Source organism: Microtus pennsylvanicus, chromosome 21, assembly GCF_037038515.1.
Source record: "Microtus pennsylvanicus isolate mMicPen1 chromosome 21, mMicPen1.hap1, whole genome shotgun sequence".
Lineage (NCBI taxonomy): Eukaryota > Metazoa > Chordata > Mammalia > Rodentia > Cricetidae > Microtus > Microtus pennsylvanicus.
This window is the reverse complement of record NC_134599.1, coordinates 7116534-7380539: the sequence shown is the minus strand read 5'-3', so window position 1 is coordinate 7380539 and position 264006 is coordinate 7116534. Positions and strand designations below refer to the sequence as shown.

Genomic DNA, 264006 nt, shown 5'->3' with positions numbered 1-264006 from the left:
ATGCTGCCTTTATTACCATGTCTATAAGGTATAACTTGAAATCAGGTCTAGCATAGGGGTACTTCTAGCAGCATTCCTTTTGCTCAGAATTCCTTTGTAAATCTAGTTTTTTATTCCCATATGAATTTTTTATTTTTTATTTTTATTGTGCTCTACCTTTTTCTCTGCCCCCTCCGTACCTCTCCCCTCCCATTCAATCCTCTCCCAAGGTCCCCATGCTCCCCCAATTTACTCAGGAGATCTTGTCTTTTTCTACTTCCCATGTAGATTAGATCCATGTATGTCTCTCTTAGGGTCCTCATTGTTGTCTAGGTTCTCTGGGATTGTGATTTGTAGGCTGGTTTTCTTTGCTTTATGTTTAAAAAACCACTTATGAGTGAGTACATGTGATAATTGACTCTCTGGGTCTGGGTTACCCCACTCAAAATGATGTTTTCTAGCTCTCCCATATGAATTTTAATATTGCTTTTTTCTATTTCTGTCAAGACCACCACTGGAATTTTGATTGGTATCATATTAAATCTGTACATTACTTTCTGTAGATGGCCATTTTTTACAATACTAATCCTACTAATTCATGAGCATAAGAGGTCTTTCTAGTGTCTTCCTCAATTTCCTTAATACAATTTCTGTGTATTAAGGCTTGCATTCTAGATAAGGTTATTCCAAGGTAGGTGATATGGTTTAGTTTGAAACTATTGTGAAGGGGTTGCTTCCCTGACTTCTTTTTCAGGATATTCGTCTTTGGTATATAAAAAGGATAATGATTCTTACTGCACTAATTTTGTATCCCATGACTCTGCAGGAAGTATTTATCAGTCCTGTTTCCTGGCAAAGTCTTTAAGGATCCTTGTGTATGGGATCATGACGTGCACATGGAGATGCTTTGACTTCTTTCTTCCCGATTTATACCACTTTTATTTGCATCTCATGTCTTACTACGCTAGCCAAGCCTCTAGCCCTGTATTGAGAAAGAGTGGAGATAGTGTACCTCTTTGTCTAGTTCCTGTTGTTAGCAGTAATGCTTTGAGGCTTTCTTCCATCATAATGTTGGCTAAGAATTTGTCATATATAGCTTATCGTTCTGAGTAATTTCTTTCTATTCTGAATTTCTTCAGGACTTTTTAACATGAAAGGATGTTAGATTTTGTCAAAATCCTTTTCTACATCGATAGAGGTGACCATGTGATTTCTGTCCTTGAATCTATTGTGCAATTTATAACATTTATTGGTTTTTATCTATTGAACATCACAAACTTGCTCGGTCAGGCTATCAACATCAAGGCAAAACTTCCACCAGCAAAAATATCACCACCTTCTGAAGGCAGAATGACAGTTAATAAGTTCTTGGTAATAGATTATTTTAATTGAGACATGTGCACTATTATTTGAGACACAATGCTGTTGTTCACGTAACACAAAGCATAACTTGTTTATGTGCGAGAAACCAAAACAAGTTGTGACTTGCTTTGCTTTGGTATACACATTCTCACAGAATGGTCTGGAACTGAGCCTGCAGTATCTCTGTGATAGGCCTGTTCATGGTATCTGGGAGAGACCATAGGTGCACAGTAAGAAAAAGAATCCACTAAATTTCAATATTTTATTTTGAAAGTACTTTCTAGGCTGAGGAGAATGCTTGGTTGGTAATGCTTGGTTGGTAAAGAGCTTGCCACACAATCATGAGAACCTGAATTTGATGCCCAGAATCCCATGTTAAATACTAGAGTGAGGGAGAACATACTTGCAATCCCCTTGCGGAGGAGGCAAAGACAGGTGGCCAGCCAACCTAGCCAATCAAAGACAGGTGGCCAGCCAACCTAGCCTATTTGGAAAACCCCAGGTCTGATGAGGGAGGTGCTTCTATCTATGTGCTGCTTTTATTGGTTAATGAATAAAGAAACTGGCTTGGCCTGATAGGACAGAGTAAAGCTAGGTGGGGAAAACTAAATGGATTGCTGGAAGAAAGAAGGCAGAGTCAGAGAGAAGCCATGTAGCCCCACCAGAGATAGATGCCAGAACTTTACCAGGTAAGTCACAGCCTTGTGGCAATACAAGGAATAATAGAAATGGGTTAAATTAAGATGTAAGGGTTAGCCAATAAAAGGCTAGAGCTAATGGGCCAAGCAGTGATTTAATTGACACAGTCTCTGTGTGATTATTATGGAAGTCTGAGTGGCCAGGAAACCAACAAGTGGCCTTCCTTACAACACAGGTCCCACTGAGACCCTATCTTGGAAAAAAAGATGGATAGTATCTAAGGAATGGCACACAAACACATACACCCACAATACACACAAACTCATATATGTATTATGTGGATATATGCATATATAAAATAAAAGTGGTTTCTATATGGACAAAGTGAATCCCCACCCCTTGCTGTAGAGGCAGATTCACGTTCCATTAACTTCTTCTCTTTTTATTAACTACTTTTTACTAAATTATCATAACTCCACATTTTATTAGCAAGCTTAGAAGCCTGTCAGGCACACAGGCGTTTTTAAAGAGACCATTTAAGACCAAAAATCATTCACCTATCAGATAGATGGGCGATTCTAGAATCAAGTTCACATGTAGGGGAAGGATCTCCATGTAGGTCCCTCAGTCATACCTGATGGTATTTGCTGGTGCCAGACTTACACTTTGTGAGCACCCAGTTCTGCTTTAGGCAGCAGCTAAATTAACAAAGACAAATAGCAGAAAACGCCAGGCTCTGTGAGCTTGTAGAACCCCGGCAGGGGAGGGTCTGGGTAGGCAAAAGTGTTTAATGAATCCAGAGGGAGATGATTAAACAGGCTCACACAATCATGCGCTCTCCAGGGAGATGCCGGAGCAGTGACTTTTCTACAAAAAGACAGCCACCAAAAAGGCAGCATGACGAACTGGAGTATGAGACCAACCAGAAAATGTAATACTGACTCTGTCATTTTATATAAAATTAACACTTTGCTAATCAGAACACTGCACTTGGTGTGGCCAGTCAGACAAGATCCAACTACAGTTTCCTCCTAAAACATAGCTAATTTGATCCAGTAGGTTGGGTGGACAGAGAGCTATGAAAATTGCCTATGCAAGTAACTGTTAGATGTTTTGTGCACTTTGAAACATTATGAAGTGAGAACCATCTGCAATTTTCAAGGACAAATACATTAGGAATGCTCTCTCTGAAAAGAACGGAAACATCAAACTAGCAGAGCCTTAAGCATAAATTTTGACAAAAGTGTTTTTCTTATTACTCTGCAGAAGTAGTAGCAACTGCTGGCATTGGTTCAGGCATTTCTCCATGATTGCAAGAACAGTCAGTGGCTCCAGAAATTATTCTCACACTAGAGGACAAGAAAAGAAACTGCCATTTCGCCAAGTTAGGGGAAAGGGGTTTGCTATGGAGTTTGGGAACCCTGGGAAAAGAGCGTAGACTTAAAAGATGTATTGATTAGCTACTAGCGGGATGAACAGTCTCTACGCCAGATTTGAGACTGCCCTGAGAAGGGGGTTGAGGGAAGGACTTTTAAAGGGGAAAACCACAAGAAGACCTTTAGTAGCTACCCAAGCAAGCAAAAAGTAGCCTGTTCTGCCAAGCTAAATGATTATAGCTGCTCAAAACAATCTTTGGGTATCTGGATAAGAAAAATCATAGTTAACCATATTGTAACAAAGATAGTTACAGCCGTACATTTTTGGGTGGGGGTCACTGACCCGGGATTACTGGGAATTTACCGTCCAGGAACTGGAGTCAGAGACAATGGCTGGCGAGTACCAAGATGGATGCCTAGCGTAAAACAGAGCTTCTTTGGCCATAGCAGTTACCACTGAGTCACTCACTCTAACCGTGTCCCGTTTCCTCCTCTAAACACAAAGAAGGCTGAGCAAACAAGCTTAGGTTTCCAGGAGATGCTCACAAATGCATGTTAGTTTAAAGACAATAGGTCCGATCCACAGGGCCTGTCACGGTTCACCGTTGAACTGTGTATACTCGAGCACACGACGTCTCCCCATGCAGCTGTCTCACACGGAATGCATTCACAGACCACCGAGGCAGCAGCTCTAAGCCTCGGCCGGGTACTGCATCCTGCTCAGTCTAGGGTCTGCCATCTTCTCTACAACTCATTCCCTTTGCTCCTTCTGCTTCTCCTTTTTCTTCTTTTCAGTGCTGGGGATCAACCTGGGGACTCACACCTGGGGACTGCCTTGGCAGCCGCCTCTCATTGAGTCACAGCCCTGCGCAGAATCTCTTAAACCACAATGCTGTTGATGGCAGAACCTGTCCTTGAAACTGCTTGCTGCAAAGGCACTCTAGGACACGGATTAGAACTGTGTGGGTAGGAATGAGCCCTGGAAGTACTGCCGTGTCCTCTGCCGTGACTAGACCCCATCACTGCTTGCCTGAGCCTTTAAGTGAGAAAATACAGAACGTGCGCCACACGATAAATGACCTAGGAGCTGAAAGGAAAGTTTTCGCTCTCGCTCGGGCCATCTCGGATTTCAGCGTCTTCGTGCATCCCGGCAAGATTTACCACATTCAGCTAGGTGTGGTGCTGCACACCTTTAATTCCAGCACAGGGAAGGATCTCTGTGAGTTCAAGACCAGCCTGGTCAACATAGTTCCAGGTGAGTTCCGCCAGGGTTATAGAATGAGCCTGTTTAATATAGATAAAGATAGATATATAAATTCCACCCTGAATATTCTCTCCCTCTGAACTCTGGGCAAGCATCCGGCCCTCCCAAATCCTTTTCCTCACTGCCACACTGAACAGCTCCAGGCGCTTCTGGAGCCCTTAGCCTGTGATGTGTACTGTCGCTCTCATTCCTGTAGGTGGCGAACTTCTTAAAAGAATTCTTCGGGAGCTTCTGTCTCCCTACTTTACACTGAGAACAGTGAGGGGAACCAACTGATAGGACCACAACAAAGCACTTGCCTGCCTCCTGAGCTCTCAAAGAAGAACCGCTCCTGGATAAGTTTGCTTCCACAATCCTGGGCGGTGACCAGAGTTGACACACAACTTGTATCTATAAAAATGTGATAAATGAGTATAAGTTGAATTTTTTAAAAAGCCCCATTGGGAATATACTTTAAATGCCTGAAATTAGGCCTTGAATATAGTGTTATCCCTGATTTGTCAATATTACCTAATGACATTTTGCAATCTGAATTGTCACAGGTATCCATGTTGTCTTTGTTTTAAAGGGAATGCTATGTTCAAGACTACATAAAATTTACATAGAAAGAGTGAATATATTGCAAGAAGAAAAAGTTCTTGCTTTTAATTTATTTCTTTCATACATGTAAACATCTTACATTATAAATTAAAACCAAAAGTTAAAAAATAGCTATCTTCCCTTTTCTTTCTCTGGTTCTTTTTTGTTGTTGTTGTTGTTTTGTTTTTGTTTGTTTGTTTGTTTGTTTGTTTGTTTTTTGAGACAGGGTTTCTCTGTGGCTTTGGAGCCTGTCCTGGAACTAGCTCTGTAGACCAGGCTGGTCTCGAACTCACAGGGATCCGCCTGCCTCTGCCTCCCGAGTGCTGGGATTAAAGGCGTGCGCCACCATCGCCCGGCTGGAACTAGCTCTTGTAGACCAGGCTGGCCTCGAACTCACAGAGATCCGCCTGCATTAAAGGCATGTGCCACCACCGCCCAGCTAAATAAATGTTTCTTTATGAAGTGCCAGCCTCAAGTATTTCACTACAGCAACAGAAAGTGGATTGCTATAGCAGAGATACTTACTACAATGAGGGAAGCAGGCGCAGGGGGGAAGGGGGACTGTGATCAAGTGTCACAGTCAGGTAAGTGCCGCCAATGAGGCAGTAGCTTGAGTAGACCCCTGGAAGAAGGAAGAGAAGGAGCCGCCCTGAGGCAGAAAGATCTTTGGCCTATTCCAAACAACGAGGTCATTGTCTTTGGAATGGGTGTGAACAAAGAAGAGACCTCTAGAAAATGACGTCAATGGGAAAGCAGAGCAGATCACAGGGCCTGGCCGAGCCAGCAGAAACATAGCATAAGTTGCAGGTATCATTTTAAAATTTCAAGCAGTCATACTTGAAGACTAGAAAGAAACAAGTGCAACTTTTATGACATATTATTTTGTTCCAGCCAAGATATTATCATATTAACAACTGTATCACACTACAAAGCAAGGTACTAGCGTGATGGCTTGCATTTTTGGCTTTCTTGCTAAGTCTTTAAGTTTAGCATGGATTTTAAACTCCCAGCATAGCTAAATTCAGTCTCGCAACATTTCTGTGAGGGCCAGCCATGATAATCTAAGTCTGGGCAGAAAGGAAGTTTTTTACTTCCTCCAACTATTATCACCTGGGACTCTGGCCATGGATAAATTTAAATGGAGTCTGGAATCTCAATAGTTTACCCTGAGACAATGCCTGGCAGGCCGAGATTACCTGACCCCCACCCAAGAGCAGACCATTCAAAGGAAATTCCTGCCAGCACTTCACCAGGGCACCCCTAGACAAATGTCAGCCAGTCTGGGGTCCTGGACCTCAGAGACCCCTCACCCCCACCTTTACTACTATAAAAACCCAATTCTAATTGAGCTCGGGGCTCTCCGGTTATTCCAATACATTGGACATGCGGAGAGACCAAGTTTGCAAACTTGATTAAAACAAAGGCTCTTTGATTTTACATATGGGACTCAGTCTCCTTTGTTGGCTTTTGTGGGGACCCACGGATTTGAGTGTAACAATTGTCAGGTACCCATTACTCACAAATGGCTAATAGCTACCCTAACTAATCAGGCAGTTAAACAAAAATTGTGACGCTTTTAAAGGGTTTTGGTTTTGGTTTATTTTTATATACCTATAACATTATTAATTATTCATTTTATCATTTAATATTTGATATTATTTATTTTTATTTATTACTAATTTATATTATATATAATTTAAGTGATAACGCCTAGCAATATGAGAAAAAAATGAACTATTATGAATTCATGTTTCCAACACACACTTTAAACAGCAATGTCTAGTCAAGCTTGTGTGTGTGTGTGTGTGTGTGTGTATGTGTGTGTGTGTATACCTGTGTGTGCGTGTGCACGCGCGCTCACACTGCGACTGTGTTTGTGTAAGTATGCACACCACCATACCACAGTACAGAGCATGCGTGGCTGGTCGCTTGATTGGTTCCCCCCTCCCCTTGGGAATGAGGAGGCTATACAGTACATATGTGCAGATCAGATCAGAGACGACTTTGAGAAGCTTGCTCTTTCCTTCCAGCAAGGGTTTCAGGAATTCCTCTGATCATCAGGGTCATACTACAAGGACTTTCTCTCTAGTCAGTGTTGATTCATCTATATTAGCCAAAATCCAAGCTATTCTAAAGAAATATACTGGCAAGTTTGGAACAGAGGAGTACCTTATCAAAGCCCATTCCACTGCCTAGTGGGAAGAAATTGTGAAGGACAAACATGGAGGGAATTATGATCTGCTGGCCTGGTCTGTCACCTAGTTACACTGGCCTTTAAGAGACAAGCCCCACCCTCTCCCAACACCTCCCCTTCTGCCTAGGGAAGCCTACAGCCCACCTCCTCCAGCCTGCACCCTCTCTTTCCCTCTCTCTCCCAAAGAGGTAACTTCTGCTCCCTCTCTCTCTCTCTCCCCCTTCCCTTCCATGACCCACTAAATAAACTACACCCACTTTCTCTGCATGGTGCGTATGTCAGCTTCTCACCCACTGAGGGCCACCAAGGCTTTGCCCAAGTCTCAGGTCACCTGCAGTGGCTCCTCGAGGGACCATCTGGTCAGTGGCCAAGGACTCTCACCTGCCGCCTCCCACCCACCTGGGACCCACAGAGGCCTCGGTGGCGGCACCGGCTTGCCCCTTGTGGCCTGCCACTGGCCCCTGGGGAACTACGCCATGTTATCTAAAGCATTGTGCCTAACCTCCCGTCTTTTTATTATAAAAAAGAGATAGGAATGTAATGGTCTATCTGGTCCCTTTAAGAGATAAGCCCTGCCCATTTCCTCCCCTTCCAGCCTGAGCTGAGCTTCTTTTCTTTCTCTCTCAAAGAGGTAGTTTCTCCCCACCCACACCCCATTTTCTCATTCTCTCTCTCTCTCTCTCTCTCTCAATCTCTCTCTCTGCTCTTCCCCCTCCTCCCCTCCCCCCTTTCCCTTTCCCTCCATAACCACTAAATAAATAAATAAATACCCACTTTCTCTGCCTGCCTATCGTCTCTTTCACCCACCAGCTGACCCGCCAAGGTCTCTCTGCTGCTTAGCTCCCTCCCTGCTTGGGACCTGCTGCCCCTCGTGGCCCACTGCATTACAGGAATATCCAGACAAACTGGCAGCTGTGTATCTTGGGGTGGTGGCTGTTTGTCAGGGTGGTGACTATCAGGGTGGTGGCTGTCGGCTGAGAATAGACTGGGCTGACCCTGACAACAGAAGCGAACCGTAGATACTGATGGATTGGTTATGGACTAAGAGAAGGAAGAGCCATTTATTAAATATGGGAGAGAACCAGCAACTGCTGAACAACAGAGAGTTTGTTTAAATTTAATGCATTAAATTCAAGACACCCATCCACTACCAAAGTGGGGACAGTAAATTTAAAAGTTGGATTTGTAGAGCTGCAGCTGGGAAAAGGAGTAGCAGCAGGAGAATCAAATTTGAGAATATAGGCAGCAGCGGAAACCCTGGGCCACCTATAATCTATTGCTCAAGAGAGAGGAGGATTTTAAGTTCTAGACCAGTTTAAGGATACATTCTTATGTCAAATGACAGGGGAGGGCAGGGGAAAGCAGGCAGATGTGTTTAGGAGGAAAATTATGGAATTGAGAGGAACAGAGAGAGGGTTGGTGCCCCAACCCCATGTTCATGGCAGGAAGAGGAAACACAGAAGCCCCAAGTGAGTAAGAAAAATTTAAAAATAAAACACAAAGGAAAGTAATGTCACTAAAGATAAGAAAAAGATGTATTTCAGGAAGGGGAAAAAATTAATTCACAAAATTAGAAAATAAACTTAAACAAATCAGCAATCAGCATCTGTTTGGTGACAAAATCCAGACAAAGGGTTATTCTACCAGACCTGGAAGCAAAATTTTGTCACTCCACATCTCTGCACAGTACTTTCTTGGATGGGGGGGGACGACAAGCAGGGGAACAGGCTTCAGAATTCTTCCTTCAGCAATCTCATTGTTAACAATATCACAGGTATTTTGAAGCAGCGTGTTTTATTATATTGCTACAAATAAACTCAAAGACAGAACATTCAGCATAAAAAGATTTGTAAACATTTGAGATCCCATCCTGCCATCTGGGTGAGGGATTTCACACCTATAATCCCAGCGAAGGAGACTGAAGCAGGAAGACAGTGACTATATAGCAGCAATCTGTATCCTAAAAAAGAGAAAGAAGGAGAGAATAAAAATATAAAATTCTCCTGTTGTAGATATATATTGTAGATAGAATCCTAATGTAAAAAAAAATTTTAATTTTAAAAGTTACGTATTTTATCTGTCTATGACAACAATGCTTCCACAGGGAATGCTCCTAAAATTCATGGGACTTTCTGGGAGAAATACAGCAATCACCTACCCTCCAAAGTCACACAGCACAAGGATGTCTGTGGGACCAGGGAAAGCAGCACCGTGGCAGGAGCCTGCGAAGATGATGACATGCTGAGGCTTGAGTGGATGGAGCTCAGACATAGACTGAGAGAACCTCTGCAGGACATAAGAGAAAAGGCCAGTGGTCCAGTTCTCAGCTAGGCGATGGTGGCACATGGCTTTAATTCCAGCAATTGGGAAGCAGAGGCAAGTGAGTCTCTGTTAGTTAGAGACTAACCTGGTCTACAAGAGCTAGTTCCAGGACAGCCAGAGCTGTTACTCAGAGAAACCCTGTCTCCAAAAAAAAAGAGAGAAGAATGTAAATTTGCACAGCTACTATAAGAATCAATATATAGTTTCCAAAAACATTAATAATAGAAATTACCATGCAATTCTACTCCTGGGTTTATATCCCAAGGAAGTAAAATCAACATATCACATATCTGTGTTCTCATGTTCATTGTCACAACAGCCCAAGACAAAGAATTAATCTTAAGTGTCTATCAGTGGATAAACTGATAAAGAAACTATGGTATAAATATAAGATGGAATAATCTTCAGTCCCTGAAAAAAAGAAAAACCCTGTAATATGCAATAACATAGGCAAACCTGAAGAGGAAAACATTTCATTGGGGCTGGCTTATAGGTTCACAGGTCTATCATGGCATGAGGTAGGGCACCATGCAGACAGACATGGTGCTGAAGAAGGAACAGAGAGGTAGATCTACATCTGAATTGGCTGGCAGCAAGAAGAGAGAGAGACACTGGGCCTGGCTTGAGTATCTGAAACCTCAAAGCCCTCCCCTAGTGACACACTTCCTACTTCAACAAGGCCACACCTACTCCAACAAGCATGTCTCCTAATAGTGCCATTCTCTGAGCCTCTGCAGGCCATTTCCATTCAAACCACCACAAAAGGTAAGGAAACCAAACAGGCAAAATAAAGTTTCAACATAAATTCACTAACTAGTACAGCCTAAAAAAAGAAAAATCAAGCCACAGAAGAAAAGAACATGGTAAGATGGGGGTGTGGAGTGGGTCGGGACTAGCTACAGAGATGTTGCTGAAAGGGTACCACCCCCATCCATGAGAACTTCCTTCCTCCTTTCCATTCAACTGCTTTGGTCAAGGTGGCCAGAGGCTTCATGCTGCCAAATCCAGCAGCCAATTCTCTGCCACTGGCAACCTTGACCAAAGCAGTTGACTGGGCTCAGGGATGGAAAGAAGGGAGGGAGGGAGTGTTCATGGACAGAGGGAGGCTGCGCAGCTGCAGCAGGCCCACAGGCCGTCTGTAAGTCTTCCCCTCCACCTTGCTCCGACTTCCTGTGTGTGAACACAGGCAATTATTCTCTTACAGGCCAACAGCGTGGTGACATTTAGATGTCACTTTCAGGTTCAGACCGTAAAAGACTGACTTCTGCCCAAGCAGTGGTGGAACACACCTTTAATTCCAGTATAGGCAGACACATCTCTGCATCTCTGTGAGTCTGAGCTCAACCTGTTCTACAGAGCGAATTCCAGGGCAGCTAGGGCTACACAGAAAGACCTTGTCGTCCCCCCCCCAAAAAAAATAAGATTTACTTCTGCCTGTCCGCCTTTTAGCAGATTTCTCAATTTGATGAATCTAGCTGCCGTGTCAGGAGTCCGGCTATTAAGCAGCCTAGGAACCAAAGTCCTCCGAGTCCCAGAGGCCAGCGTGTACAGCCTGCACTGGAGCAGAGGTGCCGGCCCTGGCAAGCTCCTTGATGCCACTTTGTGTGGAAGGTAAAATGTCGGGGACCAGCCTCGACGAAAATACCTTTCTGGGGTAGAGGCGTGGGAATTTAAAAATATAGTAAAGAATACGAAGACATTAATGAAAATAATAAAATGCAGAAACATATAGGATAGTATCAGGAGGGAATTTCCGTGAGTACTGAAAATTCTCCCATGTTTAATTTCCAATTGCTTAAAATACCACTGACCCCAAAAGGTAGGAGTAAGATAAAGACTGTTTTAACACGGTACAAGGAAATGAACAACAGAGGAATTGAAGGTCATGGACTACGTCCACAGTTTAACGTTCTGTTGCTAGAACGAAGCAAGTCACGCTCACACCCTAGACCAAAACATTCTGTAGGCAAACCACTCCCTGGGTGGAATCCAGAGTTCTCTCCAGAAAGGAAGATAAATAGATCCTTACACTCTTGTTTGAGGTGGGAACATCTACTTCTTTATTCCTGGAGTACAAGGTCTGGCTATTAGCCACACCTGTTGGCAATAACTCTCTGATCTACAACTAGGTGGGACCTTTCAATAACCTTGAAAGAACCAGAGGTAAGTTCCAACTCTCTGCCCTTTGGTCAACGTGGAAATAGGCTTGTATTATATATGAGATATTATATTTCATATATTTCCACATTAAAAGGAGGCCCAGTTAGCTGGTGCCTGTACATCCGATCAAACAGAGACTGGGGGAACAAGTAACTTTAAAGTGGTCAATTCTTTGGTGAAAGCGGTTACAAACAACAGGTAACTAATATGGGGGCTACAGTCAAAGTGTGGGGGGAGGGTGTGAGGGGAGGCTGTTTGTTTGTTGTTGTTTGGTTTTTCTCAAGACAGGGTTTCTCAGGTTTCAAGACAGAGCCATGGCTGTCCTGGAACTCACTTTGTAGACCTCCAGCTCATCTGCCTGCCTCTGCCTCCCAAGTGCTGGGATTAAAGGCAAGTGCCACCACCGCCCAGCTCTATTCTATTCTGGCTTTTTTGAATGAGATAGCCCAGGCTGGTGTTGATTCCCCATTGTCCTGACTCAGTTTAAAATGTGAGCAGACTGAGATGGTTACACCAGTCAGAAAGCAAGAACTGCTTATAAGGTCACATAAGACCAGAGACTGAAGCTGATGAGACCCTCTCAAGAACAGGGCAGGGGATGCCTCTAAGAGCAGATGACAAAAAAAAAAAAGCTAGTTTGCCTCAAACCAAAACTCTGGGGAAGAGAAAGGATATCTTTATTTTTGTTTATTTTTGTACTTAAGATTTGCGTGTGTGTTGTGCCTGTGTGTCTCTGTGTGTGTATGTGTGTGTACCTGTGTCTCTGTGTGTGTACCTGTGTGTGTTTGTGTGTGTCTGTGTGTGTTTGTGTGCGCAGAACAGAAAAGGTATCAGATCCCCTGGAACTAGAGTCTCAGTCACCTTTCTGTTGCCATGATAAACACCATGGCCAAGGCAAGTCTAAAAGAAAAGCATTTAATTAGATTTATGGTTCCTGGGGGTTAGTCCATGAAGGCAGAGTAAAGGCCTGGTAGCAAGACCGGCTGAGAGCTCACTTCTCACAGCAAACAGAAAGCAGAGAGCACAGGGCGTGGTGGAAGGACTGTAAAATCTCAAGCCCACTCGGGGACACACCTCCTCCATCAGTGCCGCATGTCCTAGTCCTTCCCAAACAGCCATCGACTGGGGGACCAAGTATTCATATATATGAACCTGGGGTGGGGGAGGGACATTCTCATCCAAACCACTACAGTTGGAAGTACATACGTGAGCGGGTAGTTATGAGCAGCTGTTGTAAATGCTGGGAGCCAAGCTCAGCATTCACAAAAGCAGCAATGCTTTTAACCACTGGGCTTCTTTCCAGATCCTGCCCTGACTACTGTAAGCACAACTCTGCCCTCACAGGGGCTACATGGAAATTGCTTGGTTCTTTTAGTCTCAAGGCAAAAAGACAGGTCTGTCTCGGGTTATCTGCAGTGTTCCAGAGATTCCCAACAGAAAGCAAAAACAAAATCAATGTCAGGGTATTATCTCAGTTCAGGCCAGACGGGATTTCCACCACAAAAACCACACTGATCATGAGACAACAATTCAACATTACATAACAAAAACAATCTGTCATGAATGACAATCAGTATTGACTAGAAACTATCAATTAGACCTGCAAAGAACTCGCTTTCACATAATAGGATTTGATTAGCCATGCCTGGAGCCACAAGCCTCTAACTTCAGCTACTCCACAGGTTAGCACAGGATAATTGTATGCTCCAGACTTGCTTGGGCAATGTAGTGAAACCCTCTTTCAAAATTTAAGAAAAGCATTGAGAAGGTTGGAATATTGGTTACTTTCCTGTTGTTGTGATAAGCACCACGGTCAAGACAACTTACAAAAAAGGTTTACTTTGGACTTACAGCTCCGGAGGCCTAAGAGTCCATCACCATCAGATCAAGGAAGGGTGGCAGCAAGCACCAGGCTTGGTGACAGGGACTGCGGTTTAGAGCTCACATCTCTAACAACAAACAGGAAGCAGAAATCATGATGGTGGGAGTCTTAGACTCTCCGAGCAGCGAACTTTCTCCAGCAAGGCCACACCTCCTAGGCCTCTCCAGACACTACCAACCGCGGACCAAGTGTTCAGATGCTAGAGAATGGGCACATTTTGTCATCCAAACCACTGCAAGAGCCAGAGTTACATTTTAAGTCTTAACTCCTGTGCCTAAGAGATGCATGAAACAAAAATGCCTCTAACCTCTGAGCCCCTTGCCAAGGACAGATAGTTCCTGAAGTGCTGGAGGTTGTTTGTGCGAGATAACAAACCACAAGTTTTCCAACCCCAGAACAGGTTTGTCTGAGCCTTGGCACCAGAGGGGCTTGACAACCTGTAGGTGGGAGAGGCGCGCAGGCAGGAAGTGTGTCAGGATTGGACCTCATGGGAAATAGAGCGGCCTTCTGGCTGTGCCTTTTTAAATCTCAGCAAACGTGAGTCGTCACCATTTCTTGGGAACCACGAATGGACCTCGCCAGAGTCCACCCAACCTGGCCAGTATTTCAATAAAATTTGCTTCAAATTTGGCTTTAAATTATGGTGGTAGTCTAATTCTCAACTGGTTGGATTAGCACCAACACAACTGGAAAAAGACCTCAGAGGTAAAAGCAGAAAGAAGGGAGGTAGGGAGGAAAGAGGAAGAACGGGGTTTTCTCAGAGACCATTTGTTTTTACTGTTTAAAAAGAGAGGGTTTGTTTGGTGGTGGGGATGAAACCCAGGGCCTTGTGCACACACAGTCCTACTGACATACATCACCCAAATTCTCACATTAAAATAATAATGATAATTTAACCAGGTGGTGGGGGTGGTGTACGCCTTTAATCCCAGCACTCGAGACGTGGAGGTAGGTGGATTTCTGTGAGTCTGGGGCCAGCCTGGTCTACAGGCTGAGTTCCTGGACAGCTAAGGCTACACAGAAATCCTGTCTCAAGCAAAACAAAACAACAACAACAAAAAAGTGTGTATTTGAAAAGAAGATGCCCATTCTCAGCCAAGATGACAAAATAGAAACTGCATTTGCCTCCTGTGGTTGGAAATCAACAAGCCCCAAATCACTGGAATCTGTAGGGTTACTACACAGGGCAAAAGAGACGGTGCAGACTAGGGGTCTTGAGATGGGGAGACTGTCCCTGATACCCGAGGGCCCTGATGTCACTAATAGTGTTTGTGCAGGAAGGAGGGAGAGGGTGCCTGGAGCACTGCACTACTAGCTCGGGAATGGAAAGGAGGGCTGCACGCCAGAAAACACAAGGAAGGAAGCCCTAGGAGCCGGACAAGGCAGGGAATGCATGTTTCTGCCAGGAGCCTCTGGAGGGAGCAGGTCCTGCCAACACCTTGATCTCAGCCAGGATAACTGAGTTCAGATTTCTGACCTCCAGAACCATAATGGAATAACTGTTTTCACCCACCAAATTTGTGATTATTTTTATGACATCATAGAAAACTAACATAATACTCCCCCTTAAAACCAAGGACCAAATATATAGAACAGGTTTTCAGGCATGGCACAACAGGAAGTATAAAATGCTGGTGCCCAGGAGAAGGAAGGAAATGTACACACACAAACACACAGCATTGGGCTGGAGAGATGGCTCAGTGGTTGAGAGCATTGCCTGCTCTTCCAAAGGTCCTGAGTTCAATTCCCAGCAACCACATGGTGGCTTACAACCATCTGTAATGAGGTCTGGTGCTCTCTTCTGGCCTTCAGCATACATGCAGACAGAATATTGTATACATAATAAATAAATAAATAAATATTTAAAAAAAACAAAAAAAAAACCAAACACACAGCATTGCTGTCAGCTTACACTATTAGTTTCAAAGCTTTAGCACAGGGAACATGAACCCACATCAGCCAGGTGTTCTCCTTTTTAAGATAAAAAGTTGAGAATTCAGAAAGGCTGATGCAGCTAGCATGGATAAAGCAGAGACAGTACTGCCCAAGACAGAGCCACACCGAGGACATGCCGCAAGACGTACAGAATGGTCCCGCGTAGACCTGAGTTAAGGTGTGCTGCTCAGTGATTGATTACAATCTCAGTGGCTGCTCCTTTGGAGGTTGCATTTCCTCCTTTGCCAAGCATTTTAAAACCTAAGAAGGGCCGGGCGGTGGAGGCGCATGCCTTTAATCCCAGCACTCGGGAGGCAGAGGCAGGCGGATCTCTGTGAGTTCTAGGCCAGCCTGGTCTACAAGAGCTAGTGCCAGGACAGGCTCCAAAGCTACAGAGAAACCTTGTCTCAAAAAACTAACTAACTAAATAAATAAATCCTAAGAAGGGGCTGCACTTGAGTGACTAAATTAAGCTGCAGATAACATCAGAATGTGTAGCACCCTTATTCTTCAGTTCCACAGAAGGCATGTAAATTATCAAGAGGTCAAATTTCCTGAAAAAATACAGGGATAGTCATGCCTGACTGTAATTTGAACACGGAGGTAGCTAGCCAAGGCTACACAGTCAAATCCTAGTTCACTATACAAATTGAAAGGGAGAATGGGACTTTTTTTTGGGGGGGGGGGTGTTTTCTTTTTTTTTTAAATAAACTACAGGAGCAGACCAAGGAGGTAAAGTTCAATTATAATGTCCCACTCCAGAGAAGGAGAGAAAAACACATTACCTGAACGATGAGTCCCCTGGGCAGAACCTTTTCCCCTGAGACTACTTTCCCTCTTCAGAACCACCTCTGCAGCCAGGTGGTGGTGTATGCTTTTAATCCCAGCACTTGGGAGGCAGAAGCAGACAGATCTCTGAGTTCGAGGCCAGCCTGGTCTACAAAGCAAGTTCCAGGACAGCCAGAGCTGTTACACAGAGAAACCCTAAGGGGGTGGGGGTGGGGGGACAAAACCAGAAATACCTTTGCACACCCAAGTGCTTTAAGATGGAGCTTTGAGGAAAACTATCATCTTTTCAGGACAATGGCCCTTGAATAAATTTGATTTTTGTTCTTCCTTCTCCCATTTCCCAGGTATTGGTTTTGAGAATTGACCAACTAGACCTGGGCATGGGAACAATAAGCATAGTCACATCTTTGTAGAGGACACGTCCGTCAGGAGCTGATGAAGGCACAGCACTGGTGCTCTTCACACAGTGTGTTGGAAATGGTAAATGGTATGGCCACTCTGGAAAAGCACGGTGCTCAACATAGTGTGAACCTACACGATTCAACAGCTCCACTCCTGAACAAAGAAAAACACTAAACATATATGAACACAGAGACCTACACACCACGTCTATATTAGCTTTATTGGTAAGCCTCAGGGACTAGAAACAGCACAAATACCTATTAACTAAGGAATGGACTAGTAAATGTTATAGCTACAATGAAATAATTCTCAGCAATGAGAAATTCCTGATCCACGCTGTAATACGGACACAAACCGTAGAAAGCTAAACACATAGAAACTTCCATGAGGGGTCTGGAAGGTAACTCAGCTGGTAGTGCTTGCAAAGCAAACACAAGAACATGAATTTCATCATCAGAACTCATATTTTTAAAAAACAGGTATGAAGCCGGGCGTTGGTGGCGCACGCCTTTAATCCCAGCACTCGGGAGGCAGAGGCAGGCGAATCTCTGTGAGTTCGAGGCCAGCCTGGTCTACAAGAGCTAGTTCCAGGACAGGAACCAAAAGCTACAGAGAAACCCTGTCTTGAAAAATAAAAAAAAAAAAAAACAGGTATGATGATGCCTATTTGTGATTGCTGCACTGAGAAGGTTGAAGACAGAAGGATCCATAGGTCTCACTGGCCAGCCAGCATCACCTACTTGGAGAGAGGTCCAGGCTCATAAGATACCCTGTCTCAAAAAAGTGAGGGGGGTCCTTGGCCTGACTGAGAAGGCAAGGGAATGAAGAAATAACAGGCACACCAACACATAGACAAGCTGGGCTTAGGTGGACTAGGCTCGCTGATGGAAAAACCTCAGCACCCCAGAAGCTCAGTGTATTTATTCCATACAGCTGAACAAGGGGGTTTACAGACAAACAAGGAGGTGGGATTAGCTAATCTCAGTAGGAGTGCCTTAGGGTTCCTATTGCTGTGAAGAGGCACCATGATCAGAGCAACTCTTACAGAGAAAGCATTTAACTGGGGTGGCTTACAGTTTCAGAGGTTTAGGTGTGCAGGCAGATGGAATGCTGGAGAAGTAGCCCAGTACCCTATATTGACTTGCAGGCAACAGGAAGTGGTCTGTCTCACTGGGCGTGCCTTGAGCATATGAGACCTCAAAGCCTGCCTCAACAGTAGCACACTTCCTCTAAAAAAAAAAGCCACACCTACTCCAACAAGGCCACAACACTCCTGCTGGTACCACTGCCTTTGGGGCCATTTTCTTTCAAACCATGACAAGGAGTAAATCTCTGTAAACAAGGTTTTTAGGCTGTATACACCCAGGGAAAGAAGGACCGGGGAAGGCTTTGCCATCCCTGAGTCCACTTGAGAGGAAGACTTGCCATTTTCTCTTGGGCTGAGGACTGGAGTTTTTTGGTGTGGAAAGTCCTTCTGTGTGCCAGATGGTGGTGGTGCACGCCTTTAATTCCAGCACTTGGGAGGCAGAGACAAGCGGATCTTTGTGTGTTCAAGATCAGCCTGGTCTACAAGAGCTAGTTCCAGAACAGGCTCCAAAACTACAGAGAAACCCTGTCTTGTGGGGAGGGGGGAGGAAAGTCCTTCTGTGCATGTTTGTGAATGTGTTGTTCTTATTGGTTAATGAAGCTGCTTGGGCCTATGGCAGGGCAGAATAGAGCTAGGCAGGAAAACTAAACTGAATGCTGGGAAAAAAAGAAGGTGGAGTCAGAGAGAAGCCATGTAGCTGCCAAGGGAGACAGATGCCCAGGAACCTTACCAGTAAACCACAAGCTTTGTGGTAAAATATAAAATAATAGAAATGGCTTAATTTAAGATATGAGCTAGCTAGAAATATGCTTGAGCTATTGGCCAAACAGTATTGCAATTAATAGAGTTTCAGTGTGATTTTTTTTTCATGTCTGGGTCCTTGACAAGGCTGTGTGAATGTTAGTTAATAGCACACATGCAATTAGGACTTCATTCACTCCAGGCTTCCCCCACCCCCTATATCCTTAGCACTAGAGTAACCTCCACCAAGGCTTTGTGCTAGGAACTTGAGGTAGCAATCTAACACTTCTGTAAGAACTAAAAGGTAGCCCAGCAGTGGTAGTGCACACCTTTAATCCCAGCAGAGGCAGAGGCAGGAGGATCTCTGAGTTCAAGGCTAGCCTGGTCTACAGAGCAAGTTTCAGAAAAGCCAGGGATATACAGAAAAACTCTGTCTCAATAAACAAAAACAAAACCAAACAAACCAAAGTACAAAACAAAAAAAAAAGGTTTTTTGTTTTTTTTGTTTTTTTGTTTGTTTTTTCGAGACAGGGTTTCTCTGTGGTTTTGGAGCCTGTCCTGGAACTAGCTCTGTAGATCAGGCTGGTCTCAAACTCACAGAGATCTGCCTGCCTCTGCCTCCTGAGTGCTGGGATTAAAGGCGTGCGCTGCCACTGCCCAGCACTACAATCTGTCTTTGAGGGCTGGAGAGTTGGCTTAGTGGTTAAGAGCATTTGTTCTTGCAAAGGACCTGGGTTTGATTTGTAGCACCCACATGGAGGCTTACCATTTCCTTGGGAATGAGGGACATATGTGGTGCACATGCTTCCTACACTTGTTCCCCATGGCTTGCTCAACCTGCTTCTTTAGACAATCCAAAACTACTTGCCCAGAGGTGGCACCAACCACAGAGAACTGGACCCTCCCATGTCAATTATTAACCAACTAAAAAAATGCCCCAGAGACTTATCTACGGCTCAGGGCTACAGTGTCTGCCTACCATTCAAGACCTTAGATTCCATCCTTGACACTACAGAACAAGTCTAGACTAGGGTACTGACCTGATGTTTTAAATAGGCTATCAGATCCCGTTCAACGCCAAAGTGCTGTGGATGCCCACGTCATATCAGTGAACCAAATGAAGTCCTCACTTCTAAGATGCATCAGGGAAATTAGACAGTTAATACACTATTTAATGTCGGGTACATCAAACCCATGGAGAGAAACAGTGCTAGAAGATGGTGGAAAGGTCCCTTACAAAGCAATATTGATGTCTTCAAGGGAATTATGAACATCTAGGTATCTAGGGCTGGGAATTGCAGAGGAATAGCTAATCTGAGGTTGCAAGGGCAACCCCATGCCTAGAATGTTCTAGGAAGGGAAAGCTGCATATGGAACAGGAAGAGAGCAGAACGGTGGGAGGGATCACGTCAGGAAGACTCAGGTGAGACACGCAGCCTGCACAAGTCACAGGTCTGATTATTTTTAGGGTCTCGTGTATCCCACACTGGCCTTAAACTTACTATGTAGCTGAGGAGATCTTAATCTGGTCTCTCAATCTGCCCAGTGTGCTAGCTAATTTTACGTCAACTTGGCATAGCTAGATGAATCTGACAAGAGGTAACCTCAATTGAGAAACGCCTCCAAAAGACTGGGCTGTAGGCAAACCTGTAAGGCATTTTCTTATTTAGTGATTGATGGGGGAGGGCGCAGCCCACTGTGGGTGGTGCCATCCCTGGGCTCGTGGTCCTCAGTTCTATAAGAAAGCAGACCGAGCAAGCCATGGGGTGTGTACCTCAAGAGTATGCAGCACCCCTCCACGGCCTCTGCATCAGCTCCTCCTCCAGGTCACTGCCCTGATGGAGTACCTGGCCTGATTTCCTTTTATGATGAACTGTGATGTAGGAAAGTAAGACAAATAAACCCTTTCCTTCCCAAGTTGCTCTGGTTACGGTTTCATCACAGCAGCAGGGACCCTAACTAGGACACTCACTGCTGGAATTAGAACATGTGCCCCATGCCTGGTTTGTGTGGTGCTGGGAATTGAACCCAGGACTTCATGCATACTAGGCAAGTACTCTACCAACTGAACTACATCCCCAGCCTAAGTTAGGCGTTTAAAAGTGACATAATAATGCTACATTTTAAGTGTAGTCCCGAAGCTAGGACTTGCTGTTAAAGGACTCACCCACCATGCAGAAAGGCTGTGGATTTGATGCATGCCCAGCCTTAAGGGGGAAAATTCTAGACTTTAAGGGTCTAGACTTAATCAGGGTCTCTATTGCTGCAACACACCATGGTCAAAAAGCAAGCTGGGGAGGAAAGGGTTTATCATATCACTGTTCATCACTGAAGGAAGTCAGGATGGGAACTCAAACAGGGCAGGAACCTAGGAGCAGGGCTGATGAGGAGGATGCGGAGGCCATGGAGGGGAGAGCTGCTTACTGGCTGGCTCCCCATAACTTGATCAGCCTGCTTTCTTATAGAGCGTATGACCCTGACCATCATCTAGCCAATGTTCTTACGACTCAGTTACTCATGGCTGAGATTACAGGCATGCACCAACACACTGGTTTATGGGGATGGGGATGGAACCAGGACTTCAAGCAGACTAGGTAATCACACTACCAACTAGCCACATCTCCAGCCCCTAGGATTTTCTTGTTGTTTTATAATTTTTCGTAAAAGTTATTTGAAGTTAAAATAAAGCCCAAACTTATATTAAGATTACCTTTCATCAACTGGGCGGTGGTGGTGCATACCTTTAATCCTAGCACTTAGGAGGCAGAGGCAGGTGGATCTCTGTGAGTTCAGGGCCAAGCCTGGTCTACAAAGCAAGTTTTAGGACAGGTAGAGCTGTTACAAAGAGAAATCCTATCACAAAAAAAAAAAAAAGATTATTTTTAGTCATTAAGGGCTGGGAATGAAATGGCCACTATTTAAAAAAAACACATGGACCAATTGTAAATACAAACAATATATTTTATTTCATCCCTGAAAACAATGACAAAATCAGAAATGTTCACAACTCTTCGAGACTGAACAAGGGCTTCAGATTTCACCTAGTGGACAATAATTTCTTCACATAAAGGGACAGGGAAGACATTTCAGACAGCTATCTTTCAAGAAACAATATATTCTTATACTTATTTTAACAAAATAATCACCGCTACTATTTGTGGTAGCATATTATAACAATGAACAATATCGAAAACTAAGTTCAATTTAGTCTAAATCTAGAGGCTAGCTGCAGTTCAGCCGTCATTATATAGAATAAATACTACAAAATATAGAATACTATATAGCAATTGAATTTGCTACAAAAGATATTTAAATAAAGACATGTTTTGTTCTATATTAGAGTTAATCAAATTAAGATTTCTTGTGCTGTATACAGTATCTGTTTCCCTAAAAAGATAATCAATCTTCATAATTTATACTTTAATGCTCTTAATTTTGCAAAGGGGTCATTTATATAAAAGAGTAGCTAACCTGGCATCTCCTAGCGCAGGATACTCTTACATCACATCAACTAACATTAACATATCCAAGCAGCTTTGTGCAGCACAAATGTTTATTATATACATCTGACTAAAGTCCTCAGTCTCTTCCTTCTCCCGCCAATATAACCAAAGCAACATTTACCACCACATGGAAACAATGCACTTTCCTAATAGCAGAAACAGTCACGGACTAAATATTTTCCTTTATTTTAGACAGGGTCTGCTCTTGGCCAGGATGGCAGTGAGCTTGCCAGTCCCCTGCCTCAGCCCCCTGAGTATCCATGACTACAAGCATATGACATTGGAATTTACTTTCAAATCAACAATCATGATTGTGAAAAATCATGTACATTTTACTTTCCATCATAAAAATGTGTTATTATGCAGAATATATGTAAGAAATTTTTAAGTATGAGATTAGAGATTACTCTCATCTCTATTAAATAGTCCCCAATGGTTAGGCTAAGGACAGTGGCTGCTACCCATTTCAAAGTTATACTCTTACAAATGCTATTTTTAAAAATATACAATTAACCTTCAGTTATTTTGAAGGATAGTGCAAATGAAAACATTCTTTGGGTCTATTTTAAAACATGATTTCCAACATGACACTTCCTTTTCCTGCTCATAATCTGAGTAACAAAATATAGTATTGGAACTAAGCATGTTTCTACTCACAGGGACATCATAAGGGCAGATGACAGAATGATTCAGGAACTTTATCGTCCGCTTATCTGAAAAACATGTTATATACTTAAATAAATATTTTATAGAAAGGATTCCATGTCTTTCTAGTGTTTTTGTTTCTTCCTGATCTCAAATACCAAAGGATGGCCTCCCTGCTTACCACATCAACTGTGTTACCAAAGTCCCATTAAATGTACAGAACAGCATCGAAGAGCTCTGCGGGAAAGCCAGCTAATAACGCCTGTGCATCTATATACAGAATTAGCGTCCTACGAGCCCAGCGAGCTCCTTGGAAATGTGTGGAGCTTTTATTGTCAAGTATTACTCTGTCCTAGGCAGCAGTGTAAGAGGTGTCCTGCGATGGATGTATCCCACAGTGGTGTCAGCCCTGCAAGGTGGCTTCACTGCTATCTGACACTGCCGGATGCACTGGTCCTTTTGTTGGTGGTTACCGGCACCAAGTTCCCACTGGTGCCGTTGGTAGTATTGGCTGCTGAGCCATTCACAACGATACAGTCAACCTTGTTCTCCAGCTTCACCAAGCGCTGCAAAATGTCATCTAAGAGGACTGCAATCGTTCTCTTCAGGTCCGCTAGGGGAAAAATGGGAATAAATCATATTAAATAGCAATACAACACTTGATATTTGTGTCTTCACAGTTTAAGGAGAAGAGGTAAACAATTATCAGGACATCTGAAAGAAAACATGCTCCAGATCACACTCACACCCCAGACAGGGAAAGCCAGCAAGAGAGCTAAAACACACCAGAGCTCACCCTCTGAGAGCAGATTGGAAGTCAGGCTGAAGACATCAGGGACATTTAGACTGTCTCTCACTTTTAAAAAAAGGCATTTTTTATGTGTATGCATGCTTTATTTGAATGTATGTCTATGCACCATGTGTATGCCTGGTGCCCAGAGGCCAGGAGAGGGTGTTGGAATCCATAGACTGGAGTTAAAGATAGTTGTGAATCCCATGTGGGTGCTTCCAGGACCTCTGAAAGAAAAGCCAGTGTTCTCATTGTCTGAGTCACCTCTTGACACACTATGCTGAGTTTCTTGAGTGTATACAGAAGGCTTGGACCAGGCAGGTAAAGTACTGGTAAAGGCAGATAAAGAGAGCTATGGAAACAAATCAACCAAATGCAAGCAAGACACCCGAACCCTCAGACTGAAACAAGGATGGGGAGCCAGGGCATAGGGTGACCTGCTCAAAGGACTGTTCTGATCTAAGTTACTCTAGAGTTTGATACAGTGACTTCCAGGTTTGCCTGGGTGACTCCAGGTCACCAAGCAGTCCTTGACTCCATCAAGAGGATCTTGTTTGTGTGTAGAAACTACAACCTGGCCATCAATAACCACAAGACATTGACCATTAACTTCTCCATATGAGCAAAAAGATACACACCAGACCCAAGAAGAATTCAACACCCTCAACCTGGGTGCCATAAAAAGAGAAAAAGAGGCATCAGAGGGCTGGAGAGATGGCTCAGCAGTAAAGAACACTGGCTGCACAAATAGCATAAAATATCTTGGAGTAACTCTAACCAAACAAGTGGAAGACTTGTATGATAAGAACTTTAAATCTTTGAAGAAAGAAATTGAAGAAAACACCAGAAAGTGGAAAGATCTCCCATGTTCTTCGGTAGGTAGAATTAACATAGTAAAAATGGCAATCTTACCGAAAGCAATCTACATATTGAATGCAATGCCCAGCAAAAACCCAGCAAAATTTTTCACACACCTCGAAAGAACAGTACTCAACTTCATATGGAAAAGCAAAAAACCCAGGATAGCCAAAACAATCCTGTACAATAAAAGAACTTCTGGAGGCATCACAATCCCTGACTTCAAACTCTACTACAGAGCTACAGTACTGAAAACAGCCTGGTACTGGCATAAAAACAGACAGGAGGACCAATGGAACTGAATCAAAGACCTGGATATTAATCCACACCCTTTCAAACATCTGATCTTTGACAAAGAAGCAAAAAATATCAAATGTAAAAAAGAAAGCATGTTTAACAAATGATGCTGGCATAACTGGATATCAACACGTAGAAGAATGAAAATAGATCCATATCTATCACCATGCACAAAACTCAAGTCCAGATGGATCAAAGACCTCAACATAAAGCCAGCCACACTGATCCTCATAGAAGAGAAAGTGGGAAGTACACTTGAATGCATCGGCGCAGGAGACCACTTCCTAAATATAACCCCAGCAGCACAGACACTGAGAGCAACAATTAATAAATGGGACCTCCTGATACTGAAAAGCTTCTGTAAAGCAAAGGACATGGTCAACAAGACAAAATGACAGCCTACAGAATGGGAAAAGATCTTCACAAATCCCTACATCAGACAGAGGTCTGATCTCTAAAATATACAAAGAACTCAAGAAATTGGTCATCAAAAGAACACATAATCCAATTAAAAAAAATGGAATACAGACCTAAACAGAGAACTCTCAACAGAGGAATCCAAAATGGCTGAAAGACACTTAAGGAAATGTTCAACATTCTTAGTCATCAGAGAAATGCAAATCAAAACAACTCTGAGATTCCATCTTACACCTGTAAGAATGGCCAAGATTATGCTGGAGAGGATGTGGGGTAAAGGGAACACTTCTGCATTGCTGGTGGGAATGCAAGCTGGTACAGCCCCTTTGGATGTCAGTGTGGCGATTTCTCAGAAAATTAGGAAACAACTCCTCAAGGCCCAGTAATACCACTTTTGGGTATATATCCAAAGGATGCTTAATCGTGCCACAAGGACATGTGCTCAACTATGTTCATAGCAGCTTTGTTTGTCATAGCCAGAACCTGGAAATAACCTAAATTTTCTTTGACCGAAGGATGGATAAGGAAAATGTGGTACATTAACAAAATGGAGTACTACACAGCAGAAAAAAATAACGACATCTTGAATTTTACAGGCAAATAGATGGAGCTAGAAAACATCATATTGAGTGAGGTAACCTAGACCCAGAAAGACAATTATCACATGTACTCACTCATAAGTGGTTTTTAAACATAAAGCAAAGAAAACCAGTCTACAAATTACAATCCCAGAGAACCTGGACAACAATGAGGACCTTAAGAGAGACATACATGGATCTGATCTACATGGGAAGTAGAAAAAGACAAGATCTCCTAAGTAAACTGAGAGCGTGGGGACCTTGGGAGAGGGTTGAAGGGGAGGGGAGAGGCAGGGAGGGGAACAGAGAAAAAATGTAGAGCTCAATAAAAATCAATTAAAAAGAATACTGGCTGTTCTTCCACAGCACCAGGGTTCAATTCCCAGCACCCACATGGCAGCTCACAACTGTCTATAACTCCAGTTCCAGAGGATATGACACCCTCATACAGATAGACCTGCAAGTGAAACACCAACCACTGCTTATAAAATAAAAATTAAAAATTATTAGAGAGAGAGAGAGAGAGAGAAGAGAGACATCTAACATTGAGACGATGATGATGGGCCCACCAGCTGTCCTCCAACCACCCATATGTGCACCAAGACAAGAAGACAAAGGACTCCAAACTGCTCCCAGCAATTTAGTGCAGGTTTCCCCACTGCTTGAGAAGACCCAATCAAACTGCTGTCCTGATCCGTCTAGACCCACTCCGCACCTGGACTGGATGGCCCAGTCCTATGGGCTTAGCTTCAGACTCTCAGCTCCATCTCCAGCTCTTCCTTGGCAAGTTTCTCTGCAGCTCCTCCCACTGAGATGCTCAGAACCCTGTGTACTTTCAGGGACTGACTTCTATTAGCTCTCGCCTCAGCCTTGGTGAGGCCTCTCTGAACTCTGTGCCGCCAACCTTTTTCAGCCGTTCTCTCTCTCTCTCTCTCTCTCTCTCTCTCTCTCTCTCTCTCTCTCTCTCTCTCTCTCCCTCCCTCCCTCCCTCCCTCCCTCCCTCCCTCCCTCCCTCTCTCTCTCTCTCTGTGTGTTATTACAGAGTTATTAGCAATTAAGATTGGAATAAAAGATCTCATGTCTTCACTGTAAGGACAACTAGAACCATCTGGAAACCTGCAGCCAATGACACCAACAAAGCTTGTGAATTTACTGTCACTGCATGAATCCTGACCTCGTGGAAAGGCACACTGTGTCCACTGCTGACCCCGCACCTTCAGGAGACCTAGCCAGGGCAGCAGGCATGCCACCTAGTTCTAACTGGAATTTCTTCCCGAAAAATGATGGTTACTATAATTCTTTTTTTTTAAATATTTATTTATTTATTTATTATGTATACAATATTCTGTCTGTGTGTATGTCTGCAAGCCAGAAGAGGGCACCAGACCTCATTACAGATGGTTGTGAGCCACCATGTGGTTGCTGGGAATTAAACTCAGAACCTTTGGAAGAGCAGGTAATGCTCTTAACCGCTGAGCCATCTCTCCAGCCCCGGTTACTATAATTCTTAACCTCTGTGGATGGTTAAGGGGGTTAAGTGGACTTTTCCTAGCTTGGAAAAAGAAAAAAAAAAAACCTGTTCTTTGTGAAACTGTCCCTTCAGGTTTTTCACTGGCATTCCACAGATATTAGGTAGTCAATAGTGGCAATTGATATTGTTATTTTTTGTTGATCCTGGATCAAGAAGGTAGCTCAACCCTCGGTCTCTGCTCACCAGGGAAAACCATCAAACACTGGCTAAGTAAGTTGCTGGTGGCTGTGCTATTACCAGAAAAAGTATGAGACATAACAAAAAAAAGTGCATGCTGGACTTCATAAAAACTAAAACCTTGGGTCTTGGAGGTGGCTCAGCAGTAAAGAACTCTAACTGTTCTTCCCGAGGACCTGGGTTCGATTCCCAGCAACCACATGGCAGCTTACAACTGTCTGAAAATCCAGTTCCAGGGGATCTGACACCTTCACACCAATTCACATAAAATAAAGTTAAATATATCATTTAAAAAAAAAACCCACATCATCTCATGGGTATTCACAATTATTAAAAAACAAACAAACAAAAAAAAACTAAAACCTTGCCGGGCAGTGGTGGCGCACACCTTTAATCCCAGCACATGGGAGGCAGAGGCAGGTGGATTTCTGTGAGTTTGAGGCGAGCCTGGGCTACAAGAACTAGTGCCAGGACAGGCTCCAAAGCTACAGAGAAACCCTGTCTCAAAAAACAAAAACAAAACAAAAAAAAAAAACAAAAAGAAAAACCTAAAAGCTTTGGAGCACCAAAGGATGCAAGGTCAGCAAGACAGTTCAGCAGGTGAAGGCAGTTGCTACCAAACAATTCAAGCCTGATAACCTAAGTTCGATCCCTGGAATACACACAAAGGTAGAGACAGTGAAAGGCCTCCATGGGTCATATTTCCACATATGTGCCTGCTGTAGCATCTACCCCCTCGAAAAATAAATAAAAAGCAAAAAGATGTAGGACTCTCAGGTACTCCTCCAGCACTACTTCTGCCTGCACACCGCCATGCTCCCCACCATGATAATGGACTAAACCTCTGAAACTGTAAGCCAGCCCCAATGAAATGTTTTTCTCATAAGAGTTGCCATGGCCATGGTATCTCTTCACAGCAATAAAAACCCTAAGACAGAAGTAGGAACCAGGGACTGAGGTATTGTTGTGATACTCCTGACCATGTTTTTGTTTGGAGGAATTTGGACTCTGGTACTTTGGATTAGAAAGCAGGTCAATGTTTAAGCACTGCTTAATGGGCCATACTAGTAGAAGCATGGAAGACAGAGGTGCTAAGAGTTATTTGAAGTGATGGGGGCTCGCTCGAGAGGTTTCAGAGAAGAAGAATTTTAGTATGTTGCCTAGAGATCATTTTTGTGATATTTTAGTGAAGAAAATGGCTTGTCTGAAGAGCTGCATGAGGCTAAAGTGAAGAGTTTTAGAATTAATTCCATTGGCAGCGAAAAATCTCAAAACAACCTAGTATAGACTCATGCGGTTACTAGTGTTCCTGCTTATAAAGATTTATATGAAAATACAAAATGTAAGTTTTAAAGAGAAAAAGAGCACAGAGAAGTGGAATGGAGCTAAGTCCTGTGTTCAAAGAGATAAAGTGAGTGCTAACCTCAGGGCAAGATCCCACCCAGCCGAGTTTCCCACTTGTGGAAAGAAACAAAGAAAAACTTAGAGTCAGGTGTGGTGGGGCACACCTTGAATCTCAGCACTGTGAAGTCAGAGGCTACCAGATCTCTGGGTTTGAGGCCAACCTGGTCTACAGGGCAAGTTTCAAGACAGCCAAGCTTGGGCAGTGAAGGACAGAAAGCTGGTGAAAATGTAACTGTATGAGGGGCCATGTTCTAGCCCCAGGAAGCGGAACTTGGCAGCTTCAACCAGGTGGTTCTGGCTTTGGAGTTAAGAATAGAAGAAATGGGTTGTGGAATGTGCCTCAGTGCCTAAAGAAAGCCGCTGAGGCCAGGCAGTGTCAGGGGTGTCTCTGAATGGAGGCCTAGTAGAGAGGCCATTGTGTGAAGCTATGAAGTTGAAGCCTGGATTGCCTTAGAAAACCCAAGATGAGAGAGACCAGAGTTGTGGGATACCTGCCGAGGAGAGCTGCTAACAGGAAGCGGAATCAGCTCAGCCCAAGAGAAAGAAGTGTGTTGCAGTCAACAAAACTGAACACAGCTGGAGAACTGAAGAGTGTTTCTATATCAGACATGGAAATGCAGAGTTTGAAGTTTTCCCAGGTCGTCTTGGTCTTGTTTTGGTCCAATAGTTCCTCACTATGCCCCCTTCCCTATGTTTTAGATGGCAATATATATCCTGTGCCGTTGTATGTTGGAAGTATATAATCTATTTTTTATTTTGATTTTACAGGGGATTGCAGTTAAGAGATTGCATGAATTTCAGAAGAGACTTTGAACTTTTAAACACTGTTAAGACTGTGATAGACTATGGGGACTTTTGAACCTGGACTTAAAAAAAAAAATGCCTGCATACTACCAAAGGAGGGCTAAATACAAACCCAGCTACAAACCCTTTGATCTACAATGGTGACTTGGCTGCAGGATGTGCTCGTGCAATGGTGGCACCAGCTTGTGGGGGTAACCAACTATTATCTGATTTGACTTAAGGCCCACTCCATGAAATGGAGCCCATCCCTGTCGCTGCTTGGGTGACCAAGAACTTGAGATGAGACAGGCCAGAGACCTAGGGGAAAACCAAATACCAATTGCTCTACAAAAAGAACATACCAATAAAATTACTCTTAAAAACATTCTGCTATACTCATCGATCAGTGCCTTGTTCAGCCATCATCAGAGAAACTTCCTCCTGCAGCAGGTGGGAACAATAGCCAGACCCACAGAAGAGACCCACAGCCAGACACTGTGCAGAGAGTGAGAGACCTTGGAACACTCAGCCCTAAACAGTTTACTACCATCAAACCCCTCCCACCACAGCTCAGGGAGCCCTGCAGAAGAGGAGGCAGAAAGAGTTAAGAGCGAGAGGGAATGGACGAAATCAAGGAATCAACACCCAACCACAGCAGGAGCAATGCCTATAAGAACTCACAGAGACTGGGGTAGCATGCCCAGGTCCTGCATGGATCTGCACCAGACAGGGTTCTAGAGCACCCGCACCCCCATCCCTTACCCAGAAGCTATCTCTAACTGATAGCCACTTGTAAATTAATTTTTCTCCAAGGGAGTCTCACTGGGGAATACTACTTTTTCCTTTTCTTTTTTGTTTGTCTAGACAGGATTTCTCTGTGTAGCCCTGGCTGTCCTGGAACTCACTTTGTAGACCAGAGTGGCCTTGACTCACAGAGATCTACCTGCCTCTGCCTTCCAAGCAAACTACTCTTAAGAGTAGGCCCCACGTCCAGCATAGATGGCCAACAGAAAACAAACTCAACAGAGCCTTTGGAGGTTCCAAGTCTCATAATGTTAAGTCAGGGCATTTTTTTTTAGCTTACGAGTCCTTTGCAAATATATTATGGCTTCTGGTTTTGTTGGGGGATCGGGGTCACTATGTTTTGTTTTGTTCCAGACAGGGTCTCACTATGTAGTCCTGGCTGTCCTGGAACTCATTATGTAGACCAGGCTGGCTTTGAATTTACAAAGATCCATCTGCCTCTGCCTCCCAAGTTGCTGGGTTTAAAGGTGTGAGCCACTATGCTCAGCTTTGGTGTTGTTTTTATAGGATTCCCGTGTGTGCAAATGTGTATGTGTCTATATATGTTTCTTGTGCTTTTTTTCTTTGGCTCTTCTTCTTGTTTGGTTGTTTTGTCATATTCTGTTTTGTTTGTTCTTGACTTATCATATTATTACTAGTCTCTAGATTATCTGTTTTCTAATGAGAGAAAATATATGGATCCAAATTGAGAGGGGAGTATGAAGGAACTGGAAGAGGGAAAACCATAAGAATATATTACTTGAAAAAAATCTACTTTTGGATGGTCTAAGTAAGAATGGCCCTACAGACTCATATTTGAACGCTTATGAAATGATATGGTAATAGGAAGCAAGGCTTTGTTGGAGTGGGCGTGGCCTTGTTGGAGGAGGTGTGGCCTTGTTGGAAGGAGTGTGTCACCACGGGTGTGCTTTGGGTTTGGTTTCAAATACCCAGGCCAGGCCCAGTGGCTCTCTCTTCCTTCTGCCTACAGACCCAGGTGTGGAACTCTCGGCTTTTCTCCAGCACTGTCTGCCACTATGCTTCCTGCCATAATGACAATGGACTAAACCTTTGCGAAACAGTGAACCAGCCCCAACTAAATGCTTTCCTTTTCCTTTATATGGTGTACACAGTAATAAAACCCTAAGACAATTTTCAAAAGAGGCAATCCATATTAGCTCCCCCAGAAAAGAATATATATCTTTGTACAGAGATAAATAAAGCTGGACACTAGGACACATGCCTATAATCCCAGCACTTGGGAAGTCAAGGCAGAAGAATCTTGAGTTCAAGGCTAGCTTGAGCTACAAAGCAAAACCTTGTCTCAAAAGAGCAAAGGGCTAGGGGGGTAGAGATGCCCAATTCATGGCTGAGCAATTCGACAGCCACTTATTCTCAACCTTGGCTCATTTTTGAGACAGAGTCTCACACTGTACCTAGAATCTGCCAATCCAGTTGGACTGACTAGCCAGTAGGCCCCAGGGATCCTCTTGATTCCACCTTCCTAATGGGATTTCAGTTGTGCTCTGCCATGCTGGCCTTTTCTTTTTCATGTGGGGACCATAAACAGGGTATCTACATATCCTCCAAGGCTCAGGAAATACCACAGAAGGGCAGAAAGAACATGAGAGTGACCTGGGAATGACAAGCTATTGTACTCTTGACTCACAGCAGTTATGATCCCTGCTGTGAGCAAGGCCTTTCCTCAAGATTGGAAATACCTCTGCTGGAAGAAGACAGGCAGGCGGCTTGCACAGAAAGCGATACATACCCAACAAACTTAATACGGGTGCCCAACCCCAAGACACACAGGAGGCAGGAAAGGTTCAAGATCAGCCTAATTTACAAAGCAAGAACCTATCTCAAAAATAGAGTTGAGGGGGCTGGAGAGATGGCTCAGAGGTTAAGAGCACTGACTGCTCTTCCAGAGGTCCTGAGTTCAATTCCCAGCAACCACATGGTGGCTCACAACCATCTGTAATGAGGTCTGGTGCCCTCTTCTGGCTTGCAGGCATACACACAGACAGAATATTGTATACATAATAAATAAACACATATTTAAAAAAAATAGAGCTGAGCACATAAGTCAGGTAATAAAGTGCTCACCCAGTGAGCAAAACCCTAAGTCTGATAACACATACACCAAGAATTGTGGCATAGACCTGCAGTCCAGTACTAGGGGGATAGAGGAAGAAAGATCAGAAATTTAAGGCCATATTCAACTACATCATAAGTTCAAGGCCAACCTGGGATACACAAGACCCTGCCTCAAAATAAATGATTAATTAAATAAAACAGGCTAGGCTTATGGCTTGGTTTACAGTGCTTGACTAGCATTATTGAGGGCCCTGGGTTTGAGTCCCAGCACCGATTGAGCAGGCTTCATTCAGACTCATGACTCTCCCCATCTCAGCCCTCTGGAATTCCTCACTCCCCACCTCATCTAAAAGGAAGAACAAGTGGGGCTGTGGAAGCACACACCTTTCAACCCAGCAACTTGGGAGGCAGAGGCAGATGGATCTTTGTAAATTCAAAGCTAGCCTGATCAACAGAGAAAACCTGTCTCAGTGGGGGGAGAGTTGGGAAGCCAAGCCGCGAGCGCATAGAGAGATCCTGCCTCAAAAAACAAAACAAAGCAAAACTTAAAACAACAGGAACCTAGGCTCTGAAAGGGAGACTGCAATGAGCAATGCTAGAACTATAGGAAATCCTGCTTCTTGCGACTTAATAAATATTGTCCACTGATTTTTTTTTTTTTTTTGGTTTTTTGAGGCAGGGTTTCTATGTGGTTTTGGAGCCTGTCCTGGAACTAGCTCTTGTAGACCAGGCTGGTCTCGAACTCACAGAGATCCGCCTGCCTCTGCCTCCCAAGTGCTGGGATTAAAGGCGTGCGCCACCACCGCCCGGCTCTCACTGATGCTTTATATCGAGAAATCAAAAGAAAAATTAGGAAAATATATATAAGCAATTAGATTGTATTATATATTCATTTTGAAATACACATAATACACTTTATACATATATATTTTAAAGAGGTGAATATAGTAGTGAAATGCCACAATTTCTATAACTTACTTAGAATATAAATAAATGTGAAATATTAATAACAAATCTGGGTGAGGAATATACGAGTATTATATGCGTGCTTTACACTCAAAAATATACACCTGCAGTTTTTTTTAAAAACCAGTTTATAAAAAGCACACATGGATGCTGAGCTCACACAGGAGCGGGCAGGAAAGGAGAAGACGGGGACATCCGTGGTTCTTACCGTAGCCTGCCATGGAGGCTCCGCTGTCCACATCCACCACGCTCTTGCTCTCCTCCGCCAGGGCTTTCACGTATCTTTTGCTTAAGTCTAGGATTTGCTCCCGTAACTTGACGCTGCTCTGATGTCGCGGCTGTTGGAAAGTGTAGTGAAGCAGCAGCAGACCCCAGATGAGTCCGAACACCAACAACAGGAAGCTCAGCTTCTGGGACATATTTTTCCTTGAGATTGTAAAAATCATTTCTGATGAAGCAAGCAGATTAGATTGAGAAGCAGTAACTGGAAACAATTTTGAGCGGGAAGGAAAAGCTCCCTAGTGCTGCGTATCCATCTTCAGGACGGCTGCGTCTGCGTTGACAGACCTGTAAAGGAAGAACAAAGGGGCCATTGTCACCTCGATGGGCAAGACAATGAAAGTTCTAGAGTTCTGATTTGTTATTAAGCCATCTTCCCGGACAACTTTCTCTACCACATAACAAGCTTCCTGATCACCTAGCAGTTCCATTTACATACATTTTTCAAAATTAAACTAGAAATAAATACAAATTCATTGAGAATATCTGAAAATGTGCCACCTCACTCCTAAACTTTGAACAACTTCTCATCTGCTACTAAAGTCATTCATAAGGTTCACAGACAATACAAGGTTTCCACGGTCTGTCTGTTCAAACATGGCCACAAAGGTATTCCTAAGCAAAAACAGGGATGTCAAAATAAAAGTTAGAAATTATGAAAAGCAAATACAGAAAGTTGAAATGCCTCTCTATCGAGAATGTCCATAATAAGGCGTGGGCCGACATTCGGGTCTGCCACTAGAAGGTGGTCATGATGAGAATGAATGCATTAACCCTATGGAGCATCCGACATAACATGGAAAGAAGACAAGTGAAAGGAAAGGTAAAACCAACCATGAAGTTTGGAAAGACCTAAAACTTAAAAATAATGTTTATAGACCACCGAAGCACCCAGTACCCAGAGGGGAAAAGAAATATCGAAGTAAAGATCTATAGCGCATTCCCCATGACTACTTCATGGCTCACTGAAAGGACAACAAATAACCTCAATTTGAATCCATTTACTAGGGAATAACAAACTAAACATAACCTATTTTGCGACCATGACTAAAGGTTCACACGGTACAATAGCGTAAAGGTGACAAGTCAGCCGCAGAGGCACACTCCAGCAACTCAGTGCGTGGAAGAAGAGTCAGCACAGCAAGCTGCAGGCCAGCCTAGGCTGCAGGGCGACATCAAGTCTGTCTCGGCTACACAGCAAGACAAAAACAAAGCAAAAAAACAAGCCCACGGAGCAATAAATAGCACATACTGGGTTAGGAAGGAGGACTACTCTGGAGCTCTACCCAAGAAATTAGCTTCCTAGCGTAGATGCTTTCAATTTTTTGTTTTACTTGAGACAAGCTTTCATTGGGTAGCCCTGGATGGCTTGGAACTCACTATGTCCATCAGGCTGACCTCAAATTCACATACTTCTTTCGATGTAGACTGGCTCTTCTGGATCTTCACACACAAGCTGCAGAGGACACTGTGTGTCTTAGCACCATGAAAAGAGCGCCTGGACTCCCCTGAGTTGGTCAGGTCGTTCAAAAGCGGCATGGCTGCAACCAGCTCTGTATTTTTAGCAGATGAAGATTTAAATGACAGCTAAGAAAGAGGAAGGAAGGGGGAGAGAAAGCAATCCAGATGCATACTAACTTGACACGCAGGAAAGCGGTAAGGCCTTTGTTTTCCGAAGTAAACCATACAGGCAGGAAAGCTGTGTGCATGGTGGACATGCTGCAGTTATGACATGCAATAGTCTTGGACTACGAGCAGTGTGTTTAAAACAGCACGAGGGCATGCACACTGCAGAGTTGGCATGCTACGTGGTCAGAACCAAGGCTACACGATGCAGCCATGGGCGAGCGCTGCCACACACACCTTGGGTTCACCGCACATTGGGTTTTGAATTCACTTCTGACTGCGGTGCATTTGAGAATCTTTTACTGTTGCCCAATTAAAAAACAAATCTCAATGAATTACTCAATCCCAGATAAGATAATCACGCAGTGTAAGACGCTGGACTCTGACCAACAGAAGATCTGATTACAACACCAGTCAGAAAAGAGACCTTCATAAAGTCAAGAACTTCCCAATATGGATTCTACAGAGTGTGTCTCTGATACTGATATGAGGGGAATCCGGGTGTCCTCTTGGGGTCCTTTTGTTTGGTTTGGTTTTTGGTTTGTTTGTTTTTCAAGACAGGGTTTCTCTGTGTACCCCTGGTTGTCCTGGAACTCACTCTGTAAATCAGGTGGATCTTGAACTCAGAGATCCACCTGCCTCTGCCTCCCAAGTGTTGGGATTAAAGGTATGTATCGCCACTGCCTGGCAGGGTTCTTAATCTTATTAATAAAAAGATTTTAAGAACAGGCCCAGAGTTGGGCGGTGGTGAAGCCACCAGGACAGGCTCCAAAGCTACAGAGAAACCCTGTCTTGAAAAAAAAAACAAAAACAAAAAACCAGGCCCAAAGGAAAGCCGGAAAAGCCCCAGGGCAGGCAAACTGTAGCTCTCCACAGATTTAGTTGAAGCAAGCAGGGAAGGTGAGACAGCAGCAACAGGGGCGCTTTAGAGAGAGCACGGAAGCACAGACTATCAGGGCAGTTCAAGGTAATAAGGAAAGCAGGTTTAGAAAAAGGAACTAAAAAGAGAAGTGACACTTTCCTGACTAATTCCGAGCCCCAGCAGGTTCCTGATGAGAGGCACGGGCACACTGGAGGACCAGTTATTACACCGACCTCGTTAGTGTGCCTACTGGGGTAGTTCTTTTTTTTTTAAGATTTATTTATTTATTATGTATACAACATTCCTTCCATGTATGCTTGCATGCCAGAAGAGGGAGCCAGATCTCATTACAGATAGCTGTGAGCCACCATGTGGTTGCTGGGAATTGAACTCAGGACCTCTGGAAGAGCAGTCAGTGCTCTTAACTTCTGAGCCATCTCTCCAACCCCTGTAGTTCTTAGGTCAAGCCTTGCCCATGCCCAGCTGGAAAGCTAGGTCTCCACCCGGGCCAGATCCCTTTCTTGACTAGGAGTTTTTCTACTGTTAGCAATACTCAGCCTTCCACAGAATAAAACGCCCACCTCACAAAATGCCCACCTCTGTAGGGTGTCAGGGTCTTGGACAAACATAAACATGATAAGGAATCTATGATCTGCAATTTGGGAGTGTCTGCTTCACGAATGCTCACGGTAATAAGACATTTATTATGAAAAGGTTTTGGTCAATGTGGTATATATACACACAACAGATTTTACTCAGCCATAATGAAAAACAAACTTACTCTCAGGAAGATGAACAGAACTGGAAATCACCAGAAAGGAACAGGCTAGTCTCACCAAGTGTTATGTTTTCTCTTATAGGTGCCGGCTGACTTTAAAAGAAAGAAATGGAAGGGGGGACAATTTGGAGTATAAGAGAAAAAAGAGGGAGGGCAAAGAGAGAGCAAGGGATGGAGCGAGCACCATGAAAGGGCACCCTATATGTACGAAGACGGCAGGGAAACCCACTGCTGCATATGACTAATACACACTGGGAGAACTGTCAAATGAAAACGGCTGTCCAGAGAATAACAAAGGTCTGAGGGGCTGGGAGCCCTGATCCAACTCTACACCAGAGGATTCTGAAAGAACATCAAATGGACGACTGACAGAAGAAAGAACTCTAGAACTTTCCCAAGTTAAAAAGATGTCCAGGAGCCAGCTTGTGCCTGACAAAGGGCTGAAAAGTCCCTAAATCCAAGAGGATTCCCTGAAGCACTTGGAACCTGAGAACCAGTGTGAGAATCCGACAAGCAAGTCCGAGCAACATAGGCAGAAGGAACTAAGGTTTTTAAAGGTACGCATCTGCCTTAGGTCTTTCTCAGGTAATGTTTTACATAATATCACCTGGCCAGATTTTCTATAATCCCAGCATCAAATCACACCCCATACCAAATGAATGAGAACGTGGATGAAACCAAGCCTCATCTTGGCTTTCGTTTTGCTTTTTAATGATGTGCTGGTGAGCCTTCCTACGAGGTGGAAAAACACGGTCCCAGCCAGCATCAGTGTTTACAGCCGTCAGTGCTTCCAGACAAAGGTTAAAATATGCACCTCAGGCTGGCTGTCATCTCCCCTCAGCCTGTACAAGTGTTGGGATTACAGATGCGTGCTACCACGCCTGCTGCGAGCAGTAACTTTTAAAGAACACTGGGGTTAGTGCTCAGTGTACAGCAAAGACAGAGAACACTGCTCAGGCCAGACCCTTCATAAAGGGAGGCAGCAGCGAGAGCAGCAGGAGGCTGGTCAATTACAATGTATAAATCACTCCATTAGGTGTGACATCTGAACCCTCTGCTTGGACCTGGGCGTGGGAGGTAGAAAACCAGTGACTTTTACCCCAGTAAACAACACAAGTTGTTACTACCAGGATGACCAAGCCCCACTTTTTGACTGGGCAAGCCTAAAGGGGAAAAGCCAACTCCGCTGAACCCCTCTAGTGTCAGGATAAACACATGTCCCCATTTGCTGGGACTTAAGCCGGACAGACAAGGAACTGGAACTTTCAGCAACTAAAGGTAATTGACTTACATACTTTCAGGGGTTAGAGAAGAAATAATTATTAGCCTCAACTAGGGAAAAAAAAGAATTCAATGTGTTTTTCTATATAAAACACAAAGCTTAAAATGACAGCAGAACCTGTGCTTTAAACACCCCATCTTTCTTTGTTTCAAATACTGGCCCAGCACTTGGGAAGCCATGTAGATGAGAGAAGAGTCACTGCCTAGAAATCTGGCAGGCCAACACGTCACTAAGGGGTTCTGAGCTACCACCATAGTTTTTGTCTTTTTATTTTTAAAAAATACTAAACCGGCGGTGGTGGCGCACGCCTTTAATCCCAGCGCTGGGGAGGCGGAGGCGGGCGGATCTCTGTGAGTTCGAGGCCATTCTGAACTACAAGAGCTAGTTCCAGGACAGGCTCCAAAGCTACAGAGAAACCCTGTCTCGAAAAAGCAAAAAATAAAAACTAAAAGAAATACTATAAGAGTATTAGGGCAATGACCCAGAGGTTGACCAATTTCTTATTGGACTATTCATTAATTTATTATTGATCCATTATGTTCCAAATACATTTTACTTACATAAATCAAAGCATTACAAAGTTGCTATAAGAAGGATCTAAGAATAAAGATCAAGGCTGGTAAAGCACTTGCCTTATAAGCATCAAGTCCTGGGTTTGATCCCCAGAAATTGCCTGAAAAGGCTGACCACACACACACCATACTCACACACACCAGACACACACCACATACACATACACACACACACAACACACATATACCACACACACACCATACTCACACACACACTACACTCTCACACATACCACACTCTCACACACACAATCTTACACTTTAAATAAATAAATACTAAGACCCCAAACCAGGCCAGCAAGCACAACTCTTCCAGATTGGCTGGGGTCTGATCTCACAGTCATTCCCAATTGAAGAGTTTTTAAAGAACCATGCAAAAAAAAATGAGGGAAAGGTGGGGTGTGCCACTCCGTTTTGGGGAGGGAAGGCGAGCTGGCTTTGTATAAACAAATGTGGGGAAAGGGAAAGATTTGCATAGAAGTTTTACAAGGCGGAAGAGTGACGAGAAGCGTGGGAGATGTGCGGAATTCGGGCCGCGGTTGGCTGTCTACCTCTGATAGAAAAACGACATTTTCCCCTCACAGACAGCAGGAAACCCCAACGTCCCTGATGACCCTTTCTTAAGAACTTGTCAGGCAACCTGGTAACATATGGAGTCAGTAACTGTAAGGAACCTCAGACTCGGCTCAGGACACCCCAAAACCAAGTCCTCAGCACAGAGGAGATTTATTTACCCCAGAGGACAGGGATAAGGGACAAAGACAGGAGATAAGGAAGAGGGAGAAGGGGAGGGAATGCGGGACAGAGGATAAGAAGGAGACAGATGTGGCCATAGGAAAATGGCTGTTTATAAAGGTAAAAATGGAAACACCACGTGAGGATGAGGAGTTTGATTTTAATTGGACATGCTAGTTACCCAAAGGGGGCTTTTAATTGCTGGACTTCAATACTTTAGGTGGGTCTTGGCAGTCGGCCTCAGAAGGAGGAAGTGGCCAAATAAGGGTATAGACGTTGGTGGCTAGCTGTAGAAATGTAATCTAATGGCCTGGGGGAGAAGGGCTCGGCCTCCCAGAGCCACCTGCTCCAGTGAGCTAGTGTCCCTTCAGCCATGATCTGACATGGAGGTCTTTACAAACACACACAAAAAAATACTCTACTTTGTGTCTTCTAATAGAAGAGGGGAACAGAACAGCCAGATGCAGACTAAGTCTACCTAGCAATTCCCAGAAAGTTAATGGAAAACTGTAACTAAATATTTTAAGCACAATGTGTCAAACAGCAAATACTGGCAGAAGTGTTTTCTAAATTTCTGTATGTGCTACAGGTTTTAATATCCCCACAACAACTTATAAAATCTTTACCAGAAGCAGAGTGTAGTGGTGCATGCCTATATAGTTCAGTGTGCAGGACACAGAAACAAAAAGGTCTGAGTTCGAGGCCCAGGGTTACATAGTGTGAGGCTATCTTTAAAAAATAAAGGAGGGGCTGGAGAGATGGCTCAGAGGTTAAGAGCATTGCCTGCTCTTCCAAAGGTCCTGAGTTCAATTCCCAGCAACCACATGGTGGCTCACAACCATCTGTAATGAGGTCTGGTGCCCTCTTCTGGCCTGCAGACATACACATAGAATACTGTATACATAATAAATAAATAAATATTTTTTTAAAAAGGAAAAGAAAAGAAAAATAAAAAAGGGCAGTAGTTTTCAACTTTCCCAATGTTGGGACTCTTCCTCATGTTGAGGAAGTATTTCATTGCTACTTCAGAAGTGCAATTTTGCTGCTGTTATGAATTATAACGTAAATATCTGATATTTGACCCTTCTTGAGGTCATAACCTACAGGTTGAGAACCACTGTTTTAAATGAAGGCACCGCTCACCTTTAATCCTTTAATCCCAGCACTAGGAAGGCAGAGGCAGGTGGATCTCTGTGAGTTGGAGGCCAGCCTGGTCTACAAGAGCTAGTTCCAGGCAGCTAGAACTGTTAAACAGAGAAACCCTGTCTTGAGGGACGAAAAAAAGGGGAAGTGCTGCTCAGAGCTCTCCTACACTTCTTACCATCTTACCAAACAGTACACGCCATGCAAAAAGCCAAGGAGTTGAGCAACATTTTAGTGGTTTCTACACAGTCCAAAATCAAAAGATAAACACTTTTTAATAAGGCCAGCATTATTACTAGAAAAAAAAAAAGAAAGCCAACGAATCATGAAATATTTAAACTAGAATTATAAAAAGGAAGGAAGGAGAGCAGCAAAGGAGCAAGAACCATCCAACGACATCAAAGGAACAGTGAAAACCGAGACAGCCAAACTCTCGACTCAGGGCCCCACTGCTTTTCAGAAGCAGGGAACATAACAGATTATTTGCAACGAGCAATGTTTTGGAAAACAAAACAGAAATCATCAGAGCAAACTGTATACACTACAGACTTTCTCGGGATATTTGTTTTTACATAGACAAGCATGCAGCTATAAATCTATGAAATCTAAAGATTTCTTGCTGAGTTGTAGTATTAAAAGCTATTTAAAAAAAAAAACACCACAGCATTTCAAACTGCCTTCCATGAAGTATTTCCATGCATTTTTATGCAAACACTGTAATAGCAACACTAAAAACACTAACAGATGGCTAATTCTACCTTAAATCTCCCACTCGCTTCTCCGCTTGCCTCGCTCCAGGGCTCCGTTTTGTGCTGTTATGACTATTACCCAGCGGCAGCCCTCAGCCTCAGGTGCTCTAAGAATCGCTCCTGCCCATTAGTCTCCAAAGGACTCCACAGCCACAGAGGCACACGTGTGTCATAAAAAGGACATGGTGTGCTCACGGGCGCTCAGAGGAACACACAGCACTCTCCGAGACAGCATACAGAACTAAGCCACACACAGACACACACACTGGACTTGGCCCTGGAAGGGAGTTTCTGGGGACAGGGTCCTAAAATATTTCCTGGACACAGCACTGCCTGAAGCAAACATCTGCTGGGAAAAATTAACATAGGCGACAGCTATCCACTCTGTAATTCAGTCTAAACTTGAAGATGTCTTAGGCCTGGGGGTATGTAGCTACTGGGTTCAGTCCACACTGCCAAGAAATAAAGATTAAAAAACCAAATTGTACCGCCTTGAAGAAAGCTACACAGCGTTCCTGCTGAGGTAACACACAGATATCATTTTTGGATGGCATTTTGGGAAGGGAGGAAAAACAGAAACAGTAAAAGTTACAAAAATAGGCCAGCCGGTGGTGGCTTTAATCCCAGCACTCGGGAGACCGAGGCAGGAGGATCTCTGTGAGTTCAAGGCCAGCCTGGTCTACAGAGTGAATTCCAATATAGCCAGGGCTACACAGAGAAACCCTTCCTCACAAGAAAAACAAATGGAATTTTTAAAGAAGGAATGAAGTACCTTAAAGTACTCCGCATGATTGCTCGTGCCTTTAATCGCAGCACTAGGGAGGCAGAGGCAGGTGGATCTCTGTACACTGGAGACCAGTGTGGTCTACACAGTGAGTTCCAGCCAGCCAAGGCTACATGGTGAGACAATTGATAGGATCGATAGACAGATAGATAGAGATAAACTCAAAAAGGGATGGGGGTAAAGTGAGGCAGAGATAAACCCAGCAGCGCTATAGCAGTAGGACAGCACTTCATGACTGTCCTGCAGTGAGTGCTGAATCTAAAATACATCATGCAGCAGCGGAACTTCACTCAGCCTGAGCCAGTCATAACCTGTACTACATGGCGGCCCTACACCCCTTTCCACAGCTAACTAGACTAGCAACGGGCACCCCTGCCAGAGGCCTTCTACAAAAAGAGGCCAGAGAGAAAAGAACAGCTGAAGTCGATGAATTCACAAAGAGTAAAATTGAAAACGGGTTAGAAAAGTGAGACTTAAAGTTATGCCCAAGAGCAGGTACCCAGGACCACCAGCAAAAGGGGGACGACGGGAAGTCAGCACAGAAAGAGGTCGGGCACTGGTCGGCAGGGATCGTGGTTCCTGCAGGCGTACAGCTCTTTCCCGAGTCCCTTTTCTATCATGGTGACGGAGAAAACTATATAACCTGGAGGGCAGGGAAGGAGGACGCAAATATCTTCTTCCCCTACATTAAAATGGATGCTTTGGAAGCCTAAGACAGAAGAGTCCCGGGGTCGACCAAGTCAAAGGGAACTGCAGTGAGAGCAGAGCTAAGGTCATAGAAGGTGGCAGCAGGACAGGAACCAAGGGCTCCTTTCTCTGTAGTCACTACTGTCTCCTCTGCTACACTCAGCAACACGCAGAAACGTTTTCTTCAAAATCAGTGTTTCTGCCACACACGGTAAGGCTATCGGGAATGTTTACGTGCCTACACCTTCTTCCACAATTCCCCTTCATTAACGATGTCACTCTTCCAATAGCCATTAGAAGTCTTCCTTTTACCTAAAGACATTATGCAGTCGCTCCATCTGGCCCATCAACTCCACTGCCCCACGACAACTGTCCATCCAAAACAATACTCCGTTATTCCACATACTGCACAAGCGTGTCTCCACTCAAAATAGTCCACACAGAGCAAACATCTTAAATGAAAAGGAAACCCAGTTAAAGATCTATAAAGATTTCCTTGAAAAGTCATCACCAACGTCAGTAAGATTGAGAAAGCAGCGCAAAAGCAGCTGACATCACGGGGACTACGGCGAGCATGTTGAAGTGGTTCCCCATCAGATTTACTGCAGTCATTCAGTGTGGGCATTCTCGAGGACAAAACCTTGGAAGCAGAAATCCTAAGTGGGGTAAAGACTGTGGACCAGTGAGAAACAGTACAGAAAGTTGCCACAGGGAAGGCTGCAAAGGGCTTGGGTGCTGACTGACAAAGCCTTTAATCCCCTCGTTGGGGTTTCCCACAGACAAGGCTGGAGCAGTGGGGGAAGGTGAGTGAGTCCTTGTACTGTATCTCCAGAGCTGATCCCGAGGAGAGCCGAGTCATCAATTTCCTTAGACCATTCTCAGCCATCTTAAAAGGGTGGAAATTGAGAAGCCAGCAATTTTTAACACAGTGGTTCTCAACCTTCCTAATGATGTGACCCTGACCCTTTAATGCAGTCCCTCACGTTGTGGCGACCCTCAACCATAAAATTATTTTCGTTGCTACTTCATAACTGTAATTTTGCTACTGTGATGAATCATAATGTAAATATCTGATATGAAGATGATCCTGGGCAACCCCTGTGAAGGGTCCTTCGAGCCCCTGATTGAGAACCGCTGTCTTAAGGAATTGTTTGCATGTAAGGTGAGTACAATATAAAGTCAACACACAACTTAGAGTAATAATGATTGAACAAAAGAACACATACACAAGTGCACACCACTTTGTATCGCATTCAAAACATCTTTTCATTACATGAAGAGCTCATGGTGTTATAGTTTATTATTTGTAAATCTAACAACTTAAAACTATGTGTTATCTCCATCTGCTGGATGAAACAAATCGGGCTTAAAGCCTTTGATTAGCCCGATGGAAGCAGCACCAAGGGTTCGAATCCCGGTAGGCTGACCACTCAACCACCACCGCCCCCACCAGCCTCCAGGAGAAGAGTTTGGCAGATTTAAAGGGCATTTCACGATCCTTCTCCCAACCGGAGAAATGAGCTGTCAAGAACGGAGCAGAAGTGAGCGCGGCCGCGGCGGCTGCACATCCCCGCGGAGAGCCGCCAAGCCCGGCCCGGGAGTCTCGGCTGTCACGGCGGCAAAGCCCGGGCCGCGAGGACACCGCCTCCCGCCTCCCCTCCGCGTTACCTGGCCCGCGGGCTTCCTGTCAATCACGCGGGCCGCCCTCCGCGGGGCTCGCGAGCTGGAGCTGCAGTCACAGCCCGCCGCGGGTGTTAGCGGCACCGCAACAGCCTCCGGGCCGGGACGGAGGTAGGACGGAGAGCGCTCGGCGCCCGGAGACTCTGCTCCCCGTTTCCGCTCCGCCTCCCGGCCGCCCTTCCCCCCAATTCCTCGGGCAGGGCCCGCTACGCACGGCATTGTGGGAGATGTAGTCGGGGCTTGCGGAGAGGCGGCACGTGCTCTTAGCCCGGGGGCTGCGGGTGACGCCGTTGCTCGGCAACCAAGAGGCGCCGCAGACTAGAAAAGCCGCAGCGTCCTGATCTGGAACTGGAGTCTCCGCGTCCTACTACCGACCTTCCACCAGAAAACCAGCCCTCCAGATGCTGTTGGCTGACGCTGGACATCCTACTGGTACAGATTGCAAGTGTGCCCATTGTTGTTGCAGAAGAGTAAGAAAAAAGGACTAAAGATTAGTAGAAACAAAGTATCCTTTTCTGAAGGTTACTTAAGACCTGGCTCAGCAGTTCAGTTTGCTGGGAACCAGAATGCCAGAGTTCCATTCCCAGTTCCCACGTCAAGAGGTTCCTAACCTCCTGGAACTCCAGTTCCAGGGGAACCCACCCTGTTCTGGCCTCTGCAGACCAGCACACTCACACACAATTTCATAAATACAAACAAAGTATTTTTAAGATATTCTTTTCACATATGGTATAATTATGTATGCACACTGCAAATACAATTTGTAGACAAAATACAACAGTTAAGAAGAGTTCAACAAAAATACATTTTTTTATCAAGGATTTTCAGGTTTGGGGATGCAGCTCAGTGGTAGAACACTTGCCTAGCAAGCATATGGCCCTAGATTAAATGCCCAACACACATAAATAACCCACATTAAAAGTCAAATATAGGGCTAGAAAGATGGCTTAGTGGTTAAGAGCACTTGTTCTTGCAAAGCATTCAGGTTCAGCTCCCGGTGCCCATGTGGTGGCTCACAGCCATCTGTAACCCCGGTTCCAGATATTGGACTATCCTCTTCCGGCCTCACAAGGCGTGCAGGCGGTATGTTGATGTACTGGCAGGCAAAAATCCCACGTTCTTAAAATATATATATCTCTCTCTATCTATCTATCTCATCCTCTCTCTCTCTCTCTTTCTCTGTCACACACACACACACACACACACACACACACCACAAATAGAACAAAACCAGAGGGTCTAAAGATCAAAGCCAGTCTGGGAAAGACACAGTTTCAACAGCAGCAGACAAAAAGCAAGCCTTAGGCTGCAATATGTAGAACCAGGAAAGGCCTTGCATTCAGACTATATAAAGAATTTTAATACAAGAAAAAGATTCAAGCAGGCGATGGTGGCGCACGCCTTTAATCCCAGCACTCAGGAGGCAGAGGCAGGCCGATCTCTGTGAGTTCGAGACCAGCCTGGTCTACAGAGCTAGTTCCAGGACAGGCTCCAAAGCCACAGAGAAACCCTGTCTCGAAAAACCAAACAAAAAGAAAGAAAGAAAGAAAGAAAGAAAGAAAGAAAGAAAGAAAAAGATTCGAGGGGGGAAAAAGAGTTCAGTGGTAGAACGCTAGCATGTGTGAGAATTAAATAATCTGATCAGGAGAAGAGGACGAGGGGGAGGAGGAGGAAAGCGGATTCAGATAGGCCCCTAACTAAGGAAAAAATCCAAATAACCAGTGTTTACTGTCATGAGAGGGGTCAGCCGCATGCGAAAATGGAAAAAGTCAAACCATGGTAAGAAAACCCTACAGCAGCTGAAACCAAACGGCTGGCAATTTTAAGTGTTGACAAGTGCATAGGGGCTTCTTGTATTTCACTGCAAGGAACTAAAATGCAGTGAGTTGGGGAAAGAAATGAACTGCAGGCAACAATACAGATGAACCTAAATGCACTGTGTTGGAAAAAGAGCCATTTGGGGTTAAAGAGAGGCTCAAGGGAAAAAGGTACTCACCTCTAAGCCTGCCCGTCTCAGTTCAGTCCCTAACGGAGAGAATCGACCCCGACAAGGTGTCCTCCTCTGGCCTTCAAACACCTGCTGCAGCGCATCCAAAGCCACATCCTCACACACACCCACATCCGTACTAAATAAGTAAATGTTTAGAAAAAAGTGGAGAAAAATAGAGGGAATGCACATGTAAGAGATAAAAGAAAAGAAACTCAGAGGCCAGGGCATGTGCCTGCCAGGAGAAATGCACAGGCCTGCTGAGGGGATTCCAGACCTCAGAACACTGCAGAAGGAGAGAATTGGTCCTGAAAGTTGCCCTCTGACCTCCACTCCTGTGCTGTGACACTCATGCCTACATCCACAACACACACCATACTCACACAATAATAAATTAAATAAATCTGAACTTTTTAAAGTTTTTTTTAACAAAAACTCAGGAATTGGTTTCTATAGAGTGTGACAAACAAGACCTGCAGAATCCCTATACAAGGGGAGCTAAGGTTGGTAAGAGGTGGGCTAGAATTCTACAGATCATCTTTGTCCTGGTGTGGATACTGTAGGCTTTATAATTTGACAGACAATTATATATTCATTTTCCCACATATATACTGTGCTTACCAAGTCGAAAATCAAAGATCATGGATCTTGAATCAGAGTCTTCACTGAACTGTAGGCCCTACAAGTGTATGACTTTAGGCAAACTCCACGACCACATAAATGTCAGCTTCCCCACTTATAAAACATCAGCATTGGGGCTGGAGTGATGGCTCAGAGGTAAAAAGCATTGGCTGCTCTTCGGAGTTCAATTCCCAGTCACCACAAGGTGGCTCACAACCATCTACAATGAGATCTGGTGCCCTCTTCTGGCGTGCAGGCATACAGACACACAGGACACTGTATACATAACAAATAAATAAACCTTTGAAAAAAATAAAAAGCATCAGTCATAAAAGTAAATCATAAGGACACTGAATTAACTTGAGATCACGAGCTGATATGTATTTTCATAGCGCTCTGGGTATGGCAAGTCCTTGGAAATGTTGGCTGCGTAGCATCCCTCACACACTCAAGCATTAAAGACACTATCGAAAGTAAAGCCCGCAATGACTCCTTACTGTAGAAAGGGTGGAGGGGAAGGCGAACAGTCTCTGCAGCTGTCTGTATGGAAACAGTCAGCCTGGTAGGCAGGCATAGAGGAAAAGGAACAACAGCATTCATGTGTACATAATGGAGTAATCCGAATGTAGATTTTCTGTGCTCTCTAACGCTGCCAGCCACGTGTGACCCTCGCAGACTTGCAAGGTAGTTAGTCTAAAACAGGATGAACTGTAACAGCAAGCTACCAAATACTGAAGATTTGCTATAGAAGAATGTAGACTATTACCCGGGGTTTTCAACTTTTGACTATGAATGTTAATATATATATTATATATACTTAGTTATATATATGCATATATATACATATATATAAATAAGTAGATATATTGATAAAATTCTATTTGTTTTTTAAGAAAGGATTTTTCTGTGTAGCCCTGGATGTTCTGGAACTCACTCTGTAGATCAGGCTGGCTTTGAACTCAGAGATTTGACTGCCTCTGCCTCCCGAGTGCTGGGATTAAAGGCATGCGCCACAACCACCTGACTAATTTATCTTTTTCTTTTTTATGTTCACTATGCAATAAAACCTTTATCAACTTCTTTTTAGGTTTATTTATTATAGTGTTCTGCCTGCACGTGTGCCTGCATGCCAGAAGAGGGCGCCAGATCTCATTATGAATGGTTGTGAACCATGTGGTTGCTGGGAATTGAACTCAGAACCTCTGGAAGAGCAGTCAGTGCTCTTACCCTCTAAGTCATCTCTCCAATCCCTTTCTCAACATTTTTAACAGAGGCTCAGCTATTACCGAAATACATAATTTCTAAACTTAAGTCAGGGAAATTGACTATATTGTATAGTAGATGCCCACAGGGAGTGTAGACTGATAAATTACTAGCCATCCCTCAGGGGGAGGACAAGTGGAGTCAGCTTCCTAGATGTTGTAGCCAGAAAGAATATGACTATCTTCCAGCTGCTTGCTGTAGAGATGAGCCTCTGCTGGTCCAGGGGGATGCTTTCTTTCTCCTGGCTCTTGGATCTTTGCCTTCGGATTGTTTTCAAAACTCTTCCTGTATAGCACTGGCTGGCATGGAACTCAAATAGGCTCCTGAGAACTGTGGTTGAGGCACATGCGACCACACCCAACAAGCCATCGTGGACTTGATAGTGTCGAAGGGCTGCCTCCAAGACGATGATGGTCTTACGAGACAGGGCCTTCACAAAGATTTGTGCTTCCACCTTCCAATAGATGTGATGAAACCACAAGTCACCAATAGCATCAAAACACCAAAACACCAGCGACATAGCATCTGACAATTTACCAGCTTTTTTTTTTTTAAGGTTAAACTGCAGCTAAATGACATATACCTATAATCCCAGCATTTGGGAGGAGGATCGGGAGTTCAATGTAATTCTCAGTTACATATTGAGTTCAAAGTAATCCTAGGTACAGGAGATCCTGTCTCAAATATGTGTGTGTCTACTATCATACATATGATATATATACTATCATATATATACATATATGTGTGTGGTATATATTTGCTCACATATATGGTATATATAGTATTTAGTATATATAGTATATATAAACTAAAACAAATACTACAAGCAGAAGTAAAAATCAAAATATAGTTTGCATTACATTTCTGTGAACAATGTTGCTATAAAGATATGTGAAAAAACTAAAAATGTAGACAATAACAAAATTTATAGGACCTTATAATAATGTATAATGTATAACCAAACCCAAGCCTGTATATCGAATATATACAGAACTGCAATCAAGGGCTGAAGAGACGTCTCAGTGACTAAGAGAACTTCCTGCTCTTGCAGAAGATCCAGTTTCAATTGCAAGCACCCACATGGTGGCTCACAACCATCCATAACTCCAATTCAACTCCAGGATGATGGGATCCAACATCTTCTGAACTCCATGGGAACCAGGCACATACACACATTCAGTCAAAACACCCATACACATAAAATAAATCTTAAAAAAAGAACTACAATCATAGGTAAAATATTCAAGAAAAAATATTCAAGCATGTACCACACTAAGAAGAAAAATAGCTGTTATACACTGGTTATGAAAAATGTCAACCTAGCAAATTTCTATTCAATTTGAAGACTATTAAAAAGTATTAAAATGTTGGCTCTTACTTATCTGAAACTCTGCTTTATTACCTAATATTTATGTACGTCAATTTCCTATATTTGTAAACTATGCCCCTTTGAATGAGAATGGCCCCCATAGGCTCATGTTTGAATCCTTGGTCCCTAGCTGGTGCAACTGCTTGGTAAGGATTAAGAGGTGTGACCCTGTTGGGGGAGATGGAGGTGGGCTGTAAGGTTTCAAAAGACTCACGCCATCCTCAGTGTGTTCTTTGCCTCCTATTTGTAGTTCCAGATATGGGTTCTCAGCTGCCACACCTTCACCCTACCCCCCCCCCCCCGCCCATCCCACCCCATAGAGGATACAAGCCCCTGGAACCACAAACCAAACTAAATATTTACCTTTAGAGGTTGCCTTGGTAATTGTGGTGCTTTGAGTGAGAATGGTCCCCATAAGTTCATGTGGTTGAGTATCTGGTCCTTAGTTGTAAAACTGATTGAAAAGGAGCTGGAGGTGAGGCCTTGTTAGAGGAGGTGTGTCACTGTGGACAGACTTTGAGGGTTTCCAGAGGCCACGCCATTCCCTGTGGGCTATCTCTCCGCCTCGTGGTGTTGTCTCAGGATGCAAGTTCTCAGCTATTGCTCTAGCACCAGTCTGCCTGCCTCCTGCCCTGCCCCCTGCCATGACGGTCATAGACTCTCCTCTGAAACTATAAGCCCCAATAAACACTTCTTTCTGTACGCTGTCTTGGTCATGGTGTCTCTTCACAGCAATACAAAAGTAACTAAGCCAGTCTTTAGTATTTAATCACAACAATCAGAAACCCTGGTTAGGGCTGGAGAGATGGCTCAGAGGTTAAGAGCATTGCCTGCTCTTCCAAAGGTCCTGAGTTCAATTCCCAGCAACCACATAGTGGCTTACAACCATCTGTAATGAGATCTGGTGCCCTCTTCTGGCCTACAGGGATACATGCAGGCAGAACACTGTAAAGATAATAAATCTTTAAAAAAAAAAAAAAAAGACTCAGTAGGTAAAAGCATTTGCTATGCAATTCTATTCCTGGGATCCACGGTGGGAAAAAAATCAACTTCTGAAAGTTGTCCTGTGACTGCCACGTGTGCCATGATATGCACATGTCTGCAATCACTCATCATACATACATTATTAAGGATGAAATAAATAATAATTTATTCTCTCTTTTTTTTCTTTTTTTTTTTCCTCTTTTTTTTTCTTTTTGGTTTTTCGAGACAGGGTTTCTCTGTAGCTTTGGGGCCTGTCCTGGAACTAGCTCTTGTAGACCAGACTGGCCTTGAACTCACAGAAGTCTGCTTGTCTCTGCCTCCGAGTGCTGGGATTAAAAGCATGCGCCACCACCGCCCGGCTTATTTTCATATATTTATTTACAGATTCACTAATCAAATGAAAGAAAGCTGATTGGAAATTACTTTGCTGTAGGGTATCCACCAGAGAAGACTGCTCAGACTTGGGTTTAAGGAGTTAGAAAGTCTTTATTAGCCAGCCAGCAACTACTCTGAGTGTTAGGATCCCCGTGCAGCACTGAGCCTTTCTCAGGGCGAGCTTTTAAACACAACGACCATGTTCTGGATTGACACATTTCAGTTAACAAGAACAGTTAGCAGAATTGGAACTACAGATGCCAAAAATCAAGGTTTTGAGACTTTCCCAGAACTATGAACTATGATGAATTAGGTCTTTGTTTTTATTTTGGCAGGTGGTGCTGTCTGTGTGCTGAGTTTTATGGCATAAATGGTACTTCCGTCATGGAGTCAGTGTGCTAAGATCTGGGGCCCTGTTACAACATAACAGAAAAAAAAATTACTTGGCTCTCTGCAGTTTTTTGTTGTGGTGGTGGTTGGTTGGTTTGGCTTTGGTTTTTATTGTTGTTGTTGTTTGTTTGTTTGGTTGGTTGGTTGGTTTTCGAGACAGGGTTTCTCTGTGTAACAGTCCTGGCTGTTCTGGAACCAGCTCGAACTCACAGAGATCCGCCTGCCTCTGCTTCCCGAATGCTGGAATTAAAGGCGTGTGCCACTAGGCCCGGCCTCTGCACAGTTTTAGAGAGTCTTCCTTTCCCATACTTCTGGGGCCCCAGAGCCTCCCCGCACACCTCTGTTTGACCATTTTCAGTCTGAAGGCCATCCTTTTTACATAGAAGACAAACTCAGAGTCCAGCTTACCTATCACTAATCTACGTGACTTGATCAGCCCCAAGCATCAAACCATTCTGCTCTAAATGAGTCATAAAAGTCCTGGGCTTTCGGCATCTTTGCAGCCTCCACTCACTTGGGTTTTAATGTCCCTGGTGACATTTTTCAGATTTGCGGCATCCTCTCTGTCCCTCCTTAGTCCTGACTCCTTATTCTAGTCTGTGTACATTGTCTATTGGAGCCAGACGTAATAAGAAAATGCCCCATTCTGTTACAGTGACTTCTTCAGGCACCTTCTCCTTCTACTCGGTCATATCAAATTATGTAACCGTAGTTAAATTTTTGAAAGCAGTTCAACTTCTCTTGATCATGGAATGTATGGTACAAAGCAAAGAACAGGCACCTGGTAAAACTTTAATAAGTGATGATATGTGAATATAATTCTCATTCTGTGCCATCTTTTCTTAGAAATTTAAAAGGCCTTTCATTGTGGAGGGGATGTTCTTTTCTGAGAGAGTCTCTTGTAGCCCAGGATACCCTTGAACTCCTGATCCTTCTGCCTTGCCACTCCTACATGCTGGAATTACAGGCATGTGCTACCATGTTAGCTGAATTTCTTTTAAAATAACCTTTGAGATATAACTGGATACTCCTAGTGTCATAAAATTGATAAAAATTATAACTTTGGGTGCCCATTTTCATCCTATGTTCCTGTCACTGTCACTTCGAGTGGATTCCAACTGAAAAGTACATGTGTTCCTCCAAACCCAGAGCCCAGTGCCTCTTTTCTCGCTAAGGGCTGCAGAGGAATGAAGAAGCAGGAACAAACATTTTGAAGGAAGATGTGTGCTTTCTAAGAAATGAAGTAGCTCTTCTGTATTAGGGACAATCTGAAAGAGAGCCCACCCCCTCTGCTTGTATCTCCTTATGTTACAAATTCTACTTAGTTGTTCTAGGTGCAGCCAGTTACATCAAGGAATCTGGGCCAGGTGGCGGCGGCGGCACACACCTGTAATCCCAGCACTCAGAGGCATAGAAAGGTAGATCTCTGTGAGTTTGAGGCCAGCCAGGTTTACAGAGTAAGTCCCAGGACAGGTTCCAAAGCTACAGAGAAACCCTGTCTCAGAAAAAAAAAAGAAAGAAAGACAAAGAAAGAAAGAGAAAAAGAGGAATTTTGTTTCCTGCTATAGTGTTGGACTCTAGTGTCTGGAGTCGCCCCCGAGACCACCTCATACACCACAGCCGATGCAAAAACTTGAGGATTTTATTAATTCTGTCATGACAGGGTCCCTCAGCATTCGGGAAGCTGAGGGACCTCGAATAGCGGGTACAGTCTACTTTTAAAGGGGCTACAGAAGCAAGGGGGGTTGTTCCTTGACTATTCTGATTGGCTTATTCGAAAGGGCTATTACCAAATAATTGACTGGAGAGCTGTTGCCAGATCAGATGAGGTAAGAGGTCATTTTGACCCCGTTTCCCAGGGGACCGAACCAAAACATATGTATATGGGTAATTGTTCAGGAACTGAGTACGTGCGAGTGTAGCTGTTAGGTCCTTGGTTCCCAGGGGAGGAGGGGAGGCACTATGGCACAGAGGCTGAGAGGATTCAGAATTGTCAAAAATGGCTTCAGGATTGTCTTAAAGTCTTACAATAGGCGGCTGCTTGATTGTTCCCAGCCACCTAGACCCCAGAAATAACCACACAAAAACTGTATCAATTAAAATCACTGCTTGGCCTATTAGCTGTCGTTTCTTTTTTTTTTTTTTTTTTTTTGGTTTTTCGAGACAGGGTTTCTCTGTGGCTTTGGAGCCTGTCCTGGCACTAGCTCTTGTAGACCAGGCTGGACTCGAACTCACAGAGATCCGCCTGCCTCTGCCTCCCGAGTGCTGGGATTAAAGGCGTGCGCCACCACCGCCCGGCTTAGCTGTCGTTTCTTATAGGCTGTCTCTTACATCTTAATTTAAAGCATTTCTATTAATCTGTGTATTGTTATGTGGCTGTGGCTTACTAGCAAAGTTCAGTCTGGTGTCTGTCTCTGGTGGGGCCACATGGCTTCTCCTGACTCTGCCTTCTTTCTCCCAGCATTCAGTTTAGTTTTCCCTGCCTACCTCTATTCTGCCCTGTGCAGGCCATTCCAGATTCTTTATTCATTAACCAATAAAAGCAACACATATACAGAAGAACTTTCTACACCAATTTCCTGCTTTTTTCCACCAAGATAAACAAAGTTGCTATGAATTCATAACTGTTACCTCTGGGAAAGTTATAAAACAAAGACAATCCCCATCCCTGCTTCCCCTAATGAAAGACCTCCGGATTGGGGAGACTCTCATTCAAGTCTCAGGATAACACCACCCCCCAGGAACTCATGAGAGACCATGCTTGTTGCAATCACACGAGGTTTTTTTTTTTTGTTTTTTTTTTGTTTTTTTTTTTTTTTGTTTTTCGAGACAGGGTTTCTCTGTGGCTTTGGAGCCTGTCCTGGAACTAGCTCTGTAGACCAGGCTGGTCTCGAACTCACAGAGATCCGCCTGCCTCTGCCTCCCAAGTGCTGGGATTAAAGGCGTGCGCCACCATCGCCCGGCTTTTTTTGGTTTTTTGAGACAGGGTTTCTCTGTGGCTTTGGAGCCTGTCCTGGAACTAGCTCTGTAGACCAGGCTGGTCTCAAACTCACAGAGATCCGCCTGCCTCTGCCTCCCAAGTGCTGGGATTAAAGGCGTGCGCCACCATCGCCCGGCTTTCACATGAGGTTTATTAACAGGTACCAGCGCTGGGGCCGAGACTCAAATCCCACTCAGAGGAGGCGTTCAACCTCGAGTAGCTGGGAGAGGGGGTAGTTAAGGGAAGAAACTACAACCCAGTAATCCAAAGGGGGTAGGGGAGGGCGTCATTGGAAAATTCTGAAAATACCAGTGAAAATCACAAGGGGGTAACTCCCTGTTTCTCAAGATTAGTCTCAAGATTATAATCTAACTTTATCTTCAGCTAGTTCCTGAAACAGTCACTGAACCCGTTAATCTAGATTTCTGATTCTTCTCTTCCTGCTTAGATTGTTGGCTCTATTTTTTTCTGCTGGGGGGAGGGGCCTGGATTTATCCAAGTCTTTCACTAGCATTTGCTAAGTAGCCCAGCTGTTCTCAGAAATGCCTATGCTGTGGACTGTGTCTAAACCCACCAAAAACACATGTGGCCAGCTCTGGCTCCAGAGCCAACAAGACTATGAGAAAAATCCTACCTTTGGAGAAGCTAGAGCACATTATGAGCCATATCTGGCTACTGTTTGGCTTTTTATTTTCTAGGGAATTAAGAAGCCCTGAAACCTGCCAATCTTTCTCAGGCACCTGCATCACTCTGCCTCTAACTTAACACAATTAAAAAACAAAAACACAGGTGTGGTGGCACAGGCCTTTAATCCCAGCACTTGGTAAGCAGAGGCAGGGGGATCTCTGGAGTTTGAGGACAGCCTGGACAGAAAAACCAAAAACGCAACAAAACAAAAGAAAAAAAAGCCAAACAAACAAAAACACCACGCTGGGAGGTGATGGTACATGCCTTTCATCCCAGCACTCAGGAGGTTGAGGCAGACAGATCTCTGAGTTTGAGGCCAGCCTGGACTACAGAGCTAGTTCCTGGACAGCCAGGGCTACACAAAGAAACCTTGCCTTGAAAAACAAAAACAAACAAACAAACTCAAAAACAAACCCAAACCAACCAAACAAAAAAACCAAATAAACAAAAAACTAAACAAACCAAAACCAAAAACCGTGTTCCTATACAAGAGGGCAAACAAGTCCAATATGTAAGGCAGCAAAAAATTGTATTATGAGGTATTAAACTAAATTAAGGTTACTGATAATTTCAAACTGTCTTTATATTTGTACACTACTTTAGTGTTTTAGACAAAACTTAAACAAAGCTTTATCATTAATGTCATAGGTAAGTTTTAAGATTGCAGAAGTCTGGCTGACATACTGAATCCACAATATAAAATGCGGGCAATGGGTGATTCTGCAGAGTCCTAAGGTAGATTCGTGGTTATGAGAAGACGCTGTGATGGGAGGTGGAACTGACGACTTCATAAGGACAGTTTGCTCTTTTAGGGCAGTGCTCACGTTCTGGGTTAGACAGTGATGCTGTTTGCAGGGCAGCACGAAAACACCAAACCCATCCACTAAGGAATTTAGTGAATTACAACTCGCTAAAAACCCCAGAAGTGCATTTAAATGATGCTCTGTAAAAAGGTTATGTCATGTGACTTTTATCTCAGCGCCCTCTGTTCTGCTCTAGCATTTTAAATTCAGTATTATCAAACGTAAGAGAAAATATAAAACACACATTTGTAGCCAGGCATGGAGGCTTTAATCCCACACTCGGGCAGCAGAGGAAGGCAGATCTCTGTAAATTCGAGTCATTTCTGGTCTACATAGTGAGTTGTTTCAGGACAGCCCGTAAGATCCTGTCTCAAAAAGAGACAGAAAAGAAAGAAAAAGATAGTCGGATCCTTCTCTTCGCCTTTCCTTCGCCATCGTGCGCCACCTGCCCGCCTAGCCTTCTCGCCATGTCTTCTCACAAGACTTTCAGAATCAAGCGATTCCTGGCTAAGAAACAAAAGCAAAATCGTCCTATTCCTCAGTGGATTCGGATGAAAACTGGCAACAAAATCAGGTACAACTCCAAGAGAAGACACTGGAGGAGAACGAAGCTGGGTCTGTAAGGAGTCAACAATGAATGGCAAAACAATTAATGATGAATCGTGATCCTTGATGAGTGTTACAAGATGAAGTTCAACATTTTCAATCTGGAGACTTGATCATGTTTAAATTGGGAGTGGTTTCTCCAGTAATAAAACGTGGAACCTTTTAAAAAAAAAAAAAAAAAAAAAAAAAAAAAAAAAAAAAAAAAAAAAGAAAGAAAAAGATAGATGGGGGAAGGGGGAGAAGGAAAAAAAGGAAGGAAGCCAATCCACAGAAGGGAAGGCTAATAAAGATAAGCCGATCAGAATGAAAAGTAAGTGCAATCAATGCTATATCCAAACAGTCATTGTTCTAACTAGTACAACTAGGGAGGAGAAGGGTGGGGAGAGAGAGCCATAGGCAGCCTGGATTTCCTGCATTCTCCTACTGCCCCCTGGTGGCCATGGGTCTCCAAACCTGGCAGAGCCCTACTCTGAGGACATTTCCATTGCTTGGCTATTCTCTTCCCAGCTTGAACTTTTCTATTGGAAGGGAAGTAAAATGAGATTCTCAGCAGGGTTTGACAAGCCAACGGGTCGATAGCTAGAAAGGGAAGTCTTAACTCAGAGAAGAGGCAGCAGAGGCAGCCACCAAGCCTCAGATGTACCCCACTCACAACGCCAGTATATGTCTGGAGTTTGCCTTTTGCTCCATCGACATTGCAGAGACTAAAACTGGTAGAAATCTGTGTTTTCAGATTTGTGTTTATTCCAGCATTACTCACGTCAGCAAAAATATGGAACCATCCAAGATATCCATCAACAGACGATTGGATAACGGAAATGTGCTAGATACATGTGGGATACAATGGCGGTTTTTTGGTTTTTTGTTGTTTTTTTTTTTTCGAGACAGGGTTTCTCTGTGGCTTTGGAGCCTATCCTGAAACTAGCTCTGTAGACCAGGCTGGTCTCAAACTCACAGAGATCCGCCTGCCTCTGCCTCCCGAGTGCTGGGATTAAAGGCGTGCGCCACCATCGCCCGGCTACAATGGCGTTTTATCCCACCATAAAGAACACTGAAATCATATCTTTTTTTAAAAAAATATTTATTTATTTTTTATGTATACAATATTCTGTCTGTGTGTATGCCTGCAGGCCAGAAGAGGGCACCAGACCTCATTACAGATGGTTGTGAGCCACCATGTGGTTGCTGGGAATTGAACTCAGGACCTTTGGAAGAGTAGGCAATGCTCTTAACAGCTGAGCCATCTCACCAGCCCCTGAAATCATATCTTTTGCAAGAAAATGTATGGGATTGTAGATCATCCCATTAAGCAAAATAGACTGGACAGGAAGACAAAGAGCAAGTCTTCTCTCGTATGCAGTATTTAGGATATGAAAGTGTAAGGGGGACTATGATGGGTGAAGAAAGGGTCTCAGTAGAACGGGAGGACAAGAGAGAAAATGAGGAAAGAAAGAGCATATGTTTTCTTTCATACACGTGTTGGTGACACTGGTGTGCACTCAGGAAGCCAGGAATGTTAAACATGCTGGGTTGTCTCTTTAAAGAAAGGGGCATATACCCCAGAAGGTGGGAATGGATGTGGTTAATAGTCTGGCGGCTTCTGCACTATCTGTAAGGCCAGACCACACCTGGCTCCCCCAGACTCCTGTGTTTATTTCACTCCCCTCCCCAGACCCTTCTCTTGAGCACTGTTTCTCAGTCAACCTACAGAACCCATCCTATGGGAGATGCCACATGTACTTTACAAATGGGAGCAAAAGTGGTTTGTAGCCCGGTGACCTTTGTGCTGTACGTATCACCAAGACCACACTTCCTCCAGACCCTTAAAATGTCACATGTAGTCAATCTATAGACTCCATCTTTATGGAAGAGGTCATACGTACAACAAGTTTCATTGCATGTTTTAACATTTATTGTGTACACCAGACTAACCTAGTTATCACCAGGAAACGTTTTTCCAAATGGTGCACTAATTAATTTTGCCTAAAATAAACAGGCTAGTGTCAAGTTTAGACCAATACTGGCTACTGAATCGGGTTAAGCCAGACTTTCTTCTGTCTTCATATGGACTGACCCTGCTGGTCTCAGTGGCTGCAGAGAGCCCCCATATATGTAGAACACAAACATAAACAAACACACACTTGTGTGTGTGTGACTTGACAGTGGAAAGGGGATTATCTGTGAGAAAGAAGGGATCCAGCAGGAGAGAAGAGGAGTAAGGGAAGGGTAGGGGAGGTGCAAACATGAGCAAGTATACTAATAGGTGTATGAAAATGTCATCATGAAACTATTATTTTCTTTGTTAAATTGTTATTATTTTATGTGTATGAGTGTTTCGTCTGCATGTATGTCTATGCACTCACGCATATCTGTTGCCCGTAGAGATTAGAAGGGGATATCAGGTCCCTGGAAACTGGAGTTATTGATGGTTATAAGCTACCATGTGGTGTGGGGAATTGAACCCAGGTCCTTTGGAAGAGCAGCCAGTGACCTTAATTGCTGAGCCATCTCTCCAGCTCTGAAACCTTTTTTTTTTTTACATTAACTAAAAATTTTAAATTGTTGCTGTTGTTCTGAGGCAGGATTTCAATACGGACACTGAAATTTGTTGTGAAGCCCAGGTTGAACTCAAATTTGTGGCAATTCTCTTGCCACACCCTTGAAAGAACAGAAACTGCGCATTCCCACTATCATACTAGACAGAAAAAAAAAAGATACAGGCATTGCATGTGTGAGGCACACGCTCTACCACGGAGCTACATTCCCAGCCCTAAAATTGTTTTCTTAAAAAAAAATTATCTTTCTGGAGCTTATATCCTTGCAGGGTGAGACAGAGTAGCATAAACAAATGAGAGGTGCGCATATCAACTTCAAGGCATCTTATTATCCCAGTCCTATGAGTAAGAGGGATGGGATGGACATGCCTACACATGAGAGGCTGACACGGGATAATCATGTATTCAGTTCCTTTCTGGACTACAACAGGGAGACACCAGAACAAGACTAAAACCAACGGGGCTGGAGAGATGGCTCAGTGGTTAAGAGCATTGCCTGCTCTTCCAAAGGTCCTGAGTTCAATTCCCAGCAACCACATGGTGGCTCACAACCATCTGGAATGAGGTCTGGTGCCCTCTTCTGGCCTGCAGGCATACAAGCAAACAGAATAATGTATACCTAATGAATAAATAAATAAATAATTTTTTTTTAAAAAGAATAAAACCAACAATGTTGTTAAAAGTATATAAAAAACATACAACAGTAAATCCGTAATGAATAGTTAAAAAAAAAAAGATTATATATACAGTGCTCTGCTTGCATGTCTACCTGAATTCCAGAAGAGGGCGCCAGACCATATTAGAGATGGTTGTGAGCCACCCCACGGTTGCCAGGGGAATTGAACTGAGGACCACTGGAAGAGCAGCCAGTGTTCTCCTATGAGCTCTCTCTCTCAAGTCCCATAACATACAGATTTAAACATGCTTGCAAAATAACATTCTTCATCTTAACAGATACGACATTACTAGAAGGGGAAGTACTTAGCCAACAACTCTCTGAAAGAAAGAGGAAGGAATTTGATTTGTAACATATGCAGATATTCACAACATAAATCTCCTGTTATGGCTGAGTCCAAACCATTTAGTGTTTAATAACCAGGCGGGTGGTGGTGGCAAATGCCTTTAGTCCCAGCACTCGGGAGGGAGAGGTAGGGGGATCTCTGTGAATTCAAGGACAGTCTAGTCTACTAAGTGAGTTTCAGGACAGCTGGGGCTGTTACACAGAGAAACCCCTTCTCAGAAAAACAAACAAACAAAAGTTTTCCCCGGTTAGAGCCCCTGGCAGAAGTGGCTGAGGTGGCGGCAGGAGAAGGAAATGATCTTTTGTTTTCCTTGTGAAAAGAGAAGCAGGATCAACAAAGATACATTTAAGGAGGAAAAGTTTCAAAATGTAAAGAAAGAAAAGTCAAATAGTTACCTAGAGAAGACAGTAAGTTACAGAAATATAGGTCTGGGGATATAACGGCTCACTGTAGAGTGCTCACCTAACCAGGGTTTCTAGTTCAGTGATGAAACATGACTAAAGAGCAAGCCGGGGCGGAAAGGGTTCATTTGATTTGCACACTGTAGTCCATCATTGAAGGAAGTCCGGACAGGAACTCACACAGGGCAGGGACCTGGAGGCAGGAGCTGATGCAGAGGCCATGTATGGGTACTGATTACTGGCTTGCTTCCCACAACTTGCTCAGCCTGCTTTCTTCTGGAACCCAGGACCACCAGCCCAACCCCACCCACAATGGGCTGGGACCTCCCACATCGATCACTAATTAAGAAAAGGCCCTACAGCTGGATTTTATGGAGGGATTTTCTTTCCTGTGTTCACTGATGTTTAGCCTACATGTATGTCTGTGTGAGGATGTCAGATCCCCTGAAACTGGAGTTACAGACAGATGTGAGCTGCTGTGTGGGTATGGGAATAGAACCAAGATCTTCTGGAAGAGCAGCCAGTGCTCTTAACCACGGACTCTCCAGCCCCACGGAGGCATTTTCTTAATTAAGGTTCCCTCCTCCCAGATGACATTAGTTTCTGACGGGTTAACATAAAATTATCAAGCACACCTAGAATGTATAAGGCTGTAGGTTCATTCCTTAACACTATAGAATATGTAATTAAATAAAAATAAATTAAGGAAATATATTGTTTGGCAACATTAGTATCCACATGTCATGCCATCAAAAAAATAAGAATAGTTTCATGGATAATGAATTTATAGGGACCTGAGATAGGTGTAGTTTGTTGGATGTGGTGATGTGTGCCTGTAATCCCATCACTCTGGAATCTAAGGCAGAAGGAATATTGGGAGTTCCAGGCCAGGCTGGAATATAAAAAGAGAATAATATAGTGAGGTACAAACAGGCCAGGCGGTGGTGATACATGCCTTTAATCACAGCACTTGGGAGGTAGAGGCAGGAGGATCTCTGTGAGTTCGAGGTCAGTCTGATCTACAGAGTGAGTTACAGGACAGGCTCCAAAACTGAAAGGAGAAACCCTGTCTTGAGGGGAAAAAAAGAAAGAATAAAGAAAAGAAAGCAGAAACAACAAGCAAGCCAACAATTAGGATGGTTTGATGTTGTCAAGGGAAGCAGTGGAAAGAGGAGTTAAAATCTCCCTGACGACTTCAAGAAAGCAAAGCAGTGAATGAAGGCATCCGACATGAAATTGATAGCGAAGGTGGCGTTTCTTTGAAGCATAAATCCAATTAATCTTAATCAATAAAAAAACAGGAGTCAGATATCAGGGTAAAAACTGGGGAGGCCAGAGAAGCGGGAACCACCAGTTGGTTCCTTCTTTGCTCTGTTCTTCCATCCAAAAGGGCTGAGATCCTGTCTCCACCTCATTTTATAAATTCTTGTCTCCATCTCCTGAGTGCTGGGATTAAAGGCGCCAGCCACCCTCTCCAGGCTTCTGTGGTTAACTTGTGGTTAGCTCCACCCTCTGATCTCCAGGTAAGCTTAATTGTCAGAACACATACAAAATAGCACACATTTCTTTTTGAAGGATTGAGAGACACAAAATAAGAAACAAGATGGAAGAGAAAAAAAAGAAGCTGGGTAGTAAAGGCATCACATGCCATTAATGCCAGCACTTGAGAGGCAGAAACAGGCAGATCCCTGTGAGTTCGAGGCCAGCCTGGTCTACAGAGAGAGTTCCAGCATATCCAAGGCTACATAGAGAAACCCTGCCTCAAAGAAACAAAAAGAAAAAAAAAGAAAAAGAAAAAAAGAATCAGAAGCCAGGCACACACCTACAATCTCCCTAAAAAGAAAGATGAGGAGGAAGAAAAAGAGGAGGAACAACTTAGGCCACAAGCTTTTTCTGTTGGTTAACCAGGAAGCTTAGAAGGCAAAGCGGACAAGTTACATATCTGTTTAAACTGAGAGATCTTTGCACTCTGCAATACCATCCTCACAGCTAAGTGATGAAAGTCAATCCCACCCAGGTCTTCTAAGACGCTGTAAACTTTGTTGTCTGCAAAGTATTAAACTACAAAGATTGCTAATCTCCTTCCTTCTTTCTTTCCTTCCTTCCTTCCTTCCCTCCCTCCCTCCCCCTCCCTCCCTTCCTTTCCTCCTCTCCTTCCCTCCCTCCCTCGTCCCCCCTCCTCCCTCCCTTTCTTCCAATTGCAGATATGGATGAAATCATGGAACACGTTTCCTTCTGCCTTCTCTCACTCATGGTGGTGGTGTGTATCCACCTGAGAAGACTACTTGGACATGGGCCTCAGGCAATAGAAAGTCTTTAATAGCCAGCCAGAGACCACACTTGGTGTTTGGGTTCTGCTGTAGCCCTAAGCCTGTCTGAGGCTTAGTTTTAAAGCACAAAACCACATCCTGGGGTGATCCACATCAGTTAACAAGATCAGTCAGTAGGGAGCGGAACTACAGAAGCCCAACAGCAAGATCAGTCAGCAGGAAGCAGAACTACAGAAGCCAAACAGCAAGATCAGTAAATCCCAAAACTGTGGATTTTGATGGATTAGGTTTTGTTTTTTCTTTAGCAGGTGTTGCTGTCTGCCACAGCTCCAGAGGCAGTAGGACCATGGAGAATGGAGCTGATGAACGAGGCGGACTAAAGTCTCATACAAGAGCCAACTATATTAGAACATCAGACAACTTAGACGCATGAGCTCAGGTTGTAAACATTCTGAATAACACTAGCAAGTGCCTGGGCATGGTGGTTCATGCAGAGGCAGAGGCAGGAGGAGCTATGTGAGTTTGAGGCCAGCCTGGTCTACAAGAGCTAGGACAGGCAACAAACCTACACAGAGAAATCCTGTCTCAAAAAACAAAACAAAACAAAACAGAAAAGCAAAGACACAAACAATAGCAAGTGGCAATGGGTAATCTGAAGCAAGCTCACTCCTATCTGCTGCACCTGGGAGGAGCAGGAAACCACATTAAAAGAACAATTCCATGTTTTGAAGAAACTGAAGTCATAAGACTCGTCTTGGTTTTTTTTGGAGCTTGCTCATAAGCATTCCAAGTTTTCCTCTCACAGCCCCATTCCTGGACTGTGTTCCAACGGCTGTCTACCTGTTCTTACGGGTTAAATGGTACTTCTATTGTGGTTGCAGTTGTGCTAAGGTCTTGAAACCTGTTACAAGGCATTGTGCTCCAGGTGCTATTCTTCCCTGCAGCCCTAGGGATCAAGCCCGGGGCCTCACACTTGTTAAGATCACATTCTCTCACTCAGGTCAATATCTAGTCAAATATAACTTTTGTTTTGTTTTAAATCTGGCCAGGAGGTGATAGCCTGCGCCTTTAATCCCAGCACTCTGGAGGTGAAGCAGGCAGATTATCTGTGAGTTCAGCCTGGTCTAAGGAGTGAGTTCCAGCACATCCAAGGCTACACAAACAATAAACCTTGTCTCAAAAAACAAACAAACAAAGGGCTGGAGAGGTGGCTCAGCAATTAAGATAACTGGCTGCTCTTTCAAAGGTTCTGAGTTCAATTCCCAGCAACCACATGGTGGCTCAAAACCATCTGTAATGAGATCTGGTACCTTCTTTTGGCCTGTAGGCACACATGCAGACAGGACTGTTACAGAGAGAAACCCTGTCTTGAAAAACCAATAAACAAACAAATAATACATAAATAAATAAATAAATAAATAAAGAAAGAAAGAAAGAAAGAAAGAAAGAAAGAAAGAAAGAAAGTAAGTCTAGGAGGGAGATTGGAATCAGGAAAGACCAAGGAACTCCTTGCATTTCCGTATATCCCCAACTGTGCACGTACAGCTATTTCAACGTTAAAAACAGCAAATATTCACGCACGCCTTAATTCCAGCACGAGGGGTACAAACAGACCAGACTCCAAGGAACCAGGCTCCCGAAGCCCGCCAATCTCCCGCGCTAGGACAGGCGGATACAAAGCCTCCCGGGGTGGGGAGGCGGAGCTGGTGACGCAGAGCCCCGCCCCCCTGACGTCAGACGCCGGGGACACCAGGAGGTTTGTGGCGGCGCCGGCGCCATTTTGCCCGTGCGTGCGAGCTAGTGGGAGTGGAGCGCCCCGGCCGTTGTTGCCGTCGCCTTCCTCCTCCCCACAGTCCAGACAGCGGGTCACTAGGCCGTCGGCCCTCGAGCCGAGACTTGTCTCTTGTCTAGTTCTCGGGAGCTCCTGGCCGACATGAGTGATGTAGAGGAGAACAACTTCGAGGGCAGAGTGAGTACAAAGCCGCGGGAGCCGTCTTCGGCGGCGGCCCGATGCTCCGGGGCTCGGGGACGAGCGCGGTCGGTCGGGCGAGGTTCCGGGGCCCGCGGGAGCAGCCCGCAGGGCCACCGCGAGCGCGTCCTCACGTCCCAAGATGGCTTCGGGGTCCCCCGTGGCTGCCCAGACGCCCCGCTAGCCCGCAGCGCTCGATTCTGGCGGCTGATGGTACCTGGCCTGGTCCTATCCTCTCCTGTCGCTCCCTTTCCTCTCAGCTTCCCATCTCTGCTCCGAGGTGCGGGTCCCCGGCGCGGTGGGGCAGGAGGCGGCGGGGCGCTCCCTCCGGCCGGATAGTGGTAGGTGCTTCCCGCGGTGGCGTCTCCGGCCACCCCGGCCATCGCAGCGGGGGCTCGGGGTCGGAAGCGCGCGGGGCTGTTGTCCGGGCGGGGTGGCGCTGCTGGCGCGGGACTAGCTGGGGCCTGTGTCTCCTTGGCTCTCTGTTGCAGCGAGCGGCCGCGTCTCCGGCGGAACCGGCGGCGTGGCGTCTCTAAGGCGAGAGCCTTGAGGTTGGAGGTGGGACGAGCCCAGTGGAGTGGTTAGCCAACGACCGCAGCGACCCTTAGGAGTTCTTAAGACGAGAGCTGTGAAGGGAAAACTACGCCAGGACCTTGTCCCCATAATGTCCTCTTTCCTTTCATCTCGGGATGAGTGTGGCAACGCAGTAACGCCTGGCCGTCTGACTGCTCCATGTTGGCCTCCTTGGGTCTCAACTCCTAATGCTTTCTTTCCTTGGCCTTCTGAAAACTCCTTTACAGGTTCTTATGATTAAACTTGTCAAGGCGTCTTACTTTAGCCTTACGTAATTGAACGAATTTCGTGGCTCGGTTTTGAAAGGGGGAAACTAGCTCATCATTGCTATTACCTGAAGTTTTCAGGCTCCCCCCCCCCCCATCTCCCAGGAAGGGATTCGAGGTTTTCTTGGGTCCCGTGACTGTAAAGCAGCGCAAAGACTACGTTATCCTCACTTGAGTGTATTAGAACGTTTATTACCGGCTTTTGAGCTTTCTTTCCAAAGTTGCCCTAGTAGAAACCGAGGAAAGTGAGTCCTGGTGAAACCCTGTAAGAAGAAAAAAAGGGAACAAAAGTCCCAGGCTACGAGTCTTCCGGCTGTTGGATTGGTATTTATTCTAGTGGGGCGGGTGAGGGGGAACAAAACAAAACAAAACACTGGAGGGGTTTGTCGGCAGGAAAGAATTTGTTCCTTTTAGAAAAAGCTCAAGATACAGACGCCTGTAATCTGTCCTTCAAGTCAGATTGAGGAAGAGGGGCTTTCGTTCTTTTGTTTTGTGGGATTATGCACTAGGACTGTATCAGAATTGTTTATCTTTGAAATATTTGTATGAATTTGCAGACTGAATATGGTTGTACCTGCTTATTGTTTTAAGATCATAAAATATTTGGAGGTAGTGGTATTACTTGTGAAAATAGTTAACTAGGAAAAGATTTTTTTGTCAGTTTGTCTTTTTTTAAATGCCCGGTTTGGTTTCTAGAACTTGCACCAATGCTACTAATTGCTCTGATTCTTTTCTGATTTGTTGTCTAGTGGAAGGAGTAGTAAACAATTACCGCCTTACCAACCCCAAAATACTTAATATTTCCGAATCCAGTTTTCAGTTAAAATTTATTTAGGCCTTTACAGCCAAGTTAACAACAAAAAAAGGGTTTTCTAGCTCCCCCTCTTCTGCCGCTTGTAGAGACATTTTTAAAATGGTACTCGTGGCTCATTTAGGTTGACACACTATATAAAGAATTAGAAGACTCGGGGCTGGAGAGATGGCTCAGTTGTTAGGGCCTTTGACTGGGCTTCCAGAGGACCCGGGTTCAATTCCCAGCACCCACGTGGCAGCTCACAGCTGTTTGTAGCTCCATGATCTGACACCCTCACACAGATAAACATGCAAGCAAAACACCAATTATAAATTTTTTTATTTTTATTTTTTTTATTTATTTTCGAGACAGGGTTTCTCTGTAGCTTTTTTGGTTCCTGTCCTGGAACTAGCTCTTCTGGACCAGGCTGGCCTCGAACTCACAGAGATCCGCCTGCCTCTGCCTCCCGAGTGCTGGGATTAAAGGCGTGCACCACCACCGCCCGGCCAATTATAAATTTTTTAAAAAAAAGAATTAGAAGACTAGAGGCTTTTCTGAAGGTTCGCCTGGATTTGTTGTCGTTTGGTTTGCTGGAGTGGAACCCAGGGCTTGTAGGTGCCAGGCAAGTGCTCTGCTACTCCTCTTTCTTATAACAACTTGGTATTTAATATGGTAGTTTTTGTTTTCTGCTGGCCATAAATCAACAGTGATGAAATGTCATGTGACACAGCAGTGGTGCCCCCCCCCCTTCTCGTTGCTTTTGAGGGTAACAGCCCTAAAAGATTTTTAGATAATATATTTGCTGAAGTTATTTATGATAGTCACACTTCAAACTTTTCTCAATATAGTATATTAGGGGAAGCTGTGACAGATCAGTAGCCAGATGTTGGGTTAATTAGTTGTTACTTTTTAAAGATTATTAATCTAGTTTTTTTTTATTGCTTTAGTTTCTATAGGAATTTTTGAGAAGAGTATATCTGTTATCTTCAGGATGTCACAGGGAACATGATAGTTCCATCTCAGGAAAAGTATTTAAAATTGGGTGGAAACCTTTTTTTGTTTTGTTTTTCAAGACAGGGATTCTCTCTAGCTTTTGAACCTGTCCTGGAACTAACTCTTGTAACCCAGGCTGGCCTTGACAGAGACCGCCTGCCTCTGTCTCCCAAGTGCTGGGATTAAAGGTGTGTGCCACCACCGCCTCGCTAAGTGGAGACTTTCTAAGGTCTACCAAACACTGAAGGCAAAATATTTACATATAAATATATCTACATTTACAGTATTTTAGAATCCAGACCCCAAAGTTATTTTGTGATACTTTTTATAAACTTATTTTTCCTGATAATCTAGCAATGGCTAGAGTGCTGTCCGCATTTTAGAAATGAACCACCCAAACCATGCTGGGGCACACCTTTAACCCCAGTACTCAGGAGGCAGAGGTAGGTAGATCTGAGTAAGTTTGAGACCAACCTAGCTACCGAGGACAGCTGGGGTTGGTTACACAGAGAAATACCAAAAGAAAAAGAACCAAGACCCAGAAGACCATATAAGCCCCAGTTAACTGCTCGTTGTATATCCATAATCTCTTTTCTCCCCCTCCCTTAATTTTATTGTCTGTGTGTGGATGTTTTGCTTGCTTGCATATCTTACGAACCAATACATGCAGTGCCTGAGGAAGCCAAAAGACTCTGAGACTGGGGTTACAGGTGATGTCAGGTTACCAAGTGGGTGCTGGGAATTGAACCGGGGTCCTAGAAGAGCAGCCAGTTGTCTTAACTGCCACAGCATCTCTCTAGCCCATATTTCAGGTTATTAATCTAACAAGGATTTGTAGTCCTAGTTTGACAATCCATATCTGGGTCTAAAACTTATCAAGTATATGAGGTTAAGTGCTGAAATAAGTGTCAGACAAGTTTGATTAAATGTGCAGTCAGGGGGCTGGAGAGGTGATGGCACTTACTACTATTCCAAAGGTTCTGAGTTCAGTTCCCAGCAACTACATGATGACACACAACCATCTGTGCTTGCCAACATATATACAGTCAGAACACCGTATACATAATAAATAAGTTAATCTTTTAATTAAAAAACATGCAAGTCGGATGATTGAATTCTAGAATCTGGTGGTAGGGAGAATCCTGAAAGGAAATATAAGACCAAAATGACTGATACAAGAGCAACAGAACACAGCTTGAATTATTTAAGACTAGAAATCCTTTTCAAGAAAGACAGGAGAGGGGGCTGGAGGATGGCTCAGTGGTTAAGAGCATTGCCTGCTCTTCCAAAGGTCCTGAGTTCAATTCCCAGCAACCACATGGTGGCTCACAACCATCTGTAATGAGATCTGGTGCCTTCTTCTGGCCTGTAGGCATACATGTAGACAGAATATTGTATACAGAATAATAAAAGATCTTTAAGAAAGAAAGGAGAATGATTGTGCCATTAGAACACCATTAGTTTCCAGCACTGAAAGGCAGAGGCAGGAAGATACCTCTGAATTTCAAGTCAGCCAGGGTACACAGTAAGGCCTTCTGTCTTTAAAGGGGGAAAAAGACAAATAGTTCCAATAAGCACTTCATTTAGTGTATGTGTATACATACCAATTTAACAAGCACTGGAAAATTGACCGGGGAGTGGGGGGCGGCCAGCCAACCAGGGAACTGAAGCTCGTGGCTTATTTTAATTCAAGATCCTGTTGCCTCAGCTTCTCCTAGGTGCTGGAATTTATAGCCAGGTGCCACCACACCCAGTTTTACCCAGTGTTCTTTTGGAGCTGGGAATGAGGGAAGGTGACTCAGCCCCTCTGGCTGACATTTTGTCTATGTTTTACTGTGTAAGCCTGGCTGACCTTCAAACTCACGTGCTGGAATCTATTTGTCACTTTAATTAATTAATTAATTATAAAACTTATCCAAAGAAGAGTTTTGACCTTAATTAATATCCTTTGTAGAAATTAAGAGGAATGGACGCAAAACTTCTAAGTCTTGCTTCTTTTTCAGTTGCTGTTCTAATCTCTTGAAAACAGAAATTTGTTTTTCCAGGATACTCTCCAAAGCTACAGAAAAAAGAAAGAATGAAAAATTAGCAAATTTACCTGTACTAATTGAAATTAAAAGTTTTTATCTATGGACTGTAGAATATGGCTCAGTGGGGAAAGTGCTTGCAGTATGTAAACCTAAGTTCCAAACGCTGGCACCTGTTGTAAAAAAAACAGGCTTGACAGAGCATGTGTCTTACTTATTTCCAGTGCTAGGAGATAGAGGAAGGAGGACTCTTTAGGCAGTTCAGCTAACCGATAGATGAGAGCGCTGGGTTCAATAGGAAGCCCTATCCCAAACAGTAAGGTGGAGGGTGATAGAGCAAGATACTTGACTTCAACCTCTGACCTTCCTTCACAGGTATGTAAGCATGCAGACATACACAAATGTGTGTGTATTAATATCTTAACATGTGGAAGAGATAGTCATGCATGCTGGCCTAACTAATTAGTCCTGACTAATCCCATCAGTCAGGACTTGATGTCAAGAGGATAACCATCAGTTTGAAGTCAGCCAGGGGTCCACAGCTCACAATCTGTAACTCCAGCCCCAAGGGTTCCGACACTCTCTTCTAACCTCTATGGATGTGGCATGCACATGGTACTCAGAAATAAATGCAGGCAAACCCCCACACACTCATACACATGTACATGTATAAAGAAATGAGGGGGCTCTATGAGAAAAGGAAGTTAAAAGTTTTCATTTGGGACTTAAGTTGTGGTGGTGGGGTTTTTTGTTTGTTTGTTTTAGGGTTTTTCAAGACTTAAGTTTCTCTAGCTTCGGAGTTTATCCTGGCTGGAATTAGACCAGACTGGCCTTGAACTCAAAGAGATCCTCTTGCCTTCCCCAGTACCATGATTAAAGGAATGTGCCACCTCCCGGCTTGATTTAAGATCTTTATGAGGACTGGAGAGGTAGCACAGTTGTGAAGAGCACTTGCTGACCATGAAGAGGATCCAGGTTTGTTCTTAGCACTGGCATCAAGTACCCACAACACCTTTGAGTTTCCAAATGATCCAGTGCTCTCTTCTAGCCTCTAGCACCTGGATGCAAGTGGTGCACATCAATATATGCAACGCAGATTTTTTTTTTTAGATTATATTATTGTATATATAGTGTTCTATCTGCATGTATGCGTGCAGGCTAGAAGGAGGGCACCAGTTCTCATTACAAGTGGTTGTGAGCCATCATGGTTGCTGGGAATTGAACTCGGGACCTTTGGAAGTGCTCTTAACCACTGAACCATCTCTCCAAACCAGCAACACAAAATTTTAATGAAAATTTGTATGTGTGAAATTTTAAAATATGATTTTTTCATACCTCTTAGACTAAATTAAGCTTCTGCAACTTAATTTTATTCATTTACTTAGATTAATTTGCTTAAGGGGGCAGGTAGAGTGGAAGTAAGAGAAGGTTGAGTTTTCCTAGTGTCTTCCAGAGGACCTGAGTTGGTCTCTCCCAGCAACCACATCAGGTAGCTCACAATTGTCTGTAACTCCAGCTCCAAGAAATCCCAACGCCCTCTTCTGGCCTCTGCAGACGCTAATACAGACGTGTGCACATAAAATCTTTTTTAAAGCTGGGTGTGGTGGTGCATACCTTTAATCCCAGCACTCTGGTGGCAGAGGCAAGCCTGGTCCACATAGTGAAATTCAGGATAGCCAGAGCAACACAGAGATAATTAATGAAAGAATGAAATCAGCCTTTTTAAGCCTCAGTTCAGTGGTTAAAGGCACTTGCCACCAAACCTGACAGCCTGATTTCAGTCCTTGCAGTGTACATGGTGGAGAAAGAACAGACTCCTACATGCCTGCCAATGCACACAAACCACCACTCCCAGTCGATACATGATTTTAGAAAAAATGGGTAAAGCCGGGCAGTGGTGGCACACACCTTAATCCCAGCACTCAGGAGGCAGAGGCAGGCAGATTTCTGAGTTCGAGGCCAACCTGATCTACAGAGTGAGTTCCAGGGCAGCCAGAGATACACAGAGAAACCCTGTCTTGAAAAACCATGGGTTAAAGCAACCAGGCATTGTGGAACCTGCCTATAATCAATCCCTCTTGAAAGGGATAGGAGAATCAGGAGTTAGGCTGTATGGAATGGGATCACGGTGGAGAGGGAGATAATGGCTAACCAAATCTGGTAGCTCAGACCTGTAATCTGCACTGAAGGGGAATTGCTGTAGATACAGGCCATAGTGAGCTGCAGATAGCCCGAACTACCAGAAAACCAAGTAGGAAAGATAAAGCTGTTAACTTTGTGGGAATAGTACTAACCCTGGATTTGGTGTTGGATTTAAATCCAGTGTGTTTAATCATTAAACCAGTTAGTTGTATGTTCCACTGTTTTTTCTCCATCCTATCCCTACTTTCTGGTAAAAGGCAGACTTTTGAAAAGAAGCAGTGCCTGTAGTTCATGTACAATGCATTGCTATAATTTTATAGATGGTAAGGCGCTTGCACTCTACTACTCCTAAAATGGGAATTAAAAAACCATGAAGTGACACACATGGTGGTACTTGGGAAGTGGTGAGAATTTGCCACAGCTTTCTGCCCCCAGCCTTGAGATCTGAGAGACTAACAGAGCAAATATTATAGATGAGTCTTTTTTAAGCTAATTGTCTTATAACTTAGTAACAAGTTTAGCAAGGGAAAAATTGCTTGACTAATCAACATAATAGTTTCCTTGAGCCCAGCTGACTAGATAGAAAATGATATCTAGTCAGTAGATGCTCAGGCATCATGATCTTTGTAAAAGGTATATATTTCTGTGCTAAGTGAATTGATTCTGTTATTTCATAAATCTTAGCAGGTTTAATAGGACAGAGGTAGAGGTGAAAATATAACAGTCACATTGAGGAAGAGATTGATTGTTAAATACTAGGAAATGTAGAAGGCCAGCAGTAAAAGAAAATGTGAGCTGTACATATACTTGTCTATAGTCTTTGTTGTGGTATTCATCAGAGGTATGAGTAGGTAGGCCTGCTAGAAGAAAATTTACTTTTCCCCCTTAAAATCAAGACCCTGTCGTGTGATTAATACCTTCATGAAAGAGATGAAGATGAAACTATGAATGGAGAATTTGGTGATTGGGTTTTACTTTGGCTTTAGTTGTTTATTGGCTTTAACATACCCAACCCAATTTAGTCCATATAAACTTGAGAGGAACCAGTGACCTTGAACATGGAGCATCACTACTGCTAAGAGTGTAAGCACCTGCTACCTACCACACCCAAGTATGGGGCATCAGCTCAGCTTTGTGCCTGTTAGGAGAGCTCTTAAACAACTGTGCTACATCCCAGCCCTTTGCAGTCATTTTTTATACCAGCTTTTGAACGTGACATTTTATCAAAACACATAAGCGGTCAGAGTTATGGGCAATCTTAAAAATTCTTACCAAAAGATTGTAAGTTTTGCAGATAACCTGATATCTGTGGCATGAGTTTAAAGTTTTATTATGATTGCTAGACACTAAGCCATTTATGATAAAAAGTTTTTTAAATTATGCCAAACGTTTAGAGAATACAAACATGTCATGTGAGTTGTCCGTGAGCCTTTGTAGTTAGAGACCACGTTGACTTCGTGGTGTATCAGACAAACAGAATGTTAAGAGATGGCTTCACATCCTAATTTCTGTTAAAGAACTACCCTATTGTATCCCAGAGAAAGAAAGCATAAATGTCCCTACTGTAGCCTGATAAGTAGAGTATAATATTTGGACAACCAAAGTGCATTTTCTTCTTGGGGCATTTGTTTTAAATCCACTGGTTTATTTCTATGTAAATTCCTACTTTAAAGGACTAGGGAAAAAACTGGAAGTTTGTTCACATGATGTACAGACTTGAATATATTTAAGTTTGTCCCTATAATCTGGTGGCATTGCCTGGACCTAGTATTTAAAAGGGTTATTATAATGTTTATATAAGTTTACTCATATTTACTGAGTATTAAGTATTTAGGTTTTATATTTTGCATCTGCAATACTGAGTTTCCTATTGCTTTCTTATATGTTCCTGTAACAGTTTGTCCATATAAACTCTAGAACCTGTTTGGGTGAGTTGTGCTTTGAAAACCTTCTCCTGGCTTCTTTGTGGTTTGTAGTGTCTAAGGTAGATGGAAGGAATCTTTATCCCTTCAATAAGACAGCTTTTAGAAATGCTTAGTCTATTGAGACAAGACAGAGAACCACCTTACCTGCATTTTTTTTTCTTCCTTGCAATTTATGTTTCCAAATTCTAAATAAGGTTATGAATTTCTCTTTTGAAATTTAAGATTAGCCAGATGTGGTCACACATGATTGTATAGTTCCAGTTTCTTAGAATGGAGAGGAGAGGCTCATTTGATACCACAAGTTTGAAGTCAGCCTGGGCAACATAATGAAATCTCAATTCAAAAACAAAGGGGAAAAAAAGTTAAGTTCCAGTAATGGTGATCGTTAATCACAGCACTTGAGAGGCAGAGGCAGACAGATCTCTGAGTAGGAGGCCAATCTTGTCTACAGAGTGAGTTCTAGGACAGCCAGGACTACATAGAAACCCTGTCTCGAAAAAAACAAGAGAAAAGGTAAAGTTCACTGAAAAGTTGAAATTGTTTCATTTAATTAAGAAGATGGGTCAGAAGTTTGTTTGTTTTTTTTGTTTTGTTTTGTTTTTTAATATCTGTCTTCCATAAGTGACTACTGGAACCTGGTTTCTAATGCAGTTTTTAGCGAAAGTGGCATTTATCTAGTGTTTGAGAAATAAGATATTTTTTTTAAACAATAAGCATTAGTATGGCCATATTCTGTAACATTTGATTGTTCATAGTATAAGTCTGTGACATTTATGATAGGTGTTAGCAGACAGTTAAGGGGACTACTCTAGAATGTTGTTTATAGAAGATTCCTGAAGATAAGAGGTCAAATAAAACAGCTGTAGATACTGTGACACCATGGGTCTTTAAAAAAAAATGATACTTTTGGACTGGGTTTGTAAGTCAGTATTACAGTGCTTGACTAGCATGCGACAACCTTGGGTTCAATCCCAGCAGTGCCAGAAAGAAGAGAAAACACCTTTAAAATGTCTTTTAAAAGATACTCTGGCAAACTGATATTTTGTTGTGGCTCTAGATCTGGGTTTTTAAGTTTATTATTTTTTGCATACACATATAGCATATTGTGTATTATATATTAATACTATATTATATTTGTGTAGATATAAATAATTGAATTATTAGAGTCTCCAGAAGTAATTTTTGGAGCCAGCAAGTTGGTTCAGTGGGTAAGAGTTGCTGCCACATTTCATAACCCAACTTCCGAATGGACTCTTTAACAAGTTGCTTTCTGGCCATATGCACACAAAATAAATTTAAAATGTAATTTTTTGAAAGAAGTCATTTTTTTAAAACAATGTTTATGAGGAGAGGCTTGGAAATTAATTTTTTGCTTACATAGGATTTTTTTAATTAATAGTAAAACTAAAGGTTTATAGTATCTCAGCAAAACCTGCTCCTTATGTATAAAGAGGCTGTGGTGCGTGTGTAAACACTGCTGCCACCACTGTACTTCTACAGCGGCGTACTTGAATGCCACGCTAGTGGGTCTGTTTTAGAGGGAGGAAAACTAAAAGGAAGACATTCTCTTGATTCAGATTTTGAACCAGCCCTTTGCGATTTCAATTACAAGCAAATTTAATAAATTTCTGTAAGCACTAAGTATTTTGCTCCAGGCAGCCGTCTAGATATGAAAGACTAAACACTGGAAAGGTTGGTGGGGTCATGGTGATACAGACCTTGAAGCCTAGCACTCAGGAGACAGGGGCAGGAAGATTTCTGTGGGTTCAAGGCCAGCCTGATCTACAGAGCAAGTTCCAGGACAGCCAGGGCTGTACTAAGAAACCCTGTTTCAGGGGAAAGGGAAGAAAGAAAAAAACCACTGGAAAGGTTGTCATTGAATTAAACTTCAAGGAAAGGGTCCAAGGATGTAGTCCAGTTGAAGTGCTTACCTACCACCAGGCCCTTTTTAGTCCTCAGCACTACATAGAACCATGTTTGATGTGGGATATCTCACTGTATAAATGAAAATTGATATGAATATGTGTTTTTGTAAGAGTGGACTAATTCTTTGCATTAATAACTGAGTCTTAAGTGGATGGAGAAACCAAATTTTGGTTTCTGTTTTGATTGTATGGGTCTCAGCATCAATCAAGTAAGTTACCGTGCTTTTTTAATCAGTTATAAAATATTTGGTAAGTTTTTATGTAGAACTAACTTCAGAAACCAGTTGGCATGAAGGAGATGTATACACAGATGCCCCTGCAAGGAGTGCAGATGTGCATAAATGCAGAAAGCAGAGGAATCAAGCAAAGACAAGCATATTTTGTTTGTGCTTTATGGTATTTAAGTGGTACAAGAGTCAAGGATTTCTGTGAACCATAGTCCATCCTGGGTTACAAAATGCCAATTTGTGTCTCCTGAAACAACAGCATACATTTCAGGAATTTACAAGCCAAAGTGAAATTGTTAGAAACTTTGTGCTCTTTTCCTTTGTTTTTTTTTTTTTTTTTTTTAATGCTTGTCTTCAAAACACATCTTTCTGGTTAATCTGAATGGGTGAAAATGGTAGTCAAAATTGGGAGGTATAATTTTACAAACTTGTTACGGTTTTTATCTCTGGCATGTGTGCTATCATGTGAGTTCAGGTGGTGTGTATGGCCATTTTGGCCTGGGATGTTTTTTGCTTTGGCTGTACCTGAATTTCTTAGTGTGGTTTATTGGAAGTTAATTCTAAGATCAGTAAGATCCTTCAGCCTGTAAAAGTGGAAAATGAATATTTAGGTGGGGGGAATTGTAGTTTATTTTGAATTACATTTATATTAAAATTAGGAACTAGAATGGACTTGGGAGGAGGGTAAAGAGTATGGTTAAAACTTAGAGAAATTCAGTAAATTATGTTAGACTACACATTTGAACATTTTTAAATACTATAAAAAATTGGTTTTTTTAATTTATTTTTAAATAAACTAGTTATTTGCACTTTCCTGCTGGCCTTTCCATATGGTAGATAACATTCTGAACTCCAGCAGAGTTTTATAATCCCCACGTGCTTAAATATACTAAATGTTCTTTTTCCATTAAGGTTAATGTTCGTGAAGAAATTGAAGAGTTTTTTCCAAGAATGTGGAAGATAAATCAAGATAAAAGAAGGCTAATGAAAAGTATTAAAGATCAGAAAATTAAAATTGAATGGGGGAAAAAATTGAACAGAAGATTGGTCAGATAGAAGCACTTGAATATTTTTTTAAGGCTATTTTGAATTGTTTGGGGAAGAATACACGAAGTATGAAAAATGAAAAACTCAATGAAGAATGAAGAGAAGTAGAAAGCAAGAGTGAAGTAGAATTAAAAGAATCTGGAAGAATGAATGGGTCCTAGGTTAAGTAAATGTATGGTTTATGTTCCAGTGTCTGTATGATCAAGTTGTAGATGAATTTGCATGATTACTTAGTTAATAGAAAATTGGTGATCTGGTTCAAGTAGGGAATTATTGAGGACAGTTAGCAGTATTAACAATGGGATATTAATGAGCTGAAATTTTTTTCTGGAGGGTGTTGCCTAACCATTTGTTTTTCAGGAGCAATCAAATAAATAATTATGGTACTTTAAATGTTAGGTGGTAGGCATCTACGTGACCAGTGCCATTTGTAATACTGTCTTCTTTGTTAGGAGTCTCGCTCTCAGTCAAAATCTCCAGCGGGAACTCCTGCTCGCGTAAAATCAGAGAGCAGGTCAGGATCTCGTAGTCCGTCACGGGTTTCCAAACATTCTGAATCCCATTCTCGATCAAGATCAAAATCCAGGTGAGTTTAGAATGTGTAAACTGCTTTCTTCACAAGGGGCTTGTGCTAGGTCTCCTTTTAGCTGCATTTCGTACAGAAAGTTCACCGATGGCTCAGACTGCAGAATTGAGTAAAGGCACCTGTTGCCACACTTAATTCTCTGAGTTTAATCCTTGGAAGCCAAATGGTGGAACAGACTGCTGCAGTTGTCCTCTGACCTACCCATGTGCTCACACAAGTACATTGTACATACACAGTTTAAAACAGAAATACTAGATACGCACATCTTTAGTCCACTTTACTGTCTGAAGCAAAATCTTTCGGTCAGTCCAGAGCTTGCCAGTGTGCCTGTTCTAGGCAGAGATCTTGTTTTGAGAGTCCCTAGTCTCTCTACCTTCCAAAACTGGAGTTACAGGCCAGTAGCCACACCTGGCCAACATTTACAGGACTTGAAGATCTGTACTCCTAGTTCTCTGCCTTGTGGTGATCACCCATAAGCTATCTGTCCAAGCCAAAAAACTGATTCTTTTTATTGGTGGTGGTGGATTGCACTAAAATTAGTATTAAGGAGAATAGGAATATCTTCATTAGTATTGTTCCCACTCAAATGATTTTTCTCTGGTAGTATGCCATTAGATTTATTTCATTCCTCTCTTAGTCTGTTTACTCAAGAACTTAACACCAGGTTACCTCAATACTCTTTGCTCTTTACTAGTTCCTTTGTCGTTTTGCTATTCTCTAAGTGCATCTCTATCACTTCCTTCCTTCCTTTCTTTTTTTTCAATTTAGACACGGTCTCACTGTCTAGCTAGCTGGCCTGGAACACTGAGATTGTTGTCCCTCTTGGTTAGTAAAGGCATGCATGCACACCATGCCCTGTTGTTGCTGCTTTTCTTTTTCTTTATTTTCTTTTTTGAAATAAGATCTGGGGGCTGGAGAGATGGCTCAGCAATTAAGAGCATTGCCTGCTCTTCCAAAGGTCCTGAGTTCAATTCCCAGCAACCACATGGTGGCTCACAACCATCTGTAATGAGGTCTGGTACCCTCTTCTGGCCTGTAGGCATACAGACAGACAGAAGATTGTATACATAATTAATTTTTTTTTTCGAGACGGTTTCTCTGTGGTTTTGGAGCCTGTCCTGGAACTAGCTCTTGTAGACCAGGCTGGCCTCAAACTCACAGAGATCCACCTGCCTCTGCCTCCCAAGTGCTGGGATCAAAGGCCTGCGCCACCACCGCCCGGCCATAATTAATTTTTTAAGAAAGGAAAGAAATAAGATCTGACTAGTTCTAGAGATACTCCTGTTTCTATCTCCTGAGCACTGGGATTACTGTTCGTATGTCTTTCCTTTAAGTATGCTTTAACTCTTTTTTTTTTTTTAACTGAAAGATGAAATGAGAGTGAAGGGATGAGCTTAAATAGAAATCTGAAATAATAAGGGCTTGGAAGATGGCATAGTCAGCAGCTAAGAATGTTTGCTGTTCATCCACAGGACCCACATTTGATACTTGGTTCTCCGTACGTGGTTAACAGCCTACAAACAACCACCTGTAACACCTTCAGGGGATCTACAGTCCACTTATGGCAGGCATCCACAGACATGTACACATACACGTAAATAACATGGGCGTGTGTGCGCGTGCATGCACAAGCAGGTGCCCACGGAGTCCAAAAGAGGATATCAGATCCCTTACAGAAAGTTGTGTTGGAAACCAAAGTCAGGTCCACTGCAAGTGCAGTCTATATTCTCAACAACCAAACCATCTCTCAACCCCCTCATCTTTTTTTAAACAGAACACCTTTTCTGAGGTCAAATAAGGGGTTGGTACAAAAAGCAGCGCAACAAAAATTAAAAGTTGTTTTTTAATTAGATATTTTGCATCTCTGTATTAAGTGTACCACATGCATGCAGTTCCCTCAGAGACCAGAAGAGTCATCCCCTGGAACTGGAGTTACAGGTGGTTAATGATCCTCTGTAAACTAAACCTGGGTTCTCTGGGAGAGCAACAAATGCTCTTAACTGCTGAGCTACTCTCCAGCCCTGTGATTCAGTATTTTACCTGAGTTTATGTCTTTTAAAGGTCAAGGTCAAGGAGACATTCTCATAGACGCTACAGTCGGTCCAGGTCCCACTCTCATAGGAGACGATCTCGAAGTAGATCCTATACGCCAGAGTATCGTCGACGAAGAAGCCGGAGTCATTCTCCAATGTCTAATCGCAGAAGACATACAGGCAGCAGGGTATGTATATAAGAGTAATGGAACTTGGTGTTCTCTTTCTCCAGTGTGTAGCCATGGCGTAATACCTTTTATGAAAAAAGTGGTCCTCTAGGAAGAATACATATTTTAGTTACATGTGATGATACTTTAATCTCAGTACTTGGGAAGCAAAGGTAGGCAGATCCTGAGTCCCAGGCCAACCAGGACTACATAGTGAAGTGCTATCTCAAAAAATAAAAAAGTGAATCATTTTATGTTATGCATTTGCTAATAAAGAAAATGCTACCATCTGAACAAGTCTACATAATTTCATGAGCCTACTACAAATAAAGTATATTTTCATGACTTTGAACAGGTTTTTGCCATGTAGATAAGGTTACTTCGGCAATCCTGCTTTATCCTCGTAAGTGTTGTGATCACTAAGGCAGGAAGTTTGTGTGAGTTCATTTCCCAAGATAGCCAGAAAGGACATTGATTCCTCTGGAGTTAAAGTAATGAACAGTCAACTTGGGAACCTCCTAACATGTGTGCTAGAAACATGGTATGAGGTCTTAACCATCAAGCCATCTCTCTAGCCCTTGAGTCTTTAGTCTGTATGTGGTGTCTGCATAGGTGTGCACGTATAGACCAGAGGTTGTGTCCATTATCTTTTTTAGTTACTCTCCACCTTATCTTTTGAGATAGAGCCTCACCGAACCTGGTGCACACCTATTGGCTATGCTGGCTGTACAATGAGCACCAGGAATCCTTCTGTCTCTTTTTTGTTGAGATTTTGGGTATGCACAATTACACCCAGCCCTTTTCCATGGGTTTAAAAAAATGGGATATGTTCACCAGTTAAAATGAAATTCATAAACTGAGGTGTGAGACAATCAAGTTTTGTTGTATGTTTCTTTTCCACTCAAGTTTTATTACAGGGAAGAAGAAAATACCAAACATAGCAAAAAATCTGTGTAATAACTTATACTCTTATTGAATGCATGTAATACTTTTTATATGGTATTGGATGCACGTAATACTTTTTATATGGAGGTTATTTGGATGTGAAACACTGAGGTATTTTGTTTTGGGTTAAGAGTGGCAGAGAAGGGGGCTGGAGAGATGGCTCAGTGGTTAAGAGCACTGACTGCTCTTCCAGAGGTCGTGAATTCAATTCCCAGCTACCACTTGATGGCTCACAACCATCTGTGATGAGATCTGGTGCCCTTTTCTGATGTGTGGGTATACATGGAAGCAGAATGTTGCATACATAATAAATAAATAAATCTTAAAAAAAAATGGCAGAGAAGGCAGCAGGATAGCTCAGTGAGTGGATCAGGGCACTTGACTACAAAGTCTGGCCTGAGTTTAAACCTGGAACCCACATTGTAGAAAGAGTTGTCCTGACCTCCATACGTGCTTTATTAAGCATATATGTGTCCAGATAAACATGCTCTAAATAAATGTAGTTTTTGGTTTGGTGGTGGTGGTTGTTTTAAATGAGTGACAGGACCCAGGTTTCCAACAGGTTGGTTTTTTTCTAAAGTTTTGGAAATTTTTTTGTTTTGGTTTTGTTTGTGTGGTTTTTCTTTTTTTTTTTTTTTGAGATAGAGTTTCTCTGTGTAACAAACAGCTCTGGCTGTCCTAGAACTTGCTCTGTAGACCAGGCTGGCCTCAAACTCATAAAGATCATCTGCCTCCTGAGTGCTGGGATTAAAGGTGCCGCCGCCATCCTGCTTCCTATCTGCTGTGCTTGCCCTATATGATAGCAGTATTGCTGACAACCATGGTAGACTTCTTAAAGTCTGGATCCTGAAAGCATTTGAAGGATGTCCTGCTACAGAATGAAAATGGTGGCTGGAGGCTCAGTGACTAAGAATACTTACTACTTTGCCAGAGGACCAGAGTTGGGACCCATTGCCCTTATATGTCCTCTGTGGACATGTGGATAGACATAGGGCAAAGGAATGGTTTATAAAGTTTTTTAATATGTTTGTGAGTGCCTGCCTGCCTTTGTGTATGCACCACATGTTTGCCTGGGGAGGTCAGGTGTTGGATCCCTTGGGAGTAAAGTTACTAATATGTTGGTGCTGGGAACTGAAATGGGGTCCTTTGCAAGAGCAGCAAGTACCCTTAACCGTTACTCAGCCCCGAAAGTAAAAAATAAACATTTAAAAGAATGAAAATAGAAGGCCGGGAATGTGTCTGAATGGGAAGAATACTTAGCTATTGTGCATGAGGCCCTGGGTTCAGTCTCCAGCACCACATAAAATTTGGTGTGTAGTGCATGGATAATCCCAGCACTGGGGTGACTGGAAAAGTGGAGCTGAGTCAGGTTAAATAGTAATGACCAGGCATGCGAAAGGTGAATTCTTTAGGTACACTCTGAAAATTGCTGAGCTAGACTAGAGAAAGGGGACGGTTTTGTACGGACTGTAATTATAAAGCCTATTCCAAAGAAGGTTTTGATCTTTTTTGAAGAATGTGTTTTGATCTTTTTTATATTGAAGTTTTAATGAAAACTTATTTCTGCCTTTATTCAACAGGCGAATCCAGATCCCAATACTTGCCTGGGAGTGTTTGGCCTCAGTTTGTACACAACAGAAAGAGATCTTCGTGAAGTATTTTCTCGATATGGACCGTTGAGTGGTGTCAATGTAGTTTATGATCAGCGAACTGGCAGGTCACGTGGATTTGCTTTTGTGTATTTTGAGAGGATAGATGACTCTAAGGAGGTAAATCTTGTTTTATAATTTTCATTTGAAAGAATTTTTGGTATGCATAATAATGATGCAGCATTACTAATAACAGTCTGTTAATAACATTTCCATGAACATGTCTCCTGACTGTCAGACCTGATTGGAACTCAGTTCAGTGTTACAGTTAAAAGGCCAGTTTTGCTTTTCAGCTCATGCTTTCTGGTATAATTACATGCTAATTGAAATCTGACCTCATAAAGTGAGCTATCAGAATTAATGTTAAAAACCACAATGTATAAGGGTTCTCATAGATTAGATGACCCCAGAGCCCAAGTCTTAATGATGCTGAAGTTAAGAAACTATATGATTCTTAGTTTGTAAGTTATTTATCCCATAGGCATACCAATGTCTTAATTTCTCAGTTATCACAACTTTTTTATTGGTGTGGTTTAGTGGCTTGCTTATTCCTGCTTTTTCTGTGTTAAGATTTATGTGTTTATTTTCATTGGTGTTTCGCCTGTATGTATGTCTGTGCAAAGGTGCCAGATTCCTTGGAACTGACGTTACAGACACCTGTGAGCTGCCATGTGCATGCTGGGAATTGAATTTGGATTCTCTGGAAAAGCAGCCAGTATTCTTAACCACTGAGCCATCTCTCCAGCTCCTTTTTTGAGGGTGGGGATGTTTATTGGTTTTGTTTTTTGTTGTTTTTTTTGTTGGATAGGGTCTCACTGCAGCTCTGTCTTCAGCCTCAAGCTCACAGAGATCTGCCTGCCTCTACCTCGCACGTGTTGAGATTAAAGGTGTTATTATTCCTGTTTTTGGTTAAGATGAGCCAGGCTTGGTGGTATATGCCTGTAATTTCAGCGCTTGGGATGGAGGCAGGCATAGACCAGTGATGGCTGGGTGGATGATCTAAACAAGCAGAATAGGGGAAAGAATAGAAGAAAGTTAACCTATTTTGATGCCAGACCTGTTTTCCACACCTGGCCATTATTATGGCTTTAAAAAAAAGTGAATGGGAGCTGGTTGGTGGTGGCACGTGCCTTTAATTGCAGCACTCAGAAAGCAGAAGCAGGTAAGGCTCACCTGGTCTGCAGAGTGAGTTCCAAGACAGCCAGAGCTACACAAAGAGTGGGATGATACATGCAGGCAGGTTGTGTTTTACACGGAGATCTCCAGGGCAGTGCTGACTTAAGATTGTGTGTAGTTCTCAACAAGTGAGTGCAAGTTAGTACAACTGGCAGGGGGTTCGAGACAGGGTTTCTCTGGCTTTGGAGCCTATCCTGGAACTAGCTCTTGTAGACCAGGCTATCCTCAAACTCACAGAGATCCGCCTGCCTCTGCCTCCTGAGTGCTGAGATTGAAGGCCTGTGCCACCACTACCCAGCTACAATTGTTCTCTTGCATCCCTTTAAATCATCACTTCTTGGCTACTTAGTGAGTTTTAACAAAAAATACTGAACTACAAACTGAACAGCAAGAATAGAGGTAGGTTAGGGTGGGCATAGTGGTGTATACCTGTATTTCTAGCACTTGTGAGACATAGAAGAACTGTAATTTTTTTTAAATTTTTTTTTATGATTTATTTATCTTTATGTGCATTGGTGTGAAGGTGTCAGATCCCCTGGAACTGGATTTTCAGACAGTTGTGAGCTGCCATGTGGGTGTTGGGAATTGAACCCGGGTCCTCTAGAAGAGCAGTCAGTGCTCTTAACTGCTGAGCCATTTCTCCAGTCCCAAGAACTGTAATTTCTAAGCCATTCAGAGTGACATTAATATCTAGTCTTAAAGTGGGTGGGGGGGTTATAAGTTTTAATTTTTAAAAAAACTTAGCTAGCTCATCGTATTTGGTGTGAGCTATCTTTTCTGAATATCTAAGATCTTTGTAAGTAAAGCAGATCTTGGTGGCATTATCTGGACAACTTAAATATGTTCTGGACAATACTTAGCTCTGGAAATGCTAACAGTCTGCTATGCAAGCTGAATTGCTATGCTATTTTCAAAAGTTCATATTTAAACTAAAAATGACTTCGAGATCAGTAAATTATGAATGATTTTCTTTTTTATAGGCTATGGAAAGAGCAAATGGAATGGAGCTGGATGGTAGAAGAATTCGTGTGGATTATTCTATAACCAAGAGAGCTCACACACCTACACCAGGCATTTACATGGGCAGACCAACTCAGTAAGATTTTGTGTTTTATAGAGATTGAGGACTTGCTTAGCATGTTTAGGGCTTGGGTATAGGGCCCAGACTGCAAAGCAAATTCAACTTCCAACATATTTAAGATTAAACTGCATTCCAGAAATGTCGAAATATGGGCTGGAGAGATGGCTCAGAGGTTAAGAATACTGACTGCTCTTCCAGAGGTCCTGAGTTAAATTTCTAGCAACCACATGGTAGCTCAAAACTGGCTATAGTAAGATCTTGCACCCTCTTCTGGCCTTCAGGCATACATGGAGGCAGAATGTTGTATACATAATAAATAAAATCTTTTATTTATCTTTTTAGATAAATAAAAAATAAAAAAAATCTTTTAAAAAGTGTAGAAGTATATCCCTTCCGTTTCTCTGTGTGTTCGTGTGTATATGTGTGTATGTGTCTCCTAACTTTATCAATATATAATCGTTTAGGGTACTGAAAAGGTAACTGGCTCATCAGTTAAGAATACACGCTGCTTGTAACAGGAGGATCGGGCTGCTTGCTGTCCTGGCCGCCTGGCTATCTTACATCCGAAAAACACTGCCTGGCCCATTAGTTCTAACTTTTTATTGGCTTGGGATTTATTGGATTGGGAAATAGTAGACCCGCAGAAAACCAGATAGAAATTGTCCCTTGTTTGGAATACACAAAGAACAGGGGTTTTAAATTCACCTCCAGCTGTAAACATTAGACCCTGTTGTAGTTTTAGTGGAATCATTCTTCTTTTGGTGTTCAGGACTTGTTACATTAAGCTAATGTTAGGGAGGAAGTATATAGCTTGGAGGAGTTGGTTCTCGCCATCCATGTAGATTCTATGGGTAAAATTGTCAGTCTTAGCAGCAATTGCATTTGCCCACTGACCCATATTTCTAGCCTCTACAGTTGCTATTTTTTAATTTCCTTTCTTTTAGTTCTTAGGTATAGTTTAATGCACTTTGTTCCTATTTCCCATGCTTTGTTTCTTTGTTTGATTGAGATAGGGTCTCTGTAGAGTGTTGGCTGTCTTGGAACTCACTTTGTAGACAGGCTGGCCTCATAGATCCTCCTGTCTCTGCCTTCCGAGTGCCAGCATTAAAGACATGTGCCATCACACTGGGCTTAAAAGTTTGTTTTTGTCTTTACATATTATGAGTACGGTGCCCTTAGAGGCCAAAACTGGTTCAGTTCCCCCACTGGAATGGCAGTCAGGAGTAGCCACACTAATTGGATGTTGGGAAGTGAAACGAATCTTGGAAGAGTAGCAAGTATGCTCTTAACTGCTGAGCCATATCTCCAGAGAGTTCTGTTAGAGCATACGGGGCCAGAACAGAACACTGTGGAAGTCAGCAAGATAAGATGGGAGGGTATTTGCCATGCAAGGGAGGTTTCCTCGTATTAAATAATCCTGGACAATACATTTTTTTTTTTCATTTTTCTGTAGTAGTGGTGGTGGAGGTGGCGGAGGAGGAGGAGGTGGCGGAGGCGGCGGCGGTGGTAGACGACGAGATTCTTACTATGATAGAGGATATGATCGAGGCTATGACAGATACGAAGATTACGATTACCGGTACAGGTAATGTTTTAATCTGGGATGTCTAGTCTGTGCTGGATGGTAATCTTATTTAGCACTTTGATATTGGCACATGTAAATAAAAACTGGATGTTTGAGTTGAGTATGGTGGCAAGGTAGTCCTTTGTACTTGAGAGACAAAGATAAGAGGATCACTTGAGCCCAAATCCATCAACATGGTGACTTTACATATTTTGGTGTGGGATGGGTAATAGTGAAGAAATTTTAGGGCTGAAAATGTCACTTGGAGGTGCTTCTCCAGTATGTGCTAGGTCCTGGGCTCAATCCTCAGTTACATTTGGTTTTTTTTTGTTTGTTTGTTTTTGTTTTTTATTTATTTATTATATATACAGTATTCTGTCTGTGTGTATGACTGCAGGCCAGAAGAGGGCACCAGACCTCATTCCAGATGGTTGTGAGCCACCATGTGGTTGCTGGGAATTGAACTCAGGACCTTTGTAAGAGCAGGCAATGCTCTTAACCTCTGAGCCATTTCTCCGGCCCCTGTTTGTGGTTTGTTTGTTTGTTTGTTTGTTTGTTTTTTGTTTTTTGTTTTTTTGGTTTTTTTTTTGTTTTTGTTTTTTTTTTTTTTGGAAGACGAGTTTTGGGATGTGGCCCTGGCTGGCTTGGAACAGCATGTCCTCCATTCACTGAAATCTGTCTTCTGAGTTTGGGGATTAAGCCTGAACTACCACAATGGCTAGGGTTTTTGTTTGTTTTTTCCCTTCATCTGAGTCAGTGAAGTGATGTGGTGTGCTGATTCTTTTCTCGTTTCTTACAGAAGAAGGTCGCCTTCTCCTTATTACAGTCGGTATAGATCACGGTCAAGATCTCGTTCCTATAGCCCAAGTATGTAAAATTTGCTGTTTTTTGTAGCATTGAAACCATCTTTCTAACTAGTTATTTATTTTGAGATACTTGGATATGTGGTCGGTGTTAATAGTTGGAAAAATATTTTAGGCAAGGCAAACTATAATTATAATTTTTTTTGTTCTTTTTCAGGACGCTATTGATAATGATAATGGAGTGGTTGTGGCTAAGGACTCTTTTTCCCTCCTTTTTCTTTTTGATTCTGGATTTCCAAGCTTCTAATGCTTCCTAGTCCTCAAAACAAAACCCTGATTATTTAATCTGTGGCCAATTGTGTTTCCGTTTTACATCCTTTGTTACTCTCCTAATGGTGTAATTGTCATTTAAGTTGTTCAACATCTAAGTAAAAAAGGAGCCCAGTGTTACACTGTGTGGTTCTTTCTGCTTTTTCGGAGATCGACTCATTACTACGAAGAAAGAAATGATCTTTTGAAAACTTTTGTGATGGATATTGTAGTACACATCCTATTAGTAGAAACTGCAGTCCTGACAGACTGCTTTTTAACCTTCTTTGGGGGAAGATAAATAACACTTTAAGTAGTCAAGTTTGTCTGGAGTGGCATGGAACAGTTGATTAGTTGAGTGTAGAAAGTTTGAGGTTGTAGGAGAAAATATGAAGAATGTAACTTTGAACCTAAAAAAATTAAGCCACCTTTTAGGAATTAAAAGCTTGTAGATTCCTATAAAACATGTTATATTTGAAGTTACATGTTAAACCTTATGATCTTAAAGTGTGATTTTTATGTTAAATTTACAGAAACTTAAGTATTCCCTTAATCATTGAAGGAAAACCTTTATTTATTACCTAGAAAAATTGTATAACTTGCTGTTAGAAATTTTGGTATTGGGTTATTGGTTTTGTGGGTTATTGTATAGTATAGAATTCTAAAATACATGTGGGAAAGAGTAATTTCAAATAAAAGTTAATTTGAAAATGGGGTTGTCTCTTTATTTGATAATAATAGAAAATACAACTTGATTGAAAGCTATTCTTTTTTTGATATTATTTTGCAGTCATTTATGACTCATTAAGTGTAATCACAGCCAGAAGATAGCATCTGTTGACAAGAGATAACCATTCTCAATTCAGATACATAATACTTTCAGTGACAAGTGGAAGAATATTTATATTACAAACAGAATGAGGCGCAATATCTATGCATAATACAATACATGCAGCAAAAGAATAGCAATGTGATTATTGATAGATTTCTGATCAAAGAAAAGATAATTAAAAACCAATCTTAGAAGAATGTATACTGGGCTGGAGAGACGGCTCAGCGGTTAAGAGCATTGCCTGCTCTTCCAAAGGTCCTGAGTTCAATTCCCAGCAACCACATGGTGGCTCACAGCCATCTGTAATGAGGTCTGGTGCCCTCTTCTGGCCTGCAGGGATACACACAGACAGAACATTGTATACGTAATAAATATACTATAAAAAAGTTGATAAGCATTTTTTTTTCAGTGAAAACTCTAGATGTCAATCATGATTATATTAATTACAAAGTTATAGGTCCTAGAAGACTGAAGCAAAATTATCAAACTTGAGTCTGGCGCCTTAGACCACTTGACACACAAAAAGCTATTCTTTTAAATTTTTTAATTTATGAATGTCTGCTTGCATGTCTGTGCAGTATGTACATGCAGTGCCTGCCTTGGATGCTAGACTTGATTGTATTATATCCTCTGGAACTGTTAGAGTTGTAAGCCACTATGAGGGTGCTGAGAATGGAACTGGGCCTCTGGAAGAACATCTCTCCGGCCCTTAGAAGCCAGTTGGGTTTTTGTTTTCCTCTCATTCTTGCAGTATAATAATTATGCAGCATTTTGTTCATCCTGAGTTAACAGTATTTCCTCACTTTTTCTTGGGACTTGAGTCAGTTATTACTTTGAGCTTTAAGATCCCTAGTTTGGGACCTGGGTCAATTCTGGTTTGTTGTTGTTTTTGGTTTGGTTTTGTGTATGGGGTTAGTAGCAACTTGTTGGTTCTTGTCTCATAGCCTACATTCTGGGGCAACTTTTTGGGTTCTCAAGACAGAGTAGAACATAAAAATATGTCCTCGGCTGTTCTAAAACTTACTCTGTAGACCAGTCTGGCCTCGAACTCAACAGAGATCCACCTCCTCTGCTTCCCTAGTATTGGAATTCTGATTACTTAATATTTTCTTAAAAGGTGCTGGACAGCCGGGCGGTGGTGGCGCACGCCTTTAATCCCAGCACTCGGGAGGCAGAGGCAGGCGGATCTCTGTGAGTTCGAGGCCAGCCTGGTCTACAGAGCTAGTTCCAGGACAGGAACCAAAAAGCTACGGAGAAACCCTGTCTCGAAAAATCAAAAAAAAAAAAAAAGGTGCTGGACAGTGGTGGTGCACACCTTTAATCCCAACACTCCAGAGACAGGCACATTTTTGTGAATTTAAGGCCAGTCTAGTCTAGAGCAAGTTCCAGGACAACCCTGTCTTGAATAAAAAGTTTTTAAATGATGTAAAATTTTATTTTTTGTGCATTGATGTTTTACCTGCATGTATGTCTATGAGAGTGTTGTATCCCCTGGAACTGGAGTTACAGTTGTGTGCTGCCATGTGTATGCTGGGGATTGGATCTGGGTCCTCTGGAAGAGCTGCCAAGTGCCTTACTGTTGAGCCTCTCCCCAGACTTCATGACCCACTTAAGATTAACTAGAGTCATCTATGTGACCATAGGTTTGGGGCTGTCAATTGGAGCCTAGGGTACTCTGCAGTGGGGTACACAACCAAAGAGCAGCCACAAGTAAAAAATAGAAGAACTCCACGAGTCCCTGCTCTTCCTTGACTGTATATGCCTATGGCTGAGCTTAAGCAAATGAGATATATTTATTATACTACAATTCAGATAGAACAATATGAATTCCATTTGTGTTAAATGTAAAAGGTGGAGGCTGTGGAGATGGTTCAGTAGATAGAGTGACATGCTGGGTGGTGGTGGTGGCACATGGCCTTTAATCCCAACAAAATGAATCTGAGATCTAGGCCAGCCTGGTTTCATAGAGTTCCAGGCCTGGCTCCACAGTACACAGAGAAAGCATTCTTGGTTTCATAGGTATATGCATGCATGAACATCTCTGTGCATATGTATATATACATCTTGTAATACACCACACATAGAAAATAAAGTTATGGCTAGGTGCAGTACATGCCTTTAACCCCAGCAGAGGCAGAGGCAGGAGTAAGGCCAGCCTGGTTTACACGTGGGAGTTTCAGGTCAACCAGTGTTAAATAGACTGTCTCAAACTGCAAAGCTATAAATTATAAATTTTACTGTCCTGAGAGTCAGTGAGCAGTGATGATGTACATGCTGAGAATATCCCACTCCGTGTTAACTACAAAGGGAAAAATCTTTAGAAATTTAGACTTTCAAAAAACCTGGGGTTTGGGGGTTGTTTTTTTTGTTTTGTTTTGTTTTTATTTTCGAGACAGGGTTTCTCTGTGTCTTGGCCTCGAACTCACAGAGATCTGCCTCCCGAGTGCTGAGATTAAAGGCGGGCACCACCACCGCCCGGCCATGTGTGAAAACCTGTTGTACAGCTTAATGATCCAGTGATGAGACCAACTTGTGAACTGTGTTTCACAAGAAACCCTTGGGGCAGCATCGCTGATTCTCCACACCAGAGAATCTCAAAAAGCTGTAAAATTATCAATCCCACTGGAAGATAAAGAGAAAATAGAGGGCTATTCTAGCATATAGCATAGTGCCTCCACTCACCTTATGCAGGAAGCTGGGTGGAGTGGGGAAGAAAGCGGCTTCCTGGGCAACAGCAGGACCATTTCAACAGTCCAAATTAAAGGAGACTAAAGGAACATGACAATTGAATGCAAACCATGGTCTAATGTCTAAATGGTTTCAGTTTTCTCCGGGGTCTAGCTACATAAATGAATGGAACGAGGATATTAGTGAGGTGACCCAGACCCAGAAAGACAATCATCACGTATTCTCTTCACTTGCAGCTCCAAGTCTTCAGATACGAATATATAACTTGCAGTAAAAAGGAGCCATAGGAGGAGAGGGGAGCAGTAGTGGGAAATCGCTGAAAGGAGGAAGTGGGGAAATGTAATGATTTTAATTAGGGGGATAAATACAGGAGAAAGGATTGGGTAAAATCCAAAAAAATATGATTATACATCTAAAATTGCATATGATATGTGTAAGCATAGGCATATATAGTTTAAATAAAATTTCCTACCAAGGCTGTCGGTGCTCCCCCAAGAGCCATAGATTAAACCAAAACCCCAACACCAGGCGTGAAAAGCTGCCTTTTGAGTAGTTGATCAGGGTTGTCCAAGGGATTCCCAAAGCAAAGATACCATGTAATTTGGGCACAGGACCAAGATGACCTGAAAGCCTGCTCTGTGAGGACTACCTTTCATAGTACCAGCAGGCAAGGGAGGAAAATAACCAAATCCTAGCTAGTTACAATGCCTGTGGGCTACACAACAACCATAAGATCATGATAACTAAGAATGAAGTAGGGGCATGCGGACCTTGGCAGCAATCAGCAGCTCTCTAATTGGTCTTAAGGCCCACTCAACAGGGAAACCATGCCTGGTACCAACTACCCACTAGTGAAGCCATGATCTTGGAGGTGAAGCTACAACCACCACCTTACTACTAAACCAGCATAATTCCTAACTACGACTTGTTTTTCAATATAGGGTTTTTCTGTATAGCTTTGGAGCCTGTCCTGGGACTCACTCTGCAGTCCAGGCTGGCCTCAAACTCAAGAGATCCTCCTGCCTCTGCATCCTGAGGGCTAGGACTAAGTACTTACCCCCCCCCCCTTTTTTTGTTTTTGTTTTTCAAGACAGGACAGTCTTAGCTGTCCTGGAACTAGCTCTTGTAGACTAGGCTGGCCTCGAACTCTGGGATTCACCTGCCTCTGCCTCCTGAGTCTGGGATTAAAGGCGTGCGCCACCACCGCCTGGCCAAAGATTTATTATGTATACAGTATTCTGCCTGCATGTATACCTGCAGGCCAGAAGAGGGTACCAGATCTCATTGTAGGTGGTTGTCAGCCACCATGTGGGTCCTGGGAATTGAACTCCAGACCTCTGGAAGAGCAGCCAGCGCTCTTAACCTCTTAGCCATCTCTCCAGTCCCTAAGTACTTATTCTTATACCTACAGATAAATATAGTTCTCATCACTCATTGAAGATGGAAACCATTACAAGGAATCACAACTGATGAAGATGAAATCATGTAGTACCCTTCAACTAAGAAATCTACAATTCCTGCACCTAAGGCTCAGGAATCACTGTGAAACAAGTGTGCAAGTTTGAGGCCAGCCTGGTCTACAGAGCGAATTCCAGGACAGGTTTCAAGGATACACAGAGGAACCCTGTCTCGAAAAACCAAAAACAAACAAGAAAAACCTAGCCAGCATAGATGTCTCTTCCAGAGCACCAGAGTTGTTCCCTAGCATCTACATGGTGTTTCACAACAATGTGTAACCCCAGTTCCAGGGAATCCTATGACTTTTCTAGCCTTTTCAGGCAACAGGTATGCAAGTGTTGCACAGACATGCATGCAGGCAAAATGCCCATCTTTAAAAACTAAACTATTGGGGCTGGCGAGATGGCTCAGCAGTTAAGAGCACTAACTGCTCTTCCAGAGGTCCTGAGTTCAATTCCCAGCAACCACATGGTGACTCACAGCCATCTGTAATGAGATCTGGTGCCCCCTTCTGGTGTGTAGGTGTACATGGAAGGAATGTTATGTACATAATAAATAAATAAATCTTAAGAAGAAGAAGAAACTATTAAAAATAGGAGCCAGCAGCGCTAAGCTCAGTGGCTGCAGGAGCACCGTGCTGCTTCTGGCTACTCGGCTAAGGTGCCCCTTGATCAGACAGAGGCAGAGCTCGGGAAGGTGGATGAGGCCATTGCCCTGTTTGAGAAGATGCTGTGATCCCCAACTCCATCTCTCAAAGCCCCCATGGTCCACCAACAGGGATGGCAGCAATAAAATATTTTGTCAAAAAAAGGGGGGGGGGGGTCAGATGATGGCACACACCTTTAATCCCACCACTCGGGAAGAAGGCAGAGGAAGGAAGACCTCTGAGTTTGAGGCCAGCCTGGTCTACAGTGAATTCCACAAAAGCCAGAGAAACCCTATCTCAATAAAACCAAAATAAATAATAATTAAGTCACCTTTCAGCAAAGGCTCCATGACTCAAGAGTTGGAGCCCGATCTTGTAAAATCATCTGTATTGAAGTAAAATTTATTAATACAAAAGTCACCATTTAGGGCCAACATGCTGGTTCACCAAGCCCACGACCTGAGTTCAAGTTCTGGAACACGTGTTCTGTTACACACATGTACACACAGACAAATGGGGGAGGAGCTTCTTGAGGTTTTGCTGAAGTTTTCTGAGTAGGGTTTTTGCTGTGTAGCACAGGAAATCCTGCCTCCCCCACAGAAGTGCTGGGAATACAGATGTGTGCCATCACACCCTGATCTCCTTTAAATATTCTGGCGAATTTTGGTGAAATGTTTACAGCTAGGGTTTACATTGATTTTATTTATTTTTATTTTATTTTTTTGTATTTTCGAGACAGGGTTTCTCTGTAGCTTTTGGTTCCTGTCCTGGAACTAGCTCTTCTAGACCAGGCTGGCCTCAAACTCACAGAGATCCGCCTGCCTCTGCCTCCCGAGCTTAAAGGCTTAAAGGCCTGAGCCACCACTGCCCAGCTACTTCTGTGAATTTTATGATCAACTGAACTGGTGGGGAAAAGAATGTTAGATTCTTCTATTTTAAGTGAAGGTTCTTTTTTTAAAATATTTATTTATTTATTATGTATACAATATTCTGTCGGTGTATATGCCTGCAGGCCAGAAGAGGGCACCAGACCCCATTACAGATGGTTGTGGTTGCTGGGAATTGAACTCAGGACCTTTGGAAGAGCAGGCAATGCTCTTAACCTCTGAGCCATCTCTCCAGCCCTAAGTGAAGGTTCTTTAAGCCTTTGATAAGGTGAGAGTTCTTATACTTTAGGTGAGTGCCAGAGAAAATGAGTTGGAGCTAAGCACGGTAGCTCATATCTGCAAGCCCTGCACTTGGAAGGCAGAATTTGGGTAACTACAGTGTTTTCCAGGCCAACCTGACCTGAAAACACAAAGGAAAAGGGTCACAGAGAACGAGAGTTCAATTCCCAGCCCCACATGGTGCTTCAAAACCGAGGCCTTCCTCTGGACCTAAGAGGTCACCAGGTAGGCAGCTGGCACACGTACACATCCATACGGGAAAGCACTCATAAGATGATCCTTTAAAATTAAAAAATGGGGCAAATGCAAAGTGCATGCTTTTGTTGTTATTGGTTTTTTGTTTTTGTTTTTTGTTTTTTTTTTTTTTTTGAGACAGCGTTTCTCTACATACCTGTGACTGTTTTGGAACTGGCTATGTAGACCAAGCTAGCCTTGAACTCACAATGATCCAAGGCACAGCACATGCTTTGAACCCCAGCCTTAATCTGGAGTCTGAAACAGGCCACAGAGTTCTAGGGCAAGGAGAAAGAAAAAAGGAAAAGGAATAAAAGAAAAGGGTTAATAAGGAGAAGGGCCAGAGAGACTAGCTGGGGTGCCTTCCACACCTGGAGACGCACCCACCTACCTGGACTTTCACTGTGCATGTGGTGGCTGAGCTGGTCCAAAAGAAGCTGCAGGGAGACAGAGAGAGTAAACAAAGCAGGACTTGACCAAATTCTTGTCTGGCGGCAGAAGCCTGAGGTACAGCTAACAGAAAATATCATGAAGGAGGAACGGGTGTTCAAATTTCTGAGTCCTGTGCTTGTCAAACAGGAGTTGAGGGAGCCTCGGGCCACCTTAGGGAAGAGGCTGGACTGTATCACAGCTGAAACTGGCTGAATCTCAGCTTCCGGACCTTGAGCCTAAGTCAGCGCAACCAACAGAGGGAATTAAAAACCCTTGCTCAGCGGCAACAGGAGTTCCAGAGGCACGCAGCAAGGCCAGGGGGCGCTGCTACAAGGGCTTGACCCCACCGTAGGGGAGCGAGGGCTGGGAAGTTGGTTCAGCAAGTAGAGAGAGTACTTGCCTTACAAACTTTATAATCAGAGTTCCATCCCCCAACCCAAGTAAAAACCGGATTCCGCGGTGCGCTTCGCTTCTGTAATCCCGGCGTTGCTGTGTCGGAGATCGGGGTGTGGAGACCCCGGCACAGCAACAGAAGGAAGAGAGACCCTGTGTCAACAAGGTGAAAAGCGAGATCCGCCTCCCGAGAAAGTTGATCTCTAATCTCCACAAGTGCGCTGTGGCCTCATGAGCCTGCACACGCGCGCGCGCGCACGCACGCACACACACACACAATCTTAAAAATTAAAAGAATTAGCGAGCAAGGTGATTAACAGAATATTATTTAGAGAAGTTTTATTCTATGACTCTTAGTCTGCAAAAATTTACTAAAGGTTCAGCAATTTCCAAAGTAAAATACAATTAGGCTAATTTTAAGGTATGTGGAGATTATTAAAATGTTTGATTTATTATTTAAAAAGTTAAATTATAATAAAGATAGTTTCGTTACCATACTTATATCATTGCAACTTGTTAATGTTTGCCCCTCTCCCGCTGTCCTTTTCCCATCCACCCACATTGGTCTGTCTCTTTGCTACACTTAGTGCCTCTTCCGCTTTCCTGTCACGTGTGCGTGAGACGTATGTATGTATGTATGTATGTATGTATGTATAGATTCAGATATTTTCAAGTGTGGATATTTGCCTTGCCTTCTTTGCTCGTTCACTACTTGGTGAACAGCAGGACCAGTTCTTTATCTTGGCAGTACAGCAGTAAACCCAGATGTGCAGGTGTCTCTGTGGTATGCATACTCAGGGTTCTTTGGGCATATACTCAGAAGTCATATATCGGGATCACATGGTAGTTCTATTTTAGGTTTTTTGAGGAACCTCCATGCTGATTTCCACAGTGGTGCACCAGTTTACATCCCACCAGCAATGTAGGTTGCTTCCTCTTTCTTTGAATTCTCATCAGAATTTTTTTTTCCTTTGTGATAGTCATTCTGACCGGGGCAAGACAGAATCTCAATGCAGTTTGTTGTTGTCCTTTAAGACAGTCTTTGCTTAGATGTATTTATTTATGTATATATTTGGTTTTCTGAGACAGGGTATCTCTGTGTAACCCTGGCTGTCCTGGAACTGGATCTGTAGACCTGACTAGCCTCTGCCTCTTATGTGCTGGGATTAAACCCTCCTGGCCTTAGATTTATTTATTTATTTAAAAGATTTATTTATTATATATACAGCATTCTGCCTGCATGTATGTCTGCACACCAGAAGAGGGCACCAGATTTTATCATAGATGGTTGTGAGCCACCATGTGGTATCTGGGAATTGAACTCAGGACCTCTGGAAGAGCAGCCAGTGCTCTTAACCTCTGAACCATCTCTCCAGTCCCAGATCTATTTGTTTTTATTTCATATGTCTGGGTGTTTTGCCTGTGCATGTGTATGCAGTACTGGCAGAGGACAGAAAAGCTGTCTGGCCCCTTGGAATTGGAGTCCAGAGGGTTGTAAGCTACCATGTAGGTCCTGGGACTCGAACCTGGGAAGCCAGAGCTCTTAACCACTGAGTCATCTCTCCAGCTCCCCTCAATGCCATGTAAGTTTACACTTACCTGATGACTGAGGATGATGAACAAGTGTTCAAGTATTTATTGGCAGTGCTTCTTTTGAGTACATTAGCTCATTTATTATTGATTGTAAGTTTTTGTTTCCTTATTTTTTTTTCTTTTTCTAAGCAGGTTGTCTCACTTTACAAAGTGAGACAGCCCTGCCTGTCCGGAACTTGCTACGTAGACCAGGCTAGCCTTGAACTCAGAGATCCCCCTGCTGCTGCTTCCTGAGTGCTGGTATTAAAGGCATGAGACACCATACTCAGTGTATTTAAAAAAATGCTTTAATTTCATGTAATTCTGCTTCTTAATTCTTGGGATTATTTACTGTGATTTTTGGAAAGCCTTTATTTGGTACCTGTATTTTTGGTTTTGGTGCTTTGAGACATGGTCTTATAATGTAGGCTGGCCTAGAATTCTCTATGTAGACCAGGCTGGCTTCAAACTCATAGAGATCTGCCTGCCTCTGTCTCCTGAGGGCTGTAATTAAAGGCGTGCACCATCCTGTTCAGCTTTCCTATGTCTTAGATGTTTTCCCCTAAGAGTTTTGGGTCTTACACTAAGGTCTTTGATCCATTTTGAATGGACTTTTGTGTAGGCTGACACATATGAACCCCATTTTATTCTACATGTTGAAATCCAGTTTTTCTCAGATCATTTGTTAAGGAGGGCTGTCTTTTCTCTAATGTATGCCTCTGGATCTTCTCTTCCATTCCAGTCTGTATGTCTTGCTTGTTTGAGACGGGGTCTCGCTATGTAGTCCTGACTGACCTAGAACTATGTAGACCTGGCTGCCCTCTGTAGTCTGCCTGCCCCTGTACCCAGAGTGCTGGGATTAAAGGTGTTGAGCCATCTCTCCAGCCCCACTTTCCTGTGAACTTTAGGATTTTTTTTTCTAGCATTGAAAAGAATGTCATTGGAATTTTTATAAGGATTGCACAAATCTAGATTGTTGTCAGAAATATAGCCATTTTCACAGTGTTCTGCCAGTCTGTGAGCATGGAACATCTTTCCTCTACCTTTTATTGTCTTCTCAACTTTTCAGATGGATGTAATCCCAGAACTAGAGGCTGAGGCTGGAGACTCATTCTTAGCTACTTGGCAAACTTGAGGTCATTTTGGAGCAACATTATGAGACCATGCCTCAACAAAACAAAACAACTAAAGAAACAAGTTCTTGTTTCAATGTGAAACTTTTTAAGCTGAGTTTAGTAGCTCATGACTAATACCAGCCCTCAATGAGATACTAAATTTACTTCCCATCCAGGATTCTCCAGGATGCGAGCCACCTTCCTCTCTAGGAGACTTGATTTCACAGAAGGCTGTCACCACCTTGCTGTAGGTTTGCAGACAGATCAACAAACTGCAATAGCCCACATGGGCTACAGAGCAAGACCTAGTCCCAAAATAGCCAAAAAGTCTTACCCAGTGACCTAGACCTATAATTAGAGATACTTGGGTGACTAGGGTAGAATAATTGAAAGTTCAAAGTCTGCCTGGGCTACATACAGTGTTCAAGACTAGCTTGTACTGGCTGCTCTTCCAGAAGACCAGGGTTCAATTCCCAGTACCCACAAGGCTCTGTAACTGCAGTTTCAGGGGATCTGAGTCCCTCTTCTGGCCTCCAAGGGTACTGCATGCATGGTGTGCACAGACACACTCAAGCAAAACACCTATGGGCATAGAATCAAAATTGAAAAAATAAATAAATAAAAGCAATTCTAGTTGCAGGGATGGAAAGATGACTCAGTGGTTAAGAACACTGGTTACTCTTCCAGAGGAATTAGTTTTGGCTCCCAGAGCCTACATGCTATCTCAGAAACATCTGTGACTCTAGTTCTAGGGAATCTGATACCCTCTCCTGGCCCTGTCTTAGTTACTGTTCTGTTCTAGTGCTGTAAAGAAACACCATGACCAAGGCAACTTTTACAAGCAAACAGTTAAGGGCTTACTTACAGTTTCAGTAGGTTAGTCCATGATTATCATGGCAGAGAACACAGTGACAGGCAGGTCAGCATGGTGCTGGAGCAGTAGCTAAGAGCTTACGTCTTGATCCACCGACAGGAGGCAGAGAGTAAGAGAGAGGCAGAGAGACTGGGCCCAACTTGGGCTTTTGAAACCTCAAAGGCCACCCCCAGTGACATACCTCCAACAACACCACACCTCCTAATCCTTCCTAAACAATCTACCAACTGGGGATTAAGCATTCAAATACATGAGCCTATGGGGACCATTCTCATCCAAACCACCACAGACTCTTAGGGACACCAGGCATACACATGGTACACAGATATACATGTAGTCAAAACGTTCACACACATAAATTAATCTAAAAAGAATTGTTTTAAATCATTGTCAGTTGGTTTGGAGACTCAGCTCAGTGCTAGAGGTCAGAAGAGGGCATTGATTCCCATGGGACTGAAGTTACAGACATGTTGGTGGCTGGGAATTGAACCTAGGTCAAGACATGGTTTCTCTGTGCTGTGGGACAATGGTATGTACCCTGTAACTTGTATTTTAAATTAATGCTAATTGGCTAGGAGCCAGGCAGGAAGTAGAGGTGGGACAATGAGAACAGGAGAATTCTGGGAAGAGAGAGAGTCAGTCTGCAGCCATCACCCAGACACAGAGCAAGATGTGAACTGCCTCACTGAAAAAGGTACCAAGCCACATGGCTAACATAGACAAGAATTATGGGATAATGTAAGTTATAAGAGTTAATAAGAAGCCTGAGCTAATAGGCCAATCAGTTCATAATTAATGTAGACCTCTGTGTGTTTCTTTAGGGCTAAATTGCTGCGGGACCAGGCAGGACAGAAAACTCAGTCAATATCTTTGTGTAGCCCTGGCTGTCCTGGAACTCACTTGGTAGACCAGATTGGCCTCCAACTCAGAGATTCACCTGCCTCTGCCTCCCAAGTGCTGGGGTTACAGGCATGCATGTGCCACTACTGTGATGGATTAATTTGGCACCAATCTAATTGAGTAATTAAAAATGCTGCAGGATCCCCAGCAGCTGCAGCAGAAATGCTGCAGGGTCCCCAAGTGGTGGCAGTGGGTAGTGGGTCCTCAGAGCAGCCAGACCTAGGCAGGGACTGTGTATGAGACCATGCTGCATGTCTCTGAAGGTGACTGGTCCCAGCCAGGAAGCCACATGGTTGGTGAGAGACAGAGACATGGATAGGCACGCCATGCAGGGTGAGGTTGGATATTTATTTAGTAGATTATGGAAGGGAAGGGGAGAAGAGAGAAGAGCAGAGAGAGAGGGACAGAGAGAGAGAAGAGAGAACGAAGGGGGGGAGAGAAGAGAGAGATGAAGCTGCCTCTTTGAGAGGAGAGGGAAGCTGAAGATCAGCTTGCCTCAGTGGAGTGGGGAGAGGGTGTGGCTTATCTCTTAAAGGACAGGACAGACCATTACAACCATCATCTACTTTTTTTTTTTTGAGACAGAATTAGTAGTCCTGGCTGCCCTGGAACTCCCTATGTAGTCCAGGTTGGCCTCGAACTCAGAGATCAGCCTGCTTCTGCCTCCTGGGTGCTGGGATGCTGGGATTAAAGGTATAAACCAGTTTGGCCAATGTAGCAAGTGCTCTTAACTCTCCAGCCCATGAGGCAAATGTTTTAATCCTGTTGTGATTAAAAAATCTAAATGAAAATTTAATTCTTTAACAATCTTTTCTTTTCCCAGCAGAATCTCTCTCTCTCTCTCTCTCTCTCTCTCTCTCTCTCTCTCTCTCTCTCTCTCTCCTTTTCTCTCTCTCTCTCACACACACACATACATGTTGACTCTGACACTAATTTCTTGAAATTTGATTATTCTCTGGCAAAAACAAACAACATTAATTCTGTCAAGAAAGTCATTCTTGGGTCAGCAAGATGGCTCAACAGGTGAAGTCATTTGCTGTTAAGCCTGATGATTGAGTTGGATGTATGACCCACGTGAGCTAGAGGGACAAGCATAAGATAAGGCCAAGCATTCGTAATTAATAAGTCTCCATGTCATGATTTGAGAGCTGGCTGGTGGTCCAAAGGAAAGCTTACAACAAAACACACATACACACAGTGTTCTTAACCATTGAGCCATCTCTCCAGTCTCAAAGGGTTCACTTTGTAGACCTGGCTAGCCTTGAACTCACAGAGATCTACCTACCTCTGCCTCCCAAATGCTGGAATTAAAGATAATCTGTTTTTATATGTACAAATATCTTGCTTCATGTATGTTTGTGCTCTATATGTATACCTACTGTGTGAGAAGGTCAAAGAAAGTGGAGCCCCTGGAAGTAGAGTTACTGGCCACTGTTAGCCTCCATGTGGGCACTGGGAACCAGACACAGCGTATTTGCAAGGGCAGTGAGTGCTGAACCATCTCTCCAGCCCCAGGAGACTCATTAAATATGTATAAAAGGAGATGGGCTGGAGAGATTACTCAGTGGTTAAGGGTACATGTTGATCTTGCTGAGGACCCAAGTTCAGTTCCCAGAACTCACATGGAGCTATTAACAACCACTTGTAATTCCAACTCTAGAGGCACAAGGGGCAACTTCCAACACATGCGCGCGCGCATACACACACACACACACACACACACACACACACACACACACACACACACACACACCTGTTGAAAATAAGAGCATTAGATATAGGGAGATGGCTCGGCGGGTAAAGTGCTTGATGTACAAGCATGAGGACTTGAGTTCAGATCCCAGCCCCCACCTAAAAAAACACAGGGCACTGTCTCGAAAAACCAAAAAAAACAAACAAACAAACAAAAAAAAAAACCAAGGCAAGGCAAGTCAAAGTGCATGCTTTTCATTCCAGCACTGACTGGAGGAATCTGGAGGATCCCGGCGTCTTGCTGGTCAGACAGTCTAGCTAATCAGTAAGCTTCAGATTCACTGCGAGTCTCTGTCTCAAATGATTAGGTAGAGAGTGATAGAAGAGGAAACTGGGCGCCCACCCCTGGTCTGCTCCCCCCCCCCCAGTCAGACAGACACACTGGTTCATGCTTGTAATCTTAACTGGGAAGTTGAGAAAGGAAGATTGAGACTCTGAAGCCATCCAGGGCAACACAGCTAGCTAGATCCTGTTTAAATATTTCAAAGGCAGCAGCTGGATCATGGTAACACATGCCTGCAGTCCCAGGACTTGGGAGGTAGAGAGAGGCAGAAGGATCAGGAATACAAGGCTACCCCAGGCTCCATGAAATCCTATCTTGAAATAAAATGAAAACCCAGGGTTGTGGAGATGACTTAGCAGGTAAAGGGCTTGCTGTGCAAGACTGAGGACGGGAGTTCGGATCCCCAGCTCCTGTTTAACTGCTGGGATGTCACAGGCTACCTACAATTCCTGCACTCATAAGACAGAGACGGGACTTCTAGAACAAGCTGGCCAGCTACATTAATCATATTGGTCTACAGGTTAACCGAGAGACCTTACTTCAATAAATGAGACAGAGACTGACCAAGGAAGGGTCTCAAGGTCAGCCTTTGACCCTCCACAGGCATCCACCCACATACATACGTGCACACACACCGCAAAGAGAGTATCTCCTAGGTAACAAATTCAGAAGAAGTATCCAAATTTTAGAGCTGGGAAGAGGTTTTTTGTTTTGTTTTGTAGATAAAAGAAAAGAAAGACACTCTCTGGGTATACCCACAGGGCAGCTGGCAGGGCAGTGACTATCATATACTTACGCTAGCAAGCGCTTTTCCTATCATTTCTGCATGAGTGTGGTGGCGCGTGCTCACCCCAGTGCTCGGGAAGTCAAGGCAGGAAGACTGAGTTCGAGGCCAAGATGACCCTTTCACAAACGGTCACTCACCCCATATCAGATTGAATGTCCACTGCTAGCCGAGTGTGGTGGCACTAGGCTTTTTCAGTCCCAGCCCTAGAGACAGAGGCAGGGGGATCTCTGTGAGTTTGAGGTCAGCCTGGTCTACAAGTTCCAGGATAGCCAGGGCTATGTAGAGGAACATTGTTTCAAAACACCATAAATAAACAAATAATAAACAAAGAAACAAACAAACATCTACTGCCAAATTTGTATGCTACATTTCCTGAGTCTAGTGTATCTCTCATCTCTCAGTAGATAAGAATATTCTAGCAACTAGAGAGATATTCAGTAAAAGAACAAGCATGGGGGGCTGGAGAGATGGCTCAGCGGTTAAGAGCATTGCCTGCTCTAACAAAGGTCCTGAGTTCAATTCCCAGCAACCACATGGTGGCTCACAACCATCTGTAATAAGGTATGGTGCCCTCTTCTGGCCTTCAGGCATACATGCAGACAGAATATTGTATACATAATAAATAAATAAATATTTTAAAAAAAGAACAAGCATGGGCAAGGTTTGCTTTTTTTTTTTTAATTTAAGCTCTGCAAAAAGGAAAAGAATTCTGTTGATAGAAACAGGACTGGGTTAACTGGGCACAATGACATATACTTGTATTCTCAGGGCTTGGGAGGTAACAGCAGGAGGGTTCACCACAAGCTCAAGGCCAGTCAGGGCTCTCGGTAGGTAGTGAACCTTGTCTAAAAAACAAACCAAAACAAAAACTAAGAGCAAGAAAAATAACAGCGGCTGATACAATAATTTCTGCTTATTGCTTTAATACACTTGCTGCCCGTGTGTATTGATGTTCCTAAGAAAATAACAAAGGCAAAACAAATTTAAAATTAGGAAGTGAAGATGGGAAAAAAGGGGGAAGGTTCTACTCTGAGCCATTCAATCCTCTGGAAAGTCTGCCTGGTATGGGGGTGCACACCTTTAATTCCAGCCTTTAAGCCCAACAAGAGGTAGAAGCTGCAGATCTCTGTGAAGCAAATTCCAGGACAGCTAGGGCAACACACCCCTGAGAAAAGCCAGGTGTTGACACAGCATCCTCTCCTGGGCTCCACGTGCAAGCTGGTATGCACCTGCCCCACAAATTTGGGGGGGGGATTTAGATAAATTGCCCCAAACAAAAGCTTTAAAATGAGAAAGCTAAGGGCCTATTGGGTACATCACTGATGTCTTTAAGGGTAGCGTGCAGGGCGGAGTGCTTCCTTGTAAGGAACACTGGGCTCCCACCAAACCTACCCATTTCTTACCCCCAAAGTGCAGCACTTTGGGGACACAAATATTTGTTGAACAAGTAAGTAAACACTATATCATTTTTTATTACATCAGAGAGAGAGAAAAAGAGAGAGAGAGCTGTAAACTTGAAATACAGTCTGAATTACACCCAATACGTAAAAAGCATGTATTTCTGCATTTTCCAAGTGGGGTGAGATCTTCTACATTGTCCGGTCCTTCAGATCAGTTCTGACTTCAGTCCTCAGAAGGTGCTTGACTCAGGAAACGCTGAAACATCGTGATGCTCTGGGTGCCACTATTAGGATTAAGGTTTTCAGGATATTTGAGGGGGAAGAAAAAACTTAAGGATATTTTGAGTTAGAAAAAAGTTGGTCTGTGTTCTCAATCCTGAAGCGGAAAAAGCCCCTCCGCCCCCCCCGAATCAGGGTTTGTCTGTGCGGCTCAGACTCTGGTGCACAAGCGCCTCCTCTTTCAGCCTTCTGAGTAGCTGGGCTGTAGTAGGCGCCATTCCGTGGCTTGCATTTTAAAAGGCACCATACAGCGTTTAGAGGGCGGGAGATATGCTCTTGCTATACTCCAACACACAGCAGCATTAGATGTTCAATCGCTTTTAATGAGAAGCTATACACTGAAGGGTGACAGCACATGTCATCCAACAAATATTTGTTAGGCATAAACTTTTCATAAAGTACCATTTTAAATGCTAGGTATTTGGGAGTTAATATAGATGGGGAAAAAAATCTCTCATGGAGTTCACTTACATATGAAATAAAGGAGGCAGTGTAGGCTCGAGAAGAATGCCTCAGGTGAGACTCTCTACAAACGGAGGCTGTGTAGTACTGGGGCTTTCCGGCTTCACAGTCCTTTGCTACAAAATAAACATAGCAAAGAAAGAACGGTGAGTTTAAAACTGCAGTGCGCCATCTGTCTGTCAGGGATTTGAGAGATTTTCAATTTGAAATATCTAGCAAGTCAAAAGTTAACAGCTCTAAAAAATAAAAAGTAAATACAAGTTTGTTTGTTGTCTTTTTCTTAATTATTAGTTCTGATTTTTGATGATGATGACTCTTCTCTTGCTACATAGCAAGATCCAGTCTCAAAACAAACAAAAAATAAGCAGCCAAGTCTTTAAATTTTGAAGTGAATAAAAGTTTTATAGAATAAAATTTTCTTTTTTTGTTTGTGTTACCGATAACTCCAAGGAAGCAGAGCTAAATGTCTCATTTTTACTTGGCATTTGGGGTTATAAACTATTTAAGCTTTTCTACTAATTTACCGTTTTTTTTGTTGTCATTTGCATAATAAAATTTGCGTTAACGAAATCTCTTTTCAGCCTGCCTACACTCTGCAAATTTTAGTCCCTCTAAAAATGTTAAAAAGCCCAGGTGGAATCAGCAGTTAAATCACTTCCGGTAAATTCCAACAGCTGCTCTTTTCCCCCCTTTAGTTTTAGGTGAGAAAGAAGAGATGGCTCCTAAGTCATCCGATTTACTTCATCAAGCCGGGCTGTCATCCTGAGAACTGCGCCCAGGACGCCTCCATCAGAGCGCTGAGAATTGCAGGCACCCGCACCCGCCGTCTGAGGCCCCCTGCAGGACCTCCTCCCTCACCGCGCCCTTCTAGTCCCGATGCTTTCGCAATTCTCAAGAGTTCCATTGATGAAACTCATTCAGAAGCAGCGACTATGTGGAGATTCTTTAATTCTATGAAAAATGTCCTGTCTCTGAAATGCTGCCCTGCTCACATGGATGTTTCAGTTTTATGGTGGTGGGGGTAAGCCCGAACTGATTCACAGGTGACCTCTTTGTTTGTTTTAAGACAATGTCTCTCTGGGCTGGAGAGATGGCTCAGCCGGTAAAGGCTAGGCTCACAACCCAAAACATAAGACAATGTTTCTCTGTGTAACAGTTCTGGTTGCCCTGGAAGTCAGGCTGGCCTCGAACTGGCTGCCACTGCCTCCTGAGTACTGGGATTGAAACAGAAGAACTTTCTGTATCTGTTTTTCTTAGCAAGTCGTGCTTAAGAAAAGAGCAATGTTAGAAGCGAACACAGGTATCTCTCCTGAGCACTGTAATGTTTTAATACCTACAGTCTAAATGACACAAAAACCAACAAGATAAAGTGTGCCATGAGACTTGCTTTGGCTAGATTATCCTTCAACTGGTTTCAACAGGTTACATTTTTTTTTTAATGATCTACAGAATCAAGATATAAAAAGAGGCATGTCAGCTGGGCGGTGGTGGCGCACACCTTTAATCCCAGCACTCGGGAGGCAGAGGCAGGCGGATCTCTGTGAGTTCGAGACCAGCCTGGTCTACAAGAGCTAGTTCCAGGACAGGCTCCAAAACCACAGAGAAACCCTGTCTTGAAAAACCAAAAAAAAAAAATAAATAAATAAATAAAATAAAAATAAAATATAAAATAAAATAAAAAGAGGCATGTCTATGGAAAGTGGGGTTTGGTGGCACACTCGGGAGGCAGAGGCAGGCGGATCTCTGAGTTTGAGGTCAGCCTGGTCTACAGAGTGAGTTACAGGACAGCCAGGGCTACACAGAGAAACCCTGTCTCAAAATGAACAAACAACAAAAACAAACAAATAAAAAACAAAAAACCCTCACGGAAGCAGAAAAGCAATTTTAAACATAGTAGGTACTAAACAGCCACGTTTTGGCCACCTCGTCATTTGCCATTTGATTCATTATTATTGTTTTTGTGTGGTTTTATCTCCATTCCCAGTCGTTCTATGGCGGTAACTTACTTTCTCAGTGTGAATGAAACACAGAGGGAGGTTTGGGAGAGTGAAGATGTTTTTACAGTTTCCTGTCGGGACAGTGGCCTGTGACAGGCTGGCACCAGAGAAGGTGCCACAGGGGACTGCTTCTGTTTCTTTGCTTCCCTCATAAACCCTTACTTCTCTTTCCTCTCTATCCACCCAGCACGGTCTTCCAGTGTCAACCCATAGTGATCCCTCCCTCTTGCACTTTTTAGGACATTCTATAAAATGTCTTGATCGCACAAAGTGAGTGATATGAGAACCAATTTCTCATTTATTTAAAGTGAGGGGACAAAATTCTGTTCCCTGTTCCTTCCTTCAATGGGGGTGCACCTAGCCTTGCTGCAGAGCTGGGCAAGCAAAGCACCCTACCACTGAGTGACAGCCGCAGTCGGGTCCACTGGAATTTACTGGAGGAAACGTGGTTGCTGTTTCCACCTGTGGTATTTGCAGGTTTTACAGAGAGTAGTATTTCCAGATCCTGCGCTGTGCAGGATCCATAAACCTTCCGTAAAGAGCAGTGGTCCATAATCGGCTGTCCCCACCTTAGCTTCCTTGCTGAAAACTGAATCCCGCAAATATTTGCTGACGGTTATTCTGGCCTTGTGCTGTAAAAAAGGCAGAGGGCTGTATAAATCCTTGAACTCTTTTTACAGCAGTGGAAACAAAGGCCTAGGAGATGGGGAAAATATAGACCTGGGGTCACAGCAGGGTCAGTGTTGACAGCTGAGGACAGCCATATGATTTATAGGTAGATGGAGTTATGGAAGAACCTTCCCAACAGAGGCACAACCAAGCCTTGAGTCATCAGTCTGGGTCACTTCATGCTTCTAGTCAGGTTGAAAGCCAGGAGTCTTTGTGGCCAGGGACACCATCTCCCGAGGTTTCTGCCAATTGTCCTCCAACTAATTCTTCATGGGATGAGACCAGAGGGGACTCTCCGAATCACACACTGGACACACACTCACGTGCGCACGCACACGAGTAAATAGTAATGTGTACTCCCTCCCTCCCACCCCCTGAAAGAATACCAAAGCCAGAGTGAAGACTCAAGCTCACTAGGAAGTGAGGTAGGAGCAAATATAAACATTACATTTTTTTCCAGTTTGATGTGGGGAGGACTGGTTTAGCTCACCACCAAGAGTGTGCGAGGCAGCTGTTTGTAAAGCCGTTCCTTGGTCCATGAGACTGACACACCTGTGCACAGAAGATGTGCACAGAGATGAGTGAGATCATGGGACCTTCTCCCTACCCCAGCTCTTCACATCTGATGTCGCCAGTTGGAGGCTGGGGTCAAAGCAAGGGCCAGCATGTTAGACAGACATTCTTCATCTGGGCGGCACTTCCAGAGCCCGAGAGTTAAGATCAGATCCCGACTGAAGTTCCTGAGTGATTTTGTTTTCAAGAACCCTTCCACCATTGCGTTTTCAGCAGTAGCTGTCAACAACAGCCAAGACCTCTGTCCAAAAAATATGCAGGTGCTGGGCGGTGGTGGCACGCGGCCTTAATCCCAGCACTCGGGAGGCAGAGACAGGTGGGTCTCTGCGCGTCTGAGGCCAGCCTGGTCTAGAGAGTGAGATCCGGGACAGCCAGGGTTGTTACACAGGGAAAACCTGTCTGGAAAAAAGAAAGAAAGAAAGAAAGAAAGAAAGAAAGAAAGAAAGAAAGAAAGAAAGAAAGAAAGAAAGGAAGATGGATGAAGGTATTTTAAAAAGGGTAATGATACTGTGTTTGGGCAAATCTTGCTCTTGACTCTCTTTCCCTGATAATAAAAATAGAAAAATAAAAAAAGACATCACCATGATCTGAGTTAGGTTGTCAGATGATTCCATTCAGGTCACCCCTGGTCATCACCCAGTATGTCTGCCTGCCTGCACTGACCATACTTAGTCTTACTTTCCCCAACTGGAAGACGGATCACTAATCTTGCAGCCCCTGAAACTCCCTTATGAAATAGGTTCAATCTTGAGTCATGAGTCATATAAGAGACAAGCTCTGTTCACCAGCTACTGAACAGTTGCTTTACATAGAACCTTTGACATATATGTGCAGATGTTTTCCCACTTGGAAGCTTCTAGTACTAGGACCTAAGACATACTACCTAACTACTTTCTGTTATGTAAAGACACACTAGTCTCATTTCTTGGTTTTTCATCCATTCTAGCTTGGACTTTTGAATATAAAGTTATAAAATGTTGTTATACACACCAGGATTCAAAGTGTGGAATTTACAATTTCATATTACACTGCAGAATATTTTTTAGTTTTACTTTTGAAACAGGGTTTCTCTGTTATCTTGGAACTTGACTTGCTCTGTTGACCAGGCTGACCTCAAACAGGCTGACCTCAAACTCAGAGATCAACCTGCCTCTGCCTCTGCCTCCTGAATGCTGGGATGAAAGGCGTGTGCCATCACTGCCCAGCTTTGATATAATATTCTGTTGTGTGACAACTGTGTACTGCGTGCCTCAAAAATCTAGAAGAAAGGACTTTGGGTGTTTTCATCACAAAGAAATGATACATGCTTTAGGAGTTAAGTAAATTAAATCTGATTTAAACAGATATTAAGTATATTAATATTATGTATTGAAATAATGTATAATACTCCAGTTATATTTGTAATTTTTGTTATTTATAACAGCTAAAATTAAAAGAAAAAAACAACAAAATCAGTTTAGGAGTTGGTAAGTGCTGTTAAATCTGGCTTTTAGGTTATATACCACAAATTAATCCTCAGATGATAGTTTTTTTTGATAGATTTTTATAATAACTCCAAGTCTAGATAGCCTTCAATAAACAAACAATTGTTTTTGATTTCACACATAAAGTTACATGAACTGGAAAGTCAAAACCAAAACAAGAAGTTGAAACAAACTATTATACGATTGATTCTTCCTGTAATTAGCAGTAATTGTGTATTAACTGCACACCCAAATTTTTATTCTTACCATTTTGTAAATAGTACACTAAAGTTGACTAGTGGATTTTTAAGACATTTAAGAGTTAAAAGAATTCCAGCCGGGCCATGGTGGCGCACGCCTTTAATCCCAGCACTCGGGAGGCAGAGGCAGGTGGATCTCTGTGAGTTCGAGACCAGCCTGGTCGACAGAGCTAGTTCCAGGACAGGCTCCAAAGCCACAAAGAAACCCTGTCTCGAAAAACCAAAAAAAAAAAAAAAAAAAAAAAAAAAAAAGAATTCCATAAATCAGATTTTGATCTTCTTTTCCCTTGTTATCTTTTTGCTTGACTATAGCAAATTTATTTCTGTTGATTGCCCACGACAAGAGAAGAAAGTGCTTTAGGTTCCTACTGAATTAGTAGCCCAAGGTCGTGTGTAAAGAGAACGAATTCATAGCTGGGTGTGGTGAAACGCACCCTTAATCACAGCACTCTGATCTCTGAGCTTGAGGCCAGCCTGGTCTACAGAGTGAATTCTAGTCCAGCCAGGGCTACACAGAGAAACATTGTCTCAAAAAGCCGAAAAGAAGAGAAAAGAAAAGAAAAGAAAAGAAAAGAAAGACAAATTTACTTACTAAAACAAAAAGTTTGGTTCGCTTAAAAGCAGTGGTCATTTACCTGCTTACACGCTCCTGGTGCAAAATGCTTGCTATCCTCGTGGCATGGGACCGTCCCCTCCACTTTGTAATAAAACAATATAGGAATCCTTAATAACTAAAGGAGCTTTATAACAATACTCAGAGGAGCTATCACTAGATTGAAACATCATTCTTCACTCCTAACCGCTCGGAACTTTATTACTCATCTTCCTGGAAACAACATTGAAGTTTCTTCCCAACTCCCTTAACACAGTAAAAACAACAAACCAAGACAAAAGTAAATTACAGGACGCAGATTTTACTTAAAACGTTTTCTCTATTATTTCAAAAATTGTTTTCACAAAAGTAGATCGATATCTTTGGCTCTTTTTTCATAAGGGTATTTTCTATGGTTCTATTTACATTATTAGACTGTTCACACGTGGATTATGTACACGTAGCCAAAAGAAAGGAATTAGGATGACTTTACATTTTGTGGTTAAACTAAACATTTATCAAAATATGTAGTCAGGATTACTTTTATTGGTCTTAAAGTTGATTATATTTATGGTTTAATAATACTGGCTATTTTACACATCTAATACTAATATTTTAAAAAAAAGCAGGTCTAGAAAGCTACAAACTTGAAAAGATGTTTGCATTGTTTTAGTGATTATACATTGGATGTACTAACAGCCTCTAATTCCAGTTCAGTCTGCCCTGGTAGCCTTATCCCTCCAGTCTTCAAAACATCCCCAAGAATTCTGATGGCTGAGGGAAAATCCTTTGAAAATGGTGCCTAGCCACCTGTTTTAACCTGCAACCTCACTTGAACACAAGTTCCAGCTTGCTTTACACCATACCTTCTCAGACCTCTCCAGAGGGCTTCTCAGCAGATGTGCAGAGGAATCTCAGTGTTCAGGGCAAACTGACTGCAGCCCATCCCCAGATAAAACTGCCTCCTGCAGAAGATTTGTTCCTGAGGGAACAGACATGCTGCCTTTAGCTTGGACGTCTCTGTTACCGGAAGCTCAGCTTGTTTTTATGTTTTATTAGTATTTAAAACAAAAACTCAATTTAATTAGAAAGTTTCATCATTGGCTCTGGCTTAAGCTAAAATTTGAATGTATTTCTATGGTTGCTGAAGATAAGCACCTTTAGTTTACCTATTGATATTTTGATTTTTTTTTTTTTTTTTTTTGGTTTTTCGAGACAGGGTTTCTCTGTGGTTTTGGAGCCTGTCCTGGAACTAGATATTTTGATTTTTTAAAATTTATTTTCTCTTTATCTTTTTCATATATTGCCATGCATTTCAGTGAAAAATAAAGATCAATTTGAATTGTGGCAGTACAGAATTTATAAAAGCAAAGAAACTGACCCAGGGCACAAACTTCTAAGTACATTTCAAAAAAAACAAAAGCTGTGACATCTGTCTGGACTTACAGTCCATAACCAAATGTGAAAACAGTATGACAGAAATCCTGTGAACAGTATGACAGAGATCCTGTGAACAGTATGACAGAAATCATGTAAACAGTATGACAGAAATCCTGTGAACAGTATGACAGAGATCCTGTGAACAGTATGACAGAGATCATGTGAACAGTATGACAGAAATCATGTGAACAGTATGACAGAGATCCTGTGAACAGTATGACAGAGATCCTGTGAACAGTATGACAGAGATCCTGTGAACAGTATGACAGAGATCCTGTGAACAGTATGACAGAGATCCTGTGAACAGTATGACAGAGATCCTGTGAACAGTATGACAGAGATCCTGTGAACAGTATGACAGAGATCCTGTGAACAGTATGAGAGAAATCATGCCTGTTTCTGGCATTTTTCCTAACTTTGGTGGTCTGTTATTTTGTTCCTGTCCCTTTTATGAATTAGGTTTAGTGGCTGGACTAGAATCAGGATGCTTGGGAGAGAAGAGTCAGAGTGACTTTAGGGAAATGGGGGATTTTCAACAGTAACATGTTTTATTTTTGTTTATATCAAATACGCATTTTTAAAAGTCCTCATGAGTTTTATAGAATAAGATCTAGTTGCTTCTAAATTTATGAAAAAAATATTTTCCAAGTCTATGGAAATCCTAGGAAAAACATTTCAGATTTTAAGTAGATAAGAAATCTACCTCACTATGGAAAAATATGTTTTTTTTTGAGAAAAATTTTTTAAAAAATAGAAAGATTACCTTAATGATTGACACTAGACCTCCAAAAATTAAACTAAATAAAACTTCCATAAAACAGTTCCAGTTATTGATATTAAATAAAACCTCCATGCAGACACAATTTTCTCTTTCGAAAGGCAGGGGTATACTTTAACTGCTTACTCCTATCTGCCTGTAAACTCAGCACTCAGGAAGCTGAGGCAGAAGAATCATCAAGTCAAAGTCAGCCTGGGCTACAAAACAAAAGAAAACAAAACAAAAATCACTAAACTTAGTTGATAAAAACCAAACCAAAACAAAAAAACCACTAACATTTCTATTATTAAACAATACTAAAAAAGAGTGTTTTACCAGTGTCCTAGGTCAATTTTGATAAAGATCTCAGATTAGATTGTCTTTAACGATGTCTGATGGTGCCATGCTCTTTATGAGCTTCAGCTGGAAAGTTCTGACATCAAATCACAGGCTCGAATTTGCACGTACCGTGGGCTTGCCCTTTAAACCTGGGGTCATCAGGCAGAGGCTCAATTGCAAAACACACTGAGCATAAGAAGGAGTGAATTTCGCTGAGTAAAGTGGACATGGTAATGAGACACCATTATTTTGGCAAGCAAAGACTTAGAAAACGTTTGCTTTATTAAATCTAAAAATGACCTCTTTGTGTACTGAGAGGTTCATCTGCTGGCCTCAAGGGCTACCTAGGACGGCCTCTGTGTTGTTTCATGAAGAAAACTTTAATTCCTAAGGTTTGGGGACTTTGCTTCTGGGATGGGACAGTTCAACTGTGAACACAGTGACTCAAGATGTGTCTTTGAATTGCAGAAGTCAGGAAACGCTGATCAGTGGTGAGAGCCCCACTCGCCCCCAGCTCTCCCGGATTTAGTGAGGAAGCCTAGGTTTGGACTGTTCTCTGCAGTAGACTTTTCACGTTGGTTTCCGGCTCATTTTACTCTGTAGTTAGTACATTCTTCTCAACCCTTCCTGGCACTTCTGTTGTGCAAGGGAACATGCACAATAAATGAGTTGCAGCCGATCAATAAGTTTAAATACCCAACCCTCTCGAGCCTCTTCAGGCCCCTCCCCCCACAAACAAATGCCTAGCTCTTTTGTTTTCTATGGTTGGTCTGGAAATACGTAGGAACCCCTCAGTCCCCACCGAGTCTTTTCATGAAAGGTCTCATTCTCCCATTGCACAGAAGAATGAACACGCTACAGTTTTCACCATGGGAAGCAGTATAGAACAAGATACAGTTGGAGAAAGTGGAATTTGCTATCTACTACTTAACATAAAGTTTACAGGCAGATGAAATTCCAATTTCTGACTAAAAGATGAAAAGTTAAAACAGTTAAAAAAGTTAAAACTTTTCTCAACCAGATTAAAGAAAAGTTCTGTTTGTATAAACCTTTGTTTTTGAGAAAACATTTGAAAATAATCTCAGGTTTTGGAGATTTTTGGCTTGTCTAGATTAATCTTGGAATTTATTTTACAAATGCAACTTCCTCTTAAAAATTATTTTTTTTGTATATTGCATTGTTTTAAAGTTTCTCAGATATGGACTTTTTAAGATTTTTACCAAGTTTTTTTTAAGCTTTGTACTTTAAATTCAGTCTCTAAGTTTTAATCAGTTTGTTCATCTCAAACCATTTGTGACTCTTGCTGAGTGACTTTACATAAAAACCACCATTTATTAGCCACAGTAGTGACATGTGGCTGAATTAAACAAAATCTGAAATCATTACTTCTAAGTTCTTAACCAACTCAGTTATTTAAAATTTATTTTTAAAAGCTACTTAAATAACTGCTACAAGACTATGGTACATGGTAGTTTGTTAGTCTGTTACTTTAATTCGATTTTAGAGTCTAGATCTAAACAGTAAAGAACTAAACAGTTTCCTCAAAAGCACATGAAGATAATGTGACCCACAGCAACTGAAAGCTCACAATACACAGAAAATTCTTTGATCGTTCAGATTTAAACCGATTTCTTCAAAGTCTTAAATATTTGCTGAAGAATAATCTTTTACCGGTTTTTAACTAAACCGAGCCACCCCCCTTGCCAAGACCGTAAAATAATTAAAATTATCTGCGGATAAATTTGTTATTTTTCTAATTGGTTCGTTTTTTTCCCTCCAGATAAAGATTGGTAAGGCATTTTATGAATGTAGACACATCAAGCAAAATTATACTTCCTTCTTTTGTCACAACCAGAGTTTTGATTGTTGTATTTTTGAGAAAAAAAAATAGAAATTTATTTATAAACACAAACCCACCAGCACCTAACTCACACATTGTGTATGTTTACCTTCTCGGCTACTGAAGTTATTTATGATTATTTCGTTTGTTTCGTATTTTTCCAAGCCAATTTCGTATTTATTTTTTCTCACCGTCTCCACCAAACGTCAGTGAAATTAGTACATTTCAGCTACAGAAATCGTTACTCCTTCAAGGTCGTTCTCAACTTCACCGGTCTTAGGACAGCCTCAACGGGGTCCCGGCAGAGCTGATGATTTTACCCGGAATTTTTCGTTTGCTTTTTTTTTTTTCTTTTTTGCAGGTTGTTTGGTTTTGCTTAAAACAACCCTGCGGACCACAATGGGAGTTGGGCAGGGAGGGGGCTGGACGAGGTCTCTAGATTAGTTAAGTTCAGGCACCTGGGAACGTTTGGTTGAGGTTCTTTGAAATGAGAATAAAAAGGGGGGGGGGCATGGCTACATTCGAAGACCTAAAGGAAGAGTCCAGCGGCACTGCGCGTGCGGACCCCGGCCCTCCAGGTTAGCCCCGCGCACCACGCGCCGCGGACCGGGGCGAGCAGTTAAAGAGCAGGGCGCTGCGAGCGGAAGCCCACCCCTCACCCCCAGCCCAGCCAACAAGGGAGCAAAGGGTTATTTTCGCGCCACAAAATATGCAAATACAGGGGCGGCCCGAGGGCCAATGGGTGGAGACCAGCGAAGACTCCGGAGGCGGCCGCTGTCGACGATAGGCTCGCTGCCTCCACCAATGGGCGAGCGGCCCAGGCGAGGGCGGGGCCTCCCCGGCGATGGGTGCGGGTCTGGAGTCTGCGGGGCGGCGGGTCAGCTCGGAGCTCCGCCCTAGGCCGCTTTTCCGCGCCGTCGGCGGCCGCCCCGCCCGCCCCGCCCCTGCGTTCGTTCCCCTTCGGTGGGGACCGAGCATCCTCGAGCGCGCCCCTTCCTGGCGAGTCACTCGCAGGCCCCACGCGTGGATGCGGCCGGATGGTCAGGGCTCCAGGGCGGGCAGCGGCCGACGAGGACCTTCCCCAGTGTGCGATTCGAGGGGCTCGCCCGCTCTGCGCGGAGCTGGAGAAAGGAAACAAACCACCCATCTTTTCTGTTCCCGGACACCATGTTTAATACAGATAGGAGTGACAGATTCTGGAGCGAGAGCAGTCAGGTCCGGATCTCGCTGCTGGTTTGAAGGGAGTGAGTTCAGGGGAGCGGTTCTCGGGAAGAGTGAAAGGTGCCCACCCGCGCGAGGGTATCAGGCCGGGGCCAGAGAGCCCCAGGGCCGCCCTCTGCTTTGCCTACCCAGCTCAGCTCACAGCCTGGATACAGCAACCATAACGAACCTTCTAGGCATATCAACCATTTTTACTTTTCCAGGCCAGCAGAAAAGGTGCAGCTGTTGAATGGGTAAACAGCTGGGTGGGAGTCCTTCCTCCGTGGAGTGGATATTAATTAGGGACTTAGAACTGCTGAAGTCTGGAGTAGTCTTACACACAAGCAATGAGAGAAAATTCTTTAAAGCATCTACATAATTTACGAATTTAAAGTCACACTGACTGACTTCATATTGTTTCTAGAAAAGTAATGAAAGATGTTTTTTGTTTTGGGTTTTTTTTTGAGTTCGAAAAGCTAACAACAGTTGTTTTTGTTTTATTTTTCTTAAATTTTGCCACGGAGTATATACTTACCTCTCAAATGCTTAGAGAATTGAAAGGGGGCTATATCCACCTCCCTTTTTGATGCTTGAACTCTATTGCTGGAGTGTTAAGGTCCTAGGCAGAGTATTCAGTTTGTTACAATAGTAACATTAAATTTACAGAAGGCAGGGAACATAATTCATTAAAACACCACACACTTGGTTTAAATTCCAGCTGTTAGGATTTGTTTGACAGTGACAGTCAACCATGGGCTAATATTTATGGAAAAATAATTTATCCCATGCTTTTAAAGCAGTTATTTCGTTAGGTCTCATTTTTTAAAAAATAAAACCAAACACAGTTAATTCAGAAAAAGTCAGTACAATTTGATAGCAAACTGATCAATTTGTTGTTATGAAAAATTACTAAGTTATGTGATCAGGCTCAAAGTGATTTCAGAAAAGCTAACATCACGAATAAAAACATATTTCTCCAACTAGGCTTTAAACACAGGATGAAGTACTACAAAAATAAATTCACAAATTTTATACTGATACTTCTGAATGCCACAGAAGCTAAAAGGAATACATATTTTCCTTGAGATCCGTTTTTCTTTCAAAAAATATGAAGGCGAAGAACAGCTCTTTTTTTTTAGATAGCTAAAGTTAGCCATAAGAAAAATTTCACCTCCAAAGGGTTCTTTCCAGATTTCCAATAATTTTAAACACCGTGTCAAAAGTACACGTTTGCCCCATCTCACAAGACCATTTTACTGAATTGAGCTTAGGTGAAAATACTGTTTAAGTGTGTTTACATTTATGCAGTTGGGTTGGGTTTACTTGGCAGGAAAGAAAAACCTGTTAGAAAGAACAGTTGCATTTAAAATGGATGATCTGACACCTTCCGGTTACTTAACACAAAATTGTAAGTTCCTTTTAAAAGACAAAATGCAAATAATCTAGCTCGTACAACAATCCCACGTTTGAAAATAAACTGCTACTCGTCTTCTTTGAGAGGAACACTTCAAAGTGTTTATAAGGTTTTTGACAGAGAAGCACAGCATATCAAGTTAGCTGCTGAAGACGTTTGAAGTATGAAGCACACATTTTCTCTATTCACATGTTTCTACCAGTAAGAGTAGCAAAACATTAGATTTTTGTCTATTTCCAGGCCACAAAGAACTTAATTTTGGTCATCAAAATCCATTAAAATACCTGCTGAAAATATATCACAAGTTATCTTGTGAAGCCTTTGAGTAGAGCACACAACCATTAAACCACAGTCGAAGGTGCCCACAAGGACAGGGACACTGCCTTTTTTCCTCATTCTTGTTCTCCGGCTCACATTTTGTAGGCTCAGGAAGGCTCCACCGGGCCCAGACCCAACCCCCCCCAACCACCATTGTGCGCATTACCTACAGGGAAAATAATGAATGGCTCGCACGGTCAAAGGAAGGCAGAAAGAGCCGAGGAACAGTTCCCTAGCGCGGCCACCATCGAGGGCTGACGCTGAGCGGGGTTCCATGAGAGTCCCAAGTTCTCAAACTAAAATTATTTAAATAAAAGTAGCAGTACTCCCCGACCCTCCCCCTTCAAAAAACCACAGGAAGCGAGGGTTTCCCTTTAAGTACCGACTTTTCCCACTCGGCCACCCCTAGCCCCGCAGCCTCCGCCCCGCGCCCCTCCCCCACGCGGCCAGCCCGCCCCCGTCCTCATTTATCCAGAGCCTTCTCGCAGCCGAGCAGCCAATGAGCGGCGAGGCGGAGAGCCACCCGGAGCGCAGGCGGAGGAGGTGTCGCGCAGACACCCGCCCAGGACGCCGGCTCCCCTCCCCCACGCCGGCCCGGGCCGCCCCGTTCGCTCGGTGCCCGGGGCCCGCGAGGGGAGCTGCGCTCTGCTCCGGGGTTCCACTTTCCCTTGTCACCAAAGCCACCGCCTGAGAGTTCGAGATTGTCATTCAGGTTTCGTTGTTAAGTGACCCATTTTTTCAAAAATCGGATGGTTAAAACTACGGTAACTGCAACGGCGGGACCCCTTAACCGTTTCCTCGTCTTAAGAAAAACGAATCGACCCCCTGGCCCTCCCGAAGCTCGGACCCTTTCGAAACTCGCTGTGCCAACCGCGGCCCGCGCCGGCTGCTGCGGCTCGCCGCTCTCCGCCCCCTCCCCAGCTCGGGGTCCCTGGTCCAAGCTCGCGTCCCCTCCCCCTCTCGTTCTCTCGCTTTTTTTCTTTCCTCCGAAACCCACTCTAATTGAGGCGCTGGGATTCCTCACGTGAGACGTTGATTTGTAGTTTGAACACGTGGCTCATTCAAAAAGCCGGACACTCGGAGCGGCTGCCCCCGCCCCACTCCCTCCGCCGCTGCCAGTCACCCCTCGGGGTTTTTTACGGGGAGGCGGCGCCTGCCCCACGTAGTGTGATATTTTCACAGCCCGCTGGCCGCTGCCAAAGGGGTTGGGGAGGAAGAGACAAAAAGTAGTTTCCCCCCCCCGCGCCTCCTCCTTTCTCTCGCTAATCCCGCCTCCTCCCCAGAGTTAGGAAGACTCGACGCTGGGCTCGTCGCTAGGCTTTTTCTTTCTTTCTCTCTCTCTCTTTTTTTTTTTAATACCCAGAAGAGGAAAAAGGACCCTGGGTTCTGGTTTTCGCCCTCCGCTCCGGTGCTCGGGTCACTGTGTGTGGGTTTGAAAGGCAAGACGAGAGGAACAAAACCCACCGACTCCATCCACCGCCGTGGGTTCTTTTAATTTAGCATTTTCCTCGGTTTTTAAAACAACCTCTCTTCACAATGAACAAATTGTACATCGGGAATCTAAGCGACCACGCCGGACCCGCGGACCTGGAAAGTGTCTTCAAGGACGCTAAGATCCCAGTGGCCGGCCCCTTCCTGGTGAAGACGGGCTACGCGTTCGTGGACTGCCCGGACGAGGGCTGGGCCCTCAAGGCCATCGAGGCGCTTTCAGGTGGGGCCCGAGCGCGTGGTCTGGGCGTCCCCGTCGCCGCAGCTGCCACCCGGGGCCGGGATTGCGGGGGAGGGGGAGTAGACGCGCTGTCAGCCGCCGGGGCGCGGCGCGTGCTGCAGGCCGGGCCAGGCGGGCCTCGGGGCCCAGCGTGGACGCCCGCTGGGCCCTCTCTCTACCCGCTGTCCCCCGGCGGTGGAGAACAGAAAGTGGCCTTAGCCCCACGCCCGAGGGAGGCCGCGTCCAGGCGGTCCCGTTCCACCCCGCCTCGTCCCCCTCGCGGGGTCGGTAGAGCGAAAGGGGCAGGTGGGCGGCGGCGGCCGACTGTCGCCAGAACGGCAGCCCTGCCACGCGCGGCGCCGCGGTCCGGGCCCGGGCGCCTCTGCCCGGATGCCCGAGGGGAGAGCCGCTGCGGTGCCTTTCGGTTTCCCAGCTGGACTCGAGGCCGGCGCCTTGCCTGGCCAGCGCGTGTTGACCGGCACCCCGGCCGCCCCAGCTCCTCCTGGCACCCTGGCTTCTCAATCCCTCCGCCCAGTGTTCCAGGCCAGCCTGGACGTGGACCAGGAAGAAGGCCGCGCGCCCCCATCGCAGGCTGTCTGTTGGGGGTGTCCCTTTTGCAGACCGTGGGTTGCTGGGTGGCCCTCTGAGGGGGTCTGGAAGCGAAAATGTAACCCAAGTGGTGAGAGTCTGACTATTGCCTTAGCCTTCTGCAAGTTAAAAAGCCACACCCACCCGAGGGGTCAGCTCCGCACCTTTGCGGCGCCCTGCGACTCCCTTGTCCTTGAGCCTGGTGGGAATCTTGGAGCCCTTCGGAGGTCCCCGAAGCGGGCTGTGTTTTCTCTTAAAAGACTGCAAGTTTCAAGGCGGGGAGAGCCGCTAAATCCCTTCGTCTCGCCTCTTGTGTGTCCACAGGTAAAATGGAACTGCACGGGAAACCGATGGAAGTTGAGCACTCGGTGCCCAAACGGCAGAGGTGAGCCGAATTACCCTTTTCTCACCGATTTGTAGGGGGAAAAGCGCTGAACATAGAAGATGAAAATTAGGACCACTGTAGCTTACACGCTGGGGGCCGCGGTTCAGCTTGCTGTTTTCCCTCTTGCATTTAAGTTTATGGCAGGTGTGTGTGCGCGTTGATAATTCTGGGAAGCAATCGAGGGCTTGTCTGCGGCCCCTGCTTCTGGGTTATTGTTGCTGTTATAAAAGCCTGTCGGGACGCTCTCGCAGCTACAGTTTCTTGTCAGAGCAGGTCTAGTCGCTTCAACTGGAAACCCGCGTTTCAAAGGGCAAAACAGTCTTTGGGAACCGAGGGGATTTAGGAGACTGGGTCAGGACGGATGTGTGTGTGTGTGGGGGGGGGGGCTGGTCCGCGGGTGGTGGGCGCTTCTGAGAGGGGAGGACCACAGTTGCCTTTGCCCTGGTTCACTGGCCAGCCAGCGGCCGTTGGAGGACAGAGAGTGAAGGCTGGGGTCCTGCAGCCTTTCAAGCACTTCTAAGTTTCTGCAAACAGTGCCTTTGTTCAGCTCCTCCTGCCTTTGGTGTATTTTTGCTTACAAATAACCGCCAAGGTAAAGGCTAGGAGGTCTGTGCTACTGCAGTGGGATTTCTCTGAGAGCGTCTGTAGCTGTCACTTTACAAATATTTGCAGGCTGTTTAACTGCTGAAGCTTTTTGGAGAAGTGGCTCTTATTTTTTTTCCTTGGCACAGGCCGTTTCTGGATTCTAACTCTTAACTGGAAAGACCGAGGTTAGCATTATGCCCTTCTGGGTTTTGCAAGGTGGGGTTAGGGTTTCTGTCTTATCCTTCTGTCCTCCACCCCCCCCCCCTTCCTAACCTGGGCCAAACAATAAGCTTGAAGTTAATTCAAACCAGGGCTGTGTGTATCTGGTGAAGTATTTGTTAGCGTGTGCTCTGGGGGACAGAACGGATTTGCCCGTAGAGACAGAGGGCAGGAAGAATGCTATATGCTACAGTCAGATGCCTTATGTGTTATGTTTTGAGTGAAGTTCTCTTCCCTGGATCATTTCACATTTCTGGTTTTAGGAATAAACTGGTGTGGTCATTTGTAGATTATATAAGCACTTGCTTAATTTTCCTTAAGATAATTACAAAGATATTTGAGGAACCTGATTTAGTTCCAGTTAAGGAATTTCGGTAGGGGTCAAGTTATTTCATATAGTAGAATGTAATCAGGTTTTTTTTTTTAATCTTTTAAAATAGATGTGGATAAAAAGTATTAAGTTGATATTGGTTTCATAGAAATGTAAACAGTTGAGGGACAAAGCATGTGCCCTTAAGAAGTTTAGAGACCTAGTTTGTGCATCAACGGCTTTGAAAAAATGAAACATACTCTACACACGCTAGTTGGTTTCATGCTTAGTCCGTGTATCTTGGTTTTTATTGATTTTCTCTCCCCTGTGCTTGGGATCAATCCAGGCCTTCATTTTTGCAGGCAGGAACTCTACACTTGAGCTACATCCCCAGTTCTTGGTTTTTTATCAATTGTTGAATTAAAAGTAAGCAAAAAAAAAAAAAAAGAAAGAAAGAAAAGAAAAGAAAGAAAGAAAGAAAGAAAAAATTGGTGTTGTAGCTTGGTGCTTGCTTACCATATCAGAGGCCTTGGATTTCAGTGCCAGAAAGGGCAAACGATTATAATCAAAGGAACCTTTTGGAATTTAAAACATTTAGATGTTTCGAGTTTTTCCAGGTGCAGTTAATAGATTGACCTCCATTTACTGTGCCCTCCGCTCTTTTTTTTTTTTTTAGGAATTAATGTCTTCCCAGGTGTGGCGAATTAATTTAGAGACTTTGGTAACAACGGCTAGTCTTCTCAAAGTTTTGTTTAGCCTGAAAACAGTTAGTTGTTACTTTTGAATGGGCAGGCTTCCTCTTTGGGAAAGCTAGCAGACAGATGTAGCAAGTGGGAGCAAATGTTTACTGGAAGAGTCTTCAGTTTATTAACAATGTAATAATAATAAGCTTTTCCAGCTTTTTTTGTTTTCACTACTAAAATGCTTAGGATTTTAAATGCTGTCTTGCTAGCAGAACAGAGTAAACTGCATACATTTTGTTTTTGACTTGAGAGCAGTTGAGTGCTGCAAATCCTTTACTGAAATGTCTTTAAGTAGAGCCTTCTTTAGCTGCCTGGGAAATTTACTGTTCATCTAGATGACGATGATTCAGTTTTAACTGAGCCTTTAAGTTGTGCCGTTTTCCTTATCTGGACTCTTCCATCATCTCCATGGGCTCTGGAAGAAGGCCAAGAGTTGACCTGGCAACCATACACTCACATACCTATGGCTAGGTTAAGAGGTGACTCTGGGGTGGATTACTTTGATAGGAGCTGATTGCACAACTCAGTCAGATCAATAGATTGCCAAGATAGTCGGTTGAACTTTGAGACAGAGTTTGTTTTGCTTAGCAGTCATTTTTCCACCATGATGTGGGCATCTGAGGCAGGCACGCCCACTTGTAGGGTAGTGACCTTTATACCTGTTTGCAAGGCATGCTGGGAAGCGGGTGCTGGGGAATGCTTCTGGCGTAACTCTGAGATGGACGCCCAGGGAAGCAGGCACAGAGGTGATTGGATGCTTTGCAGGCTAGCCTAGCAGCTCTCACTGCAAGCTGAGCTGGGCGGGACCCTTTCAGGAAGGGGTATTGTTGAGTTTGGTTCAAACCAAGCTTAGTTCCCCATTACTGAAGTCTCAAGGGAATGTGGAAGGAATGTGGCTTTTCTGCATTCAGATGCCCCTCTGTTGTAGATTACAGCAGAGTGCACAGGGCCTGAGGATGCCTGTGTCCAGAAGAGATGATTGCTTTGGGTTCTGAGAGGATGTTACACCCTCAGTCCCAAATTCAAAGGATACAGCATAGGAAGGCTGAATAGCTTCCAGATCAGGGCTAATTTTTTTTTCCTCTTGGACACAAGGTGAGTGAGGAAATAGTTTCACCTAGGAAGGATTGTGGAAGAGAGTGGTTGGAAGAGCCACTGGTGTCTGTAGGGCTTCTGGACGCCCTGTGTGCTTATGTAAACGGTACCGCTGCCCTGTTTGTGTTATGTTGTGGGCTCTTGGGAGAGGGAACGGCAAAGTTGCTGACACTGCAGAACTGAGACATGGTGGTTTCAGTTAAATTTCCATGCCTTACAGAGTCTTGATTTTTTTTTTATATTTTCAGTTTTTCACAACCTACTCATATTTGATCAAACTTGTGATTTAGTTCTTAACCTTGGTTATGAATATTTGAATAAAGGAGAGAAATTATAGGATGTTATAGTTAATGTGTACCGAGAAGGATCCTTGAAAATAGTTTGTGGTCCTAAAGCTCAAGTACTTCATGTTTGTCAATAAGAAGATAAAGGGAACCTTGTCTCATAATGTCAGTTGAGTAGAACATTACAGAAATGACTGGGGTTTCATCCCATTGTAATTGGCTATTTAAAAGCTAGCATGTTGCTTCAGTGGCTGTTTAGCATGGAACAGTACAGCATACCCATTAGCCAGGACATGATAACTACACGCTGTGGGCCAGCTTCAAAGTCTTAGGATGGCAAAGTCTGTTTTCAATGCTGACCATTGAGACACAGGTATAGTTCTTCCGTATGGTGTGGGACAGATGAGGCTCTCTTTTGAACTGTGGAATTTCTCACACATGCAGATGGTAGAGGTTTAAGGTTAGGGAACTTGGTTGGGAAAGAACTTGGAGCAAAATTATCTTTTGAGTGCATAACTTAAGATCGCTTATGTGACTGTTAGTTAAAGTGGTTGTGGCTGGGGGGATTTTTTTTTTCTTTTTTAATTTCCTATTTGCTTGATACAGTTAGAAAGAATTTGTGAGATTTCTTACTTTAGCCTTAATAGACTTTTTAGAAAGGAAATGCTAAGTAGCTTCTACCATGTTTTGCTCACAGCAACCTGAGGAAAATGTAACTGAAATATGATATCTCTGCGGAGCCAGTGGGAATTGGGAACCTGGCTTCTGATTTTGGCTCTTGCTTTTGACCTGTGTGGTTGCTGAGACTCTGTTCAGGCCAGATGCCGTTGTGACAACTCCACAGAGCGTAATTTGTTCTGAGGTTTTGCCACTTTTCTGGAAGCAAATGGGTTCTCAGATAGGCTTAAAATTTAAAAGTATCTTTGGAATTATAGAGATCTGATGTTTTCTCTCTAAGGAGCTTGACTTGAAATTTTCTGCAGTTCAGTGGTTCAGTAGCTTTCCCCGCCTTTTTCCTGTGTACCACTTTCAGGCAGTCAGTGTGGAAAATTGTCTTTCCATGCTTTGAAAGCCTTTGTGAGCCCTGCTGCCGTGGTCTTGTTGTCACAGGACTGGGATCTTGAATTAAGTGACGCTGCTGAACCACCTCCATCTTTGTGAGGGACTCTTTTGCAATTGTCCTTAGCAGCATCCGGGCAACAGCTTTCCTAAAACTAACTAATTTTTGAAAGGTATGAATTATCCATTCACTAACTCTGGCAGTTGGTTTGGTCTGGGAGGAAGGAGAGGCGGAAAGATGGTTTAGCCTTGCTATTCTTAGCTCTGTTTCCTTTATCGACTGCTGCCTCTGATTCAAGCTTCCAGAGTCACAAGACAGGAGGTGGCACTGTGGTAGCAGTGACCAAAGGGTTGGCATTCTTAGTTAGGATTTCTGCCCCACACATCTGATGTTTACAAATGGCTTGTACTGCCAGGATTTGCTTGAAGGCTGGGCTGGTGGTAGGCATACTTTGGAGAGCCCTGTTAAAATTGAGGATGTCATTTATCATGACCTGAAGTCCCGTCTGGTAAGTGCTTGGTACTGGTAAATAAATAGTAGCAAACATTAACATGGTGTGTGAATTTTGTTGTCCTGAAGTGGGGAAGAGAGACGACCACTCAAACTGCAACAGCTGTACATGTTTTAGAGAATTATCCTGAGACCATTTAACTTGATTAAGAAATACTTTTAAATTATCAAGAAAAGTGTAGTAGATAAGATGATAAAGGGCCAAGTGTCGTGTTTTTCTTTTGAAGCTAGAGCTTGCTGTATAACCCAGGCTGGCCGCAGACTCTTGGTTCTCCAGCCGTGGATTCCTGGGGGCCACGAGTACTGGAGTGTATTACCACACACCAGGCTCAACGTTCTTAGAATATCTGGCATCATTATCACTTAATAGTTGTCTAAGGAGTAGAGTCTGTTGCAGTCATGGTATTACGTATTCTGCCCAGCAAACTATAGCAACTTAACTGGTTCAAATAACATTTTTTTTGGGAGACAGGGTCTGTTTCTCAGACGAGGCCCAAATTTGCTGTGAAGCAGAGGATGATTCCGAATTTCCTATCCCCCAGCCTCAGCCTTCTGAGTGCTGGTTATAGGCATCTGCCACCATGCCCTGTGTGTTTTGGGGCTGAACCCACGGCTCTGTGCGTGCTTGGTGAGCAGTGCACTAACGGGTGTTACATCCCCGGCCTTTCTTAGTTTCTTGCCCCTGAGAGAGAATCTCACCGTATAACAGGCTGACTAGGAGAGCCTTCTGCCTCAGGTCTCGGCACAGCTTGCTCTTCCTCCCGTTTCTACAGATCTGTTAGGTGGTTGGTTCTCTCCCACGTGATGTCATTTTGGGTGATTTATTAAAGCTGGATTAAAGAGTCCTAGAGGAGTCACTCCCTCTACTGGCCCCTGGGTGCTTATCTCTGTAAGATCTTTGTTCAGGCACTATCTCCTGCAGTTAGTAGCCTAAGTATGCCCCCCACCCAGTGATTGGCACATTGTTATCTCTATCCCAATCCATTAATTAAGGCAGTTCGCCTGGTCAGACTAGATGCATGAAAGATAAGGCGATGCCTCTGTCTGCAGTTGGTAGACTGGTGTGCACGCTCATCAAGGGAGGAGTTGATGGGCGTGGCAGTCTTTACATTATTGTTCTGCTGTTGGGGATTACAGTTAGTCTAGGAAGTTCTCTACCTCCGGGCTACATCTCAGGCCTTTGTTTTTTTGGATAGGGTCTTTCCTTGAAGCCCAAGGCTGGCTTTGAAATTGCTGTGTAATCCAGAATTTTCTTTGGTCTTAATTTATATTTGGGAAATTGTTTGAATTTGTTGCTATTTCTACTGAAGGGGTTTGTTGGCCTCAAATGTTTGGAGCATAAAATATTGGACCAAAAGTGTACCTAGTAATAGCTTTTCTGTCATATAAAAGGCCAAGGTTCAGTTTCCAGCACTGAGACTGTTTTTTATTGCTTTTATCAATAGGAATGGAGAGTTGCTCTCTGCTTTTATTTTCTTGGAAGAGACACATTGGTGTTAGCAGAGGTTCTCTCTGTAAATTTCTAAGAAACAGCCTCAGTAACTGCTGATGAATTAGAGAGTTGAGAACCAAGGATGGCCGAGCAACAGGTACAAAATGGTGACAGTCACTGAAAGGGGGCAAGATTGGTGAAGGAGCAGATTCTGGGGTGGGAGGTAGGAACTTTCCTTTTGTCAAGTTTTTAGTGTTTAGAAATATAAAAGAAGTGGAGAAGACCATTGTGTGCTTTATTCTGGAGCTCAAGGGAAGGTAGGCGGCAGAGAAGAAGATTAGACTCCTGAGATGTGTACACCATCAAGTGAAAGTAAGTTGGTAAAGCAATTTCTTTTTTTAAAAAAATATTTATTTATTTATCATGTATACAATGTTCTGTGTGTATCCCTGCAGGCCAGAAGAGGGCACCAGACCTCATTACAGATGGCTGTAAGCCACCATGTGGTTGCTGGGAATTGAACTCAGGACCTTTGGAAGGGCAGGCAATGCTCTTAACCACTGAGCCTTCTCTCCATCCCATGGTAAAGCAATTTCTTTGTGTAAAAAGTGTGTGCCAGAGGGGCTGGAGAGAAGTGCTAGTGTTTACTAGCACTGACTGCTTTTCCAAAGGCCCTGAGTTCAATTCCCAGCAACCACATGGTGGCTCACAACCATCTATAATGAGATCCGATAGCCTTTTCTAACATTGTATACATAATAAATAAATAAATGTTAAAAAAGAAAAGAAAAAGAAAAATATCCTTTTCTTCACAATAGTCAGGTAGAGGGAGTGTTTTGAGGAAAAGGCGATGTAGTCCCCTGTGTTGTGATGAGATGAACACCGAAGAGATGGCTCACCAGCTAAGCACATTTGCTGTTCTTACAGAAGACCTGGGTTTTCTCAGCACATGGTGGCTCACAACCTTCCATGACTCCATCACCCCATTCTGACCTATAGGCACAGTTATGCACGTGACACACATAGACACATGTAGGCAAAACACTCATGCATAAAACTCAAAACAAAAATTTAAAAGCTTTGTGGTTGTGAGCTACCATATGAACCATCTCTTTGGCCCAAAACAAATCTTTTTTCCCTCATCTCCAAGACAGGGTCTTTCTGCGTAGCTCTGACCGTCTTGGAACTCACTTTGTAGACCAGTTTAGAGATCCCAATTCCCACCTGCCTCTGCCTTCAAAGTGCTGGGATTAAAGACATTAATACCATGGCCAGTTAACTAAAATAAATAAATCTTAAAGAAAAACAACTAACTGAACCTTCTAGCACTGCTGTAAGTGGATGGATTTATGACAATGACCTGGAATATTGCCTTCCAGATTTCATTTATTGGCGCTTGGGTTGTCTTTCTAATTTCTAGAAACATTTATGAGTTTGTTGTTTCTAATCTTTTAGAGCTGGAAGAGTCCCCTAATTCTAGTAGATCATCTTGTTTAACATTCAAGACCTGTCTGTAATATCTGGCCAGGACCTGTTGCCTGGTGTATTTCATCATTTCTGGTGGCTGTGAGCTCAGTTCCTTAAACAAATCATATGCTTTTTCTTTTTTTTTTTTAAGTTTATTTAATTTTTTATGTGCATTGGTGTGAAGGGGTGTCAGATCCCCTACAACTGGATCTTCAGACAGTTGTGAGCTGCCATGTGGGTGCTGGGATTTGAACCCGGGTCCTCTGGAAGAACAATCAATGCTCTTAACCACAGGGCCATCTCTCCAACCCTCATATGCTTTTTCTTAACATAAATTTGGGAAATCCTCCAGAAACTATCTTAGGTTGCAAAAGAGTGAGGTCCAGATCAGATCCGTAGAGTTTGCCTGACAAATGGGGGTTGACACTGTTGTGTTCATTATGACTGGCATAGGCTACTGTAATAATTAGTGTCTTACTCTGTTGCTCAGGCTGGCCTAGACCTCTGAATTCTGTAGTCACAGCCTCCCCTTCTGCTGGGCTTACAGGTAGTCAGTCATACCACACCTAGCTCTTTTAAACACTTTAATCATTTGGTTATTTTTGGATGCTGGGAGAGGTTAAGCATTCTTTTCATTTTACTCATAAAACTTATGCCACAAGAAATATGGTCTTTTGAAAGTGTCTAAATTCCTCCTTAGTTTTGCTTCCTTGAAAATCTCATCCTAGATAAGAGCAGGCTCCTCAGTTGTGAATCCCGCCTTTGATGGCCGTCTCACCTGCTGGCATGAAATGCTTCATTACTTAGCCCAGCTGATCTTGAGGGACTTGGCTTCCTGTCAAGACTTGTGTTTATCTTCTGTACGTTCTTTCATCAGTGATATGATGTTTGGGGATGAAGAGCAGTCTTGGAAGTTAAAAGGTTAAGAGCAGGCATCACTCTTCCAAAGGACCAGGGTTCGATTCTACTCTCTCATAACTACTGCTCTCATGACTCCAGTCCTCCAGGGGATCTGATTCCTCCTGCCTCCTCGGGCACTTGTGTACATGCCCCCCCCCCCAATTAAAAGAAAGATCTTTTTTAAAAAGTTGCTACTTTCTCAGTGTAATAGACACCTACTGTTTTCAGGAAGGAAATTTAAAGAGACACAACAGTAAATTCTGTGATATTAGTTGCTTTACTAAGAGATTCTCCATAGAGCCTTAGGTGAGGAGACCAGCCAGCAGCACCACTGCTGGCCCCATTGCCCTGCCCAGCCTGACTTTACTCTCCCCATTAAGTTGCTCAAATCCTCAAGTGGCTTACTTGAGGATCTACAGCAGCCCTGTTGTGTTTGCGGGGACAAGTCAGGGCAGAGACATCTTCTGTCTTGCTGTCTCTGAAGTTTGGAAGTCTTTGAAGGGTTGACTTATTACAGTCTTCCTTTACAAAAGACAGCCCAAAGTGGTGGGCAGTCATGGTTTATTACAGAGTGAAACTGGCCAGGGAGTCTAGTTATGTTTGGTTTTGGAGACGGGTCTCCTGGAGTCGAGGCTGGCCCTGAATGCCTGGCGCTGCTGGTGCTGTGGTCTTCTGCAAGTGCTGTCATGCCCAGTTCGGACATCAGTTTGAAGAAGGAAACCAAAGCCTGGCATGATGGCTCATGCCTTTTATTCCAGCAGAGGCAGGTGGATCCCTGAGTTCTAGGGAAGCCTGATCTAGAAGGCAAGTTCCAGGACAGCCAGGGATATACAGAGAAATCCTGTCTCCAAAACCCCAAAACGACAAGAAACCAAGACCTTTAACTGGTAGATTTTTAGCAGCTTCACCTAACTATAAATGAATTGTAGGGTGGGGTGGGTGGGCGTGGTAGCAGCTGAGAGTAGGGTATACAGAGAAGCCCCAGCCTTTTCTCTTGAATGTGACTACGGGAATACATCCTTAGCCTATAAAATGATCTGTTTGTCCTGGATTGTTTGGAAGGGTCCTGCCTTGCAGAGGGAAGTCTCTTTAATTACTACTATTGCTGAAGATTGGGAGGCTTGGAGGTCCCTTCTGTGTCCTTACTATGTGTTCTGCCTGCACCTGTCCATGCAGGCCAGAGGAGGGCACCAGATCTCATTACAGATAGTTGAGAGCTACCATGTGGTTGCTGGGAATTGAACTCAGGACCTCTGGAAGACCAGCCAGTGCTCTTAACCTCTGAACCATTTCTCTAGCCCCTCTTTTTTTTTTTAATAAATATTTATTATTTTTTTTGTGTGTGTGTGTGTAAATGTTTTGCTTGCATATATGTATGTGTACCATATGTGTGCCTTTTGCCCCTAGAGGCCAGAAAAGGGCATTGGACTCCCTGAAACTAGAGTGACAGCCAGTTGTGAAGGTGGGCACTGAGCCTCACTCTGTGGCTAGCACAGCCAGTTGTGAAGGTGGGCACTGAGCCTGGGTTGTGCTCTGAGCCTCACTCTGTGGCTAGCTCTGCCATGCTGGTGTTTTCGCATAGGGCGCTGAGGTAGACAGGGTGTCTGCATGGCTCCTGCAGGAGTCTGTGGAATTGTCTGTGGTAGGCACAGACACACTTTCACTCAGTTACCTTCATGGCAGCTGCTGTGTTTTGGCCCCTTGAGAGCCAGATGTGAAAACTGGATGAAGGTTGATTGGATTTGGAGGTGATGGCAGATGTTGAAGAGCTTTGTTAGAAACCTGTGTGATCCCAGCACTCTGGAGGCGAGGCTAGCCTGGCCTACATGATCATATCCTATCAGAAAAATAAACCAAAAGTCTTCTTGCTTGCCTTTCTCTCTCCCCGTCCTCCTCTCTTTTTGTTTTTTGGTTTGTTTGTGGTAGAGTCTCTAAAGTACTCCAGGCTGGCCTTGAACCTCTCTGTCTGACCTCCCTCTGACCTTGGGAATGTTCAGCATGGGGGGTACAGACTTTATGGGTGTGTTGTTTATATGTGCTAATTTTTTTTCTCACAATTTGACAATAGACTATCAGTAAACAGTGTAAGTATTGAACATGTGAACTTTACTAATCAACTTAAAACATGAGGGTGAGGACAGAGAAATGACCAAATAGTTCAGAGCACTTCCTGCTCTTCCAGAAGGCCTGACTTCTATTCTCTGCATCCACATAGCAGCTAACAATCATTTTGTAATTCCAACTTCATGGGCTCAGTGTCCTCTCCTGGCTTCGAAGGGCACCAGGCATGCATATAGCAAATAGACCTACGTGTAGACAAAATACTCACACACATAAAATAAAGATAAAAGTAGAAACATCTTCATTTGAAACTAATAGCAGTACATAAGAGTGTATGAAATGCCTTAGTGGGTAAGGAGTAACAAGCGCTGCCACCAAGCCTTGTGACCCAAGTTTGATCAGGAACTTGGTATGATGGAAGGAGAGAACTGATTTCCATAAGTGTTTTCTGACCTCCATGTGTGTGCTACTCAAGAAAATGAGTAAATGATTAAAAAGCAACCACAAGGTAAATAAATCTCAATCTCTCTCTCTTTGGATTTATCTTCAAAGAAGCATGGTGGAAATGCATTTATTCCGGCACTTAAGTAGACACCACTGGATCTCTGAATTTGAGGCCATTTTGGTCTACATAGTGCGTTCTGGGCCGTCCTGGGCTTCATAGTGAGATTTTGTCTAAAAAAATGTTCTTACATTTAATTGTGTGTGTGCGTGTGCGCGCGTGCGTGCGTGTGCATGTGTGCATTCCGGAGGGGACATGTGTATGTGAATATGTGAGTGTCAGTGTCCTCCCTAGTCAAGAAGTCGCAGCATCTCTGGAGTTGGAGTTATAGGCTGGAGCTCAGTGTTTTGGCTCCCAGCTTGCTCCAGGAATGCCTTGTCTTCATCCCCTGTGTACAGGGATTATAGGCAGGTGCCCACCGACACTTTATGTAGGTTCTGGGCTTCCATGCTTATGCAGTCACTTCAGCCACAGGTCTGAGCCCTGTCCCTTCACAAATGTTCAGTGTGTATTATATATTTACATATATATTATGTTTAAGTATTTTTTCCAAAACAAGGGTTTCTGTGTGTATCTCTGACTGTTTTAGGACTTTCTTTGGAGACCAGGCTGGCTTTGAACTCAAGAGATCTGTCTGTCTCTGTGTCCTGAGTACACCACCACTACCCAGCTATAAAAAGCTGTTTATAATATGATTTTATCATGTGTTTTGAAGGATTTTAAGTGTGTAGTATGGATAGATTTAACTGTTAGCTTGCTCTGCTGTGAAGTATATTTATGCAATAATTTAATTTTTTACTATAACATGTCAAATATTCTTATATGTATTATTGAACTCCCCAGAAAAATTTCAAGTTGTGGGCTGGAGAGATGGCTCAGGAGTTAAGAGCACTGACTGCTCTGCCTGAGGTCGTGAGTTCAATTCCCAGCAACCACATGGTGGCTCACAACCATCTGTAATGAGATCTGGTGCCCTCTTCTGGGGTGCAGGTATGCATGCAGGCAGAACACTGTATACATAATAAATAAATAAAAAAAAATTTCAAGTTGTATTGTTGTGCTAGGGGCTCAAACTCAGGACTTCCTTTGTGCTAGGCAACCACGAATTTACCCAAGACTCAGGATTTTTTTGTTAAAGATAATATCTTACTGTGTAGCTCAGTCTGGTCTCCAACATTCTAACCCCCAGCCTTGGTCTCTGAGAGCTGGGGCATGGGTATGTACCACTATGTCCATTTGTAGTCTAGAAAACTGTATAACATAAATTCTTAGACTGGAAATTGTTGTACCAAACATATATATTTAGCTGGGTGTGGTGATGTATGTCTGAAACCTGGTACTTGGGAGCCTGAGGCAGGCAAATTTCTGTGGGTTTCAGACCAGTCAGGGTTATACAGTGAGACCCTGTCTCAAACAAAATAAAGAAAAATAACAAAAATTAAATTTGTAAATGCAATGGAGGGGGGAACTATGAAATTTCTATTATTGGCAGGATTCATCTTAGGCTGATAACAAAGAAAAGCCTCTGGTATCCAAGGTGCAGGAGCTGCAGGAGTGAGGGTCACCTGTAGCCTCAGGGCTCTGGCGGCAGCACCTGAAGCTGACCTGTTTCCTAGTGAGGGCCTCTCTGCAACCAAACACAATACAAACAAAAACCAAACTTGTATTTTCAAGTCTGTGTGATTTTAGAAATGTTTTCCTTCTCATTCAAAGATGATGGCCTCACTCTAATAAGCTTGCATTCCCTTCATTTTTGTTCTTTGTTTGTATATATAGATAAAAAGAAAGAAAACCCTATAAAATTAAGTCTGGTAAGTTATCACTTATGTGTTTGAAATTTGCAGGTTTGTTTTATATAACTAGCACAACTTTTTATCTTGCCTCAGAAGGAATCAACAGCCCCTATAGTGGGAGCTGTATTACGTCATCTCCCGAGGGGGAGACGGTGCTGCTTATATTCTGCCTTTTTTATGTTACTCCTTTAGTGGGACAAGTGTCTCCACAGCCACTTCTCAGCTAACCCGACTTTGGACCTCGAAGTGCATCATTTCCGCTGGATATTTAGCTTGTGAAGTTCTATTTGTAGTATATTTGTGCATTTTAAGAAGCAGTCTCACAATGTAAAGGTAAAACCTAGGGATTTCTTAGAACAACAGAAAAGAAGGTAGTGTCCAAGTGGGTGGATAATGGACAAGAAACTGAGTTACAAGAGCGCGTGACTTTGTTAAATCTGGGAAGTGATTGAGTTCCCCCTAGAGACTCCCAAATGTTTATTTTAATTTAACTTAATTAACTTAGCAAGACTTCTCCATCTCAAAAATAAACTGTGTTGCCCAGGCTGGCCTCAGGTTGTCTGGCTCGGGGGATCCACAGAGTTCAGCCTCCCGAGCAGCTGGGGCTATATAGCTTTGCACCATTGTGCTCAACTGCAGTTTTAAAGAAGTCTAACTTTTATTTGTAATAATAATTATTTTTTAAAAATAGTATGAATGTTTTGCCTGTGTGTGTCTCTACGTCATGTGATGCCTGGTCCCTAAGGAGGCCAGAGAGGGCATCAGGTTCTTGGGACTGGAGTTACAGTTGGGTGTGAGCCACCATGTGTGTACTGGGATTGAACCTGGATCCTCTGGAAGAACAGTTAGGGCTCTTAATCACTGAACCATCTCTCTAGCCCCTATTTTTATTTCTTAAAATATGTTTTTAAATTTATGTGTATGTGTGTTTAGTGTCTTCCACCTATGTTCAGGTATCCACAGAGACCAGAAGAGGGTGTTGGATCTCCAATAGCTGCAGTTACAAATGTTTGTGAGCCTCTTAATAGAGGTGCTAGGGATAAAACTGAGGTCTCCTGGAAGAGCAGCCAGTGCTCTTAACCACTGAGCCATCTCTTCAGCATCCCCTGGGGTGTTTTTAATTTCTGCATTTTGTGTATATGATACTGTATCTCCTGTTTTTTTCTCTCTTTCTCTCCTTCCCTCCTTTTTTTGGGGAGTAGGGGTGGGGATAGAGTCTCTCTATGTAACCCAGGCTGGCTTTGAACTGAGGGAGAGTCCAAAGTGTGCCATCATGCCTGGCTTATTTCTGTGTTTTTTGATTTCAGAAATGAATTGTTCAGGCCACACACAGATGGCAACAACTGCATAATGGTTCTGTTTTGGTTTCTTTCTTCTTTCTTTTTCTTTCCTTTATTTTTTTTTTAATTTTTTAAAAAATTTAAAAAAATTTTTTTGGTTTTTCCAGATAGGGTTTTTCTGTAGCTTTGGAGCCTGCCTGATAACAGCTTTTGTAGAAACGATTTCAGTTTCATGGGTTAGAAAGAACACACCCTTGTCTGAGGAGAAGCACTGGCTATACAGCTGCTCTCATTTTCTAGCTGAACTGCTTAGGTAATGTTTACATTTTTCTTTTCTTTTCTTTGAGACAGACTTTCTTTGTATGGCCCTGGTTGTACTGGAACTCGCTCTGTAGTCCAGGCTGGCCTTGAACTGAGAGTTTCACCTGCATCTGCCTCTCAAGTGCTGGGATTAAAGGCATGCGCTGCCACAACTTGGCTCAAGATTTATTTTTTTATTATTCCTAGTTACATAAAGGTATATATGTCTGCACATGGGGTTGTGCAAGTGACTGTAGGTCCCTATGGAGACCAGAGGCATCAGATCCCCTTGACCTGGAGTTAGAAACAGCTGTGAGTTTCTTGACTGGTACTGGTAACCAAACTTAGGTCCCCTGGAAGAGCAGCAGGTATCCTAACCACTTAGCCATCTCTCCGTCCTGAGTTTTTACTCAGTAGCTTTAGTGGTTTGTTGTAACAGTGATCTTGAAAGTTGATTGATATTCTTGTAAGAAGTTGTAATGTGTCAGGTACATAGGATCCCAAGAGGGATGGGAAGAACAGCAGAAACTGGTCCACCCATGGATGGAAGAGACAGAGGGGACAGCAGGAGCAAAGGCATTTAAGTGTGCAAGATCCTGGTGTGTGTGTGTGTGTGTGTGTGTGTGTGTGTGTGTGTGTGTGTGTGTGTGTAAGGGAAGGGGGAGACAAACTACAAACTGTTCAGGTGTGAGGAAGATGACCTTGACTTGGATTTGGAAGCAGTAGGTGGAACTGTGTGATGTCTCTCCGAGTGACTTCTCTTGTGACTTCAGGTGCTCTCAGTTTAGCTAATGCTGTTTGGTTGATGGTGGTTTGGGATTGTTGTAGAAGACTTGGTGTCTGGTTCTGTTTTGGGATCTGTTCCCCTAAGAGTCTGTTGAACTGTTTTTGCCTTCTTAATGCTTCATGGAAATGGCTGTGCCCCATAACATTCCTTGGTCTTTCTGGCCATGCTTGGGTAACCTTCTGACAGGGTAATTAGGGTAAGGTATGATTAGGGCCACCAAACCTGTAATAAGGATGACTGTGCTCATGTTATTAATGTTGGTTATGGCAAGACAATTGTCAATGGTGATGATTAAAGCTCCTGGTATTTGATTTTTATTAAAGACATTACAATTGATGTAATGAGCCTTTAAAGAAAAACATGGCTGGTCCTTTTATGTGCACATACTACTAACAGTGAAGTTAGGGACTGCAGCTCAGCGCAGGAAGGAGGGCCAGAGTCACCTTGATTGGAGCTGCATGAGCCACCTATGGGAGCCCTTGCTAGTAGCTTTGTGGTCATTGGCAGACTGATGGAATTGTCCAGTTTTTACTGGTTTGGTTGTCTATAAAAAGGAGCGATGACACACATGCACAGGGCATTCAGCCGTCAGTGCTGTCTGCAGAGGACTTCCTGGGTTAGCCGATGTCTCTGGAGTTGGCACAGTCATGCTTGTGAGTGTACCACATGGCAATAGAGGAGGACCTGCACAATCCCGTTGTCTAGGTTTGGATGTGTACAGTGACATAGGGTGTTTTAAATTTCTTTGTAGAATATTGTTTTGTATAGGGAAGCATAAGAAGCTGTACTTTGTATCCATATACATAGATTATTGAATCCTCAAATGTATTTAGTCATGAAATTATCCTGATGAAAGGTAAGAAGTAGGGGTTCTGAGTTGCTTATCTGGAAGGCCGTCTGTATATCAGATACTCAGTCTTACTAGTTACGGATGCTGGTTATCATGGCATTTTCTGTTCTACCACCTTGTAGAAGAACGAGGAGGATCAAGTGTCTGGTGTTGGCAAGAGAACGGAGGAAGTGCCTGCTGGCGGCCGGCCGGCGTGTGCTGCGCTTGGCAGTACAGGTTGTATCTGTTACCTAAAATACTTGGGACCAGAAGTATATCAGATTTGGGAGTTGTGGGATTTGGGAACATTTATATGAACTTTTTGAGCATTCCTAATCTGAAAATTCTAAAACCAAGTCTTTAAACTATGATCTCAATAGTCAGAACTTCCAAAATTTTTGAACAAGGGCAGAAAGCAGCCACATTCTTGTGGCCAGCTGCTGGTGTCCTTCCGCTCTGACACCTCTGGCATAGACCCACATTGCTCTCTGCACCACTGCCTTCCAAACTCCTACTGGGGTGCTCGATTAAACCCAACTTAAAGAGTTTAACTGCTTTTCTAGCCCAGCGTCCCAAAGTCCTCCCTATTCTGGCAACAAGCATCACGGTCAGGCCTCTCACAGTAATGTCCAGTCCTGGTTCCAGCTTTCTTAGTTACAGCTCTGTTGCTGTGAAGAGGCACCATGGCCAAGGCACCCGTGCTGGACAGTTTTATGTCAGCTGGACACAAGCTCGAGCTATGTGAAAGGAGGGAGTCTTGATGGAGAGAATGCCTCCGTAAGATCTGGCTGTAGGTTTACTTATAGGGCATTTTCTTAGTGATTGATATGGGAGGGCACAGCCCATTGTGGGTGGAGACACCTGTGGGCTGGTGGTCCTGGGTTCTTTAAGAAAGCAGACTGAGCAAACTGTGGGGAGTGAGCCAGTCATTAGCACCCTCCATGACCTCTGCATCAGCTCTGCCTCCAGGTTCCTGTGCTGTGCAGTGATGGACTCTCTTCCTTCAGTGATGGGTTATGATATAGAAGTGTAAGCCAAATGAATCCCTTCTTTCCCAAATTGCTTTTGGTCATGATGTTTCACTGTTGAAGACAGCACTTCATAATGAAGACAGCATTTAATTGGGAGATTACAGTTTCAGAGGGAGTTATCATGGTTGGGAGTGTGGTGGCACAGACAGGCATGGTGCTGGAGCAGTAGCAGAGAGCTTTATGTCCTGATCCATAGACAGCAGGCAGAGAGAGCCAGCACTGGGCCTGGAGTGGACCATTGCCACACCTTCCCCAATAAGGCCACACCTCTAAACCCTTCTCACACAGTTCCACTAATTGGGACCAAGCATTTAAACACGAGCCTAGGGGGGGACCATTCTCTTTCAAACCACCACACTCCTTAGTTTTTTTAAAAAAATTTTTTTGTGGGCTGGAGAGATGGCTCAGAGGTTAAGAGCACTGATTGCTCTTCCAGAGGTCCTGAGTTCAATTCCCAGCAACCACATGGTGGCTCACAACCATCTATAATGAGATCCGGTTCCCTCTTCTGGCATACAAACATACATGGAAGGAATGTTGTATACATAATAAATAAATAAATCTTTGAAAAAAAAATTTTTTTTTGTTCTTTCTTTTCTTTTCTTTTTCTCTTTTTTTGATTTTCGAGTCAGGGTTTCTCTGTAGTTTTTGGTGCCTGTCCTGGAACTAGCTCTTGTAGACCAGGCTGGCCTTGAACTCACAGAGATCCGCCTGCCTCTGCCTCCTGAGTGCTGGGATTAAAGACATGCGTCACCACTGCTCTGCTGATATTGTTTTTTTTAAATATTTATTTATTTATTATGTATACAATATTCTGTCTGTATGCCTGAAGGCCAGAAGAGGGCGCCAGACCTCTTTACAGGTGGTTGTGAGCCACCATGTGGTTGCTGGGAATTGAACTCAGGACCTTTGGAAGAGCAGGCAATGCTCTTAAACCACTGAGCCATCTCTCCAGCCCCTGATATAGTTCTTTCAAGGCAGGGTTTCTATGTAGTTCTCGTCCTGGAACTCACTTTGTAGACCAAACTGACCTCTAGCTCAGATTGGCTTGCCTCTGTCTCCCAAAAACTGGAATTAAAGGTGTGTGCCACTATCACCTGACTTCACATTTTATTTTTTTAAATAAAAATACTTTATGTGTATAAATGTTTTGCCTGCATATTTGTATGTATGCCACACATATGCATGGTGCCCATGCATTCAGAAGAGGTGTCAGATCCCTTAGAATTTGAGTTACAGATGGTTGTGACTCCACCATGTGATTGCTAGGGACCAAACCCAGGTCACCTGCAAGAGCAATATGTGTTCTTAACCACTGAGCCATCTCTCTAGCCCCTTACATCATGTTAACAGGCTTTAGATTATTCAGAAAGGCTGCTGGCTGAAATCTGAAATATCGGTGAACTCTGGGCACCATGACATTCAGGCCCCTTGTGTTTTGAGTGGAAATTTATCCGTGAATATTGAGGAACTAATTGAAGTCATAGTAATAGGTAGAAGTTTTTCAAAAATTCTAGTTTTTGCTTAAAGTTCAAATTTAATCATTTGGAAATAAATATGTGAGGAGAAACCATTTTCTAAATAAATTTCACCCGATTCCTTTTTGAGACTGTCAGGCACTCAAGCATAAATAGTTCTCCTGAAGTATCTTCAGGTAGACATGGTACTTTCTAAAGAGAGACTGACCCAGGATGGTGTATGACTGTGGTCCCAACACTCGGAACTGGGAGTTCCAGGCCAGCTCTGGGTCTGAAGCCCTGTCTCTACAGAGAAAAAGTAAGACTAGTTCACCAGGTACTTCAAGCAGTTTGCCTGGCCTCTGGATAGAATCGAAAGCCACAGCAGATAGCTGAACCGCTTGTGTCTTCAGTTCAGAGATGAATAAAGGGATGTGTGCTCAAGAATTGAGACTGACTCAAACTTATTATTTTCAGCACTTTTATATTAAGGCCACTATAAGACAAAACAGGCCTTTTTTTTTTTTATTGCAGGTGTCAGTGAGGCACACAGGGACTAGACAGTTGAGCCCCTGCATTGCTGCATGCTTGCAGCTAGCAGCACTGTTACACAGACATCAGCACCCTGAAAGGGGCGGAGTGCCATCTTAGAAATGTCGTAATGATAGTTTTGGCTCCTCGGGCTTCTGAAAGCATCTGGGGAACTCCAGGATGCTCAGGCTGTACTTTGGGAATTACTGCTCCACTCTAATGTGTACTTTGTCTACTTGGATCAGGTGTTTTTTGGGGAATGTTATTTACACCATAGTGGCAGATGGTCAGAGCAAGTGAGAGTTTCTACCCAACTGCCTGGCATGGGATTTCATACAAAAAACAGATGTGGAAGACAGAAGTGTAAAACAATAAACACAAAAAGGCAAAGTCTAAATGCATAAAAATATTTAGACTAATTAAAAAGAACTTAAAACCTAGTGTGAGGGTTGGAGCTATGGCTTTGTGTTAAGAGAATTCACCGCCGCTGCACAGGACCCAGGTTTGTGTTAAGAGAATTCACTGCCGCTGCACAGGACCCAGGTTTGGTTCCCAGCACCCACATGGCAGCTCACAGCTGTCTGAAACTCCAGTTCTAGGAGATCCAAAGCCCTCTTCTGACCGCCTTGGACACTAGTGTACATTCATACATGTAGACAAAAAATAAAAACAAAAAAACCCAAAGCAAAATGAAACAACAAAATAAACCCCCAAACACTCCCAATGTGGTGGTTTTGAATGAGAATAGTTCCATTGGCTCATATATTGAATGCTTAGTCACCAGGGAGTGGAACTGTTTGGGAAGGATTAGAAGGTGTGACCTTGTTGGAGGAGGTGCATCACAGGGGGTGGACTTTGAGGTCCCAAAGGCTCACACCATTCACAGCTCTGTCTCCTGCTGTCAATCAGGTGTGCTCTTAGCCACTGCTCCAGTCCGGCATGATAATGGACTTACCCTCTGAAACTGTAAACAAACCTCCTGTGAAATGCTTTCTTCTCTTAAGTTGCCTTGGTCATTTCACAGCAATAGAACACTAAGAAGGACATAAAAATAAATCTTCAGAAAAACAAAAGTGTGAGTGAGCAAAATGTAGGTTTGGACATTTGGGCACTCAGACGGGCTTAAAGTATTAGTAATATGCTTTCTTTTCATTTATGATGTGTGTAAGATATATGTGAATGCCCAGGTGTACATGTAAAAGTCAGAGGTCAACTTTGAATCTGGGTCTCTCCATGGGTTCTGAGGGCTGAACTCAGGTTGCCAGGCTTGCATGGCAAGAGCCTTTGTTTACTGATCCATCTCGACTGTCCCATGTACTTTATTTTCAAATGAATATAAGTAACAGATTTTGCAGCAGTGAGCAGTAATGTGTTCAGTTTCAGATGGGAGACCAAACACTCACTCAGTGTACATTGGTTTGAGTGATTCTGCATTTATGGACTTGTTTAACAGTGCTAAAATAAAATTTGTAATTAAATGTAATTAGGAACCTCATGATAGAATCCTAGGTAGTAATTTAATGCTTTAGTTGTATGTCTTTAACATTAAGCATTGAGTTCATTTTGAGCTCTCCACATTTATGAGCTGCTTTTTAATTATTTATTCATTATTGTATGTTGGGTCTCTGTGCCTTATTGCAAACGTGAGGTCAGAAAACAGCTTATGGAGTCCGTTCCCTCTTTCCTAATCTAATTTACTTGTGTTTTGGAGTTTGAACTCAGGTCACCAGGTTTGTGTGACAAGTGTTTTGACCCATGAGTCGAATCACTGGTGGCTACTAACTGTTTATCTTCTGTAGAACAAAACACAAAAAGGAGGGGGTGAAGATCCAACTGATGCTTTTTACTTTTTACTTACAGCAAGCAATCAACCCATCTTAAAATTCTAATGATTCTAACCAGAGTCTATGGAACCTGGAGAGCCTCCTCCTCTTCCAGAAACTGCACATTATCTAATCAGATGGTTTGAAGAGCCCAACAGAACTATGTATTCAAAGTTACCATCAATTACGACAGTGGTGACAGATACGTTGTTGCTCTTTTCAGCCACATAAATCTGCCTTCCTAACTGAGTAAAATCACTTAGTAAAATGTTAATGTTTCTCTTTCAAAGTTTTTTTTAAATCATTTATTTATTTATTTATTTATTAAACATACAATATTCTGTCTGTGTATATGTCTGCAGGCCAGAAGAGGGCACCAGATCTCATTACAGATGGTTGTGAGCCACCATGTGGTTGCCGGGAATTGAACTCAGGACCTTTGGAAGAGCAGGCAGTGCTCTTAACCACTGAGCCATCTCTCCAGCCCTCTTTCAAAGTTTTAAGTTCATGTTTTTCTCTCTCCCTAGCATCTGGACATAGTAGCCATCAATGGCTGGACTCAATGGATAAGCTAAAAGAAAATGAGCCAGGCATGGCTGTGCAGTTTAATCCCAGGCAGGATTAAAGTGAGTGCAAGGACAACCTGGGCTACATAGTGAGTTCTGGGACAGCCAAAGCTACATAATGAGACTGTCTCAAAAATAAATATAAGGGCTGGAGAGATGGCTCAGAGGTTAAGAGCACTGACTGCTCTTCCAGAGGTCCTGAGTTCAATTCCCAGCAACCACATGGTGGTTCACAACCATCTGTACTGAGATCTGGAGCCCTCCTCTGGCGTGCGGGCATACATCGAGGCAAAATGTTGTATACATAATAAATAAATCTTTAAAATAAATAAATATATAAATAAATAAATAAACGAGGCAGTGGTGGCTCACACCTTTAATTCCAGCACTGGAGAGGCAGAGGCAAGCGGATCTTTGTGAGTTTGAGATCACTAGTCTACAAGAGCTAGTTCCAGAACAGCTAGGACTGTTACACAAAGAAATCCTGTCTCAAAACACACACACACAAAAAAAAAAGTCACTAAACTGAAAATAAGCATTAGGTTCCCACTGCAAATATTAGTATCAGTAACTTTTAAATTCAGTCCCTTTCTAGATGACGGTGTATTGATGATGTATGCTTTGTTCAAGTTCAGTAAGAAAATAATCTTTCATTTTTAAAGTAGAAATACATAAATATACTCAAATTTATACTTCAGATTTTAAGAAGTTGTAGCATTTCAAATTTAACTGAAGAACTCACGTATTAAGCTTAGCTATTTGAGGCTACTTCATCACAATTCCCATAACAGTCTTTTAATTAATCCAGAGAACTAGGGTGACAGTAGACGCAGTGTGTGTATGAGAGTGGCCCCGTAGTCCCCAGCTGGGGAACTGTTTGGAAAGGATTAGGAGGTGTGGCCTTACTGGAGGAGGTGTGTCAATGGACTCTGCCGGTTTAGAAGATTCACATCTGCTTCTGCCTGTGAATCAAGGTGTGACCTCTCGGTTCTTCCTGCCTTTGTTCATCATAGGCTCTAACCCTCTGAAAGTGTAAGTCCCCAATTAAATACTTTCTTTTATAAGTTGCCTTGGTCATAATGCTTTATCACAGCAATAGAAAAGCAAATAAGTATGCAAACCAAATTAAAATTCACTAAAAGTTCTTTGGCAGCTAAAACTTTGTGTTTAACTAAATCATTTGGGAAAACTCACCTTTGTTTGTTACTTAGATTATCATAAAATTAAAAATTTAAGGCTGGGCATGGTAGCACAGGCCTTTAATCCCAACAGAGGCAGGCAGATCTCTTTGAGTTTGAGGCTAGCCTGGTCTACATAGTGAGTTCCAGGACAAGCCAGAGCTATGTAGAGAGACACTGTCTCAAAACTTGTGGGGCTGTAGGGATGACTCAGCTGTGAAGAGCTCTGGCTGCACTTCCAGCACCCTCACGGCAGGTCTGTAAAGAGTGTTGGCTGCTCTTCCAGAGGACCTGGGTTCAATTCCCAGCACCCACATGGCAACTCACAATTGCCTGTAACTCCAATTCCATGGTACCTGGAATATATACCAATACACATGCAGGCAAACCACCCATACACCTTAAGTAAATTAGTTTTAGAAACTTGTTTTTAGGGGCTGAAGAGATGGCTCAGAGGTTAAGAGCATTCATTGCCTGTTCTTCCAAAGGTCCTGAGTTCAATTCCCAGCAACCACATGGTGGCTCACAACCATCTGTAATGAGGTCTGGTGCCCTCTTCTGGCCTGCAGGCATACACACAGACAGAATATTGTATACATAATAAATAAATAAATAAATAAACAAATATTTAAAAAATAAAAACCATCTCAAGGTTCTATACTTATATGCTAAATGTCAAATGATGTTTAGTCATTGGAGAAGAAATTTAGAATCACAAATGCTTGCTTATCTTGGAGATTGTATTCTTAAATTTAAGATGTATTTTTGAGTTTTACCTATCAGTAGATTCAATTTAAGTCCGTTCATATGATGCAGGCTTCTTGGGAAAAATGATGTATAACTTTTATTCAGGCACTCTTCCAGCTCCCAAAGAGTGTTTGTGAAAACATGAATGCCCTGAGGATGCTGGTTAGGAGCAAGCTGGTGTCCTGCTGTACTGCCCCCCCCCCCCCCCACCGTTCTGGTAGCTTCCTTTTTGCCCTTGTTTCTTGCAAGCCAGTCTTGAGGATGTCATTTTACCGCTTTGCCATTTAACACATTCTTAACCGCCTGTACCTTTCCAAAACACTTACTGGAAAATTTTACAAGGTGTTAAGGTCTAAAGCCCAGCCTACTAAAGTTTAATGTCCTGTACAGATTGTTAATTACAGATTTAGTTTATGATCCTTTTTCTAATTGTAAGGTTTTAAGAAGGGTTAGAACACTTGGCAATGAGGAAATGACTGTTTTAAATGCTTGGTGTCTGTTAGGAGGAAGCCCAAGGGCAGGTGGATGTGGCTGGGCGGCCTGAGGGTAAGGGCTGTAAAGGACAGCTTGGTCCTTCTGCCTTTAGTTCTCAGTGCTGGTCGCCCTCTCCCAGTTCTGATGTCAGAAACTCTCAAAGAGTTTCTTTGAGAGAACTGTGCCCTTCTGGGTTTGCTAGTTAGGGTTTTTTTTTTAATATTTATTTATTTATTATGTATACAATAGTCTGTCTGTGTGTCTGCTTGCAGGCCAGAAGAGGGCACCAGATATCATTTCAGATGGTTGTCAGCCACCATGTGGTTGCTGGGAATTGAACTCAGGACCTTTGGAAGAGCAGGCAATGCTCTTAACCACTGAGCCATCTCTCCAGCCCCTAGGCTGCTTTTTTGGAGGGAGCATTTCTCTGTGTAGTCCTGACTGTCCTGGAACACACCGTGTAGATCAGGCTAGCCTCGAACTTAGAACTCCACTTGCCTCTGCCTCCTGGTGCTGGGATTAAAGACATGTGCCACTGATGCCCGATCATTTTATTATTTTGTGTTTATCTTTTTTGAGACAGGGTTTCCTTGAGTGTGCCTAGATTCACTTTGTAAAATAGGCTGACCTCCATCCAATTCACAGAGACCCACCTGCCTCTGCCTCCCAAGTGCTGGGATTAAATGCATGGTTTATTGTGTCTGACCAGTTTTTTTTTTAAACAACAACTACTACTACTTCGTCTTCTTCTTTTTCCTTTTTTCCTTCCTTCCTTCCTTCCTTCCTTCCTTCCTTCCTTCCTTCCTTTCTTCCTTCCTTCCTCCTCTTCTTTTTAACTTTATATAATAACTTTAGATAAGGTCTTACTATGTATCCGAGGCTGGCCCGTAACTGGATTCTTCTCCTGTCTCAGCTTCACGACACACACTATTGTTACCTTTTAAGTTGAACGGTATGGTCCAGCCCTGATGCATGCTTTTTATCCCAGCAACAGAAACTGACGTAGAGGGAATCCAAGTTCAGGGCCAGAGTGGCCTACTAGTGAGACCCTGTCTCTAAATAACAGTACATTAACTAGAGCAATAGGTAACTGTTTCTGGATACAATGTAGGACCTCCAGTTGTAGGAGGAGCTATGGAGACACAGCTTCATTCTTCAGCAGTGTCTGCGTCCTGCATGACTCTTTTCTGAAGGTAAATTGGAAAGGTAAAAGACATCCTGGGATAGACAGCTGAAAGACAAATCATACATTTGTTTATTTTTTTATTTTGTGTGGTCCTGGTTGGCAGAACTCAGCACCTTTTGCGCCTTGGTTCTGATTGTGGCATGGAACACAACCTGTGTCCGCCGATGCTCTGTTTTAAGATGAAACATGACATGGTTGAAGATGAAAGTGAAATGGATTAGTGGTCGAGGTGCTTATTGTTTAGCTGGATGACTGAACAACATGGTGGAGGGAAAGAATCAGCTCTTGTGCCTTGTCTTGTGATTTCCACAGATGTGCAAACACACAATAAATACATATAATAAAAATCAAAAAGAAGAGATTGGTGAGGTGGCTTAGCAAATGTATTAGTTTTTGTCAATTTGACTCAAACTAGGGTCACCTGGGAAGAAAGAGTCAATAGAGGACTTTTCCTCCATCAGATTGGCCTGTAGGCATGTCTGGGGGGTATCCTGGAACTCAGTATGTAGACCAGGCTGGCCTCACTCACAGAGATCCACCTGCATCTGCCTCTCAAGTGCAGTAACTAAAGACATTTGCCAGCACTGCCTGGCCTAGGGGGATTTTCTTAATTTCTAGTGGATTCGGGAGGGTCCAGCTCACTGTGAGCTGTGCCATCCCTAGGCACGTGGGCTTGGACTGTACAAGAAAGGGTAAAACAATCCAAGAGCTTATGTTTTCAATCTGTGAGGTGAGAGTCTTTGTGTTTGCCTGCAGAGTAAAGTGCTTGGCACAGCTTTCACCCATTAAGAGTCCTTGAGTAAATACTAACTTACTACAGGATTTTTTAAAAAATATTTATTTATTTATTATGTATACAATATTCTGTCTGTATGCCTGAAGGCCAGAAGAGGGCACCAGACCTCTTTACAGGTGGTTGTGAGCCACCATGTGGTTGCTGGGAATTGAACTCAGGACCTTTGGAAGAGCAGGCAGTGTCTTAACCTCTGAGCCATCTCTCTCCAGCCCCCAACACCTAGTACTCTTAAGCACCGAGCCGTCTCTCCAGCTCCCCACACTTTATTGAGAAGTGGGTGCTAAGGTCAGATGGTCTGGAGGTGGCCGGTCTTCTGCTGATTTTGGACTGTTTGGAGGAGGGGGGAGGCAGCAGCTCACTCGCAGCACCTCCTGTAGTCTCAAGTCCTGCAGAACTGTCCTAATTCACAAATCTGTTGAAGTGAACAGTGCAGATGATACATGTGTATCATTACGTAACGTTTTTGTTTTGGATACAGGCTGTCACTATTAGCCCTGACTGGCCTGAACTCCATGTGTAGACCAGTAGACTGGGCTGGCCTGGAACTCAGCGTTCCACCTGAGTGGTGAGATTACAAGCACATGTCACCACACCCACTTGGGATAATATTTTTTGTGACTATGCCTTTTGAAGTTCTACTGAGCAAGAGAAGGAGCTGGGGTTAGTCATCTTGGGAGTAGCTAATGTTTTTTACAGAATGGGAAATGGTACCTGGATTGCAGTTTTGTGATGAACAGCTTCAGAACTCCTTCCAGATAGTGACAGAAATTGTATTTTCTTCTGAAACTTTCTTTACTTGTGCCCCCAACAAGCTCAGAACATTTTTTTGAGTGGGAGAGGGGTAGGAGACTTACTGTGCCTAGATTGGCCAAAAATTCACAATCCTTTTCCCTCAGCTTCTGGGTTCCAGGATTACAGGCACACACCACCACAGTCAGCTGAGAAGTTGGTTTTGACTGATTTTATTGTTTGTGAAATAATGGTTTGTACTACTTTTCTCACTTAGCCCAAGCTGGCTAAGAACTTGCTATGTAGCCAAGACTGGTCTTGAACTCATGACCCTATTGCCTCTACCTCCCAAGTATTGAGGTTACAGCCGTGTGCTGCCAAAGTCTTATCAGCTTGTATGTAGGTATTTTTGTGGGTTTTTGTTTATTTGTTTTTGGGTTTCTTTGTGTATCCCTGGTTGTCCTAGAACTGGCTCTGTAGATCAGCCTAGCATTGAACTCAGAGCTCCACCAAGTGCTGTGGTTAATAAGGCATGCGAGAACATTTCTGTTAAGTCTTTAAGTTCAGTGTGTATTTTATACTTCCATAGTCTCTTGTTTGTACTAGCTCTGTGTCGTTTGCTAATACCCACACAGTAGAAGAGATAGCCTTTGGAAGAGAAACGTTTAGCACTATTTCTATTTCGTTTGTGTGTATAGGCATGCGCATGCCAGAGTCCAGCCGGCGGGACTCTCCACCGCTGTAGGCTCTGGGGACTGAACTTAGGCTCTCAGCAAGCGTCTATCCCTTCAGCCGCCTCCCCAGCCCCTGCAGTGTTATTTGAAAGGTGAATGTTAACTACAGAAGACTAAGGAACATTTTTTTTTATTAAATAAAAAAATATGTATGATGTCTAAACATGCTTACTATCAGGGGCTGGATGTTTAGCCACGAGGTATGCGTGAGGCCCTTGAGGAAGCTGTGTGATTCGCTGTGTTGTGTTGGCACTGTGCTTCTGAAGGATCTTGTTCTTGGATTCACATAGACGGCAAAGTGTTAAATAGTGTTGGTGTTTGGCTGAGCGTCTGTGGTTCCTTGATATACCGGTGGCCACTTGTTTAGAGCCACATTCTGAGCTCTGTCAGTAGACGGCTACTGAGTTTTTGGTTATTTTTGGTTATTAAGGTATCAAGGGTCAGTTTGTACCCTCTTCAATTATTGTCTTCTAAGTTAACTTTTAGTTGCTTGGTTTTGTTTTTGAGACAGGTCTCACTGTGGCTGGTCTGGCCAGGAGCTGGCTCTATAGCTCTGGTTGGCTTGGACATTGCAAGCTGCCAGCCATCCTTAGCCCCCCTAAGTTATTGGAATTGTTGCTGTATTAATTTGCCAGCTATAAACCCTTACTGGATTAATCTCTTTCTGAAATCATTTATTTGTGTGTTCATAAGGTGTGTGTGTGTGTGATTGTGCATTCAGATCAGCAAGACAACGGTTTTCTTGCTTCTTCACGTTCTGTATTATTCCTTTGAGACAGGCCCTGTCACTGAGCCTGCACCTAAGCTGGTGTCCCTAAGCCCCAGTGTCTTCCTGGTTCCAGCTCCCTACACCTTGGGGTTATGAGGTACTACAGCTATACTTGTTTTTTTTTTAAATATTTATTTATTTATTATGTATACAATAGTCTGTCTGTGTGTATGTCTGCAGCCCAGAAGAGGGCACCACACCTCATTACAGATGGTTGTGAGCCACCATGTGGTTGCCGGGAATTGAACTCGGGACCTTTGGAAGAGCAGACAATGCTCTTAACCACTGAGCCATCTCTCCAGCCCCCTATACTTGTTTTTTTTAATATGGGTGCTGGGATTTGAACTTGGGTCCTCAGCAAGCATATCTACCAACTTTTTTTTGGTGGTTCTGGGAATTAAACCCAGTGTTAAATTAAATCCACATTTTTAGTGTCTCAAACTCATTTAAACTGATAACATAAAAACTTAGAAATCACATGAATAGGAATGTTAATTTCAGGCATATTTATCTATTGTGTGATCATCATATCAGCTTAATCTATCATCTTAAACATTTGTCATTTCTATGTGGTACTTGTACTGTCCTTACTTGGAGCTGTTTGAATGTAGAGTGTGTTATCTAATCTTCTTGCTGTTCCTGAGTAACTTTGAGTCCCACCTTGCATGTATCAGAAGAAAGAATGAGCACGTACTCTGCCCCTACTTTGAAAGAACATTTAGTCTGCCCAAAGAAAGGCATGATAATTAAGATTGTAGCTCAGTTCTGGAGTGTGGACCTGATGCGTTCAAGGCTCCGGATTTGATTTCCAGCACCATTTTTTTTTCTCCTTTTTAATGTGTGGGTTCTAGAGGCCAAACTTTGGTCCTTATGCTTGCCCGGCAGGCGCTTTACTAGCTGAGGTTTTCCTTCACCTCAGATGTGCAGTGTTCAGGCGGGGGTGGTGGGGTTTTAGGGGGAGGTGAGGGTGACATTGGTCTTTTGTTAAGTCCTTCAATTAGCTTGCCCCTCCCCTCCCCTCCCCTCCCCTCTCCTTCCCTTCTTCCTCCCTCCCTCCTTCCCTTCCTTCCCCTCCCACCAAAGACTAGGTCTCATGAAATCTCCACTGACTCAGTTTTGGCTGTGGGTAGTGGAAGGTGACCTAGAACTTTTGCTCCTCCTGTCTTCTGCTAGGTTCATAGGTAAGTGTCACCAGGCCTGGATTATTCTGTGTGGTACTAGGGATCAAACTTAGGGCCTTGTGTATGCTGGGCAAGCAATCTGCCAACTGAGCTGTATCCCAGCTAAGGACCCTTTTCTCCTAGAGCCTGTGTTGCTCTGTCAATCCAGTGGATGATGCTTTTCAAGCCTGGGCTGTACTTCCTCTCCTCACTCTCAAGGGGGCGCTGTCCTTTGCATTTTACTGGCCCTCTTTAAGACTCTTGTAAAGATGCCTGGTTTCATCTGCTAGGTTTAAAAATTGTGGGCTGATGTTATAATGCTAGTTAGAACTCTCATCTGGTTTCTTTCTGGGTTCCTGCCAAGGTCCCGTTGCAAGCTGGACAAGGCTTATTTTCCTCCTAACAATTAGAAGCTTTTACTGTAAATTGCAAGTAAGTTGAAAATTGCCCATGATTATAGTAGCTAGGACTTTCTGTGGTTAGTGTTTGAGTTAAAACTCTGCCTCATCTCTAGTAGTGTCTGTGTGTCTTCTTCATCTCTAGAGGTGTCCGTGTGTCTTCCTCACTTCTAGTAGTGTCTGTGTGTCATCTGTTTGCTCTTGGAGAAGTTTTTATTGGTAACTGCATACTTTGTTTTTATAATGTGCTTTCTTCATGAGTTTGATTTGTTGTTTTGTTTTGAGACAAGAGTCTCTCTATGTAGCCCTGGCTGTCCTAGAACTCACTGTAGCCCAGATTTCCTGCCTCCGCCTCTTAAATGCTGGTATTGCAGGCACTGGATTGTGTTTGCTGCCTTGCCTGGCATATGGTGTGATTTGTTTTGTGAATCTCTTGTCTGGACCTCTGGGCCCTTCCTAAAAGTTCAGCTAAGTCTTAGATCATATCTCAACTTTCCCTAAGGAAATGATGTGAGAACCGCAGCCTTGTGTGGGAGAACACACCTTTGTGAGAGGATGGTAGCTATAAGGCGGCTGTGTGGTCATATCCCCAGGTTTTTATCTATGTGCAGAACTAGCACTTTTAAAAGTCGAGGGTTGCCTCTTAAAAGATCTGGATAACTAATGAAAGATGTAAATGAGCAAACTCATCTTTCAATAGACTCTCAAGAAATACACAGCGAAGCATGTACTACTTAGCACCATCTTGTGCATCTGTGCACTCATGCATGCAGATGTGAACACCTTTGCATGCAGGGGAGAGAAGGACTTTGGGTGTCCTGCTGTGTCATCTGCTTTATTTACATGTGGCTGGATAGGCTGACTTGCCAGTGATTTTCCATGATCCATCTGATCCACCCCTAATGCTAGGGTAGGAGACAGTTGTGGCCATAATCAGCTTTTATGTGGGTGTTAGGGATTTGAACTCGGGTCCTTGGGTTCCTTGTCCAGCTCCAGGAATACACAGGCACATGGACAGAAAAGCTGGGGTTGGCTGGACTGGATCTCTGATGAGGACGCTGCAGCACCTTGAAAGCTCAGCATACGTTTATTATATACAGGTTTTTTTTTTGTTGTTGTTGTTGTTTTTCGAGACAGGGTTTCTCTGTGATTTTGGAGCCTGCCCTGGAACTAGCTCTGTAGACCAGGCTGGTCTCGAACTCACAGAGATCCGCCTGCCTCTGCCTCCCGAGTGCTGGGATTAAAGGCGTGTGCCACCACCGCCCGGCTATTATATACAGTTGAGCAGGGACGCAGGGTTATTGCATGCAGCTGAACATGAAGTGGAGCAGATACAAGATAACAAGGAGGCAGGGTTAGCTGTTGTAATAGGAGTGGCGGGGCTGCATTCCCAGCACCCCGGCCGCCCGCTCGTATTACAACAGGGTGGCGCCCCACATTGTAACATTGGGCGCCAAAATGTAACGGCACAGATTGTAAATATATATAGCTTTAATGTAGAAATAGACTTACAGAACCACCGTTCCTGCGGAGACCAGGAAAGCAGAAGCTACGCCAAATTTATAGGCAGACATTAGCCTGAGGCAAACACGCCCCCCCAAGGGGCCGGACTTATCCCTACAGTTAGCTGATTTTGGTAGGAGCGGTCTTTGTGGAGGAGCAGTGCAGTCTTCAGGCCTTAAATACGGGGTGTGTGTGTGTGGGGGGAGCTGTGCTATGATCCTTGATGTGGCTGTAGCCATGTCACTGTGTCAACAACACATTTGCTCAGGACTTGATAAATGAGCTTTCTCCACTCTACACTCAGGCTCATGCATTTTATCTGCTGAGCCATCTCCCCAGCCCAGCTGCAGCATTTTAAGACAGCAATGTGTTCTCTCTTGGTTTTCCTTCTTTCCTTCCCTCCTTCCTTCCCTCCCTCCCTCCGTCCCTCCTTCCTTCCTTCCTTCCTTCCTTCCTTCCTTCCTTCCTTCCTTCCTTCCTCCCTTCCTTCCTTCCTTCCTTCCTTATTCCCTCCCTCCCTCTTTCCCTTCCTTCCTCCCTCACTCCCTCCCTTCCTTCCTTTTCCTTTTATAATAGGGTTTCTCTGTGCAACAACTCTTACTGTCCTAAAACTCATTTATAGACTAGGCTGATCTCGAACTCACAGAGATCTGTCTGCCTCTGCCTCCCATGTGCTGGGATTAAAGGTGTACCACCATACCTGATAGTTTTGCCTCTTAATGATAAGTATTTTTTTAAAGATTATTTATTTATTATGGTACACAACATTCTGCCTCCATGTATGCCCACACGCCAGAGGAGGGCGCCAGATCTCATTACAGATGGTTGTGAGCCACTATGTGGTTGCTGGGAATTGAACTCAGGACCTCTGGAAGAGCAGCCAGTGCTCTTAACCACTGAGCCATCTCTCCAGCCCCATGATAAGTATTTTTGAAAAACTCCCCCGATTTGGAGTTTCTCTGCCAATACAACAAATCAAATCAAGCTGAATTAATAAATCAAGGTTTAATAAACAGAGCAAAGTAACTAGTGAGTGTCTTTCAGAAAGGCAGGAGAGAAATCACGTGGCTAGTCTAGCAATTGGGTCTTAAATACCCTGTAGGCGTGGTCTTGAGCAACTCTGGAGGAAGAGGTGACCTTTGGGCTGAGAGGCAGGGTCTGGAATGGGGGAGTGGCGTGTGCGCCACCACTGTCCAGCTGTGAAGTTTCATTTTACATCTACGTTTAGAGACGGTACAGTGAAAGCACAAATTTAGATCAAAATATGTATTTTGTGACTTCACAAATATCATTTACTAAATCTTTTTTTTTTTTCCCAGACAGTGTTTCTCTGTGTAGCCCTGGCTGTCCTTGAACTCACTCTGAGACCAGGCTGGTCTCGAACTCAGAGATCCACCTGCCTCTGCCTCCCGAATACTGGGATTAAAGGTGTGTACTAATACTGCCTGGCTTATTTACTGAATAAAGGGAGAAGAGGAGATAGTAATTTATGATTTGATGACTAAATATCACAGCAGTGAATCTTGCCTTCAAGGGACAGTGAATTGTTTGGCTGTGATTTCCCATATAAGCATGAAACGATATTCATATGGGATAAGCACGAATATTTACACCAAGTTTGATCAAAGACAAACTAAAAATTGATAGGAGTATTTATATTTTAAATTAACATGCTTGCTCTACTTATCAATGCCTGTAGACTCTCACAATAAACTGCTTCAGTCTCTAGATTCCATTGTTAACTGTTACAGAAATTTAAAGAGCCAATTCTTTTTTTAAAAAAACTTTATTGTTTTTATTGAGCTATACATTTTTCCCACTCCCCTTCCTTCCTCTTCTCTCCCTTCCTACTTCCCTCTCCCCTTCCTTCCTTCCCTGCCCCCTACACTTCCATTTTACTCAGGAGATCTTGTCTTTTTCTCCTACCTAACAGGATCCATGTATGTCTCTCTTAGGGCCCTCTTTGTTGCCTAGCTTCTCTGGGGTTGTGGACTGTAGGCTGGTTATCCTTTGCTTTATGTCTAATATCCGCTTATGAGTGAGTACATATTATATTTGTCTTTCTGGGTCTAGGTTACCTTACTCAGTATGGTTTTTTTTTTCCTGGTTCTGTCCCATTTGCATGCAAATTTCAAGATGTCATTTTTTACCATTGAGTAGTACTCCATTGTGTAAATGTACCACATTGACTTTATCCATTCTTTGGTTGTTTGCAGGCTCTGGCTATTACGAATAATGCTGCTATGAACATGGTTGAGCAGATGTCCTGGTGCTATGATTGAGTGGTATTGCTGGGTCATGAGGTAGATTGATTCCCAATTTTCTGAGAAATCATCATGCTGATTTCTTGAGCGGCTGTACAAGTTTGCACTCCCACCAGCAATAGAGGAATATTTTGGAGTTGTAATGATAATTGTGTGCAGCTGGAAGAACAGATCCTCTTTGGGTATGAATTGTCTCTGGCACAGCTGGAGTGAGAGCTTGTAGCCTACACAGAGAGCCACCAGGTGGCGAATTGAGGCCACACTACAGGACCCTGAGTGCATGGTTTGACATATTTGAAGTGGGGACAGGCTTTCCTGTGGGAGACTGGGGCAGGAGGAGACCGAGCTTTTTCCACCTCAGACTTGGTTATGTTTAGGCCCCCACTGAAGGGCCCACCCACATCTGGAGTGGCTCTTCCCATCTCAGTTAACCAAAAAGCAAAAAATACTCAGAAGTGTGGCCCTGTGTGTGATTTATCATCTCATAGGTGATTTTTAAAAATGTTTATTTATTTAGTATGGATACAATATTCTTTCTATGGTATGCCTGCAGGCCAGAAGAGGGCACCAGACCCCATTACAGATGGTTGTGAGCCACCATGTGGGTAGCTGGGAATTGAACTCAGGACCTTTGGAAGAGCAGGCAATGCTCTTAACCGCTGAGCCATCTCTCCAGCCCCCCATGCTTGTTCTTTTACTGAATATCTCTCTAGTTGCTAGAATATTCTTATCTACTGTGATTCTTATCCTGTGATTAAACTCGTTTTTTATAAAATACATTGCTTATCGAATTTTCATGATGAATGTGTCAGTATATGACTATTCTCCCCAGTATGAGGGTGGAGCCAGGGCCCTGAACATGCGAGGCACCGAGTCATGTCCTCCCCAGTTCCGGATAAGTAGGTAATCTTAGAATCCATTTCTCGGGAGAAATCTCTTAAATTAATAAATAGGTTATGTTGAAAGTTGGTTTTTGTTTTTTTAATGATTTATATACTTAAATGATTTAGTGATTTTTCTAGTTTTCATTCTTGTACTGAGTGTGCGATATTCTTTTTCCTTCTGTATAAGATTTAAGAAACTCAGCAGAAATGCCAATTCCTGTTAATCTTATGCTTTCCTTCTGTTTTGGAGTTTCTGTTAGCTGTTTTTGGTTTTTCAAGACAGGGTTTCTCTGTAGCTTTGGAGCCTGTCCTGGAACTAGCTCTTGTAGACCAGGCTGGCCTCGAACTCCCAGAGATCCGCCTGCCTCTGCCTCCAGAGTGCTGGGATTAAAGGCGTGCACCACCACCGCCCGGCTGTTGGCTGTTTGAAATACATAGCCTAGGCTAGTCTGGAAAGTGTCCTGTGTGTAGTCCAGGCTGGCCTCAAATTTTCTAGATCTCCTGCTTTTGTCCCCTACCTGGATTTCAGTCACATAGGCTTTCCTTTCCCTTCCATTAACTAAACATAAAAAGTTTAGACCTGTTGAGTACTTGCCTGGGGCTAAGCACTGTTCTGTACTCCCAAGACAACCCTGTTATCCTGTATATCCTGTATCTTATGTATGTGGTGTGTGTGTGGTGGTGGTGGTGGTGGTTTGAAAAAGGACCCCTTAGGAAGTGTGGCCTTGTTGGAAGAAGTGTGTCACTGTGGGGCTGGCTTTGAGGTCTCTTTTGCTCAAGTTCCCTTCAGTGTGACAGCCAGTTGACTTCCTGTTGGTTAAGATGTAGCACACTCAACTCCAGCACCACATCTGCTTGCATGCCTCCGTGCTACCGCCATGATGATGATGGACTGATCCTCTGAAACTAAGCAAGCCATTCCAATTAAACATTTTCTTTATGAGTTGCTGTAGTCATGGTGACTCTTCAGAGCAATAAAAACCTTAACTCAGACAATATGTGATGTCCCAGGGAATGAAACATCATTTAGCTTATACTGGAATTGAACTGTTACAAGCATGCATGTATATATAAGTGTCTGTCAGGTTTCTGGCTTCCAGATCCGCAGGTAGGCAAGGCTGACCTTGAGTTTAGTCCTCCAGAGTGTTTGGATTACAGGCCTGTACTACCATACTCGGCAGAAACCCTCTATAAACATCAATATTTACTTGACTCTTAAACATTTAGAATCAACCTAGATAGGATGTCATTCTAGTTGACCGAGCTGGACACCAGAGGTGACCAGTGTAGGTTGGGTTGCCTTTCTCAGGTGCTCTCTTGGCATAGATGGTATTTCTCTGCCATCTGAGTATGGTTGGCACCTTTGGTTGATTAGGAAACTCGACGATCATTTAGGAAATGATTATTCCAAAAGGACGTTGACGTTTAATTGGTAAATGAGAGGTGTGTGCCTTCTTAAGCGTCTCAGAAACAAGGCTGTTTTTCAAAGGTTAGCACCCTAAAGAATTTCTTGGACATTTGATTTTATGATGTGAGTATATACACATTTAGGGAAATTTTTATGGAGATATCCGCTCCCACAGAGTATTCAGAGTGGGTAGAGACTCAGTGTCTTCCCTCTGCTTCCAAGCCTGTCGAATGCTTGAGTAAGCTAGGTTCCCATCTACATATTCTCTACTTAGTTACGCAGGGTGGAGGCTTACAGCGAGTGAATCAGTGGAGAGCATATCCAGGACATGGCTTGGAGAACTTAGCTGGTTGTGTGCGTGAATGTGTGCGCGCGCGCGTGGGTGAGGACGAGTTTGGGCGTTTGTTCCTGCCTTTCATCTTGTTAGCCTGCCGAGTGCTGGAACTGCTTTCCTTCTTTTTTCATATGCCTGACTTGGGGGTTATTCTTGAACAAAGCAACATTTTCTCTGTATATTCTAATTAGATGGTGCTCAATTTTTTTTTCCTTAACTGACATTATATCTACTATTTTGGTCTGCTCTCCCTGGTGATTTGCTGTTTTACGGTGTAAAAATTATTGAATGCAGTTCCCTTCTGCTCCATGTAGATTGTGAGCAGGGAGTCTCTGAATTTTTATACTTGATATCCGTTCTTATTGTATATAGTTTTGTATTGGGTTTTGAACTCTCTTATTTAGATAAAAGGGAAAAGTGCTGTGGGAACTTCTTCAGCCAATGGCCTTTGAGATGCTGGACCACTTTGGGTGTGGCCTTGGGTACTATAAAAACAGATATTAAAAAAACGTGAGCAGGCCCTTCCCCCCTCAGCTGTGGGATTCAGTTCCTGCTTCTGCAGAGGACTGTTGATCTGTGAGTCTATCCCTAAATAAAGAACCCTTTATTATACTCTATTCTGAGCTAGTGTGGGACTACTTTATCACAATCCACTACAGATGAAGATTCCCCATGTTTTCTATGTTGTGGATTTCGTCTTTTTTTTTAAAATATTTTTATGATTTATTTATCTTTATTTTATGTGCATTGGTGTGAAGGTGTCAGATCCCCTGGAACTGGATTTTTAGACAGTTGTGAGCTGCCATGTGGGTGCTGGGAATTGAACCCGGGTCCTCTGGAAGAGCAGTCAGTGCTCTTAACCGCTGAGCCATTTCTCCAGCCCCCTGTTGTGGATTTCTTATCCTGAAACCTACTAACTTATTTTTGATTCAAATTTTACATTGACTCTAGGCTGGCTTCAATCACAATAATCCTCCTGCCTCACCCTCCCAAGTGCCAGTATTATTATCATTATTATTAGTGTGCATATGTTCATGTGATTGAATGTGAGATCAAAAAAGTGTTTTTCTCAATCTTTTTGTTTGTTTGCTTGTTTGAGACAAGATCTCACTATGAAGCCCTGGTTAGTCTAGAAATCTCTCTGTAGGCTGGCTGGTCTAGCACTCACTGTGTAGGCTGGCTTTGAACTCACAGAGCTTTCTTTGCCTCCTTAATACTGACATTAAAAGCGTGCACCACTGTGTCCAGCTTCTTAAAAGGGTGGTCGAGATAGAGGTCAAACCTTCATGTTTGTGCACAAGTACTTTACCAACTAAGCCTTTTCCCAAGTCCTAGGATGATGTGGGATTCCCATCTGTATGCTGTGAATATGTTTTATTACCATTGGTTAATAAAAAAGCTGTTTTGGCCAATGACTTAGCAGAGTAAAGCCAGGCAGGAAATATGAACAGAGATAGAGAAAGTAGGCAGAGTCAGAAAAGACGCCATGTAGCTGCCAAAGGAGACAGATGCCGGAACCTTACCAATAAGTAGGCCACAGCCTCATGGTGATACATAGATAAATAGAATGGGTTAATTTAAGATGTAAGAATTAGTTAATAAGAAGACTGAGCTAATAGGTTAAAGAGTGTTGTAATTAATATAGTTTTTGTGTGATTATTCAGGTCTGGGCAGCTGGGAAACAAACGTGCAGTCTCTGCTTACACTAGGATGTCTTTAAATGCATAGGATTGTTAAAGAATCTTATTTTATTTATTTATTTATTTATTTTGGTTTTTCGAGACAGGGTTTCTCTGTGGTTTTGGAGCCTGTCCTGGAACTAGCTCTTGTAGACCAGGCTGGTCTCGAACTCACAGAGATCTGCCTGCCTCTGCCTCCCAAGTGCTGGGATTAAAGGCGTGTGCCACCACCGCTCGGCTAAAGAATCTATTTTAAAATGCAGTTAGCAAAACCTGGTGTCCTAGTTCAAGCCTGCTTAGGCAAGAGGATTGCTGCAGGTTCCAGGCCAGCCTGGGATACAGCACAAGAGACCCTATCTCCAGAAAAGAACACTGAGCCCATACAGTTAGCAAATGATATAGTAATATATACTTTTCAATATAATCATGGGGAGCTGGGGATTGGCTCTTGGTTGATAGTACTTTCTTTATGTATGAGACCCTGGGTTCAGTGCCCAGCATTGCATGAATAAGGCTTCATGGCACATAGCTATAAGCCCAGTGCTCAAAAGGTAAAGGCAGTGGTGACCTCAGGAGTTCAAGGTTATTCTAGGTTAGTCTGCATGAGGCCATGTGTGTTTGGGTGTGTGCATGCATGCATGCTTGTGTGTGTATGTATAAGTTTGGCAACGTAGTAAATTTCTTGGCACTAAATGCAGTTGATATTTAATAGATCCACTGCGCCTTTCGTGGCATGAGAGTAGCTGATTTTTATTGATTTGAGAATTACAGGTACTATGGCTTATATCCAGCACTCACGATGAAAGAATGCATTGAATGTTACAGTCAGGAAGTAATGAAAACATGAGAGTTTCCTTCCTTCGCAAGTTCCCTGAAAGCTATCGTGAGCCCCTTGGCTGTGATCTCAGAACAAAAATATCTGGACTAAAGCTCTGTTTGTGCCCTGGGAGGCTTAAGCTGAGGAAAGGGGGCTCGGGAGCGAAACATAGTCATCAGAACAAATGAATTTATCTGTCTGTTTTTGTGGTTTAGAAAATTTCAGTCATTTAAGAATGCCAAGTCCGTGTGTCTTGGGCATACCTGGGGGTTGGCATGCTTTTCCCCTGGGCTGCATTCCCTCATTACATCTTGTGCAGCTAAATTAAAATTCGTATTTTAAGTATTTCTTAAATTCTGTGTTGGCTACTGGTGTGTTTTTCTTTTGTAAGTTTCGTTCCTTAAAACGTTTTAATTCTTCTGCAGGATTCGGAAACTTCAGATACGAAATATCCCGCCCCACTTACAATGGGAGGTAAGACCTTCTGTATTTTAAGCTAAGATCTTAGTTTCAGAGTCTAGTGTTTTGTTTTTCCAAAGATTTTTTTTTTCTCCTTCCTTTAGCTCTCAGGTGTACTAGAACCTAGTTCTTCTCTCTTATGGCTGAGGTATGGACTTTTCTTTGTAGAATTAAACTCCTTAAAACTGTTCTTTGAAATATTTTTAAAAATGCCCAATAGTTGAGAGTAGTTGTTACCTTTCTCATTCAACTCCATCCAGACAGTGACCTGTTGATCTGAGTTGCCCATTGGAATTAAATATGACATTCTTTCCTTGGCAGAATTTTTAAAAGACATACACTTGCTACTTAATACTTTATTTTAAAATGCGATTCTACTTTTTGCTTAGAGAGTGGATCTGCAGTGATCGTGTATTAACAAAAACTATGTAGCACAGTTGGCTTGTGTCAGCAATTTCCACAGCATCACGATGGTGTCGTGGTGAGAATTTGAGACACCAGGAGTTGAAGAGGTCAAAGTAAATGATTGTTAACTCTTCCAGACCATGAACTCTGGAAATTAAAAGAAAAGGAATCTTACTATATGTTTATTGCGTGGATCTGTGCACTTTCTTGTGGAGGCCAGCGGACCTTTCAGGAGTTGATTCTCTTCTACCCTGGGGACCCAGGTATTGAACTCAGGTCTTCAGGCTTGACTGCAACAGCACCTTTATGGGACCATCTTGCTGGCTTCCCAGAAAGGTTTCAAAACTTGCCTTGAAACTTTGCAAGGGAACTGCTCAGTGTCTGTATAGTTAGAACATCAAGAATGACTTGTTTTGTGGTTTCAGATTAGGTTTCTAAATGAATTTGCTGCATCATTAAACCAAAGCGCTTATTAAAATGCAAAGTATGATTTCAAGGTTTCCGTGGCAATGAGCTGAGGGAAATGTTGAGTTTTGACTCCCAAGGTCCCTGCGTAGTATCAAATCATTTGTGCTCAGAATATGCAGTGCTGTCCTGTGACACAGCTGTTGCATCTTGGAAAGGATGCTAGTTCCTTAATATATTTTAAATGTTTTTGTTTCACAGTAAACAACTTTGTGGGTTGAATGGTGATTTCAGAGTAAAGGGCATGCATTTCCCTGTTTTAGAGGAATTTTTGTTTAGGAATCCATTAGCTTGAGGAGTAGGCCTCAAACTGCTTGTGTAGCATCAAGATCAATTTGAGCTTGGGCCATATTAAATATGGCTTAATAGAATACTGTGCTCAGGAATCACATCTAGTGTGATATGGTTGTCAGTGAGAGAGTCAAATACAGCGGCCAAAAATAGGGTCTGTCTGTTGAGCTAGACAGAGTATTCATTGAGACTGTGTGGCTTGTTGTGATGTTTTTTTTTGTTGTATTTTCCCCTTGTTCTGAGTAAAATCTAACTAATAAGGCAATCCGTTATTTGCCCTAATTTTTTCTTCATAGTTAATTTTCTCTACTCTCCTTCCACTCCTGCCTCCATCCTTCCATCTGCTTCTTTGTTCTTTTGCAAGGTCTCAGCCTTAGCCTTCAGAGTCCTGGGATTACAGGCATGTATGTGCCACTGCTCTAGACCCATGTTCTCTTTTAAAAAGGGCAATGAAATTAAAGTAATTACATGAGAATGTAGAAGAACCTGGGATCTAGAATTTAGAGTCTCTTCAGCTTTGATTCTCAAACTTTTTTTTGACATTAATTAACACTTTTTTTTGGTAAGGGAGGGCAGGGTCTTGCCTAACCTCAGACTTTCACAGTCCTCCTGCCTCAGTCTCCTGAGTGCTGGAATTCCTGGCATGTACCAGCAGGTGTGATTAAAAGCCAAATTGATCAGGCTTGTTAAGAGTTGGGTGAGTGGTCAGTTCCTTTCCCTGAAGGCTTGTGTGGCGCCATTTATCCCTGCCATCAGGGAAAGGTCACTTTGTGTATCTTTGTCTCTGCACCGTGGGTATGCTCACTGTCTTGTGCCAAAGCCTTGCTGTAGACAGTGATAACTGTGCACTTCCAGTCCAGGTTCCATTATAATGGGAGGATTAGACTTTGAGTCCACTGATTAATCTTAGGATCACAGAGAGTGGAACAGCCAGACATTATGTGACTCATGATTGGATGAAGGAAATTCATTACACAGACAAAATATTCCTGTGTAAAAAAGGAGATTTGACTACATACATTCTGTTTTAATTAAATTTTGCAAGAAATATGGATTGTAGGGTATAGATTAAATGATAACCACACCTGTGGTATGAGATGTTTCACAGCATAAACAATGTTGTTTTGATAGACAACCAATGGCCTGACAAAGGGAAGGAGATTTTAGAACACGACTTGTGCACATGCCTGTAGTAAGCTGTGAGCTGTGTACAAGCTCAGTGCAACAGTGTACAGGAAGCATGGCAGCTTGTAGGGAGACTAAATTGTAGCCTAGCATCATGGCTTTGTTTTCTGAACACACACACACCATGGGATACATGTGGCAGTTGGAGCTGGTTCTTTCCTTCTACCATGTGGTCCCAGGATTTGACTCAGGTTTTCAACTTGGCAGCAAGTGTCTACCCACTGAGCCATCTCGTCAGCCCTGAACACACTTAAAAAATATCTGAGACTTGTTGAGCGGTGGTGGTGCACGCCTTTAATCCCAACGCCTGGGAGGCAGAGGCAGGTGGATCTCTGTAAGTTTGAGGCTAGCCTGGTCTACAGAGTGAGTTCTAGGACAGCCAGGACTGTTTCACAGAGAAACTCTGTCTCAGAAAACAAACAAACAAACAAACAAACAATCACACCTGCCGAGAGCATAGCACTCTCAGTACTGGGGGAGGCAGAACTTTGTGAGTTCGAGACCAGCCTGGTCTAAATAGTGAGTTCTAGGGCAGCCAGTGCTACATGGTGTGACCCTGCTTCAGAAGGAAAGAAAACTTACATCTACCGTGACCCTAGAAACAGTGATTGGTCTGTGGGAGCAACCTGTTCATTTATGTGTGTGATAGCATAAGCTCATCACTTCTAAGCCTTAATTAAGGTCTCATGGCCATCAGGTCTAGCTGGTCCCACAGTGCACACACTAGGCCTTCACCAGGAAGGACATTTGAATGTAGAGAGTCATGTGTGATCTTGCGGTTATAGGGATAGGAATAGTAACTGAGGGGAGCAGACATTTAGATCTGTTGGACCCTAGTGTCCAATTACTGAGGAGGAGTCGCCCCAAGAAAACACTCTCACACCACAGTTGATGTAAAAGCACGAGGATTTTAATTCTGTCACGACAGGGTCTTTCAGCATTCGAGAAGCCAAAGGACCCCGAATAGCTGGCACAGGCCACTTTTAAAGTAAAAAAAGCCACAGAAACAAGGAGGGAGTCTGGGGGTTGTTTTTCCAACTATTAGGATTGGCTGATTCAGAGGGCTACTAGCAATGATTGATTGGTCTGAGCCACGGCGAGAGAGTGGTTGCTAGATCAGTCAGGCTAAGGGGGAACATTTTTGTGTTACTTTGACCCCTTCCCAGGGACTGAGTCAAAACATCAGGAACTGAGTCAACACCTAAGTGTTATCTTGCCTCTATTCCAATAACTTGAGTTCTATTTGGAGAACATTCACAAGGACTCAGGGAAATGGAAAGTTCCCAACATTTCAGTACTTGCATGTATAATTGTTAGGTCCTTTGTTCCTTGGAGAGGGGGGAGCACTGCTGCTGAGAGGCCTCAGAAATGGCCTCAGAGTTGTCTTAAAGGTCTACAGATCCTAGGAACTTGGAGAGTAGCTGAGACTGGGCTCTTTGAGCTGTGCAAACCCATGGTTGGAGGCCCATAGTCATCAAAGGCTCAAGCCAACTTCTGGAATGGAGATAGGACCAGAAGGAGCTCATCCTACAGCCTTGCTCTTCCCTACCCCCAGTCTCCCTTCCACCCTGCCCCCCGCCCCCATGGGGCTGCCCTCTCTGTGGCTAGAAGCTCACAGGGAACAGGTTGGGAAAAGAATGGTTGAAGTTCTCAGAGTCCCAAAGAGAAAGTAGATTTGGGATTTTTTTTTTTTTTTTTTTTTTTTTTTGGTTTTTCGAGACAGGGTTTCTCTGTGGTTTTGGAGCCTGTCCTGGAACTAGCTCTGTAGACCAGGCTGGTCTCGAACTCCCAGAGATCCGCCTGCCTCTGCCTCCCGAGTGCTGGGGTTAAAGGCGTGCGCCACCACCGCCCGGCGATTGAGAGCTTCTTATCCTGCTGATGCTCCAACCTAGAAACCAAAAGCAGCAGTCTGCATCCTGCCGCTCACCTTGTCAGCCTGTCTGACGGCCACAGTGGGGGCCGTCCTGCGTCGTCAGGGTTACCCACCACCCTGCTCTCCTTTTCTCTTCCAGCTGAGAGATGAGAAGTGGTTCCTCTCAGGGCCTTTGGGTAACACCCTCTCATACTGTGTGTCAGCAGGGCTTTAATGGTTTCTAGTGATTTCCTTTTTGATGATGTGTAAAGCATTCTGAACACCAGGGTGGGAGAATGTTTCTCAGCGTTTGTGTCTGTGATAAACTTTTGGAGGGCCTGATTCTGGAACACTAGGAGAGCTTTTCCCCCATGTGTAGGATAGACACAGGAAACAGAATTTCTCATCTTCCTTCCCTTCTCAGCAATGCCGAGGGAGTGCTGTGAGGTGGAAGAAAGGACTGGGTGCACCTTTCTTAGGTGGCTGGCCGGGGCTGACTGAAACACCATACTTTCTGATCTTTTCTTTTACTCTACTTGTTCTTGAGGTGGCTCCACTTGTTAGATTTAGGGAAGGTTCGCATGTGAGATTAATTTCCAGTGTCTTAGGAAAGAACATCTCTGAGAATTTCCTGACTGTTCCTCTGATCAGAGGAATCAGAATCTCTAGTAGCATTCATAAACGGAAAGAGGAAAACCCATAGTCTGCTGGCCATGGGGGTGAAGAGTAAAGAGCAAATTAGGGCCTTCTGTGGGGAAGTGGAGGGTGGTGTTTCCAGAGTGGGTTAGAGACAGAGCTGAGCTATGGTTAGTCATCTGTATCTGAAGGCTCCCTGTGCTCGTGTGCCTTGTGCTGTCCCTGGCCGGGATGACTAAGATTTCCCAAGGCAAATGGCTGAATATGTAGTCTGACAAATATTCAAGGGGATGTGTGCTTCATTTATTACATTTGTCTACTTAAATCGCTTATTTTTGTTCATGTGTGTGTTGCGTGTTCACATGCATGTCACTGTTCATAATTGGATGTTGGAAGACACCTTGAAGGAGTTTGTTCTCTTTGACCATGCAAGGCTCAGCGGTAAATGCCGTTACCTGCTGAGCTAGCTTACTGGCCCGAGATTGCATACTTTAAAATCACAGTCTTGCTAATAAAACAAAACAGATGTCAGACAGTGGTGGTGCACGCCTTTAATCCCAGCACTCAGGAGGCAGAAGCAGGCAAGGACAGCCTGGTCTACAAAGTGAGTTCCAGGACAGACAGACAACTGTAACATAGAGAAAGCCTGTCTCAAAAAAGCCAACCAATCAACCAACCCACCAAACAAACAAAACACTACCAACAAAAATCACCAAAAACCCCACAGTGTCTTTTAGCTTCATTTCAAAAAACCAAGCCCTCACTTCCTTATCCCCCCTCCCCAATCTGGGAAGATGAGCATCTTATGAAGAAGTTTCCATATCATAAAGTCTGCTTTCCCCTCCAGTTCATTGTCTAGTCTGGTTGACTAAGTGGAAACTGTTTCCTGGGCTGAGCAGTGGGATTGTTGGACCCTAGAAGTCCAATCACCAAGGAAGAGTCGGATGTAAAAGCATGAGGATTTTATTAATTGTGTCATGACAAGGTCTTTCAGCATTCAAGAGGCCAGGAAGACTCCAAATAGCTGGTACAGGCTACTTTTAAAGGAAAAAACCACAAAAGGAAGGAGGAGTGTCTGGGGGTTGTTCTTTAACTATTATGATTGGCGTTTTCAAAAGGGCTATTACCAATAATTGGCTGGAGAGTGGTTGCCAGATCAGATGAGGTAACAGGAAACATCTGAGGGTCACTTTGCTCCTTTCCCAGGGACTGAGTCAAAACACCAGTAACTAAGTCAACACCTAAGGGTTATCTTGCCCCTATTCAGGGAGATGGAAAGTTCCCAACATCTCAGTACATGCATGTGTAGCTGTTAGGTCCTTGGTTCCTGGGGGTGGGGCACTGCTGCCCCAGAGTTGTCAGAAATGGCTTTAGAGTTGTTTTAGAGTATCCAGGCTGGCGGCACAGAAATCAGGTGGAAATCAAAACATTAGAGACTGTTTTAACTCCTCTCCTGGCCCCAACCCAGTTATCTTAATGTTTTTTTAAATTTTTTTTTTCTTATGAGCTTGAATAATTTTAGGGACAACATTGCAGAAATCTTTAGTGGGAACGCCCTAATTGTCCTAACAGAATGTTTTATTTAGCATACTGCTGGGCTCGTTGTCTCTGGAACCAGTTCAGAGAAAGCCATATTAGAACTGTTAGAACATACAGGCTTCTGTCTGGGTGGCCACAGTTTATTCTTGCACATTTTGGACCCAGCTCTGTCACCAGCAGGAAGCTTTGCTGGAGAAGCAGCAGAGCCTCCCCCTGTTATTCCTTAGGCAGTCTTTCCTACTTTTGGTTGGAAGGACTGACGCAAGAAAGATGAAGATAACCAGGGGAAAGAACTTGAGTGGTGTGGCTAACAGCAGAAACTCCAGCCCTTGCCAGCTCGTGAACAGAGAAAATAAGGACTAAGCTGCAGGAAATGGCCATTTTCATATGCAGTAAAGCAAGCCGTCCATATTAAATTTAGGTTACTTTATGAGGAGGGGTTGTATAAACCAGAAATGTACATGAGATCAGTAAGGGCTTCTTAAGTTGGGCAGTATCAGTGGAGTCTGGTATTTCCTTTCTGTATGGACCCCAAGGAAGACTGAGAATAGGAGGCTTCCCTTCCAAGGAGGTTTGGGTGTGCTGTTAGCAAGATCGCATCACCTGTAAGCCAGGCTCTGGCAGGAGAAGGGAAATTAAGGGGATCGAAGAAACAGTGGTACCTTGTTATTTATCAGGGTTGTGGGAGCAAAGCCTTCTGTAGTCTCAGTATAAAAGGTCTTGCTGTCAGCCTTAGGCAGATGTGCGCTGAGACCAGGAAGACTGTGTTGGGGATCAGCAGGAGGCGAGGTGACAAGTGAAGAGACTCACAGGGCCTGGGAGGATGCTCAGATGGTGATGTCCTTGAAGGCAGGAGCTACCATGCTTTCATCCAAGTGATGACTGCATTTTGGCGTTGTGGTCACATGCTTTTCATCTGTGATGAATGCTAAGGGGCTGAACAGAGGACTCAGTGGTTAAGAGCACTTATTGATCTTGCAAAGGACCCAGGTTCAGTCCCAGTCACTTATACAGTGGTTCATGATCGAGTTCTATGGTATTTGATGCCTTTTCTGGTCCCGCATTCACATGGTGCATATATGTACACTCAGGCAAGTACACATAATAAAATGAGTAAGTATTTTTTAAAGGACATTAATGCTGAATGGAAATTGAGCAAGACAGATGCATTTATTTATTTATTTGTTTATTTAGGTGCTGTTGTTATTTGTTTTTGGAGACAGGGTTCCTCTGTGTAGCCCTGGTTGTCTTGGAACTCGCTCTGTAGACCACTCTGACCTCAAACTCACAAGGATCTACCTGTGTCTGCCTCTCGAGTGCTGGGATTAGAGCCCCCCCCCAAGTCAGATAGACAGTGATAGATAACAATAGTAAACTCTCTAGCTCAATCAGATGGCAGCAATGTGTTGAAAGTGGAACTGATACCGATCATGAGTGAGCAAGAGGTCACAGGAGTCATTGATGTCAGCGATGATGGAGGGGGAGGGGGTCCCTGCAGGTGTCATACAGGGAAGTGAACCACTTGAAGAATAAGAATGAAAACCGGGTGCAGATTGGCTTTGTCAACCTGGATCAGACTTCTGGGAGTCTAATGCCAGGCAATTCATTGTCAGCATATTTAAAACAGTACGATTTGGGGAAAGGTTTCCAGGCAGCAATCAGTCCAGTTCCAGGCGCACACTGAAGCTTACGGTGACTACGTAGAGACTCTTTAACACAGAGTACATGTGACCACGAGGGTGGGCTCTATAGTTAAAAGTCCTAGTGTGGTCTCTGACCCATAGCACAGCGGTCAGCAGGCCATAGAGTACTTGTGACTTCTCGCCTAAGGATGGGTTATAGTCTACAGAGGGAAGAGTCCAGGATAATCATTCTGGGGAATTAGGGCAAGGTCTGTCTCTATAGCAAAAGGTGGGTGAGGCCTGCCTCCACAGATAGCAGAAAAGTCACCTGGTCCTTAACAAAGTCCACGCTCAGCTTTCTGGATAAAAGCAACTATTTGATTTTATCTCCCCCATTGAGGAGACACCGCTGTGTGATTAGTAGTGCTTCTCTGTGAGTACAAGGACCTCTGTGTGCCAGCAAAGCGTCACCAGTGACAGTTAAAGATTGCCTTCTCCAGGATTCAGGGTAGAAATCTAAGTGAAGCAGACACAGAATAAGCTGGGTTCCTGTGGGAGTGGTTTTTTTTTCCACAGTGCTCTGTCTTTGACCTCTTGGCCAGTAAATACCCAACACCTCATGTGTGCTTGCTACCAGATGAACCACTGTATTTTCATAGCAACCTAGTGTCCCCATTTAAGAAGAGGCATCTGAGGTGCAAGAGGTTTTTCTAGGGTCACGAGCTGGAGAAGGCTAGGGTCTCTGCTGGGAATCGGGTCACAGAAACCAAGTTCTTTTTCCTTTAGTGGCTCTTCACCCACTTTGTTGTGTCATCTGAAGCTGGGCATGGTGACTTACATCTGTAATTTCAGCACAAGGGAGGCTGAGGCAGGAGGAGTTCTCCCTCCTCCCCCCTTCCTCCCTTTCTCCCTCTTTTCCTTCTTACCTCCGTCTTCGGTTTTTCAAGACAGGGTTTCTATGTAAGAGCTCTTGCTGTCCTGGAACTAGCTCTGTAGACCAGGCTGTCCTTGAACTCACAGAGATCCATCTGCCTCTGCCTCCGAGTGCTGGACTTAAAGGCACGCACCACCACCACTTGGCTTGGGTTGTGTTCTTTTTGCATGTCTTTCTGCATGTCACATCATTAGAACTGCTCTGGTGGCTGGTGCCTATGTGGGGTGGATTCCAGTCTCTACGGCTGGGACATGTTACCTTCAGGAGTTTATGATGCCATTTTTCCATTGCCCTATGATGCCTGGTGGTCGTTCTGTGGTGGCAGTAGTGGCTGATGCTTTTAAAATCTTCACAACAGCCGGGTGGTGGTGGCGCACGCCTTTAATCCCAGCACTCGGGAGGCAGAGGCAGGCGGATCTCTGTGAGTTCGAGACCAGCCTGGTCTACAAGAGCTAGTTCCAGGACAGGCTCCAAAACCACAGAGACACCCTGTCTCAAAAAACCAAAAAAAGATAATAAAATAAGTTGTGAAGATTTTATTTTTTTTTAATAAAAACTATCCAATGTAAAAGTAGATTAGTACAATGAAACTGAGTTTCACCATATTGATACATGGCTAGCTGGTTTTGTTCTGTGTATGTGAACTAGTTCCCCTTTCTTGCTTATTTTGAAGCAGGTTCTGTATATTGTACCATCATTTGACATTTTAGTTCATGGCTCCCAAAGATACCGTCTCTTCCACAGTATAAATCTAAACAAGAACTTCCTGCCTCAACCTGCCTTGTCCTTCTTGAGGCTGGAAGCCAAAAGGCCAGGGTGCCTGCAGGTTTGTCATTTCCTGGGCCTGTGGGGGTTCTGCTGGTTCTTAGCTTGTGGTAGCACAACTCCCCTTTACACGGTGTTCCCGCTGTGTTCTAGCCCCAGACCCCACTTTTAGAAAGAGGCCGTTGCTCTGGTTTAAGAAGTCCATACAAGCCTATTGAACTGTACCACCTCTGTAAAGTAAGGCCACATTCTAAGAAGCTGGGAATTAGGTCTTAATCGTAGAAACTTTTGTTGGGGAGAAGGCATCATGGAATCTAAAAAGGGCTCTTTAAATTTAGAGTTTCACGATAAGCACTAGCAATATGACTCGGCAGGTCACCTGCCTTCTGGTGTGCGTACTTGATGACACACGGACAGTGAATAATGATGAGCTGAGCGAGTGCGTCAGTGAATGGCCGGGAACTTCTTGTTGAATTGGAGGCTGTTAAACATTAGAAGCACCTGTGGTTCCTAGATGATGTTTCTTAAAAAGTTGACCATTTTAGTGGATTCACTCCTCCTCTGAGGACTGTGCTTTCCTTACCATTGTATTTGTGGACGTTAGTGTATGCTGTAGAGTTCACATTCGTACTTTGATGAGTGTGTGTGGTTACTTAACATATTCCTGTGACCCTTGGGGAACTCAGATTAGATGCAGGTTCGCTGTTTGCTGATTTGGACAGGACATGGTATGTTTCTTTCATTAAGAAGAGGTGGTGGTGTCTGTTTCTGATGTGGATGGCATTGGTCTTTCCTAACACTCTGAGGGTGTGGTTCTGAGACAGTAGGCTTCGGGTCCTGCCTTGGTTTCATTCCCGAGTTGCCATTGGGTAAAGAGGATCCTGTCTTTAGCAGTTATTTGGTTATTCAGTTATTGAGATAGTGTGTATACAAAACACAGACTTGAAGCTCATCCCGCCCCCGTTTATATGGTACCCTTTATCAGAGCCAGCACATTTTTGTGTGCTGAGCTACAAACGGGGCTTCAGACTGGAGTCACTTTTCAGCATTTGTACCCTAAAATGAGTGTGGTGACTTCTTCCGGCCAGCGTTGTTTTTATGCCACCTCAGCACTCACTACCTTACCTCGTTTTGTGGCATAAACCCCAGGTTTATCATGTATGTTTTCTCTTCCTGATTTCTGGGGAAATGATACATGGTGATCGTGAAGTCATTTTCCTATGGGACCAGCCTTGCCAGGGCTACTGTTCTGTGGAACACTTCTGTCCTCAGTACCTGTAGGCTTAGTTGTGTTTTATTTTTCCCCTCTGTGTCATATTATGCTTTATCGTGTCTAGGAGTTCGATGTTGCAAGCCCACCGTACTGGTCTTGGCTCCCTGGGTTCTGGGGATGCTCTCAGGTCTTCCAGCTTGGCAGGCAAGCACTCTGCCACTAGGATATACCTTAAGTTTTTTCCTTTTCTTTTTCTTTTTTAAAATTTTTAATTTTTATTTTTGAGACAGGGTTTCTTTGTCTAGCTCTGGCTGTCCTGGAAATTGCTCTGTAGACCAGGCTGGCCTCAAACTCACAGAGATCCCGCCTGCCTCTGCCTTTTGAGCACTGAATTAAAGGCGTGAGCTACCATTACCCAGTCTATACCCTAATTTTTAAATTAATTTAAAAAAGTTGTCCTTTCTCATTTGCATACCAATCCCAGTTTCCTCTCCCTTCCCTATACCCTGATTTTTTTAATGAAAAACTTTTTATTAGATTGACTTGTATTTGTGTGTATTGGGAGGGTGGGAGCTGTACACCTACCTGTGCAGGCCATAGGCCAGCCTATATGACTTATTTTTCTTCTTCCACGTGGGTGCCATGTCTCAAACTCAAGTTATATCTAACAAATCTTTTCACCAGCCTCAATTTTAAAAACAAGCAAATAAGCAATATCTGGACAGTATCTCATGCATCGCAGACAGACCTCAAACTCACTAAGTAGATACTCCACACTGACCGGGGGGTCAGTTTCTGGTCCTCTGTCTGCCTCCTGAGTGCTAGGGTTACAGGCATGTGTTTCCATGCCTAGTTAATGTTTTGGGGAATCAAACTCAGGGTTACAGGCATGCTGGGTACAGCCCCTCCCCGGTCCTAGCGTTTCCAATAACTGTCTCCATCAAAGCTGCTCCGCTTTCCATTACTAAGCAGTGATGGGCAGCATTCTCATTTCTCCATAGCTTTACCAGCCGTTCTTTTCTGGGTTTTGACTTTATTTTGTTTTCCTTTTTAAAATAGTTATCACCCAAATGGGCAAATGTTCTTGCTTTTAAATTTTGGTTTCTAGTTGTTTGCATGCTAAGACATGATCTCACAGTGTAGCCTAGTCTGATTCCAGTGTCTGAATCCTCCTGTCTTAGCCCCCAAGGTTCTAGGATAGTAAAGTGATCCACCACACCCAGCTCTACTGTGCCTCTTTTCTCCTGCATACATTTTCTGGGACTCCCTGAAGTGAAACATTCTTGAGTCTTTGTAGTGTTTATGGGGAAATGGTGAGTCTTTTTCTGTTAAGTCAGCTGTCAGCTGTAGAGTCTCCTCATCAGGTTGAATATCCCGTTTCCTCTTCTGGTTTGCTGACAGTCTACATAAAGACAGAATAGCACACTATTTCTGCATTGCAAAGTTGTTGCATCTATACAGTATTTTTTTTTAGGATGCTTTGATAAACTGCATTGTTTTTTCTTCTCCCTCCTTTCCTTCTTCCTCCTCTCCTCCCCTCCCCTCCTCTCCCTTCCCCTCTTTTTCCCTCCCCTCCCCTCCTCTCCTTTCCCCTCCTCTTCCCTCCCTTCCCCTCCTCTCACTTCCTCTTCTCTTCCCTCCCCTCCCATCCCTTCCTCTTCTCTCTTCTTAACCATTGAGCTATCTCTCTAGCTTCTGATTTTACCCTTCAAAGAATATATTCTGTTTACTTTTAAATGATTGGAGATATTCTTGTTATCGCCTATTGATACTTGAAGTTTTATTTTGTTATGGGGAGTCAACATCCTTGTATGTTTATAATTCTTTATATCTGTTCATATTTGTTTTATATCTGTGCTTTCAAATATGTCTTGATGGTCTCATGTTGCTGAGTAGTTTTTTTTTTTTTAAATAAATGACTGCCACGAGGGTTAATGGTATTCAGTTCTGAGTAGAGAATGAAATTGAGTCCCTCGCTGTAATGACTCACCTGCCTTTCTCTCCAGCTCTGCCCATCTGCTTTATGTATTTTTAAGCTTGGTTGTTAGGTTCAAATACATCCAGAATTGCTGTCTTCAAGGGCGAACTGACTTTTCTAAGCTGTTAGTTTTGTCCCTCATTATCCTGGTAGCTTTCTTTGTTTTGAAGTCTGTTTTGTTAAGGCTCACTCCAGCTTTCTGTTGATTAGTATGTTTTACGTCCCCTTTACGTTGAGAGAACCTGCACTGTAGTTGTTGAAATGAGTTGCTTAAAGACAGAACATGGTGGTATTGTGGACTCATGGGCACCCTTACTCTCTATCCGGTAGATTCAGACAACCCTCTCCTCTCCAAGTCCTGACTGTTAGAAGTGCCCAAAGACATCAATCACCAAATAAACTTTTAGGAGCAGTGTAACTTCTACTTGAGAGCCTCTCACTGCTCTATAAGTAATGCCATTTTTCTGAGGCTCTTTTTGAGTTTTTCCTTTGGCTTTCAATAATTAGTTATGATGTATTCGGAGACAGATTTGGGGAATGCCTTGTTTGGGGGTTCACTTTGTGTTTTGGGGCTGCTGCTTTTGCTAAACTCTGAACCATCACTGCTACATGTTTTGGGGTTTAAATTTTTTTAAAATTATATATATATATGTGTGTGTGTGTGTGTGTGTGTGTGTGTGTGTTTATTTTCTGCAAATACCTCCTTTTTCTTGTTTGGATACTGGTGGCATGGCATTGACCACAGGCCTTTGAGCCACTTTTCCGTCTTCTCTGTGAGTTGTTCAGAGTAATTGCACTTGGTCCGTTCCTAGGTGACATCCAGTATGTTTGTTAATATCTCCTATTTTCTGGTTTTTGGAGACAGGGTTTCCTCTGTAGCTTTGGAGCCTGTCCTGGAACTAGCTCTTTTTTTTTTTTTAAAGATTTATTTATTTATTATGTATACAACATTCCTTCCATGTATGCTTGCAGGCCAGAAGAGGGCACCAGATCTCATTATTGATGGCTGTGAGCCACCATGTGGTTGCTGGGAATTGAACTCAGGACCGCTGGAAGAGCAGTCAGTGCTCTTAACTTCTGAGCCATCTCTCCAGCCCTGGAACTAGCTCTTGTAGACCAGGCTGGCCTCAAACTCACAGAGATCCGCCTGTCTCTGCCTCCCGAGTGCTGGGATTAAAGGCGTGTGCCACCACTGCCTGGCGGTATCTCCAATTTCTCTGACACTGTCTTGTTATCCTTTTGGAGAATGCTCACCCTTTATGGAACAATTTTATGATAAACATCTCTAAAATCTGTCAAATAACTTTACATCTGTCATTCTTGTTATTTGTATTGTCTTTCTGTATGAGTTGATTTCTCTGACTTTAATATGCTACATAACTTTGAATTGTATCTTCGATGTCTTGACTATTTTAAGACTCTGTATGTGTCTTCTTAAGTCCTGTGAAGAAGGCTGGTAATTTTGTTGTGGAATGCCCTCCTCTTAGCTGGCTTCATATTGCAAGTTGGAACCAGCGTTGCCTGATTTAGGGTTCCGGTGTCAGTTCTGTTTTCAGAGTTTAGGGTCTGTCTGATTTGTGTACCACCCTGGGGGGTCAGTCTGGGACCTAGGCAATGCCTAACCCATGATTAAATGCTCAAAATCATGAGTGTGCTATTTAGTTCAGATTGAGCAAGGGACTGGCTGGCTTCTGGGTAACCTCAGGAGTCTGTAGTAATTTTGAGCTCCTTTGTCTTCCTCGTCTTATTGGTATTTTGTTGTGCCCTGAGTCGTCTTTTCTGGTTCTAGCCAGAAAAGCTTGAATCTGAGTCACTTTGCCTTGGTCACATGCTTCCTATGCTGACTTGGAGGGTTTAAGTGACAGGACATAGGGAAGAGCACAAATATTCATTCATCCTTTGGAACTGTAGCTCCCGCCCTCCGTGGGGGTTTTGGTGACACATCCTGCTCACAAGCTAGGGACTGCAGGGCCTCTCCTAAGCTCCATGGCCACTCAGACTTCCCAGGTTTTGAATTGCTCTGAGTCTAGATAGGGGTGGGTCAGAGGGCAAAGAGCAAATGAGGCACCTTAGACTGAACAGTACACCTGTCCCTGGTGAGGCTACACCAGCTGCTTCTAGTGTGGTTCGATTTTGTAGCTACTTTCAGTGAGCGAGACAGTGGAATGCACTTGTTCAGTTGTGTCTGGATGCAGAACCTGGTACAAAAGTTCAGTTTCCTTGACTGTGTGTAATTCCTTCTAAATTTCAAAGGGGATGGGCTGAGTCCTTTATTTCCTAGGACTACAATACCATCTATCAATGAGAGCTCTAAAGTTTATCTGTTACAGATAACCATTGGTAAAATAAGACCCAGGAGGTCTTTAACTGTCTTTAAGATCTAAGTAAGGGATGTCCACATGATTGATCGAGCATGAGAGCCATATATGTCATGTGTGCTGTTAGGATGTGTAAACCCCTTTGCTTCCTGCTCTCATTTGATGAATAAAATAAAGTTAACACGGGACTTCGAAGGAGATGGTCCTCTGGTGGGGTTTCCAGCCGTATGTCGGTTGAGGATGGGCCGTTGAATCCTAAGTTTATCAGCAGCATCCAGCACAGCACACACACCTCAGCACTACCGGCATTTCTGCCTTTTCCTCTGTCTTGCTGAAGGGCCTGCTCTATGTCATATAAAATACAGTTTTGATCCCCTCCTGTGTGTGGATCAAAGACTTTAATTTTCTGTGGTCTTTACTGATGTCAGTACGTGTGCTCCGGTGACTTCTCAGGCTTCCTCCATTATGGCTCCATGATAGATGGAGGTACTTAGTTTAGTGTTGGTTCAACTGAGGACATGTTATGGCCTTCCAAATTCCATGATATCTGAGATCGAGGTTTTTGTATTCATCTTGTTAGATTGGTTCTTGGCCTTGTGTTATTTTATTATGGAGTGTCAGTTTTGTGGGATGCAAGAGTTCTGAAGATGGAAGTAGTGGTTATAACAGCTGAGTGTGTAGCCACCAAGCTGTACAAAAGTCTGTTAGTAGAAGTACACCTCAGTATCGTGCAAAATAAAAGTAGTACAGACAAAAAACATTTGGACATGACCAGAGCTTAAAGAATAATGAAGAATGTTAGAATATACATAAAATAATCCGCAGTGTATCAGGATTGGTTCTAACAGAGGGATGGCTTGCGGCCAACTCGGATCTCACCTAACTGATTCTTTTTGCTCATATGATTGCTCAAGTGTATGCATGCTTGTGGAAGCCAGAGATAATCTCTGCTGCCATTCTTAAGGAACTGTCCAAAATTTATTTACTTATTTTAGAGATATGGCCTCTTACTGGTCTGAGACTTACTGAGCCCACCTGGCCAGTGAGTCCCAATTATCTCTGTTAGTCTCCACCTCCCCAACACTGGGATTATAAACACATGCCATTGAGTCCAAATTATTTTATAGGGATTTAGGGGTCTTGGATCTCCAAGTCCCTAAGTATAGTGTTTTGAATGAGATGTCCCCCTACAATCTTGGGCTTTGGAATATTTGATCCCTATACTGATTCTATTTGGGAGGTTTAAGAGGTGTGGCTGTGTTGGAGGAAGTGTGTCACTGGAGCTGGGTTTTGAGAGTTCATCAACTTGAGGCATTTTGAGTTGGCTCTCGCTGCTTTCTGCTTGTATTTTGAAATTTGAGCCCTCAGGTCTCAGCTTCCAGCTCTAACTGCCATGTCTGTGGCATGAGGCCATGCTACCATCTCTACTATTATGGATCTTAACTCTCTGGAACCATAGATCCAGAAGAAACAAACAAACAACTGCTTCCTTATATAAATTGCCTTGGTTACAGGTTTTATTTCAGCAGTAGGAAATTAACTAATCCTTGGTACCCAGGGGTGAATAGTTGGTGGATGCTGTAACCACAGCCTAGTGAGCCAGTGTAGCAGGACCCCGGCAGGCAGTAGTGTTGGGAGTCGCACAGATTGTAGAGGTCCACCTCAAGAGATTTCAATGGGAAGCAAGGACTTTAACAGTATTGATTGTTCTTTTGACAGTATCACTGTTTTCAGCCTATGTCCTGAGGCTGAATTTAACACCCCCCCCCACCCCCACCCCCCCCACCAGACGAATTTCTTTGGTGGAGGAAAGTTCAAGACAGCGGAAGGTTGAGTCTGTGACTAATAACTTGTGCAGACCTATAATGGAAAAGAGCAAGTGGAGCAGAAAGAAATACAAAATCCACAGTTTGGAAAGGAAATGAACTCCAGCAAAGCTTAATGTTACAGCCAGGATTTGTGCTGGAGAAGAGACGGTCTGTAGTTGTTAGAAATTCACAAGAGGAGTCTGATCTGCACTGGAGCAATGGGAAGGATACCTTCAGGGAAAGACCACCCCTTTCCCTATCTAAGCTTCAGTTTGTGAAAAGAGAAAGCCTAAGGGGCTACTCCACATAGAAAAGTCGCTGCTAATATGATCAAAACAGGCAAGGGTCCATCCCAAGCTGGCAACCAAACTTGACAGCAGCATCCATGTGGTACTGGCTTTAGGGGCAGGAGAGATGAAAAGGGTGGGGTTGTGCATTCTTCCTCCTGGGTTTCAGAGCCACTGAGGCCAGGCAGCATGTGGCAGAGAAGTCCCTGTGTGAGGGCCCTGAGAGGACAGGAGTTGGCTTCCTGTTTGCAGTTTGGGATGTGGAGCCCTTAGCCCTTGGCCATTATGGACCCTAACCCCCTGGAGAACTGTAAGCTCAAATAAACACATCTTTGTGTGAGTTGCCTTGGTCATGATGATTTATCACAGCAATGAGAAAGTAACTAAATCACCATGTAAAAAGCCTGAGTGAGAAATGAATGAAGAAGCGGCTCAGTATTTGCCTCTGACTTACACATGTATGTAAAAGCATATCTGCATACATGTGTGCACACACCAACATGGATACAGAAAAGTAGAAATGTGCTTAAAGCCATTTGGAAAATTGTTGGAAATCCTGGCCTAATCTCAAGTCAAAATTCACTTAAAGATATCTTTAAAAATGAGATTCGAGTCACTGATCTAAATCACATACTTTTTGTGGGGTTTTGGTGGGCGTGTTGGATACAGTAAGCAGCTCTGCCACTGAGTTAAGTGCCTGGCTCTTAAATGATAGTTTTTAGAATCAAACATTCTAACACAGCACCATTCAAGGATACCCAGGTTTGATACTTTACATGGTGAAAAATGACAATGTAAAAAAGTAGATTTTGTTTTCCATAATTAAACCATTATGTTTCTGTAAGAATTTAAAACTCTGTGTGTCCAGTAAAAACATTACAGGTCATAACACAGACTAGTCTCGAACCCGAGCCAGCGTGTTCTAGGCGCCATTCCCCTGTGTCGGCTGGTGTGGTGCTGTGCAACCTTTACTGTTGGACATGTTTTGTTGCAGCCCGCACCTTCAGTTCTTCTATGACCCTGTGGTATTCTAAAACACCCGCAGTTTTAGAAGTTCAGTGTAGTGATAAGAGCGGCGGGGCTGCGTCCCCAGCACCCTGGCTGCCTGGGTAGCTTATGCTCCGAAATAACAACACACAAACTGTATTCTTTTAAACACTGCTTGGCCCATTTCTATCTAGCCTCTTCTAGGCTAATTCTCACATTAATTTAGCCCATTTCTAATATTCTATGTAGCACAGCTAGGTGCGCTTACCGGGAAGATTCTAGCCTATGTCCATCCTGGGTCGGAGCTTCATTGCGTGTGTCTGCCCCGGAGCAGAGCTATCGCGTCTACCCGGGAGAGGGGAGCATGGCGTCTCTGCTCCAGATAGCAGAGCTGTCAAGTCTGAGCTCACTTCCTCTTCCTCCCAGCATTCTGTTCTGTTTACTCCTCTCACCTATGTTTTAACCTATGAGGGCCAAGCAGTTTCTTTATTGCTTAACCAATGAAATCAACAGATTGATATATGACACTCCCACATCAGTTCAGCTGTACAGCCACTAAGCACTTGGTGCTTTTCTAGAGTGCCTGAGTTTGCTTTCCAGCACCCACATTGGGCTGCAGGGAGTTTGATGACCTCTTTTGGTTTCTTCAGGTGTACACACACACATACACACACACACACACACACACACACACACACACACACACACACACGGCATATTTGTTTGCTTGCTCATTCATTCATCCATTCATTCATGCATTCTCTTCTCCTGTGCTAGAGCCTCTTTCCCAGCAGTGGTGAAGGGTGTTAGATTAGTGATTTCCAAGCAGTCGCTGACTTAAAAACTACAATGAGCTATTAGAAGAGGAAAACTAAAACCCAGTGGAGAATCCGTGCGTGTGCGCGTGCGTGTGCGTGTGCGTGCGCATGTGTGCATGCACGCATGTGCTTGTGGAAGCAAGAGAAGATGTTAGTAATCTGCTCTGTCGCTCTTTGCCTTGTTCCTTTAGACAGGGTCTCACAGAACCTCAGCCTAAGCTGGCAGCCAGCAAAAGATCATTGACCTCTGTCTCAGTCCCGCCCAGTGCTAGGGACCCAGTGCCCAGCTTGTCTGTAGGTGCTAGGGACTTGGACTTGGGTCCTCCCATTTGAGAATGACTGCTTCTGAACACTTGTTCTCTCGGAAAGTTTCTGTTTCCGGCTCCTTCAAGTCCTCATGGTGTTTATTCTTGGTGTTTCCTGTTTGAGAATGGGTCTTGCTTTGTTGTTCAGTCTAACTCTAGACTTGCAGGCCTAAATAATTCTCCTGCCTCAGATCTCAGTAGCTAGGAGTGCAGGTGTGGACCACAGCATCTGGCTCACCTTGTTTCCATAAATAACCCAGTCATTTTTAGAACTTCTGATGATGGACATGAACTTAACTGCCTTTGCCTTCAGGGATCCCTTCCGATTCATGATTGAATTGGCAAAGTAGTTTCCAGGCATAAATCATTGGTTTTATTTCTTCTTAGATATACGTGCTTAAAATCTGTGTTCCTTCATGCTAGTACACAGGGAAGCAAGAATTTTTCAGGCCTGGATTTTAGAAGGCTTCCTGCTCTGTTTTTCCTATATTCTTGATCAAAACATGCCAGTAGCAAGATATGAAGATGTGGTAGTTTGTATGTAATTGGCTAGGAAGTCTGATGTTGAGGGCTCCTGCGGGTCGAGTCCAGCCAGGGCTAATCTGGGTGCCTTTTTATCAGTACCACTCCCACCACTGTGCTCATGACCCAACCACTCCCAGGGTCTGTCACTACCTTCCCTCCTGTAGGAGCAGATAACAACACAAGTCTCAGGTATCTAAGCCTTCAGGTTACTGAGTGTTTTGTGATGTTTTTGATAACTAGAGGTTTAAAATGTTTTGTTTTCATGTGCTAATATAAAAAAAGAATAGGAGATTTGGTGCCTCCTATGGAGACCGGAACAGATTCCCACATGCTGTGGCTTAAAGCAACAGAAATCCATTCTTGGGTAGTTGCAGCAGCCCAAGGTAAGACTGGGTGTCAGTAGGACTGCGTGAGTGAAGGAGAAAGGCTTACTTTTCTAGGTTCTCATGCCTGCCTGTCTTCCTTAGCTTGTGATCTCTTCCTCATCTTCAGAGTGCAGTTCCCCATCTGCTTCTGCCATCAGAGCCTTCTTATTTTACCAGCATTCCTTCTCACACGAATGAGAACACCCATGGCCTCACTGAGCCTTGATTCCCTGAACACGAGGTCCTTGATTACACCTACAGAGCTCCTTACCATGGGAGAGACAGTTGCTGGTTTCAGGGAGTAGTAGGTGATTGTGTGAGGACCATTACTTTGGGAACATGGCAGGACTGTAGTGTAGAAATGTCAAATAAAACCCGGGTTAGAAATCAGAGAATGGCTTGGAGAGGATGTTTTTCAGAACCTAGAGTTCTCTATGCAGAATACATACATTGTGTAGAGGGTGTGCATTCCTGTAGATGGTCAGGTACTTGCAGGCCTGTCGGCAGCTGCTGCCTCTCGAGACATGGGAGACAGTTAAAGTGACTAGTGCTGGAAGCCTTTGATCTGGTGCTTGACTGGGGCCAGCTCAGTGCATGGTGCTCTCTTGGGGCACCCTCTTGTTTCTCCCTCCAGAGCACTTGAGTCTAGCTCCTTTCTGTCCTCTCTCTCTCTCTCTCTCTCCCTCTCTCTCTCCCTCTCTCTCTCCCTCCCTCCCTCCCTCCCTCTCCCCCTCCCTCTCCCCCTCCCTCTCTGTCTCTCTGTCTCTCTGTCTCTCTCTCTCAGCTGGGTGTGGTGCATGCCTTTAATCCCTTCACTCTGGAGGCAGAGGCAGACAGATCTCTGAGCTGGGAGCCCAACCTGGTCTACAGAGTGAGTTCAGGCAAGCCAGAGTGACACAGTGAGATCCTGCATCAACAAACAAACCTCCAGATTAAAAATGAACACTTTCTACATGGTCCAGTCTGGCTTCAGACCAGCCTTAGTCCTTCTGCCTCAGCCTCCCAAATGCTGGAGTTACAGGAATGCAGCGTTCAGCCTCTTTACCCAATTTATAACATTATTTATTTATTTGTGTTTGCATGCATGCAGGTGTCCTGCAACTGTGCCACAGAGGGAATGTGGAAGGCAGAGAAGAACTTGCAAGAATCAGTCCTCTCCTTCCCTTGTGACTTTTGAACTGAGGTCATCAGGCTTGGTGGCAGACACCTTTATGTAAAGGCACCTTTGATATCTTACCCAAGTCAGTGCCTCTGGACTGCACAAAATGAAGCAGCCCAACCCAGACCCAGATCCCTGCTCAGTTTTCACAGTTCTTAAGGCCTTGTGTATTCTCCATGTGAATCTGAAAAGAAGTTTCATAATATGTAAGTCAGAGGTGGCAGGGTTTCAGAGGCAAACACTGGCAAGCCCAGGGTGGTGCAGTGGAACCTGCAGACTTTGGGGCAGCCCAGTACTGACTATGACATTTTGGGCAAAGAGACGGAGCAACAAAGAACCTTTTTCCTGTCCGTGCAAAAGGCTATTCACCAGGACAATCTCTACAGGGCCACCGTGAGGACAAGCAAATGACACGGGTGTGGGTGTGGATATTCTGAGTCCATCGGCCTCTGCAGGCTACTCGCTCTTGGCTGAAGTCCTCGAGTCTTGCTGTGCATAGCTTTACTCTCCCAGTCCCATCTCTGTTTTCAGTTAGGAGCTTTCAGCACCGTATGTCTGAGGAGAAACCCATGCTTCCCTCTGTCCGTCTCAGCTCCTACTAATGGTTTTGCCCCCACCTTAGTGGTTACTTTTCCACGAAGCCTTCATTTATCTTCCATCCCTACCTGGGTCAATTGTCCCCCGTATTTCTGCCAACACCACTGTGGTAGCACTCACTGTTTCTATGTTTGTATTGACTCCTGACCTTTGTCTCTCCCTCACAGACTCCAAGTTTTGGGGACATGGGTTATATTTTCCCGTTTCCAAAGATCCTAAAGGGTGCCAGGTGGAGACCAGCTAGCTGGTCAGTGCTACTCCCAGAACACATCCTGGTCAGAAACTTTTTCAGCTCTATCATAGACTGTTTTTAATTTATTGTTTTTGTGTGTGTGAGTATGCACATATGTTTGTGAGTGTGCATGTGTGTAGAGGCCAGAGGACTGTGGGTGTCTTGCCTCAAGAGCTATCTACTGTGTTCTTTGAGCAGGGTCTCTCCCTGGCCTGTGGCTTGCTAATTAGGACAGGCTGTGGACCGGTGAGAAGGGACAGGAGGACCTCTTTCTCCCAAGTGCTGGAGTACTAGCATGGCTGACAGCATGAGTGCGGGGGATTGAACTTGGGTCCTCACCTGCATGGACAGTCTCCCCAGCCTGGTGTCATCCCCCTACTTTGTTTTGTCCTTTTGAATCCCTGGATTTTTATGTGAGGAATGGTAGGGAAAGTAAGTATAAGAAAATAGAATGACAATTTGTTGTATCAAGTTTTACTGGTATAGAAATCAATTTTTAAGGGTTCTTTTTACATAATTTTAGTTTGGTTTGGGGGGGCAGACTTGATTCATGGTGTAAGCTATGTTAACCCTTTACTGTCCTGGAACAAGCTATCTTGTACATTTTTTTTCCCATCTTAATTTGGTTAGTGCTTTTAGTATTTTATGTAGTTCTGTTCTGGTTAGTCTTTTCAAACTTTTTTGTCTGTGGAGGACAGAGGGCAGCTTTTCTCAATATTTTCTTCTTTCACTGTAGATCTTAGGACTTGAACTTTGGTCGTCAGGCTTGTGTGGCAAACGCTTTTCCCCAGTGAGCCATCGTGCGAGTCCTGGTTAGACATTGTAGTACTGGTTTATCTTAATACTAAGTTTTGTCCTGGTTAGACACTGTAGTAGTGGTTTATCTTAATACTAAGTTTTGTCCTGGTTAGACATTGTAGTACTGGTTTATCTTAATACTAAGTTTTGTCCTGGTTAGACATTGTAGTACTGGTTTATCTTAATACTAAGTTTTGTCCTGGTTAGACACTGTAGTAGTGGTTTATCTTAATACTAAGTTTTGTCCTGGTTAGACATTGTAGTACTGGTTTATCTTAATACTAAGTTTTGTCCTGGTTAGACACTGTAGTAGTGGTTTATCTTAATACTAAGTTTTGTCCTGGTTAGACATTGTAGTAGTGGTTTATCTTAATACTAAGTTTTTTCTTTGAAGGCAGCTCAGTTTCTTTTTTAAGGAAAACTTCTGACTCTAGTGTGAAGTGAGTTACAAAGAGTTGGAAGCGTCACACGTTGCCCTGTTCAGGTGGACTCTTGTTAAACCCTCCCAAGCCTACATTCATTGTTGCTCCATGCCCTCCCCTCTATGCAGATCTGCTGTTCTCGACTCTAGACGCACTCTGGGTACTTTCAGGATTCCAGTGTGGTTGATCAAACATCACTTTAAGTGGCTCAGCTGAGCAGATGGGTGTGATTTGTAATGATCTTCAGTATTTCTTTCTCTTAAAGATGCTACTCCGTCGTGTTGGGTTCTTCCCGATTTAACACAAGTCTTTCATCAGTCACAGCTTTGTTTCTGTCTAGGAATTCCTTCTTGACTTGCTGCTTAACCAGGAATTCCTTCTTGACTTGCCGTTTAACCAGGGTTTGTTTAGAAAGAGGACCTTTGCTCAAGTGGCCGCTTTGCATTAGGAGAAAGCTTTGCCATGCATGCAGAGTCTGCAGTCCTTGCTGAGCAGGTTTAGGGTGGGGCTGTTTGCTGCTGAATTAAGGGGCACCTTTCCCTACTGTATATTTTTAGAGTATTATCACTGACTTCTTATTATTAATTTTTAACTTTTAATTTCCCTGGCCTTTTTTTTTTGGTTATGGATATTAAAAAAATGTAGTGATTCTAAGTTGCTTCATTCTTTTAAGGAATAGTTTTTTTTGCGTCTGTGGTTTTGCTTTTTTTTTATGAATCAAGTTTAATCTAAAAGACCTTGACATGTGAATTAGATTGATGGTCCCACCCTTAAAACCTTATACCTGTAATTCGTGTGCGTCCATTCATGCTGGGTTTGTGTTTGAGAAGACCTGTGTGTTGGACTAAACCCTTCACGAAGACCCGATGTGGGTGGCAAGCTCTAGCCACCTGAGAACTGAGACATTCCTCTGTTTCTTCATTCCACCTTGCCACCCGACGTCATGGGTTCTAGGCATCGGAACTCAGGTTTTCACATTTGGATGGCAAACGCTTTACAGGTATGTGCTACCACACCTGCTTACTCCAGCAGTCTTGGTGCCCAGCAGCTGGCTGTAGTCCATCAAACTCTCATGTCCAAGGGAGCATGCCTATAGTTCCAGCACGTGGGAGGCTGAGAAAAATCTTTTTTCCCTATTAGCATAGGTATAATGATTAAGGATTTGTGGATTGACTAGTAGACAGGAACACAAGGATAAAAATGCTTATACCCATGTGCGTAGTGACACCCCCAGCAGAATCAGCACTTGGGGAATAGATGAATACTGACATCCCAAAATGGGAAGGGTATTCAGGAGGGTGAGGCAGGAGAGTTGCTTAATTCGTAGCTAGCGTGACTACAATATGAGGTCCAGACTTAGACTATATATATAGTCCCTGTTTTAATAATGGCAGTTTTAACTTCTTCAGACATGAACCCTCAATAAAACAGGGATTTTATATAAAATAGAAGCTTTATTACAATGGCCAAAGTATGGCAGATGCCTTCCTTAGTATCTGAACTGGGGAGAATTGAGATGGGAAAGTGTTTAGTTGTGAACATGTGGACCTACCCAAGTTTGATTCCTAGAATCCACATCAAAAAGCAGGGCATGGCTTCGAGTGGCAAGTGACAGCTCACACTTTTAATCCTAGCATGGGGGAGGCAGAGACAGAAAGATCCCTGGGACTCACTTGCCAGCCAGCCTAGATTGACTGGAGAGCTCTTGGTGACTTCGTGTGTTGTGTAGCTAAAGTAATAATAGAAAGCATGCAGGGTGTCAGCCTTCATGGGAGGATGTATTAGGTGAAATAACAAATCAAGGTAATTTTGTTTTTTATTTCTTTTGTCATTTACTTAAGGTGGGAAAACAGACCCCACTGCCTTCCAGTGCACGCTGCTGTCTTATACTCGCCAGCAGGACATTCCACACACATATCTGGGATTTTAACATTAGCTTTTCTAAATATGCTGTTTTTGTTTTTGTTTTTCCCTAGACAGGGTTTCTCTGTGTAGCTCTGGCTGGCCTCAGACTTATGGCTATCTGCCTGCCTTTGCTTCCTGAGTGCTGAGATTAAACGTGTGCTCCACCACTGCCTGGTTATATATTTTTTATTTAGACAGCTTCATTAAAAAATTCATATATCCAACCTAGTCTATAAGAGCTAGTTCCAGGAATAGCTCCAAAGCTACAGAGAAACCCTTTTCGAAAAACAAACAAACAAAACAACAGAAAAATTCATTCATATATTATAAAATCACTGAACTTTTTATTGTTCCATGTGTATATGCATATGTGTGAGTGTGGGGACTCATATGTGGCAGTCAGAGGATCCAGGAGTTGAACACAGGTCATTAGACTTTAGTGACAGATTCTTCTCCCCTCTGAGCTGTCTTACTTGCCCCCAAGTCAACTTTGAAATGTCAACAAAGTAGTGATCCTTAGGGTGTCTGCCAAGGTGTGTGGAAGAGTGCCACTGTCTAGCTTCAGGATGTCTCTTTACCCCTAGAGCAGCCTTCACCAGTAAGTACTCACTTCCTGCTTCCTCCTTCCCACTTTCTATAGTTTTCTCTACTTTAGACATTTCGTAGACTGCACGTGGAATTGTAATGTATGGTATTTTGCGGCCGTGTCTTTTCACTTGATTTTTCTGCAGGGTTCATGCATGTTGCAGCATGTACTGGTGTTTCATTTCTTGTTTGAAATGAACTTGAAATTTCAGAATAGTTGGATATTTACAGAAAAACTGAAAAGCAAGTGGGGAAACTTGCCATGCACACCAGACCTGATCCTCTGTTATCAACAGGGTGATTTAGCAGTGTACATTCAACACACAGTGAACCAATGTTAGTTATACTTGTTTCTTTGTTTGCTTATTTTTCAAGACTGGGTTTCTCAACGTAGCCTTGGCTGTCCTGGAACTTGCTTTGAAGACTAGGCTGCCCTTGACCTCAGAGAGATCCGCCTGTCTCTGCCTTCTAATTTCTGGGATGGTAGTGCTGCGCACATTTAATCCCAGCACTCCGGAGACAGGCAGGCAGATCTCTGTGAGATCAAGGCCAGCCTGGTCTGCAGAGTGAGTTCCAGTACTGGCTCCATAGCTGCTGAGAAACTTGTTTTGAAAAACCAAAAGAAAAAAGGAGGTTATTTATACTTTAAACTAAAGAACATGCTTGATTTAGCTGTCTTTCATTCCTCCCAGCACCTGTCTAGGACCCTGTACTGTACGCAATCATGATTTCTCCTCTGGTTCTGGTGTTGTAGCAGTTTCTTGACTCTCATTGTTTTTGATGACCTGGGCAACTTTTAGCAGTAGTGAATATTTTGTAGACTGTGTTAGCTGGGGTTTAGCTGAGGTTTTTCTCCTGGTTAGACTGCACTTATAAATTTGAGAGAAAATGCTACAGTCTTTATTAACATCAAGCAGACACTGCCGTCAGCACTTGCCACCTCCTAGCACCCTGCTCTCCTAGACGGAGGTCGACTGTTCACTGTGAAGCTCCGCTCCTTGCCTTCCCTGTGGGGCTGGAGACATAGCTCGGCAGTCGAGATTGCCTGCTTCTCTTGCAGAGCTTCCTCATCCATGAGCAGGAGCCCAGGATCTTGAGGATTACTGTTCACGAAGATGCCTGCACTGCCTTGTTCAGTCATTTGGACTTGAGGCTACATATTTTGTATGTTAGGGTATATTCCCAATCTCTCTCGTTTCCTGCCACCTCTCTTCTTTGATTGTTTCTTTTCTTTTTATGTGTGTGGGTGTTTCGCCTTCAGGTATGTCTGTGATCCACATGTGTGCAGTGCTCCAGGAGGCCAGAAGAGGAAGCTGGAGCCCGTAAAACGGAAGTTACAGACAGTTGTGAGCCACCATTGGGTGCTGAAAATGGAGTCCAAAGCTTCTGAAAGAGCAGCCAGTACTCTTAATCTCTGAACATCTCTCCAGCCCCTATAATCTTTTCTAAAGCTTTATTTTCACCTGTGAATAGGATGTGCCTGTGTGAGGGGTGCACACGAGAGCGCAGGTGGCGCGGAATCCAGAAGACGGCTTCAGATCTCTTGCAGCTAGAGTTCAGAGTGACCCTGAGCTGCCCATCATGGGTGCTGGGCATCATACCCAGTTCCTCTGCCAGGACAGCATGCTCTTAACCACCGAGCCATCCCTCCAGCCTCCTTAGGATATCCGTTAGAGGACCTAATTTAGCACCACTTCATTTTGCTGTCCACCATAGAGAATGCAGCAGTTGTTTAAAATGTGTTACAGTGTCCACTATTTAGTGGCAGGTGACACACCAGTGCTCTCAGATTTGTATGTAGCTAAACATTTGGTCAGAATCTAACAGATAAAGTTCTTGAACTTTTTTATTTTTTGTTTTTATTCATTTGTTCATCTAATCTATCTATCACGGTTTATATCTAGAAAAAGAGAGCTCCCCCCGTTATTGTTCATTTGAAATACTGAAAATTTTTTATTTGGAAAAGTAAGTCTGGTGATCAGATTTTATTTTACCCAGAAAGTCTAGGTTCACTGAAAGAGGAAGTCAGGGCTGGCGAGATGGCCCATCAGGTGAAGGCACTTGCTGCCACCCACGCCTGACATGTGAGTTCTGTCCCTGGAGCCCACACGGTAGAAGGAGACAACCAACTCCTTCACATACATACCATGGCATGCTAAATAATAAGACACAAATAGGGGAAGTGGATCTTCTGGGAGCCTGTTTTCAGTGTACTCAGGATGGCATGGGGAATATCTGCAGTATGCTACCCAGTGAGGTTCTGATGAACAGGGCAAGGGTTAAATCTTTGCCCATGAGTTATTGCTAATTTTAATTTGCAACTTTGGCTTCTGAAGTAGGATTCAGAAACCAGCCTGTACTGGAAGGAGTCTCAACGTTAGTTTTAGATGGCTTCTGAAGTAGGATTCGGAAACCGGCCTTTACTGGAAGGAGTCTCAGCGTTAGTTTTAGATGGCTTTTGCTCGTGTATGGTAAAGTGAGCTCCATGCGTCACCGACCGGCGTCAGCATTTTACTAAGTTTCTGCCTTGTTGGGGAACTCATTCCTTACAAGGTGGTGACTTTCTGAAAAATGGAACACTGTAGCCGAGTGAGCAGTGACTTTAGAGTTACTCTGTGGGTCCAAACCCCATGCCTGCTGTCAGACTGGGAAAGTAGCCCGTCTTCTTTGAAGAGCATGGTGCATCTTGAATATGGGACTGGTGCCTACGTCAGCAGCTAGTTGAATGGCTGAATAGGATCACGTGTGTAGAGGTGAGGTAAGAGACTTGCTCCTGTCTTTATTCACCTGCGGGTGTGAGCATCTGAGCAGGGGCCTCTTCTGGATAGGCATGGAAGCAAGGATTCCTACCCAGACAGGGACCGGTGAATGGCCTGTTGACTTGTGTCCAGACAAGTCCCTGGGTTAGGTGTAAGGTAGTTACTATGCAGATTGTGGGGGTAAATTTTCTATGACTGTGCCCACAAAGCAAGAGGCTCAAGCCACATATTCTCTCAGAATTCTAGAGATTAGCAACCACAAATGACGGCACTAGTGAGCCTGAAGTTGCCAACAACCTTAGAGTTTCATGGCCATTGCTGCACCACTCCAGTCTGGCTTTGCAGCCTGTGCCTCTGCCCAAACTTCCCTCTTTTAAAAGGTACCAGTCAGAGTTAGAGTACATCTCCAGGTGCCAGTGACATCGGTACGGATGAAGCAGTAGAGCGGTTAACCAAAATGAGGTGACCGGGCTGCATTCCAGAGGTAACTAGCCATAGAGTGTGTTCTAGCTGAACGGTAGTTAGGGGATTCGGTCCAGGGCGGATGAAGGGTGTGGCTGCAGTGCTTGAGAGTAGCTTTGAACCTCGTTAAATTCTGTGGATTTCTCTCCCCTCCCACAACAAGCCACAGAGAAGCTAAAGGTTTTAAACCAGAAGCAGATGAGTGCCCAGGATCGTTAGCAACACCAGCTAGCAGCCAGGTGGCCTTGTGCTCTGGTTTCAGACCTGGAATCTCAGAGACTTCTAGGCTGTGATAGGATGAATTTCTGTTTTAAGCATCTTGTTTTGTGGGAAACAGATCTGGGAAGTTAAATACTCCTTCATTCTTCATAGCAAGTATTTGAACCTAAATCTGGAGTTGTCATACCCAAAGTTTTTTTGTTATTGTTTTTTAAAATTGTGTGTGTGTGTGTGTTCATTCACTACACTATGTAAATTTCACATTGTAATCATTATGATAAAGTCAGGCATGGTGGTACAGGTCTAAACCCACGATTTGGGAGGCTGAGGCAGGAGAATCATGAGTCCCAGGCATGTCTGAGCCTATACCTGAGACTCAAAAAAACAAAAAAACTAACAGGAAAAAGAAACAAGAGCACTGGCTGCTTGCTCTCCCAGAGGACCCGAGTTTAATTCCCAGCACTAAAGTCTAGAGGTTGAAAAGGAGCCCAGACTTCTTAGGAACAGTGGGTAGGCCTATTGTGGAAACAAATACTGCGAGGGGGAGGGGTTCTGGCTGGGTCTCAGCAGCAGGGCAGGGAAGCAAGAGGCTTTCTCTCTTCTACCAGCTGTGCTTCTATCCCTGTGTGCTCAGGGACCTGGACTGGGTGCTTCCAGGTTCCTGCTCCTTACTCAAGGGATTGAGCTAGAAGCTCACATTATTCCAAACGGCACCAGCAGTGCAATGAGAAAGAAACACACTATCGGGAGTGACAGTAGGCCACCTGATGTTTCGATTGACAGGTTTGGATTATGTAATCCTTTGCGTACTACATGCCTCCTACCTTCTGTATCCGGAATCTTCAGAAATACATTTGGATAGGAACTGTGCACAGAAAAGGGGCAAGTATTGTTTGGATGGTGAGCGTGGGAAAGTCATTCCACTGTCCAGAGTGTTCTGTGCAGCTGGTGCAGGTGGATTCTTGGAGGGCTGTGTACAGTCCAAGCCGTGTGGAGTCCTAGATTGCTAAGCTATCCTCTGTGCTTGCCTGCCTCACCTCTTCAGAGAGAACCTTAAAAATAAGAAAGACACACCTGTTTTCTTGACATTCCTTATTTCTTAAAACAATTTCTGAACGTCACTATAACTTATATAATTCATGTTGAGTTGTCTTTGTTGTTGCTGCTGCTGTTGTTTGTTTTACTTTGTCCTGGCTAGAAAGGTACTTGTTCATGGTAGAAGACTGGGAGTGAAGAGAGCAGGAGAAGGCAGGTGTTTTCTCTTGGAGTAATGCTGTTAAGGGACGCAGAGATCACCTGCCTCTGCCTCCTGAGTGCTGGGATTAAAGGTGTGCGCCACCACTGCCTGGCCAGGGACTCAGTTTGATGTGGGATTCCCCTTCTGTATGCAATGAATATGTTTTATTATCACTGGTTAATAAAGACACGGCTTTGGACTATGGCAGGGCAGAATAGAAATAGGCAGGAAAACTAAATTGAATGCTGGGGAAAAGAAGGTGGAGTCAGGCAGATCCGTGGAGCTGCCAAAGGAGAAAAAAGCCACAACCTTATCAGTAGGCCACAGCCTCTTATTGAAACATAAATTAATAGAAATGGGTTAATTTAAGATGTAAGAGCTAGCTGGGAATATGCCTAAGTCATTGGCCAAATAGTGTTGTAATTAATATAATTTCTGTGTGATTACTCAAGTCTGGGAGACTGGGAAATGAACAAGCAGTCTCTGTTTACATCAGTTTCTTAGCATGGCCAAGCATGTTGTGCTTTATGCTCTGTTATGTTTTAAAAATTGAACCATAAGGGGCTGGAGAGATGGCTCAGCAGTTAAGAGCATTGCCTACTCTTCCAAAGGTCCTGAGTTCAATTCCCGGCAACCACATGGTGGCTTACAACCATCTATAATGAGGGCTGGTGCCCTCTTCTGGCACACAGACAGAATATTGTATACATAATTAATAAATACAAAAAAATTGAACCATAATTCATAGACTATGAAATTTACCCTGTAGAGTGCACGATACAGTGGCTCCTTCCTATACCCCCCAAGATAGGGTTTCTATGTGTAAGAGTCCTAGTTGTCCTGGAACTTGCTTTATAGACCAGGCCTTGAACTCACAGAGATCCTCCTGCCTCTGTCTCCCAAGTCCTGGGATTAAAGGCATGTGCCTCCACAGCCTAGCTGATACAGTGGCTTTTTAAAGAGTGTCCTCAGGGTTAGAAACATCACTATCATCAATTTCAGATTATTTTCATGGTCCCTGGAGACCACCTGTGGCTGTTACCGTTGCCTCCTTGCTTGCTAGTCACCCTCGAGCTTAGAAATACTAGTCTCCCTGTGTCTTTATAGATTGCCTGTTCTAGATATTTAATGGAAATAGTTATTCCATGTGTGGCCTTGAATGCCTGGCTTTATTGTTGTTTGGTTTGCCCTTTTAGACAAGGCCCCCCTAAGTAGCCAGAGAGTAGCCAGAGAGTAGCTTGGTGTTTATAGTCAGTCCTTCTGCCTCAGCCTCTGGAGTCTCAGGCTTACAGGTACACCGTCAACATGCTGGCATCTCCTAGGATAGCATTTCCAAGGTGCCGTATTTTATTTTTTTTTAATTTATTTTTTTAAATATTTATTTATTATGTATACAATATTCTGTGTATATGCCTGCAGGCCAGAAGAGGGCACCAGACCTCATTACAGATGGTTGTGAACCACCATGTGGTTGCTGGGAATTGAACTCAGGACCTTTGGAAGAGCAGGCAATGCTCTTAACCACTGAGCCATCTCTCCAGCCCAAGGTGCCGTATTTTAACACGTACTTCACTTACGTGAATATGCTGAGTACAGTCTGTGCATTAGTCCTAGCAGCGACACAGCTAACGTGAGTGCTCCTGTGAAGGCCGTGTACATGTTTGTGTGGGTAGAGATCTTCAGCGTTCTGAGGGGATGTACCTAAGGAGTAGGGCTGCTGAGGCGTGTGGTAGCTTTTCAAGGAACTATCAGATTGATTTCCAATATGACTGTACTATTTTGTATTCCTACTAGCAGTGTTTGAATGATACAGGAAAATCTGGAGTGTCTGAGTTTTTTAAACCCCCTATCTACACATCCCTCATACACGGTTCGGAAATACCCTTTCTGGGGCCCCCTTTGTTTTCTTGAACTCTGAATCCTGGGGGGTCAGTACTTCGAGTTGAATTAAGGCCCTCAACTTGCTAGACAGATGCTCTTGTTTTATTTTTATTTTGTGACAGGATCTCACTTAAGTTCTTTGGATTAGCCAAGTTTGTGTCATCGATTCCAGCTGAAGCACAAAAGTTTTAACATTTTAAAAATGTTCTTTGCCCCTTCAAGTGTTTGTAATGATCGTTGATTACCCTGTTTTCTGTGTGGTTTGTAATCATCACTGTCTATGAGAATGATTTTTAGTCTTATCCCAGCAGTTGACCCTTCAATGAGCATGTCTGTGCATAGATTTTCACTCACATTCCAGATGATTTCTTTAACATTGACTAAACAGAAACAAAGTTAGTGCGTCAGAGATAAATAGCCTCTCTCCATTTGCCCAGGCTGACTTCGAACCCTCGATTCTGCTGCCTCAGCCTTCTAAAAGCTGGACTCAGCTGGAATCCCAGACAGGCTTCAGTCCCCCCCCACCCCCCATGTGTGTCTGTCTGTCTTTGAAACAGTCTCATTCTGTAGTCCAGGCTAACCGCTGAACTCACACCAATCCTCCTGCCTTAGCCTTTTGGAACAACAGGCATGAACCACTGGACCCAGCTTGAAGTATTTCTTGTGGCCTCTTTCAGTGCCCTCCTGTGTATCAGCTCTGACATTTATTAGCTGAGATCATCTGGGCTAGTTAGCGTTTCTTGCTTTTGTATAATTGGAGCCACTGTGATTTTCCTGACTACTGGGAAATTGTGCCTTTGGTGGTCTGGTGCTCTTAACTCCACTTGTTAGACGCAACAGTGAGACTTCTTATGCTAAGTTCAGGCCTAACATGAAGGGGAAACAGTTTTCTTTTTCTTTCACTTAATATTCCAGCAAGTTTGATCACAAAGTGCTCATCTGTGGGCAGCATTCTTAACAGCAGTGACTTTGGAGGGCACCTCTTCTTCTTTCCATGTTTGGTTAAGGCCTTAAAGAGGGCTGGAGAAGATTCAGTGCTTGCCTCCGAAGTGTGGAGACCTGAGTTTGCTCCCTAGAGCCTGTGTAAGATGCCCACATGGTTGCACATGCTTGTATTCCCAACACTGGGAAGATGAGAGACTGGAGGGTCCTTGGAGATTCCTGCCAGCCTAGCCTAATTCATGAGCCCCTGGCCAGTGAGAGACCCTGCCTCACAGAGCCTGCACAGGCCTGGACCTGATGAGGTACCAGTGCTGAGAGCGGACGTGGATACGAGCCCCGTCTCCAACCCAGACGATAATCTACAATTGATAACCATTCACAAATTAAAAATCAGTCTCCTCCAAATGGAGTCTCAGTACCCACTGCAAACCGGTGAGTTCACTCAGAATTATGTGAGGGTTGTTACCGAGCCTTTCTCCTCGGCAGTTCTAGGACTGAGCAAGGCCCTCACACGCCAGGCAGGTGCATGGCCACTGAGCCGCCCACCTGTGACTAGACTTTGACTCTGCACCCTGCCGCTCCTCTGGCAGTGGGTCCACTGTTAAGGAGTAAGTTAGGGGGTTCTGTTTGATTTTTTAGGATTTTTTTTTTTTTGAGACAATGTCTTTCTGTGTATCCCAGTTGGCCCCTAATTCACAGCCCTCCAGACTCAGCCTGTCAAATTTATGTTACAAGTGTGTGCCACCATGCTGGCTGGATCTAGGTTTCTCTAGCCTTTCATCCTTGGCTTTAGGGGCTGAGGCCTGGAAGGACCAGGCTATCATTGTTTGGTCTCCTGCTGGGGGGACGATGACCCAAGGGAGTGGAGAACAAGGTCATAGAAACAGCTGACTTTGAAGACGCTCTGTGGCACTTGAAAAGAATAATTGCTCTGTATTTGTTAGCATGGATTATTCAAGATATCAGATGGCTGGGAGTGAGGTGAGGAAGACCACGCTTCAGCCAGTTACTTAAAATCCACCCCAGCTCATCCACTGTAATTGAGACATCGGCCACATTTGGAGGAAAGAGTACTGAGGGGGCTGGAGAGATGCTCAACAGTTAAGAGCACTGGCTGCTCTTCCAGAGGACCTGGGTTCAATTTCCCAGCACCCACATGGCAGCTCACACAGGAACTCCGGTTCCAGGGGACCCGACACTCTCACACAGACATACACGCAGGCAAAACACCAATGCACATAAACTAAAAATAAATTTTAAAAAAGTGTACGTGAAGGAGGCAGAATGGAACTGATATACACGTGTGAAAGAGAGACGCTCCTGCTGTGAGTGTACGTGTAAATACGGAAACAAAAGCACTTGGAAATATTTCTCAAGGAAATGGGGTAAAATTCACACCTTATAAAATTAACCACCATGTACGACCAGGTGTCAGTGTATTGCGTGACCACCGCTAATTTTGGAACCATTCTGTCACCCCTGAGAGAAGCCCCGTAACTTTCCAGCAGTTGCTTCCCATTTGCCTCCTCTTAACCCCAACATCCTAGTGCTTTTTCTATGGGCTCAAGTATTGGTGTTCATGTGCTAGTTTAGATGGACTTGGAACTGAAGCAACTTAGTAGACCGGGAGGTTAAAGAGCTTGGCCCTGCCCCTGACAGTTGGGGGAGGGTTGTCGGTGACTGACACTTGTAAGCCTCCCTACCAGTCTGTTTAGCTGCAAAGTGAGATGCTGTTACTTCATGGGAGTGTGTGGAGGGAGTGATGGGCAGGGCTGCTTCCAAAGACAGCTGGGGCACTGGGGAGGATGGTGTATGCAAAACAGGATGAGCAGGTCACACCGGGACTTCCCCATACTTGCCAGGGATGTAGTCAAGGGTGTGACTTGCACACTCAGCTTTTTAAAGCCAGCATGGCTCAGCTCTGCCCAGTGGAAACACGGGGTTCCGGATGCCCTTTCTCATGACCTTAGGGGCTTGGGGGTGGTACCTCTCTTTCTGCCTCTAATCACACGACTGAATGCGAAAGTGCTACCTCCTCACCTGGTTAAAGGGTCTAACTAGTGAGACTTACGGTTTCCAGAAGGCTCCACACTGGACCGTCCGTGGGAACCCAGGAGAGCTTTCCTGGTGATAAGGGTTGCTGTGCAGCTGGTGATCTGTGAGTGTAAGCCCTCTTGACCCAGAAGCTGACGTCTTATCCAAAGTGTTGTGTTGGTGCCGATGTAGAGAAATAAGGCAATGCCTTTAGTTTGTTTGACATGGATCAGTGTTTACTAGAAATGGTTCCTGGAAGATGCATTGTTATGACTTCTGTCATAGAGCTAGTCTTTTCACAGAGATGCAGGAAAAAGAAACACACACAGGGTGTCTTAGATGGGGTTTCTATTGCTTTGACAAACATCATGACCAAAAGGGTTTGTTGGGACTGCATTTCAGCACTGCTGTTCATCATTGGAGGAAGTCAGGACAGGAACTCAAACAGGGCATCATCCTGATGCACAGGGGTGCTGCTTACTGGCTTGCCTCCCATGGCTTGCTCAGTCCACCTTATAGAATCCAGGACCAGCAGCCCAGAGATGGTACCACCCACCATGGGCTGGGCCCTCCCCCTTCCATCACTAGGAGACAGTTCTTTTTTTAAAATATTTTTTATTTTTTTTATGGTTTTAAATATTTTTATGGTTTATTTAACTTTATTTTATGTACATTGGTGTGAAGGTGTCAGATCCCATGCAACTGAATCTTCAGACAGTTGTGAGCTGCCATGTGGGTGCTGGGAATTGAACCCTGGTCCTCTGAAAGAGCAGTTAGTGCTCTTAACCACTGAGCCATCTCTCCAGCCCCAAGGAGACACTTCTTCAACTGAGGCTCCCCTCTCTGATGACTCTATACCTTGTGTCAAGTTGACACACAACCACCCAGTACAGGATGGGGGGGGAGGGGAGAGCAAGAATAAAATTCCTGTGCCTATTCCTGAGAAAGTGTTGGGTGCATCTGAAGTGAAGCATGATTAATAAAGACTCAGAGAAATTGGGGTTCAACCTGAAGATCTGAAAAGCAAAGCAGGCAGCCACAGGCTCTTACCTTGGCCTCAGTTCGAAATGGCGATTCTGCCTCCAGGAATCTCAGAATGAGACTGGGACTGACTGCTGTTTCCTCCCGTATTATAATCCTCTCTAGGGCTGGGATTAAAGGCATGCACTGCTCAATTTCTATGACAACTAGTGCGGCTACTGGGATTAAAGGTGTATGTCACCACTGCCTGGTCTGTAAGGCTGACCAGTGGGGCTGTTTTACTCTCTGATCTTCGGGCAAGCTTTATTCATTAATATACAAATGGAATGCCACTACACTGAAGGAAGTTCCTTCCCTTATCTCCACATCCCTAGCTCTGCAAAGTGACTTCTATCGACACGAGGAATACTCCGTGTCTGTGGAGCCTTCCCTAGCGCCTAAAAACTGGTTTCAATGTTGGAAGGTTGCCAGGTGGATAGGTATGTTTGGGTGACTATCTTTTGGGTTTTACTTGAGTTCACAGCAGTGTGGGTGCTGAGACTGACCTCATGCTGTTCTTTTGTGTGAGTCTATAGCAAGTGTACTTGTTAGCCCAAATTACCATGGACTTTTAATGGAACTGAGATTAGCTTTCTTTGCACTCAAGACAAAAACTTATTTTTAAAGACAGTTTTTTTTTTTAAACATAGTGTAGTTTGGCCTTGAACCCTTGGCAATTCTTTTGCCTCGGCTTCCTGAGCACTGGGATTATAGCTGTGTACCACTGCAGCAGACACAAATGCTATTTTGTGTCTTCCTTTTAATCCATTTCAGTCTTTCTCACTTAGCTAGGCATGGACTAAGCAAACGTAAGCCACGAGCTGGTCTCACAGCACTAGAGGTCAGCACACCTTTGGAGAAGGGATGGAGGAGAGCTGCCAGGTATGGATTGGCATGGAGACTGTCTTGCCCAGGGTTGTCCATCACATGTGAAAAGCTAAAGACAGTTGTAGCATGGAAAGCGTTAGAGGCCAAACGTGTGCATTAGGGATGCTTCCCACTCTAACAGTGAGTGTGACGTGATGAGCTGATACCACATGGCTGATGTACGTGTGTATCAGGGATGCTTCCCACTCTAACAGCGAGCGTGACGTGATGAGCAGATACCACATGGCTGATGTCAGCATCCCCAAGGGCAACAATTGCTAGTATGGTGTGAGTAAAGATCAGGAAAGAGATGATAAAATGGTACTTTCATTCCCAGGATCAGTTGTTGGGGATGAGAGACAGACAGATAGACAGAGAAATAGACACACACACACACACACACACAGAGAAAAACACTTTACCACTCAGTCACAAAAATATGGCGGGAGCACAGGTGTTGGGATTTAAAAAAAAATTAAAAATTAAAAAAAATTGTGTTCTCTCTCTCTCTCTCTCTGTATGTGGCCTGGAGGCAAGTACAGTGGGCTCGTGGCTCAGACAGTGGAGGAACTGGTATGAAAGCAGCAGGAACACAGGAGAAGGTTTCAGTAGAGCAGAGCCTGGGGCCACAGAGGAAGCCAGAGCTACCTGGCTATTTTCAGATGTCTATTGAATAATCGTGGATGGGTAAGACACTAAGTTGAAGATACACATGAGGAAATTGCTTTTTCATGATTGTGGTGGTTTCATGAGTATTGGCATGTTGTGTGACAAAAGTAGTCCTGGGGAGACACAAACACACCTCTAGTTACCCTAGAGGAAACCCACAGCAAACCAAAGTACAGATACCGCCAAAGTCCACCTTGGTGAACCAGTGAGTTTTATTGAGGCATCTTACAGGAATATGGGTTGGTTACAGGAGCAGAAATGACTCCAAGACAGCTGTATCGCCAAAGCACACCCCAGTACAGGTGACAGCTCACAAAGCTGGGGACCTGGAGCACACTGCATAGCCTGCAGGCAGCTCAGCTTGGAGAGGCCTGTCCGGCACCTCAGTCTAAGCTCTTGAGGCAGCATGGCTGGTAATTGGCTTTTTGTTTGTTTTTGTTTTTTTGTTTTTTTTTTTTTTTTGTTTTTCGAGACAGGGTTTCTCTGTAGCTTTGGAGCCTGTCCTGGACCTAGCCCTTGTAGACCAGACTGGCCCCAAACTCACAAAGATCCACCTGCCTCTGCCTCCCGAGTGCTGGGATTAAAGGTGTGCGCCATCACCACCTGGCTCCAAGGATAGGGGGATACTGTGCTCTCTTTACTTGTGAGTTGATTGATGAAGAGGTGGTTTCTACTCTAGGTGTTGTGAGCGACCTTGATTCTTTACCATCCATTCACATGAACAATGTGAAGCAGAGTTCCTCCGTGTGCAGGTGGTTTTAGTCCTAAGAGGAAGAATTTCCACCGAGGCATTGCCTTGATTCATTTTTTTTCCTTCAGTTGGGTCTAAACTTCACTAAGCATGGAGAAATGGTTATAATCCAGCTTGAGTGAAATAAATTCATTTAAGTATGGATTCTGATTTGTGAGAGATTTGTGGAAAGTTTAGAAGTAGGTAAGGGATTTGAGGGGAGGGGAAGGAGCATTCAACAGTATTGAATGAAAAGGAACAAAGAAGCAGCAAGAACCAGGGGCTAGGCAGTAGATGTGACCGGTAATAGGAATCAGCGTGTCTTCTACTTAATGTAGGATGAGCCAAAATGTCAGACTCAGTAGGAGATCTTTGTGCTCTGGGAGGGTGATTGTTGGCCTGAAAACCCATAATCGCACAAGGCCCCATTTTATTTTTGAGGATTTTATTTATTTACTTAATTTTTTATATTTAGCTGTTGGTTTATTTTTTGAGACAGGTTTCTCTGTGTAACAGCTCTGGCTGTCCTGGAACTTGCTTTGTAGACCAGGATCTCAAAGATCCACCTTCCTTTGCCTCCCAAGTGCTGGGATTAAAGGTGTGCGCCACCACTGCCCAACTATTTACTCTTTTATTTTTTTGAGACAGGATTTCTCTGTAGCTTTGGTGCCTGTCCCGGAACTAGCTCTTGTAGACCAGGCTGGCCTCGAACTCCCAGAGATCCGCCTGCCTCTGTCTCTCCCAAGTGCTGGGATTAAAGGCATGCGCCACCACCGCCCGGCTTACTTAATTTTTGAAATAAGGTCTTACTGTGTAGCCATGGCTGGCCTGGAACTCCTTAAGTAGATCGGTCTGGCCTCAGACTCACTTGTTTCTACGTCCTGACTGCTGGGATTAAAGGTACCATGGTACCTGCCCAGACTGGAGGATAATTAAAGCCATTGGTGGTCTAACTGTCCCCCTCACCCCCAATTATCTGAGTCACAGTTATCTCTAGATTTGTGTATAAAATTTCTGAGGCACAGAGGACCACTGAAATCCCCCCTGCAGCCTGGATGTAAGCTTCTCGCGTGGTGCCAGGTTGTGGTGTTAATTTGTTCACATCTAGATTCCAAGCCTAATGCTGGACCTGCTTCTTTTAAGGATTACAGTTTTATTGGTTTGGTTTGATCTTAAAGTTAGGTTTATTTGAGTATTATTTATATTTCATGAAGTTTACCATTTTAAGTGTGGTAGATGGCAGATTTTATACAGTGTACTCCATAACCAGTAGCATCTACTTATTTTTGGCTATAAGATGTTTAAGTGAGCCAGGTGGTGGTGGTGCACGCTCAGGAGGCAGAGGCAGGTGGATCTCTGAGTTCCAGGCCAGCCTGGTCTACAGAGCAAACTCTAGGACAGCTAGGGCTACACAGAGAAATCCTGTCTTGAAAAAACAAAACAAAACAACAACGAAAGCCGGGCGGTGGTGGCGCACTCCTGTAATCCCAGCACTTGGGAGGCAGAGACAGGCGGATCTCTGTGAGTTCGAGGCCAGCCTGGTCTACCAAGGGAGTTCCAGGACAGGCTCCAAAGCTACAGAGAAACCCTGTCTCGAAAAACCAAAAAATAAAAAAAAAAATAAAACAAAACAACAACGAAAAGTTTAATTGTACAAGAAGTTCTGTTTTGAATATGTTAAACATGGTTAAGTAATACGCATATGATAGATATTTTCTAAACTTCAAATTTGACTTATGCATGCACATGAATATGCATTTGTGTGTATACATTCTGTATGCACACATGTACATATGTGAACATTGTATACCGTGCAGATGGACCCGTTTGCCGGCGGAGCTTTTGGAGAGCATTGGCTCCCCTGGCTTATTTATCAGGTAGTGTTTCCTCACTGTCTGTAGGCTACGGGACTTAGCTTGGTCTCTGGAGCAATAAAGTTGAGGTGGCAGCAATGAAACTGAAAGCTATTTAATTACCGAGCAAATTGCTTTTGGAACTAAGACTGATTAAGTAAACATATTAAATAGGTAATTACCCCTTATTGCCTGCTACCCTCCTCCACAGCCACCCCTGTACTTCAGCTCTCCACATGTCCAAGCCACAGACAGCTACATAGTGAGTTAGAGGCCAGCCCAAGTTATGGAAGACCCTGTCTGAAAAGAAAGAAACAAAAACGGGCGTCTGTTAACAAGTTAGGAACCTTCCGTGAGGAAAGTATGAACCCAAACTTACTGTTTTCATGGCGTCTCTGTCAGGAAAGAGGCAAGCAGCTTTGTGTTTACAGCTTCCACTTTTGTTCCCATCTAGAGATGTTCACACTGCCTGACATCTCTCATAGTCATCTGTGCTGACAGCTCCTTCAAGTGTGCCTACCTCACGCTTATCTTGTCCTGCTAGAAGGGGAAAGGATCATCTTACAGATAAAACTCTTTAACGCAGGCCTTGTCTTACGACTTCGAATTCACGGAGGAAGTAAGATGCATTTGTGTATGAGAAATACCGTGCAACTTGCTTTCCACCAGACAGTGGGGTACGCTGAGAGCAGCAGGGATCCACCAGACAGTGGGGTACGCTGAGAGCAGCAGGGATCCACCGACAGTGGGGTACGCTGAGAGCAGCAGGGATCCACCAGCAAAGAGCTGAGAGCTGGGGAACAGGCATGGGCGAGCACAGGCAAGAGAGGTGCAGTGAGTGTATGCCTTGTGGTTCTGTAGTGCAAAGTTCCAGATAATTCTTTGACTCTTTTCCATCATGATTACTTGTGATTTGAGAACATAATATTCCTGCCCTGGTTAATAACTTGGGAAACTGAAAACTTACAATTTTCTCTCCCCGTCCTGCTAGGTGTTGGATAGTTTACTAGTCCAGTATGGAGTGGTGGAGAGCTGCGAGCAAGGTACCTACCTGTCTTCTGAATTGCTTTCAAATTTATAAAAGGAAGGAAACAGAAAGAAAACTAACCAATTCTCTCTCTCTCTCTTCTCCTAGTGAACACGGACTCCGAAACTGCAGTTGTAAATGTAACCTACTCCAGTAAGGACCAAGCTAGACAGTAAGCAGTCTGAAACTTCTTGTCTGTCTGTAATAACTAGGTTGAGAGCAGTCACTTATATTTTGTGGTCTTTTAAATTGAAGAAGGGCTGGTGGGTCACAAAAGGAAACTTTATTTTGTATGTTTGACTCTGCAATTATGCCTTTTAAATCTGTATGTCTGGTGGGAATCTGCATGGATTTAAGGTTTGCTCCATGTTTATCTTTAATGCCATTTGCAGAGTGATGTATGGAACTAAACTACACCCTATTTTCAAAAAGCCTTGGGCCAGAGTATTTCTTTCTAAACTGTGTCATTTGCTTCCTTAACTCTGCTTTGGTGCTGTAGTGCTCCCTTTTTCTGCAGCTGGTAACTTGACTATGTAAAACAACAGTTCAATCTTGGTGTTTTCCTCCCTGAAGTCAGTCATGGTTGCCCATCTCACTGAGTGAGCAGACCTTGAGCCAATGCACCTTGTGACTGACAGCTTTTCAAATCAGCCCATGATAATTTTGTAGGTACTGGGAGAGAAAATAAGTGACCCACAGAAACTGCCCAGAACCTGAGTGCAGTGATAGCACAGAGTCCACAGCAGCCAGCGCTGGGGCTGGAAAGTCTCGCATACCTCCAGAGAGAAGGGAAGGATGGACTGGTCTTTTCTGTGGGAGCCTTGGAAGGACCATTTTGGCTATCCCTAAGTCCTAAAGGGGAAATGGAAAATGATCTTTAACAGTAAAAATTCAGGTTGAACTTGAGTGACAACCTCTGCATGGAGGGGAGGAGTCCCGTCCAGATCTTGAAGCGTACCTACATTGGGTGTGTCTGTCTTCCTGTGCTAGGAGACTTCTGGAAGCCCGTGGGGGCCCTGTTGCTGGCATAGTCTAGCCAGTTGGTCCTCAGCCAGAGAAAGCTTTTTTTAAAGACCCCTGCCAAGTGGGCGGCTTGATGGCTCAGAGAAAGTTTCCCAGGACTGATTATACCCTGAAACTTAGCCAGAAAATTGCCTCTAGTCTTAAGGGGTTGAACTTTGTACCAGACTAAGGCATTGTTCAGCCAGGGGGAAGCTGATCAGAGCCAGAGTCTGCAGGGTCACAGAATGTCTACCAGCTGCCGAGAAGGACTTGAGTTTGCTAATGAAAGACTTGCACCTGCAGCATAGCCATCCAGGTGGGCCACTGGGACTTTGGAGATGACTGCCCAGGGTGAGGACTAGCATTTGTCTCTGAGCCTTACCCAGGATGACAGGACCTGTGACCTGACTTGGCAAGGGTCCGCCAGGTGCAAGAACGCATTCGCAGCCCACCCCTCCCTGAAGGTCTTGCCCAGAGCTGTGATTTGACTAATGGAGTACCACCCATGATGATAACAGCATCCGTGACCTGAGCTTGCAAAGATCTGCCCAGAAGTGTGAGAGGCATCTGAGAGCTAGGGAGGAGAGCAGAGACACTGGAACAGCAAAGAAGACTGCGCTGAGACGCGCGCCATCACGCTCTCCCCGTGACGCTTTTGCTCCTTTGTTACTACTCCTGTTGTTTTAGCTGGCTGGCTCTGCCCTGCTCTGTTACCGTCTTTGCTCTTTCCTCTTCCATCCTCCTCATCCTCCTCCTTTTTCTCTATTCTTTTCTTTTTCATTTTCCTTTTGACAGCGTTTCCAAAGAAGGCAGGCAGTGTGGTTTCTAGGGGCTCTGTGTCTCAGTGTCCTGAGAGCTGAGGCTTTTCCAGGTTGTCTGATTGACTTTATTTCCTTATGTTGTTCTTTTCATTATAACTTTAGCTAAAACTGCCCTCTCCCCAAGTCTTCCTTTCTATTTCCTTTTCCTACTGCCCCCATCAGATAGAAAGAAATAATTAAGATGGCTCACACCTGTAGGATTTGCTGAAGGTTGGAGAGGCAGGAAGATCACGAGGTCGAGGCCAGCCTGGTCTATACATTTTAAAAACAACAACAATAAAAAGGCCTAGCAGTGGTGATGAACGCCTTTAATCCCAGCACTCAGGAGGTAGAGGCAGGCGGATCTCTGTGGGTTCGAAGCCATCCTGGTCTACAGAGCTAGTTCCAGGACAGCTAGGGCTGTTACACAGAGAAACCCTGTCCCCCCCCCCCAAAAAAAACTTAAAAAAAGGAAAGAAAGAAAAGACAGCATCACAACAGATACCATTGAAATTTAGAAAATCATTAGAATTAACCTTAAAAACAAACAAACAAAAAAACATGTATTCCACTGAATTAGAAAATCTAAAAGAAATAGATAATGTCTAGGTGCTTATTACCTGACAAGATTAAACTAAGACAGCATAAAATTTTTAAGTAGATCTGTAATAATCAGTGAGAGTGAAACACTAATAAGAAAGTCCTGCAGCTAAAAATGTTGAGGCCCGGATGGATCCACTGCTAAATTCTACCAATCCTCCTCAAACCAGTCCATAAGTTAGAAAATGTAGGGAACTGCCAAACTCTTTATCAAGCTGGTACTAACCGTACACCCAAACTAGATGAAGAGACAGCAGAAGAGAAAGTCGTAGGCAGCTCCTCCTGGTGGACGTAGACGTAGAATCTCTCAGTAAGGTACGTGGGGAACGAATGAAGTGGCTCACTAGAAGTCATGCACTATGAGCACTTGGCTTAATTCCAGATGTTTCGATGCTTCAGCATGTTCAGGTCAGTAATTCTATACATACATAGCCTCAAAGACAGAAGTCATTAAAGAATTTTCATACATGCAGAGAAGGCTTTTTCGCAGGGGTCTAGCCTCAGCTGGGGTTCAGGTCCTGAGAAGGGTGGGGGTATCGTGCAAGGAAGACTGACCACCAGGTGGGTTGCACTCAGGTGGCTCTGAAAAGTTCGAGCCATTTTTATTTATACTTTAACAGAGTTTTTGTTTTGTTTAACAAGGCTTACATGAACATTTTTTGTTACTGACTTCTATTTTTGAGTTTTAAGAAATACATTATTTTTAAATCATTATAAAAGCTACCATTTTCCCCTTTATTTCCCCAAATACACTTTTCCACCCCCTACATAACCTTATTCTAGATGTAGAGTTCAGCACTTTTGCAGAATTAACTACGTATCAAGCCAGACACAGTCTGTTCTCACAGTACTTATATCATCTGGCGCTTATCCGTGGTTACAAAGTTAAAAAGTAATCGACTTGGGTACATTGCTTTAAGGACAATATTTAAACCGGACAATTCTTTCATGTCTGTAAGACATGCTTATACAGTTCCCTTTCCAACAAGAGGGTCCCATGTCTCTGTCCCTCAGGCAGGCTGTGATAAGGCACTCTTCCATCCCACCATACCATTCTTCCCTCACCAAGAGAAGCTCCTGTGTGTGGTGAAGATGGATCTGGACACCCCACATTTTGCATGCATGTTTCCTCTTGCAGCATATCACATTCTACCATGGATTCTGTATGTTTATGTCCAGGAACTTACTCTCAACGCTGGCACTGGGTGTATTCCTGAGGCCTTTTCCCTGTTCTGTGTACGCATGTGAGACGTGGTTAATGTTTCAAGTGTTGTTTTTCTCATGTACCTAACAGTCTCTGTTGAGTCAGAAACTTTTCCAGAATTAGGTGTTGTAGTTAGTAATTCCAGATAAGAAATTTGAGAAATATTAGCCCCCTGCTGATTCTAAGGGGAAAATATTCAAGAGAGGACAGAATTTCAAGGGAAAATTGCTGCTGTTGCATGTGTGATTGACAAGGTGAGACTAAAAACTACCAAAGGAATCTACAATATAATGAAAAAGAGAAGAGCCTGTGGGCTGCATGGATTGAGTAAAGTCAGGCACTGCCTTGTGGTCCACTGGTCCGTGCCATGTGAAAGACCATCTCTCTGGCTTTTGCCTTGCAGGGATCCACTGGACAGGCCTTCATATGCTGATCCAAGACTAGCTGCACAGCTCCTGATACTCTGGCTGTCCTGGAACTCGCTTTGTAGACCTAGCTGGCTCCATTCCTCCAGACCAGCCTGCCACTGCCTCCCAAATGCTGGTTTAAAGGCGTGTGCCTGGCTCAGAGAAGGCTTTTAACAAATACCCAACATCTCCTCTTGAGAAAAACCCTACAGACAGTAGGACTAGAAGGAATGTATCTCAGCCTAAGAAAGGATAGTATTGACAAACCTGTAGCCACTCTCATAGTAAATGGAGGAATCCTCAAAGCATTTACACTAAAACTATGAACAAGAGCCTTCGGCTTCTCCACTTTTATCCAATATACTGCTTGAAGGCTTTACTAGAGTACTCAAACAAGAAATAGAAGAGTTAGAAATGACAAAGGAAGCCCAGCTGTCCTTACTTGTAGGTGTTGTTATTCCAAACTTAAAGACTCCCCCAGAAAACTCTTAAAGCTGATACCCACTTTGAGCAAAGTATCACGATACAAATTGACATTAAAAAAAATCAGTAGCCTTCTGATGTACAGTTGACAGACTTAGTGATGAAGACAGGGAATAATCCCATCCACAAGCCAATAAATAAATAAATAAATAAATAAATAAATAAATAAATAAATAAACCTTTGAATAAGCCTAACCAAGGAAGCAAAAACCAAAGTCTTCTACAATGTACAATTTAAAATATTCAAAAAAATTGAAGACACTAGAAGATGGAACTCTCCATTTGTTCGTGGACTTGGTAAATTAGTATTGTGAAAGCAGTTATGCTATGAAAGAATCTACAAACGTAATATAGTCCATGTCATAATAAATGGAACCACAAGACCCGGGGTGACAAAAGTGATCCTGAACACAGTAATGCTGGAGGTATCACCATATCTGGTCGGCATGGGGCGGGGCTTTCTGAATAGGGAAATGGTGTTAGCAATTAACAGATGGGAACCTCATGAGACATAGAACCTTAGAACAGCAAAGGCAATAATTAGTCAAATGAAGAGATAGCTTACCAAAGAGTACAAAATCTTTGCTGGCCACATGTTTGACAGAGGATTAACATCTAGAATATACAACAAAATAAAAGACTAGAATTTGCACCAAAATAAAAAAACTAAACAAGAAACTAGACAATCCATCCAATAAATGACCCAATGCAATGACTGGACCACTCTCAAAAGATAACCAATAAACATAAAAAAACAAAAACAAAAAACGAACTTCATCCTTACTAGTAATGTAAGATAAAACTACTACATTGGAATTTCATCTCTCCAGTCTGAATAGTACTCATTAAAACAAAACAAAAATCAAATAATAAATGTTGGTGAGCATGTGGGCATCCTTACATAAGGCATAAGGAAGCCTTCTGTGATGCTTGGTGGAAGTAGAAAACCGGGTCAGCCACTACGGTGATGAGTATGGAAGTCTGGCGTAGCTCTCCTCCGCATGGGTTAGCACTGAAGGACTCCAGGTGAGCACATTACTTATACATAATGTTTACTCCAGTGTTATTTACATATCTAGAATGTGGAGCCCATGCTGAGGTGTCAACGACAGAGCAATGCATGAGAAAGAAGGGTGTATTTACACTGACTGTTTTCACAGACATAAAATAGTGACGTCACATGATTTACAGGAAAATGGGTGCAGCTAGAGGTCATCCTAATTAGCTGTCTGAAAAAAAGATGAATGCTGCCTTTCATTTATGGTTCCTAGATTTTAAGATTGTGTATGCATACTTGATGTCAAAGCTTAAGTGTAACCGTGGACCAAAGGACTGATGAGGAGTGACAGAGGCTGAGGGACGTGGTCTCAGGAGAGTAGGCTGGGATGGAAACCTCCTTCTGAACTCTCCAGGCTTGAGAGGACTGGAGTTCAGGTCCCAGCACCACGTGGGGCAGCTCCCACCTTTCTTTAATTCTGGTCGTAGGTGGACCCAGCATTTCTGGGGACTGGGAACGTGCAGCCACATGTAATAATAAATCATAACAGCTTTCGAAAGGTTAGTTTAACACATTCCAAAGGTTTTTTTTGTTTTTTGGGAATTTAGCTAGATTGCTCCCGGAAGGCAGCAGTCATGGCGCTCTGGGAAAGGAAGGAGAGCCAGGGAGGAAGGTGGGAATTCGTATGACACAAGTGGGGCTCTTCTAAATTTGATGATCACCTCTGGCTCCGGATGTTGACTTCCTTCCAGCAGGGGTGCAGTGAGCTTGACCTCTGTGAGACAGCCACCTGGTTCGCTCTTCCCTCTCTGGAAGGGCTGTTTTAGATCTAAGTGTGCCCTCTGAATGGATTTCTCTAGATGCACAGAATGGGAGGGATTGTGGGCATGTGTAATGACTTAGTGGACTAATTCCAAACTGGGTACTTAAATCAGCTTGATTTTTTTTTTTCAGTTATGAACTGTTAGAAAATCAATTCTGTAGATAGTACTTTTGTATGTACATATGAGTGTATCCCCAGGATAAACATTTATAAGCATGTGAACTTAGGCCATCAGACTTGGACAGTAAACACCTTTACCCACTGAGCCTCCTGCCAGCCCCAAGTATTACGTTTTCAATTGTGTGATCTTCACAGAGCTTCGACTCATTTGTTTGTGTGTCTGCTTGGCCATATTCTCCCAGGATAAGGCTTTTTGAAACCTTGCCTATCTAGCTGGGGAAAGTAGTTGTGGTAGTTTTCCTTATACTCCTAAATGAGACTGAAGGCTTTTAATGTGCTTAAACTTCTTAGTTTTCCTTGTTTGTATCCTTTATTTAAAAAATAACAGCATTAGCCGGGCGGTGGTGGCGCACGCCTTTAATCCCAGCACTTGGGAGGCAGAGGCAGGCGGATCTCTGTGAGTTCGAGACCAGCCTGGTCTACAGAGCTAGTTCCAGGACAGGCTCCAAAACCACAGAGAAACCCTGTCTCGAAAAACCAAAAAAAAAAACAAACAGCATTTTGTATGAGAGCGTGGGCATTATGTTGTAGGACTGTAAAGTCAATGTTTTACAAACTGCATTCTTCAACTAAGTCATGTAAGAGGAGCAGGAAAATACCCCCTCTTTAGGCCATGGGTGTCCAGCCTTTTACAACTGAGGACAGAAGCATGTGACAAGGGGGACATGGCCTTAGCCCTCAGTAAACCAGGAGGGCAGTGAGGGGAGTGTCTCATGTGTATAGTGATCTGTAGGAGTAGCTGGTAGAGTCAGGTTCCTGTGGGATGGAGAATACAAGATAAACCCGAGGGTTTTAGGAGATTGCTGGATGCCCGTCTTGGTGACCTTATTTCTTTGAACATTCTACCATGTGAAAGCTGGGCGTCATGGTGCACGCCTTTAATCCCAGGACTCAGGAGGCGGAGGCAGGCAGATCTCTGAGTTCCAGGACAGCCTGATCTACAGAGCAAGTTTCAGGACAGCCAGGGCTGTTACACAGAGAAACCCTGTCGGGGGGCGAGGGAGGACAAGACACACAACAAAGCATTCTACTATCTGAGCTCTGTCCCCAGTCCATCCTCATCTCTAAGTGGGAGTCACTGTCACCCTAGCTCACGAGGCTGCTGCAACTGAACTCTGCCTTCCAAAACACTTGCTGTAAAGCTAGAAGGCGGAGCAGCCACTGTGTACTCTCCCACTTGTTTGCTTTGCTAGACGGGCAGGCCACTCTTGAGTGCGCTGTGCTGCTTAGCATCGGTTCTAGACCTCGGCCCTGTTTGAGAGGATCCCTCTGGTACAGCCCTGTCTAAGGCAGACTCTGTCCTGGAAGTTCCTAAGTCAGTCCGTAGCAGATGTCTTAGAATACATGTTTATTTTAAGCTTAGATCTTGAGTTAATACACGAGGCAAAAGCTTGGCAGCTGTGAAAGGGAAGTTTCTGGTTAAGGAGCTGCTCCACACTGGAGACACTGAGGTCCCTGGCTCTCCTCGCCTTCCTTTCTCAGGGAAGCTGACACAAAGCTGCTCACTTGCTGCTACCTGAGGGTGTGTGTGTGAAGAAGAACCGACTAGATGTGTGGGCATTTGAACTTCACACACAGCTTTGTCTAGACAGAAAGCACAGCTCAGGCAAGGGAAGCAGCTCAGTTGGTAGAGCACTTGGGGTTTGAGTCCTGGCACTGTGTGCATTGGTGTGGTTTACATACATGTAACCCTGAGTCCTGGTTCTGTAAACATTTGGTGTGGTGTGTGTACATGTAACCCTGAGTCCCGGTTCTGTAAACATTTGGTGTGGTGTGTGTACATGTAACCCTGAGTCCCGGCACTGTGTGCATTGGTGTGTTTTGTGTAGATGTAACCCTGAGTCCCGGCACTGTGTGCATTGGTGTGGTGTGTGTACATGTAACCCTGAGTCCCGGCACTGTGTGCATTGGTGTGGTGTGTGTACATGTAACCCTGAGTCCCGGCACTGTGTACATTGGTGTGGTGTGTGTACATGTAACCCTGAGTCCTGGCACTCTGTACATTGGTGTGGTTTACATACATGTAACCCTGAGTCCCGGCACTGTGTGCATTGGTGTGGTGTGTGTACATGTAACCCTGAGTCCCGGCACTGTGTGCATTGGTGTGGTGTACGTACATGTAACCCCAGCAGGTCAGCCTTGCGACAAAGCAAATGGGAAGCCAGTCTACATGAGTCTCAAACTAAAACAAAACCCCAGAATTATCGAAGCTTGGAGCCCACCCTTGCAGATTGCTTTGTAGCTCATGAAGTTACCATGACAAATGTTTGTTTGAAGTAACTTGGCTGAGAGCTATGAGGAAAATCCTTTTCAGATTTTAAAAATTATGTAAGTAAAAATTATAAAAAAAGGGCAGAAGATGATGCAAGAGGATTGTTAGTTCCAAGTTAGCTAGAGCTATGTAGCAAGACCCTGTCTCAATAAAAAGAAATAGGTCAAGCAACAAGATAAACAAATTTCATGTCATTCAGAAACGAACACTCAAATTTTCCACCTTTGCAGTCTTCATCCTGTATATTACAGCTTTCACTGCAGTGCTCGGTGCGCTTTTTTTTTAAAGTTATATACACATGCTTGCACATGGTATGGTGTATGTGTGGAAGTAAGGGCAACTTCCGAGAGTTTGTCTGTGGGTCCTGGGTCTGGGTCTTGGGTCATCATCCTCGGTGGCGGGGACCTTTACTGGCTGACCATCTCATTGGCCCCCACCTTGTGTTTTGGAGACACAGTCTCTTGCTGGGACCTGTAACTCACTGAGCCCCAAGGATCTACCTGGACTGAGATTGCCTGTATGTGCTACTGTTCATGACCCTTCTGTGGGTGCTGGGAGTCAGCCAGTCCTCGTGGCTTCCATGTAGGCACTTTACTAACTGCTTCTGAGCCTTCGGTGTTGGTTTTTGTTTTTCTTTTAGAAACACTTAAATCTTGAAGTCCTTTATGGGGAAGAGATTGTGCTCTGTCTATAATTAGGATGCAGTGGTGTGTCTAGGATCTGGGTGGCTTGTGCTTAATTATCAGCCTGTAATTAATTCTTGGTATGCCTCCCTGTTTCCTGAGCTGCCACTGAGTGCCACAGCAGGCATAAGGCTAGGAAGGCCAAGATTCAGTGGCTGTTTCTGATGAGTTTTTTCTTGCTAGTGGGGACTGTAGTGTACCAAGGCTATGCAAAACCTCACATGGGAAAGCTGACCATCCTAGCTCAGGTCTTGCTTTTTCTAATGATTCCACAGTTCTATTGGATTAGGGCCCTATTTATCTGTATGTATCCCCCAAAGGTTCTGTCTCCCAATACCATGAGTTTTGTCGGAAACATTGAACTGTCCAAGGAGAGAACTGCCTACATCTTGTTAGTTTCACCTTGTTAGTATGCACCTCAGATAGCAATTTTACAGGGCGTAAAGGGAAACTATGGGATGGCGGCATCTCCTGTGGAAGAACATGAACTTAGCAGGCACAAGACACAGGGCAATTGCTAGAAAGATGCTAAAGGAACCCATCAGTCTAATCTTTAGTTTATATGTGGGGCAACAAATACCAAACTGAAAATGGTCTCTCTGGATAGCACGATCGCTAGCCACGCTGGATGAGAATGCTAGTTACAAGCCTTCCACTTTTCTTTAATATTCAAGATATGGGGGTAGATTTAACGTCTGGTTATCATTTCTTTATTCTTCCTCCCATTGGTCCTCAGGTTGAATTTTCTATTCTAGCAAGGCTAGAATATTATTGTTACCTAATAAACTTAATAAGTTAATTATTTAAAACAGAAATTCTCAAACACACTTATTATTTTAAAGAAAAATGTATTTATTATTGACTGTGCACACGCATATGGACTGTGTCCATGTATGTGTGCGATGAGTGGGCACAGGTAAGCCTGTGCATGTGGGGAAGTCAGGAAAACTTCCAGGGTCGATTCTGTCTTCCACTGGAATCAAACCCAGGTCTTCAGTCTTGTGCCAGTAAGTCACAAACACCTTTGCCCATCCTGCCAGCCCCTTCACCATCTTCTGAATGATGTAGAATAGCTTCAGAGCCGCTGGAGTGCTGATTAAAAGCAGGCTCTAAGCGCTGCATACATTGGATTCCTGAGTTCTGCTGAATGGTTATAACAGCTCATCTCCCAGATCTCACAGGAGGAAAACTGAAAACAAAAGCTTTTTTTTCCCCCATGCCCTTAGCAGACCTCTGCCACCACCTGACAGTGCTGACTATTAGCCGGGTGCATAGGAAGTTTCAGCTGTTGATTTAAAACTCTAAACCACGGAGCTCTAACCATTGCTCTGCAGCTATCAGTCTGCCATCGCCTGAGTGCTGTGTTCCGAGGGGAACTCAGCTTATTCTGAGCTTCACACACAACTGTCTTCTCACGTCCGGGAGTGGCCTGATCTGGAACGTGGGTCCCTGACTGCACTGGATAACACAGCTTCATGCTTTCTTGCTTCCTCCCTGGTAGAGTCCCTTCCTTCAGAGGAACATGTTTGAAGTAGAGCAGCAGAGTGCCCAGTCCTGGTCTCTGCCAAGTGGAGAGTTGTTTCTTGGAACACATGTGCCTTTGTTTAGATTGTTCTAGAATACACAGAAGCATCTGGCTACATAGACTTTCCTGTTTGTCCACATGAAGGAGGATGTCTGTGTGTCTGTCTCACCCTGTAACATTCCTGGCATCATTCCATGGTAAGAGTCTCCTGACCACTGAAGCCAGCAGTGCCTAATTTCATAATGAAGGGTAGATAGTGAACGGCCTCTTTATGTCCGCAGAAGGAGTTGTGATCCCTTTATCTAGGTGAGATTTTTGGGGGAAAAAACCTTTTATGATTTCTGACATTCAAAGTGGCTTAAAATACTTCAAGTCTTTAAGACTATTGAAACTTCAATTTTGTCTAATAAATATATATCCTTGTATTAATAAAAACCTTTCAATTTTCTCCCTTTAGAAATGGGCAATATATCTAATACACTTTAATCTACATTTGCTTAAGAGGAAGGAGGAGGAGAAGAAAAGAAAGAATGGTGTGTGAGGGTTGTGTCACCAGGGCATTGGTAATAAGTCGGCCTCTGGTGCTTTTGTGAAGAATGCCCTCCAACATAAAATCATGTGGAAATATTGCAGGACACTATATCTGGGCAGAAATCAGCCACAGAGTGTTGCACGTCACAACCACAGCCTAAGGAGGAGCTGCTGACCATGCCCACGTATTTGAAATAAACAGGGCTGTCCCATTCTCAGAGATACCATACTTAGGCACTCTGGGAAAGGTGGCAGCATACCTTGTTCCTGCTGTATTCTGGAACTGCAGATCTTGGACAAGGACTCATTCATGTGCTAGGGAATATAGGACAAGATAGAAGTGAGAAAAAAAGCACAGAATTTTGTCCAAAGATACTGTGAGCCCTCATGGCTGTTCCCCTGTGCCTTCCACCCGGTCTTCTCAGAGACATGTGTGGTGCTAAGACTCCTTTTATCCTTCTATTTCCGTCTAAGAATCGGAAAGTAGATTTTTAAGTGGGAGAGAGAATGCTTTATGCTTTTATCTTTACCTGCATGAGCTAAGCTCAGAGTCCACTCACATAGAATCTGACAAGAGCTTGAGTTGTCTAGGAAAAGTGAGAGCTCCCCCACCCCAATCCATTCACTTTGCTCTGAGGAATTACAAAGGTGTAAGTTAAGACTGTATGAATGCTTGAGATCTTGGCTCTATATACTGCACCAATGTATTGTTCGGCTTCCTGTCTGAAGAATGCAAGGTGAATGGACTATAAATGGGATGGAGCTTATGTTACATAGTAACAGGGACTGACCTGAGAGGGTACATAGTGTGTGTGCTCACATGTCCTTATGTAGACTTTCTTAAAAGGCAAAATCAGTCTGTGCTCATGGTCTGAGAAAGCGAGGGGCTACTAAGCAGGGCCCTGACAGGACTTCTTGGGCCCCGGTAATGTCCTGATTCTTAGTCTGGAGGGACTGTGGGCTGACTCGGGGAGGTAAAGTGCCTTGCCTTCCTACAGTACAGCCTGACAACCTGGGCTTGGTCCTTGGAACCTCTGTAAAGGTGGAGGCAGAGAGCTGACTCCAGAGTCCTCTGACCTCTGTGTGTGCTCTGCGCAGCCCCATCAATAATAAATTTAAATTTAAAACTCTCAATGTGTGCCATGCCATATAAATGTTACAGTAAAGTTGAAAACGTGGGCAAAGGCTCAAACTCTCTCCAAGCAGATACAAAGTGCAGTTGTGGGCAAAGAGAAGAGCAGCTTCCCTTCTTCCCTGTCTCCTTCCTTCCTCCTCATCTCCCTCCCTCTTTCCTCCTCATCTCCCTCCTCCCTCCCTGACTCTCTCCTCCCTTCTTATCTCCCTCCTTCCTGCTCATCCCCCTCCTGTTCGTTCCCTTCCTGAGATCAGATCAAAACCCCACCAAGATGAGCAAACTGTTATTTGCTGGGCAAGACTCATCACGAAATCTTACTGAGTATCCGACCGGTGTCTGTAGTTTTTAGGGATGTTTGCCTGTTGATTGGTTGAGCCCTTTGGGCAGCTGAGTTACCTTGGAGCTATGAGCTCCTTCCTTGATGTATTTCTAAGCCGTCACTAACCTCTTGATTGAACTGAATCAAGAATTGAACTTGAATTTTGTTTCTGTTTCTCACTAGTAGATGGAAATTATGTGCCTTTGGCACCCATTGGCCGTCCCTAGGTGCAGACTTCAAAGAAGAGTGGTGGTGGCAGGGTCTGTCCCGTAGGGTGGTTTTCTTCCCGAGAGCCTGGTGGCTGCTGGGTACAGGGCTGCCATGCTACTGCTTCCCTTCATATCCTCTGTCTCTTGTGAATTTTCAGAGCTTTAGACAAACTGAATGGATTCCAGTTAGAGAACTTCACCTTGAAGGTTGCCTACATCCCTGATGAAACAGCCGCCCAGCAAAATCCCTCACTGCAGCTCCGAGGGCGCCGGGGGCCAGGGCAACGGGGCTCATCCAGGCAGGCATCTCCAGGATCAGTATCCAAGCCGAAACCCTGTGACCTGCCTCTGCGCCTGCTGGTTCCCACCCAGTTTGTTGGAGCCATTATAGGAAAAGAAGGTGCCACCATTCGGAACATCACCAAGCAGACCCAATCTAAGTGAGTATGTGGGAGTGGGTGGCCAGCCTTCTTCTTCCTCGTTGTGTCTAGTATTGGTGTGTGGTGTGTAGGAGCTTGGTGTCCTTCTGAACAGAGTTGGGGGCTCTCTTTTACAGTACTGGGGAACCCTTGTGATCGGATCATGTTGATTGCTTGTATAAAACCTCAAAGGAAATTTCATTTTCTCACGTGAATGGCAAACAAATGGTACTGATGCCACTGTGATGGGACCAGAGGGCAGTGTGCACGTCACCTCCTCACCTCTTTGATCTTTAGCTTCAGTGTAGAGAAGGTATTTTATCCTGGGCTCACTTCAGTGAAGGACAGTTTGTACTTCAGTGAAGGTACACACCTGTCTCTGGAAGGAGAGGCAGGAGTTCCTGGACATTCTTAGCTACATAGTGTGTGTGAAGACAGCTGGGGCTGTGTGAGACAAATAGAAACACAAAAGGGCCAGCAAGGTAGCTCAGCTCGAAACCACTTGACGTAAAGCACTTCCCATGCAGGACTGCCGCCTGCATTCCATTCCTGCATCCGTGATGGGGGAGACACTGGGCTCCTCAGAGTTGTCCTGACTGCTCAAAAACTGTTTTAAATTAAATTACGTTTATTAGTATGTGTGCGTGTACACTCAGTGCTCTTAGCCGCTGAGCCATCTTTCCTGCCCCTCCTCTGACTTCTTTCCATGTGCACTAAAGACATGCACATATCCATACTCACACAAATCACTCACTTACATAGTAATTAATAGTAAGTAAAATTTAAAAAAAAGAAAAGAAAAGGTTCATCTTCTGGTTAAAATTTGTTCTATGGCTAAATCTGAAGTTAGAATGACTTTTCTTGAGGCTGTTTTGTAATGTTGGAGCCAGGTAGGACCTGTTGTCATTTGTCACCGCAGCCCAGTGGGGGTCACTTCCTGCTGCACTGAAGCCTGTCACCGCCTCTGAGATTCCGTCTCAGAAGATTGCAGGCTCTTCCATTGTATTGCAGGTTATTTGTTTTACCCTGTAAACCGTGCAGTTGTGCAGTGTGTGGATGGTTTGATTCAAAGAAGCTTGCTAAAAACTCTCCCTCCACTTCTACCTCTGCACAGCTCCATGCTGCTGGCCCTGAGCAGCCATGCTTCCCGAAGACTCGGAAAATTCCTAGGAAGGAAGTTATTGGGGAGGAGGTTGTGTGCAAATAGCATCTTTCTGCAGCCCGACCCAGCTACAGAAAGGACTGGATGATTTTACTGTTTACATTTAGTACGAAGGAGGATTTCATGCGATTAGAGAAATTGAGCTTGGTCCTTTTCTGGAAACAGTGCCATGGTGCTGTGTGTTCTTTGTGCCTGGGTATGTTTCATGGGCCTCAGAGGTATCCATAGTCCTTGCAGGCAACCTGCCTGCAGTGAACTGGGAGGCACATTCCACGAAGAACCTAAAGAAATTGTATCTTGCGTTGGTTGTAAGTTCACCCAGCCCTGCTGGGACATCCTATCCTCCTCAGCTCCTGCTTTGAAGGAGAGACACTGAACATTGGGTACCTGTGTGCTACATTAATGATTCTAAACTCATTATTAGTGAATGAAGAAAACAATTGAACCATTATCTAGGTAAGAACTTCTTAACTTTTACTTGTGACCCCTTCTTCCCAGAGAAAACTTATGTATCTTTCAGAAAATAGTCTGTAAGATTCAAGTCAAGCATAGTAAATTCTTAAAAATTTTTAAAAATAATTCTTTAGTAATTTTATAATTGATTAAAAATGAAAACTGATTTGCATAGTAATGAGAGAGATGTCTTCTTTGTTGCCACATAAAGAATTAAATCTTGGCCAGGTAGTTGACCCTATAGAACATGGAGCATCTTCAAGGTTTTCAGGGCAGATCAGGGCTTTGGCTCTGACCTTGGGGTTGAGTACGCTGCTTCACATAAACATGTAGCTCAAGTCTAGTTAGGCCCTTCTATATGTTGTTGGAAATTATGTCTGAATCTCAAGCCAAAATTATTTAATAATTTTTTTAAATGAAACTCAAATCAGTGATTCAAACACCAATTTCTAAAATCAAATATTCCTACACAGTCCAATTCAAGGATCTGCCAGTTGGATGTGTGTCGAGGGATGGCAGCAGGAATGTGTTAAAAGTCTGTTTTTCTCAGCTAAACTACTAGTTTCCACTAAGAACAGAAAGCTTTGGGTGTGCACTTACAACGCTGGTTCTTCACGTAATCTCGAGTGTGAGGTGTGCAGCGTTCCTTGGTGGAAGGGCAAAGTGCAAATGCTGTTTGTTCAGAACCAAGGCTGCAGTGGAATTATATGATCCATGTCCGAGTGTTTCCAGAAACACATCAGATTCATTCATTCCCCTTGAGGTTTGGAAATAAATTTTGGCCACCACATGTTTCAAATAAAAAAAAAAGGAAAAGAAAGGAAACATGACTGCTCCTAGGTATGGTGGAGGAGGTTTATTGTAGATATGTAGGTGAACATAGCCAGAGAGGCAGGAATCTGTGGGAGAGTACAGAGTAGACACGGGCAGACTGAGCTGGGCCGTGTGAGGGGAGAAAGGGGGACCAGGTGCAGCAGCCAGGAAGTCCAAGGGTACAAAGATAGTGGGTAACCAAAATGATTATATAGGGAAAGGAAACCCAGCCCCCTGGGCTGGAGAAGTTTTGGGTAGAGTGTGGGACATACCAGCCATACCCTGTAATAGGGACTTGGCAACCAGCATCTATCTGCTTTATATGTTAAACAGACACCTCAGCCTTTTGTCCTGGGTTTGAAACCTAACAGCAGTGTTCAGTAACCTTTTCTATTGCAGAAAATTTCACAGCCCTCACATTAAGTAATGGGACCCATATGAGGTTGTAACCCATATAGCTTAAGAAGCTGGGACGTGGATCAGTTTACCTACCTTTCATCTGAAAGTGTGGAGTGTCTCACCTTCCATCCCTTACTTTCGGGAACTTAGTAAGAGGTTGCTCTTTGCATTAGCAGCTTAGTTCCTTTGCAAGCTGCTGCTGAGATCTGTCTGATACAGGAGCTGTGGCTTAAGCTGCTCTGTTTACTTAAGGTAGGCAGATGGGGGCAAAGCAGAGGGGTGTTTTTGTCTGTCTGATGATCAGGCTGTAGAGCTCTACCGGTGGATTTAATTAATTCTTGCCGTTGTAACTAATCATTACCAGAAACCCCTGTTTCAGGAATAGTCCCAGGGGAGGGTGCTGATCACCAGAGCAACATTCCCTTCTCAGGATCAGAGTTTTATAGCCCTCAGCCCAGTAAAAGGGTGGGAAACACAGATGGAGGGGCTGTGACCATGTTAGTGGAAGACCACATGACTCATAGTGACTGGGTTTTACAGTGGGTTAGGCAGATAGTGTTAGGGATTGGAGCTATTATCTAGACACATGTTCATGCCTTCTATGTTCATAGTTCTTACTTGTTTCATTTCTACTTTACCTTAAGTTACAGGTTTTAATTGTGGGGCAAATTCTAATAAAGTGAAATCCAAGCCTTCGTTTTATTGGCTTGTTGAAGTGGCTGTTCTCATAGCGGTGAGTCCTTAAGAGATGAAGAAACTCAAAAGGACCACCCAGCAGTTGCTTAGATTTCCCTAAAACACATGCTCAGAGGTAGTTAATATTCTTACAGCAGCAAACTTAATTTGTGGTTAATTAAAAATGTACAAATGCACATATTTTTAAAAGAATGAATTAGATTCTTGTCATCCCCGAGCTGTTAAGTTTTGAACTGTTGTATCTTTTTATAAGACTTCTTATTTGCCGCTATTAACTTGTAACTTTAGAAGACAGCACATGGCATGTGCTGCATATTTTCACTGAGACCAAGGATGCTAACTGTGTTACCACATTTGGTGAGAAGTAACTGCAGGTGTAGCTTAATGGTGCTTGCTGCTTGCACCCAGTGTCCTGGACTGTTACTTAACCATTACATTCTAACGAGCACAGTAAAAGTTCAGGGTTTTTAAAAATTTTTTTTTCTTAGTAGGAATAGTGCTACAATGTTCATCACCACACCAGTGGTCTCTGAGTTGACATCTGCAGTTTCTGGAAATGTTTTTGACTGTCGTACCAGAGTAAAGGGTGCTGCTGTCATCTCATAGGAAGAGGCCACAGCTGCTTCTGGAGCCACAGAAAGAATGACCTTGACCTTAAATGTACGAGTGTTGGGGGGTGAGAAGTACCACCTCAGCCCACCTATTAAATTGTTAGGGCAAAAATGCCGACAAGCCCGTGCAGTGGTTCAGCAGTGGACATGCTAGCTGTCTGAGCCTAGAACCGGAGTTTGATCCTGAGAGAACCATAAACATTTGTATGCAACTGGTGCCCATCTGTAAGCCCCAGCCCTCCTCCGGAAAGCTGCAGGCCAGCCAGACTGGAGTACAAAGCATGGCAGAGACAAGAGGGACCTTGCCTCAAAAAAGTGGAAGGAGGGAACCAGCTCCTAATCTCTGTACAGCATTGTGGCATATGTGTGCCCATACTCATAAACATCACTACAGCAATAATTTTTTTTCTAAGATTTATTTATTTATTATGTATATAGTGTTCTGTCTGTCTGTATGCTTGCTAGCCAGAAGAGGGCACCAGATCTCATTACAGATGGCTGTGAGCCACCATGTGGTTGCTGGGAATTGAACGCAGGACCTCTGGAAGAGCAGTCAGTGCTCTTAACCTCTGAGCCATCTCTCCAGCCTCCCAGCAATAATTTTTTAATTAATCAACATTTTACCTTCAAATGGTCCTGCCAGTTTGCCACCAAAAATGTGGATCAGCCTTATATCCCTTCACTTCACCAATATTTAATTTTATGCATCTTAAAATATTTACAGGCCAGGGGACCAGAGAGATGGCTCAGCAGTTAGAGCTCTGGCTGTTCTTCCAGAGGTCCTAAAATCCATTCCCAGCTACCACGTGGTGGCTCACAAACATCTGTAATGCCATCTGGCGCCCTCTTTTGGCATGCAAGCATACATGCAGACAGAACACTATATACACAATAAATAAATAAATCTTTAAAAAGCCATTTGCAGGTCCAGAACAAAAAAACCATAGTATATTAATTGGCTGGGCTAAACATCAGTCGAATTCAATGGTGGCTTGTTTGTTGTTGCTGTTTTTGTTTGTTTTGGTTTTCCAAGAGTGGGTTTCTTTTGGGTAGCCCTGGCTGTCCTATCCTGACTCACTCTGTAGACCAGGCTGGCTTCTGCCTTGAAAGTACATGCGCCACCACTGCCTAGGTTTTTTTCTTTTCTTTTTTGCCAATTGGTCACCTCTTTAGTTCTATTCCCATCACTATTTGTTGCTGACTTTCTCTATTAATGAGACAGAACTTTGCAAACAAAAAATTGTATGAGCAAAGCCTGCCCTAGGGCAAGTGGTGAACATTCTGGGTCTGACTATGGGACCAACTTGGCTGTGGGATCCCGGCTCTGGCTGTCTTGATAGCACAGCTCTTTGTATCTCAGGCACTTAACGATTGCTCAGAGCTTTAACACAAACAGCTTAGAAGAATGAAAAGATGTCTATGTTTGGATTGAGAAGAGAGAGCACCTGGGATTGGAATTTGTGGGCTGAGGCTATAGCCCAGTGCTTGCTTAGTGTATTAAATTGTGTATGTCTCGTTGTTGCTGCAACCAAAACAGGTAGAAGAAGGGAAGGCTTAGGTTGGCTCACTGTTCTAGGGAAGACAGCCTATTATAGTGGTGACAGTGGCTGGAGCAGGAGGCGGCTGGTCACATAGCAGCCACAGTCAGGAAGCAGAGAGGGATGGAAGCTCCTGTGTTGCACTTGCTAGGATCCCAAGTCTGTGAAATTGCACCACCCCGTTTAGAATGTGCTTCCCCAATCTATAAACTCTCAGACATGTTTGGAGATTTGGCTCCATGGTGATTATAAATTCCCTCAGGATGACAGTCAAGATCGCTCATCATTAAAAAAAAAAAAAAACAAAAAAAACAAAACCATACCCCAGGTTTGCATGAGCTAGGCTTGGAGGTGAATGTCTGTGGTATTGGTGCTCTGAAGGCAGAGGCAGGAGAACCAGAAGTCAAGGGCCTTTCCCACTTCATAGCAAATTTAAGGCCAGTCTAGATATGGAACCCTTGCTTTGTTGGCAGCTGATCACAAGTTTTCTTTTAATAAAGTGAATCTGCTTGTTCCACCGGAAGTCCTGGGGCTTGTAGCTGGTAACTGAAGACTCCTTGTGGTGAGTATGCACTGACTGGCCTGTCCTCTTCCCTTTGTGCCTGCCATCAGAATTGATGTCCATCGGAAGGAAAATACGGGGGCTGCCGAGAAGCCCATTACTATCCTCTCTACTCCCGAAGGTGCCTCTGCAGCTTGTAAGTCGATTCTGGAGATTATGCATAAGGAAGCACAAGACACCAAACTGTGAGTAACGAGGACTAGCCTGCCAAATCATAGATCTCTGACACTTTCTTGGGGATTAATGCTATCCTGACGAGGTAGTATTTGCCACTGTTGATGCAGTGTGAAACACTAAGTCTTTTACATACTTAAAACCAGTTTCATTCATAGTTGGATATGGAACAAGCGGCAATAATGGGAAGGAAAATGTAACTAGAAGAAGGCAGCCTGGGGGGACACAGCCAACTGAGGGCAAAGAAGTAATTTGGGATTTACCTTAGACTTTTACTGGCAGGCCTTGGGCGTTCTGTTTCTGTTTACACCCAGCCCCTCCATGTACAACAGGGCATGGAGTATGAAAGCCCCTAATTCTGTGCTCAGGGCAACTGGAGATTGATGTGGGTGTTGAAGGTTGGAACTCTGAGCGTCTGTACTGTCAGAAATTAGGTTGGCTTCCGTGCCAACTGATGCACTGAACACAGCCCAGAGCAAGGCTCAAGGAGGTGCCCTAGGACCACATTGCCTCTATTTACTCTGTAAATATGTCAATATGTTTCAGTGATAGGTGTCTTATATGGGTACAGTAGTTTTTTAGTATAGACAAAGTAAAGGGAAAGTCCACCATCATGGAGCCCTCAGTGACGTGAGAAAAGCATGATGTGTAAGTCAGATTCTGAAGGGGCACGGGAAGCAGCTCAGTGGCACAGGGCCTGCTGTGAGACACCTGAGGCCCTGAGCTTGGTCCCCTAGGCCCGTGTCAGCTGGGCATCCTGGGGGTTCGGTTCTCTGACCAGCCAGTCTAGCACATCAGCACGCCCCAGGCTGTCACAGGAGACTGGGGAGTGATAGAGACAGATGCTTGACACTTGTACTTCTGGTCAGCATGTGTGCACTCAGGAGCGGATGATGCTTGACACTTGTACTTCTGGTCAGCATGTGTGCACTCAGGAGCGGATGTACCTCCATGTATATGTATAGACTAACATACAGCCTAAACACAGAGAGAAAGAGAGCAAACAAGGCCCAGGATGCAGAGTGGAGGCTCCATGTCTGCTGATCATCTCTTCAGTTGTGACCTCTGTTGGGTTTTTAGTGCTTATTTTTCTCCAGGTGTATGTTTTCAGAGGTATCCTAGGATTGTACTGTTTTGATTTGTACATTGCGTTCTGCTCTAAGATTATCCATTATGAGTGTAGACATCCCTTGATGTGAATAGAAGATGAAGCCCTATGTAAATATCTACTGTTGTTTACCTACTGACCTGCATGAGTTGCTGGAAACGGGGCAGCATGGCCTTTCTCACTCAGCAGTTAGGGAGCGAATGTTTAACAAAGAAGAGTGTCTTTTTATCCAAGAGGAGTTACTTTCCCTGACTTACGACAACATTTTTCTACTTACAGCACAGAGGAGATCCCCCTGAAGATATTAGCTCACAATAACTTTGTAGGCCGTCTTATTGGTAAAGAAGGAAGAAACCTTAAAAAAATTGAACAAGACACAGACACTAAAATCACAATATCTCCGTAAGTGCCATCTTGTTTGTGAGTTAGGGGGCTTTCGGACCCTGTTTTTAAGCTGTGTATCTGGTACACGGTTCCCTGCTTACCATTGTTCCGCTCTGCTGTTGGGCGGAGAGCGAGCCTGTTCTCAGCCTGCCCTGCTTCTAACATCTTGAAGTGTTGCTTGTTCTCGAAGAGGCGGCAAGGCAAGCTTAACCCTTGACATTCATATTTTCTAGCCAGAGTCTTCATGGTGTTGTTTGACATTTATTTCCCACTGTGTTATGAATTATCCCACCATTTGCCAGCTTAAGACAATAATCAACCTGTATTGCATGGCTTGTTTTTGTTTGTTTTGTTTTCTTTTTTTTTAATTTTTTTTTTATTGAGCTCTTCATTTTTCTCTGCTCCCCTTCCTGCCTATCCTCTCCCAAGGTTCCCATGCTCCCAATTTACTCAGGAGATCTTGCCTTTTTCTACTTCCCATGTAGATTAGATCTATGTATGTCTCTCTAAGGTTCTTCATTGTTGTCTAGGTTCTCTGGGATTGTGGTTTGTAGGCTGGTTTTCTTTGTTTTATGTTTAAAAACCACCTATGAGTGAGTACATGTGATAATTGTCTTTCTGGGTCTGGGTTACCTCGCTCAAAGTAATGTTTTCTAGCTTCATCCATTTGCCTGCAAATTTCAACATGTCATTATTTTTTTCTGCTGTGTAGTACTCCATTATGTAAATGTACCACATTTTCCTTATCCATTCTTCAGTCAAAGGGCATTTAAGTTGTTTCTAGGTTCTGGCTATGACAAACAATGCTGCTATGAACATAGTTGAGCACATGTCCTTGTGACACGATTGAGCATCTTTTGGATATATACCCAAAAGTGGTATTACTGGGTCTTGAGGAAGGTTGCTTCCTAATTTTCTGAGAAATCGCCACACTGACATCAAAAGGGGCTGAACCAGTTTGCACTCCCACCAACAATTGCATGGCTTGTTTATATGGGTTAGGATCCACAAACAGCTCAGGACTGGGACCTGTCTACAGCCTGCTCTTGAATATCCATAGAGGACTGCCCTCTCCCAGAGGGAGTGAACCAAGAAAAGGAAGGTGCTGGAAGCTATAATGTCTTTTATGATAAAATCTCAGAATTCACACACTAACTGTTCCTGTGTGGGCTGCACAAGTCAGCCCTATTCTATGTGTGTACGGACTTCAGATTTCTTTACAAGGGGCCTAATCTTAGAGGTGGCCTATAACACCAGGGGTACATGCCTCTTGTGATAAGAGAAAGGATTCCTTTTTCTAGGGTAACAATTCTAGGTTTCTATCATAGGACCCCGGAAGTGGCTGGTGAGCTGAAAATGAATGATAAAATTACAATACGAAGTGCTTGAGAGTGGAAGTTCAGTATGTTTGTGCTTACATAGTCTAAGGGAATGTCGGCTCCATTATAGGACTCATTTCTTCATTATATGATTTACATTTTATTCACATATGAGGAAAAGGAATAATATCCCGTCTGTCTGCACAAGGTTAGTCTCCACTGTGTTCCTAGCAGTGAAGGTGGATGTTTAACTCTTGACAGTCACGCCCCCCACCTCCTTTAAATCTACATACATAGCCCTCTTCCTGTGGTGAATGTTGCTTTTCCTCTCAAGGCTGCTGACTACTATAGGCTTAGGTGCACCCAGACAGAATTTTTCATGGCTTTGAAGTGTCAGCAGGACCAGAGCTAAGCAAGGAGTTTTTTAATGTTGTCTGTTTAGGAATATAAATAGGGTCAGTGTGGACCATTTAAAAATTTTAGTTGGCCGGACAGCAGTGGTACACACCTTTAATCCCAACACTTGGGAAGCAGAGAGACAAGCAGATTTACTAGTTAAGGCCATTCTAGTCAGTGTACAGAGTGAGTTCCTGGACAGCCAGGGATATACAGAGAAACCCTATCCTGAAAAACCATAAATAAATAAATTAATTAAAAGTAAAAATATTTAGTTAAGATGGATTGACTTGTGCTACTTCCTTCAGACTACTTTAAATTCTGAAAATGTTGGAGAAAACAAAGTTCCGTCACACAAATGCTAGTTTGCTTTCAGAAGTGTTTTCCTTGCTTACTTCAGAAAATGCAGTTGCACAAGATAGCTGGCTTTGCTTAGAACTGGCCAGTACAGTGGGAACATCCTGGCAGCACTGTCTGCCCCTCCAGTCCTCCAGTTCACTGTCAGAGGGTGAGATGAGGGGTCAAGAAGTAAGTCCTGGGGGCTGGACAGATGGCTCAGTGGTTAAGAGCACTGGCTGTTCTTCCAGAGGTCCCGAGTTCAATTCCCATCACCCACATGGCAGCTTAGAACTCTGTAACTCCAGTCCCAGGGGATCTGACACACAAAATTAAATAAATTTTTAAAAATACCTTAAAAAATGGAGTAAGCAGTGTTTAAAACATGGATGTAATGAAACCGTTTGCCCAGTCATTGTCCCTGAAGGAATGGAAAGAAGCCGTCACAGATCTTGGACTTGGGCCGTGATCTGTCACTTTCTCATGATCCAGACCCTGCCAGCTGGTTTCAGTTGCCATCTGGGGCCAAATGACACTCACCCATCCTCCTCTCGTCTTTCTTGTTCTTTCTCCTCTTCCACCCACAGGTTGCAGGAACTGACGCTGTACAACTTGGAGCGCACCATTACAGTCAAAGGCAGTGTTGAGACGTGTGCCAAGGCCGAGGAGGAGATCATGAAGAAAATCAGGGAGTCTTACGAAAATGACATTGCTTCCATGAATGTTAGTTCTGGTGGAGAGCTGAAAGACGGCTCCCACTGCGTTGATCTGAACTTTCCCTTCGTAGTGAGAAGTGGTTTAGATGTGTTGTCTGCACCACCCCAAGTACCCTGGGGTAACACAGAAGCCTGGGCGTTGGGCTTAGCTGTCTCTGTGATTTCTAACAAATCAGATAGCTTTGGAGCCTTGGCTTCCTGATACATGAGGAATGATTAATAGCTGCCTACCAAAGGGTATTTATTACCTCCTTTCCTGTGTTAATTGAGGGACTGTAGTGCAGGAAGGATGTGCGGATTAGAGGCAGGTGATTTAAGTCTGATTCCCTGCCACCTGTTTGTGAGCGGCAGCTTTCTCCTCTCCATCAGACAGCTGCTGTCTCCTGGTTTACATGCTTCCTGGGATTACAAGTGCCATGCATGTAAAAGGTGCTGTTAGAAACAGTCTTAAGAGCCAGACAGTGTGAAGCGAGTCCAGCAACTTGGAAGGCTGAGGTGGGTGGATTGCAAGGTTTCGGGCTGTGAGTGTGGCGTCTGTGCTGGGATGCATGCCTAGCATGTCTCAGCTCCTCCTCTGGAGAATCCTAGAGCAAAGCAGAAACACAGGTCTGAATTTTTCTGTGTTGCCCATATAAGCCTGGGAGATGGGGAATTTCCTGTGGCAAATGTAGCAAAAGCTATGAAAGCAAATTCCTGCCCCTGTTTAATGGAATGGTGCTGTTTAATGGAATGGAATGACGGAACACTTCAAAAGCCCGTCTTTTCAGAAGGTGCTCCTTAAACATGAGGGAAACGATTAAACTTTGGTTGGGCCTGACTTATGAAACAGTAATGTCAGGTGAGGCTGTGACAGTATTTTTTCTGAGAAGAACCTAGAATGCTGGTCATTTTATCCCACATGGTAGCCTGCTATCTGCATGTGATTGCTGCGTATCTAAGGCCCTGATAATAGGATCAGATACACTTCAGTTCAGTCCTAGTCTCTATCTTTTTTAGTTCCTGTAAAATTAGGGCTGGAGAGATGGCTTGGTGCTTAGGAGCTCTTGGCTACTCTTCCAGAGGACCAGGGTTTGATTCCCAGCGCCCACGTGGCAGCTCACAATCATCCTTAATTCCAAGTCCACGGATCTGGCACTCTTCTCTGGCCTGTGTGGGTTGTCCATGCACATGGTACACAGATGTATAAACAACCAAACATCCACACACATGTATTTAAAGGGGGAACAATTAAGCTGAATCAGCATTTCCCTCCTGGTCCTGCATCCATCCAAAGGGTGCTCATTTGTGGTGCGTGTGGTGTGAAGCTGGGCCCTGACTTGAAGGATTCTGCCAGAGGGCAAGGAATGAAAGGCTTTCCCCTCTTGTTCTGTGTGCCTGCTGTGATCCCCAAGCACACCCCACATATTTACCTTTCAGCTGATGGAAGAAGGCCCACCACGTGCAGAGTACCATTCTCTCTGAAGTGCTCTGAGCTGCTGCTCTTGGCCTTGAGACTCCTCAGTGCAGGGCATACCAGCTTCTTAGTTCTGTGGAAACACCTGTTGTATTCAAAAATTGCTTTCTTAGTCTGGCTCACCCCCTTGATTCTTCTGATTGAAAATTAAGAGACTTTTTTTTCTTTTCTTTTACCATTGCAGCTTCAAGCACATTTAATCCCTGGATTAAATCTGAATGCCTTGGGTCTGTTCCCACCCACTTCAGGGATGCCACCTCCCACCTCAGGGCCCCCTTCAACCATGACTCCTCCCTACCCACAATTTGAGGTAAGCTCTCTGACCCTTGCCGTCAGACTATGCCACAATACTGCTACAGTCAGAGCTAAATGGGATAATGTTCATGCCAGACTGTGCGTTGTATGATCTATCACCTGTGTGGAGTTCTTGTGTGCTTTGTAGCACTTGCCAATAGAAACTTTTAATTTGACCCCAAATTAATAAACATGAGTTGTTTTGAAGTTTTGGGGGTTGGTAGAATTGTGCAAATGTGTCGATTTAAATAAAAAGTTTTGGTGGATTTTTGTTTTGTTTTGTCTTTTGGTTCAGTACTGGGGTTGAGGCTGGTTTTCTTAGAAGAGTAGTTCTCAAAGGTCCTGATGCTGAAACCCTTTAATACAGTTCCTCATGTTGGTCCTGATGCTGCGGCCTTTAATATGGGGTCCTCATGTTGGTCCTGATGCTGCGGCCTTTAATACAGTTCCTCATGTTGGTCCTGATGCTGCGACCTTTAATACAGTTCCTCATGTTGGTCCTGGTGCTGCGACCTTTAATACAGTTCCTCATGTTGGTCCTGATGCTGCAGCCCTTTATTTAATACAGTTCCTCATGTTGGTCCTGATGCTGCGGCCCTTTATTTAATACAGTTCCTCATGTTGGTCCTGATGCAGCGGCCTTTTCATACAGTTCCTCGTGTTGGTCCTAATGCTGCGGCCATTTAATACAATTTCTCGTGTTGTGGTTAAAAGGACCAGTGTTGGTGCAAAACACCCCAAGACCAAGTTCTCAGCACAAAGATTTATTTGCCTGAGAGGGACAAAGGGCAGAGAATAAGACAAAGACAGGAAAGAAGAGAAAAGGAGCAAGGGGAAAGGAATATTTGCCTCAAGGGACAAAGGACTGCCTCTGGATGGAGAGGAGACAGACCGTAGCCCATAGGCGGTGGCAGTTTATGAAGGGATAAAGGGGAAGCCTTTGTTAGGATGAGTTGGTTTGTTTGGATTGAACATCCTAATTAGGGCAGCCAAAAGGGGGCTTTTGATTGCTGAACTTCAGTACTTTGATAGCTGAACCTTGGAAATCAGCTTCAGGGGGGAAAAGTGGCAAAATAAGGGAATAGACCTTGGTGGCTAGACCTTGGTGGCTAGCTTTCGGAAGGTAATCAAACAGTTTAGCAAGGGAATGGAGAAGGGCAATGCCTGCCAGAGCCATGTTTGTCATGCTCGGGCCTGCTAGAGCCCTTCAGTGGTGACAAAATAAACAATTATTTTTGTTTGCTACTTCATAACAAATATAAATATCTGTGTTTTCCAGTATTCTTAGTGGACTGCTGTAAAAGGGTCGTTCCACCTACAAAGGAGCTGCGAGCTACAGATAGGGAACGGCTGTTTTAGAGTATTGAAGCAGAGAGATTTTAGGAGACGTCCATGCTGGACACAGTGCACACCTTTAAGCCCAGCATTCCTGCTGAAGCAGGAGGTTTGTGAGGTTAAGGGCAATCTGGATTCCACAGCAAGACTTTGTCTCACAAAGAAAATTTTTCTCTCATCTTTACCACCTAGAAGGTCTACATAGGCTGAGGTTGCTTGCCGTTGAGTGTTGCTTTCCTGATCAATGAATGCACCAAGACAGTTTCCCTCACAGTTCTGTGTTCATGGACAGAACATTGGATAGCTTGTGTTGTATAGAGATCGTATAACAAATGCATTTACTTATTGAGACGGGTTTTTTAAAATTTATGTGCATGAGTATTTTGCTCATATGTATATCTGTGCACATGTGTGCCTGGTACCCATGCATGTCAGAAGAGAGGTGTTAGATCCCCTAGAACTGGAGTTATGAAGGGTTGGGAGCTGCCCTATGGGTGCTGGGAATTGAACTCAGGTCCTCAGGAAGAGAAAATGCTCTTAACCACTGAGCCTTCTCTCCAGCCCTGAGACGGGGATTTGTTTGTCATGTAGCCCCTGCTGACCTCATACTCGCACTCCTCCCACTCCGCTTCCCCAGTGTTGTGAGCCGTCAGGCTTTTATAGGTCTTACTTTGAAATCTGGGTTTTGAGAACAGCTTTGCAGCCCAGATGTCTGTCCAGAAAAGTAGGGCATCGTCCAGTTTGCAGTCTTTGTATACAGCATTCTGGGGTCGGCCACGATGAATTTATCTCTCCGTTTGTTTGGCTTAAACACATGAAATATGTGAAGGGTAACTGTGCACACCAGAGATGTTGTTCAAGTGGTACGGATCAATGATTTAATTGTGTTACTACCCCGGGTAACCGCACAAGTAAATTGATATTGGCATTCTTCAGGCAACACCAATACTAGACTGCCGATGTTCTACCAGTTCAGAAATAAGAATTTCCTTTCTGTCCTTGAGCATATTAGGCTGATAGGTATTGTGGGCTATCTCCCTCTGGTGTTTGTTTCTGCTTTTACATGAGTAAGCCATGGGGAGCAAGCCAGAAAACAGTATTCCTCCGTGACCTCCACTCTGCTTCACTCCCTGCCTCTGATCTTTGTCTGCAGCTCACCTGCATATGTAGTTGTTTGCACCTAGAAATTATGTAACAAGTCTGAGGATAGCTTTCACAACAGTAATTAAACCCCTGGATGTGGTAGCATGCACCTATATTCTCAGCTACTTGGGAAGCTGAGAGGCAGGATCGCCCTGGGAAACCTAGAGAGCTGTATCTCCAAAACAGTGGACAGAATGGCAGCCAAATATCATGTGTGCATAAATTCATTACATGGCACCTGAAGATTCAGCTCAGATCCAGGTGCTGTGTGAAGTAGATAGCAGGTTTGTGCCCTGAGAGATGTCTTAGTGAAAGAAGTGTGGGGTTGCCCCAGGTCTAGCCTAGCTCCACAGTGAATTGTGCCACTGAAGGTCGGGTTCTGCACTGCCCTTGGTCTGTTTTCTCAGTGAAAAATCTGAGCCGACCAGGGTGACACTTGTAATCGCAGCCTCCAGTGGCTGGGGCAGGAGGATTGCTGGGAGTTCTAGGTCATCTTGGGCTGCTTGGTGGGACCAGGCAAGCCCTGGCTACAGAATAAGCCCTCGACTTGAAAGCAGATGTGGGGGTTGGAGACCTTTGTTGGATGAATGACCTCTGAAGACTTTCAGGTCAAATATTTCTTTTCTCTACAGAATTGTATATTGATAGTAGGGTGAAGGGCCTAAAATAGAAATTCAAGAGTGCATTTAAATCGGTAATTGTTGTGCTTAGAGTTTTATTTATTTTTTGTCAACCTGACACAAGCTAGGGTCTTTCTGGAAAGAAAAAACTCAATTGAGAAAATGCTTCTATCAGATTCACCTGTAAGCGAATCTGTGTGGCATTCTCGTGGTTAATGATTGATGAGGTAGGACCCAGCCCACCACGAATGGTGCCCTCCAGCCCCCACAGGTGATTCTGAGTTGTATAAAAAACCAAGCTGAATATGGGGTCTTCCTCTTCCTCGTGGTTTGTTGGCACCACCAGGTCACAAGGACAAAGGGAGCAGCGGCAGTGCAGGGCTTTGTACGGCCTGTGAATATGGCAGAGGCAGCTCGACCTTATTCTAGGTGGAGATGGAAAGGATGCCCTCAGTGACTGGAATATCACCTCATCTGCATTTGGTGGTCTGCGCCTGTCACAAGGCTGGAGCACATGTCTGTTACATGTGACCGCATAGCCCTGTCCTATATATAGCTAGAGCACCTAATTATGGCCTGTGGCAGCAGAGGAAAGCATTTGCAGAGAACTGTGTCAGAGGTCTGGACTAAGGTAAGTCAGGCATCCAGGCACAGGGACCATCTCCAAATAAGGTCAGGCGGAGAGTAGGAAGCCCGTCCTGGGAAAGGGTGTCCTCCTGTCTTGTGTTGAGCTCTGAGAGAGCCATCCAGACATGTTGGGCTGCAGCCTTAGTCCAGCAGGGCTCCCAACAGCTGAGCGAGTCACTGGGAACAAGACAGTAAACACTGTTCCTCCATGGTCTCCACTTCCTGCCTCTAGGTTCCTGCCTCGAGCTCCTGCCCTGACTTCCCTTCGTGATACACTGTGATCAGGATATATAAGCCAAATATGCCCTTTCTTTCTTGTGATTTTTGGTTATTGTGTTTGTTACTGCACTACAAAGCAAGCTAGGACAGTTGTTTAAATTCTGATGTGTCCAATAGTTTATTATAAACGGACACATTTGTGCTAGGTTTTTTTTTTTTAATTTATTTATTTATTAAGGATTTCTGCCTCCTCCCCGCCGTCTCCCATTTCCCTCCCCCTCCCCCGATCAAGTCCCCCTCCCTCATCTGCTTGAAGAGCAATCAGGGTTCCCTGACCTGTGAGAAGCCCAAGGACCACCCTCCTCTATCCAGGTCTAGTAAGGTGAGCATCCAAACTGCCTAGGCTCCCCCAAAGCCAGTACGTGCAGTAGGATCAAAAACCCACTGCGATTGTTCTTGAGTTCTCAGTAGTCCTCATTGTCCGCTATGTTCAGCGAGTCCGGATTTATCCCATGCTTTTTCAGACCCAGGCCAGCTGGCCTTGGTGAGTTCCCGATAGAACATCCCCATTGTCTCAGTGTGTGGGTGCACCCCTCGCAGTCCTGAGTTCCTTGCTCGTGCTCCCTCTCCTTCTGCTCCTGATTTGGACCTTGAGATTTCTGTCCGGTGCTCCAATGTGGGTCTCTGTCTTTGTCTCCTTTCATCGCCTGATGAAGGTTAATATTCAGGAGGATGCCTATGTGTTTGTCTTTGGATTCACCTTCTTATTTAGCTTCTCTAGGAACATGAATTATAAGCTCAGTGTCCTTTATTTATGGCTAGAAACCAAATATGAGTGAGTACATCCCATGTTCCTCTTTTTGGGTCTGGCTTACCTCACTCAGGATAGTGTTTTCTATTTCCATCCACTTGTATGCAAAATTCAAGAAGTCCTTGTTTTGTGCTAGGTTTATAGATGATGTATCCCTGATATTTACTTTAAAAAGTATAATTGTGCCATATAAGGCCTTATCTAATGGATGGTGCTGCTCTGACTGTGACTCTGCCTTCTTCCCCGCCTACCTAAGTTCTGCCCTGCTATAGGTCCAAAGCAGTTTTTTTATTCATTAACCAATAAAAGCAATACATAGACAGAAGGAGCTCCCACACCATTGTCTCTATAGATCAACCTCTCCCATCACAGATAGTAGACTGGTGGACATTCTCATCATCTGTCTCTTACACGTATTCAGATCCTTCCGTAGCAAAAAACCCTAATGTGAACTGTTAGGTGATTACTTTTTATTTTTTTTATTTTTTTTTAATATTTATTTATTTAGTATACAATGTTCTGTCTGTATGCCTACAGGCCAGAAGAGGGCGCCAGACCTCATTACAGATGGTTGTGAGCCACCATGTGGTTGCTGGGAATTGAACTCAGGACCTTTGGAAGAGCAGGCAATGCTCTTAACCACTGAGCCATCTCTCCAGCCCAGGTGATTACTTTTTAATATAGAAATAAGGAGACTGGAGAGGGGGCTCAGCAGTAAAGAGCACTGGCTGCTCTTCCAGGGGACCCAAGTTTGGTTTCCAGCCTCACAAGGTGGTTCATATGGATCCATAACCGGTTCCAGGGGAGCGACACCCTCTTTTCTTATCTCCATGGGCACCAGGCACCCATGCAGTGTATATACATACATCTAGGCAAACACTCATACACATAAGGTAAAGAAAAACTTTAAATCTTTTAAAATTTACAAGTTAGAAGATTGTAACTGCCCTCTGTATTTAATCATTTTTTTCTGATTTAATATTGTGGTTTAAGCATCATATCTGGTTTAACAGACCAATGTTTTAGTCATATGAGATCATATTAACAATCTTCATTCTGAAACCCATTGTAAGTATCTAGAGTACAAGCTCACTAGAACTCAGCCAAAAACACAGCAGCTGAGATGTCTGTGATTGGTCCCTGTGGGAACAAGGGCTTCCTTTGCCTGTCCTAAGCCACATTAAATCTTAAAGGTGGCTTGCACAATTAGTTTTAAGAATGGGAGGCTGAAGATGCTTACTTACTCTGCTAAGCGTGAGCCAAATAAGTGCACAGATGACCACAGGATGAACCTTTGCTTCTACTGAGGCACTTGCACTCGGTCGGATTAGATGAGGGTTACAGCTCAGAGGTTGGGTACCCAGAAACTGCTCAAGTAAGGCAGCTATTGCTACCGGGTAAGAACTGAGGACACCCAAGGGCCAGGCGCAAGGAGAGGCAGAGGAAGCATTTGTTCCCCAGGGACTAAGCGTGGATACGTCAGCCGCTCATGTCCTTTGCAGGATGCTGGTGAGTTTTTCCTCTGTGTGCACTGACGAGATGGATGTCTCAGTGGATGCGGACATTTCTACAAGTTGTGGGAGATGCTGCTAAAATGTTAAAGGTGAAAGAGCAGAAGCTGCTGTGGTCTGGCAGATCCGCTTGCTGAGTCAGTCCGTCTGTCGCCAAGAGACGTTTCTGTAGCGAGAGCCACTTGAACTTCATCTTTCTGTTGGTACCAGTCCCCTGAGAGTGTCAGGAGTTAGCCGTTGGCCTGAGAAGCAGGAAGGAGGCATATTATTTCCTTTCTATCTTTTCTCTCTAAAATGAAAAAAAGCTTTTGTGGGTTACAAATGTGTTCTTAAAATTACCATTTTAAGCTAGATATGGTGGCACACACCTTTAATCCCAGCACTGGGAAACAGAGGCAGGTGGATCTCTTGAGTTCAAAGCCATTTTAGTCTATGTGTGAGTTTCAAGACACATATAGGCCCTGTCTTTAAAGGAAAAAAAGGGCAGAGTTTAAAACATGTGATTTACTTATTTTTTTAAAAATTCCTTTAGGCACTAGACTCACAAGGTAGCTTCATAGGTATTTAGATTTGGAGATAGCCTAACACAGGTAAAGCGAGGCCATAATACACAGACTCTAGGAAGGAAGTGTATCTTAGTTTTTGCTTTGATTATTCTCATTGGAGACATATTTTAAAAACATTGGTTTTAGGGGGCTGGAAAGATGACTCAGTGGTTAAGGGTACTCTTCCAGAGGACCCAGGTTCAATTCCCAGGTCATGATTGCCTATGACTCCAGTTCCAGGGTTTCTGACACAATTCTTCCGGCTTTCACGGGCACCAGGCATGCATATGGTCCACAAATATACACACAAGCAAAACACACACACACACACACCCCTAAAAGGAACGAGAAACCTTGGTTTTATCAGTCGTGTTGAAGTCCGCAGGAATTATAAACTGGAGCTCAGGGTGAGGGTCGTCTCCTTTTGTGTTCCCTTCATTTCTCTAGTCTTCCTTTCTGAGCTGCTTTATGCTCTCCTCTGTCCTGGTCCCCTCCTCACTCATCCATTGTGTCTTCTGTGGAGTTCAGCATTGGTATCTCCCTGTCTGAGGAGAAGCTAGTTTTCCTGTGGCTACACTGTAATTACCCCAGGGAAGGGCTCTGCGCCACTTTGGAACCTCCTCGGGTGACTTCGGCTGTGGTGGTACTGGCAGCAGCCGCCTGGGTTGTAACCAGGTGAATCGAATCTCAGTGGGAGAGGGCAGAGCTTGCAGACCGGGCTTTGTAAAAGTGGATGGGAGCGTGTTCGCTGCTCACTCATTGTTGAGAGCTGCTCGCAGGAATGTTTACTAGGCAGTAGAGGGAGTGTACCTGCTGGTGGGAAGAGCATGGCCCCTCCCCCCATGTGTTCCTCTTTTTAGCCCGTTCTGTGTTTTATTTTAGGGAACAGTTTAAAAACCAACAAAAGATACCCTAACCCTTTTATCTTTGGAGCATCTGCCATTCAAACTCTAGGCACCAGTCAAGCCAAAGCCCGCCTGGGAGGCCGCCACGCGTCTGCTCTCGCTCTTCTCTATCTATTTTGGTGTGCCGTGTAGATCACGATTGTGCTTGCCTGTGTGTTACGGGGGTGCAGGGTAGCTGACATGATTTCCTTCTTCATGAGAAGAGACCAAAGTCCAGCCAGAACTGCTGCCAATACCTCGAAGGGCAGCACCTGAAACACAAATTGAGTATTTAACCCTTGACTGGCACCATATTAGCTGGAAAATAACACCCAGCCTTGTCTAGCTGCGAGGGAGGCTGGGAGACAAGCTCTCTGGAGCAGAAGTGTATCCAGTGCATCCAATCAACACGGATAGGAAAGTGGATGCTGGAGCAGCCATTCATGGACTTCACCTTTTTACATCTTAACGGAAACTCCAGAGCCCGGAGGAAGAAAGCCAGCATTTTTTTTCCCCCAGAGAGAAAGGGAGACTCTAACCTTAAACTCCAGGGGAGGAAGTTTCATGTTGCCCTCTCTGTGCCTGTGTTTATTTTTACTGACACACAGCACAAGATAGGTGTTGAGAACTCTTGTGTGTCTGTAGAAACCACTTAGGATAAACTACTCTTTTATGTTCTCCATCCAAATCACTGATGTGTTAATCCCCAGTCACGGTTTTAATTAACCCACATTGACCGCTGCCATAAGTATTTATTGAGGAGAGCAAGAAAGAGACTTCTTTTGTACAGCTTTTTAAAAATTATGTTATTGTTCTAGCTTATTAATTACTCTCTAGCTTATCAGAAAGGTATCTATAGAAAAATCTTGAAGGCTGGGAGTGGTGTATGTAACTGTACTTCCTATTATTTGTAACTGGTTGGTGGACAGTACTTTGAGAAATATATTTTTAATTTTATTCTTAAAATTATTTCATTTTATGTGTGTATGGGAGTTTGGCCTGTGCATCACATGTGTGCAGTGTCTGAGAAGGCCAGAAGACATGGGAGCCCTTGGAACCGTAGAGAAGATCATGTGACAACATGTGGACTCAAACTCAGGTCCTATGGAAACGCAGCTAATGCTCCCAACTGCGAAGCCATCTCTCCAACCTTGAAAATACCTTTTTTTTGGGGGGGGGGATTCGAGACAGGGTTTCTCTGTAGCTTTGGAGCCTGTCCTGGAACTAGCTCTTGTAGACCAGGCTGTCCTCAAACTCACAGAGATCTGCCTTCCTCTGCATCCCGAGTTCTAGGATTAAAGGCATGCGCCACCACCATCTGGCCAAAAAATAACATTTTTAAAGAAAGAGCAATAGGGCAATTTACCAAAGCCTTACCAGTTTCTTTCCCTTTTGAGTCAAGGTAGAACTAATGTTGCCAAGGATGACCATGAACTCCTGGTCCCCAGTGTCTTCCTCTGAAGCATGGGTCCAGGTGTGCAGCACTGTGTCTAGTTATCTGGACTCAGGCTTGTGCACATGCTAAGCAGGTATTCTACCCACTGAGCCACACTTCCAACCCTTCTCTTGTCTGATCCTTTTTTTTATTTCAAATTTTATTTATTTATATTTTATGTATGAGTGCTCTCTGTGTGTGCCTGCCAGAAGAGGAGGCATCAGGTCCTATTATAGAGGTTGTAAAGTGGTGAGCCACTATGTGGGTGCTGGGAATTGATCTCAGGTCCTCTGGATGAGCAACCAGTGCTCTTAACCACTGAGCCATTTCTTCAGCCCGTTCCTTTTGTTTTTACCTTGCTGAAGAGTGTGCTGTTGTGAGCCTGTGGTGTTATTTTTAAAAACTGGGTATGAGCTGAGGGTTCTCAGGTGTGTGCTCTGGGAATGGTTACATTCTGCCACATTCAGGTGACCACACTTGTGATGAGAAGCTTTCTGTCCCTGGCTGGGGAGGTCACTCAGTGGGACAGCTCTTTACTGTGCAGAGCTCTGGGTTTGATGCCCAGTCCCAAAAGGAAAAATCTTGCTAATAGCAACTATCTCAGAAAATTCCAATTACTTATTAAAGTCATCTTAATCTTTGATATCCTGTGGGGTAAGAGTGAATCTGTGCTTTCACTTGAAGTGCATATTGCTCACTAAGAGGAGGAGTTTCAGTGTGTTTGTGTATGCATACACACATGTTGGTGTGTGTGTGTGTGTGCATGTGTGTTTTAGTTGTGCACATGCATCAGTGTGCATGTGGAGGCCAGAGGTCGAAATCATGCATCTTCTTCCTCTGTTGCGAGTCTGTGTGCAGTGTGTTTGTGTTTATATCTTTCTGTGTGTGTCTCTGAGTATGTGTGTAGTGAGTGTTTGTTTTTATGTCTTTTTGTATGTTGTGTGAGTCTGTGTATGGTGTGTTTGTGAGTCTGTATGGTGTGTGTGTACGCATACAGGCACACACATGTGCATAGCATGTGCACCACAGCATCTGGGGTCAGTCTTAGGCTTCCACCTCTTCTGAGACAGCTGCCTGTTTCAGAGATCATCATTCTTGAATGGCTAGCACTTTGAGCCATCTCTCTAGCCCTTCAGCTTATTCTTTGAGTAAACTTCTCTCACTGAGTCTGGTGCTCATTGACTTGGCTGGGCTGGTGGCCAGTGAGCTCCAGGGATCCATCTGTGTAGAAGCATGCCATTGTGCTGGGTGTTTCCTTAAGCGCAAGGGATCCAAACTCAAGTTTGTAACTTTACTGACTTAACTTTAACTTAACTTCACACATTTCCCCAGCCCTGAGAAGGTTTTGGGCTGCCGCCACCACCACCAAGACATTTTATGGGCTTTTAGAATTGTCTTCGTTATGCAGATTTACTCATTTCTGCTTTGTAACACGAGGAGAATGCTGTCTGTTGATAACCTTCTTGCCTCTTTCCATTCCAGAACTCTGCCCAGTCATCCCTCCTCACTCATCTCCCCCCCTCACTTATCCACCATTCACCCGTCCCCCATTCACCCGTCCCCCACTCACCCGTCCCCCACCCACTCGTCCCCTACCCACTCATCCCCCCACTCACCCTTCCGAAGTAGCCTTTCTCCTAGAACCTGTGAGGTTGATTTCTCCAAATGGCCAAAGTGCTGTATCTTCCAACAGATTTCAGAAAGTCTCTAGTTCCTGCCTGGCAGCTGGTTCAGTCAGTACTTAATTTGCAAGCCCCTCGTTTATAAATGACAGGAAATGCTCCTTTCAGAAATGCCCAAACAGCAGGGAAGGGAGAGTTGGCAGCCAGTGAGCCAGGCATGAGCTGGAGCTGTCTTTGCTGGCTGCTTGTGGTTGGGTTGGCAGGAATAAACCTGTGGGCTCTTGTCTTTACACTTCTGATAGCTTCTTTACACTCTTCTCTGAAGCTGCCAAGATGACCATGAAGTGGTTAGCGTCCTGGTATGATGGGGGCAGAGGCACCTTCTATACGACTGAGTTGCTGGCCCGGTCTCGGTCAGATAGTTCCACATGGGTGCAGCAAACATTCCTAGGAAAATAAACTCTGCACCATGTGGAGCCTTGGTTTAATTCCATATATATATATATATATATATATATATATAAAGCTTCAGTATTTTGTTCAGGTCATAGAGTTGAGTAAACTTGGTTCCAGTTCCAGACCCAAATCTACTTAAAAACAACCCCTCCCTCCCCCAAGCACCTATCCTTCACGCCAAAGGAAAACACTGGCATGCTGCCAGGTTCCTGGAGGCTGCTCTCTAGGTTGCCAGGCACGTCTCCATGCCTTTGTGATGCTGAGATTCTGTTCCCTGCAAAGTAAATACACTTAACCTCACTGTTTGCTGTTGCTTGTATCTTCTCGATAGCGGGTGATTAGGAATTATTCGCTGGCAGACTTGGCCAGTTACGCAAGCTTTCGGCCTCACAGCTTTGTTCTTGTTATTTCAAGACACAGCACAGTGCTTGCCAAGAGTCTGAAGGAAGCTTTGCCATAGGCATCTGGCAGCAGTCCACTGGGAAGCAGCTTGCGTCCTGTTACTAGCCTTCACCCTCAAAGAGTGTGTTCAGGAAAGGGTCTCCTATGTGTTTAGGACCGTGAACTGAAACCCAAGGATTTTGTCAGAAGGAAGCGTTGTGCTGAGCGGGGTCTCTTGAAATCTCAGAGGCTAATTAAAGCTATAGGTAAAAGAGGCTTTTTTCTCCTATCTGCTTAGGTCTGCTATTCAAAATGAAACTGTGCTTATCTGGGACAGACAGATCCTGAGAACATGGCTTCTCATGCTGAATTCCATACGAGAACACGCTGTACCAGACAGTCAAGTGGACAGATGTTTCCATGAGCTGCCTGTGTCTTCAGAGGAAAATTCCCTTGTGAAATAATTTATGGCCAGCAAGATGGCTGGTGGGAATGGAACTGGAGCCAAGGAGCTGGGTGGTGTTGAGAAACACCCTAACCCAGCTTCAGATGGCCGACGAGCCACTTGAGTTGCTGTTGCCAGCAGTGCATGCCGACCATTGGGCAGTCCCCAGGCTGCTGCCTTCAACTCCTCACAGGACGTTGAGACCATCGCAGACCCCTCACGGGTCACACTTGCCGCTGTTGTACTGTGGGGTCATGGTCATTTCAGCTGTTTCCTAACAGTTCCTTTTCCAGAGCTGGGCTGGGGACTTCAAGAGACAGTTCTGTGAGATCTTCTTACCAAGTCATCTAGGTTTAAATTTCCTTTGGCAGATAGCTTCTTCCACCTCTAGAGACGTGACCCTATAGCATTTTCTTGAAAACTCAAATGCATACTCCTCTTTAGTGACGTATGTTTTCCTTCGGAATTTGTTGTTGTGTGTATGGTGCTCACAGAGGTCAACAAAGAGGATGGATCTCTTGGAACTGGAGTTACAGATGATTGTTAGCCATGCGGGTGCTAGGACTTGAACCTGGGTCCTCTGGAAGAGCAGCCAGTGCGCTTAACGGTTGAGCTGTGGCAACCAGCTCCAGAACAGTATTTTATCCTAATGGCAGGGAATTGAGATGTTTACGCAGGAATAGGAATGTGTCACATAATCTCAGCCCCAAGCAGCAGCTTCCTCAAGCCTGATCTTCCTCCTCATGGCAGCTTCGTGGACTCTTTCTGACATCTTCATGGCCCAACATAGCACCTGCGGCCCCTTCCCCAAGACACTTTTGATGGCTGTTTTAGGGTTTTAGTTGCTGTGAAGAGACACCATGACCACAGCAACTCTTACAGAAGAAAACATTTAACTGGGACTGGTTTACAGGTTCAGAGGTTTAGGTCATTATCATCATGTTGGGAAGCATGGTGGCGTGCAGGCGGACATGGTGCTGGAGAGGTAGCTGAGAGCTCTAAGTCTGGATTGGCAGGCAGCAGGAAGAGAAAGTGCTTGGCTTGGGCTTCTGAAACCTCAGAACCTACCCATAACGACACACTTTGTCCCACAAGGCCACACCTTCTAATAGTGCTGCTCCCTGTGAGCCTTTGGGGGGCCATTTTCATTCAAACACACATTGGCTAATGTTAAAATCTTCCTGAACACACTTCCTGTTGTTAAAAGGTAAGCAGAGAATGAGGTGCTTGAGCAGGATGCAGCTCCATTAGAATTCCCACTCCACGCTGGTACTGCCCCTTGGAACAGCTCTGTGAGGAGGAACTCAGTCACTGAGCTGTCTGAGTGATCATGTCCTTCAGCCCTGCTGTAATGACTGAGGGAGGAGCCTGGAGAGGTCACAGTGACCAGTGTGAGGCCGGGAGAGTGAAGGGTGCAGATAAGTCCATTTGTGCTTTCAGAATGGTTTCTGATTGTATGTAAGATGCCAAGGGAGAGCGTGGAGGAAGCAGCTACAGTGTAGAAAGATAATGGTATTTGGTATGGTTTGTACATATGGAGAAGTTTTTCCCTTAGAGTTCTTTACTCTCTGTGTTTAAGAAATGAAAACCTGGGGCTGGGGATTTAGCTCAGTAGAATACTTGCCCAGCAAGCACAAGGCCTTGGAATTGGTCCTTAGCTCTGGAAAGGCAGGGAGGCAGGGAGGCTAGCGGTCTGCCTAAAAAGTCTGGAGTTTGTATCCTTTGCTGCTGTCTAGTTTGTGATGTGTAGTCTGCAGCAGCCTTGGATCTAGGCTCTATGATCTAAATACACAATAGAAAGAAGGCAAAGCATCTATAATCTGGTGAGGTTTTGAAATTTAGGAAACCCGTTCAGACAAAAGTGAGATTTTTAGACCAGTGTGACTTGGTAGGTGAACCCTGCTTGACTCATTGTGGATTCCCAATGACCTTCCTAGTATTCCTGCTGGGACAAGAAGGTGCTCATCCCAGAGGTGAGGGTGCCAGTGATTTATTTTATAGCAAATAAGCATTCATGCCCTCACTTTCTTCTCTTACAGCAGTCGGAAACGGAGACTGTGCACCTGTTTATTCCTGCTCTGTCAGTTGGCGCCATCATTGGCAAGCAGGGCCAGCACATCAAACAGCTTTCTCGTTTTGCAGGAGCTTCGATTAAGGTACTGTTCTGAAACCATGGCTCTTCTGTTATCTAAGAAAGTGAAAGTGGCGGGCTGAATTCAGGTTAGATAACCATAGGACAGGACCCTACAGCCGTGGTTTAACTGTGGTTAGATAGTCTCTAGAAAAATCAGTCTGTGGAGAAGCACAATTGCACAATATCTCCATGCCTCTGAGATCTTGACTTACAACTTCCTCTGGCTCATCTCCACAGTAGTGCTCTTAAAAGCCACATCTGTTACCCTGCCTTTGAGGACAGGAGGATATAGTGAAGTCTGTCTATAAGGGAATTGCCTGTTGGTTGCTATGGGATATTTTTGTCTATATTACATTCTCAGCACTTGGCCAGGCAAAGCTGAAGGTGCAGCAAGGAAATGGAGTTTGTGTTGTCAGCGAAGCATTTACTGTGTAGATGTGGGACCACTGGTGTCCCTCCTGAGAAATCACTGTGTGCTCTGCACTGCCCAGTGCTGAAGCAATTCAGAATTAGACATAAACATCTGTGCATGAGCACATGTACATACGTATATACGTGCAGACCACAGGTTAATGTCTCCTCAGTCACACCTACCTTATTTTCTGGGTAGGGTGCCACTGACCAGCTTACTAACTCAGTGGGCTGCCTGGCCAGTGAGTTTTCAGGAATCCTTCTGTCCTTGCCTTTCCAGCTTGGGATTGTTTTTTATGGGTGCTGGGGACCCAAACATTCTTTCAACTGAGCCGTGTCCCCAACCTTGGGTTGTTGCTTTAAGATGAAGGTCGCCATGTTGTAGGAAGGCTGCTTGTTCATTTCCCAGCTGCCCAGACTCCCAAAATAATCACAAAGAAAGTGTAATAATTAAATCACTTCTTGGCCTATTAGCTTTAGCTTCTTATTGGCTAGCTCTTACATATTAATTTAACCCAGTTTTACTAATCTGTGTATCACCACATAGCTGACTTTCGAACAAAGTTTTGTCATGTCTCTGGTGGTGGCTCCATGGCTTCTCTCTGTCTCTGCCTTCTGCTATAGGCTCAAAGCAGTTTCTTTATTAACCGATAGTATTCACAGTATACAGAGGGGAATCCCACATCACCTCCCCTTTTCTATGTAAATAAAAAGGAAGATTTTGACTTTAACATAGTAAATTTACATATAACAAAACAGGTATCAAGCAAGAATTACAGTTAGAATATTTGTATCTACTTTATCTTTTATCATAACTAAGGAAAACTATAACTATATATTTTCAACTCCATCAAAAACTCCAGAAGGATATAATATTACCTAAGTAAACAGGAAGTGCATTGTAAGCAACTTCCAAAACTCTAGAACTGACAGAGACAGCTCACTGCCTGGACAGTCACCCAGTGTTCTTCTGTACCTTTGGAGCATCCATCTTCAGCCTACAGGCACTCAGTATCCGGCAGACTTTTCCATGAAGCAGGAAATTTCAAAGACAGTTCTGCCTATATTGGCAGTTTGTTAGTCACTTTCTTCTATGTCCTACATAATGTCTGGCAGAATCTTTCATGAAGTAGGAACCCTGAAGGATCATCTCACCTTTAGGCAAGTTCATCAGTCATTTCTCTGTGGGTCCTGCATGTCCAGTTCACACAGCATACCATCAAGCAGTCCAAGCAAGAGCAGTTTCTTGCTCAAATGGCTAACAAACTCAATGAGGAGCCTCTTCGATGCCCATTCTCCTCTTGAAGTAGATTGGTGCTGCCAGGAGCAAATGTGTCATGAAAAGTCTTAAGTTCTTAAAACATTTTAAATGCTATATTCTGAAGGTCTCTGAAAGATTTGAAGAACACCCATCTAACTAAAATGTCTCTATATATCTAGAAAACCTAACAAACATGACTACAAGCTTGACTATTATGAATGACTATCTATTAACCTATATTTCTTAATTATACATGACATTTTTAAATGAACTGCACAATCACAATATCTTAATCAAGAGCAGAAATACACATCAAATGTGTAGCAATTGTCAGGGTCTCTCAGTTGAATCCGGAATTTAATCAGTAAGGCTATTTTGCTCCCTGGTTTGATCTGGGGAACCCGTCATTGACTCCGTCCTGGAATTAGAGGTGGGGAGCCACACCACAGTCCTTACCACTATACAACACAAGCATCTCCTCAGCCCAGATTTCTTTAAACGCCTTGCGGGGACACTAAATCCTTCCTTGGGCTCTAGGCATGCTGGCTCCTCCCCCTAACATTTTCACTGTTTCCCCAGCCTGAGCTTTTGTGATTTCGTACACTCCATGAAAACAGAAGTCTGAGTTTACCAGGATCCTGCTCAGTTAATATTCAAACAGTATACCTTAAGAAATCTATAGTTTCCTCCCTCCCCTCATTTAAGTTTGAGAGGCACAGCTGCCTAAACAGCATTACCTTTTCCTCTGAAAGCCAAGGAGATGCCATGGTTGTAGTGGCCTCACAAGAGTCCAGAGCTCCACACTTCAGGTACATGTAGTTGCTACCGGAAGCCAAGCAGTGGACACAGCCAGCTCTCTCAAGGCTGTTAACTCTACAGTTATGGATCAGGTTCCTTCATGTCCTCAGCCTTCAGTGCTCCCTCCCTCTGAAAAGTGATCATTCTTCAGCTAGATGTGGTGTGGGTTGGCTCAGTGATAGTCCATGCAGTTTACATTAGAGAGGCACCTGTGAATACTCAGTAAATCGTGTGCTCTATCTGACTGGCCCATATTAATCACAGCCTCTCCATAATTCCTTTCCAGAAGGCATTTAATTCCACAGCTCAGTCAGTCATGTGCAGATGTCAAGCTGGTTGGCCTAAGGTTTGTCAGTGACACCAGAAAGTATCATAACTGGCTGGTGATGGGTCTGTTACAGATCGCTCCAGCCGAAGCACCGGATGCTAAAGTGAGGATGGTGATTATCACTGGACCACCAGAAGCTCAGTTCAAGGTATGTGCAGTGGAGGGTACAGGTAACCAGAGGGAGCAAGATGGCTGCTGCTTCAGTGGAAATTCTAAAGAGCAGAGTGGAGCCATGCCACAATTAGGTCATAAACATAAGCCAAGAGCCTTTAGTTCTGTGGGGTGTTGGTTTCCTGTCACCATTGACATGATGAAATCTTAACACTGACACACACACCTGCCTGCTAATGACCCTTGTAAACCTGTCCTCAATGTCTCCTTCTGTCTTGGAGATGCTCTAACCTTTACAGTGACCCCTTTTCCCTTTTCTCTTACCCTTCACTGTTCTAGGATTTTAGTTAGAAAGGCTGGACCTAGAGTGGCATGTGACCTGGCCTGAACTGCTGCATGTTTATTGGTACCTGGGGTCTTTGGAGCTGAAAAATTTCCATGTGTTTCTGAGGTGGTGGAGACAGCGTGACAGCTAGACCCTCATTTCAAATCCTAATTTAGCCATGTGTGACCTTAAACAAGTTACCACTGGGCAGTGATGGTGCACGCCTTTAATCCCAGCACTCGGGAGGCAGAGGTAGGCGGAACTCTGTGAGTTCGAGTCCAGCCTGGTCTCCAAGAGCTAGTTCCAGGACAGGCTCCAAAGCTACAGAGAAACCCTGTCTTGAAAAAAACCAAAAAAAAAAAAAAAAAGTACAAGTTACAGTTCTCCCCAACTCCCCAGTTCCCCTATAGAATAGACAGAAGTACGTCTATCCTAGCTGTAAGGTACAAGCAACATATACAGTGCTTAGAATAGTGTCTGAAATACTAGCACACTCTCACATGCTGCGCCTGGTGATGGCCAACTCTGAGCCAGTCAGTGAAGCCACTACAGCTACAGGTGCCTTCATTCTGGTGAATGGTTAACGTGGGACATCTTGTCTCAGGCAACTGCTGAATTCTGTTCATAAATTCAACACCTACATCTTTTTTTAAAGTTAATTTGTTTGTTGTTTATGGGAGGAACATACACATCATGGCATGCATGTAAAGGGCAGAGGACAACTTGTGTGGGTCCTGGAGATTGAACTAGGCTGCTGGGCTCAGTGGCAAGTACTTCACCTGCTGAGCCACCTCAGCAGCCCAAGCCCTGTATCTCGGTCCTGTGTCCACTGACAGCATTCACTGTCAGCCTCAGTCTCGGCTATCTGTGCACACACCATTACACTGCCAAAGTTCACCTCATTGTCCCTAGCTGGGAAGGAAAGTACCAACCCAGAGTTTTGCTATGCAAGTGCTCTACTCTGTCTTGACCTATGCCCCAGACCCTCTTTCTTGTTTTGTTTTAGCCATCAATTAAAGAATTGAGTCATTGAAAATCCAGAGCTGCTTTCACGTCTTTTGCAGAGAGACTAGCACACACAAATGCTTTGATATGTTGAATAGCCACTGCCTAGGCATCAAGGTGAAGTCTGCCCGTCCCAGCAGCCTCATGGTCCATCAGTTCATGCCATTATGTTATAAACTGGGCCATGAGTGTGACAGTGTGTGACAGTGTGACATGTGAAAAACCATAGATTTGATACTCACCACATATGCATACACATATGTACAAACATGTAGACAAACCACTCATACACAGGAAATAAATTTAAATTTTTTATAGATTTTATTCATTTTATGTATGCAGGTGTTTTGCCTGCAAGTATGTCTGTATATCAGGTACATGTCCATAGAAACCAGGAAAGGGCATCAGATCCCTGGAACTGTAATTACAGAGGTTGTTAGTTATCATGTGGGTGCTGGGAATTGAACCTGAGTCCTCTGGAAGAGCACCCAGTTCCCTTAACTGCTGAGCTATCATCTCTCCAGCCCCAAAAATTTGAAAAAAAAAAATTTTTGTCTTTTCTCTAATCCCCTCAAATGAGCTTAGCATCTCTGTATCCATGAACACATGGCTATTTGGGTTGTTATGGTTTATCTTATGAACTTGGCCTAACTTCCCAACTTAGACTTCTTTCTCCTTTGAAATGTATGAAAACAAATTAGCGGTTACACAAGAGGTTCCTTACATACAGCATCTAGTTGTACACAGTACACAGGGCATGTTAGTGAGATACCAGAAATGTCCATTAACTTGATTTCTGCAGCCTTTTTAGGGGGAAGGGAGGAAGAGGAAGATAGGCTCTCACTCTGTAGCCCAGGCTGGCCTCAGATTGCAACAATCTCCTCTTCAGCCTCTCAAGTGCAGGGACCACATACCAAACCTGTCATGCCCAGTCTTTTAGCCTCCATAAAGCTGAAGTCACCTGAATAAGAGAGCTGTTTTGGCTGGTGTCTGTCCTGTTTAGACAGGGCTTGGCTCCTTTTGGGCCTGGCATCCCTGGCTGTGTAGTTCTTTCCTAGTTTCTTTTGCTCAAGAAAAATGGAATGTTTCTTACTGCCAGAGGAGAGGCTTTAGGAGTGGGAATGGCCATTTCCCATTGCCATTTTTAATTAGTCCTACTACTAATTGCCTTTATTGTCAGCAGAATATGGCTTATTCTTTTTTTAAAAAAATATTTATTAATTTATTAAGTATACAATATTCTGTCTGTTGTATGCCTGCGGGCCAGAAGAGGGCACCAGACCCCATTACAGATGGTTGTGAGCCACACCATGTGGTTGCTGGGAATTGAACTCAGGACCTTTGGAAGAGCAGGCAATGCTCTTAACCTCTGAGCCATCTCTCCAGCCCCTATGGCTTATTCTTTGTGTTGGTGTGCAGAGTGGGTCTCTCGATGACACTGGTACAAAGGCATCATTGTACTTTGTTCCCTGGTGCATCCTCCTCCTGTCAGTAACTTATTTGCCGTGCCTGTGAAGCACAGATACTGTCAACCCTCTCTGGGGCTCCTCGCTGCTGTCTCTTACACTGTTGGCAGTCTTCCTCCCAGATGTACCGCTACAGTGGTGTATATTCAGGCTCATTTAGGCTGTCGTCAAAGTTAACCGGCCTTTTATTTCAAGTATGAATGACACTGATAGACTGTATTATCATCTGTAGGCTCAGGGAAGAATTTACGGAAAAATTAAAGAAGAAAACTTCGTTAGTCCTAAAGAAGAGGTGAAACTTGAAGCTCACATCAGAGTGCCATCCTTTGCTGCTGGCAGAGTTATTGGGAAAGGAGGCAAAACGGCAAGTACCTCCGCAGGAGCTGCACCATGCTGGAGGAGCTGCAGGGACCTAGCTCCTCCCTGGAGCTTAGGCTACTATTTTTTTAATTGAAAAAAATTTCCACCTCCTCCCAGCCTCCCATTTCCCTCCCTCTCCCCCCACTCCTCTCCCCCTCCCTCTCCAGTCCAAAGAGCAGTCAGGGTTCCCTGCCCTGTGGGAAGTCCAAGGTCCTCCCCCCAGGTCTAGGAGGGTGAGCATTCAGACTGGTTAGGCTCTCACAAAGCCAGTACTTGCAGTAGGATCTAAACCCAGTGCCATTGTCCTTGGCTTCTCATCATTCTCATCAGCCCTCATTGTCCGCCATGTTCAGAGAGTCTGGTTTTATCACATGCTTTTTCAGTCCCAGTCCAGCTGGCCTTGGTGAGCTCCCAATAGATCAGCCCCACTGTCTCAGTGGGTAGGTGTACCCCTCGTGGTCCTGACTTCCTTGCTCATGTTCAAGAACCTTTATCTGGCAATGGATGGAGATAGAGACAGAGACCCACATTGGAGCTTTAGGCTACTTTATACAAAGTAGGGCCATGTTGGCCAGGGTTTGGAGAAGCTCCCTTGTGACTGTAGCCTGCTAGTGAGACTTCTGCATATTTCAGACCAGGGACTTGTAATGGGCATCCAGCATTATCTGACACATAATAACCTGGACTTTTTCTTCTATAAACCAAAGGAGATGGCTGAAATTTTACAGATCTCACACTGCAAAAAGTAGTTTGCAGTCATCCTCAATGAAGTTATTTCCAGATTTCTACCTTTGAAGTAACAGAACAAAGCAGAGCAGAACTGGGGTTAAAGTGAAATGAACTCTGTAGTTGGCAAAAATTAATTGCTTGGAAATAGGCTTTGAATACTTAGTAATGTGACTTTTATCTGTTTTAGGTGAATGAACTCCAGAATTTATCAAGTGCTGAAGTTGTTGTCCCCCGTGACCAGACACCTGACGAGAATAACCAAGTTGTTGTCAAAATAACTGGCCATTTCTATGCTTGCCAGGCAAGTTGCTTCTAAAATGGCAGGTTCTTAAGCTGTCATAGGGGCTCCCATTCCATATATATATATATATATATATATATATATATATATACACACACACACACACACACACACACACACACACACATACATACACACACATATGTATGAATGTATTGTATGTGGACCTCTTGGGTGCTTAGGGTTCAAGATATTGGGTGGGGGTGCCAAAGTATGCTATTCCTGCTGTTACCCGTGTAGCTTTGGACTCCTAGGCTTCAGAGGTCCCCACACCTCAGCTTCTGCCCCCATGCACCCTAATGCCTGGCTGTGCTTGGCTGATCTAGTTGTCCTTTCAGCCAGCACACTGGTAAGTATTTCAACTTGATGCTTTGAACTAGAGTAACTTTGGACTCTGCAGGTTCTATGACGTCTGTCTCTTTGTAGGTTGCCCAGAGAAAAATTCAGGAAATTCTGAACCAGGTGAAGCAGCAGCAGCAGCAAAAGGCCCTACAAAGTGGACCCCCTCAGTCAAGGCGGAAGTAAGGGCTCAGGAGACAGCCACCACAGAGGCAGATGTCAAACCAAAGACAGATTTGCTTAACCAACAGACGGGTCTGACCCATCCAGAATCACATGCACGAGTATTTCCCTAGCCCGTTGTTTCTGAGGACCAGGCAACTTGAACTCCTGTCTCTGTGAGAATGTAAATTTTATGCTCTCTGAAATATATGACACCCAGCTTTAAAAAAAAAAAAGGAAAAAAAAGGTGGGGATGGGGAAAGAACTCCGCACTTCCCTTGTGATATCAAAGTATAACAGATGTGCTAATTTTAACATCCTCCATAATGCCAGAAGTTGGCATAAATGGTACATTCATTAAATTCATCAAATAAATTAGAAAAAATAGATCGTTCCTAAGTCCAATTGTTGAAATTGGACCGCAGTAGAATTACCACAGGAACATGCTGTTAAGCCACTAGAGTAGAAGTATTTCCTGTTTCTCTAACACTAACGTGGATAACCGAAGGGAAGTGCCGACCGCTCTTGCGGGGTATTAGACGTGCATTTTTACTCAACTACCTCAGGTATTCAGTAATGCAGTTAAAAGCAAAATTATTCCTTTTTTGAAAATTTTATATACTTTATAAAGAAACTCCAACCATTTTTTAAAAAAAATAAAAATTTAACAGTTATCAGGTGATAGGCAAATAATTGAGAAAGGAATTTTTCGTCTGGCTGATGACAATAAAGGTGGAAAATTAATTTTGCATTTTTGAGCCATTTGACAGTAGTTGGAAAGAGAAGGAACAGTGCCTACTCTCGGAGAGCAGCGGTACCATGTATCCTTTGTTTGTAGTTGGGAGGGTCAATGGCACTCACAGCAGAGCGGGGGCGGGTTTCGGGACGGCTAGTGTAAAGAGCTTCAGAAGACTTGGTTTGTTTGGCTATGTGCGTGAATGCCTAAGTGCTTTGTCACTGTGCTACCGATGAAGCGTATCACTGCAGAAGTGCAGAATTTAAACACAATCAGCTTGCGAACACACTTGAGATCAAGCAATTCTGTGAGCAGACACCTAAAGAATGGCTTTGTGGAGACCAGGGGAGCCAGAGGCCGACGGTGAAGGCGACAGAAAGCGATCTCCTTTGCCTGGCGCTGTTGTGGGCCTAGACTATTTGGAAGGAAGTCCGCCGAAACTATTACACAGGATGCGGCAGGGTCTGTTTGCCCTGCTCACCTGGCAGCAAACGGTTTTGGGAAAAGGACTGCTGAAACACCCGACTGTTGAAGCGAGCCTTTGCCCTTCCCCTCACTTGTGCGGAGACTTGTGGGCGGTCCTCAAGGCCATGCTGCTCTCTGAATGCTTTTGTTACTTTGCTCATAAGGTGGTTACAGCCATACCACACTGGCCTTGAGGGCATTATGTAACCCTTCAAAAAATCATTTTGCCTCATTTATATTTTAGATTAACTTCTACATGCTTTTAAGTTTCTCTGAACTTCAGCATTATTTAGACATTATGAAAATGAGTTGAAATGTCCAACATTTTCATAAAACCAGCTTATTTTGTAGTTTTAACCAAAAATGCCCCCTTTTTACAATTGAATTCATATTTCTTTCATACAATGGATTTAAACTGCTTTAAAAAAAATGTGACCTGTTCCCCTGCTTGGATTTCAGGGGAGATGTGTTTAAGGCCAGAACTCTTCCTCGATATTTGGTTTTTCCAGTGTTTGTTTTTTTTAACTGACAGGTGCTCCATTTATATCTGCTGGTCTGTCTCACTTCTGCCATGTCTCACGTCTAGCCTTTCAGTGCGGCAAACCATGCTTCACTTTCACTTAGGCATTGGTAGTCTGGAGTACCTGGTGCTAGAGGAATCTATAATTGAGTTTTGTATTCGCCATATATGGATCATTCCTCATCTATAATGTGCCCCAGATGCAGCTTCGTTTTCCAGGTACCTTGATGCAGAATAAAGTTTTCATCATAAGCCACAGTTTTTTGTAGTCTGTTTTCAGTTGAGTGTTCCTGAATTTGTTCCCACAATATGCATCTTACACTAGGCAATAACCTACAGGTAAGTTTTTTTTTTTCCAGCTCTGGTACATTAAGATGAACTTAGATTATCCTATTTAATGTGAACTAATAACTAAAGATTTGCATAATTTTTCCTAATAATCTAAATATTCTACTTAGTGTTCTGAGTTATACAGATACTCTTTTCCTTTTTTTTTTTTTTTTTGGTTTTTCGAGACAGGGTTTCTCTGTGGTTTTGGAACCTGTCCTGGAACTAGCTCTCGTAGACCAGGCTGGTCTCGAACTCACAGAGATCCACCTGCCTCTGCCTCCCGAGTGCTGGGATTAAAGGTGTGCGCCACCACTGCCCGGCCCAAATACTCTTTTCAAGCTCTGACCATTCCACAGTATATAAGATTGACATTTAAACAAATTTAATAATCTGAGCAGAGAACTTGAGTTAATATTGGGGGATCAGTGCTAGTAATTCTGATATGATCTCAAAAGTAAAGGCAGTATGCTGAAAAACTGGGACTGAATTCCTGGTTCTTGGTCTGTGAGCTAATTTATCTCTAGTCTCTGCACAGCTGCCATCAGCATGAGTGTCCAAGAGGTAGACAGAACTTAGAATGACCGAGCAGACAGGGCAGGACCTGCACTTGCAGATGGCTCGCATCTAAGGGATGAAAGGCATTGCTTTTATTCACATTTGAACTCCACTGGAGTCGGGGATGAGGCGTCATCTTCTAGTCCAAGAATGAAGTCTTCAGGTAACGTTTCGGCTTCCATCTGAGCTAACTGGTCATCAAAAGAACGTAGAGTCCATAATTTCTCTAATTCATAGGTTTCTCTGGTTTCTGGAAGCATCAAATGGATCACCATACTGCCTATCAGGAACAGATAAAAATTCCATTGAAAAAGATTCAATGCATCTGTCCCTCACCCCAGACTTGTGCGCAAATGGTAGACCCCTTCCTGTACAGTGATGCTGTGCCTTTGTTAGCATGGAAATAGGTCAACATGGAGCACAGTGACCACTGTTAACCTTATCCAGAGATGGTCTGTCAGTTTCCTCTGGTCATACCCTCAACAACTGTCTCCCAAGTTTTACTTTTCTGCACATCTTGTGAGCAAAGAAGGTTTCAAAGACAAAAGTTCTATAAGATAGGGCTCGCCTCCAGAAGAAAGGACAGCTCTGCTCATTCCAACACTTCAGTGTCTACAGACGTCTTTGTCTGTCCTAACTGGAGAGAGGGGAGTGGGTACTGCTACTTGGCATCCTGTTCTGCAGTGCTCAGGCAGCACCGCCAAGTGGGCCTGCTTCCTCCATAAAAGACGCTCGATGTACATGTTATCTGACCACACAAAGCTTATGATACTGATTACTGCCGCTGCTGCAAGAAACACACTGCTTTTTCAGAATGGTCCTGTCTTCATGAAATTAGAAACACACTGCTTTTTCAGAATAGTCCTGTCTTCACGAAATTAGAAAGACAACTTGTCAGCTTGTGAGCTGGTTAGTTTCATGTCAACTTGACCTAAGCTATAGACATCTGGGAAAAGGGAACCCCAATTGAGAAAAAGCCTCAAAGATTGGGCTATAAGCAGGAAAGCAGATAGGGCATTTAATTAGTGATTGATGTGGGGGTGCCATCTCTGAGCTGGTGGTCCTGGATTCTATAAGAAAGCAGGCTAGCTGGGCAGTGGTGTGCTGGTGCTTGCCTTTAATCTCAGCACTTAGGAGGCAGAGGCAAGCAGATCTTTGTGAGAGAGGCCAGCCTGATCTACAAAGCTAGTTCCAGGTCAGGCTCTAAAGCTATTGGCCTCTGCATAAGCTCCTTCTTGCCCTAATAGCTTTTCAATTACCAACTGTTAGATGGAAGTGTGAGTGAGACAAATCCTTTTCTCCCCAAGTTGCTTTTGGTCATGGTTCACCACAACACTAGTGATCCTAACTATGACAGCTTGTAAGCAGGCTAAAATCTCAGAAGCCTTTCTCCTGGCCCGAGTGAGCATACAGCTATTGTTTTCCTTTAGTAGCACATACCTGGCTGGGATGTGTTTTGAAACTGGCATATTAATATACTTGTTACTCATCTCTGTAGCTCTTGCATATAAGGCATAGAGTCTATCCAGAGTCTATCCAGAGTACTTTAGTTAGGCAAAGCTTTCACATGTGAATAACACCACCTGAGCTATAATTAAATCAAATTTTTATTACTTGAAACATTTCAAAAATCTTAAATAATGCATATACCAATTTTATTTCTATCCTTTTGCAGTTGAAAATGAGGTTTAAATAATGGGCATTTATCTATAAGCTGCACAACAGTGACTTACCAAAATCCACACACAGCCAGTCATCAGTGTCCTTCCCTTCAATTTTGACATAAGGGTCACTTCTACATTTCAGGTGTTTATACTGAAAGACAAAAGCAGGCCATATATTTAGGGGAGAGTCCTCTGTGTCTACTTAGGCCCCAGTGGGTTTTCTTAGACTGAATTTGGAGACCAGCTAATTCACTTCTCACAGCTATCACAGACAATTATGATTGCCCCATGATTCATAATTCAGAGAAAATTATTTTCTCCTTAAACCCTCTCCTTGGTTATATGTCTCTGGACTCAAATTGCCCAGGTTCTTCCAAGAAGGCCACCTCACTCATCCTCCAAGTGCCTGCGCACTCTAGTTCACACATGTGCCCACACCTCCCCTGGGAAGCAGACACCACTCTCCAAGGTCTCAGTGCTGACTTCACGCAAGCTCAGGACACACTACAAAGCATCTAGTGTATGGTAGTCCCTAAAGAACTACTACCGCCCGTCAGTGCTTGCCTGTAGATACTACCAACAGAGAAGTGTTACAGGAGACGCAGGGGCATTATAAGGACAAGGGAGCTGAGACAGGACTGCATGCTGTCTCACCAAGCCATCTTCCCAGTGCTCTCCACTTTATACAGGGTCTTGCTTTGTAGCCTCAGCTGGCTCAGAATCAGAATCCACAGCTCCCATATAGAAAGCAGAGAAAGCAGGGCAGTGGTGGCGCACACCTTTGGTCTAAGCATTGCTTAGAAGGAACTTGGAAATCCTGAAATACTGCACTGAAATCCTGACTGCAGCTCAACAGGCAAACATATATTGTAAAGAACAAGGAAATAAAAATGGATACTACCCAAACACATGACAAGGATGTCCGCTTAGACTGGAAGTTCTAGCCAGAACAAATAAAAAAAAGGCATTCAAATTGGGGGTAAAATAATTTCAAAATTAACAAAATAGGAATAAGCTTGGCAATGGAGGAAAAGGCTTGTGCACTGCAAACCATAAAGCGCTGCTAAAATAAAGGTGCTAATAAATGGAGAGATGCCCATGTTGTGGATTGGTAAGATTTTGTTGCTATGGTAAAACACCAGAACCAGTGCAACTTAGAGAAAGAGCTTATTTTGGCTTCTGATTCCTCAGCTGAAATAGCTGTGGAGAAATGGCGGCAGGGGCTGGAGTGGGAAACTGAGATCACATCTCTGACCACAAACACAAAGCAAGCGGGTGAACTGGAAGTGGGATGGGGCTATGAACTACACACTCCAGTAGTATACTTTGTCCAGCAAAACTACACTTCCCATAACCTTCCCAAGTGGTACCACCATTTGGGGACCAGGTGTTCCACTATCTGAGTCAATAAGAGACATTTTTCATTCAAACCATTGTATATGCCAGTACTTCTCAAAGCAACCTCCAGGCTCAATGTGATCCCCTTCAAAATCCAAGAATCATTTTAAAGAGAAGAATCCATCATCACATGGAGATGGGATCTCTGGGAACACTAAACAATTAATATAGTCGATGGTTTACACACTCAGATTTTAAAACTTCCTACCTTCTTACTAGGGCTAGAGGTGAGGCAGAAAGAGTGGTAAGGTGACTAAAGCCTTTTCACATCCCCAGAACAAAAAACACCACTATCCCAAAATTTAGTTCAAAGCTAACTGGTCAGGATAGTATAGTGCTGGCATATAGTTAGAAACAGACCAAACAGAAATAAACCCTTATATAATATCATGGTCAAATGATATTTAAGGGCTGAGACCATTCAGTGGGAAAATGGGGATGGTCTTTGAAAAAACAATGCTGAGGAAATCTGATATCTATGTAGAAAACTTTATAAAAATTCACTCAAAATGTGTTAAAATACCTAACCATAAAACTTGAAACTAAAACTCTGGAAAGAAAAGGGAATAACTGTTCATGAGAACTAAATCCTTCTGAACCAGGGGTACAGTTCAGTGGTAGGATGTTTGGGTTTCACCCGAGCAGCACAACACATCAAGTGACACCATGTACAAGGTCAAATGACCACCACAGAATGACAGAATCTGCAAGTCATGTATTTGACAAGGAATTTATATGCAAAAAACAGATCTTTTAACAAGACTAATTTTTTTTAAAAAAACAGGCAATGTATAGATGAACAGATACCTTTCCAAAGAATTTATATAGCCAACCAAAACTAGTAGTGACTATATTGCTACAGGCAATGTATCGATGAATGGACATTCTCCCAAAGAATGTATACAGCCAACAAAAGCTAGTAATTAGTAATGACTCTACTACTAATCAGTGCAAATCTGAACCATGGTATGCTATTTCACACCCAATCAGACACCTACTATCAGAAAAGCAGAGTGGAATTTTGGTCAGAATGGAAAAATAGAAACATTGACACTTGTGAGAACAAAAACTGTATATAGCAGATCCTTAGAAAGTGCACACTGGGCATTCGGGCCTTTGGCTCCAGCAAGACCAGAAAGCACTGGCTTCTCGAGGGCAGCAAAGTGCCTCTGGTTTCTGAGGAACCAGAAAGCACCCAGAACAGGATTCCAGCCTCGAGATCAGTGCAGGAACTGTGCTTCAGCTTCAGTGTGCCCAGGGTCCTCTGACAGACTGGGACTTGGTTCCAGAGGTATTCAAGGTCATTGTGGGTATGGCTTCTGACTCCCCGCCCCCTCCGTTTTACTGTAGTTTTTGAGCCTATCCTGGAACTAGCTCTTGTAGACCAGGCTGGCCTCAAACTCACAGAGATTCTCCTGCCTCTGCCTCCCAAGTGCTGGGATTAAAGGTGTGCACCACCACAGCCAGGATAAGGGCTTCTGATTTCTAAGACTGCAGGGGTCACTGCAGGATCCAGAGTATGTGGCTATCTTCCCTGAGGTTATTTTGAGCCTGAGGCCATAACTCCCAAGTAGTAGACAGACTTCATTGTGTCTGAAGTTTGGTATCCTTCCTCTAGCAATTCACACTCCACCTGGTTGCCTTCATACATGGTGTGCAGCCCTACCCTTGGTGGGCCTGACATGCCCAAGACAAGATCGCCTCAGCAACTCAATTTCACTAGTCCATAGAACTGAAGTTCGGCATACAGTCTCAACCTTCCTAATATGGCAAACCTTTAACACATTGTACTGGCGCCACCATAAAATTATTGTCATTGCTTTTTCATAACTATAATTTTGGTCTGTTTTCAGATGATCTTAGGAGACCCCTGTGAAAGAGACATTTGACCCTAAAAGGGGTCATAATCGACGGGTTAAGAACTCCTCTAGGAAGAGTTTCAGAAAACAAAATATTTGACATGCTCAGAAGGGTGTCAGAACAAACCCACTCTGACATGCCTGTCCCAACCCACTGACTCCCATAGAGACTCCAAAACTAGAGAGTCCAAATGCCTGAGAAAGAATTCAGCTTTATTTTTTTTAAGAATTAATGCTCATATAAAAATTCAAACAAAGAAATGCACAGATTAAGGAAATCGATTCAAGACTTTCACAAGGCAGTCTCCAAAGTGATTGTAACAGTTACTAAATTGAAGGCAAAAGTCTAAATGTGGGGAAAAAAATTCAGCAAGAAGATTGAAATGTTGAAAAAAAACAATCAAATATTTGAATGCCGGGTGGTGGAGGCACACGCCTTTAATCCCACCACTTGGAAGGCAGAGGCAGGCAGATCTCTGAATTCAAGTCCAGCCTGGTCTACAGATCAAATTCTAGGACAGACAGGGCTACACAGAGGAGGAAAAAAAAGAAAATATTTAAAATGAAGGAGATGGTTAATCAATAAAAAACACAAGCCTGGCCATCATTAACAGACAAGGCCATGCATAAAAACAATTAATTCTATTGACTAAACAGGCTCCAACCAAGAAAAGCAAGGTTAGTTCAACATACCACCAAAAAATAAGTAAATGTAATATGTCATATAAATTGAAGGAAAGAAACTACATAATCTTTCAATTGGTGCTGGAAAGGTTCAGCATGCCTTCATGATAAACGTACTGAAGACTTTAGGAACAGAACATACCTCACAATAATCAAGGTTACTACATAACAAACTGGTGGCCAGCATTATGTTAAATGGAGACACAGTATTTCTTCTAAAATCAGGATCAAGACAAGGATGCTCACCAACCCTCTCTCTTATTTGATATAGCACTAAAAGTCTTAGCTGTAGAGATTAGATAAGAAAAAGACATAAAATAGGACTAAGCCTGGGCAGGGTGTCTCATGCCTTAATATCAGTACTTGGAAGGCAGAGACAGCCTGGTCTACAGAATAAGTCCCAACAAACTCTGCCTTGAAAAACCAAGAAAAAAGAAACAAGTCAAAATATCTCAATCTGCAGAAAAAAACTGGGTATGATGGCATGGGTCTTTAATCCCAGCACTCAGGAGGCAGAAGGAGATGGATCTCTGAGTTCCAGGCCAGTGTTGCACAGTTGAGACCTTGGCAGGCCAACCACTATTAGTAAATGACATGACTCTACATAAAAGACCCTGTCTAATAGAGAACTCTTGAGCCCAACAAGAACAGTCAATCTGGATACATATATCTTTAGTACCTTCATAGATACCAGCAATGTATTTTCAGAGAAAGCAATTGTGTGTATATATAAAGATAAATATTTATATATCTTTAATTACCTTTATATATACCAACAATGTACTTTTCGGAAAAAGCAATTGGGAAAAATACCCCATTAAAAATAACTAAGCCAGGGCTGGAGAGATGGCTCAGAGGTTAAGAGCATTGCCTGCCCTTCCAAGGGTCCTGAGTTCAATTCCCAGCAACCATATGGTGATTCACAACCATTTGTAATGGGGTCTGGTGCCCTCTTCTGGCCTGCAGGCATACATGGAAGGAATGCTGTATACATGATAAATAAATAATTATTTAAAAAAAAATAACTAAGCCAGACACCTGTAATCCCAGCTCTCGGGAGGCAGAGACAGGTGGATCTCTGTGAGTTTGAGGATGGCCTGGTTTACAGAGCAAGTGCCAGGATAGCCAGGAGTACACAGAGAAACCCTGTCTCAAAAACAAAACAAAACTTCAAAAACATTAAATATTTAGGGATTTATCCAGCCAAAGAAGAGAAAGAGCTCTACAAAAGAAGCTTCAGGACACTGGAAAAGAAAAATCACAGAAGATACAAAGAAAAGACATTCCCTGCTCTTGAAATTGACAGATAGCGTGAAAACAGGTTTACTGCCTGAATTAATTTACTGACAATGCAATCCCTACCAAAATTCCAGTGTAATATTTCACAGGATTTTTTGTTTTGTTTTACTTTGCTTTGCTTTGTTTGGTTTGAGTTTTCAAGACAGGGTTTCTCTGTAGCTTTGGAGCCTGTCCTGGAACTCGCTCTGTAGATCAGGTCAAACTCAGAGAGATCCACCTGCCTCTGCCTCCCCAGTGCTGCGATTAAAGGTGTGCGCCACCACTGCCTGGCTTATATTTCACAGGTTTAAGAAAAAAATTATGTGGGACAAAAAAAAAACAATGAATAGCCAAAACAATCTTAAGGAGTAAAAGCAATGCTGACTTCAGATTATAACACAGTTATTGTGATAAAGACAGCTGTCACAGGGATAAAGAGACACATAGGGCTTAGAGAGTTGGCCCTAGGGTTAAGAGTATGTACTGCTTTTGAAGTGACCTGGGTTCAGTTCCCAGCACCCACACAGTAGCCCACAACCATCACTAACCCCAGTTCCAGGGAATCAAACACCATCTTCTGACCTCTAAGGGTACCAGACACACAAGTGGTGTACATACATACATACAAGCAAACTCATACACAAACATTTACAAGTCTAAGAAAATTATATTAAATAGATTTGTAGACCAACGGGATGGTAGAGGACCCAGAAATAAAACTGTGTGGTGCCTACTTAATTTTTAAAGGAGATTAAGAACAGAATGGGGGAGAAGAAAGCTGATTCAACAAATGGTACTGGTGAAACCAGACATCTACCTATGGAAGAATTAGATTAGATATTTTCCACCTTATACAAAACTCAGCTGAACTCGAGGATCCAAGGCCTTCATTTAAAACATGAAACACTGGAATTTTTAAAAGAAAACATAGGAAACACTCTCAAGACAATGGGGCAGGCAAGAATTTCTTAATGGAACATCAATATAGCATAGGAACAAGCCCCAAGTATTAACAGACTGGGTTACATGGAAATAAAAGACTGAGTCAGGTTAATTTCATTATGTGATGTTTATATTCACAAGATCTTGATAATCAGTTTTAATTTTAAAGAAGTTAAAAACAGAATGATGATATGATCCAAATACTACACCTCTAGGTAAACACCCAAAATAATTAAAACCAAGGACGTGACTAGACAGATTCTATGCCCACATTTAAAGTAGTAGTCACAATGGTCGAGAGCTGGGCACAACCTAAGTGTCTACCACTGCGTGAATGGATAACCAAGAAGGCACACACAAACACACACACATAACTCTGCCTTTGGAAGAAAGGTGGGCTGGGGTGTAACTCCAAGGCAGAATGCTAGGGCTTAAAGGTCCCTGGCTCAGTTCCATTGCTGATCAAGGAAAAACAAATACAAAATCTGGCACATGCTACAACAAAGTTAACACTGATAACATGATCTGAGTGATAAAACTAGTCACAAAAGGCCAAATGCTACGTGATTCTACTTATAAGATACTAGTCAAAATCTCAGAGTAGAACAGTAGTTACACAAGAACAGACAATAGGGAGTTATTGTCTAATGGGCAAAAATTTCAGTTCTTGCCAGGCATAGAGGCACACACCTTTAATCCCAGCACTCGGGAGGCAGAGGCAGGTGAGTCTCTGCTGTGAGTTCAAGCCTGGTCTACAGAGTGAGTTCCAGGGCAGCCAAAGATACACAGAGAAACCTTGTCTCAAAAAACAAACAAAAACCTTAGTTCTCAGCCGGGCGGTGGTAGTGCACGCCTTTAGTCCCAGCACTAAAGGAAGGCAGAGGCAAGCAGATCTCTATGAGTTGGAGGTTAGCCTGGTCTACAGAGCAAGTTCTAGGGCAGCCAGGGCTATTACACAGAGAAACCCTGTCTCAAAAAATCAAATACAAACAAAGAAAGAATTTCAGTTCTGCAAGATGAAGCTATTTCTGGAAAGGGAGAGATAGTGGTGACGACTGCACGTCAGTGTCTAAAGTCACTGAGCTACACACGCAGACACACACACACACAGCAAGCAAAACTTACTTTTACTTGTTGAGGCAGTTTCTTGTGTAGCACAGCTGGTCTCCAAAGACCTTATGCGGATTTTCTTGGCTCCACTTCTCAAGTACTAAACAAAACTTTCTTGCCCTTGCATTTCTTGCCCTTCTCACATCAACATTTTGTAAAAGTAACTCTATGTCTTTGTTCTTCTGTAGCTTCTCTGAAAAACCTCCCCTTCTTTTAAACCCACAAACCTTCCAGTCTTAGTGACTTCTCAGCCCTCCCCCTGTGGCATCTGAGAGACTCTGCCTTACAACTCTCTCCATTCACTTCCTAAGAATCTTCCTCCACGTGATGGCTGGTGGTAGCACACGCCCACTGTGGAACAATCTTTCTGTACCCTATGAACATGTATTCTGCTCACTGGCTAATGAAGAGCCTATAGCTGGGCTGGAGGAGATTAGGTGGGAAAACCAGACTAAGGATCCTGGGAGGAAGAAGGGTGGAGTCTGGAGTCTCCAGGAAGAGGCAGAGGGAACAGGAAATGAATGTGCCATGCTAATAAAGGTACTGCCACAGGGCAGAGCATAATAAGGAATATGGGATAATTTAAATTGTAAGAGCTAGTTAGTAATAAGCTTGAGCTATTGGCCAAGCATTTATAATTAATATAAGCCTCAATGTGTTTTATTTGAGAGAAGCCAGGACAAGAAAAATCCACCAACACACACCTTTAATCCCAGCACTCGGGAGGCAGAGGCAGGCAGATCTCTGTGAGTTCAAGGTCAGCCTGGTCTACAAAAGCTAGTTCCAGGACAGGATCCAAAATTACAGAGAAACCCTGTCTGAAAAAATCAAAAGGTAAGAATTTTAAAACTGAAAAAAAAAAAATTAAAAGCAGTTGCTGCTCTAGCAGCACATTTGGTGGCCCAGGTATATACTCACACAGAGGCATACATATCCATAATTTAAAGTATTTGTTTGCTGGTTTTTTTGAAGACAGGGTTTCTCTGTGTATTCCTGACTGTCCTGGAACTCACTCCTGGAACCTGGCTGGCCTCAAACTCAGAGATCCATTCGTCTCTGCCTCCCAAGTGCTGGGATTAAAGATGTGGGGTCCACCACACCTGGTTAATTTAAAATGACTGTAAGGAGAATCAGCTCAGAGGTTGACAGCACTTGGGCTCAATTCGAACAACTAACTACATGGCGGCTCACGACTTCCTGATCTTCAGTTCTAGCAGATCACACTTTCCTCTGACACTATGCATACACATAAAAATATTTAAACCTTTTAAATAAATTTTAAAAATCTTTCAATGGCCACTTGTAGCTCGAGGCTATCATACTGGCATTGTTCTAGATCACTCTGACATATACTGTCTTCTGGCTTGTATCAGGGGATTAATTTTTCCTATCACAAAAGACAAAAATTAGAAATACCTGGTCTCAAAAGAGCTAAATACTTGTTCACAAGCCTTTCACTATGAAAAACCATAACATGACTCTTGAAAATTCTGAGATCTGGGCTCTGGGCTCTCTGAGAAAATTCTGAGATCTGGGCTCTCTGTAGCCTTTCATAGTGGTTTATCCCAAGTGTTATCCAACCCTAATGTACTAACGATATTCTCTAGGTATTCAAAGCAAAAGACAGCATCCTACCATCTTCACAATGTAGTAGGCCATAGCGTGTAAGTGCCGGCTGGAAGTCCCACTACCAATTACAAAGTAGTCTGTGTATTTCATTTCTGGAGGAACCTTGATCACACAAATGTCTCTTGCATTTTCCTGCCTCAGAAGTGAAACCAGCATATCGATGTCAAACTTGGAGCCAATGTGATCTGAAAAGCAGAAGTACTTGTGTCAGATGGCCAAGGAAAAGACAGACCTACAGGTATCCAGAGAAGCAGACGGACACAGAAGTCTCCTGGGGTGGCACTCTCCTCCAAGAGTGTATTTATATCCAGAATGCTTTGGTAAACACCAGGCAGGAGGATCCCAAGTTTAAGACTAGCCTGAGCTAGTGAGACAATGTCTAAAAAACATTTAAAAAGCAAAAACAAATCCACAAACTAAAAAGCCTGAGCTGAGAACGTGGTTCAGTAGAGGAATGCCTGCCCAGCATGTACAAGGCCCTGGGTCCAATCGCCAACACCATCTGCACTCAAAACCCACCCAACTCAGCTCAAAACTGAACCTGGGCCACGGTTTCATAAAGCACAGCTCGGCTTTTCTAGGCAGACACTGAATACGCCCATTGCTGTTAACCAACTGCAAGCAGTAGCAAATGCCCTTCTATCCCCTAGTACTGAAATGAGCAGCGTCCAGCAAAAGGCCGAGCAGCAGCGCGCGGGGGGGGGGGGGGGGGGGGGGGGGGGGATTCCGGGGCACTTTAGATCGAATCACAGCTACAAAAGGCTACTGAACTGTAATTGCGAGGGAGGTGGGTTCTCAAGCAGTATCTGGTCCACAGCCTTCAGAGTATGAAGAAACGTGGCTGCCAGGACAAGTGCTGCGGAGACCAATAACAGCATAAGAGCGTCTCGAAACATCATGTTTTTCTTACTAAGCAATCTGGGTTAACAATTGTTAACCTGGTGGGTTTTTTTTTTCTTTTTGTTAGAGATTTAGACACTTGTTCTAAAAACGAATACTGGAGTGTATAAATCTGTATTATTTCTAAATTCATAGCTGACTCCAAGGGACCTGAAAGTCCATCAAAGGCTCCCTCTCATACTCTAGCATCTCTCAGATAGTATTTCTACTGTTGTTATTGACCTCTCGTGCTTCTAAAACCGCTGGCAGTAACTGGGCCCCCAACTCCTCTTAACTCTTACACTACCAGGAGCTCCAGGCTGCTCAGACTGTTTACGCCCAACTCTCTCAAAAATCCATTTCCTACAACCCTGGGTAGGGGTGAGGACCCTGGGGCTGTGATACCAAGCAAGGACCGGGTGTGAGCAGCTGGGGTTTTGAAGACCGCGAGTCTCCTGGCCTCCCAGGCTCTTCGTTATGCAAGAGGAAAGTTGGCGCCAGCCACCTCTCAGTCCCTTCTAGCCTAAGTTCTGCGACTCAGCCCCGAAGCGCACAGAAAAGCCCAGGGCCGCCCGGGGCAGGCCGGGCCACTAGCTGTCCGCCCGCGTACCTGCGGCTCCCGGGTGCAGCCTCGCCTCGCCATCGGGCCGCTCCTGCGGCTGAGGTCCACGGTGCAGGCCGCGCGCTGGGCTCGGGGTAGGGCCGGCCGCCGGCCCCGCCGAAAGCCATCGCTCTGCGAGCCGAGGAAGCCGGGGAACCGAAGACGCCTCGGGGCCCGCTCTCTGAGAGACCACCGTGCGCCACAGCAGCGGCCACAACCGCCGCGCAGGCGACCAGCCAGGACCCATGGCTGTGGCGGCGACTTCTCCGGGGGCCAGGGCCCTCAGCGCGGCTCCGGAATTCTACGTCATGGCGGGGGCGGAGCCACGGCCGAACGCGGAGACTAGGACAGATTGGCCAAGGAGTAATGTTTTAAAAAGTGAAGGGAGAGCCGGGCGATGGTGGCGCACGCCTTTAATCCCAGCACTCTGGAGGCAGAGGCAGGCAGATCTCTGTGAGTTCGAGACCAGCCTGGTCTACAAGAGCTAGTTCCAGGACAGGCTCCAAAGCCACAGAGAAACCCTCCTCCCCCCCCAAAAAAAGTGAAGGGAGCAGTGGTGGTGAGCACCTGCAGTTCAAGGCCAGGCTGGTCTGAAGAGTTCCAGGACAGCCAGCGTTACATAGAGGAAAAACCTTGTCTCGAAAAAGACCAAGAAAAAAAAAAAAGAGTCCAAATAATCTTTATGGGGCATGAATTTGCTACTTCTTGCCATGTTCGCCATCTGTTCTGTGTTCCCACATGAGCAGCCCAGATGTGTATCATC

General features: G+C 43.8%; 5 protein-coding genes across 11 annotated transcripts; 3 read left to right on the top strand and 2 right to left on the bottom strand.

Annotated features, from left to right (window-relative positions):
- Nucleotides 1–21652: 21652 nt before the first annotated feature.
- Nucleotides 21653–44874, bottom strand: Ccdc126 (coiled-coil domain containing 126). Its single transcript, XM_075955459.1, has 3 exons — nt 44706–44874; nt 33749–34107; nt 21653–23472 (listed from the first exon to the last, which is right to left on the bottom strand). Exons 2-3 carry the CDS (start codon nt 33984–33986, stop codon nt 23288–23290), a joined length of 423 nt encoding a protein of 140 aa, XP_075811574.1. The 5' UTR covers nt 33987–34107; nt 44706–44874; the 3' UTR covers nt 21653–23287.
- Nucleotides 44875–56581: 11707 nt separating this feature from the next.
- LOC142839175 (large ribosomal subunit protein eL39) lies at nt 56582–57001 on the top strand. The gene has a single exon (XM_075955104.1). The coding sequence runs from the start codon at nt 56644–56646 to the stop codon at nt 56797–56799; it is 156 nt and encodes a 51-aa protein (XP_075811219.1). The 5' UTR covers nt 56582–56643; the 3' UTR covers nt 56800–57001.
- A 7803-nt stretch (nt 57002–64804) lies between these two features.
- Nucleotides 64805–87458, top strand: Tra2a (transformer 2 alpha homolog). Of its 7 annotated transcripts, XM_075955715.1 has the most exons (10): nt 64808–64999; nt 65260–65340; nt 76783–77089; nt 77370–77503; nt 79565–79724; nt 82229–82417; nt 84454–84569; nt 86008–86139; nt 86918–86985; nt 87139–87458. In XM_075955715.1, the coding sequence occupies exons 5-10, from the start codon at nt 79692–79694 to the stop codon at nt 87147–87149; spliced, it is 549 nt and encodes a 182-aa protein (XP_075811830.1). In that variant the 5' UTR covers nt 64808–64999; nt 65260–65340; nt 76783–77089; nt 77370–77503; nt 79565–79691; the 3' UTR covers nt 87150–87458. The 7 variants fall into 7 exon arrangements, with proteins under 7 accessions (XP_075811828.1, XP_075811830.1, XP_075811824.1 ...); XM_075955709.1 differs by lacking the exon at nt 76783–77089; XM_075955714.1 differs by lacking the exon at nt 65260–65340 and having other exon boundaries at nt 64813–64999.
- Nucleotides 87459–118759: 31301 nt separating this feature from the next.
- Nucleotides 118760–250566, top strand: Igf2bp3 (insulin like growth factor 2 mRNA binding protein 3). Its single transcript, XM_075955697.1, has 15 exons — nt 118760–119076; nt 119986–120046; nt 159097–159145; nt 200791–200842; nt 200935–200998; nt 214155–214436; nt 220700–220834; nt 222211–222333; nt 224954–225089; nt 226720–226845; nt 240903–241019; nt 243869–243943; nt 246935–247066; nt 247979–248092; nt 248519–250566. Exons 1-15 carry the CDS (start codon nt 118902–118904, stop codon nt 248615–248617), a joined length of 1740 nt encoding a protein of 579 aa, XP_075811812.1. The 5' UTR covers nt 118760–118901; the 3' UTR covers nt 248618–250566.
- Nucleotides 250567–251004: 438 nt separating this feature from the next.
- Nucleotides 251005–263533, bottom strand: Malsu1 (mitochondrial assembly of ribosomal large subunit 1). The gene is made up of 4 exons (XM_075955699.1): nt 263253–263533; nt 261770–261948; nt 252933–253014; nt 251005–251479 (listed from the first exon to the last, which is right to left on the bottom strand). Exons 1-4 carry the CDS (start codon nt 263488–263490, stop codon nt 251292–251294), a joined length of 687 nt encoding a protein of 228 aa, XP_075811814.1. The 5' UTR covers nt 263491–263533; the 3' UTR covers nt 251005–251291.
- Between the last annotated feature and the right edge of the window lie 473 nt (nt 263534–264006).

Excerpts from the sequence above, each read along its gene's own strand:
- Ccdc126 (XM_075955459.1), bottom strand. The coding sequence starts at position 33,986 with ATGATTTTTACAATCTCAAGGAAAAATATGTCCCAGAAGCTGAGCTTC. Across the intron at positions 23,473-33,748 it reads AGCCTCCATGGCAGGCTACG|CGGACCTGAAGAGAACGATT; the intron begins GTAAGAACCACG and ends TTTTTCCCCTAG.
- LOC142839175 (XM_075955104.1), top strand. The coding sequence starts at position 56,644 with ATGTCTTCTCACAAGACTTTCAGAATCAAGCGATTCCTGGCTAAGAAA.
- Tra2a (XM_075955709.1), top strand. The coding sequence starts at position 64,964 with ATGAGTGATGTAGAGGAGAACAACTTCGAGGGCAGA. Across the intron at positions 84,570-86,007 it reads TACATGGGCAGACCAACTCA|TAGTGGTGGTGGAGGTGGCG; the intron begins GTAAGATTTTGT and ends ATTTTTCTGTAG. Across the intron at positions 86,140-86,917 it reads GATTACGATTACCGGTACAG|AAGAAGGTCGCCTTCTCCTT; the intron begins GTAATGTTTTAA and ends CGTTTCTTACAG.
- Igf2bp3 (XM_075955697.1), top strand. The coding sequence starts at position 118,902 with ATGAACAAATTGTACATCGGGAATCTAAGCGACCACGCCGGACCCGCG. Across the intron at positions 120,047-159,096 it reads TCGGTGCCCAAACGGCAGAG|GATTCGGAAACTTCAGATAC; the intron begins GTGAGCCGAATT and ends ATTCTTCTGCAG. Across the intron at positions 243,944-246,934 it reads CACCAGAAGCTCAGTTCAAG|GCTCAGGGAAGAATTTACGG; the intron begins GTATGTGCAGTG and ends TATCATCTGTAG.
- Malsu1 (XM_075955699.1), bottom strand. The coding sequence starts at position 263,490 with ATGGGTCCTGGCTGGTCGCCTGCGCGGCGGTTGTGGCCGCTGCTGTGG. Across the intron at positions 253,015-261,769 it reads CCTACTACATTGTGAAGATG|TATAAACACCTGAAATGTAG; the intron begins GTAGGATGCTGT and ends TTTGTCTTTCAG. Across the intron at positions 251,480-252,932 it reads CTGGCTGTGTGTGGATTTTG|GCAGTATGGTGATCCATTTG; the intron begins GTAAGTCACTGT and ends TGTTCCTGATAG.